Here is a 236199-nt window from a genome sequence, read left to right on the forward strand (position 1 = left end):
TAAAATGGACATTGAAAAGAACCTCATAAGGAAGTACAGATGTTTTTCTTCTTGTGATGTTACAGGTTGGGCCCCAGGCAGACGATTCACAGTAGGTCCTAATTCTCCCACTATTTACCCGGCAGGTAATAGTTCTCTCTCATGTGTGCAAGAGAGAGAAGACAGACAGACAGAGATAGAGAGATATTATGGTGAGGAAATTTACTGGAATAGACAGTGGATAGCCAACATCCTCTATACCAGAAATACTGAAATGCTATCTTAACCCTAGCAATAATGTCCCACTAATTCTAAGTGTTCTGATCCCCTAAAAATATACAATTCTTGGCCGGGCGTGGTGGCTCACACCTGTAATCCTAGCACTTTGGGAGGCCGATGTGGGCGGATCACAAGGTTGGGAGTTCAAAACCAGCCTGGCCAAGATGGTGAAACCCCGTCTCTACTAGAAATACAAAAATTAGCCAGGTGTGGTGGCGAGCGCCTGTAATCCCAGCTATTTGGGAGACTGAGGCAGAGAATTGCTTGAACCCGGGAAGCGGAGGTTGCGTGAGCTGAGATTGCGTCACTGCAGTCAAGCCTGGGTGACAGAGCGAGGCTCCATCTCAAAAAAACAAAAACAAAACAAAACAAAACAACAAAAAAAAACGAACAAACAAAAACCAATTATTTCTTCTAGAGATACCCTCAGTGCTATTCTTCCTTTTAGAGACATCCGCAGTACAGCCTAAATCAGTTCAGTTCATATGTTTTGTTCTAGGTAGTCTGCCAGGCCTTGGCAACACAAGAGAGAATGAAAGCCATTAAGAAGTTCATTCTAGTAGAAAAGATGATTAAAGCTACTAAATAAGGCCGATTTAATTTGATGTATAGAATAAAAGTAATATAAATGAGAAGGCTATTAAGCTGGAGGGAGGAGAACCAAAGGAAACCCACCAAAATAATGCTCGATGAGCCTTTTGAAGGACAAATAGATATTTATCAAGGCGTGAAGGACTGGAAGAGGGTGTTTCGGGGAGTGACAATATCCTGGACAACATGACGAGGGATCAGTACCTGTCAGGAAGGTCCAGACTTTCAAGGATGAGGCTTAGGAGGCAGAGATGAGAAGGCGAGAAGGCAAAAGGCTTGGAAAGCCTCATAGTTGCATTCGGCGGCCCCTAATAGATTTCTCATTCGTCTTTCAGTTCATGAACAAATTCCTTTCCTGCCTGAAGTTTAAGACCCTGCTTCATCTTTTTTTTTTTTTGAAACGGAGTTTTGCTCTTGTTGCCCAGGCTGGAGTGTAATTGCACTATCTCGGCTCACCACAACCTCTGCCTCCCGAGTTCAGGCGATTCTCCTGCCTCAGCCTCCTGAGTAGCTGGGATTACAGGCGCACACCACCACGCTCGGCTAATTTTGTATTTTTAGTAGAGATGGGGTTTCTCCATGTTGGTCAGGCTAGTCTTGAATTCCCGAACTCAGGTGATCCACCCGCCTCGGCCTCCCAAAGTGCTGGGATTACAGGCGTTAGCCACCACGCCTGACCAACCCTGCTTGATCTTATTGTACTTTATCTGGCCAGTCTTGGTCTCCTCTCTGTAATCCCTTTGTTGGTCAGGAGGACATTTCTCCATCCATCAGATACATTGTATCAGGACAAAGCCTAAAATTATGCCAGCTGGTGAAAGAGGATGTCTACAGGGTCTAGGTCCAGAATCACAAGCGGAGTAAAGAGTGGATTTAGTGTCGACAGGCAATAAGTCAATCACTGGCACACCTGTTGTGCTTATTCACTTACTTAGGTCTATTCTCTAGTGTATTTTTCACATCCATATATCTGAACCCTGTCTACCCTTCAGGATCCCCAAAATGCCACCTCCTTATGAGAGCTTCCCACACTATTCAAGAACACATGATTCCTCATTTCTGTGATGCTCTTTTGTTTCTTTTTTGAGACAAGGTCTTACTCTGTCACCCAGGCTGGAGCACAGTGGTGTGATTATGGCTCACTATGGTCTCGCTTTCCTGGGCTCAAGTGATCCTCCCGCCTCAGCATCCCAAGTAGCTGGGGCTACAGGTGCTCACCACCACGTCCCGCTAATTTTTGTATTTTTTGTAAAGATGGGACTTCACCATGTTGTCTAGGCTGGTCTTGAATTCCTGGGCTCAAGAAATCGCCTGCCTTGGCCTCCCAAATTGCCGGAACTACAGGTATGAGCCACGGTGCCTGGCCATGTTGAACTCTTAACTGTGAATTATATGCTGTCTTGTATCACTTGGATCTAACAGTGTTTTTAAATTACAAAATAAATTCATGATTTATAAAAAAGTCATATTCTCATCTCCCATAGGTTTCCACTGTTAACATGTCAGGCATGTCCTTTCAAACTTTTGTTTTCCCATATCTTTTTGTTCCCATATAGAACAAAAGATATTATTTTTATTTGCAATCCTATTTTACGTGATATTGCCTTTAGTTGTTTTGTTTTGTTTGTTTGGTTGATTGGTTTTGTTTTGCTTTTTTTGGAGATACGGTTTCCCTGTGTGGTCCAGGGTAGACTCAAACTCCTAGGTTCAAGTCATTCTCCCCACTGAGCCTCCCAAGCAGCTGGGACTCCAGGTGCCCGCCACCACATCAGGCTATTGCTTTTCATTGTTGATGAGTGTTGGTTCTGGCTCCCCAGTGAGGCTGCTAGTTCTTTCACGGCCAAGTTGGGATCTTCTACTTTCCCTCTCCTCATAGAAAGACTTGCTGAGTTTCCAGCAGCAACATCACAGCCATCCTTGTCCCAAGCACCAACCCTACTCGGACACAGGAGGGCGCTGAGAAGCTCTGCCTTCACACTCTGATAGAGGTGTGACATGATGTCCAGACTAGTAAGGGTATTTTTGCTTTCTTGAGGCCAAGGTCCCAACTTATTACCCAAATTCTCCTAATTGTTTTTGTTTTGTTTTGTTTTTTGACACAGGGTCTTGCTCTGTCCCCCAGACTGGAGTGCAGTGGCACAATCTCAGCTCACTGTAGCCTCCTCTTCCCAGGCTCAACCTATCCTCCCACCTCAGCCTCCCAAGTAGCTGGGACCACAGGCACATGCTACCACACTCAGCTAATTTTAAAAACTTTTTGTAGAGACAGGGTCTCACTGTGTTGCCAGGCTGGGCTCGAACTCCTGGGATCCAGTGATCCACTGCCTCAGCCTCCCAAAGTGCTGAGATTATAGGCGTGAGCCACCTTACCTGGCCAAATTCTCCTAATTGGATCTCTGTCATTGTTATTAATAACAATAATCATAGTAGCTTCCCTTGACTGCACATTTACAATGAATCAGGCGCCATGCTTAATCACCTGTCTGTATTATCACTCTTGATCCATACAGCATCCCTATCAGATAGATACTATTTTTATTATGCCTCCTTTGTGGAGAAGGAGATCAAGGCTCAGACAAATAGCTTTACACAGAAATGTAAGTAGCAGAGCTGGGGTAGAACTCAGAGACATGCCTGTTGACCACGGTACTGCATGAAGAGCCCTATGTGTTCAGCATCTGGAGTCTTTGTCTCCACTCCTATAAAATCTGAGTTCTACATCACTCTTTCCACCCTGTGCCTCCTCCCCTAGAGACAGGAATCCTGCCTTAAGCCAGGTGGCTAGAGGCCCTATTACTTGGTAACTGACCTCAACCACTAATGATTGGATTTCTCAGTATCTCTACTTTTGCATTCCCTGACACTCTGAGGCCTGCCTATTGAGATCATTCTGGTTTTTTTTTCATCAATAGTGGTGCTTTAGGCATTTTAAGCAGGATAATTATTTGGGTCAGACTGTCCCATGCACAGAATTCCCAGACGCAAGATGCCAGCAACATCCCAGTCACAATATCAACCATAACCCACACCTTCATATTTCTACATGTTCGGGAACCAGGGAGGGAGCAGTATTGTGCTGCCTTTGGTTTGGGGTGACCATGCCAGACTCTCAGGGCTGACAAGTTTGCCTAGACTATTGCCTGCGGTTTCCAATTCACAGCCTAAAAGATACCTTGTTCTACCTAATGGATGAACTTCTACACTTACAGTTCTATCCTTCTGGTATCTACCCTATCTAGTTTCAGCCATTTGCCCAGTTCTTCTACTGTGGACTTTTTTTTTTTTTTTCAAGACAGAGTCTTGCTCTGTCACTCAGGCTGGAGTGCAGTGGCGCAATCTCGGCTCACTGCAACCTCCGTCTCCCGGGTTCAAGCGATTCTTGTGCCTCAGCCTCCTGAGTAGCTGGGGCTACAGGCGCATGCCACCACGCCCAGCTAATTTTTGTATATTTAGTAGAGATGGGGATTCGTCATGTTGTCCAGGCTGGTCTCGAACTCCTGACCTCAGGTGATCCACCCACCTCAGCCTCCCAAAGTGCTGGGATTACAAGCGTGAGCCACTGTGCCCAGCCATTCTATTGTGGACTTTTATTTATCATTTATTATGTATCCGGCATTTTTCCAAACATTTAGTTCTCACAACCACTTCATGAAATTAATATAAATTTTTAGTTGTTGTACATATTTGCTGGGTACATATGATATTTTGGCTACATGCATAGAATGTGTAATGATCAAGTCAGAGAATTTGGGGTGTCCCTCACCTTGAGTATTTACTGTTTCACATGTTGGGAGTATTTCAAGTCCTCTCTTCTAGCTATTTTGCAACATACAATACATTGTTATTAACTATAGTCATCGTACTCTGCTACTGAATATATTAAGAAATATATGGAATGCTTCACTGACTTGCATGCCATCCTTGTACAGAAGCCATGCTAACCTTCTCCATATCATTCCAATTTTAGCGTATGTGCTAAAGGGAGTACTGGTATTATTAAGCTATATAAGTATGAAATTAGTATAAGGAAACCGAGGCACAGAGAGGTAAAGTAGCTTGATGTTTACAAGGTGGTGTAACCAAACTTTTGGCATCAGCAAATTGACATAGGTCAAAGGAAAAATATGAACTGGAGAAGAATGATGTTAAAAGTCATTTCCTTCGTGGGAGAGTATGTCTATCTAACATTCTGATCCCTTCTGGTGTCAACATTCCCCTGCCTCCTTACCTCACCATTTTTTAGGAAATTGCCTTTCCCCCAAGGCTGTCCATTAGAACGTTCTGTCCCTTCTGACATAGAGCCTGACCTACTCAGTCTTTCCCTGGAATTTTCCAAATTAGAGGTGGAGGAATTGCTCTTTCATCTCAGATGCCAAATTGTAAGCCTGACCTCAGTCTTGCTGATGGTCATCTCTGCTGCACATGGCAGAATCTGAGAGAATGGAGACAAGAGATGAGCGATGGAAAAAGGAAGGAAGGAGGGAGCACTGAACATAGCCAAGCCCGAGGCCAGCTCCAATCCTCTCTGTTCCAGTTATGTGACCCAACAAATATCTTTTATGCTTTCATTCCTTGGAATTGGGTATCTCCAACTTACCCCTATGAGAGATCTACTAACACACTTCCCACCCTCCTAATCTAGGTAAGCCTACATCTCACGCAGATTTCAAAGTAAAACACTCTCCTTTTCATTGATACTTCAATGAAAGGAAGTGGGCATCAAAAGTGACTTCTCTGACACTGCTTAAAATTGGAAAATTTTCTGTCGTGTCTCACTGGAATCAATGTGCAGGACACAGGGAATAGTCATTGTAGGCCTCAGTTTACACCTACCCAGCACGCGCAGTTGCTAAAGCAGGTAATCAAATCACTTTTCTGTGTTGTGTAAAACTGAACTTTGAATTTTTCCTTTAGGGTTTCTCAATTTGGAAGCCATTCATGGCTCTCATGCGGAGTTTCTACAAGTTCTGTATTTACTTCAGTGCTCAAGACCAAACTGCATCATCTTAAATTGGATGCTGAGCTGTATCTGTTCTGAGAAACAAGAAGTGTTCTCTTTCTAAATCTCTGGGCAGACAAGACAAGCCTGGATGACTGTTAAAATCCCTAGATGATTGTGGGAATGTTCCTGGATGTCATGGTCCTCTTTGGAAAATATTGTGAAACTTTAAAATACGTAATTATAAGACTTGAAAACTGTTTTACCAATAGAAACTATGACTAACATATGTATATGCAACATCAGAATCATGAACCATGAACCCAAGAGTCAACCCCAAAAAAGGAAAACATAAAAAACAAGCTCCCAAATTCACAGTGGTAGATTATTTCCAATTTCCTGTAAATACTTGGCTGTCCTTTTGTTTTGTGCTAAAAGGCAAAAAATGGGGTGTCCTATAAGTTAATAAAAATGCAGCTAAAAGCAGAATTGATTCCATTTCTTAAATAATTTTACAAACTGGGAAATCAACAACAACTTTTTAAAACTTAAAAACCATGACCAAACAAAGCTGGAATGTGATCCTACCATTTCCATGAGGCAGTAAGCTACCCCACCCTGGCTATTTTTCATACAAATATTATTTATGCTAAAATATAATGGGTTGAGCTGGGCGCAGTGGCTCACGCCTATAATCCCAGCACTTTGGGAGGCCAAGGTGGGTGGATCACCTGAGGTTGGCAGTTCGAGACCAGCCTGACCAACATGGAGAAACCCCATCTCTACTAAAAATACAAAATTAGCTGAGCATGGTGGCACGTGCCTGTAATATCAGCTACACGGGAAGCTGAGGCAGGAGAATCGCTTAAGCCCAGGGGGCGGGGTTTGCAGTGAGCCGAGATCGCGCCATTGCACTCCAGCCTGTGCAATAAGAGCGAAACTCCATCTCAAAAAACAAAACAAAACAAAACAAAAACAATATATATACATACATACATATATATATATAATGGGTTGTTACTCTTACTTGAGGTAAATTAATATTTCAAATTATTTTTTTCTAATTTCTAACATGCTAAACATAGAGATAGCCATATAAGTAAAAGCCGTTTGAGGTCCACATGAATTTTTAATAGTAAAAACTGGTCCTGAGACCAAAAAAGGAAAAGTTTGAGAACTGGTGCCATAAAGTACTAAGTACTAAATTTTTTTTTTTTGAGACAGAATCTCACTCTGTTGCCGAGGCTGGAGTGCAGTGGTGCGACCTTGGCTCACTGCAACCTCCACCTCCTGGGTTCAAACAATTCTTCTGCCTCAGTCTCCCAAGTAGCTGGGATTACAGGCAACTGCCACCACGTCCAGCTAATTTTTTTTAATTTTTAGTAGAGATGAGGTTTCACCATGTTGGCCAGGCTGGTTTCAAACTCCTGACCTCAAGTGATCAGGTCACCCTTGTCGGCCACTCAAAGTGCCAGGATTACAGGCGTGAGCCACTGCACCCAGCTCTAAGTACTAAAATATTAAGCCCTGATCATCAAAGCAGAGGGCTGTTTCTGATGATATTCAGTGCTCTGAGTGCAAACTGCCCCATCTCCTGCCTTCCATGGGCTCCTATCTCCGGACTAGAAAGACACAAGAATCAAAGGGAGGAAGACAAGGAAATAGAGATGTTGTCGGTGAAACTGCACACTATCAATACCTATATGACAAAACATCTATCAATGGGAGGGAGGCCCTGCCCACAGCAAGGCTTTGAGACACCCAAGACTGATTCCAATAGACCCCACCATTCCCATAGTCCAAGCTCCTACCTATCATCAGTGGAGGTGCCCAGCACAGCCCATAGGAGATGGCATCACCAAGGGCAACCGAGGTATCTCCTTTGGCAGGCCATTGAGACCTTAGCAACCAACATCACCAAAGAGGGCTACAACAGTAGAAGAAAAGGGTGGATGCTATGTGGTAACTGAGAAGGCTCATTGCCGAGCACATAGGAGATATCCACTGAAGACAAAATTTAAAATACCTGGAACAGAGATGAGGTCCTGAAGGTAGATCCTAGAGCCAGCAAAATACAGTCTAAAACTCCTAATGTCACCCCAATTTAAACTCTGAAGCCTGGTTAAATTACAGGTTAGGTGTTTACAATTAAAGAATACTAAGAAAAATGCTTTAAAAATGGCATATTGGCCGGGCATGGTGGCTCATGCCTACAATCTCAGCACTTTGGGAGGCCAACGTGGGCAGATCACTTGAGGTCAGGAGTTCGAGACCAGCCTGGCCAACACAGCAAAACCCTGTCTCTACTAAAAATACAAAATTAGCTGGGTGTGGTGACATGCACCTGTAATCCCAGCTACTTGGGAGGCCTAGGCAAGAGAATTGCTTGAACCCAGGAGGCAGAGGTTGCAGTGAACCGAGATCATACCACTGCACTCCAGCCTGGGCGACAGAGTAAGACTCCATCTAAAAAAAACAAAAACAAAAGTATCTTGTTATTTGCATGATGGGATTACAGATAAAAATGTTTATTTCCTTTTTTATATTTCTCTGTAATTTTCTAAATTTTCTATAAGAAGCATGCACCCTTTTTAATAATGTGATACTTTTTAAAAAATCAATGGTACAAAGTAAAAATATGTACTATTTATATGGTACCTTATAGAAGTAGTGCTTAATTTTTTTGGTCTCAAGATCAGTTTACACTCTTAAAAGGCTTTGAGAGCCTCAAAGAACTTTGCCTATGTGGTTATATCTGACAATATGTACCATATCAAAAATTAGAATTAAAAAAAGTTTTAGGCCGGGTGCAGTGGCTCACGCCTGTAATCCCAGCACTCTGGGAGGCAGAGATGGGTGGATCACCTAAGGAAAGGAGTTCAAGACCAGCCTGACTGACATGGTGAAACCCTGTCTCTACTAAAAATACAAAAATTAGCCAGGCGTGGGTGGTGTACGCCTGAAATTCCAGCTACTTCGGAGGCTGAGGCAGAGAATTGCTTGAACCCTGGGAGGTAGAGTTTGCAGTGAGCTGAGATCGCGCCACTGCACTCCAGCCTGGGTGACAGAGCAAGACTCTGTCTCAAAAAAAAAAAAAAAAAAAGAAAAGAAAAGAAAAAAGAAAAGAAAAAATTTTAACAGATTTTAGATTATTAATTAATTAAAACAATAGTAACAACACATTACATTTTAACATAGATAACATTTTTCTGGAAAATATTTTATCTCCAAAAGAATTAATGCGAAGAGTAACAATGTTTAACATATTTGCGAAATCTCTTGAATGTCTGACCTATTAGAAGACAGTTGGATATCTTCCATCTCCTTCTGCATTCGATCTGTTACAAATATCACATGTCCCATAGCTTCTGGAAACTCTGTTGCATACTTGTGAAGAAAGGCAAATAGGCCAGGTGTGGTGGCTCACACCTATAATCCCAGCACTTCAGGAGGCTGAGGCAGGAGGATCACTTGAGTCCAGCAGTTGAGACCGGACTGGGCAACATAGCAAGACCCCGTCTCTATAAAAACTACAAAAAGTTAGCTGGGTGTGGTGGCACGTGCCTGTGGTACCAGCTACTTGGGAGGCTGAGGTGGGAGGATCACATGAGCCTAGGAGGTTGGGGCTGCAAGGAGCCATGATCATGCTATTGCACACTGGTTTAGGCAACAGAGTGAGACTCTGTCTCAAAAAATAATAATAATAAAATAAAAAGAAAGGAAAATAACATCTTAATATTATCATAAAAGTAGTTTTGATCTTGGGGCCAGGTGCAGTGGCTTACACCGGTAATCCCAGCACTTGAAGGCCCAGGCAGGATTGCTTGAGCCCAGGAGTTCAAGACCAGCCTAGGCAACATGACAAGACCCTGTCTTTGCAAAATATACAAAAGTTAGCCGAGTCTGGTGGTGCACACCTGTAGTCCTAGCTACTTAGGAGGCTGAGATGGGAGAATCACCTGAGCCTGGGGAAGTCAAGGCTGCAGTGAGTTGTGATCACACCACTGTACTCCAGCTGGGGTGACAGAAAGAGACCAAAAAGAAAAAAAAATAGCCAGGCATGGTGGCTCATGCCTGTAATCCCAGCACTTTAGGAGGCCAAGACGGGTGGATCACTTGACGTCAGGAGTTCAAGACCAGCCTGGCCAACATGGTGAAACCCCGACTCTACTAAAAATACAAAAAATTAGCCAGGCATGGTGGTGCATGCCTGTAACCTCAGCTACTCGGGAGGCTGAGGCAGGAGAATCCCTTGAACCCGGGAGGTGGAGGTTGCCGTGAGCCGAGATTGCGCCACTGCACTCCAGCCTGGGCGACAGAGCGAGATTCCATCTTAAAAAAAAAAAAAAAAAAAAAAAGTTTTGATCTCGGAAACCTCCTGCAAGGGTCTGGGGAGCCCCAAGACTCCCTGGACCACAACACTGCTTTATGCTTTACAAAATACAAATACATTCACAAATTTCATTCAACGCTCCCAAAAATATTTTAGTTGGGCATGTTTTGAAACAGATGAAGAACCTGAGATTTAGAAAGATTAACCAGTTCATCCAGATCACATGCTCAGATTTCTGTGTTTATACTCTGAATCTAGGACTGGATTCCAGATAGCTACGACATCTCCCCTGTAAAAGCTTTTTGATCACTCACCTTTACCTAGATAAGCAACTGCCTGGGACACTCAAAGAATTTTTACACAATGATTAGAATAGCTAATATCTTAACTCTAGAATGTGGTAGAAAAATAGAGATCCAAAGAAGTTACATAAAACAGAGCATGACAACAGAAAAAAAGCACAAGTCTTGGGAGGCAGTAGCCCTGAAGTCTGGATGCCAGTCCCTCACTTGCTGTGTGACTTGAGACAGGTGGCTTTACCTCTCTGGGCACTAGGATTGCCTAATCTGAAAAATGAGCTGATGATCTCTTACCAGCCTGAAGGCATGGGCTGGATCGGATGATTGCCCAAGATCCCTCCTAGTGGAAAGGCTGTCATTTACGAAAAAATCCCAGTCATTTAGAAGGCTAGGAATATAATTCAACTGAGATGGACTCTCCTCTTGAAAGTGTAGTCCCTATGATTTTGCCATTTTCTCTAATGTAATATTTGGAATTTAGGATTTATTGAAAGAAATTTTAGTCACCTTTTCTTTAACTCCTTCAAATTTTGTCCAGAAAACTCAGGCTTGAGAATAATTTCAGCCTTGAAATCACTTGAAAAACTGGTATGTAGGAATCCAGTGCAATTCAACACATCCCACAAGTGTACTGAGTGTTTACTGTTGTGTAGCAGATGTCATGCACACTTCATTTTCTTTCCTTCTCTTTCTTTTCTTCTTTCTTTCTTTTTTTTTTTTTTTTTTTTCTGGAGTCTCGCTCTGTTGCCCAGACAAATACACTGGCGTGATCTTGGCTCACTGCAACCTCCGTCTCCTGGGTTCAAGCAATTCTCCTGCCTCAGCCTCACGAGTAGCTGGGATTACAGGCGCATGACACCACACCCAGATAATTTTTGTATTTTTAGTAGAGACGGGGTTTCGCCATGTTGGCCAGGCTGGTCTCAAACTCCTGACCTCAGATGATGCACCCACCTCGGCCTCCCAAAGTGTTAGGATTACAGTCATGAGCCACTGCGTCCAGCCACTTGATTTTATTTCTAAGCTTTTTCTTCATTTTTTTATTATGGTAAAATATACACAACATAAAATTTACTCTTTTAAACGTTTTTAAGTGGCAGTTCAGTGGCGGTAATTACACTCACATTGATGTACAACCATCATCACCATCCATCTTCAGAACTTTTTTATCAGCCCAAACTGAAACTCTGTACGCATTAATAATAACTCTCAATCTCTCACTGCCCCCTTGTCCCCAGCCCCTGGGAACCACTATTCTACTTTCTGTCTCTATGAATTTGCCTATTCTAGGTATCTCGTATAAGTGGATTATATAATATGTGATCTTTTGCATCTGGCTTATTTCACTGAGCAGAATGTATTTAAAGCTCACCCATGTTGTAGCATGTATCAGTACTTCATTCTTTTTTTTTAAGTGGCAAAATAAAAATCACATAATACTATGTTAAACATTTTTAAGTTCGGTAACAATGAGCACATTCACACTGCTGTGCAACTATCAACACCGTCTATCTCCAGAACTCTTTTCATCTGTAAAACTGAAATTCTGTCCACTAAATATTAACTCCCCTTTCCTCCCAGCCCCTGACAACCATCATTCTACTTTATGTCTGTAGGTACCTCATATAATCGGAATCATATAGTATTTGTGTTTTTGTGACTGGCTTATTTCACTTAACATAATGCCCTTGAGGTCCATCCATGCTTGTAGCATGTATCGGAATTTTCTTCCTTATTAAGGTTGAATAACATCCCGTTGTAGGTATATACCACACTTAGTTTATCCAGTCACCCATGGATGAACACTTGGGTTGTTTGTACTGCATTTAATTTTTTAAGCCTTCATTTGCAGATTAGAGCAACTCCTGAAAACTGTTGGAAGTACAATCTAGTACTAATATAATGTGCTGTACACAGGTAAAGAAAAAAACAAAATAGAGTTAATGGCAGTAGGCATGAATCAGAGAAGTATGCACTGAGTTATTTCAAGTTTGAAAAGGAAATTCCAGCGTTAAAAAAAAAATGAAGCCAGATTTTTGTCTGTTGTTTTTCTCTCTAAAGGGATGTTACTAAATTGTAAGTTTCATAAGGTCAGAGACTGTACAACTTTTAACTGCGCATTCCATATTACACCTTGCAAAGTTCCTGGAAAACACCATTAACTTATCTATAAATACACCAGCATAGCATACAATTAAGAAATATCTTCATCTAAATTACCACATTTGATTTTACGACAACCTGACAAAATGGGCAGGGCAAGTATTTGTGCAATCTTATGGACAAAGAAGCTGAGGATCTCAGCCATTAGCTCATTTCCAGGCAATGTGAGAGCAGGGACACCAACAGAAGTTTGTAATGCCATTCCCAGCTCTGTCCCTCTGTTTTCCCATCTCTCAGCAGTGGTGAATGAGCATGTGAAGTCACTTCCTAAGTATAATTTCATTTTAAGACACAGAAATATAAGCTAGACAACATCTTAAGGTCCTTCTGATCATGAAATTTTTTTGTGTGTGTGACAGAGTCTCACTCTGTCACCCAGGCTGGAGTGTAGTGGTGTGATCTCAGCTCACTGCAACCACTGCCTCCCGGGTTCAAGCGATTCTCCTGCCTCAGCCTCCTGAGTAGCTGGGATTACAGGCATGTGCCACCACGCCCAGCTAATTTTTGTATTTTCAGTAGAGATGGTGTTTCATCATTGTTGGCCAGGCTGGTCTTGAACTCCCGACCTCAAGTGATCCATCCACCTTGGCCTCCCAAAGTGCTGGAATTACAGAGGTGAGCCTCTGCACGCAGTGATCATACAATTTTATGTGACAGTTTCCCTGAGAGCAAATACTTATTTTCGAATATGAAGGTATGTTTATGTGAGATCAGGCCTACTAACATATATTTAGAAAATAATAAAGTGACCTCAACTTCTGTGAAAGACCCTGCAAAATGAGAGAAAACCAACAAAAAGGGACAAGGAAAGGAGGGGGTTATATAGGTTTGATAGGAAGAACATTGATCGCTCTTTGATTCTTGTGCTTAGTTTAGAAAAGGTAAGTATTAAATTGATTATAGGTATGATGATTGGTTCAAGCAGGATTACCTAGAACAAAATTACGAGTGCTCTTTGAGTGCTCCAGCCTTCTTGGGTTTCCTCTCTGCAGATCCTTGGAAGGCACCTTTCTCAGCTTTACTCAGGGGCTCTATACTTTCAAGCTGCCCAGTATGCCCAGCCCTCTGATGCACCATCTGAGCCCTCTTCACAGATAAAGCCCCACCCTCTGTTTCCTCATGAAAACTTGCCTACTTAGAACTTCCGGTTAAAAATGACAGATTGTTCACACACATTCATTTCCCCTCCTTCCCAAAACCCTGCTAGAGTAACTGTAAAACAGTGTAAAATAGTGTTAGGCATCACACTGATCAGGCAAAAGTTAGAGGTACTCCCCCTAAGAACTGGAACAAGATAAGGATGCCCACTGTCACCATTCCTATTCAACATAGTACTTGAAGTCCTAGACAGAGCAGTCAGGCAAGAGAAAAAAATAAAAGGAATCCACATTGGAAAAGAGGAAGTCAAACTATTTCTCTCCACTGGTTATATAATTTGATACCCAGAAAGCCCTAAAGACTCCGCCAAAAGACTCCTAGACATGAAAAACAACTTTAGTAAAGCCTCAGAATACAAAATTAACATACAAAAATCAGCAGCATTTCTATACACCAATAACATTCAAGCTGAGAACCAAATCAAGAAAGCAATCCCATTTACAATAGCCACAATAAAATAAAATAAAATAAAATAAAATAAAATAAAATAAAATAAAATAAAATAAAATAAAATAAACACTTCAGGATACATCTAACCAAGGAGGTGAAAGATCTCTACAAGGAGAACTAGAAAACATTGCTGAAAGAAATCAGAGACAACACAAATGAATGGAAAAACCATTCCATGTTCATGGATTGGAAGAATCAATACTGTTAAAATGTCCATATCCCCAAAGCAATCTACAGATTCAATGTTATTCCAATCACATTACCAACATAAGTTTTTTTGAGACAGAGACTGGCTCTGTTGCCCAGACCAGAGTGCAGTAGCGTGATCATAACTCACTGCAGCCTCGACCTCCCTTGCTCAAGCAATCTCTCCTCAGCCTCCTGAGTAGCTAGGACTAAGGTGCATGCCACCGCACCCAACTAATTTAACAATTTTTTTTTTTTTTTTTGAGATGGAGTCTTGGTTTTTTGCCCAGGCTGGAGTGCAATGGCACGATCTCGGCTCACTGTAACCTCTGCCTCCTGGGTTCAAGCAATTCTCCTGTCTCAGCCTCCCGAGTAGCTGGAATTACAGGCATCTGCCACTACGCCTGGCTAATTTTGGTATTTTTAGTAGAAACGGGGTTTCACCATGTTGGCCAGGCTGGTCTCGAACTCCTGACCTTGTGATCCGCCCACCTCGGCCTCCCAAAGTGCTGGGATTACAGGCGTGAGCCATCGCACCTGGCCAACAGTTTTTTTGTTGTTTTTTTTTTTTTTTTTTGTAGAGACAAAGTCTCTACAAAATGTTGCCCAGCTGGTCTTGTACGCTTAGGGTCAAGAGGTTCTTTCACCCCAGCCACTCAAAGTGCTGGGATTACAGGTGTTTGCCACCAGGCTCAACCACGGTTTTTCACAGAATTAGAAAAAAATAATAAAACTCATATGGAACTAAAAAAAGAACATGAATAGTCAAAGCCATCCAAAGCAAAAAGAGCAAAGCTGGAGGCATCACATTACTTGACTTCAAACTATACTACAAGGCTATAGTAACCAAAACTGCATGGCACAAAAATAGACACACAAACCAATGGAACAGAATAGAGAACACAGAAAAAAAGCCACACACCCACAACCAATTGATCTTTGATGAAGTCAACAAAAATAATCACTAAGGGAAAGGATACCCTATTCAATAAATGGTGCTGGGAAAACTGGCTAACCATATGAAGAAGAATGAAACTGGACTTTTACCTATCACCATGTACACAAATTAACTCAAGATGGATTAAAGACTTAAATGCAAGACCTCAAACTATAAAAATCCTAGAATAAAACCTAGGAAATACTCTTCTGGAGATTGGCCTAGACAAAGAATTTATGACTAAGCTCTCAAAAGCAAATGCAATAAAAACAAAAATTGATAATTAGGACCTAATTAAACTTCTGCACAGAAAAAAAAAATTAACAGAGCAAACAGATAACCTACAGAATGGGAGAAAATATTTGCAAACTCTTCATCTAATGACAAATATCCTGAATCTAGGAACTTCAACAAACCAATAAGAGAAAACCAAAATAACCCCATTAAAGAGTGGGCAAAGAACATAAACAGACGCTTCTCAAAAGAAGACATACAGGCCGGGCATGGTGGCTCATGCCTGTAACCTCAGCACTTTGGGAGGCTGAAGTGGTGGATCACTTGAGGTTAGGAGTTCAAGACCAGTCCAGCCAACATGGTGAAACCCTGTCCGTACTAAAAATACAAAAATTAGCCAGGCGTGGTGGCACATGCCTGTAATCCCAGCTACTTGGGAAGCTGAGGCAGGAGAATTGCTTGAACCTGGGAGGTGGAGGTTGCAGTGAGCCGATATCACTCCAGCCTGGGCGACAGAGCAAGACTCCATCTGAAAAAAAAAAAAAAAAAAAAAAAAAAAAGACATACAAGTGGCCAACAAACATGAAAAAATGCTTGACATCTTTCACTAATCGAGAGTTACAAATCAAAACCACAATGAGGCCTGGCACGGTGGCTCACGCCTGCAGTCCCAGCACTTTCGGAGGCTGAGGCGGGTCGATCACTTGAGGCCAGGAGTTCGAGACCAGCCTGGTCAACATAGTGAAATCCAATCTCTACAAAGCAAAAGTCAGCAAAGAAAACCCACAATGAGATACCATCTCACACCAGTCAGAATGGCTATTATTAAAATATCAGAAAATAACAGATGTTGGCAAGGTTGCAGAGAAAAGGGAATGTTTATATACTGCTGAGAGGAATGTAAATTAGTTTAGCCCTTGTAGAAAGCAGTTTGGAGACTTCTTAAAGAACTAAAAATAGAATTACCATTTGACTCAGCAGCCTCATTACTGGGTACATAACCAAAGGAAAATAAATTGTTCTACCAAAAAGGAACCTGCGCTCATATGTTTATGGCAGCACTATTCACAGTAGCAAAGACATGGCATCAACCCAAGTGCCCATCAATGGTGGGTTGTATTTTTTAAAAAGTGGTACATATACACCATAGAATAATACACAGCCATAAAAAACAATGAAATTATATTCTTTGCAGCCACATGGATGCAGCTGGAGGCCATTATTATAAATGAATTAATGCAGAAACAGAAACCAAATACTGCATATTCTCACTTATAAGTGGAAGCTAAACACTGAGTACACATGGATACCAAGATGACAGCAATAGGCTGGTGCAGTGGCTCACGACGCCTATAATCCCAGCACTTTGGGAGGCCAAGGCAGGTGGATCACCTGAGATTAGGAGTTCAAGACCAGCCTGACCAATATGGTGAAATCCCACCTCTACTAAAAAAACAAAAATTAGCCAGAAATCACTTGAACCTGGGAGGCAGAGGTTGTAGTGAGCCGAGATCGCACCACTGCACTCCAGCCTGGGTGACAGAGTGAGACTCCATCTCAAAAAAAAAAAAAAAAAATGACAGCAATAGATACTGAGGACTCCAAAAGAGGGGAGGGTGGGAGGAGAGAAAGGGCTGAAAAACTACCTATCAGGTACTATGTTCACCACCTGGGTGATGGGATCAACAGAGGCCCAAACTGCAGCATCATGCAATGTAACTGCACATGTAACAAACCTGCACATGTGCGCCTTGAATCTAATTTCTAAAAAAATAGTATTAAGCACCCCCCCGAAAAGAGGCTAGAGGATCACAGTGGAAGAAAGATTTCAATGAATTTTTGAAAGACAAAGTAGACACCAGAGGAACCAACTTAACAAGGGAGAATGTTACAACGTAAACAGAGGTAGAAATGGAAGAGAAGAAAGCCAGTTGGCTCACAGACTTAGTGCCTGGATTTCCCAAGTACCACGAAGGAAAGACTTACATGACACTAAAGCACTGGCTGAATGTTGAAGGGCTGAGCAGTTGGGTCATTCTCCTGTATCCACTCATAAGACAATAGCCCTCCCCGACCCGTAAGAGATCTGAGGATTGTTCTCTTGGGAAGCTGAATAACCAAAGCTTTGGATTTGGAAAAGTTCTGAATTTAGGGACATAAAGAACAGGGAAGGCCAGGCATGGTGGCTCATGCGTGTAATCCCAGCACTTTGGGAGGCCAAGGCAGGCAGATCATGAGTAAGGAGTTCGAGACCAGCCTGGCCAACTTAGTGAAACCCTGTCTTTACTAAAAATTTATAAAAATTAACTGGGCATGGTGGCGGGTGCCTGTAATCCCAGCTACTCGGGAGGCTGAGGCAGGAGAATCGCTTGAACCCGGGAGGCGGAGATTGCAGTGAGCCGAGATCGCGCCACTGCACTCCAGCCCAGGCAACAGAGTGAGACGCCATCCCCACCCCACCCCCATAAAAGAGAAGGTTGGGAAGAGCACCAGACTGAATTCAGCACGATGAAAGTCTCCTAATAAACTGTGGGGACCACAGTTCTTTTCCCCATCCTGTCCTCAGAAGATCAGGGGTAAAGCCTGCCCTGGACACCACTGCTGGCTGTAGGAAATGAATGATCCTTCTTTTCTGCAAAAATGGAATGGCCTTAGAAATAAGAAGTACAAATAGCTTAGGGCTCCCCCATGAAAAGGGTGGCTCACTGATTGATTCCCTAATAGGGAACCCACTAACTCATCAGTAAGTCCCACATAGAACTTCAAATCTGCTTATTAAAAAATGACCTCACTGTCTTAAATAGGAACAAACAGTCCAGGAAGACTACACATTTGGGAAAAGTCTCCAACATAAAAGAGATTTAAAATCAACCAACTAACTAAGCCTTGGAGGAAAGAGAAATATTGCAAGAAGATGCAGCAATGATGCCATTAAGGTCCTTGAGAATGGAGCAACTGAGATACAACAGGGGAAAAAAAAAACACAAAACATCAGAAACCAAGAAAGGGTTCTGGGAAACTGAAACTGTAAATATAACAGTGTAAATAAAAAATTCATAGTAAGTAGGGAAATTAAATCAGGGAATTCCACCAACCGGAAGATTAAATAAAAAGTCAAAGGGGGCTGGGCACGGTGGCTCACGCCTGTAATCCCAGCACTTTGGGAGGCCAAGGCAGGCAGATCATGAGCTCAGGAGCTCGAGACCAGCCTGGCCATCATGGCGAAACCCCATCTCTAATAAAAATACAAAAATTAGCTAGGCATGGTGGCAGGAGCCTGTAATCCCAGCTACTTGGGACGCTGAGGCAGGAGAACTGCTTGAACCCGGGAGGTGGAGATTGCAGTGAGCCGAAATCACACCACTGCACTCCAGCCTAGGAGACAGAGCAAGATTCCATCTCAAAAAAAAAAAAAAAAAAAAAGTCAGAGGGAAGAAACACAGAAAACAAATTTAGAGGATCAGGGCAGAAAGTCCACTCAGCTAAAATTAAAAGCTGCCCACGAAATCATTGAAAGTGGAAAAAAGAAATGAATGAAGTGATACAATACATTTTCTTGATGGACATGAGACTCCAGAATGAAAGTTCTACTGAGTGCTCAACACAGTAAGTGAAAAAAGACCTGCCCTGGACATGCCACTGTGAAAGTTCAGGACACTGGGAATCAAGAGAAAACATTCTTAAACTCCCAGAGAGAAAAAGGAAATTATAAGCAAAAGGTGGGAAATCAGAATTTCACTGGATTGTTCAAAAGCATCAACTTCAGAAAATGAGAAGAAAATGGCGTAATGCTTCCAAAATTCCAAGGGAAAAGTATGTTCAACCCAGAGCTGCTAGAGTGAGCCACGATTCTGGAGTGACCCATGTCAGTTAAGTGTGAGGGAAGAATAAAAACATTTTGAAACATACAATGGCTTTGAAAATTCACTTTCTGTGCACTGGAAGCTACTGGAGGATATGTTCCACCAAAATGGGGGCAAGTGAATGAAAAGAAAGCATTCCAGAGAGCAAGGAAGAAAAGCTCAGGATGTTCCAGCAGGGCAGGAATGCAGAAGGCCATATTCATGAACAAAGAATCTGGGAGAGAGGTCATGATGGTTAATTTTTTTTAAGCTATGATGATTAATTTTATGTGTCAACTTGGCTAGGCCATGATACCTAGATATTTGGTCAAACACCAGTCTAGACATTGCTGTGAAGGTATTTTTAGATGAGAGTAACATTTAAATCAGTAGACTTTAAGTAAAGCAGATTATCCTCCATCACGTGGTCTCATTCAATAAGTTGAAGGCCCTAAGAGCCTTCAGAGACTGACGACCCTCAAAGAAACAGAAATTCTGCCTCTAGACTGCCTTTGGAATGAAGCTGCAGCAGCCGCTCTTCCCTGGGTCTCCAGCCTGCCAGGCTGCCCTGCAGATTTTGGACTTGCCAGCCTGCACAATCATGTGAGCCAATTCTTCAAACTGAATTCCCCTCTCTCTCCACCGCCCCCACACACCCTCACACTGCTCCCCCTTCCCACAACACATACTCCCTTAGTTCTGTTTCCCTGTAGAACTCTGACCAGTACAGAAGTACATATAGGAAAAAAATGGAAAGCAAAGCTTTGTGAATATAGAAAATATTATTGCTGGGCATTGTGGCTCATGCCTGTAATCTTAGCACTGTGGGAGGGTACGGCTGGTGGATTGCTTGACCCCAGGAGTTTGAGACCTGTGCAACATAGTGACACCCCTGTCTCTACAAAAAATACAAAACTTGGCTAGGTGCAGTGGCTCATGCCTGTAATCCCAGCACTTTCGGAGGCCAAGGCGGGTGGATCACCTGAGATGAGGAGTTCGAGACCATCATGGACAACATGGTAAAACTCCATCTCTACTAAAAATACAAAAATTAGCTGGGCATGGTGGTGCATGCCTATAATCCCAGCACTTCGGGAGGCCGAGGCGGGTGGATCACCTGAGGTCAGTTCAAGACCAGTCTGGCCAACATGGCAAAACCCTGTCTCTACTAAAAAATACAAAAGTTAGCCGGGTGTGGTGGTGGATGCCTATAATCCCAGCTACTTGGGAGGCTGAGGCAGGAAGAATTGCTTGAACCCACAAGGCGGAGGTTGCAGTGAGCTGAGATTGCACCACTGCACTCCAGCCTAGGCAACAGAGTGAGACTCCATTAAAAAAAACAAAAACAAAAACAGAAAAAAATACAAAACAGTGTAGGGCATGGTGATGCATGCCTGTAGTCCCAGCTACTTGGGAGACTGGGGTGGGAGGATCACCTGAGCCTAGGATGTTGTGCCTGGGCAACAGAGTAAGACTCTTATCTCACAAAAAAAAAAAAAAAAAAAAAAAAAAAAAAAAGAGAGAGAGAGAGAAAGAAGAAAAGAAAGGAAGGAGGGAAGGAAGATCATTGCTCAATGTGTGTCAGAGAGTCACAAAATTAAATTAATTATGGATACATTGAAAAGCAGGTAAATGAAAAAATGAGGCAATTATTAATTCCAGGAAAAACAAAGAATCATATCTTAGCAATGAACAATATTTGTCAAAGTAGTGTAAATGCCAACCACTAACTAACGAAAATATTTATGTAATTACCTTGGGAGGGGCAAATGAATCAGTAAAGTCTAAAACTAACAAATTGAGAAACACAACATGAGCATATTATTCAGAAACACGGAGATAAATGCTTAGGGAAATTCCTAAAAGAGATAAGGATAATTTTCTGTGGGTGTAGGGCTATGAGATAAGAAAAGGCAGTTAGCTGGCCAGGCGTGGTGGCTTATGCCTGTAATCCCAGCACTTTGGGAGGCCGAGGCAGGAGGATCACCTGAGGTCAGGAGTTCGAGACCAGCCTAGTCAACATGGTGAAACCTCATCTCTACTAAAAATACAAAAAATAGCTGGGTGTGGTGGTGCATGCCTGTAATCCCAGCTACTCGGGAGGCTGAGGCAAGAGAATCACTTGAGCCTGGGAGGCAGAGATTGCAGTGAGCCAAGATCACGCCATTGTACTCCAGCCTGGGCAAGAAGAGTGAAACTCCATCTCAAAAAAAAAAAAAAAAAGAAAAAGAAAAAAAAAGAAAAGGCAGTTAGCTATCTGCAGTTTTTCATGACAAGCCTTTTTCACTACTCGAATTTACATGCAGGTATTGCTTTGATAAAAAAAAAAAAATAACTGAAAAATATTTGCCCACTTGTAGCTCTGTCTCTTTTGGGCTGTAGTGTCAGGTAACTAATTTGATATATTAGCAAAGTAAAGCCTGATATATTGTCTAGCCCTATCAGATAATTTACTTAATTTTTCTTTTCTTTTTCTTTTTTCTTTTTGAAACGGAGTCTCGCTCTGTCGCCCAGGCTGGAGTGCAAAGGTACGATCTCGGCACACTGCAACCTCTGCCTCCCGAGTTCAAGTGATTCTCCTGCCTCAGCCTCCTGAGTAGCTGGGATTACAGGGGCCTCCTACTACGCCTGGCTAAGTTTTGTATTTTTGGTAGAGACAGGGTTTTACCATGTTAGTCAGGCTGGTCTCGAACTCCTGACCTCAGGTGATCCGCCCACCTCCGCTTCCTAAAGTGCTGGGATTACAGGCGTGAGCCACTGCGCCCGGCCAATTTACTTGATTTTTCAAGGGCTCCAATACTTCTATGCTAAAACGACTAATAGTAAAAATTTTAATCAACACAGGAAATTAGTGTGAAGAGTGGGGAATATTTGAGGTTTCCGAAACCAAATCACTGGGCAATGCATACATTATCCAGAGCCTAGAGCATCATGGATTCTCAATTAACATCTAATGGGATGTGTGACAGAAGAGCACAAAACTCATTACCCTGAGTGTGGTACCCTATCTACGGGATAGGATATTGGGGGCAGTGTGGACCCTTGCATCTAAAATATTTCCTGCATTTGTATTCCACAGATGCTTGAAATTCAATGATAATTTCATTTCATTGGTCCTCAAGGGTTTTTTGATATTTAGAGTTGTCTGCTAAGATGGGAAATTTCTCAGGAAAGGAACACCCCTTAGAAGGGGGTAATTTGCTTGTTACTGAGAATAAGAAGTGAACCAGGTATGGCAGCTGTGCCCATAATCCAAGTCACTTGGGAAACTGAAGCGGGAGGATAGCTTGAGCTCAAGAGTTTAAGTCCAGCCTAGGCAACATGGCAAGGCCCCCGTCTCTAAAAAAATAAAATAAAATAAGAGAAAAGAAATTTCTATTAAAAACTTATTTTAAAAATAAGTAAAATAGAATAAGAATGGAAAAGTGAAGGGTAGGCAAGGGCAGAGGTAATGGCCACACAGGACTAGCCTTCGGCTTGGTCATCTTTTCTACCAGTCACCAATCCAGGGCACCGAGAAAGTCCAGCAGCGCCTGAGCCTGCTGCACTTGCAGTAGCAGGGACTGGCCGGGAGATGGCAGCCCTGTCCCAGGTCGGGTGGTGCCTCAGCCGCAGTTCCTGTCACGGCCATCGGGAGGCAGTGCAGGAACACTCACTGATGTGTAGCAACTCAGCCTAAAAAGCAGTTTTTATTATAATACATTGCTGCTGTGATAAGCACTCAGCAAATATTTGTTTGAGTGAGTTGACTCTATGTCAGTCATTAAGATCACTCTCTTGAATGCACCCTCAACACCTTTGCAGGTACCACAATCCTGGGTCATCACTTTAAACCCATGTCCGTGAATGTTACCCTGTATCCCCGCCGTCCGTTCATTCTCACACTGTTTCACACTTGCAACTCACTCAGCTAAGCTCCGACACCTCACTCTGCTCATGGCCTTGCTTTCCAGTTCACTGAGAAAACGAAGCAGATAGACGGAACTTCACAGCGCCCTACCACGACCACAGGTCGGCCTTCCTGCCAGCGAAGGTAGGTGAACTGTCCTGGCTCCTAAGGGCAACCCTTCCCGTGCCCTAGGTAAAATCCCTTCTCACTTCCACGGAAACATGACTCCAGAAAATTTTCACGACCTTTTCCCCCACGTCATCAATTTTCCTTTCTCTACTAGCTTATTCCTATTAGCACAGAAACCTGCTGTTATCTATCCCATCATTATTTATCATTCCTCTTGGGCCCCAATTTTCTATCAGCTATGACCCTATTTCTGTTCTTTTTTCCAGTAATTCCTGGGGTTTTCCATACTTACTGATATTCACCAACTCCAAAGCCTTCCCTGCTATTCTCGGCTACACCCACTGTAATCAGCTTTTGCTCAGACCGTTCCAAAGGAACTTCTCTTGACCTCTGCATCACTTACATCCATTAGTCAACCCTGTCCTCATCTTCACTTTATCTATAAACAGCACTTGATTGCTAGCTCCTCACTTCACCGATCCTCAGGGCACCATCAACTGGCTTCTCCTCCCCTCTTAGTTCTTTGTGGAGTCTGCCTTTTCTCCCCAATCTATCCTTACCAAGTTGTCTAAGGCATGGTCCTTGCACTTATTTATACCTCTGGCTCAGACAGAAGTCTGAGCTCCATACTCAGCTCAGACAGAAGTCTGAGCCCCATACTCAGCTCAGACAGAAGTCTGAGCCCCTGAGCTCCATACTCTGATACCTAACTGTTCAACTTCTCTGCATGACCATTTAATCGGCCCCCATACTGTTATCCTCATATTCCCCTGCTCTGCCCACAGTCTTCCTGTCTCAGTTAATGGCTACCCATCCTTCCAGGCTCTCAGGCCAAAATCACTGCAGGCATCAGTGACCACTTTATTTCTCTCACACTCCATATCAGCTCCCTCAGGAAATCCTGCTGGCTGTACCTTTAAAATATATTGGGATTCAAGCCGGGTGTGGTGGCTCATGCCTGTAATCCCAGCACTTTGGGAGGCTGAAACAGGTGGATCACTTGAGGTCAGGAGTTTGAGACCTGCCTGACCAATATGGTGAATCCCCGTCTCTGCTAAAAATACAAAAATTAGGCTGGGCATGGTGGCTCATGCCTGTAATCCCAGCATTTGGGGAGTGTGAGGTGGGTGGATCACCTGAGGTCAGGAGTTTGAGACCAGCTCGACCAATATGATGAAACCCCGTCTCTACTAAAACTATAAAAATTAGCCAGGTGTGGTGGCATGCACTTGTAGTCTCAGCTACTCAGGAGGCCGAGACAGGAGAATTGCTTGAACCCAGGATGCAGAGGTTGCAGTGAGCTGAGATCACGCTTCTGCACTCCAGCCTGGGTGACAGAGCGAGATTCCATCTCAAAAAAAAAAAAAAAAAAAAAGAAAAGAAAAGAAAAAAAATACATATATATGGATTCTTACCATGTCTCACCACCTCCACCCACTACCACTCTGAGGTAAGCCATCAATATGTCTCCCCTGGATTACTCAATAGCCTCCTAGGTGGTCTTCCTACATCTCCTCCAATTTGTTGTCAATTGAGCACCCAGAGTGACCTCTTTTAAAAAGGCCAGACCATGTCACTCCTTTGCTCAAAACTATCTATGGGCTCCCCACATTAGTCAGAATAAAAGCCAAAATCCTTGAAAGACATGCAAGATTCTAGACCAACAAAGTCCAATCAAAACAGGGCATTTTACATTTCCCAGGAGTCACCATGGAAAAGTAAAAATAAACAGATGAAATGAATTGTAATAATATATTCATTTAACCCAATATCACTAAAACATTATTTTGACATGGAATCAAAATTAAAATTGAGAAAAATTACAACTAATTCTCATTCAAAGTCTTTGAAACATGATGTATTATTTAATCATGCAGCCAGGCTAGGCGCAGTGGCTCACACCTGTAATCTTAGCACTTTGGGAGGCGGAGGCGGGTGGATCACCTGAGGTCAGGAGTTCGATACCAGCCTGGCCAACATGGTGAAACCCCATCTCTATTAAAAATACAAAAATTAGCTGGGTGTGGTGACATGTGCCTGTAGTCCCAGCTACTTGGGAGGCCAAGGCAGGAGAACTGCTTCAACCTGGGAGGTGGAGGTTGCAATGAGCCGAGATCATGCCACTACTGCACTCCAGCCTGGGTGACAGAGAGAGACTCCATCTCAAAAAAAAAAAAAACAAAAAGCCATGCAGCCCATGTCAATTTGGACTAGCCACATTTCAAGTGCTGAGAGCCATCTGTGGCCAGAGATGACCATATCGGGCTATACAGCCAGAGACCACATTTCTCAGATCATCTGTCTGATCATGCCTTCAGCTACCCTCTGCCTGGCTCACTCTGCTCCAGCCAGGGGGCATGCCTGACACTCTGCACTGCCTGTTCCCTCTGTCTCCACTGCTCTTTCCCCCAATATCCATAGAGCTGCCTTCTTCACATCTTGTCATCTTTGCTCACATGGTCAACCTGTTTAAAGGATAGCCACCACACGTCCCCTTCTGACACTCCTAATTCCTCTTACACACCCTATTTCTCCCTCTAGCATTTAGTACCTTCTAAAAGACTGTATATTCATGATGTGATCTCTGTTTTCTCACACTAGAAGATAAGCTCTGCAAGGGAAGGTGTCTATTTTGTTTGGCAGTATGGGCCCGACACTTACAACAGTGCCTGGTACATAGTTGGGCACTCAATAAACACTTCTTGACTGAACAAAGTAATGAGAGACTAAATCAATCTTCCCAGAGGGTTTTCAGGTCAGGGCTCAGAGCCAGTGTCTCACATAGCACAATAGCAGCAGTGACCTTGGTGTGATTGAAATGGGAGCTATTTTGTTTGTTAGTAATCACTGCAAGAAAGGGCAAAGCTAGATTCAATGCAGCAAGCATTTTCTGAGTGTCCACTGTGTGCAAGGCTGTAACTTTCGTACATGTCTGCAGGAGCCATCACTAGGACATAGCCTCACCTTCGGGCTGGTACTAGGTTTCCTCTGTGCAGCTCCGGAGAGCAGCCCCAGTGTCAAAAGCATGAAATTGATAGAAATTGATTTCAATTTTTTTGGAAAGAAGAACTTTTGAGTAACCAGCTCCATTCAAAATGAATTGGACTGTCTTAAGAGGTGCAACTATTGTCCCAAATCTAGAAATAAATATTACTTAGAAGATATGGGCACTGAGAGGGAGGTTAAATTAAACCTCATAAGCCAACTCTAACTTTAATATTCTAAGATATTAGCCTACATTTTGATATAGTAGAAATAGTATGGGTTTTAGTATCAGGCAGTCTGGGTTTGAAATCCTCTTCCATCCATCACTTAGCCTGCTTCTGGTTAGCCTTTTCTTTTTCTTTTTTTCTTTTTTTAGACAGTCTTGCTCTGTCACCAGGCTGGAGTGCAGTGGCATGATCTCGGCTCACTGCAACTTCCACCTCCCGGGTTCAAGCGATTCTTGTGCCTCAGCCTCCCGAGAAGCTGGGACTACAGGCACATGCCACCACGCTCGGCTAATTTTAGTATTTTTAGTAGAGACAGGGTTTCACCATGTTGGCCAGGATGGTCTCGATCTCCTGACCTCATCATCCTCCCGCCTTGGCCTCACAAAGTGCTGGGATTACAGGCATGAGCCACCGCGCCCGGCCCTGGTTAGCCTTTTGCATATGTTACATTTTTTTAGAATGGTGCCTATCCCCAAGGATTTTTTTCTAATATCAGATGAGATAATGTATATAAAACTGGCTTCCATATGAGTTGACATATAATAGAAAATAAATAATAAACTTTACTTGGAAAATTTTCTCCTAGGTTCCAAGATTTCCAAAATTTTTCAAGGTTTTCCTTTAAAAAAATAAAATTCTGATTTCCAATGGCAGGGCCTGGGGAATGGGTGATAGGTGCCATGTCCGGCCTCGAAGGCGGGAAGAAGAAGCCCCTGAAACAACCAAAGAAGCAAGCCAAGGAGATGGACGAGGAACAAGAGGCCTCCAAACGGGAAAAAAAAGGAGAAGCAGAAGAAACCCAGGAGCTAAAAGTGAAGGCCAAGGCTGTAGGGAAGGGCCCTCTCCCTGAACATGGGTGAAATCTGGCAATCTCCATCTCTTTTCCTATCAGTAACAAGAACAATCACTACTCATAAGTGTTAGGTGCTGTGTCATTTAATCTTTGCAAAAGGCCAAGAGATGTTGGCCCAAATTAGTCTCATTCACATGAGGAAACTGAGGTTCAGAGATGCTAATTAACTTGCCCAAGGCCAATATCTGGGTAAATGGCCAAAGCTAGCCTAGGAGATTCCTAAGGTAGTCTTTCACTATTTTGTACTAATTAATTCACTCAAAAAGTGTTTATTAGCCAGGCATGGTGGCTCATGCCTGTAATCCCAGCACTTTGAGAGGCAGAGGTGAGAGGATGGCTGAAGCCCAGGAGTTTGAGACCAGCCTGGACAACATAGGGAGGGCCCTATATCTATAAAGATTTAAAGATTAGCTAGGGCATGGGGGTGTGCTCCTGTAGTCCCAGCTACTTGGGAAGCTGAGTCAGGAGGATCACTTAAGCCCAGAAGGTCAAGGCTGCAGTGAGCTGAGATCATGCCACTGCACTCCTGCTTGGATGACAAAGTGAGACCCTGTCTCAAAAAAAAAAAAAAAAATATATATATATATATATATATACACACACACACACACACACACATATATATATACACACATACATATATATATATAACATATATTACATATAGATAGATAGCCCTCCTAACTGTGCCAGGAGCTCTGTGCAATTGAAGACACAGTTGTGCACAAACGTCCTCTCTGCCCTCTGGGAACTTAGTCCCTAGGGTTAGGCTGGAGAGTTCTTGACAGTCACCTGTTCCCTTTCAAGAAGACTTTGCTTCCCCTCCAGTCTCCATAAGAATGTCTGTAGATACTTTGGTTTTCTGCTCCTCTGGTAAGTCTGTAGCATTTTCCTGAAATTATTTTATCTTATAATTATGCAAATAACTTACGGAAATAAGTTGGAAAGATAATTTTCCATTTGTGATTGGATGCCAATGGATATTACTTTTTCCTTTTTTTCAGATAGAGTCTTGCTTTGTTGCCCAGGCTGGAGTGCAATGGAGCAATCTTGGCTCACTGCAACCTCTGCCTCCCTAGTTCAAGCGATTCTCTTGCCTCAGCCTCTGGAGTAGCTGGGATTACAGGCACGCACCACGCCTGGCTCATTTTTGTATTTTCAGTAGAGTGTTTCATCATTTTGGCCAGGCTGGTCTCGAACTCCTGACCTCAGATGATCCGCCCGCCTCAGCTGCCCAAAGGGCTGGGATTACAGGCATGAGCCACCGTGCCCGGCCTACTTTTTCTTTTTTCGTTTTTTCTTTTTCTTTTCTTTTTTTTTTTGAGACAGAGTCTTGCTCTGTTGCCCAGGCTGGAGTGCAGTGGTGTGATCTTGGCTCACTGCAAGCTCCGCCTCCCGGGTTCACACCATTCTCCTGCCTCAGCCTCCCGAGTAGCTGGCACTACAGGCGCCCGCCACCACGCCTGGCTAATTTTTTTGTATTTTTAGTAAAGACGGGGTTTCACTGTGTTAGCCAGGATGGTCTCAATCTCCTGACCTGGTGATCCGCCTACCTCGGCCTCCCAAAGTGCTGGGATTACAGGTGTGAGCCACCGTGCCCGGCCCTACTTTTTCTTAAGTGGCCGCACATCACAGCCTAACATCTTCCAGAGCAAACTGTAATTTGGAAACCTAACTTCTCTAAAGATCCCTCCATGTCCTCCCTTGACTTCCAGTTTGTTTTAAAATCCCAGTCACATCCTGTATATACGATGTGGAAGGGGAACGTGTGCACACTTAAGCAGTGCAGAGTCCTTAATTAGTAAAAAATGTTGGCTTGCTCCTTCCGTCTCCTGAGGGGCCTGAACCTACACCTCTCCCTGTTCAGGTCACTGACCAAGGGCTTGCTGACCTATCCCTTAGCCCTCCTTAGAACAACCTTACAGTACCAACCACACCTACCCAATGCATATTTTAAGGGCTCAACCTTCCCCTTTTCATTCAGTCTGATTTTACTCATTTGTTTTAGAAACAAAAAAGCAAAAAAGGCTGGGTGTGGTGGCTCATGCCTGTAATCCCAACACTTTGGAAGGCCAAGGTGGGAGGATAACAGGAGTTGAAGACCAGCCTGGGCAACACAGTGAGACGCAGTCTCTACAAATAATTTTTTTTTAATTAGCTGGGTGTGGTGGCGTGTACCTGTGGTCACAGCTATGCTAGGGAGGCTAGGGATCGCTTGAGTATCAGGAGGTCAAGGCTGCAGTGAGCTGTGATGTGTCACTCACTGCACTCCAGTCTGAGTGACAGAGTGGGACCCTGTCTCGATAAATAAATAAATAGGAGGAAAAGCAGAAAACATGTCCTATTTTCTTAAAAAAAATTAAAAAGCAACCAGAAGACTAAGAAGGCCTGGAAAAAAACTCACCACAATTTTTCTAATCCCAATTCATATGATTCTATAACACACATAAAACAGAGATATAGTTAATGCTCCAAACCCCTGTAGCTACATTACACAGGGCAATAAAACCATGAACCATGCACTTGGAATGTCTTACTTTTAACTTTGGAATAAAAAGGCTCAGGGACTAAGAGAAATGTGTTTTAAGTATTTAAAACACTCATATTCAGATATGCCAAATGAGATGGAGATGTACTGATTTAATTGATTTTGCTATTTTCTTTACAGGAAGAGGGGGGCGCTATTAAACTAGTGGTACTAAATTTCTTAGCATAGTGTTCAAAGGCCTCCCTAATCTAGAGGACTTTGCCAGCCTCTGTGGGTCCATAGATCACCCTAGATTGGAATACTCTTGATAATAAACTTTATTTTGTGTTCCTACACAGTCCTGGTCATATGATAAGCATGCAGTTATTTCAGTCATTTTATGGTATTATCAATACACTATCCATGTAGACGAACCTCTGAACCCTCAGTTCCTTGAATTCCTTACCTCCAATGATCTTGTCCACCACCCAATGCCTCACACTCACCCCCATGGTTGGAACCTAAACCTTATCAAGACCAGTAACTGCAACTGGTCATAATCTCAAAGTCAAGCGTTCAATCCATGCCTCCCACCTTCTATCATTTCAGATCAGCCTTTCCAGTAGCCTGGTAGCCCTCTTCAAAAATCTTTCCCCAACTAGAACCTCAAATCTATTGATCCTCTAACTCATAACACTCCCTCACCTGCTTCATGTTCTCTCCCTTCTAACCATGGGACACTAATTTTTATACCAAAAAATTATTGTTTGTCTGAAATTCACATTTAAGTAAGCATTATGTTGTGTTTTGTTTTGAGAGACAGGGTCTATGATGCCCAGGCTGAACTTGAACTCATGGGCTCAAGCAATCCTCCTGCCTCAGCCTCCTGAATAGTTAGGGCTACAGGTGCATGCCACCGTGAGCAACTATTCTTTATTTTTATCTGCTACATCTGGCAACCCTGCAATCATTATAATCACTCCCTTACATTAACTCCCAACCTCCTTGGCTCCCTCTGACTTGAAACTCCCTCAGCAAAAGCACAGCTGAGGTTAAAGCCCAGCTTCCTGACCACTCTGTGTCCCCCTCATTGCAGCAGACTGTGGCTGGGGGAAAGCACAACCCTGCTGGGCAGGTCTCACTTTAAATTCACAGCAGCAGCCCTTGAATAGGGCCTTCCTGCTGCCTGGTGAATCGTCCTACTTAGATTCCCCTACTCCATTTACACTGTATTTCATGCCTGTGCCAATTTCCTCAAATCTTCTGTATATTCTCCCTCATCCCCATCCTCGGGGTCCTACTTCACTGAAAAAACCGAAGCACTCAGGAGAATTTCCTGATTCCCCTCACCACATCCGTCCAACTTGTTTGTACCCATCTATGTTAACTTCTTGTCCATGACGTAGATCAGGGTAGGCAAACTATTGGCCCTGAGCCAAATCCAGCCCATTGCCTGTGTTTGTACAGCTGGCTAGCTAAGGATGGTTTTTACATTTTTAAATAGAGGAGAATTTTTTTTTCTTTTTGAGACAGGTTCTCACCCTGTCTCCCAGACTGGAGTGCGGTGGTGCAATCTTGGCTCACTGCAACCTCCGCCTCCCAGGCTCAAGCCATTCTCCTGCCTCAGCCTCCCGGGTAGCTGGGATTACAGGCATGCGCCACTACCACCCAGCTAATTTTTTAATTTTTGGTAGAGACGGGGGTCTCACCATATTGGCCAAGCTGGTCTCGAACTCCTGACCTCAAATTCAAATGATCCACCTGCCTCGGCCTCTCAAAGTGCTGGGATTACAGGTGTGAGCTACCACACCCAGCCTGAGGCAAATATATTTTATGACATGTGAAAATTATATGAAATTAAAATTTCAGCAATCCTAAATAAAGTTTTATTGGAACACAGCCATGTCCATTCATTTTGTATTGCCTATGTATTGCTTTAGAGCTGGGACCATAAAGTGGTTTCAATAGAAACTGTATGACTCACAAATACTAAATCATTTACTATTTGGTTCTTTATAGAAAAAGTTGGTGGGCATGGAGGCGCACGCCTATAATCCCAGCACTTTGGGAGGCCTAGGCAGGAGGCTGTCTTGAGCCCAGGAGTTTGAGACTAGCCTGGGAACATAGGGAGACCCCATCTCTACAAAAAATTTAAAAATTATCTGGGCGTGGTGGTGCATACCTGTAGTCCCAGCTACTCAGGAAGCTGAGATGAGGATCACTTGAGCCCCAGAGGTTGAGGCTCTAGTGAGCCTTGATTGTCATGCCACTGCACTCCAACCTGGGCAACAGAGCAAGATCCTGTCTAAAAAAGAAAAAAGGAAAAGTTTGCTGATCCCTGCCATAGACTATATGCTCCAATCCAAGGCCAATAATTCGCATCCCTCTCCACTATTCAAGGATATTGCCCTACTAATTCTACCTTATCCTGTGTCATCATTTTTCATTAGCATACCAAAAGGCTGTTATTTCTCCAATCTTTTTTTTTTTTTTTTTTTGAGACAGAGTCTTGTTTTGTTGCCCAGGCTGGAGGGCAGTGGTGCAATCTCAGCTCACTGCAACCTCCACCTCCTGGGTTCAAGCGATTCTCCCACCTCAGCTTCCCAAGTAGCTGGGACAACAGGTGTGCACCACCATGTCTGGCTAATTTTTGGATTTTTAGTAGAGACGGTGTTTCACCATGTTGGCCAATCTGGTCTCGAACTCCTGACCTCAAGTGATCCGGCTGCCTCGGCCTCCCAAAGTGCTGGGATTACAGGCGTGAGCCACTACACCCAGCCTATTTCTCCAATCTTTAAACAAAACAAACTCTTCCTTGGCTTGCCCCTGCCACCATCAGTGAGTGCTCTTTTTGGCAGCAAAAAAATCCCTAAAGAATAAACTGTACTTGAGGTCCACAATTCTCCAAATTTCTCTGAAAACATTCTCCATCACTACCGAAACTGCTCGCTAAGTTACCAATGACCCCCACATGCTAAATCCCACAGCCATTCTTGGTCTCCTCTCATCTTACCTGATCGTTGGGCAGGCAGCGTGTGACACGGTGGCTCACTCTTTGTGCTTCCAAGCACTTTCTTCGTGCTGCTTCCGAGACACCACACCCTCTTGATTTTTCTCCTCGATCCTGGATGCTTCCTTGTCGTCTCCTTTCCTTGTTCCTCTTTTTCCGCTCTTATCACGGGAGGGCTCCAGGACCTCTTGCCAGACTCTTCTTGCTTTCCCCTTCATAGACTCTTTCTGTCTCACCCTTTAAATTATCTCTGTCATGCTGATGACTCCCAAATATATGCCTGCAGCCCAGACCTCACTCCTGAGCTCCCTGCTTCACTGTTGAGCCCCCTACCTGTCGTCAACACATGAGCATCTGTGTTGCTCATGTGTTGAGCTCGTGTGTTGACAACTCAAAATCACCATTCCAGGAACAACCGGGGCGTCTGCACTTGATTACCACTCTCTACTTTCACCCCCGACACTGTAGCCCCTGTCCCCTCAAAGGATCACTGCCCCTAAGGAAAGTATTTCAACACTGTGATGTGATTTTTTTTTTTTTTGAGATGGAGTCTCACTCTGTCGCCCAGGCTGGAGTGCAGCGGCGTGATCTTGGCTCACTGCAACCTCTGCCTCCTGGGTTCAACCGATTCTCCTGCCTCAGCCTCCTGAATAGCTGGTATTACAGGCACCCTCCACCAAGTCCAGCTAATTTTTGTATTTTTAGTAGAGACGGGGTTTCACCATGTTGGCCAAGCTGGTCTCAAACTCCTGACCTCAGGTGATCCATCTGCCTCGGCCTCTCAAAGTGCTAGGATTATAGGCCTGAGCCACTGTGCCCGGCCTGTGATGTGATTTTTAAGATTTCCTTTCATAGGCAATTTCCAAGCAAAGCTTAATTGGACCAATCCACCACAGATCACACTGCAGATTTTCCATGTTAACATTGTGGATGATTTTTAATCAATAAACGCTGGAGATTTCTTCTCACCTGTCTCACCACTTGCCCAAGCTGCCAAAAACCTGTGGTTCTGTGTGCCAGGCCTTCACTTTGCAGTAAAGGATGGAGTAAGGGAACTCTGTGGGCCTCAGAAGGTGGGTGCCAGAGAGGGGGCTGCAGGGCTTACCAGTAGGCAGCCCCACCTGGTCCAGGGGAGCTGGAGGCAGAAGCAGGGTCTCTGTCCTCATGACTCTCCGGCTGACTTTAGGCCCTGAGGGGCGTGTGCAGAGCTCAGGGCTCCTGTGTGAGGGAGGACGTTCTTGACTCTGAGCCAGGTGAAGCCAGTGTGGGGGTGCTTACAAATTCGAGCAGTAAGAGAGGAGGTTCTGGGAGCTTCCAGCCCAGGATAGAAGCCTCCATGGCTTCTGGCAACTGGGTGTCCAGACCCAGGTAGTAGGGTAATTTTGGTGACAACAATGTGCCCGTCCCATTGAGTGTTACACCCCTGAATGGGTGAAAGACTCAGGGCTAGGCCTATGTGACCTGATGTGAAATTTCTGTCAAATAACAAAATTTTTAAGTGGTTTGCTAGGATTATTTCTATATTGAAAGTTTCTGGCTGGGCGAGGGGGCTCTCGCCTATAATCCCAGCACTTTGGGAGTCCAAGGCCAGTGGATCGTTTGAGCCCAGGAATTCAAGACCAGCCTGGACAACATAGTAAGACCCTGTCTCTACAAGAAATAAAAAAATTAGCCGGGTGTGGTGGTGCATGCCTGTAGTTCCAGCTACTCAGGAGGCTGAGGTGGGGGGATCACCTAAGGTTGAGGCTGCAGTGAGCTGAGATCACGCCACTGCACTACAACTTGGGTGACAGAGTGAGACCCTGTCTCAAAAAAAAAAAAACAAAAAAAACCTTCTAATTATACTTTAAAAACTACTAAAGGTTCAAATTGCCCCCTAAAAGACAAAACAATATTCTAGTCGAACACTGAAGTCCAGCTTCCTCTCATCCCCAACCTGTCTTCCTTCCCTCAAATACTGGCAACCTGTCCTTCCTTCCTCACAGTCCTACATCCTTGTAATCATCTTTGGTCACTCTTTCTCTCAAGCTCCACCTAGCATCTGTGAGGACATTGTGTTGACTTTGCATTCACAGTGAATCCAGCACCTGACATTTCTCACCCAATCTCACCTCACCTCATCAGTCTGAGCTAGATGACTACAATCCTTCCTAATAGTTCTCCCTGCCTCCTCCCTTGTCTGATAGTCTCCTCCCCACCAGAATAATCCTTTCAAAAGGACATCAGATCCACACCCTGCAGTGGCTCCCCACTTCCCTCAGAGCCAACGCCCAAGTCCCTTAGACCGCTTCCAAAGCCCTTCTTGATCTGGCAGGCAGCCCCACCAGCCCTCACCTCTTCTGCCCTGTCTCCTGTCATTCTCCCTAACTCACTCAGCACAACACATTGGCCTCCCTGCTGCTCAGGAGACAGGCCTGTCTCCACCTGGAGACCTTTGTGCTGGCTGTTCTATCTACCTGGAATGCTTTTCCCTAGATAGCTGCTAGGCTCACCTCTTCATCACCTTACAGTCTACTCAGATGTCACATTTCAGTGTGACCTACCCTAGCCTTCTGACCCGTCAGCCATACCCACCATCTGACATCACTCTATCAACTTGCAATATATTATACAGCATATTTACTTATTATGCAGTTTAATAGAGCATTATCTTTACAAGGCAACATGTTTTTATCTATTTTGTTCATTTTGATTATTTTGGTCCAAGTGCTTGGAACTAAAAAGCATTCAATAAATATTTGTGGAATGAATGAATTGAATATCTACTTGTTAAACGACTTCACCTTCATGTTTTTACTTAATTTTTCAGCCACCTTGAGAGTTATGTGTTACTCCATTTTACCTATAAAGACAGCAACCTTTAAAAAGTTTAAGTAACTTATACAAATCACAAGTTACTAAGTTGAAAAGTGAAATTGGGGACCAAGGTGTTCTTTTTCACCTCATAACTAGTGTCGTTTCCAGGCTCTCCATGTGGCTGCGTCCCACTTTGGTATTTGTGAGAATCAAAGGAAAGTCAAGTTCATTCACACCAAATTTCTTTCTTTTTTTTTTTTTGAGATGGAGTCTCCGTCTGTTGCCCAGGCTGGAGTGCAGTGACACAATCTCTGCTAACTGCAAGCTCCACCTCCCAGGTTCACACCATTCTCCTGCCTCAACCTCCCAAGTAGCTGGGACTACAGGTGCCCACCACCATGCCCAGCTAATTTTTTGTATTTTTTAGTAGAGACAGGGTTTCACCATGTTAGCCAGGATGGTCTCGATCTCCTGACCTCGTGATCCGCCCGCCTCGGCCTCCCAAAGTGCTGGGATTATAGGCGTGAGCCACCGCGCCCGGACGTTTCACACCAAATTTCTGTAAATCAAGGCAGAACTTCCCAAAATAACCGCTAAGGAAAAGTTAGAAGTGGGCACTTACTCATAATTATAAATGCATTTGTTCTTAAAATAATTCACACATTTAAATAACAGAAGTTTAAAAGTATTAAAATAGGTAGAAATCATTAAAAAATATATAAAGAAGTAAACATATAACAAATCACTTGCTTTTATCAGGTTTAAATATATCCTTGATGGAGTTGTGGTTAAAAAGAATCAAGATGAACTTCATGGGCCTGGCGCGGTGGCTCACTGCTGTAATCCCAGCACTTTGGAAGGCTGAGGCAGGTGGGATCACCTTAGGTCAGGAGTTCGAGACTAGCCTGACCAATATGATGAAACCCCGTCTCTACTAAAAATACAAAAATTAGCCAGGCATGGTGGCAGGTGTCTATAGTCCCAGCTACTTGGGAGGCTGAGACAGGAGAATTGCTTGAACCCGGGAGGCAGAGGTTACAATAAGCTGAGATCGCACCACTGCACTCTATAGAGCCTGGGTGACAGAGCGAGACTCTAACAACAACAACAACAAAAAACAAGAACTTAATGAAGTCTGATTGGAGGTTCAGGAAAAGTGATGGTTTTTTTTTTTTTTTTTTTTTTTAAGAGTGAAGGAAGGCGAAAAGAATAAACCAAAAAAAGTCATCTAAATAATTTGGACAGATGACATTCCCTAGTCTGCTAGAGGCTGCTGATCTCAGAGAATCGTCCTTTGTTTTAAAAAATCTAAAGACTATTGCCGGGCGTGGTGGCTCACGCCTGTAATCCCAGCACTTTGGGAGGCCAAAGTGGGCAGATCACCTGAGGTCAGGAGTTCGAGACCAGTCTGGCCAACATGGTGAAACCCCATCTCTACTAAAAATACAAAAAATTAACTGGGCGTGGTGGCGGGCACCTGTAATCCCAGCTACTTGAGAGGCTGAGGCAGGGGAATTGCTTGAACCAGGGAGGCAGAGGTTGCAGTGAGCCAAGATCATGCCACTGCCCTCCAGCCTGGGCAACAGAGTGAGACTGTCTCAAAAAAAAAAAAAAAAATCTAATGACTATTTAGCCTTTGTCTTTGGGACAACTAAAGGCTATATAGTCCAAATAGAGATTATCTTTACCTAGAATAGAAAACCGGAACAAAACCAGTAGAAAAGCTATTACCTTCTCATCCCAGGGCCTGTCAACCTAAAACCCAAGCTCCTCCCATTCCTGTGCCTGGAAAGCCCTCAGATTTGCATCAGAAACTTTGGAGAAGGTTTCCTTTGGTTCACATGGCAAACTGAAAAGTGGCTGTGCTAAAGGGTACACTCATCCCACCAATCTGTAGATATGGCTTTAATTAATTTGCCCCAAGATTTATGGGAAGAGAGGAAGGAGACAGTTTTTTTGTTTTTCTGTTTTTTGCTTTTTTTTTTTTTTTGAGACAGAGCCTCACTCTGTGGCCCAGGCTGGAATGCAGTGGCGCGATCTCAGCTCACTGCAACCGCCACCTCCCAGGTTCAAGCAATTCTCCTGCCTCAGCCTCCCAAGTATCTAGGATTACAGAAGCCTAGCGCCATGCCTGGCTAATTTTCATATTTTTAGTAGAGTCAGGGTTTCACCATGTTGGCCAGGCTGGTCTTGAACTCCTGACCTCAGGAGATCCACCCGCTTGGCCTCCTGGAGTGCTGGGATTACAGGTGTGAGTCACCACACCTGGCCTGAAAAGGACAGTTTTATGTGTCACCATGACTTCCCATTTAAAATCAATATAAAAACTGTAGCATCTCTGCTGGTTAATCATTAAATAAAAGAAGCATTACTGGTATAGCAATATTGGTATGATGCATTTTTAAATCACACGCTGCAGATAACTGATTAAGTGCTGTCATTGCTCTAACAATGCAATGTACAAAAGGATAGCCAGGACACTTCGCAGGGCCTCAAGAGCCTCCACCTGTATTTCTTCCTCATTCCTCCCAAGTTTACTTGTCGCAGGTAGAAAAAACAAGAGGCGGCTGAGGGCGGTGGCTCACGCCTGTAATCCCAGCACTTTGGGAGGCCGAGGCAGACAGATCACCTGAGGTCAAGAGTTCAAGACCAGCCTGGCCAACATGGCGAAATCCCGTCTCTGCTAAAAATACAAATATTAGCCAGTTGTGGTGGCTCACGCCCGTAATCCCAGTTACTTGGGAGGCAGAGGCAGGAGAATCACTTGAACCCGGGAGGTGGAGGTGGCAGTGAGCCGAGATCACGCCATTGCACTCCAGCCTGGGCAACAAGAGTGAAACCCCATCTCAAAAAGAAAAAAAGAAAAAGAAAAAACAAGAGACAACCACCTAAATAACCCAATGGAATAGGAGGGTGTGGGGTCAGGGCCATTAAGCCTGAACTGCCCCACCTGCCTAAGATAATTGCATTTGAAGGGATCCTTGAAATGGTTAAACACACAAATTTTGGAGAAGAATTTAAGTGATTTCCAACCTGGAACTCTGTAATCCCAGCTACAGGCAGGAGAATCGCTTGAACCCGAGAGGCGGAGGATGCAGTGAGCCAAGATCGCGCCACTGCACTCCAGCCTAGGCGACAAAGCGAGACTCCGTCTAAAAAAAATAAAAAAATAAGCCGGCCGGGCGCCATGACTCACGCCTGTAATCCCAGCATTTTGGGAGGCTGAGGCGGGCTGATCACGAGGTCAGGAGTTGGAGACCAGCCTGGATAACATGGTGAAACCCCTTCTCTACTCAAAATACAAAAATCAGCCGGGCGTGGTGGCAGGCGCCTGTAATCCCAGCTACTCGGGAGGCTGAGGCTGGAGAATCACTTGAACCCGGGAGGCAGAGGTTGCAGTGAGCTGAGATTGCGCCACTGCACTCCAGCCTGGGTGACAGAACAAGACTCTGTCTCAAAAAAAAAAAAAAAAAAAAAAAAAAAGCTAAAGAGAAGCCGGAAGTGCTTCCTCTGAATGAAAAGGTGAAAGTTCTCAGCTTAAAAGAAGAGGAAACCATCGTATTTTGAGGTTGCTAAGATCTGCAGTAAGAAGGAATCTTGTATCCCTGAGATCGTGAAGAAAGAAAAAGAAATTCATGCTAGTTTCGTTGTTGCATCTCAAACTGCAAAGCTCACAACAGTGTGTGATAAGTGCTTAGTTAAGGAAAAAAAAAACATTGAAATGTGTGGGTGGAGGTCATAAACAGAACTGTGTTCCGCTTGATGGCGATCAGGTTCAGTGCTATGGGCAGTTTCAGGCTCTGAACTTATCCCCTGTGGATAAGGGAGCGGGAGGGCTACTGTCATCCCTTTTCAGGAATCAGTTGCAGAAGAGATGTCTCTAGAACTCCTCCCACCAAGGTGAAGCTCCACCAAAAGCACCAAGAACCATAATACTGGTATGTCTGATCTGGTTTTGTTTTTGTTTTTGTTTTAGAGACAGAATCTCACCTGTGACCCAGGCTGGAGTGCAGTAGCTCACTGCAGCCTAAAACTCCTGGGCTCAAGAGACCCTTCCAGATCTCTTGGGACCGTAGGGTCCCAAGTAGGACCACAGGCATGCACCACCACACCCGGCTAATTTTTTATATTTTTTGTAGAGACAGGGTCTTGCTTTTGTTACCCAGGCTGTGATCTGTTTATTAAAATATGTCACTAGAGGTTAGAGCTACATCTCCTACTATTCTGCCTAGTAAGCATAATTAAGTAAAATATTCACTAAGTATAATTAAGTAAGTATTCATTTAGTGAAATAACTGAGTAGGAATCTAAGAACTAGGTTCCAGCCTAATCTATACCCAATGTGTAAGATATTACATGGGATCTGATCCTTAGCAAATGTCTTTATATTGATCCACAGTAGATCAACAGAATATATTTTTTAAAGACCTGTTCAAAGTTTTAGACAACTAGGGCCAGGCGTGGTGGCTCATGCCTGTAATCCCAGCACTTTGGGGGGCCGAGTTGGGTGGATCACAAGGTCAGGAGTTTGAGACCAGCCTGACCAATATGGTGAAACCTCGTCTCTACTAAAAATACAAAAAAAATTAGCCGGGCGTGGTGGCACATGCCGGTAATCCCAGCTACTCAAGAGGCTGAGGCAGGAGAATTGCTTGAACCCAGGAGGCGGAAGTTGCGGTGAGCCGAGATCATGCCACTGCACTCCAGCCTGGGCGACAGAGGGAGACTCCGTCTCAAAAAAAAAAACAACAAAAAAACACAAAACTAGATCATACAAAGTTAAAATATAACTTTCTTGAGAGTCATGATTATATTTAGCAACTTAAATCATTGCCACTGAAAAGCTTGGCTTCAGTTTTAAGCAACTAATCTAAAAGCTATGGCACAGAGCTTGCAAGGTGTGGGCTCTAAAGGGTTACATTACATAGCTAAATCATATAGTTGCTTGGCTGCCTTTATGCTAGACATCAAGTCAGGCAACTGGAATTCAACTCCTGGCAACCCCATTTACTACTTAGCTCTTGGACAAGTCACTTAATCTCCTTGCATTTCATCTGTAAAATAAAAATGATAATACATTCCTGCCTCATTCCACCACTAATGTAGGTGGAATAACATAAGTATGCAATAACTCTAAGACTCTAAGGCTCTGTGAAAATGTTAGTTATTTTTAACGTAAACTACAATAATGGTCAAAATGGCCAATATTGGCCAAAGCCACACAGGATCCTTCCCAATCCCTTGAAATCACCTTCTGATAACATTGTATATTATTATATTTTATATATTTCTAGTAGATGGACACCCACCTTCCACCCTCAAGTACACCCCAGCGCCTGTTGTTCACCACCTAGTGTCCATGTGTTCTTGATGTGTAGCTCTGACTTATAACTGAGAACATGCAGTATTTAATTTTCTGTTCCTGTATTAGTTTGCTTAAAATAACGATCTTGTTCTTTTTTTTTTTTTGAGATGGAGTCTGGCTCCATTGCCCAGGCTGGAGTGCAGTGGCACGATCTCGGCTCACTGCAAGCTCTGCCTCCCAGGTTCACGCCATTCTCCTGCCTTAGCCTCCAGAGTAGCTGGGACTGCAGGCGCCCATCACCACGCCCGGCTAATTTTTTTTTTTGTATTTTTAGTAGAGACGGGGTTTCACTGTGTTAGCCAGGATGGTCTCTATCTCCTGACCTCGTGATCCACCTGCCTCAGCCTCCCAAAGTGCTGGGATTACAGGCGTGAGTCACCGTGCCCAGCCAATCTTGTTCTTTTTTATTGGCTGCATAGTATTCCATGGTATATATGTAACCACATTTTCTATCTTTTTTTTTTTTTTTTGGAGACAGAGTCTCGCTCTGTTGCCCAGGCCTGGGCGACAAGAGTGAAATATGTCTCAAAAAAAAAAAATTAGCCAGGCATGGTGGAACATGCCTGTAGTTGCAGCTACTAGGGAGGCTGAGGCACAAGAATCATCTGAACCCAGAAGGCAGAAGTTGCAGTGAGCCGAGATGGTGCCACTATACTCCAGCCTGGGCAATAGAGCGAGACTCTGTCTCAAAAAAAAAAAAAAAAAAAATAGAAAATGTGATTACATATATACCATGGAATACTATGCAGCCATAAAAAAGAACAAGATCATGTCTTTCACAGCAACATGGATAGAGCCAGGGCCATTATCCTAAGCAAACTAATGCAGGAACAGAATATTAAATACTGCATGTTCTCAGTTATAAGTGGGAGCTACGCACAAGAATACATGGACACTGGGAGGTGAACAACAGGTGCGCTAGGGCATACTTGAGGGTGGAAGGTGGGAGCAGAGAGGGGATCAGAAAAAATACCTATTGGGTACTATGTTCATTGCCTGGGGACAAAATTTTCTGTACACCAAACCCCTGTGACACACAATTTACCTATTTAACAAACCTGCACATGTACCATAAACCTAAAATAAAAGTTAAAAAAATGGGAGAAAGAGAGAGAAAAGAATCTGGTAAAGCTTTCTTTTTCTTTTTTTTTTTTGAGAAGGAGTTTCGCTCGTCGGCCAGGCTGGAGTGCAATGGCACCATCTCAGCTCACTGCAACCTCTGCCTCCTGGGTTCAAGCAATTCTCCCACCTCAGCCTCCTGAGTAGCTGGGATTACAGGCGCCTGCCACCACCATGCCCAGCTAATTTTTTTTTGTATTTTTAGTAGAGACGGGGTTTTGCCATGTTGGCCAGGCTGGTCTCAAACTCCTGCCCTCAGCCTCCCAAAGTGCTGGGATTACAGGCGTGAGCCACTGCACCTGGCCTCTAGGTGTATATACTTCGGTAAATAAATATTGATATTCATATGCATTAAAATCCTTGGAAGAATAAAAAAGAAACTTGTTTTAGGAAGGGAATGCTGGGTAGATGGGGGACAAGTGTAGAAAGAAACTTCACTCTGTAATTTTCTCTTAGTTTTTTTAGACATAGGAATGAATTACACATTCAAACATTTTTAAAAATAAACAATTTGGCTGGGCGCGGTGGCTCACGCCTGTAATCCCAGGATTCTGGGAGGTCGAGGTGGGTGGATCACCTGATGTTAGGAGTTTGAGACCAGCCTGACTAACATGGTGAAACCCTGTCTCTACTAAAAATACAAAAAAAATTAGCCAGGCATGGTGGCGCATGCCTATAACCCCTGCTACTTGGGAGGCTGAGGTAGGAGAATCAGTTGAACCTGGGAGGTGGAGGTTGCAATGAGCCGAGATCGCGCCACTGCACTCCAGCCTGGGCAACAAGAGTGAAACTCCGTCTCAAAAAAAAAAAAAAAAAAAAAAAAAAAAAAAAAAATAATAATAATAATAATTTAAATATGAAATGAAAGTAACTCTCTTCTAAAATTCTTATAGTGTGGTTTCTTGGTGGCCACCAAAACCCTTGTCACAACTAGCTCTGGGAGTTGAAGATGTATAGGAAGATAAGTGGTTTATTTTGCTATTTAATCAACTTTAAGTCTCTAACAAGTATACTTTGATTTAATGAAAATGGCAACTCAGCAAAGGATTTAGGGCTGTAATTCAGGATGAAACAAACAGGTTGTGATGAGGAAACTCCCCTGCCTGAGGGGTGTCCTGAGAGGGTCAGAGGCTCCAGTCTAGTGAGATAGGAAAGGAAATGCATTTGCCAAAACGGAATTTAAATTTTTTTTTAACTCTTATTTTAGATACAGGGGATACATGTAGATTTGTTACATGGGTATATTGTGTGATGCTGAGGATTGGGATACGGATGATCCCATCACCCAAGTAGTGAGCATAATTTTTCAAACCTTGTCCCCTTTCCTGCCTGCATCCAAAATAGAAATTTGAAAATAATTCTCCACACACTGCAGTGGATGTTGGCAAGGGAACACCATTGTTTCCTACTTAACCCTTGCTGGATGTGTTTAAGAGTTCTTACCAGATTGCTGGCAGCAAAAACACTAATGTATTCATTCATTTACTTAGATCAATACAGTCCGATTCTTTGCCAAAACCCCTGTGTTACTGCTTGTCCTGTCTCTCGAACAGGGTGTTCTGGTCAAATCAAGAGGAGATCAAATGTCTAGGCCTTCACTTTCAGCAGCTGGAACTGAGTTGAAAAAGAGAGACTGCCCTCTGAAGCGAAATCACAAAACAAAGGTGAAAGGAGAAGGCCATCAACAAAAGAAAAAGAGAAGCTGAATTTATTATCTTTTTGTTTTTCTCCCTGAGGCAATGGAAACAGATAGCAGAGGCGTGGCTCTCCAGGCGACTTCTGTGCTTGCCTGGTCAGCACATACAGGGCATTCTTCCTAGCTTCCAGCCTGCTCTGCAGAGTCCTCCCCTCCTTCCTTCCTCCCAACCTCCCTCCCTTGCTCTCTTCCTTAACTCTTGGCTTCATTCTGGGTTTTTTTGTTTGTTTGTTCTAAATTCTGTTTGCTCTTCGTTCTGTTTTTTCGTTTGTCCTAAAAGTCAGGTTTATTAAAATATAACTTACATAGAGTGAAATTCACCCTCTTTAGGTGTACAGTTCTATAGTTTTATAACCACCCAGATATAGAGCATTTGCATCAAGACATAGACCATTTCCAACTGGGTATGGTGGCACACACCTGTAGTCCCAGCTACTCGGGAGCCTGAGGTGGGAGGATGGCTTGAGCCCAGGAGTTTGAGGCCGCAGTAAGCTACGATCATGCCACTGCACTCCAGCCTGGGCAACACAGTGAGGCCTCATCTCTCAAAAAAAAAAAAATTTATAATAAAAATAAAATATAACAAATTAAACTTAGCTACAAATAGTTTCGAAACTGCTCTCTGGGAAACAGTTCTCCACCTTTGACATTTAATTTTATAATAAAAAAACATTTCCATCACCCCTCAAAATTCCCTGTGCCTCTTTGCAGTCAGTTTCAACAGATGGTCTCTGTTCAAAGTCATCTCTGCTGCTTATTGATTTTGTGCTGTGGACAAATGACTTGGCTTCCCTGTGCCTCCGTTTCTATATTTTTTAAGTGGGGATAATGATACAAACTAGTTCATGGGGCTGTTGTGAGGAGTAAACACTCAAAAATGACTTGTCATCATCATTATTGTGTGCATAGTTGGTGCTCTATAAACAACAGTTTGTCATGTGGGCAGGCACATGCTGAAACATTGGTCTGTTGCATACTTGCTTCATGTTCAAGAGTCTGGCACCAGCATACAGTTGGTTTTCTCTAATTCATAGGATTTTATGATCCCAGAACTGATGGGTACAAGAAATTAACTAGTCCAGTCCCCTGCCTTCCATGACAGGATAAAATATTGTTGTTCTCATCTTAAAGAGTAGCTCACTGGGCCGTCAAAGGCAAATCTGTTCACCTAAGGGGTAGAAAATGGAAGATTTAATGGAAAATGAGAAAGATCAGGCAAGGGATACATTGCTCAAGGTAATCATAACAGCTAAGAAATGCTAAAGGAGGAACAGATTTCAGATTTCCTGCTTCCAAATCTAGAGCTCTTTTGACTACATTGTAGCATTAATAGATGTATCCTTTCTAGATCTTTGGTTGTAGTTAGTGACAGTAACTGTAACATTGAGCAAAGACTAACATTAATAGATGTATCTTCTCTAGATCTTTGGTTGTAGTTAGGGACAGGAACTGTAGCATTGAGCAAAGACTAAATTAACATTAATAGATGTATCTTCTCTAGATCTTTGGTTGTAGTTAGTGACAGTAACTGTAACATTGAGCAAAGACTAATATTAATAGATGTATCTTCTCTAGATCTTTGGTTGTAGTTAGTGACAGTAACTGTAGCATGGAGCAAAGACTAAATTAACATTAATAGATGTATCTTCTATAGATCTTTGGTTATAGTTAGTGACAGTAACTGTAGCAAGGAACAAAGACTAAATTAGAAGGGGAAAACTTGCAAGGCCAGTTTGGACAGTTCACTTCTGCAGCAGTTCATTTGCTGTCAGTTTTGTTGTAGTCTTTTTTCCTGCCTTTCCCTAGTAAATATTTCCAGTAGAAAGAGAGAAAATACAGCTTGAGCAACATGGCAAACCCTGTCTCTACTAAATATATAAGAAATTAGCTAGGCACAGTGGCGCACGCCTGTAGTCCCAGCTACTTGGGATACAGAGGTGGGAGAATCACTGAGCCCAGGAGGTCAAGGCTGAAGTGAGCCGAGATCATGCTGTGGCACTCCAGCCTGGGAAACAGATGTGAGATCCAGAAAGAAAAGAAAGAAAGGAAAAAAAAAAGAAAGAAAAGAAGGAGGAAGCAAGGAAGGAATATAAGAAAGAAAGGAAAATAAAAGAAAAGAAAGAAGAGAAAAGGAAAACAAATGCAGGAGGTAGGAAGGAAAGGAGAGGAGCGGAGAGGACAGGAGGGGAGGGGAGGGGAGAGGAGGGGAGGGGAGGGGAGGGGAGGGGAGGGGAGGGGAGGGGAGAGGTGGCCAGTCGTGGTAGCTCACGCCTGTAATCCTATCACTTTGGAAGGCTGAAGCAGGAGGATCCCTCGAGTCCAGGAGTTCAAGACCAGCCTGGGCAACATAGGGAGACCCTGTCTCTATTAAGAAAAAAAGAAAGAGAAAGCATACTTTTTCCTGCTTGAATATCTGTATGAGTAGCTATGGGGCTGTGTTCAGGCCTGGGAATGAGTAGTCTGTCACCCACATACCTGAATCTCTACCTGTGGGGCCAGACACTTTAGGATACCGTAGGATGTATTATCTTCAGGAAAACACCACCTGATCACCCAGACCTAACCCTAAGGCATGCGCGCCTTACCTTTCCTGCCCCCACCAGCCCTAGCACCTGAAAAACAACTTTGAGAGAGTTTTTTCTCTTCAGCCAAGCACCCAATTGCTTCATTAAAGTGCAAACAGACCCTAAAAGAGGTATGACAATAATTGTACTAAGTAACAATGACTCAGTGTTCCTCCAGTCATTCTGATTAAATTTAGGAGAAGATCCCTAACACTTGTTAATTATCCTTTTAACAAAAGATCCCACCCTTCAGCAGGCAAAGGTATTAAACTAGATTTAAGAATACTGTTTTATTTCTGTGGTATTTATTTTAAAGTTACTTTCTATTTGTGGCAAATACTTTTCATTTTACGATGTCATATAAATTTTCCTTTTTTTCTTAATTTTTGAGACAGAGTCTCACTGTGTCGCCCAGGCTGGAGTGCAGTGGTGCGATCTTGGCCCACTGGAGCCTCCACCTCCCGGGTTCCAGCGATTCCCCTGCCTCAGCCTCCCCAGTAGCTGGGATTACAGTTGCACGCCACCACACCCAGCTAATTTTCGTATTTTTAGTAGAGATGGGGTTTCACCATGTTGGCCATGCTGGTCTCGAACTCGTGACCTGAAGTGATCCGCCTGCCTCGGCCTCCCAAAGTGTTGGGATTACAGGCGTGAGCCATCGCGCCGGGCCTGAATTACTCTTTGTCTATTGCAATTCCTCTGTCTTGATGAATCAGCTGTGTCTAGGCAGCAGGCAAGGTGAACCACTTGGGCAGTTACAAGTACAGTATTTAATATTTATCACATTACATTTTCTTTTTCTTTTTTTCTTTTTTTGATATGGAGTCTCATTCTGTCACCCAGGCTGGAGTGCAGTGGCTCGATCTCGGCTCACTGCAACCTCTGCCTCCTGGGTTCAAGCGATTCTCCTGCCTCAGCCTCCTGAGTAGCTAGGATTACAGGCTCACGCCACCACGCCTGGCTAATTTTTGTATTTTTAGTAGAGATGGCTTTTCACCATTTCGGTCAGGCTGGTCTTGAACTCCTGACCTCGTTATCTGCGCACCTTGGCCTCCCAAAGTGCTGGGATTACAGGCGTGAGCCACTGCACCCAGCCTCACGTTACATTTTCATAGCTAGCAGGGTAATGGTGGAGTTATTGGCACTCAGGTCACATTCTAGGGAATGTTTATTGGGCAATCTCAATGGCACCGCAAGCTAAATGACTTCCAGTGTTTCTCGTCTTTGTGCTTTCTTCATTGCAACCTTTGCCCAAGACATCTGTTTCTTCTGGATCACCCTTGTACAGCCACTGATGGAATGATCTTCTGAAAGTGAATCTTCAGTAGACACATTGGCCACACCATCTTTGCCAGCCATCACATTGCCCAGGTCTCCGACATGCCTCTCTTGATCCTTTGGGCCACCGTGTTTTTTGGTTAGAGGATTAAAGTGCAGATCAGCCTTGTTTATTAGCTCCAAACTGATGGACGTGGAATCTATGCTGAACTTTAGTCAATCCTATAATGCGTCCCGATACCACAGCTCGCCCATTTTCCTTCTGTTTAAAGTGGATGGTGCCAGCACGAGGCCTTAGGCCTCCAACATGCACACGGCCCTTGTTGTCATGGCTTTTGTGGGGTATGCTCTGGTCCAGGCTCTGAAGGCTGTGACGGAATTTTGGCTTAACTTAAAAAAAATACTTTATTTATTTATTTATTTATTTAGAGATGGACTTTCACTCTGTTGCCCAGGCTGGAGTGCAGTGGTGTGATCTCAGCTCACTGCAACCTCTGCCTCCTGGGTTCAAGCCATTCTCCTGCCTCAGCTTCCCAAGTAGCTGGGATTACAGGCACCCCCCCTACCACGTCTGGCTAATTTTTTTGTATTTTTAGTAGAGACAATGTTTCACCATGTTGGTCAGGCTGGTTTCAAACTCCTGACCTCAAGTGATTTGCCCACCTTGGCCTCCCAAAGTGCTAGGATTACAGGTGTGAGCCACCGTACCTGGCTAAAAATCAACTTTAAATTATAAAATAATGTAAGCAATTTACAGAAAGTTTGGGAAAGAGAGAAAGAGAAGGAAGGAAGGAAGGAAGGAAAAGAAGGGAAGGAGGGAAGGAATGAGGGAGGGAGAGAGGGAGCGAGGGAAGGATGGAAGAAAGGAAGGGAGGAAGGTTTGTTACATGGGTATATCACGTGATGCTGAAGTCTGGGATACTAAAGGAAGGAAGGAGGGAGGGAAGGAAGGAAGGGAAGGAAGGAAGAAAGGAAGGAAGGAAAGAAAGAAGGAGGGAAAGAAGCAGAGATGGAGGGAAGGAAGAAAGGAGGGAAGGAAGGAAGGAAGGCAGGCAGGAAGGAAGGAAGCCATACACCTTCCATACATTCATATCATCTATGATCCTATTCACATTCGAGGAGAGTTCACTGGGAAGGGTCTTTAAAAGTAAGGCCCCTGGGATATAAGAGGCATGGCAGGTATATCTTATAGGGTAAGAGGGAATAAAACTAGGAGAGAGACATCCTGGAACAGGTCTGCATTGGAAGACGGGAGGAGGAGAGAGAAGTGTAGGAAGGTTGTGATAAGAGGAAAAGAGAGACTGGGGAGGCAGATGAGAGATTGTTAAGGGCACCATTCCCTAAATTAGCCAAACACAGTCATGTCTGGGTGATCCTGGAAGGAATTATTTGAAGAAACATCTGTCATCTAAGTGCCTAATGGCCAGATATGATCTTTCATTTTCAAGGACCAGGGACACTTTCTGGGGAAGATGAGGACTAACCACAATTCATAAGTGGGCAACAGAAATGCTGATTTATGAACTTCCAGTGGAAAACGTAACTCTCAGGTTAAGGCATCATTAGATATCATGCTGCGGTCAATGCCTTCGAAGTCACATCTTAAGCAGAATAATTATTTGTTGGCCTCCTGCAAGAATCCACCCTATACAGGGACCAAAAGTTTTCATAAGTTGCAAATCTCTCCCAATAGATGAAATTAAAATAGAGTTTGAAAGCTCCTCAGTAAATGTAGTATCAGAACACAGAGTTAGAATGTATTGAACATCTATGATGTGGCTAGGCATGGTGGCTCACGTCTGTAATCTCAGCACTTTGGAAGGCTGAGGTGGGTGGATCACCTGAGGTACGGAGTTCAAGACCAGCCTGGCCAACTTAGTGAAACCCCATCTTTACTAAAAATACAAAAATTAACTGGGTGTGGTGGAGCACCCCTATAATCCTAGCTACTCGGGAGTCTGAGGCACGAGAATTGCTTGAACCAGGGAGGCAGAGGTTGCAGTGAGTGGAGATCACACCATTGCACTCCAGCCTGGGCGACAAAGTGAGACTCTGACTCAAAAAAATAAAATAAAATAAAATAAAAAATAATAAAATAATAATATATTGAACATCTACAATGTGTCAGGCATTGTAGAAACTAATTATAATGTGGTAAAAGATGGACAAAGTCAAGTACTTGCAATCTAACCGAAGACAATAAAATAGATGAATAAATAAGACTATTTCAAATTTTCAAATAGACATGACTTCTATAAAAACAGAATGTTGAATAGGACGAGGAGAGAGTCAGAGAAATTGTGTGTATGCTTGTGTGTGTTTTGCGCGCACCTGTGTTATTTCTTTCAATTGGGTGATCAATGAAGGCTTCTTTAAGGAGGTGAAATTTGAGTTAAGACCTGAAGAATCAAAAAGATCCAGAAAAAGGTCTGATGGGTGTGGCAGGAAGCATTCAAAGTACTGGGCAGTGCGGAAGCAGAGGCAGATGGAAGTGAGAGTTTGAGAGGAACTGAGAGAAGGCCTGTGGGTTGGAGGGTAAGAATGCAGGGGAGAGGGAGACTACAGTTAAATGTTTAACGGAAGGCATTCAGCACGACATTAGACTCTTTCAGTTCAAATCCCCACCCAACCACAAACTAGTTGTGTGACCTTGGACAAGCTAGTTAACTTCTTTATGGATCGATTGCTTCATCTGTAAAGGGGTGAAATCAGAGGTAACTACTTCATGGAGCTCCTCTGAAGATGACGTGAGATAGTCTAAGTTAAAGTGCGGAGCTTAGGCATATGGTTGGTCCTGAATAAGCATTAGATGTTGGCATTAATGTGTCCATCTCCACAACAGACTCTTGTCCACTGAGTAGGATTCCCTCCCCGCAGAAACGTACTTGGATGGGTGCTGCCAGTTTAGCGTCTTCGACTACTTAGTCAAACTTGAGACGTGTCAGAGGTCTGCAAACTATAGCTCCCTGGGCAATTCTGTAAACCTTCAAGTTAAGAAAAATGATTACATATGTAAAGGGTTGGAAAAAATCAAAATAAGAATACATGTATTTTCTGCTTTTATTTAAGGTGCAGGGTGTACATGTGCAGGTTTGTTATGTGGGTATATCACGTGATGCTGAAGTTTGGGATACAAATGGTCCCATCACCCAGGTAGTGAGCATAGCACCCAATAGGTAGTTATTCACCCCATGCCCCCCTCCCTCCCCCTTTCTTCTAATAGTCCCCATTGTCTATTGTTCCCATCTTTGAATATGTGTACCTATAAGTGAGAACATGTGGTATTTGGTTTTCTGTTCCTGCATTAATTTGCTTAGGATAATGGTCTCCAGCTACATTCACGTTGCTGCAAAGGACACAGTTTCATTCTTTTTATGGCTGTGTAATATTCCGTGGTGTATATGTATCACACAAAATCAGAATATTTTGTGTGTGTGACACAAGAAAAATTTATGGAACTCAAACTTCAGTGTCTATAAAGTTTTATCAGAACACAGCCACAGCCTTCACTTATGTCTGTGTATGGCTTCTTTCTTGCTCCAACAGCAGAGGTGGGAAGTTTCAGCAAAGATCTCATGACCGACAAAACCTAACGTATTTACCATCCGACGCTTTACAGAGAAAGTTTGCCATCGTAGTTAGGAGGACAGGTTTTTGGAGACAATGGAGTTACCTGGAGCCTGAATTTTCTTCTAAGAAAATGAGTGTAATAACAACGCCCTCAACAGGTTGCTATGCGAATTAAGAACATTTGTCCCGGCCGGGCGCGGTGGCTCACGCCTGTAATCCTAGCACTTTGGAAGGCTGAGGCGGGCGGATCATGAGGTCAGGAGATTGAGACCATCCTGGCTAACACGATGAAACCCTGTCTCTACTAAAAATACAAAAAATTAGCTGGGTGTGGTGGCGGGCACCTGTAGTCCCAGCTACTTGGGAGGCTGAGGCAGGAGAATGGCATGAACCTGGGAGGCGGAGCTTGCAGTGAGCAGAGATCGTACCACTGCACTCCAGCCTGGGCGACAGAGAGACTCCATCTCAAAAAAAACAAAACAAAACAAAACAAAAAAAGAACATTTGTCCCACAATCTGAATTCAACAAATAGTACCCATTGTTTTGTTGTTGTTGTTGTTGCTGTTTGTGTGTTTTTTGAGACAGTCTCTGTTGCCCAGGCTGGCCTGCAGTGCTGTGATCTCAGCTCACTGCAACCTCCACCTCCCCGGTTCAAGCTCAAGTGATTCTCCTGCCTCAGCCTCCTAAGTAGCTGGTATTACAGGCGTGTGCTAACACCCAGCTAACTTTTGTATTTTTAGTAGAGACAGGGTTTTGCCACGTTGGCCAGGCTGGTCTCAAACTCTTGGCCTCAAGTGATTTGCCTGCCTTGGCCTCTCAATGTGCTTGGATTACAGGTGTGAGCCCTCGCACCTGGCGTAGTACCTGTTGTTTTGAAAATGAAGAAGACAGTGATGATGATAATCCTATTTCCCTACCTGACAGTCCACTGTCTGGTTGATAGCTTTCATTTTTATGTAGATTTTTCCTATGGAAATGTTGAGGCTTAGAAAGTGATACCTCAAAATAAGACCTCAAAAGCAGCCTGAAGCAAAAGTTTCTCTCTGACCTTCTCCTGCCCTGCTGTCTCTGGCCCTTCATTCTCCCCTGAGGCCAGCCATAGAAACTAGAATCCCTCTTCCCCAAGGCCATAGAAACCAGAACTTCTTTTCCCCCAAACCAGCCACAAAACCTAAAAATACTACTCTAACTTTCCTCCTGCCCCTTCTGTATAAGAACTGACTATAAAGAAATTATCTGACCCACCTTACATGTTTGTAGGTCATAAGACCCCCATTCCAGAGAGGGTCCTGCCCCACACCCAGAAGGAAGGAATGCTGCTCAGAGAGGCCAAGAGGAATCTAAACAGAAGGGCTTTGCTGGGTTTCCCCGCTCAGCCTGTTAGCTTTAGAGCACGCCCTTTTTCTCCAGTTATATTTCCACAAGGCTGTTGATACTTTGTTGAACCTAACCATAAGAATGAACAGTTTCCCTTGTATCTTTGTGCCTTCATTCTGAAGGGTCTTGTGTCATATAAAAGTATGAAAAAGTAAATTTGTATGCCTTCTCGCCTATTAATCTGCCTTTAAAAAAACAGAGATGGGGGTCTCCCTATGTCGCCCCGGTTGGAGTGTGCTGGCTATTCACAGGCATGATCACAGTGCATTACAGCCTCATACTCCTGGCCCCAAGGGATCCTCCCTCCTCAACCTCCTGAGTAGTTGGGACTACAGGTGCATACCACTGTACCTGGCTGTAATCTGCCTTTTGCCAGTTGATTTTCAGTGAACCTTCAGAGGGTGAAGGGGGAGCTTTCCCTTGCCCTACGGGAACATAATCTTTCCAATCTGGAAGCCAGTCTTTTTTTTCAGCTCACTTTGCATATATGTATGCATACTACTAGCTTAACTCCACAAGGGCAATATTTTCCCTTCACTTATAAGTTCCTTTTTTCATTGTATTCATTTTTCAAGAGTCACTGCCACCCAAGAAGAATCCTCCTGGTGCTAAAAAACCTTTCCAGTTCCATTGTTCATTGTAAATTTCTACAAGGATGGACATATTCTATATTTGCATGTTCTATATATTTCATTTTTCTTTTCTTTTTTTTTTTTTTTGAGATGGAGTTTCACTCTTGTTGCCCAGGCTGGAGTGCAATGGCAAGATCTCGGCTCACCACAACCTCCACTTCCTGGGTTCAAGTGATTCTTCTGTCTCAGCCTCCTGAGTAGCTGGGATTACAGGTACGTGCCACCACACCCAGCTAACTTTTGTATTTTTAGTAGAGATGGGGTTTCACCACATTGGCCAGTCTGGTCTTGAACTCCTTACTACAGGTGATCCACCTGTGTTGGCCTCCCAAAGTGTTGGGATTACAGGCATGAACCACCGTGCCCAGCCTTGTTTTTTATATATATATAATTTTTTTGAGTCAGAGTCTTGTTCTGTTGCCCAGGCTGGAGTGCAATGGCGCAATCTCAGCTCACTGCAACCTCTGCCTCTCGGGTTCAAGTGATTCTCCTGCCTCAGCCTCCTAAGTAGCTGGGATTACAGGCGCCTGCCACCATGCCTGGCTAATTTTTGTATTTTGAGTAGAGATGGGGTTTCACCATCTTGGCCAGGCTGGTCTTGAACTCCTGACCTTGTGATCAACCCACCTCGGCCTCCCAAACTGCTGGGATTACAGGTGTGAGCCACTGCGCCTGGCCTTGTTCTATATATTTCTATATTTGCACGGTCCAATACCATGGGCCCTGGTCATATGTGACCACTGAGTACTTGAAATGTGGCTCGTTCAACCAAGGAAGTTTAATTATTAAATAAGTTTGGTTAATTTAAATGTAAATAGCCATGTGCAGCTAGTGACCACTATATTGGACAGGTCAGTCCTATATGATTAGGTTACTTGAGTGCTTATGAAAATTAATATACATAATATACACTAATATACATAAGCTGTCTTCAGAGTTATTGTGCAATTAATCATGTTTATACAAGGATGACAGCTGTTGAAAAGGCAGCTCAGTAAGCCTTTCTAGAGATGTGCTACTTAAAAATCTTGTTTTGGGATTAAGATAGTAAAAGATCCATTTCATTTCTCTTCAATGATGCAACATCATTTTATTTTAAATCCAATGATTCCTGAAACATAAATACCCAAACATAACTCAATCAACTCTTCTCTCCTTCTTGGATTTGTACAGATTTGAAGAGCCCTTTGAACTAGCCACACAGGCACTTTGGGCCTTGACATCACTTACATCATCACCGGACTCCAGGTTCTCAGGCATGGCTTTACTCTGCCCTTCCCCACAGTGCCTGGCAGACAGCAGGTGTTCCCTTAAGAAAGCAGGAAGTGTGAAGAAAACAAACGGCTTGTTTTACAGAGCTCTGAATTTATTCAAAGTATTAAAAGATTTTGCTCTACCCTCCAAAATATTTTACAATTAATAATAATCAAAACTAGGCCAGGCACGGTGGCTCACACCTGTAATCCCAGCACTTTTGGAGGCTGAGGTGGGTGGCTCACCTGAGGTCAGGAGTTGGAGACCAGCCTGACCAACATGGTGAAACCCTGTCTCTACTAAAAAATACAAAAATTAGCCGGGCGTGGTGGCGGGTGCCTGTAATCCCAGCTACTTGGGAGGCTGAGACAGGAGAATTGCTGGAACCCAGGAGGCAGAGGTTGCAATGAGCCGAGATCACGCCATTGCACTCCAGCCTGGGTGATAGAGCAAGACTTTGTCTCAAAATAAAATACAATAGTAAAATAAAATAATCAAAACTGTTGTGTATTTTGTCAGCCACTGTATGAGTTGCCACTTCCTTTTCTCACTCAGCACCAGCCCCTGCCTCTCCAACTCTTTCCCCCGTCTCTCTGCTCTCAGTATTGCTATAAGATTGTTTATAAAACCCTCCTCTTCTCTCTCCGCAAGCCCTGCCCAGAGTGGCTTCTCCTCTAGTTCTAGGCCCAGGGCTGCAGGTGAGGCTGACTGGTGAGATGGATGCCTGAGGGGCAGAGAATGCTTTGACTTCTGGGGGATCGGCTCACTAGCTTTTTTATTGGTTGAGTGGAGAATTATTGTCCTTTTTGTCCTATGGACACCTGCCCAGAGTCAAATATTTGGTTTGGGGTTTTTGGTACTCAGAAAATGATACCCCAAAATATGGAACTAAAGAGGAAGCCTCAGGCTGGGCTTCGTGTCTCCTGCATGTAATCCCAGCACTTTGGGAGGCTGAAACAGGAGGATCACTTTAGGCCAGGAGTTAGAGACCAGCCTGGGCAACATAGTGAGACCCTATATCTACTATTAAAAGAATAAAAAGGCCGGGCGTGGTGGCTCCACGCCTGTGATCCCAGCACTTTGGGAGGCCGAGGCGGGTGGATCACGAGGTCAGGAGACCGAGACCATCCTGGCTAACACGGTGAAACCCGGTCTCTACTAAAAATACAAAAAATTAGCTGGGCGCAGTGGCGGGCGCCTGTAGTCCTAGTTACTCGGGAGGCTGAGGCAGAAGAATGGCGTGAGCACGGGAGGCGGAGCTTGCAGTGAGCCGAGATCGCACCACTGCAACCCGGCCTGGGTGGAAGAGCGAGACTCCGTCTCAAAAAAAAAAAAAGAATAAAAAAAGAAGCAGCCTCAACGTCTCTCTGACCTGCCCCCTTCCTATCTCTCTGATCTTCTGTCTCTCCTCCTAAAGTGCAGGATGAGACCATTCTCTGAAGTTCCCTTATCGTAGAAATTGGGCCCCTGAAGAGGAACATAATTATCTTCAATCCCTTCCCTGAAATTTCTTTTTCCTTTGTTCTTTTTGTTCTTTTTTTTTTTTTTTTTTTTTTTTCGAGACAGGGTCTTTCTCTGACACCCAGGCTAGAGTGCAGTGCTGTGATCACTGCCCACTGCAGCCCCAGCCTCCCAGGCTCAAGTAATCCTCTCACCTTAGCCTCCTGAGTAGCTGGTACTATGGGCACATGCCACCACATCTGGCTAATTTTTAAATTTTTTGTAGAGGCAGGGTTTCACCATGTTCCCCAGGCTGGTCTCAAACTCCTGAGCTCAAGCGATCTGCCCACCTCAGCCTCCCAAAGTGCTGGGATTTCAGGTTTGAGCCACTGTACCCGGTTTGAAATTTCATTAATCAGAGAAGATTAAAACTCATATCACAGAGGAAGAGACTGTGCCAAACCTAGAGCCCAGAAAAATTGTCCTAAACCATTGTTTGTTCTCCAGTCCTGTTCAATCCCCAAAGAAAACTATTTACTCACCATTCTCGGAGCACTGGGTCCATTCTTTCCCCCTGAAAATCATTTTCTCCTGCACCTCCCATCTCCCCTTCCCCTATGAAGAAGGGCCTATAAGCACCTGCACCCTGTTGGGTCACTGGGCAATCATTCTCTTGTGATTCCCCCATGCTATGCATGCTAAAATAAATTTTGCATGCATTTTTCTCTTACTAATCTGCCTTTTCAGCAAACCTTCAGAGGATGAAGTAGGGGCTTTTTCTCTTTTTCACTACAGGGTTGCTCTGCCTCTTCTCTGGTTTCCCTAGGCATGGGTTCATGACAGCTGAGTCTGATGACTGTACCAAGTATCTGCTTGTGGATGTTAGGGACAGCACAAATGGCACATGACTAGAGTGCAGCTTGATCGAGCCCCAGCTCCTCAGAGCATGGACAACAAACCCCCAGGGGTGAAGTAAACTTTTTTTTTTGAGTTGGAGTTGACTCACTCTGCTGCCCAGGCTGGAGTGCAGTGGAGTTATCTTGGCTCTGGTCTCGAACTACTGACCTCAAGTGATCTGCTCGCCTCGATCTCCCAATGTGCTGGGATTACAGGCGTGAGACACTGTGCCCAGCCATATTTTGATTTTTTGATAGGCAAAGCCAGAATCAGTCAGGGCCATGAAAGACAGGGACATGGGAGGAAAGGTCTAACCACTTAGCTCTGGGGTGAGCAATGCCCCTTCTGACATCCCCTCTTTCATCCCCTACTTCATCCTACAGGTCCCAGGATGATTCCAGAAAGGAGGAAGACAAAGAAGAAAAGGATTCTGTCATGCTGATGGGAAAAAGACAAATGGCAGAGTGCTCAGGGCTAGGAGAGGCCTGCTAGAATTTGTAGCTGTCACTGCTTCCCTGTTCTGTGTGGAAGGGTCCTGGGGCCATGAACCGGTCGCTCAGAGGCTTCATCAGCTCCACTCCTTGCCCTTGACTAATAGAGGACCACATGGTTCTCCAGCTCTTTGCCTGTCATCTCCACCAAGCTCCAGGCATCCTCATCCCGCTCTAAGCCCGGCTGGTAGTTGCTGTCCATGTCCCAGGCAAAAACACGTCCATCACTGATCACAGTTTACCCTACAGAGGCCCAAAGCCACTGAGGAGACTGAGAAGATGGCACCAGCCTGGAGATGAGGGTGGGCATGTTCTTCTCCTTAGCACCCATGAAGGCCCACCGTCTATATTCAGCCTGGCCCAGGCTGCATGCTTTTCCTTCTGAATCCCCGAAGACTGTATGGTGCTGGCCACCAGAGAAGCCTACCTGGACTTGGTAGAGTTCTTTTTTTTTTCTTTTTTTTTTTTTTTTAGACGCAATCTTGCTCTGTCACCCAAGCTGGAGTGCAGTGGCATGGTCTCGGGTCACTGCAAGCTCCGTCTCCCTGGTTAACGCCATTCTCCTGCCTCAGCCTCCCAAGTAGCTGGGACTACAGGTGCCCACCACCACGCCCAGGTAATTTTTTTTGTATTTTTAGTAGAGACGGGGTTTCACCTTGTTAGCCAGGATGGTCTCAATCTCCTGACCTTGTGATCCGCCCGCCTCAGCCTCCCAAAGTGCTGAGATTACAGGCGTGAGCCACTGCGCCTGGCCTGGACTTGGTAGAGTTCTTGAAGGATCCCAGGTTCTGGGGTATGAAGCAAGATTCTGTGCCTGGGGTTCCAAGCTGATGGTTGTTGAAGAGGCCAAAGCCATATTCTGTGTATGTGCCCTTTATAGGGGATGGAATGGTGAGGCAGGTGCTACAGAAGGGCATCAGGTCCCAGCTTCCCCTGAATTTCAGCATCATATCTGGGGGACCAGGAATCATGCCCTGTCGGCCATCACGGTTGGCACATAATTCAAGCACAAGGCCCAGATGGCCTTGCTCCCACAGCACAAGGTATCTAGGTCACTGTCAGCTGTCAGCATCACCAAGTGGCCATTTCCTGAGGCCAACTTCACCGTGGGCATGTCCAGCTGCACTTGCACAATCATCATGCTCTTCTTCATGGGATCTAACAGCCTGATCACACTGTAATTGTTCTGGAAGCAGCCTCAGAGGAAGACATGGCCATCTTCTGTGAGGACCACTATATGACTGTCTCCTGCTGACACCTGTATCAACTTCTCTTGCAGTTCCACTTTTCCGGGGACCATCTCTGAGACCTCCACTGATGCGTCCCTTCCCACGGCACCCTCCTCATTGCAGCCGAAGCACTAGACCTGGCCATTTTGCTTAGACATAATATGGTGTGCCTGTCCCCAGCCTCAGCCTACACAGCATCCTCTTGAACCAGCACCAGCGCTGGCTACTTTTTCTTTTGAATGTTTATTATGCAAATTGGGTCATTCTTGTGATACCCAACTAAATCAAAGTAGAAAGGACAGGTTGGAAAAGCATCAGGGCACATAGCACTGATCCAATAACTGAATTCTCCACAAGCCCAGCTGCTGCAATGGCCTGCTATAGGTAAGATCAGTTTTACCCAGTAGCTGCTGAAATGCCCTGCTGTGACTCTACGACTAGCTTTACCGACTACTGTCACTCACCAATCGGAGCTTGCCAGCTCCCAAAATCTTCTCCAGTGCCAACGAGCTTTCTTTCAAAACCATATGTAATATTTCCCTTTCTAATAAAACTCCTAACCTTCTCTTTGTCCTTCGGACACACTGAAGACCACCCCATCTGTGTGTGTGCACCAAATTGCAATTCTGTGATTCCTAAGGAGAAATATTACATTTAGAGATTTGTCTTTATATTTTTATTTTGACTTTGACGCTCCCTGTCACACTCTCACCCAGCTCCAGTGAGCCTACATTGCCCTGGCCCACTGTCAGCACCAAGCCTGGTTCAGTTTTATGGGACCTCTGTGAGACTGAGGGATGAAGAAGGTGGCCCCGTCAGGTTTTCTGGTCAGGAGGGCTCAGCTGTGGGGGGAGCTAAAAGCATGGCAAGGAGGCAGTGGATCTCACTGTCTGGGTACAAGTGTCCTTCACCTTCTTGCTTTTGGGGATGAAATCTTCTGGGAGTGATCTTCTCTTAGTTATGTACTTGGGTGAAATATTCCTGTCCTCAGCACAGGTTGACCTCAAGGAACACCAGTGCTCACCAGCAGGGCCACCAAATACCCAGAACACATCCTCTGCAGGCCTCGTCCCAACGCTGGATGAGATGAGAAAGGGCATTTATAAGTTCTTAAATGTTTTCTTTTCTTTCTTTCTTTCTTTCTTTCTTTTTTTTTTTTTTTTTGAGAGGGAGTCTCATTCTATTGCCCAGGCTGGACTGAAGTGCCGCGATCTTGTCTCACTGCAACCTCTGCCTCCCAGGTTCAAGCAATTCTCCTGTCTCAGCCTCCCTAGTAGCTGGGACTACAGGTACCTGCCACCATACCTGGCTAATTTTTGTATTTTTAGTAGAGATGGGATTTCACCTTGCTGGTCAGGCTGGTCTAAAACTCCTGACCTCAGGTGATCCACCTCCCTCAGCCTCCCAAAGTGCTGGGATAATAGGAGTGAGCCACCGCGCCTGGCCTCTTTTCTTTTTTTTTTTTTTTTTTGAGACAGAGTCTCGCTCTGTCACCCAGGCTGGAGTGCAGTGGTGCGATCTTGGCTCACTGCAAGCTCTGCCTCCTGGGTTCACGCCATTCTCCTGCCACAGCCTCCCAAGTAGCTGGGACTACAGGTGCCTGCCCCAACTCCTGGCTAATTTTTTTTTGTATTTTTAGTAGAGTCGGGGTTTCACCATGTTAGTCAGGATGGTCTCGATCTCCTGACCTTGTGATCCACCCACCTCGGCCTCCCAACGTGCTGGGATTATAGGTGTGAGCCACCATGCCTGGCCCTTTTCTTTTTCTTTTTTTTTAAATTGAGACAGGGTCTTGCTCTGTCACCCAGGAGAGAGTGCAGTGGCACGAACATGGCTCACTGCAGCCTCAATCTCCCTGGCTCAAGCAATCCTCCCACCTCAGCCTCCTGAGTAGCTGGAACTACAGACATACACCACCACACTTGGCTAATTTTTGTATTTTTTGTAAAGATGGGGTTTTACCATGTTGCACAGGCTGGTCTTGGACTCCTGGGCTCAAAGGATCCTCCTGCCTCAGCCTCCTAAAGTGCTGGGATCACAAGTGGGAGCCACTGTGCCCAGTTCTTAAAGGTTTTCCTACTTAAGCTTTCCAAGTCTTAAAAATGCCTGTGACTACTGAGTACTCTCCCTCTCCTATCCATGCCCAGCTTGGCAAAAGTTAGTTCTACTTAAATAAACACATTTACACTGTTACAGTTTCTTTTTATTTGCTTTTTGAACAAGTTTGGATTGTTGTATGCTATCTGGAGACAACCTGGCAATATATATCATCAGGGGTCAAATGTTCTCCTAAATTCACTGCCTTCTTTTTCCTTTTATTCTTTTCTTAAAGTTAAATTTCTTTTTATTTTTTAAAATTAATTTTTCTAGAGACAGGGTCTCACTGTGTTGCCCTCTTCCCTGACAAGAGGTATCAATAAACAAAGTAGATACAAATCCCTGTCCTCAAGGAGCTTACATTCTAATGCCTCTAAGGGTAACATATATAAGGTCAAGCCTCTCATATGACACCTCATGCTAGTAAGGTTTTGAATTTATAAACGTTTGACTGCAGAATGCACTGAAACGTAGGGAGAGCTTGAAAGCTTCTTAGGGGTGTTTAGTGCAAACTAGATACCAATGTGAACCACAAGAAATATTGAAGTGGAAGCTGTTACTTTGTGTATAACACGCTATTTTCACCATAAGTGTTTTCTAGAGTTTAAGTTTTTGTTTTTTTTTAAAGCATCTTTACGATGATATTATAGGAAGTATATGAGAACAATAGGAATGGCCACCTCTATCCACTGCCCACACACCTCAATCCAATGTGGTTTTTTTGTTTTTGTTTTTTTTTGAGACAGAGTCTCGCTCTGTGCCCAGGCTGCAGTGCAGTGGTGCAATCTCAGCTCACTGCAACCTCTGCCTCCTGGGCTGAAGCTATTCTCCTGCCTTAGCCTCCTAAGTAGCTGTAACTACAGGTACACGCCACCATGCCTGGCTACTTTTTGTATTTTTAGTGGAGATGGGGTTTCACCATGTTGGCCAAGCTGGTCTTGAATTCCTGACCTCAGGTGATCTGCCCACCTCTGCCTCCCAAAGTGCTGGGATTATAAGCATGAGCCACGGCGCTCGGCCTCAATCCAATTTGGAATCAGGGAAATAGGACTTACTGCCCTGAAGAGTCAAACTCTGTACTGAATAAGGGAGATATGAAAAGTCAGTAGATGCTGCTAAGTAGGCTTTTTAATTGCATGGACACAACTAAAGAATGAATGTGTGAATCAGAAGGAAAGGGACTTTGATCAGCAATGGCAGTGAGGGAAAGAAAAGTGAAAGAAGTAAATGTTTGCTGTTCAGTGGAAGGAGAGGTGCCAGGCACAGTTTCAATCCTCAAGGCAGGTGTTGCCAAGGAAGTTTTAGAACATCCTTTGTGGATTGGCTTTTGGAAATGGTTCAGTACCGAAAAATATTTGCTGCTATTGAAAGATAAACTTAGGTACATTAAAATTTTAGAGAGTTTAGAGTATAAAGTTATAGTTAGTAGGAGGAAGAACAAGTTCTGGGTTCTATTGCACAGTAGGGTGACTACAGTCAATGACAATATACTTCAAAATAGTTGGAAGATGGTCAGGTGCAGTGGCTCACACTTGAAATCCCAGCACTTTGGGAGGTCGAGGTGAGCAGATCACTTGAGGTCAGGAGTTCGAGACCAGCCTGGCCAACATGGTGAAACCTGTCTCTACTAAAAATACAAACATTAGCTGGGTGTGGTGGCACATGTCTGTAGTCCCAGCTACTCAGGAGGCTGAGACAGGAGAATCACTTGAGTAGCTGGGACTACAGACAGGGTTTCACCATGTTGGCCAGGCTGGTCTCAAACTCCTGGCCTCAAATGATCCACCCTCCTTGGCCTCCCAAAGTGCTGGGATTACAGGTGTGAGTTATAGTGCCTAGCCAGCTATTTTAAAATATACAAAAAAGTATTATTGACTATAGTTACCCTGCTGTGCTATCAAATACTAGATCTTATTAATTCTATCTATTATTTTGTACCCATTAATCATCCCCACTTTATCCACTCTTCTCCCCACTACTCTTCCCCGCCTCCAGTAACCATTATTCTACTGTCTCACTCAATGAGTTTGTTTTAATTTTTAACTCCCACATATGTAAAATTTGTCTTTGTGTGCCTGGTTTACTTCACTTAACATGTTGTTGCAAATTACAGGATCTCTTTTTTATGGCTGAATAATATTTCATTGTGTATATGTACCACATTTTTTTTATCCATTCATCCGCTCATGGACACTGAGGCTGATTCATGGGAGTGCAGGTATCTCTTTGATATACTGTTTTTTTTCCTTTGGGATATATACCTAGCAGTGGGATTGCTGGGTCATATGGTAGCTCCATCTTCAGTTTTTTGAGGAAGCTTCTTACTGTCCTCCACAGTGGCTGTCCTAATTTCCATTCCCACCAACAGTGTACAAGGGTTCCCTTTTCTCCACATCCTCACCAGCATTTATTATTGCCTGCCTTTTGGATAAAAGCTGTTTTAACTGAAGTGAGATGATACCTCATTGTAGTTTTGACTTGCATTTCTCTGATGATAAATGATGAGCATTTTTTATATACCCACTGACTATTTGTAATGTCTTTTGAGAAAGGTCTATTCAGATCTTTTGCTCATTTTAAAATAAGATTATTAGATTTTTTCTATTGAGTTGTCTGAGCTCCTTATATATTTTGGTTATTAATCCTTTGTCAGACGTGTAGTTTGCAAATATTTTCTCTCATTTGGTGGGTTGTTTAGAAGAGAAGGTTTTGAATATTCTCACTGCAAATGAATGACAAGTGTTTGAAGTAATGAATATGTTATTTATCCTGATTTGATCATTACACAATGTATATATGTATCAAAACATTGCACTGTATCCTATAAATATGTACAATAAAGTGCCAATTAAAAACAAAATAAAACTTCTTTTTTTTTTTTGAGACAGAGTTTCGCTCTTGTCGCCCAGGCTGGAGTGCAATGGTGCAATCTTGGCTCACTGCAGCCTCCGCCTCCTGGGTTCAAGCAATTCTCCTGCCTCAGCCTCGCAAATAGCTGGGATTATAGGTGCCCAACACCATGTCTAGTTAATTTTTGTATTTTTAGTGGAGATGGGTTTCACCATGTTGGCCAGGTTGGTCTCGAACTCCTGACCTCAAGTGATCTGCCCACCTTAGCCTCCCAAAGTGCTGGGATTACAGGTGTGAGCCACTGTGCCCAGCCAAAATAAAACTTGTTAAAATTGTTTTTTTTTTTATTTTTGAGACAGAATCTCGCTCTGTTGCCCAGGCTGGAGTGCAATGGCATGATCTTGGCTCACTGCAACCTCCACTCCCAGGTTCACGCCATTCTCCTGCCTCAGCCTCCCAAGTAGCTGGGACTACAGGCACCCACCACCATGCCCGGCTAATTTTTTTTGTATTTTTAGTAGAGACGGGGTTTCACTGTGTTAGCCAGGATGGTCTCAATCTCTTGACCTCGTGATCCACCCACCTCAGCCTCCCAAAGTGCTGGGATTACAGGCGTGAGCCACCGCGCCCAGCCCTAAAATTGTTTGAAGATTTTATTTGAGCAGATAGCAATGCATGAATTGGGTAGCACCAGATTGCATGTGGTTCAAAGGTGCCACCAAAGTGGGATCAGGGAGGAAGACTTTTATGAGGTGAAGGCAGAAGCAAGGCAGATAAAACATTTCATTGGCTGAAGTGAACAAGCCTTATTTGGATCATTCTGATGGAAAGTTCCTAAGCTAAAGGCTAGTTGGTAGTTTCTGATTGTTTAAGCTTAAGTTTCATTTTACTATTTATACTGAGCAGGATTTCAGTTTGTTTCTGTAGGAACCCAGGGTGCTGGAGCCACCTCAGTCTAATGGCCTCCAATTAATAGTTTTAACACCTCCTGTGTGAATATTCACCAAAATGTCCACCCACAGGGAAGGCTCTTAGTAATGAGGTTGAAAAGATGCCAGACACTGGATTCTAATCCAGATTCTACATTTACCAGCTGTGTGGTCTTGGGCAAATGGATTTAGTAACTCTGTGCTTATGCATCTAAAATGCAGACAATATTAATACCTTCTCATAAGGTGTTAGTGAGGATTATATGAGGAAATAAATACAAAGCCCTTAGAACAGCATCCAATACATGGTTAGTGCTATAAGTATTTGCTATTATTAATAGTAATGTATGTCAGGTACTGTTTAGTGGAGCTTACACTCTCACTGTGAGGGGATGTTGGGAGACAGCCAACAAACAATCGTAGTGATTAAATTGTATAGTATGTAAGACTATACATACTTGCATATGTAAAGTATGTAAGGGGACTGGTAAAGGTAAAGGAGACTGGAGTGAGAACTGCTCAGTTTCCCATCTACATTAACATTCTCTTATCACTGGGCTGTCTTCACTAACATAGCTTTTCTATTCTGTCTTCATCAATATAATTTTACTACTCCAGGAAACTCTTGCCCAAGAGATACAATTGCATGTAACCTTATCATTTCTTCCAGGAACTTCCCAAAATACCCACTTAAATGAATGGTTTGATCAAAGACTGTTGACTCATCTCAAATGCTGGTTCATCTCAAACCTTCACCTTGCTCTGTCTACCAACTCTAAATTATATCATAATTTTATGCAATCCTAAGCAAGCCCCCACAATGAAAGATCTGCCTTAAACCTGACTCAGATACCTCATAAACATCCCAACTTCACCCCCTGTGGGCTCCGAGACTATCAAGGTAGTGCACACTCTTTCTGTCTTATTGTAGTATGAATGTAGTCAGCTTTGTCTTATCAATAGGTTGTTTCTGTGATAGTTTTTGAAAGCCAGCATTTGACAGGGATACTTTGCAGTTTTAAATATAATCATCAAAGAAGGCCTTGACAGGGTTCAGGACATGCTACCCCAAAGTTTGACACTTTGGCATTTGAGAAAATAACAGAAGCAGAAAGGTCCCTCTGCCCTCCTCCCACTGTTCTCCCCTGAAACAGGCCATAGAAGAACTGTTTGATCTTCCTCTAAAGCAGGTCATAAGGCCCTCCATTCTAGAAAGGTCCTCCCTATACCCAGAGGAAATGAATGAAGACACAGAGAAAAATCTGATCAAATAGGCCTTGCTAAGTTCCTCCCAGTTAATTACCATATCCCTTTGCTCTCCAATCATATTTCTGCATGACCCTCTACAAAAATACAGTTTTCCCTGTTTCCCTAAGTCTTTATTTCTGAAGTCTCCCATGCCATGTTAAACTTACATTAAGTATATTTGTATGCTTCCCCTGTTGGTCTGCTTTTGTTATAGGGGTCTTTGTGATGGGAGAACTTTGTGATGGGTGAGAAAATGTTACTTTTTCTCCCTTACAGCCTCCTTAAGAATGTGGTATTTGGACAAAGACTCAAAGATAGTGAATTCACCCTAGGTATTTGTAGGGGAGGGTGTTCCAGGAAGAGAGAATAGCCAGAGCAAAGGCTCAAATGGGGCCAAGGCCTGTCTTGATTGTAGCAGAGTGAACAACGCAAGAGTCATGAGACATGAGGTCTGAGCTTCTGTGTGAGCCTGGATGTGTGTGTATGTGGAGAAGCTATTCATGTAGGGTCTTGCAGCCAAGAATATGTTTATATATGTTTCCCTAAAATTATGCCTGATAACAATTTTCTCTTTCAGGAGATTACTTAGATCCAAACCAACCTAGTTTTCATTTCTCTTGGCATTTTGTCCAGCTTCCTGCAAGCTGCAGCTCCTCAGAATTTCCCCACCACTACTACCTTATTTTCTTTGCACATTTAGCTCAGTCCTGTCTCCAAGAGCATCACAGCTCTGTCATTTGAAAAGCACTTAGTGAGTTTGGTGGAAAACTAGGAATTAATACTATCACAGAAGCTGAAAAGTAGTTTCAATACAAAGAAAATGGTTACAGTCAAGTCCCTTGTAGGGCTGTGTCAGGCAAGCATAGTGTCCTTTGGTTATAGAAGAACTAACAAGTTACTTTTCTATTTGACAGGAGCATTTCATTAACTTTAAAGAAACGAGGGCCTGTGGAGCAAAAGATAGAAACCAGCAAGCCATATTGTCTAGAATTAAATGGTTAAAACAGAGAAAATAACCACGAAATGAAAGAAGACTGGGCATCAATTGAAAAGACAGAAAGTCTAAAGGTTTTTTTAAATAGGTAACTTAAATGTATTTAAATATGGTTAAATATTACATATTAAATATGGAACAGAACAACACTGATGACTGACAGTTTGGCTGGTTCTAATAAAAAGATCTTAGTCTAGTTTAATAATTAAAATCTTATTTTGACTGATATGTTCATTACTGGTTCAGTGAAATTTTAAAAGGGTCACTTTCATCTCCAAATACGCTGACCTGGAACATATCTGATCTGGGTAATATAAGACTCATCCCAGAAAGTTCAATGGTAAGAAGGTTAAAAAAACATTCTAGCAATTAACTGTCAGAAAGTTTCACAAAGGCCTCTGGGCAGAAAATCTAATTATATCAGATAAAAATGCAATGCTATCAAGAAGAAAAAAACAATGTTGATGATATAGACTGAATATTTGTGTCCCACCAACGTTCATATGTTGAATTCTAATCCTCAATGTGATGGTACTAGGAGGTGGGGTCTTTGGGAGGTTATGAAGTCATGAGCAGAGTCCTCATGAATGAGATCCTTGTTCTTATTAAAGATACCCAAGAGAGATCCCTGCCCCTTCTGCCATGTGAGGACACAGCAAGAAGATGTTTATCTAGAAACCAGGAAGTGGGCCTCACCAGACACCGAATCTGCCAACGCCTTGATCTTAGACTTTCCATACTCCAGAAATAAATTTCTGTTGTTTAGAAGTCACTCAATCTATGGCACTCTGTTACAGCAGTCCACGCGGACTAAGACACTTGATATATCATATATATCATATCATATGTATCATATAATCTTTGGAAATATAACTAAAGAAATTCCTCTTGTTTCAAAAGAACAGAAAGCAGACAGGTGGTTTATAAATACTCTATAAAACACAAGAACACCATGAGGAAATGTGATACATCTTAGTAGGGGCCAAACATGGAGGTGGTCTCCTTGAGAAAATATCCCCTGCATGTTCCAGACAGACCGAATGGCCAACCCTGTGTCTCATGGGTGGCCCTCTGGAAGCACAGTCCACATTACACTGACATTACCTATTTATGTGCTTGTGTCCCTAGTCAGAGTGTAAAGTCAAGGTCAGAGCCTGTGTCTTACTCATTTCCCAGCATCTAGCCCAGTGCCTGACCCATGATAGGTATCCTGCAATGGGAGGGGAGCTGAAGTGAGTGATACTGACAGAGGTTAGTTAGGGGAGGTCTTGTACTTCTCTTGAATCTTTAACCTACCTTCTTATTGACCACAAATTAGAAGCATTTATGTAAAAAAGAAACTTCCAACAATTATATTCACGTTTTTCTTTCAGCTTGCTTATGGGCAAGTATTTCTAATGTAGAAACCTAAAAAATTTGAGGCATTCTAATACCTGTTAAACATACAACTACAGACCAAATGATTTGCTATATTTTTTTTTGCAGTCTAGTTGAGGTGTCTATATAATGAGCAGAATGGGCTCCCGAACACTGGACAGTAAAATAATTAAGAGCTGGTCTATGGTATGTATATATGTATGTATGTATTTATTCTGAGACAGAGTCTCGCTCTGTCACCCAGGGTGGACAGCAGTGGTGTGGTCTTGGCTCACTGCAACCTCCAACTCCCAGGTTCAAGTGATTTTCACACCTCAGCCTCCCGAGTAGCTGGGCCTACAGGTGTGCACCACCACATCCGGTTATTTTTGTAATTTTTGGTAGAGATAGGAGTTTCGCTATGTTGGGCAGGCTGGTCCCGAACTCCTGGCTGCAAGTGATCTGCCCACCTCAGCCTCCCAAGTGCTGGGATTAAGGCATGAGCCACTGCACCTGGCCTATGAGTCTTTATTGAGGGCCTGCTCTGTGCGGTTTTCAGTACTAGGTATAATATGACAAGATAAAGTCCCTGACCTTCATGAACTCACACTCCAGAAAATAAATGAATAAAATTTCAGATAATACGAGCTGTGAAGAGAAAAAGGAGTGACTTGAAGGAAGAGGTATGACAGGGAAAAACTCTTGAGGAGTTGATGTTTGGCTGCGACCCAAGTGAAGAGGAGGCAGCCACGTGATGACTCGCAGGAAGACCATTCTAAGAAGAAGGCCCAACAATTTTTTTTTTTTTTTGAGACGGAGTCTCGCTCTGTCCCCCAGGCCGGAGTGCAGTGGCACGATCTCTGCTCACTGCAAGTTCCGCCTCCCGGGTTCACGGCATTCTCCTGCCTCAGCCTCCCGAATAGCTGGGACCACAGGCACCCGCCACCATGCCCGGCTAATTTTTTGTATTTTTAGTAGAGACAGGGTTTCACCGTGTTAGCCAGGATGGTCTTGATCTCCTGACCTTGTGATCCACCCGCCTTGGCCTCCCAAAGTGCTGGGATTACAGGCGTGAGCCACTGCACCCAGCCAAGGCCCAACAATTTGAAAGCTCCTGGAGAATTTGACAGATATAAGGAGGCCAGTGTGGCTGGAGCCTGGTGGATGAGCAGAAGAGTGTGGGTGAGGACTGAGCAAAGAAGGCAGGGTCAAACCATAAATCATGCTAGGGGCTGGGTTATTACCCAACACATAATTGGAAGCTTTTGGAGGAATAGCAATGTGATTAAGTAAAATTTTTGTTTGTTTCTTTTGAGACAGGGTCTTGCTCCGTCACCCAGGCTGGAGTGCAGTGGCGCGATCATGGCTCACTGCAGTCTCGACCTCCTGGGCTCAAGCAATCCTCCCACCTTGCCCTCCCAAAGTGCTGGGATTATAGGTGTGAGCCACTGTGCCTGGCCTAGCAAATGTTTTTAAAATATCACTCAGACTGCCATCTGAAAAGGGGCTGCTGGGATGGCAAGAATGAAAGCAGGAAGAGAGGACTCCAGGAGGGTGGGTTCCCTGAAGCCTAGAGAAGAAAGGGCTTCCAGAAGGATGGAGTGGTCAACTTGCCAAATCCCACAGAGAGGTAAGGTAAGGACAGAGAATGGACCATTGGCTTTGGCAAGATATAGGTAGGTCACTGATGACCTCAGTAGGAGCTGTTTAGTAGAGGGATGCCATGGAAAGCCTCGTAAGAGTGGACTGAGGATGTGAATAAATCAACTACAGTCAACTCTTTTGAGATGGAGTCCAGTTTCATGCCTAGACTGAAATTCAAGATTCATAATGAAGAATTCACTTTTATCAAGCATTGACAGGAGTTAGACACATCTCAAACCATATTTTAAAATACAGCCAGATTACAATGTTACCTGATTCTGAGACTGCCTGTAACTTGATTCATAATAGTGACAGACAGCACTTGGACTAGGACACTAGAGCTGCTGAGAAGGAAAATTGCACCCAGCTTCTTTGCTTCCTGCAAAGATGCACCAGGATCAGAGAAGAAAAGACCAAGTTCTATAATTACCTGGCAGGGGAGATACCATGAACACAAAGATGGTTTTCCCAGGGTGAGTCTCATCCATTGCCCTCCGGATGTGCTGACCCCTGCGATTTCCCCAAATGTGGGAAAGTCGACTGCATAATTTGTGTTAATGGGGGACTGTGTCCACGCTTTCCGCCGGAAAAAAAAAAGAAGAAAAGAAAAAAAAAAAGAAAAGACAAGACAAGACCAAGTTCTGAGAGTGCTTGAAGAAGCGGTACTAGGAGAAGACTGCACTGCCCTAAAACCTTTGACCAGAGATTCTGGGAAGGCTTGGACAGTGACAGGCATGCTGGACCCTGCAGCTGTTGACAAGGGAGAAATCTTAATTATATTGGGTGAAATTCTCCTATAGAGAAAAGAAGATAAAACTATATGTTTTTGACCAGAAATGCCCAAGAGAGCTCTGCTACCCTCAAGAATCTATTCTTCCTGAAAATGTGAAGATAATGGCTTAGATCTGGAAACCAAAGATAGTCTCAGATGTGGCTGTGAATTTTAGTGGGTGGGCAATGTGGGGTGGAGTGGGGATAGAGGGCTGTTGTGGAAAAGGCAGCCCAGCCTGCTCAGAGGTGTGTATATAGACCCACATTGCTGGCAAGCAACTCATCTCACTACCACACAATGTTTTTTTGTTTTTTGTTTTTGTTTTTTTTAAGACAGAGTCCACTCTGTTGCCCAGGTTGGAGTGCAGTGGCATGATCTCAGCTCAATGCAACCTCTGCCTCCTGGCTTCAAGCAATTCTCATGCCTGAGCCACCTGAGTAGCTGGGATTATAGGTGTGGAGCACCACACCTGGCTAATTTATTTTTTTTGTATTTTTAGTAGAGATGGGGTTTCACCATGTTGGCCAGGCTGGTCTTGAACTCCTGACCTCAAGTAATCCGCCCACCTCAGCCTCCCAAAGTGCTGGGATTACAGGCGTGAGCCACTGTGGCCAGACACAAACAATGTTTTTTTTGTTTTTGTTTTTGTTTTTCTTTGAAACAGGGTCTCACTGTTGCTCAGACTGGAGTACAGTGGTGCAAACATGGCTCCCTATAGCCTGAACCTCCTGCACTCAAGTGCTTCACCTGCCTCAGCCTCCTGTGTAGCTGGGAACACAGATATACGCCACCATGCCTGGCTAGCTTTTGATTTTTTTGTAGAGATGAGTTTTCACTTCATTGCCCAGTCTAGTCTTGAACTTTTGGGCTCAAGCAATCCTCCCACTTTGGTCTCCCAAAGTGCTGAGATTACAGGTGGGAGCCATTGTGCCCAGCCTTTCTGCAGCTGGAAAAAGAAGACCAATGAGCTGTAGAGGGAGAAATTCCACAAGGCATAAAAATATACCAGGCTTATATCATCCAGGGCTGCAGATGAGCCACAGTTGAGGAACCAGGCCATGGAACACAGTGAGGGAATTCATTCTGCTAAATTAAAGCATCCTTCCTCCAGGATTGTCACCATGAGGGCATGGCCTGGCCAGAGTTGAGACTGTCAAATGGCTCTCAAGATAGTTCTGAGGTCTAATATAGAAGAGGCTAATGAAAAAGGAAGTTGCTCATGAATGCTCACCCACTTACTTTAAAGAGGTAAGTCAACAAGAACACTAGGTGGGATGGAGTGGGGGATGGGATAATTGTTGCTGATTAAAAAAAATTTGCAAAATTGTTAAAATAAAGGCTGGAAAATAATCACCTACAATGGATGTATGACTGCTTATTTAGGTATTCCTCTATTGTCAGACACATAGAATGCTTCCAAACCTTGTTGATGCAGCCATTAGCATGGTTATCATGCTGCTACGGCACAGAGAAGCGGATGCCAGGCAGGACCACCTGGACATGCACTCCGATTGCAGAATGTGAAAATCTCCCGCAAATCGAGAAAGATCAGAAAGGGACATTGAAAAATGAAAATATTTTCGTTAGGATTGTGGGCTTATGTGTATTTTGAAAAGTTTAAGTTAAAGTTATTATCTATTTAAATGTTCAGTAAATTTTTTAGGCAACTGTTTTGTTTGTTTGTTTGAGACGAAATGTTGCCCTGTTGCCCAGGCTGGAGTGCAGTGGTGTGATCTCAGCTCACCGCAACCTCTGCCTCCAGGGTTCAAGTGATTCTCCTGCCTCTGCCTCCCTGGTAGCTGGGATTACAGGTACCCAACCCCATGCCCAGCTAATTTTTGTGTTTTTAGTAGAGACGGTATTTGGCCATGTTGACCAGCCTCGTCTTGAACTCCTGACCTCAGGTGATCCGCCTGCCTTGGCCTCCCAAAGTGCTGGGATTACAGGTGTGAGCCACGGCACCCGGCCCCAGGCAACTGTTTTAATAATAGTTTTGGTAATGGCAATAGATGAAGTTGTGAGCCGCTAGGCACATGGCAGCGTTAACTCATACTGGTTGCCTTTGTCCACATCTCCAATCCAAACACTGCGCTTTTCCTGAGCCCAGAGAATGGTGGGTCCTGGGACCCTCCTCCACAGGAGAAAGCAGGCACAGTTACTTTTCTTACTTGAGTCTGCTGAGGACTGAAGATCAGCCACGGAGAAGCCCTGGGGTGAGAATCAGACCAAACTCTAGATGCTTGAGGTGGGAAGGCCTGTTGATCCCTGGGGGAGGAGCTGTGCTTGTCCACTCAATAATTCCTTAGAGGTTGCTCTCCCATGCCAAGGAGTGAGGGAGCTAAGCTCTTTCTACCTGCAAGGCCTACAGCCAGTCAGCTGAGGAGACTGGGGAGAGAGAGGCTTCCTCCTTGTGTTCAGGTGGGCTCTGTCAGCTGGGCAGTGGTTGCACAGCTGAACCATGTGGGGAGATAGTAGTGTTCCTTCCACCACTCATGGTACTGCTGCCTGCTATGGTCTGAACGTTTGTATCCCTCCCTGACAAATTCATATGTTGAAACCTAATCCCCAGTGCAATTGTTTTAAGAAGTGGGACCTTGGGAGGTGATGGAGCCCTCATGAATGGAATTAGTGCCCTTATAAAAGACACCAAAGGGAGCTCATTCACCCCTTCTGCCATGTGAAGACACAGATAGAAAATGCCGTCTATTAAGCAGAGAGTGAGCCCTCACCAAACACTGAATCTGTTGACATCTTGATCTTGGAATTCCCAGCCTCTAGAACTGTAAGAAATAAACTGTTATAAGCCATCTAATTTAGGAGATTTTTTTTTTTTTTTTTTTGAGACAGAGTCTTGCTCTGTCGCCTAGGCTGGAGTGCAATGGTACAATCGCTACAATCACCTCTCACTGCAGCCCCGACCTCCTAGGCTCAAGTGATCCTCCCACCTCAGCTTCCTGACTAGCTGGGTCTATAGGCATGCTTCACCATGTTTGGCTAATTTTTGTATTTTTTGTAGAGATGGAGTTTTTGCCATGTTGTCCAGGCTGGTCTCCAGCTCCTGGGCTCAAGCCATCATCTCGCCTTGGCCTCCCAAAGTGCTGGGATTACAGGTGTGAGTCACCATGTCCTGCCAGGATTTTTGTTACAGTAGCCCAAATGGACTAAGATGCTACCACTGTAAGTTCTCCCCAGGCCTGAGTGAGCCACTGAGGGAAAATAGCAAAGAATACCTAAGGGACCCAATAGCCAGAGAAACGGCAAACAAGCAGAAAGTCGGCAGTCCCCACGAAAGTGGAACTGTTGGAGAAAACAAATGACAACCTGAACCAAAAAATGATAAGAGCATTTACAAGAACTCTAGCAGCCCCCATGTGGGGACAAGACTGACTTTATTTTAACTGCTAATCTGCCTGACTAAGCCTGAGTCCAGGAATGCCTCCAAAATATGTAGTTGATGTATTACTCCTTATGTAGGAACACCTATTCATTGTACATTTCTTCCAAAACAACCTTCATTGCAGAAATCATATGCTGTGACCCCCAAAGTCACCTACATGTTCTTTCCAGGGTACTTATGCTTTTTTCCCATGATATAAGCCCTGGGTCTGAGGCCCTGTGGGGCAGAGCTCTACCTGTTTCTTGGCTGCCCAAGACCACACTTCTCTCTGTAAGTTCCCTTCATAAATCACCCAATGCTGAGAAACTGAATTTGTCTGCCTCATCCTTTGGTTTCTTGGCTCCTTCAACATTGGGGTTCACTTCACATATATGGACCCTTTCATGGAATACCCCCGATCCCCACACAAAAATTTCTGGGAACAAAAATCTTGATTTGTGAGCTAGAAGCATTAGTAAATAAACTAAAAGGGAGGATGATCATTGTTGAGATCTGAAATGGTGGCCTGGAAGTCTAAAAGTGGTAGAAATATATCACAACCCAGAACAAAAATATAAAAAAATAAAAATCATGAAGAAAATGATAAAGGACTCAGATCTAAGAAACTTCCCATGCAAATAATAGGAGTTGCAGAAAAATCAAAAAGAAATATCAAGAAGGGGAAAGAAGACACACTGAGCTCCAGGCAGATTGATCAAAAATAATTTCTGAACTGGAAAAATAAAGAGGAAATCTTATATATTTCTAGGCAGAAAGAAAAAGAAGCAAATGGTTGGATGCGGTGGCTCATGCCTATAATCTTAGCACTTTGGGAGGTCAAGGCGAGTGGATTGCCCGAGCTCAGGAGTTCAAGACCAGCCTGGGCAACACAGTGAAACCCCGTCTCTACTAAAATACAAAAAATTAGGCCGGGCGTGGTGGCTCATGCCTGTAATCCCAGCACTTTGGGAGGCCGAGGCGGGCGGATCACAAAGTCAGGAGATCAAGATCATCCTGGCAAACACGGTGAAACCCTGTCTCTACTAAAAATACAAAAACAAAATTAGCCAGTGTGATGGCAGGTGCCTGTAGTCCCAGCTACTCAGGAGGCTGAGGCAGGAGAATGGCGTGAACCCGTGAGGCAGAGCTTGCAGTGAGCCGAGATCGCGCCACTGCACTCCAGCCTGGGCAACAGAGCAAGATTCTGTCTCAAAAAATAAAATAAAATAAAATTAGCCAGGTGTGGTGGTGTGCGCCTGTAATCCCAGCTACTTGGGAGGCTGACACAGGAGAATCCCTTGAACCCAGGAGGCAGAGGTTGCAGTGAGCAGAGATTGCACCATTGCACTCCAGCCTGGGCAACAGAGCGAGACTCCATCTCAAACAAACAAACCAACAAAAAACAAAAGAAACAAACTAGTATGTGACTGCAATACTGGAAGGAAAAATACATTCATGTAACATCCTCAGACTACTGAGAGAAAGTGACTGCAACTCAAGGATTTAACATTCAACCAAAATATTATTCACCTGCCAGGGTAAAAGAAAGATATTTGCCGACAAACAAGAATTCATAGACTCTCTCACTTGCATATGCCACTAAGAGCTCTTGCCAAACAACAAGGTTACTGGAACAGAGATTTAATATGTGGCAGAAGACTTATTTCACATTGACATGTGGTTAAAAGGATAATGATAGAGTACCTAGGAAAGTATAATTTAAACATTAAATAAAATGTCTTGAAAAACAAAAGATGCAATTCATTAGAGGGAAAACCTGCTAATGGCCAGGAACACAAAGGACTAAACTATCTCTTCAAAACGTAGGAGCTGGCCTGGCATGGTGGCACACTCCTGTAATCCCAGCACTTTGGGAGGCTGAGGCAGGTGGATCACCTGAGGTCAGGAGTCCAAGACCAGCTTGGCCAACACGGCAAAACTCCATCTCTACTAAAAGTACAAACATTAGCCAGGGGTGGTGGTGCATGCCTGTAATCCCAGCTACTCGGGAGGCTGAGATAGGAGAATCGCTTGAACCCAGGAGGTGGAAGTTGCAGTGAGCCAAGATTTCGCCACTGCACTCCAGCCTGGGCGACAGAGCGAGACTCTGTCACACACACACACACAAAACAACAACAACCTAGGAGTTGAGGTATGTTGGATAGATGGGGGAAAGTAAAAGTGATCTAATATTTGCACTAAGTGGGGAACTAAGAGGATTCTGAGGGTCTTTAGGGGAAGAGAATAAACAGTGGGAGAATTAAGCATTTTCCATAAGAGAAAAAGGGTGCTCTCTTGCTCTCTTGTTTCCATATAACATTATACTAAAGAAATATATAACTATAGGGAAAATAAAAGGTAATCAATGGTGGAATAAAAAATTACAATAAAATCTTCAAGTTAGTGAAGGGAGAAAAGAGAATGAAGAGCAACTTGTCAAAACCATAAAAGCAAAGACAAAGAAAAGAGAAAAATTAAATAAATAGTAAATATGATGACAAAAAGAATAAAACTAAAAGGTCAATTTTACTAAAAATGAGGTAAATTAATTTTTCTATTAACAAATTCTAAAATATTATAACAGAAAACAACCCCCATCTCTATATTATTTATGAGAAAGACATTTAAAATGGGGTAAAAAAGTTTTAAAACCAAAGTGATACACTGAAGTAATACAAATAAAACAACAGAAAGATGGACATTATGTTAGTGTATGACTTACAACATATAAAGGTATTACTACATCATAAACCTGTATGTACCAAACAACATGGAGCTAAATTTAAGGAAAGGAAAGGTGATAAAATATAATGATTTTTAAAATTGTTATTGGGAGATTTTATTTTATGGAAGACTTTCATATACATCTTTCAGAATCAGAGAAACTTAATAGTCTAAAAGTAATTAAAGGCTGGGCATGGTGGCGCATGCCTATAATCCCAACACTTTGGTACGCAAAGGCAGTTGAATCACTTGAGGTCAGGAGTTCCAGACCAGTCTGGTCAACATGGTAAAACCTTGTCTCTACTAAAAATACAAAAATTAGCTGGCATAGTGGCACAGGCCTGTAATCCCAGCTACTCGGGAGGTTGAGGCAGGAGAATCGATTGAACCCAGGAGACAGAGGTTGCACTCAGCCGAGATCAAGCCACTGCACTCCAGCCTGGACTACAAAGCAAGACTCCATCTTAAAAGAAAAAAAAAGTAAGTAAAGACACTGGGAAATTGAATGATATAGTCAAAAATTTCAAGTTAGTAGATATGGTCTTTGTATCTTTTAAGTAAGGATATGTGTGTGTGTGTGTGTGTATTATATATATTTTATATATATGATATATATCATATATCATATATATTTTATATATATGATATATATCATATATCATATATATCATATATCATATATATTATATATATTATATATACCATATATCTTTTATATAATATATGTATCATATATTATATATTATATATGTATATTTCTTCCCATATGTCCATGGATTATTTATAAAAATTGGTAATTGGTCTTAAAGAAAAACTTCTAACAAAATTTTAAAATTTTCACAAAGTTTGCAGGCCTTAAAGAAAATCTCACGCCAAATGTTTAAAAAGCTTAGAGTATAACACAATAAAATTAGAAATAAGTGTAAAAAAGATACACAAAAAGACTCAATTACCTATAAATTAACACATTTCTAGGCCAGATGTGATGGCTCATGCCTGTAATTCCAGCATTTTGCCAGGCTGTAGCAGGTGAATTGCTTGAGGCTGGGAGTTTTTAATCAGCCTGAGCAACATAGTGAGACCCTGTCTCTATAAAAATTTTTTTTTTTTTAAATTAGCCAGGCATGGTGGTGCCTCCCTGTAGTCCTAGCTACTTGGGAGGCTGAGATGGGAGGATCACTTGAGAACAGGAGTTCAAGGTTACAGTGAGCTATAATCATGCCAGCTTGGGTGACAGAGCAAGACTTTTTCTCAAAAAAAAAAAAAAAATAAAACAAAGAAGAAAAGAAAAAAAGGAAACATTTCTAAAAATCTTGGATTAGTGAGAAAATCAAAACAGATTAGAAAGGAAAATATGCAAAATGGAGGGAATGGAATACAGTAAAAGCTGCATTCTGAAGGAATTCTATTAGTCTTTTTTTTTTTTTTTTGAGACGGAGTTTTGCTCTTATTGCCCAGGCTAGAGTGCAGTGGCGCAATCTTGGCTCACTGCAACCTCTGCCTTCCAGTTTCAAGTGATTCTCCCGCCTCAGCCTCCCAAGTCACTGGGGTTACAGGTGCCTGCCAACCACGCCCAGCTAATTTTTTTGTATTTTTAGTAGAGACGAGGTTTCACCACGTTGGTCAGGCTGGTCTCGAACTGCTGACCTCGTGATCCACCTGCCTCAGCCTCCCAATGTGCTGGGATTATAGGCATGAGCCACTGCGCCTGGCTGGAATTCTATTAATATTATTAATATTATTAATTCTCATTAATTTCCAACGAAGAAAGACTATAATAAAAACAAACCTGATAGTAATCTTAATAAATTAGAAAAATTCATAAGATATTCTTTTAAAAAGTATGAAGGGGGAATAATAAAAATAAAAGCTGAAAATAATGACATGTAAGTAGAAAAAATAATAAAAAGAAAATTTTAAAGTTGATTCTTTGAAAAAATAGTAAGAGAGATAAACTTTTCCCAAGCCAGATTAATTTTTTTAAAAAGGAGAGAAGGAAACAAAAATACAGAATTAAGATGAAAAAGGAGATAATCACAGACTCTTCACTGATGAATGAAATTATAAGCAACTGTAACATTTAATATCATAGAAACTAATGAGAAAACCTAAAGGAAATCACCAGTTAGAAAAATATGTTTCAAATTTGTCCCAAGGAAACATAAAATAACTCGAATAAACTATCAGAGAAGAGACTCACAAGGTATTCAGAGATCTATCATGTAATAAACTTTTAGGCCAAGCACAGTGGCTCATACCTGTAATCCCAGCACTTTGGGAAGCTGAGGCCAGAAGACTGCGTGAGCCCAGGAATTTGAGACCAGCCTGGGCAACATAGCCAGACCCCATCTCTACCAAAAAATTAGCTGGTTGTGGTAATGTGCGCCTGTAGCCCCAGCTAGTCAGGAGGCTGAGGTGGGAGGATTGCTTGAGCCCAGGAGGTCAAGGCTACAGTAAGCCATGGTCATGCCACTGCACTCCAACTTTGGGTGAGAGAGAGATACCCTGTCTCAAAAAATAAAAGGCACTTGGGAAATGCAGCTGGCAGATATAATAAAAAAAAAAAAATCAAAGTAAACCAGAACATGCTTGGGGAATTCTCCTTGGCACTCTTGGAGCTAGGGTACAGGTACCAACCCTGTGATATTCATCCCACTTGGGTAAGATATAATTCACAAAAGCAGGGGCCCAAGGGGGATTTCCTAATAGGACAATATAAGGGCAGTACTTTGATAAATTTCAAGGATAGCAGTAGGAAAAAAAAAGTCAAGGTTTTAGACATAGGCAGAAATTTCAAGGCAGCATTTTTCTGGAGAAGCACTTTTAAGACAGGCAGTGCCAGCTTCTAAAACATACAATCTGTGCACTCACACAGGGACCTGCATTTTCATTTTGTACTCAGCTCTGCATGAGATTGATCCTGAGTATAGGTTAGCACTCATCTTCAAGGCGGGTGTTTTGCTGCCACATACAGATCAATTTTGACACACTTTAAATGTCCTCAGGTGAATTAAAGAAGCTAATACAAATATGTTGGTGGTCATATTCAAGAATGAGGCTACCTAGTGTGGATGGGTAGACAGGTTTAATGTTTCTAGGCATTGTCATTCTTAGGTATCCTTAGAATAGATGCCCTTAATTTCACAATTAAAAATTTAAAAATAGTTTAAAAATATAGTTACTTCTGAATATTATTTAACCTTAAAAAGAAAGGAAATCTTGTGACATGCTATAACATGCATGAACCTTGAAGACATTATGCTAAGTCAAATAAGCCAGTCACACACAAAGTACTGTATTATTCCACTTACATGGCATATTGAAAGTGAGCAAATTTATAAACAGAAAATAGAATGGTGGTTGCCAGGTACTGGGGAGAGGGGATAATAGGAAGTTATTGTTCAATGTTACAGACCTTCAGTTTTGTGAGATGAAATAGTTCTGAAGATTGGTTGCACGGCATTGTAAACATACTTAACACTACCGAACTGCACATTTAAAAACAGTTAAGAGGCCAGGTGTGGTGGCTTATGCCTGTAATCCCAACACCCTGGGAGGCTGAGGCGGGTGGATTGCTTGAGGCTAGGAGTTTGAGACCAGCTTGGGCAACATGGCAAAACGTCTCTACAAAAAACAAAAAAATTAGCTGGCTTGTGGTGGTGCGTGCCTGTAGTTCCAGCTACTCATGAGGCTGAGGTAGGAGGATCACTTGAGCCCAGGAGGCCAAGGTGGCAGTGAGCTGAGATGGTGCCACTGACTGCACTTCAGCCTGGGAGACAGAATGAGACACTGTCTCAAAAACAAACAAACAAACAAACAAAACACACACCCACAAAATGGTTAAGATGGTAAATTCATGTTATGTGTATTATACCACAATTAAAAAATGGAGAGATAGAAACTTCTGAACAGTATAGTGGGGTGCTTAGGCAGAACATATGAGGTGCTTTCCTCCATAGTAGACGAGACAGAAAGTATGAGATTTCCAGATGCTTAATGAGAGATTTGGTATCAAGAAAGATTATTTATTTATTTATTTTGAGATGAGTCTCACTCTGTGGCCCAGGCTGGAGTGCAGTAGCGCAATCTTGGCTCACTGCAACCTCTGCCTCCTGGGTTCAAGCAATTCTCCTGCCTCAGCCTCCCAAGTAGCTGGGATTACAGGCGCCTGCTACCATGCCCGGCTAATTTTTAAATTTTCAGTAGAGACAGGTTTCACCATGTTGGCCAGGCTAGTCTGGAACTCCTGACCTCAAGTCGTCTGTCCGCCTCAGCCTCCCAAAGTGCTGGGATTTTATAGGTGTGAGCCACCAGGCCTGGCCTCAAGAACGATTTCAAAGGTTTGGTTTACTATCCCATCTTTTCACCTCCAAAGAACTATACAATGTGAACTATGTTATTCTGACTCCCCCTAAGTGAGAATGGGACTGGACTTCCCCCAGTCCTCTGATTATCCTAGTCCCAAACATTTTTTTCCAGAGCCTACAATGCCCGAGGCACTGGCCTAGGCACTGGGGACACAGTGTCAAATCTCAATAGATTCACCTCATTCCCTGACCTCATTGGAGATAAGGTTCTTGTGAGGAAGACAGCTTATCACACAACTAACTCGTGATAAATGTTGTGAAGCAGACATTAAAGAGGCAACGAGAGAAGTGATCTTCAGCTGAAGTAGAGGTGATATTGAGCTTTAGTGATCTTCAGCTGAAGTGGAGGTGATATTGAGCTTTAGTGATCTTCAGCTGAAGTGGAGGTGATATTGAGCTTTAGCATGTGAACAAGGTTCCCAACATTGTGTCATGGCAGTGGTTTTCAAGTTGTACTTTCTAGAAGCATTTTTGGACCTCTAAGGAAGAGTGGGGAAAGGGGAAAAGGACTGACAGCTCAAAGTAGGGTAGGGTTGAGAGGCAATAGATTTATTTACCCAAGCATTGGAGACTTACTTTCTCTGAGTATCATAGCTGCAGCAGGAGGTGGGATGAATTTGCAACATCTGAAAGCAAAAAGATTTGAGAGTTGCTCATAAGGGAATAAATAAATACAATCTGATATTCCCTGGTTTCGTGTCACCAGCTTATCTATAAACTTACAAACGTCTTATGATTCCTGGAACCTCTCCTGGTCTCTGGCACCCACAGCTTCAACTCCAATTTCCCGGGGTTGCTGGGTGCTTACCCCCAAAAGCCCAGCTGCATCAGGACACTCTGTCGTATCGAAATGGAAGAATGTCCTGGTAGAGCTGAAGCTCTGCTTCTACTGTCTCATGCCGCAACAGCTACAAGTCCTGCTCCCTCCAGAAAGCCATGCTTGCTAGTTAGGTCTTCTTTCTCCACCTCTCTCAGGAAGGGGGTTTAAAACAAGAGGAGATGCTAGACAGTCTCTTTGTTAATAACAACCACTGCTATTTATTGCATGCTTACTGTGTCCCAGTATTTTATTTTTAATATCACAACAATCCCATGAGGAAAGAAATATTAGCTCTGGATCCTAGATGTGAAACCCGAGGTTCAGAAAAGTTATGAATCTTGCCCAAATTTATACTGCTCATAAGTGACAGTGCCAGGTGTGAGCCCTTTGTGTGTGCTCCAAACCATTCAGTGAAAAAAGCAAGAAGTCAGCTGGGCGTGGTGGCTTACACCTCTAATCCCAGCACTTTGAGAGGCTGTGGCGGGCAGATCATGAGGTCAGGAGTTCGAGACCAGCCTGGTCAACATAGCGAAACCCTGCCTCTATTAAAAATACAAAAATTAGCCAGGCATGGTGGCACACACCTGCAGTCCCAGCTACTCAGGAGGCTGAGGCAGGAGAATCACTTGAACCTGGGAGGCAGAGGTTGCAGTGAGCTGAGATCATGCCACTGCACTCCAGCCTGGGTGACAGAGCAAGACTCCATCTCAAAAAAAAAAAAAAAGGCAAGAAGTCTTAGACCACTTCTCTAGTGGTAGGCACAGAGTCATTCAGATAAGGCCATTAAAAAAGAAGGTGGAAGGGGAAGATGAGTTAGTACTTGAAATTCTGCTGTCTTGACACAAATAGCCTATCCCGAAATGATAAATGTATTTGTTAATGGAATTTACCCATTTTATACATCGCACATGTTTTGTATGTGGTGTTGAGCATAAAGGTCTTCATTATGAGTCAGGAAATGTAAGTTCCACTTCCAATATGAGCTGTGTCGCTGTCACAAATGGCTTTATTATTCAAAATTTTCAGACCACAGTTTCCGTCTTCATTTGACTGAGAATAATTCAACGACAGAGAATGTTCTAGTCTCCTTTGTGTCTCTAGTATCTAGTACAGGCCCCAAAATGTTTCAGGGTGGAATGGCTAGGGAAGGAGGAGAATAAAGGAGGAAGAGATTTATCTTGTAACATCTGTCCTGATGTTAGCAATATTAATTAAAACAGTTTGCAGGTTTTGTTGAAAAGGTCTGTTGTCCATCTTGGTGGCAAACTAGGAGGAAATGGTATCTAGCAAAGGCCTCTTTGGCATAAAGGGCACAGAATGTGAAACTGACATGTACACACAATGGGATGCCTTCCTTTGGCCACCCTTCGTTTCCCCTTGTTCTTTCCGAAGCAACTGACACCACAAAATGAGAAGAGGTGGAACGGGAGAACGGCTCGCAACAATGACTTACCTGGCTGCTTCCTTTTCAGTTACCTTTGTGGACAGACACAAGAATGCAGAGGCCAGAGCTGCCCTAACACAATGTGGAATTGTGAGCTAGTTTTGTGCCACTAAATATTCTTTGTGCCACTATATATTCTTCAGTGTCCTCAATTCTTTTTACCTTTGCAGAGCTAACTCTTATTTTAGGGTTGTGCCAGGATTTAAACTGGGAGCATCAGCTGCAGAGGGCAAAGGAGTCAAGCTAATAAGCTCTCCAATTCTGCTTCTTGCAGACTGCTTCAGTTTTGAAGGAGAAGTCGTCATTTTTAGAATTCTTACTTGCGTTCACCCTGTACCCTGAATGATTAACTCCTAGTGTGTCCCTTAAGTTTAACCCATATTCCCCCTCTGCTCCTAGGAATGTGAGCACGCTTTCCACTCAGTGACCAGGATTTTAAAAAACTATTTTCAATCTGCCTCCTCTTCCTCTACCCATTTCCCCAATTGCAGCCCTTACCCTCCACCCCTCTCCTATTAAACTCATGTCCATTCAATCTCCAGACTTGTTGGGGGAAGTGGCAGCATTGTAAGATAAACCTTAAGCAATTATTAGTATTTATTTATTTATTTTGAGACGGAGTCTCTCTCTTTCGCCCAGGCTGGAGTGCAGTGGCGTGATCTTGGCTGCAAGCTCCGCCTCCGGGGTTCAAACGATTTTTCTGCCTCAGCCTCCCAAGTAGCTAGGACTACAGGCGCACGCCACCATGCCTAGCTAATTTTTGTATTTTTAGTAGAGATGGGATTTCGTCATATTGGCCAGGCTGATATCGAACTCCTGACCTCGTGATCTGCCCACCTCGGCCTCCCAAGGTGCTGGGATTACAAGCGTGAGCCACTTGCACCCGGCCTATTTTTTTCTTTATCTTAAGTTCCAGGGTACATGTGCAGGATGTGCAGGTTTGTTACATAGGTACACATATGCTATGGTGGTTTGCTGCACCTATCAACCCATCGCCTAGGTATTAAGCCCCACATGCACTAGCTGTTTTTCCTGGTGCTCTCCCACCTCCGGCACCCCAGCCTGAAGTTATTATTAAAGTTCAGTTTAACTCTTGTGGTGTCTACAAAGCGTGACTTTGTTGAGTCTTCAACAGATTGTAGCATTACTCACCTTATGTCATTAAACTGGAGAGGCTGGGGTGATAGGATAAGGGAAGCACACAGCTCAGCATGTGGGGAGTTTATTTAAAACTCTTGTGTCTTTCATTGACTAGGCAGATGAAGTCATTGCTGACATATAAATCAACAAAATACTTTTAAAATGTAACTTTCTTTCGTGGTTTGTTATAATAAATTACCCCTGACTACTCTTTAAAAAAATCACAAAGAGAAAATTATAATTTTCCTTCATCAAGTTCAATACTTGTGAGCGTCTTTCAGGTAAATTAAGAGGAAAAATACATACAAATAGTTACATTTTGGAAATATTTGCACCTAAAACAACAGAATATGTTCTATGGGAGTAATAAGTAGTTCCTAATGTTGATTTATCTAAATGTATTATTTCTTTTTTTTAATAATGTGACTATGATGACCAGGAAAGGAGCCAAAAAAAAAAAAAAGGTTTGAAAATAAATGAAAATAAATGCAAAACCTTAAGTGGTGCACACCTGTAATCCCAGCAATTGCGGGCGGGGGAGGTGGGGCAGTGGCTGAGGCTGGAGAATGGCTTGAGCCCAGGAGTTTGAGACCAACCTGAGCAACATAGTAAGATCCTGTCTCTTTAAAAAAGAAATAAATCGGCCAGACATGGTGGTTCATACCTGTAATTCCAGCACTTTGGGAGGCCAAGGTGGGCAGACCACCTGAGGTCAGGAGTTTAAGACCAGCCTGGCCAACATGGTGAAACCCTGTGTCTACTAAAAATACCAAAATTAGCTGGGCGTGGTGGCGGGCGCCTGTAATCCCAGCTACTGGGGAGGCTAAGGCAGGAGAATCGCTTGAACCCAGGAGACAGAGGTTGCAGTGAGCTGAAATCACACCACTGCACTCCAGCCTGGGTGACAGAGCAAGACTCCATCTCAAACAAACAAACAAAAATAAAAGAGAAATAAATAAATAAGGAAAAAAGGAAAAAGAAGAACTTGTGAACTTGCAAAGAAAAATGGTCTCATTTGGTAACACTGCCCAAATTGGGTGATTTTTTTTTTTATTTTATTTTTTAACTTTTTACTGACAAGAGAGATTCTCTGGCACGAACTGAAGGTGCCCTCTCTTCTGGGTGATGTGTATTAACATTGTACTGAGTCTGGTTAGGGTGGCTCTTGACAGGATAATACTTTCTTTTTTATTAAAAATAATTGTATTTAGGCCAAGTGTGGTGGCTCACGCCTGTAATCCCAGCACTTTGGGAGGCTGAGACAGATGGATCACCTGAGTTCAGGAGTTCAAGACCAGCCTGACCAATATGGAGAAACCCCGTCTCTACTAAAAATACAAAATTAGCTGGGCGTGGTGGTGCATGCCTGTAATCCCAGCTACTGAGGAGGCTGAGGCAGGAGAATCACTTGAAACTGGGAGGCAGAGGTTGTGGTGAGCTGAGATCGCACCATTGCACTCCAGCCTGGGCAACAAGAGCAAACCTCAGTCTCAAAAAAAAAAAAAAAGGAAAAAAATTTGTATTTACTTAGAAGCATTCAGAATGTCAACAAAATGTCAACAAAACAGCTGCAACTTTTTTTTTCAATTATAGAGTGGTATTCAGTTAATGGAACAACAATTATTTGGTATAAGCTGCATCAGAGACAACTGAAGATGAAAAAAACTACCATCACCATGTATAACTAATTTGCGCTGTGCACCAAAAAGAACCTGTTTGAAATTTTCATGCCAATTTACAACCCCCATACTTTACCAGGCAAGGTTAGTGGTTATTGAAAATACTAGCAGGGCATGGTGGCGTGTGCCTGTAATCCCAGCTACTCAGGAGGCCGAAGCAGGGAAATCGCTTGAACCCAGGAGGCAGAGGATGGAGTGAGCCAAGATGGTGCCATTGCACTCCAGCCTGGGTGACAGAGGAGACTCAGTCTCAAAATATAAAAAGAAAAAAATACCACCAAGACATCGCTATCTAAAGAAACATTTCGGTAATGTGTTAATTATACAAAAAAATAGAATGTATGGTTTAAAAACAAATTTTACACAGCCTTACATTTCATTTTTTTTCTTTAAAAGGAGTGAGTTGTGTACAGGCGGGCTAAATGCTTTACAGACAAGAAAAAAAAAAACTAGAACCAACTTATTCATTATCATTGTCTTCTTCATCTTCATCTCTTTATCTTCCCCCTCCTCACCCTCTTCATTTTCCTCAGCTTCCTCCTCTTTTTCTTGCTTTTTTTCAGCCTTGACAACTCCCTTTTTTGCTGCATCAGGCTTTCCTTTAGCTCGATATGCAGCAAGACCCTTTTCGCATTTTTCCTTCGGCTTTGCAGCCTTCTTCTCCTAAGGCTGCTTGTCACCTGCAGCAGTGTCATTCCACATCTCTCCCAGTCTCTTCGCAGCATCACCAATGGACAGGCCAGGATGTTTTGGGCAATACTCAGAACAGAATAGAAAAAAAGGCTGAAGGAGGCCTCTTGGGTGCCTTGGGATCCTTGAACTTCTTTCTTGTCTCCCCTTTAGAAGGGATATAGATTTTCATTTCTCTTTCATTATGGGCCTTGTCCGCCTTTGCCGTATCTTCAAATTTTCCTTTCTCTTTAGCAGACATGGTCTTCCACCTCTCTAAGCACTTCTTAGAAAACTCTGAGAAGTTGACCTAAGCATCTGGATGCTTCTTCTTATGCTCCTCCTGACAAGTTTGCACAAAAATGCGTACGATGACATTTCGCCTCTTGGCTTCTTAGGATCTCCTTTGCTCATGTTGAGTAATTTTTCCTCAGTGAGGCACAGAGTCGCCCAGTGCCTGTCTGGCTTTCACTTTCCCTGGTGCTGTCTCTATCGAGAGGATAATAATTTAAAAGTTGTAAATAAGCATGTCTTATCCTTCAGTTCTCTAAAGCAGGTTTTACATGAAATCTGAATCTGACTGAGAATGTTACTGTTCATTCTTTTCAAAGTTCCAAGTAGACAAGCCACAAAAGCAATTTCTCAGTTTCTTTGGTATGGCTCATGCAAATAAAAACTGGTGGCTAAGACCTAAAGAACAGTTTTAATCTCTGAAATACCGATGACTTCAGGCAGAAGCACAGATGGGTAGGAAGAGGGAGGCAAGGGGAGAGATTTCTCTCCCATGATCATGTTGTCCCAAAAAGGGTCCTTGTGTACAGTTTATAAGGTCACATGTTGACACAATGGTTGTTAAGACCTTGATGAAAAGAGTCAGAGGAAGCCAGTGTGAAATACTCAATGACATATCAGTGGTGAGGCCTTGAGGCATATAAAGAAGGTCATCAAAGTTTGCCATCTCTTTTATCTGCTCTTGCCCACCTCTGCCTAGATGTTACAAATGAAGGAAATATTTGTTGAGAATATATTTATCTGAATGCACTACGTGAATAACGAGAATGTTGGAAGAATGTATGACGGTATATATTGGCTCTTTCAATATTAAGGACCTCGTATAGTCCTTTACTAATCTTAAGGCTTGTCCAAAAAAGATTAAACAAATACACAAAAACAGCCTCCTCCCTCCTACAGTAAACCCAAATAAATCTGATCAGCTTGAAATTATTTCTACAATAGCTCTCACGGCTATCAGGATTTAGTCTGATCTCCTGGCAAAGCCAACCCAGCCCCGCATGAGCCCCCGACCCTCTGCCTCCATCCTTCTCATTCCCCCCGCTGACCCCACCCCCGCCCCCCGCCATGTTAACTGTGAGGTCCTTGACATGCACGCTCCCGCCTCACACCTCCAAGCCTTTCTTTCTCCTGTTCCCTTTACCTCCATGTCTGTCTACTCTCACCTGTCCTTCCACATTTAGTTCCGACATCACCTCCTCCTGAAGGCTTTCCTGCACTGTCTCCTTGCTCACACCAAGACTGGTGCCTCGCCAGTGTGTGGCCATGCATGCTGTCCAGGACTCCAGCACAGGGTTCTACTGAATGGAAACCTTTTTTCTTTTCCTGTTTACTGTTTCTTGTTGTTGTTGTTGTTGAGAGAGTCTCGCTCTGTCACCCGGGCTGGAGTGCAGTGGTGCGATCTCAGCTCACTGCAGCCTCCATCTCCCTGGTTCAAGCGATTCTCCTGCCTCAGCCTCCCAAGTAGCTGGGATTACAGGCATGTGCCACCACACCCGGCTAATTTTTGTATTTTTAGTAGAGATAGGGTTTCACCATGTTGGTCAGGCTGGTCTCGAACTCCTGACCTCAGGTGATCCACCCACCTTGGCCTCCCAAAGTACTGGGATTACAGGTGCGAGTGACTGCACCCAGCCTCCTGTTTACTGTTTCTTTTCTCGTAATACAAAACCTGTCGGATAGTAAGTGTTTAATGTACATTTGATGAATGAATGGTTTAATCAGAGTTTGTTTCTAATCTTGTTTCCAGCCCACATTAGCTTATTCACCTGTGTGCAAAAGTGGATGAGGACAAATAATTGTTAAATCGTTTGCTTGACTAAGAATGTTTTACTGATAGCAAGTTGGCAATCTGAAAATTAGTGGGAGAAGTAGTGATGGGTACTGAACAGACTGCCAACTTAGATTCTGATTATCTGCTGTGAATCATTTCTTTAACCTTTGAAAGCTTTTAAAATTATTTTTCTGGGTATAATAATAATGTGGCTAACTAAAAATAATGAAGATCATGTTTATTGTAGATGTGTGCTAAACATCCATGTTTTCATCCAAGTGCTACAATTGCAACCCCCACATTACCTCCTTTCCCCACTCTGCCTACTCCTAGCATACATGCGGGCATGCGTGCATGCACACACACACATACACACACACACACACACACCCCTAGACTAAACCTTACCAGATTTAGTCTGGTAAGACACATTTCACCACATTTCCAAAGTTATAATGGATCTTGGAAGGGAAAGCTATGGAAAACAGTGATAGAAACATACTTATCACACAGCGATAGAGCTCCCTTTTGATCTCTTCAAACAAGACAAGAAACAAAGAGCGAAAATCATCTGAGAATTCAAAACTGCTGGACTATTCCCATTGCACCGAGTCATGTGGATCTGTGTCAAGTACACAATCAGTTGCAAGTCAGCTGATAGACAGAAAAGAGTTACTTCAGAAAGATAATCTCAGGGAGCTTATTATACTCCCTTTGAAGTAATGAGTCCAGTGAACTTGAACTGGAGACTTGAAGTCTCTGATTTCTGCTGTCACTGGAAAGGAATTACTTTTTCTTTTTTTTGAGACAGAGTCTCACTTTGTTGTGCAGGCTGGAGTGCAGTGGCGCAATCTTGGCTCACTGCAACCTCTGCCTCCTGGGTTCAAGTGATTCTCCTGCCTCAGCCTCCTGAGTAGCTGGGATTACAGGTGCGCACCACCACGCCCGGCTAATTTTTTGTTTGTTTGTTTGTATTTTTAGTAGAGATGGGGTATCACCATGTTGGTCAGGCTGGTCCCAAACTCCTGACCTCGTGATCTGCCTGCCTAGGCCTCCCAAAGTGCTGAGATTACAGGTGTGAGCCACCATGACCGGCCAGGAATTACTCTTGACAATTTTCTATGTAATTTATTGGAGAATGACAAAAGTGGTTGAAAATATTATTAGCTGGAATCTTGGCCTGTGTTGGTAAACAACAGATAAAAAGTTTTAAGGGTGGAACTTGCAAGTCTAATTACACAACATTAAAAATAAGTCTCCATATCAAACATAATTAGTAGATTTCAGATGAACTTGAGGAACTATTAGAACAACTTACCTAAAGCAGTTTTGTTTCTCAGAAAAATGACGTTATAGATCTGGCCTAGAATTTGGCATAGAAACTTTTCCTACAAGGTATAATGAGAAACAGAATCAAAGCAAGAGTCTTAAGACTCAGTCTTAGTTCTAGTTTGGTCTTTGTGATCCTGGCCAAGTCACTTCAACATGAACTTGGTTTTCTATGTCTACAAAGTAAAAGGGTTGGGCTACTATCGCTGCTGTACTACTACTACTGATCTATTTGTGCTGGATTATTCTATATCCAGATAAATGAGGCCAAGTGTTTCTGGCATCACCAACCACCATTTAAACAAATAGCATCCCCTCCATAGGGGAGGAGGCTGCACACATCTGCTGCTCTCCACCCTGAGAATGTGGATGAATTCCAATCAGCAGCCACCACCTGACTGATTTGCCCACAGCCTGCTCTGGGTCCATTGGCTGGGAGGCTTCTGGAGGCAGCTGGGTCATGTCATCCCAACCCAAACTGGTGATGTGAAAGAACAGTCACATGTGTGAGCAGGTGCATAACCCATTCTCAGGAGGGAGAATGGAGTGAAGGAACAGTGGTTTAGGTAATGACTCATTCAGGTTATTCATTCTGTGTGTAAAGCCCAAGGCCCTCCAACTGGCCCTGACCTACCTGCCCCGACTCTTCTGCTTTCCCGACACCTTCTCTGGGCCTCTATTGCCCTTCTCGCTAGTGCAGCTGGCCCCTTGATGGCTTATATAGAAGATAATGTACCTAAGTCATTCGTCACCCCAACCCTTGTGCATAGGTTTTCCTTGTTGCCAGAACCTGGATTTTGTTCAAGGGTGTCCCCAGCCCTATGTGATCAAGTGAAGAACTCTTAAGCTTCATCCCCAAAGGAAAACTGATCACTATGCTCCCATTGGTTATTGGCCTAAGCCAATCACTGCACTCCCATTGATAATCGGTCTAAACCAATAACTGTGCTCCCATTGGTCTAAACCAATAACAGCGCTCAACTGCGCTGTCTGTATGAGATGCTTGCAATGCTGCTGCCATCTTTTGAAAAAGAGAATGATCAGCTGACAGGCTGAGTGAGCAGAGAAATGAAGAGAATCATCTGGGGCCTGAGTGAGATCACTGGGCTGCTTTGTTAATCTACCCTAGATGCTCTCTACATCTTGAATTCTTGTTATGTGAAATTACAATTTTTTTCTTACTGTTTGAGTCAGAAGCCCAAGGTATCTTGCTATTTTTCACACTGGCACACTGGAGAGGCAACAAGAAACCCCAAGTGGGGTTAGTGGAGGAATCAGTTCCTCCACTTAGAAGCCATTACTGAGGAACAAATTACTTCAAAATTTAGTGGCTTGAAATAACAATAAGCATGTATTGTCTCTGTTTCTGTAGGTTGCAAATTTTGGATCTTTTTGAATGGGAAGTCTGGCTTAGATTCTCTCCTCTCATGAGACTGCAGATGGGTGTGGGCTGGGGCTGCCCTAATCTGAAGGTTCAACTGGGGCTGGTGGGTCTGCTTCCAAGGAGGCCCACTCACTTGGCTGGCCAATGGGGGCTGGCTGTGGTGGGAGGCCTCAGTTCCTCTCCATATGGGCTTCACCACATGGTACTTGAGTGTTCTCTGTTTAAAATATAGGTTTTATTAATATTTAGGTATGGCAAAGCCATCAGATCAGGAATGACTGCTAATAAAAAGATAGTTTGTTATGCTCACAGATCTCAAGAGGAAGGGGTGTGTCACACCAGCCACATGGGGAAGTACCAAGATCAGTCAGGAGGCAGAGGGAGCAGAGTGAAAACAGGGGCACAAACTTTTTTTTTTTGAGATGGAGTCTCGCTCTATTGCCATGCTAGAGTGCAGTGGTGAGATCTTGGCTCACTGCAACCTCTGTCTCCTGAGTTCAAGTGATTCTCCTGCCTCAACTTCCCGAGTAGCTGGGACTACAGGTGTGTGCCACCATACCCAGCTAATTTTTTGTATTTTTAGTAGAAACGGGGTTTCACTGTGTTAGCCAGGGTAGTCTCATTCTCCTGAACTTGTGATCTGCCCGCCCTGGCCTCCCAAAGTGCTGGGATTACAGGCGTGACCCACCGCGCCTGGCCAGGGGCACAAACTTTTATTGTGGTTTCTGTGGGAAGGAATGAGTGAGGGAGGGTAATTGGGCTTTGGATTGAATAGTTTGAATCATTTCAGCAGGCTCTGGGCCATACGGGCTATCCCTAGTTGCCTAGTTCCTACTCCTGGGGTGATTAGGGCAGGTGGATAGTGGCCTGGAGGGTGAGAGCCCATAATGGAGGTGGCAGTGTGTGGGCTCTGGATTGATTGGTTTACATTTGTGACGCACCCTCATGGTTGTTTGCTATTTCTAAAAACTGGCTAGTCCTGGGACAGGCATAAAAATACAAAAATAAAAGACATGGTAAATACATTCTCACAGCATGGTGCTGGCTTTGCCCAGAGTAAGCAATCCAAGAGAGCAAGACAGATGCTGCAAAGTCCTTTATGCTCTCAATTCAGAAGTCACATATTATCCCTGCTGAACTCTACACAGACCAGTCCTAATTCAACATGGGAGTAGACTATGCAAATAAATACCTAAGAGGTGAAGATCACTGGGGGCCATCTTGGAGGCTGGGTATTACACATCTGGCAAGTTCCTTGACCTCCAAATGTCAGTGTCTTCACTTAAAAAAGATGGCAATAATATTATGTTACTTTGACTTCTAAGTTGAAAGCGAACAGAAAGTGACTCTGGCTTGCTTAGGCAAAAGAGGAATTTATTGAATCAGTTTTGGACAATTCACACAATAGAAGGGAAGGCTATAGAACCAGGCTTAGCAGAACCTAAGGGAGCTCAGGGAGCAGGGAAAGTCATGCAGGGCAAAGCCTCAGGGTTGGTCTGGTTGGGAAACTGATGTTGACATCAACTGCACTGGCCACCGGATATTGTGGCCAGAGCTAAATGCTCAGCACCACTGCTGCTGAGCAACTCTCAATCGCCTCTGTGCCCTGAAGCTTCCACAGTGTGGGGAGAGTGGAGAAAGGAGGACCAGGTCCCTTCTGCTTCTGGGATTACAGCATATGTCCGCTACAAATATGGGCTTCATGGGATTCACCAAAAATATATGAGCACCTTCCTTGGAAAATCGAGAATGCTCAGTAATGGTTGGTTGCTTAATAGAAAGGAGAAAGCAGATACCGTGGGATGGAATAGAGTGAGTTTGGAGATCTCAAGTTGAGAGTGAGAATAAAGCATGCTCATTACATTTCCAGCCACACTGAGCATTTCTAATCGCACTCTTACCTTGTCTTCACTCCTATGCACATTTGCAAATTCTTAAATTGCTGAGATTTGTACAAATCTTATCTATATACTCTATCCAGTGAACCAAGTTGGAGGCAAGGGAACAGTATGTTATTAAGAAAAGGTAAAGTGAAAGCCTCCTGTGAAAATTGCAATACTGGCTGGGAGCAGTGGCTCATGCTTGTAATCCCAGCACTTTGGGAGAATGAGGTGGGCAGATTAATTGAGGTCAGGAGTTCAAGACTCCTGCTTGGGCAACATAGTGAAACCATGTCTCTACTAAAAATACAAAAATTAGCCAGGTGTGGTGGCGCACGCCTGTAATCCCAGCTACTCGGGAGACCGAGGCAGGAGAATCGCTTGAGTCCAGGTGGCAAAGGTTGCAGTGAGCTGAGATCACACCACCGCACTCCAGCCTGGGCAGCCGAGTGAGACTCCATCTCAAAGCAAAGCAAAGTGTAGAGAAAAGAAAATTGCAACACTAGCCTCTTGGTACCTTGACATGAACCACAATTAACCACACTCTTTAAGTGGTGGTAGCTTCCATTTCTGTCACTGTTACCTTCATAGTACTTTTTTTTTTTTTTTGAGACAGAGTTGCTCCTTCTGCTCACTGCAACCTCCACCTCCTGGGTTCAAGCGATTCTCCTGCCTCAGCCTCCCGAGTAGCTGGGACTACAGGCACATGCCACCATGCCTGGCTAATTTTTTGTATTTTTAGTAGAGACGGGGTTTCACCGTGTTAACCAGGAAGGTCTCGATCTCCTGACCTCGTGATCCGCCCACCTCGGCCTCCCAAAGTGCTGGGATTACAGGCGTGAGCCACCACACCTGGCCCCTTTATAGTACTTCTATCTCAGTTTGAATTTCCAAGGCAAAGCCAGACACCTTTTCTCACAAAGCCTGTGCTCTGTTGTTAGGTGTGGGCATGAGTCTTGCTGTTCAAACTCAACTATTTCATTCAAAGTGACCTTTCGTGGGTTTACAAATTCATTGAGGTTGAATGTGTAACTAAATTCTAAAATGTTAGTTCTAAACTAAGTTCTAAAATGGTTCTAAAAAGTTCGTATGTAAGGAGCACCAGGAGGGCTTGCTGAAACACCAGTTGCTGGGCCCCACCCCTGGAGTCTCAGGTTCAGCAGGTCTAGGGCGAGGTCGGAGGATGTGCACTTCTAATACGTTCCCAGGTGGTGCTGAGGCTGCTGGTCTGGGGGCCACATTGAGAAACACTGACTTGAATGACTTGATGCTGTTGCTGGCCTGCTTTGTAAACTTCTTAGACCCTATCCAGTAATTGCCTTTCTTTTCTTTTCTTTTCTCTTTTCTTTTTCTTTTTTTTTTTTTTTGAGACAGAGTTTCACTCTTGTTGCCCAGGGTGGAGTGCAATGGTGATATCTTGGCTCAGTGCAACTTCCGCCTCCTGGGTTCAAGTGATTCTCCTACCTCAGCCTCCAAAGTAGCTGCGATTACAGGCATGTGGCACCACACCTGGCTAATTTTTTTGTATTTTTAGTAGAGACAGGGTTTTACCATGTTGGCCAGGCTGGTCTCGAACTCCTGACCTCAAGTGATCCACCCATCTCAGCCACCGCACCCAGCCAGTAATTGCCATTCATAAAGAAAGCCAAGATGACACCTACAGAGCAAAATTATGTGATATTCAGGAATAAACACTGAAACATTATTTTGATTAGAATAATAGCTGCACGGAACAGAAACTTAGCTATAAGAGCTTAAGCAAATAACAGTTTGTTTTTCTTACATTCCCAAGAAGACTAGAAGCTGTGATAGGCTGGTGAAATGACTTCACCTCATCAGGGGTCAAGGCTCTTGCTAACTTTCTCTTCTGTCATCCTTGGTAAATGATCTTTGTCCTCATGGTCACAAGATGGCTGCTGCATCTCCATGTATTGCCTCTGCACTCTAGGCAGGAAAATGAATGATGAAGAAAAATGCATGTATGAGCTTTTCTGAAAGTCCCTCTAGAGACTTCTGTTCCCATCTCATGGGTTAGAACTATGTCACATGGCCACACCAAGCTTCAAGGGAGCCTCAGCACTCATTGACCCACATAAAATGGGGTTCCCGTCGATGAGAAAGGAAGGAAGAATGGGTGGTAATCAGCAGGCTCTGGGATGCACTCACCTGCTTGACTCCCAAAGGGTCACATTGCGTACTCAGGCCAGAGCCACCTACAGTGCTAAACCAGCCACGCAACAAGTGAAAGGGACAGAGAAAAGACATGAAGCCACTTCTGTACTAGCATTTCTTGCCTCCTGCTAATGGGTGTTATATGAAAAGGGAAAACTGAACTAGAACTTCTTTACTATAGACTTCTGAGAAGTTTTATTAAGCTTATGTATGTGATGACATTCCAAGGCAGGAACAAACATACTGCATTTTCCAAGCTTATTTGACCACAGAGGCTTTTTAAAAATTTTTCTGGAGCATCTCTCTGAACTACATTCCATGGAAATTTTTGCCAGAAAACCTTGATATATACAGTGTCAACTATCAGTGTGTTTTTTAAGACTCCTTACGAGAAAAAAAGCCAAGTATGTTCTTCTTACATCAGTGAGATAGTTCTACTTTTTTTAAGGGGAAGGAAATGAAAATAGGAACAGTTTGTGAGTCAGGGCGGGGGGTGTGATACCAGCCTGCCACCTGAGAACCATGCAACCTTGACAGGCCTGGTGGCCTCCCTAGAGTCTCCTGTGGTTTTTTTTTTTTTTTTTTTCTGTGAGACAGAGTCACCCAGGCTGGAGTGCAGTGGTGCGATCTCGGCTTACTGCAACCTCTGCCTCCCGGGTTCAAGTGATTCTCCTGTCTCAGCCTCCAGACTAGCTGGGATTACAGGTGCGTGCTACCACACCTGGCTGATTTTTGTATTTTTAGTAGAGATGGGGTTTCGCCATGTTGGCCAGGCTTGTCTTGAATTCCTGACCTCAGGTGATCCGCCCCCCCTTGGCCTCCCAAAGTGCTGGGATTACAGACATAATCTACCACGCCCGGCCAGAGTCTTCTGTTCTTACTTGCAAAACAAGATCTGTAGGCAAGCACCAGGATGCATCCCAATAAACCAAAATTCTGCAACTTCACAGCTCCTAGAAAGATCAAGAAGGGATGCCTGAATCAATCTTTGGTAATGGGAGATAGAGGATATATGCCCTCCTGTTGGGCGACAGAGTGAAACCCCGTCTCAAACACTGGAGATGGACTCTCGGGGTTTTGACATGTTGGCCAGGCTGGTCTTGAACTCCTGACCTCAGGTGATCCGCCTGCCTTGGCCTCCCAAAGTGCTGGGAGCACAGGTGTGAGCCACCACACCAGGCCTGGTTCTCCCCTTTTAAGGGCTCATGCATTCTATTAAGCTCACCTAGATAATTTAGGATAATCCCCCCATCTCATCACATCTGCAAAGTCCCCTTTGCCATATAAGGTAACATATCTACAAGTTCTAGGAATTAGGACATGGACATCTTGGGACTCATGGGCATTCTGTCTACCATGCAGATGAAATCTATTGTTTAAAGAAGTATAAACAGTGTTGGGAAACTGAAGACTATAACAAAAAATTCAAATTAGGCTTAATAGTATGTGAGACAAGCAGTACAAAAGGTAGAGAAGGTTTATGTGAGAAAAGAAAAGAAAAAAAAACCCAAGAAAGGAGATCAATTACAATACAAGCAAAAGTAGGACAACACTAGTTACGAGCTGGAAGCACGTGAATCCTTTAAGAGCCCGAGCAAAGGGCAAAGGTTTAGTATGGGATTGTTGGAGTTTCTTTCTATTATATATTGTACCTTCACCAATAGAACTAAAAGTCTAAAATCACACTATTTAAAAACCGAGAATGTATCAGCATTAACCAGATTGATCCTACAGGCGCTGCTTGACTTTCAGGTGTGGAGGTGGTAGGAAGAGCCACAGAATGGCCTGAAATAATTGCAGAGCTCCAGTGTTTGAAGAATGTATAGGAACCTGGTGAGGTGAAGGCACCCGTGCCTTTGCTTAGTGGCTTCAGGATGTGGAATAAAAAGGAACATGACATCTACATCCAGGTGAGAATTAGGCTTGGGACAAAGGGTGGTGAAGTATTAGTCCAAAGGTCAATAAAAGAGTAAGAATCACATGCAAGTAAAAGGATCCAGGCAGAGGGTGTGCAATAAGAATTTCTCAGTCCTGGTCCTGTTGTCATTGTGAACCACATAATTATTTGTTGTGTGGGTGTCCCGTGCATTGTAGGCAGGTTAGCAGCATCCCCGGACTCCACCCATCTGATGCAGTGGCACCCTGCCCCAGGATGTGACAACAAAAAATGTCTCCAGGCCTTGTCAAATGTCCCCAGGGGGAGGAGACAAAAATCACCCCAGTTGGGAACCACTGGTATACACTGAAAGAATAGGTAAGGGGACACAACACACCAAAAAGGGGGAGCCTGCAAGCCTGGAAAGAGTCTTTGAGGCTGCAAGGACACAAAAACCGAGGGAACCTTGTAAGGGGCCTGTTGCTGGAGCTGGTGGGCTGGCTGGGAGCCACCAAGAGCATCCAGCTGGTTTGCATACTGGCCTGTAACTTGGCCAGGGCAGGATCCAGGTCAGAAGAGCTCAAGTCTAATTCGTTCAGGGGTTGCACTCTGGTTGTTTTCCATTTGTTATGCAAGCACAGGTTTCAAAAGGCAATTCACCTGGGCAGGGGATATGCTTGCTTGCAATATAAACAGCTTGGAACCTATTATCTTACATGGTTGTTTCACTTCATCTAGGTTCACTGTCTGTCCTCCTGACCCCTGATTTGTAGAGGAGGGAGGAAACAAGGATGGTGGAGAGACTTGGATGCAAGTAGTGCCACCTCCAGCCTTTACAAGTGCCGTTAGGAGAATTAGAAAAGGTGCATCTCTGGCTGGATGAATTAGGAAAGAATGTCCCCTCAGGGAGGATCAGGAGTGGGGCTAGGCTAGGAGAGTGGATGGCACCTTATCTCCAACCCTAGCTGGGAGCGCAGAGCTGCGTGTCAGCGCCCCCATAGTGAGTACCTGCAGAGTTCCTATGGGAGCAAGCCTCCACCATGCACACTACATCTTACATAGCCTGTGAGGCAGAGGCTTACTCATGTAAACCTTGAGGGGCAGACATGACATATGGGGCCTCCGAGCTCTGAGGGGTACTAAACTTTCTTACCAGCAGGATTAGAATTTTAGTATGACACATGGTGAGAAACAAAGGCAATTGATTCTGTAGGAATGAGTGTAAGGTGGCTTAAGAATATTCTAAAGGAGAAAAAAGCAAAATGGACAGCTAGGAGAGACTGTGCAAAGTCGCTTCTGTGCATCTGGCCTGATGAGCATATTCATTGATAAATTTAGGACCTAGGTGATCAACAAGAGCACTGCACTTTTGCAAGTGAGGGCAGACCTCTAAAATTCCTTCTAAGGTTCAAACACTAATGGCCCAAGGCTATTAACTGCATCTAGTTCAGGGGATGTGTTCTATAAAGTAAATCATGATCTGCTGCATAAATTCCTATGCACTGGATGTTGTAGAAAAATCTTCCTTTGATGACCTTGGAAGACTAGACATGTTAGCCCTCTTTCTACAAGGGCAAGGAAGGTATCATGCAGCCAAAGGACAGAGAAAGATTCTAAGTCAAGAAAACGCCCATTAAGTGCAGATGTGTCCACGTTATAGTTGGAGACCTTGAACCATAGGGTCAGACTAACCCTAACATTGCAGAGTTGCAGAGGGTGAGAGTGTGAATGGAGACCTACACAACAACTGTCTAATTTTGTTTCTTTTGAGACAGGGTCTTGCTCTGTCACCCAGGCTGGAGTGCAGTGGCGCAATCACAGCTCACTGCAGCCTCAACCTCTTGGGTTCCAACAATCCTCTCATCTTGGCCTCCCAAAATGCTGGGATTACAAGGATTAGCCACCACGCCCAGCAAATGTCTAATATTTAAATAAACTTTCTTCCATCTTTGTACTTTGTCAAATATACTTTCATAGCAAGAAAATGGGGGAAAAGTGAAATTTACGGTTTTTATATGACTGAAAGTTTGCAAAAACAAGAAGAAATAACTGGACTTCATTATTACATGCCTGTAGGTGTTCTGTTAATGGGCTGACATGTGTGAATGCATACTGAAGACATATACAATTCATGCATTATATATTTATCCATAAAATTAATGTTTCTTGCTTTCATTTCAGGAAAATTACAATTATGTTGTTATAATCAATATTTTCACATAATTTGTGTTCTATTAACAGTAATACCTAATTAGATTACCTTTCTTGAATCTTAGTTTTTCTTTTCATTTTTTCAAGTTTCCATTAGAAGCTGCTCGGCAGAGGCAGTAGCAATTGCAATTGTCATTAAAATTCTTAAAGCAACCCTTCCATTTGGAAATGAATCATGAATTTTATGTCAGTCATTATAATTGGGTTGCATATGGTATATTGCCATTATCACAGGGACTATCACAAAATAGTTTAATTTCATCCCATAAATTACTATCACTTACATAATGATTTTCAAGATTTCTTATAATAATGTCTTAAAAATCTATACCTATATAGTTTTGTGAAGGGTTGCTATCACGTTTCATGCTTACATGTGCAGACCTACATATACACACCTTTAAGACTAACATGAAGGCTGGGCACGGTGGCTCACGCCTGTAATCCCAGCACTTTGGGAGGCGGATCATGAGGTCAGGAGTTTGAGACCAGCCTGGCCAACGTAGTGAAACCCCGTCTCTACTAAAAATACAAAAATTAGCCAGGCATGGTGGCATGCACCTGTGGTCCCAGCTACTCAGGAGGCTGAGGCTGGAGAATCACTTGAACTCAAGAGGTGGAGGTTGCAGTGAGCCAAGATCGTGCCATTGTTCTCCAGCCTGGGTGACAGAGTGAGACTCCGTCTCAAAAAAAAAAAAAAAAAAAAAAAGACTAAAGACTAACATGAACTGTTGTGAATATTGTGCTAATTGATGAGTAACTCCAGAATCTTAAATTGGAACATGAAGGGAAACAAGACTCTTGCATTCAGGCTGAGAGGAAGATTTTGGAGAGCTGTCTTTCCTCTTACCAAGGAGCTCCTGTTACCCCAGTTCTCCTCACTCCCCAAGGCAGTGTCTGTGTCTGATGCCAGCAGAAGTACAACCTACAAACCATCACAGCTCTGGATGTCATTACCTTTTGTTTGGAGAACACGGGGCAGAAGATTTAGAGGTCCCCTGGCACCTAAATGATGTTAGTCATGACTGGTGTTCAGGGTTACAAGTTGCACTGAGCCAATGGTGAATGTGAAGTGACCGAGGACCTTCTAAAGTGAGGGTCCAGGACCCCCTACCCTAGTCCTTGAAGGCCAATGCTGCACCCCTTGCTAAATAACCATACAAATATTACTATAGTGGATTGAATGGTGTCTCCCATTAGAATGTCCACATTCGAATCCCTGGAACTTATAAATACAACCTTTTTTTGGAAAAAGAGTCTTTACAGATGTGTTAAATTAGGAATCTTGAGATAAGCTCATGTTGGATTATCTGTGTGGGCCCTAAATTCAATGACAAGTGATTTTATAAGAGACAGAGGGGAGTCGGAGAAGAGGAGAAGGCCATATGATTACAGGGGCAGAGACTGGAGTGATGCAGCCACAGGCCAAGAATGAGAGTCAAGTTATAGCCTTCGGAGGGAATAGGCCCTGCCCATAGCTTGATATTGGATTTCTGGCCTCTGGGACTGTGAAATAATAGGTATCTGTTGTTTTAAGCACCAAGTTTGTGGCAATTTGTTACTGCAGCCACAGGCACTAGGGCTGATGATAACAGTGACTAATAACCATGAGCATTTACCATGTCATTTAACAGTGACTAATAACTATGTGCCAGGCCCTCTGTGAAGCCCCTTTTACAAGCATTATCTCATTTGAATCTCACAACAGCCTCATAAGATTGGCGTGATTATTTACCCCAATTTACAGATGAGGAAATTGAGGTTCAAATGGAGCAAGCAGCTTGCCTGAGGCCACATGGCTAGCAAGTGGCTGAGCTGGGATCTGAACCTAGATCTGTGTGACGGTAAGACCTACTTGAAGCACAGGCTGAAGCCTCGCTGCCTGGTCACATATGGAGCTGTTACAGACAAGCCCTATTCTTGGTGGTTCCGGGTTGATAGTTCTGTGTTCTTTGGCCCCCTACTTAAACGGTGGTTCAAATATTTTAGCACTTGCCCCCTCAACCTTCAGCTCTGTACCACCCCTCAGAAGTGATACATAAATTATAATCAACCATTTATCTAACTCAGAAGACCAAGGGAAAACTTTCCTTGCTATAAAGAAACATTTTAGCCATGCTTAGTCACATACAGTTCTTTGCAGCTATTTTGCCTCTGGGTCATTTGGGTTTATTTGCAGATGTTGCCAAACGAATCAGAAATCTTGGGAAACGGTCTTTGGAGAAGGACAGCAATCAGAATGATTTTTTGTTAGTTTCTTCTCCCAGGAGAAACCTTTATAAAGTCAGAAATAAGTTTGTTTTCTTAAGACTTAAAATATGTTCTCTGAGCTCATTAAACTATCAGAACGTGAAGTCTAGACTCTGGTAATAGTATGACTTAGACAGGATTTCTTTCCTTGTCTATCTTTGTCCAGTCTACTGGGGACTAGAAGAGATTGTTCTTTATCTGCTGGCCAGCCCAAAGACTGTGTGTGTGTTTTTGTGTAAGTGTGTGTGTATGGGGGTTCTGGATGAGGTGGTTACTTTTATTTTGTTATCCTTTATTTCTTTTCTTTCAAACTAAATCTACACCCCATTTTACAGGTGGAAACATTGAGTGTTTTGGTGACTGTAAACAATTTTCTCCATGGCGACTCAACTATGCAGGCTTATTACAAATGCTGTGCTTGTCTTCTCAAGAAATCATTCCATTTAGTGAAAACGAGAGCTGTTATACAATGAGTTTTGAGGCTAATTTTAAAGCAAGTCATGTGTCCCTCCCATTGCTCTGACCCAAATATGAGACAGGGATTCAAAGTTGCACACAAAGAAAACCAAAATCAATCAGGAGGCTCTATATGAACAATTTAGTGGGTTACAGGAATGCAAGCTTCATTTTTCAGCCACTGCAATGCTTTATCACTTGACATTTATTTAGTGTTCTAGTTAGTGCCTGGGAGACTGTTGGGAAGGAACCTTGAGTCCCAAGCTGGAACCTGAGACTGACCTTGGGTCACTTGTTCTCTCTGCACCTGGGTTTCCAGAGCAGTAAAGAGATGCTATTCTAACCTCTCTTGCAAAGATGCCTCTGTAGTGTGCTAACCAACCACTGCGAATAGAGGTTTGAAGCCATGATCAGGAGCATTCTCTTGAAGGCCGATGGTGAAGGGAAAGGATAGAGACAGGGTTGCAGATAATCCTTAATGCGGCCAGGGCTGAAGAGAGTTGGTGCAGACTGAAAGTGCCAGCGTAGACAAAATGGAAGTTCACCTCTAATTTCATTTGTCTGAACCCTTTCTTTCTGTCCAAAGTTAACTTTATGCAATCACTGGGCCCTGGGGAGCTTTCCTCCTCTCTTATTTCTCCAAACCAAAACCTGCTCCCAGGAAATAATCTGATAAATTCAGTTGCATCATGGAGAATGGACAAACTGTTATCTTCTGCAAGCCCTCACATTGAAAGTCTTAAAGCAAAAGTAGTGTGTCAGTGTGCAATTCCAGGCAACAGAGAAGATGGGGAAGAGAGGTGAAACCTGTGGTAGGGCAGGGAGTGTTGAGGAAAGTGTTAGGAAAGTTAGGGTCCCAGGAGGACAAGCATTGCCAGAAAGGCAGGCAGAAGTCATTAGCAAGGTATCCAGCGCCTGATGAAGCAGACCATGAAGCTAAGGAGATGAAGAGCAGAAAACCTTGAACAAAAGCTCATATGGAAAGCTATTTGCTTTTTCCCTCAAGCAAAAGATTCAAGAAAAGCAAATGTGTATATAAAACTCATTCACTCATTCATTCGTTCACTCATTCATTCGTTCATTCATTCATTCATATAAAATTGTATTTACTATGTTCCAGGTATCAAAGAGCCAGGAAAAAGATAAAATCTCTGTCTGCATGGACCTTTCTCTCAGGCTAGTAGGTGAGGCTAACAACAAACAAATAATCTCAGGAGGTTGTAAGTGTTTTGAAAAAAAGTAAAACAGGGAAAGGAGATGAGAGGGTAATGGAGCTGGATGAGGGGGTTAGGAAAGGTTCTTATGTATGGCTGCCTGAGTTAGCAAATAAAAATACAGGACACCAGGTAACTTTGAGTTTTAGATAGATGACAAATGCTTTTTCTTTCTTTTTCTTTTCTTTATTTCAATAGGTTTTGGGGAACAGGTGGTGGTTGGTTACATGGGTAAGTTCTTTAGTGGTGATTTCTGAGATTTTGGTGCACCCATCACCCAAGCAGTGTACACTGTACCCAATGTGTAGTCTTTTATCCCTCACCCCCTCCCACCCTTCCCCCAGGGTCCCCAAAGTCCATTGTATCATTCTTATGCCTTTACCTCCTCATAGATTAGTTCCCACTTATAAGTGAGAATGTACGATGTTTGGTTTTCCATTCCTGAGGTACTTCACTTAGACTAATGGTGTCCAATTCCATCCAGGTTGCTGTGAATGACATTATTCCATTCCTTTTTATTGCTGAATAGTATTCCATGGTGTATGTATATATATCTATATATCTATATATATCTATATCTATATCTGTATATATCTATATCTATATCTATATCTATATCTATATCTATATCTATATCTATATCTATATCTATATCTATATCAACGTTTTCTTTTTTTTCCTTTGTTTTTGAGATGGAGTCTTGCTCTGTTGCCCAGGCTGGAGTAAGTACAGTGGCGCCATCTCGGCTCACTGCAACCTCTGCCTGCTGGATTCAAGCCATTCTTCTGCCTCAGCCTCCTGAGTAGCTGGGACTATAGGCGACTGCCACCAGGCCGGCTAATTTTTGTATTTTTAGTAGAGATGGGGTTTCACCATGTTGGCCAGGCTGGTCTTAAACTCCTGACCTCAAGTGATCCACCTGCCTTGGCCTCCCAAAGTGCTGGGATTACAGGGTTGAGCCACTGCACCCGGCCCCCTATATACCACATTTTCTTTATCCACTCATTGATTGATGGGCATTTGGGCTGGTTCCATATTTTTGCAATTGCGAATTTTGCTACTATAAACATGCGTGTACAAGTGTCTTTTTTGTATAATGATTTCTTTTCCTCTGGGATACCTAGTAGTGGGACTGCTGGATCAAATGGTAGTTCTACTTTTGGTTCTTTAAGGAATCTTCACGCTGTTTTCCATAGTGGTTGTACTAGTTTACATTCTCACCAACAGTGTAAAAGTGTTCCCTTCATACCACATCCATGCCAACGTCTATTATTTTTTGATTTTTTGTTTATGGCCATTCTTGTAGGAGTAAGGTAGTAGTATTCCATTGTGGTTTTGACTTGTATTTCCCTGATAATTAGTGATGTTGAGCATTTTTTCATGTTTGTTGGCCATGACAATTTTTTTTTTTAGTATCAATATGTCCCATGCAATATTTGGGACATACATGTGCAAAAATATTACTCATTTATCTGAAATTCAAATTTAACTAGACGTCTTGAATTTTATCACATAACTCTCTCTACTCCCATGAGGCCCCCATGAATGAGGTGAGGTTGTATCCCAGGAGATAACAGTAAGTGCAAAGTTTTCCAGGCAGAAATTGATCCTAGTTTGCTCAGGAAGAAACCCTGTGTGGCTGAAATAGAGGGAATGGGGACGGGGAAAGGTGGGGGTTTGGGGGTGGTAAAGATGACCCAGTGGAGGTGGGCAGGGGCCAGATCTTGTGGGGCTCCAGGCAAGTGTGAAGAGTTTGCATTTTATTCTGATCTTTGGAGTTTTAAAGAAAGCTCTCTCAGTACTACAAAGTATTCATTTCCATGAATATTCCAATATAGTACTGTATTTCCCAAAGCAGTCTCCACTGACATTAAGAACAGACTTTATGATAGGAGAGAGTAGGTGCCCCTGCCCTGGGAGAAAAAGAGTGATATCCCCTCTAACTCCACCTGACCTCCCTTCTCTCCCTCCACCCCATTCACACTTTCTTCAGTTTTCCTAACACCATTTCACAAAACCTTAATAAATGAGCTTAAAATGTTACTGGGAGAAAAGACTTAGGTACTCAAATTCTTACTAGAAGGTAAGTGACTGCTAGACTGCATATAGTATAGATTAGGTGAAGATGAGAAAATAATGAAAAAGGGAAATTTGACAGTGCTGGCCAAGTGCTGGCAGCTTGGCTAGTTTGCCTACCTGTGACCCTGAGAGTGAGAGTGTTTGCTGAGTAGAAATGAAATCCAATTCTCCCATTCTCTGTGGTGAGATGGCTAAGAAGCTCTCATGGAAGGGAATTCATTGGGAACCAGGCTGCCTGGGAACTGATACTGCCAGATGGCAGAGTAGTCAAAACAGTTAGCTATAAAGCCCACACTGTTTTGGAAAAGGCTGAACTTGCATCCCTGCTGCAGACCTCAGTGGGCTCCCATCTAATGTTTCCTGCCTCCTCTGCCTTTTGCCTCAGTTGATCATGGGTGACTCAGTGCTCATCTCTGGCAATTCACTCTTTGCAGGGATTTATCTTTCTGAACCAGCCTCCTCTCTGGCCTTCTATTAAAATATATTCTATGTCAACAGAAGAGTCTTGACTGTATTTCTATGGGAGAGTTTCTCTACCTTACTTTTCATGCAATGTGGGATTTTTCATACCTAATAAAAATCTTTTTTTTTTTTTTTTTTTTGAGACAGGTTCTCACTCTGTAGTCCAGGCTGGAAGTGCAGTGGTGGATCTTGGCTCACTGCAACCTCCGCCTCTCAGGCTCAGGTGATCCTCCCACCTCAGCCTCCCAAGTACCTGGGACCACAGGCAAGTGCTATCACACCTGGCTAATTTTTGTGTTTTTTTGTAGAGACAGGGTTTCGCCACGTTGCCCAGGCTGGTCTAAAATTCCTGACCTCAAGTAATCCACCTACTTCGGCCTCCCAAAGTGCTGGGATTACAGGCATGAGCCACTGTGCCCAGACCTAATAATAATCTTTTAGCTAAACAGAAGAGTGACCATGCTCTCCATCTTACAGATAGGGGAAGTGACTGAGAGAACTGACTTGCCTCAGGTTTCCAGAGTAGTAAGTGGCAGAGCATAAATTTGGACCTCTTATTTGTCTTTTCTAACACACTAGGGGTTGTTAATTTGTTTGAAAAATATTTAATGATTTGAGCAAGATTGCACGGCTTCATGCCTCCCTCTAAAATCAAAATGTTCTTTTTCTATAGAAACCAAGAGCAGTATCTACAGTAGAAAGAGCTTTGCTCTCATTTTTTTATTTAAAAAAGTGTTTATTTCAAATAGATTGAATCACTAGGTGATGGGCTGATTCTTTCAAAAAAATTTAATGACCTCCCCATTATACAAACAATAAATGTTTATTGCAGTAACTTTAAAAAAGTTAGAAAGCCACAAAGGGAAAAATAAAAATCACCTATAATTCACCCACCCAGATATAATTGCTATTGACATGTTGATACGTATTCCTCCAATCTTTTTCATACACATGTAAATGTAGTTTAACAGATTGGAAGAAATGTGCTATAAAATGGTTGATAACTTACTTTTTTATTTAATGATACTTCCATGACCATTTTCTAACATTGTTAAATTTTTTCCAAAATATGTTTGATCAGAGCATACTGTCTAACCTATGAATGATACACCTACTGCACATAACCTATTGGTACTTTGAGATTATTACCCATTTTTTTATTATTATAAATAACACTACAGGCTGGGTACGGTGGCTCACACCTGTAATCCCAGCACTTTGGGAGGCTTGAGATGGGCAGATCACTTGAGGTTGGGAGCTTGAGACTGGCCTGGCCAACATGGTGAAACCCCATCTCTACTAAAAATACAAAAATTAGCCAGGCATGGTGGCACACGCCTGTAATTCCAGCTACTCGGGAGGCTGAGGCAGGAGAATCACTTGAACCTGGGAGACAGAGGTTGCAGTGAGCTGAGATTGTACTACTGCACTCCAGCCTGGGCCACAGAGCAAGACTCCATCTCAAAACAAAAAACCAACAAACAAAACAAAGAAAAAAAAAACAACCAAAGAACCACCCTGCAATGACCATCCTTGGTCTTATAAAAACTTAGTGTTGTTTCCACTCAGTGATTTGTCTAGATCTTGCTTGGAGAAAAATAAAAACTGGGTAAAAAACAGAGATAGTTAATAGACATTAGTTTGATTTTTGTCTGTTGGAGAAGGGAAAAGAACAAGGCCACTGATTTCAAATGTCTCTTCTGTAAAGGTCATTTGCTCCCCCGTACTCTTAGTTCTATTTCCGCTAACTTGGCTCTTGCACTATCATCCCTGTAGCCCCAGCTTTCCATCCTGCCACTGCCTTCAGCTGCAATTCTTTGTTTTTGCCCTACTCATCACCTTGGAACCTACCTCCCAGGTCTCACCAGCTGCTGATGGATGTTTTCTGTCTCTGCTCAGTGCCTGAAAACTTATTTCTCAGGGCAGTCGATGAGGGATCCTTATCACAGTATCTGGAGTCATGCCCATAAAGCTCTTTGGCAAATCATTGCACTGTGTTACCTGTGGGTACATCCCCACAACCCGGCTAGTGTTGACCTCGTGGGGAGGGTAATAAGCTTAGGGATTATTCCCAGTATTGTGACTTATGGATTTCTTTCATTTCTTCACTGGACTGAGCTACTATCTCTCCATTCTCTTCTTATTAGGAGCTGTTTGTTAGTTCTAATAACAACTAGAAAAACTGTGGTGATTGTTAGTCCCAAGCTATAATCTGAGGAACAGTTAAGAGAGGTCATAAAATCAAATAAGGTTAGACTGAGTGCCTTTAAAAAAAATCTCAGTTGTTGCAGGGTTCTAAAAATAGTTTCCAATGCCATCCTTCACCTTCACAATTATTTTTGTCTTCAGTTCTAAATGTGAAAGGTACAGAGCAGCAAATTTATACATTAACTTCATAGGAGAACAGAAAGCTCATTAATTCTTAACATTGGTGGGATTTGATGGTTCACCATCATATGCTCTGTTCCGAAATATGTCTGGGTCCACTTTTCTGAGATGATTAAGATGTCCTACTGACAACCTCAGGGCTATTAAAAACACAGTGCCCTTCATATGTGAGATAAGGTTACAGCTCCCACAAGGGAGGGTTTGGGCAACATCAACGTTAATCATCTCATGTTCATTCATTCACAAATTCATTTATTCTAATATTTGAGACTCTCCTATGTGGCAGGCAAAAGAAAAAGCCCTTGATTTCAATATAGATACAACACAATGGAAATATTACAGAGAAAAATAAAGCCAAGTCAAAGAGAGGTGTGTGTGGGGAGGGATGTGAGGAATGATATTTTAGATCTGGTAGTTGGGGAGGCCTCTCTGGGAAGGTGGCATTTAAGTGCAGGGACAAGCCATGCAAATAAACATCTGGAGGTGAGAACAAAGGCCTTGAGATGGAAGTGGCTCCTCTAGAGAACCAGGCAAGAGGTGAGGGCAGCTGAATGTGGTGAGCAAGGAAGAGGATGGGACATGTGAGAGGGGTCAGGGCCAGCTCCAGGAGCCTGTAGGCCATGGAAAGGCATAGGATTTTATTCTCCGTGAAGCAAGTGCCTAGAGGTGGCTCCCAGACACAGGCAAGCTAGTGACCTCAAGGGGGCCTTGGTCCTGCTCCATCTGAAGAGCTGATTCATTAGACTTTTGCAGTCCCTGATCCCAGGAGCTACAACCTTAGATTGCCAGGGAACTGGAAGCATTTAATTAGGGATTCTGGGGAGAAGCTGTGGGTCCTGTGATAAGGTCCCTGTGGCTGCAAGACCCACCCTCCTGGAGGTTTCATGATTCAGATGAGCTGTTCTGGCACTCTGGGTCCACTAGAAGCTGATGGGATTTTTAACAGAATGTTATTCCCACTGTGCCACCAGCAGGTTTTTATGGCCTCATGTGACCATTAACTGTTGCGTGGGGATCATAATTCTAAGAGACCCCCCTGGAGACCATATGGTCTGTATCTATTTTCTTGAATCCTAGAACCATGCTGAGGTTTAGGAGGTTAGGTAACTTAACAAGGGCACATGGTTATTGAGTGATGGCAGGATTTCATCTCTGATCTAATTGGCTGGTGATATGGTTTGGCTCTGTGTTCCCACCAGAATCTCATCTTGAATTGTAATCCCCATAATCCCCCATGTGTTGAGGGTGGGACCTGGTGGGAGGCGATTGGATCATGGGGTTGGTTTCCTCCATGCTGTTCTCATGATAGTAACTTCTCACGAGATCTGATAAGGTTTCATAAGAGGCCCTTCCCCCTTCACTTCCTTCACACGCTCTCGTCTGCTGCCATGTTAAGACATGCCTACTTCCCCTTCTGCCATGATTGTAAGCTTCCTGAGGCCTCCACAGCCATGCAGAACTGTGAGTCAATTAAACCTCTTTTGTTTATAAATTACCCAGTCTTGCGTAGTATCTTTACAGCAGTGTGCAAATGGACTGATACAGCTGGAAAGCTTGTTTTCCCCGTTATGCACCACACTAATATTTCCCAAATACTTCCATTCATTCATCAAAACATTTATTGAACATCTGCTATGTATTCAGTGCTGGGCACACTACAGGGATGCAGAGACAAATGAGACAATTCCTGCCCTCAAGTGTCTTGGAATCAAGTGGGTTGTTTAGAATATACACTCTATCTTCCAGGATGAAGTGAGATTATAACACACAGCCCCACTTTTAGACTTTCTGAATGGAGATTTGTCTTATCCTTATAAAGGAACTTCGCCAGCTGCCAGGCAGGACAATGAGGTACTTGTCCATACCTGTCATTGTGCATCTGCCATTGTCACGCATGAAAATCATCCATTGATCCATCTGTCCTCAGTTACCGTTGGCATGTACTACCATTCTGTGCATTTCACTCACATTTGGATCCTTGTAACTCTCAAAGAGATCACACTGCGATTCAGGACTAAACTGAAAAGTCATCAGTTGCCCATCACACAGGAACAATGCAGCTGAAGGCAGTGGGAATTGCTAAGTCTCTGAGTGCTCACAGAATTGTTAGGGCCAAGCGTAGGCCTGACTCATGAATGGCGGACTATCATTTAGGTGGAGAACAGAAGCTTCAGATAATCAGAAGCTTCCAGATAATTTTTTAGAGATGTGAAACTTCCAGGAATATCTTATTTGGTTGAGACAATAGGAACTACCCATTTAACCACATAGGTAAAACTCCAGTATCTTTTGACGTGCCTCCAAATTATCTTTACAAGTACCTAAGAGATTATTCTCACATCAGAATTCTGATTGTTGCCGTCAGCATACTTCCTATAATTTGTAATTGTCTTTGTCCTTCACCCAAAATGAGGTTATCTTTTCATTTGTTGTTTCCCCAGCACTGGCAAGATGCCTGGAGCTGCGAAGGCCCTCGGTGAATGCTGCAGGATTGCAAGCAAGGGTTGGGGAGAGCAGCATGCTTCTGAGATTCTGTAGACCTAACCATGGCCAAAATGATTTTGAACTGTCTTTAATGTCTGGCAGGAGCTTAATCTCAGAAGCTTCACTCTTATTATTTAAAAAGTGCTACATAGTTGTATAAACATGATACTACTCAGTTTTTAAATACAGAATTACAAACATGTAATGTGTTATCTCAAAAAAAGTTTATTTTTTTTTTTAGATGACGTCTCACTTTGTCACCCAGGCCGGAGGGCGGTGGCGCCATCTCGGCTCATTGCAACCTCTGCCTCCCAGGTTCAAGCAATTCTCTTGCATCAGCCTCCCAAGTAGCTGGGATTACAGGCTCCTGTCACCACGCCCAGCTAATTTTTGTATTTTTAGTAGAGGTGGGGTTTCACCACGTTGGTCAGGCTGGTCTTGAACTCCTGACCTCAGGTGATTCACCTGCCCTGGCCTCCCAAAGTGCTGGGATTACAGGTGTGAGCCACTGTGCCTGGCCAAGTTTATTAGATTTATAGGTATTACTCGGTAATTACTTTTATGACTTGGCAGTTTCTTTTGCTCAATGGCATCACAGAATGAATGAAATAGTATTTGAAGGATTTTCCCTATGTCTCTTCGCTAATCCGTGAGCGGAACATCCTCACTAGATAATGTGGACTTTATAAATAATTTACAATCACATTGATGTCACCATAGACAGACTATTGTCCTGGTTAGAAATGTCACATTGTCCTGGTTAGCCAGGACAATGTGAGTCCCTGTAGCTGTAATTGTGTCTAGAGGGGTGGGTCTGAGGGAGCGCTTTCTGTACTGTCTCCCTGCCTAGTGAGCTCCAATGCCTGGCATCAGCTTTGGACCAGGAAAGCCCATTTGAACTCTGGTGTCAAACTTACCTTGGGCAGGTCATTTATCCTCTCTGGATTTCAACTTTCTCATCTGCAAAACGGGGAAGAGAGCTGCCAATACCTAGACACTGGGAGGAAGGTACCTTGGCGTCTCATGCTTGAGAGGTGCTCTGCATCTGACTTCTTTCTAAAACACCTTCTGGAAACTGCTTTCTAGAACACCTTCTGAGCCAGCAGTGAATCCCTGGTGAGCCTGCTAGTGAGTCTCAGTAATTTGGAAGGTCACTGAGAACACCATGCTATTTAATTCAGATCATGAGAAAAACTGCTATCTCTAGAAAAGTACTCCTTCTCTGGTACAGTTATTTCATCAACCTTTCATTTTTTTCCTTCTATCCAAATTTTATACTTTCATCTACTCTATTCCTACCTCAACTTCTTCAGAAACTTCAAGTCCCACCACAGGTCCTGGGACACAGTCTATTCTCACTTGGATCCTGGGCCAGTGTGGACACTTGGGAGGCTGTTTAATCCCTTGATCTCATTCCATAAAGAAACACATTTAAATCACCTCCCATCAATTTTTTCCCCAATTGAGGTAAATGTAAAATGAGTTGTAAAAAAATATGTAACATTCTTTCTCAAATGTATTCTCCAAACATTAGGAAATAATGCAAAAGAGGCCAAATGAAAGTGTGATATAGTGAATACGGTTGCAGAGAGTCTCGCTTAATTTCACATTCACTTATTCACCTGCAGGCAGCTTTCCTGAGCAGTGCTGTGGTCCACACAGGAAGGTCTTACCGGCCGCAGTCCTAGACAGAAGTTCCCTGTGTGCAGGCCTCCTTGCATTGACTGTACGCTGTGTGTAACATTTAACCTTTAAGACGTATTGGAAGCAAGTTCTACTTTATGTCAATGTCCTGAAAAGGAAAGGAACTAGAAGTAAATCAGGGCTATGCTGGAGTGCTACTTTGGAATCACGAATGTTCAAGATGGAAGGAACCAGGGCACTCCCACAACCCCCTCCTTGTAGAGGAGACCCAGAGTCATGATGTGCCTCACCAGAATCACATGCCAGTTAGTGCCAGAACAGATAATTTTTGTTCTTGAGTGACAACTTATGACTAGACAATTCTCATATTAAAACCATTTTGTAAGTCAAGTGAATTGAAGACATCCAATTTGTCCATTTTTTTGGAGAAATTTGAGTTATCTTATTAAATGCTAGTATTAACTGAGTTTTAACCAAGGATACTTTAGTGAAAATAATGTGTTGGGTAATAAAATTTTAAATCTCATGCCAAATTGATTAACACACATCTTCCTTGCTTAGTTACCTACCTGGTAATAAACCACTCTTAACAGTAAGTGCCTGTTAGGGTAAAGCCCTGTGCTAAAAGCTTTCTTTCATTTCTGCATTCAATTCCAGCAATATTAGCTAAGCATCCGTATCTCTTTTTTATAGTTGAGGAAACTGAGGTTCAGAAAAGAGATAACTTGCTTGTGGTCCCACAGTAGTAAATAGCAAAGCCTTTCTAACAGGTATGCTATGCCACCTCCAAACACACATAGAATTCTTCTAGCATCGACAGAGGTGTCCCATCTGTGCCCTAGGATATGTATCCTTCTATACTCAGTTCTAAAGTAAAGGTGTAATTTAGGTTCTAGCTTGGGGCCATCACAATTTCCCTCTCCCATTGCCCTTAAGAAAGTAGCTTTGTGTGCTTAGGATTTGGATTCTGACTGTTCCCTTGTTAAGATCATGGGGTGACATTTGGCCTTGTTGTTGTTTTTTTGAGACAGAGTCTTGCTCTGTCGCTCAGGCAGGCTGGAGTGCAGTGGCGTGATTTCAGTTCACTGCAACCTCCTCTTCCTGGGTTCAAGTGATTCTCCTGCTTCAGCCTCCCGAGTAGCTGGGATTACAGGTGTGCACCACCATACCCAGCTAATTTTTTGTATTTTTAGTAGAGACGGGGTTTCACCATGTTGGCCAGTCTGGTTTCGAACTCGTGACCTCAAGTGATCCACCTGCCTCGGCCTCCCAAACTGTTGGGATTACAGGCATGAGCCACCACACCCAGCCCTGGCCTTGGTTTTAAAATACACTTAACCCAGTACTCCTAGAGGGCTGGAGCTCTGCAGGAATGGCACAGGCAGCAGGCAGTTGGGACTTGGTCAACCCCTAACCATGTAGCCTTCCTGGAGGACTGAGAGCCACAGCAATTAATAAGGGAGCAGGGTGCTGGGAGCAGTGGCTCACACCTGTAATCCCAGCACTTTGGGAGGCCGAAGCGGGCGGATCACGAGGTCAGGAGATTGAGACCATCCTGGCAAACATGGTGAAACCCTGTGTCTACTAAAAATACAAAAAAAAAAAAAAAAAATTAGCTGGGCGTGGTGGCAGGTGCCTGTAGTCCCAGCTACTCGGGAGGCTGAGGCAGAATAGCGTGAACCCGGGAGGTGGAGCTTGCAGTGAGCCGAGATTGGGCCACTGTACTCCAACCTGGGTGACAGAGTGAGACTCCATCTTAAAAAAAAAAAAAAAAGGGGAGCAGGGAAGGGCACAAGGTTGTTGGAACCTGGTGCTGATGCTTTCCTACAAACAGGCACCTGTTTCACTGGGAACATTGTCAAGGGGAAAGCACACAATTTGCTGAAAAGTGGTAGCTTGGTTAAAACATTGTCAAATTCATCCAAGGGAAACCTGCATCTATGCCCATTATTTGAACAAAGAACACCAGTAGGAATGTGTGGACACAATCATTTAAGAAATATTTGTTTATGAGCCAATGTGGGATTTCAATCCCGACTCATCCCATCAGGGGTCCCGTTTTCAGATTTCAAATGCCATCTCTTTGGTGAGGAGCAATTTTCTGGCAAAGGTCTGAGGTACCCTTTGAACCTGCCCTATCTGACAGAAGACTCCATCAGCTTATAACTGAGACTAATGTGAGTCCTGGTTCTCGTTATCATCATGTTCTGGCTCCTCCCTGGCACTGCTGGTGATGGGAGCAGGACGGCTAGGGCACAGGCCAGTGACAGGAGGCTCTGCTCAGAATGGTTCCTTTACACATAATCACTACTTCCTCTGGGAGCTCTGAACAACATTCTACACATTTCATCAAGGAGAACACCCAGACAAATTCCACTCTCTTCCCACTTGACCTCATTTTTAAAACAAGCAGTTTCACCCACAGATCCACTCGAGTGCAGTGTGTCATCTCCCTCTGGGCCTTCTATGCATTTGCTCATACTGGTTCCTGTATGTGGAATGCTGTCTTCCCAGCACCTTCAGGCTCCAACTACTGAAACCCAGATGGTCTCTGAATGCTCAGATTAAAAGCCAACTCCTTTACAGTGCTTTTCTTACCCACCCTTGCTAGAAGGGTTCTCCCTCCCTGGACTCTCATGGTAGCTGGTTTATACCAGTTTACGGCAGTCACCACAACCATTTTACACAGAAGGCACATGTGTGTATGTTTGATCCCAATTCAGTAGAGGCTCCTGCGAGGGCCGGTTGTTTTCTCACAGATCCCTGTTTGCTCAATACACCTAGCTCAGTCCTCTGTACCAAGCACTCTCCCAGTGAACAAGGTCACATTCTGCAAAGGCCTGGCCAACAGAGTAACATAAATGGGGCAACAGACAGGGTGGTAGGTACTGTTCAGGAGAGTCCTGATTATGTGAGAAAGGGAAGCATTACAACTGGGTCTCTGTCACCACTACATTAGCCATTCACTGGATCCTGCACTGCTTGTTCCTACAATTTCCACCCCAGAAGTCTTCCTTGATCTGATCAAGAGTCGAATCCAGACATCCTCTGCAAGCTATAGCAAAAACTGGCCCAGGAACTTTCTTTTCATGAGCCATAAACATACCGAAGAAAGAGAGAAGATAAGGACTACAAAAATGTCAAGGATAACAAAAGCAGGTTTTAAATCTATGCCTGGAGTAAGAACTAATGGCCAATGAAGCAATGCTGAAGAGCAGAGCAAAAAACTGACAGCAACCACTATTTGGCTCCATCTGCTCCACTGAGGACAATCATTTCCAAATTAAAGAGTGTAAAGAAAAACCTGGTTAGGATTTGAAGTCCAAGAGTGATAAGGGGATAGCAGGAAACACCTGTTTTAAACGAGTTCTCATGAAAGACATGTCAGTCGCTGAAACAACCTGTGGATATGACTGCAGAATTGTTGTCAGAACTCCAGGGAAACAATGAACGAAGTCCAGATACTGATAATCACTGCCCTATTTTCCAAAGTAGATTCTAAAAACTCCAGAATGGTGAACTTAATGTAAAACTCTGGCAAAATCAGGAATAATATAGACGGTGAACATTTGACTCCTAACAATTGCTGATTTCTTTTCAACACTGATTTAACAAAGAAAATGTCACACGAAATAACTTCCTTCCCTTTTTTTGGATAGGATTACTAGAGCAGCCAACCAGGGAAATAACAGTGAAACAATAGCTTACAGCTGAAAGAGACCAGTGGGGTGAGTTGAGATTACAATCCTGAAGTTATCACTTACACTTTACTCTGAGCTAGATGGGGTTCCAAAGGCTTTATATATACAGTATCATTAGTCATCTATTTAATCCTTACAAGGACCCTGTAACATAGAAACTAACATTACTCCTATTTGGCAGAAGAGAAAACTAAGGCAAAGTTTTCTTGCCAAAAGGTCATACAGGTAGGATTTCAACCCAGCCAATGTGGTCTCCAAGTTGTACTTCTCATATTAGTCTACAATGCCCTTCACATGATTAGCAAGGCTGCCAAAAATAGAGGGAGAAATGGGAATCCTCCCTTTTCCATACAAGAAAAAGGACAGCAGAACACATCTGCCCTCTCTCTCGCCTCTTATCCACTCACTTCTCTGACGGGAGGAGGGAAGACTTTGATTGCTGCTTGGGAGGTGCAGCTAAGCACACTTTCTTGGCATGGTAAGGTCATCAGTGTAGAATCTGCCACAAGGGGAGTTTACAATTTAAGGTAGGTAAATTCCAGGACTGATATTTAATATATTTTAATAATCACTTTATCACCAGACCAACCCTCAGAGCAACCACTGGTGTGCTACTGAGCCCTGGTAAGTTAGGTTAATAGAGTTATTAGCAAGGGTTAATTAGAGAGCCACACTGTGGTCTTAGTTTCACCAATCCAGCCTTCTTAGTAAGACACATGCTATTTTGATTCCTACTGGTCTAATTTCCAGTATTTTTTCAATTTGTTCTGAACTTAGAGGGGAAAGACAGGGATATAATTTATTCCCATCAACTCCCCAACAATCCTCTTACACCTTCTGGATAATATCCCAAGTACTAAATGCAGTTTTAGGTGACATTTCTCTGGAGTTCTGACAATTCTGCAGTCACATCCGCAGGTAATTTCAGCAACTAACATGACTTTCATGAGCACTCATTTAAAACGGTATAGGCTTAGTCTTGGCTCTTAGGTGCTTTCTAGTTTAGTACCTAAGAGCCTATACTGGGGACCATATGGTATGAAGTAGATGGAAGGAAGATGGACCATCCATGTCATCTCTCCTGTTGTAGACGTGAATGTACCTGTAAATTCAAAATAAGTAGGGTACGCTGGGAAGGGCCACAATCTGGGACATAAAATGATCTTTGGCAAATAAAATGATTGAGCTTTAGGTCCAAGGGGAGGGGACCTCATTACTCTAGAGTAGAGGTCAGCAAACTATAGGCACAGGCCTTCTGTTTTGTAATTTTTTTTTTTAAAGAGATGGGGTCTCACTCTGTTGCCCAGGCTGGAGTGCAGTCACATGACCCTAGCTCACCGTAACTTCGAACTCATGGGTTCAGGCGATCTTTGGCCTCATCCTCCTGAGTAGCTGGGACTGCTGGTATGTACCACCATGCCCAGTTAATTTTTAAAAATTTTATGTAGAGATGAGGTCTTGCTATGTTTTCCAAGCCTGTAAATAAAGTTTTATTAGAACACAGCCATGCCCATTCATTTACATATTGTCTATGGCTGTTTTTGTGCTCCACGATGGCACAGTCAAGTGGCTGCAACAGGGACTGTATGTCCTGCAAAGCCTGAAATATTTTCCAACTGGTTCTTTCCAGAAAAAAATTTTGCAGAAGACCTATGGTCTAGACCTAGGAAAGTAATTCTAACATTCTCAGGGTAAGGGGAGAGATTGGGGCCAATGGGGAGGAAGGACAAAGGAGCATATTTAGAGCTGGAACCTTTAGTGGGATTACCTGGAGGAGGCAGAGGGGACAGCATTAGGGTGGAACCACCACTATGCCTTATTATGCAGGGTCCTTCCTCATTGAGAACTAAGCAATAATATGGCCTTCCTAACTGAATTATTTATATCCATTTGTGTAAGTTCCTAGACAGTGAATTAAGTGGATTTTTCTCCAGTTCTTCAGAATTGCCAGCACAAAAAATGTAAAATGCAGGCACAGGTAATCAAAAATGTTTTAATGATTACTGTTTAGACATTTAACAATGTAGGTATATCCAGGTGAGCTAAGCACACTTTGACAGCACACTATTGAATGTTATAGTTTCTGTATTGAAATATGTAAAGACATCTGCAAATTAGTACCTAGCAATGAAGACATACATTTATAAATATACACATTCTAGGTTTGATAAGGTAAATGTAAACAGATGCCATGACTCCTTTTCAAACAGAAAACCCACAAGACTAATAGAGAACCAATAGGCTCCCTATAGTACGAATGTGCAAAATTAAAGCATGGTAAACTGATATTTACATAAATATCAAACCAACAATTAGTTTATACATTGTCAATGACCTTCTAAGATATGTCATGAGTGGTTCCAAGAATATCTTTCCCCCAATGGAGAAGGTATTCAGAGGCTAAATTCCGACACTTTAAAATGACACACATCATAGGCTTTACCTGTTTGACCACTGCCTCAAATGTGTGAGATGTGATTTTATGATAAGCAGTCTATTATTTTTAAACAAGAGGTTCTAAACACATCTTTAGATTCTAAGCAGAAAGAAATTACAAGTACTATTAGATTTACATTAAACAAGTTACCTCTATCAAATTTCTCGATTCTCTTATGCTGTAGCTATATTTGATTTTACCTTAAAAAGTTCTAAGGTCCTTTCCCCCCCTTTGTTAATTTTGGTAAACTAGGCACATTTTACAAGGAAATCTGTGTCAAAACAGATAACAGTGCATAAATCAATCCAAATTTAGACCCTGGCAACCAGTTCCCCATTGCTCATCTACGGGACTCTGTCAAACGGTAAATAGGCAATCATCTCTCTTGAAAAGTATACATCCTCTCTCGCACTGGTGGAAAGCAAAATTGACTTTTTGTTTGCTGTATAAAAACACTTAGCACTTCAGAAATTAAAAATGGCCTACTCACCCTACACCCTTCCTAAAATCTCGAGGACAAAGAATATATATTTAAGTTTCATCACGACTGCTGTAGAGCCCCCCCCTTTTTACATTAATAGTGGCACTCAAAATAAAAAAATAAGATCTGTTAAAAAGTTAAACTGACTGTTCCACTAGATTTGAGCCTGCTTGATTCAAAGCCAATAGTACAAAACTGAAGGTGCCGTGTCTGATTTCACATCAACAAGTCACTGGAAATTATGTCACATTAGTTTCATAAATCATGGTCTTTGATTTTTTCTAAACAGAGCTATTACAAATTAATACAAACTTGAAACATACCCTAATTTAAACTAATAAGCTTTGGGCCCTGCTTTTTAAATTTTAAGGCATGTGTGTTTCTCTACCATAACAACATTGTACAAATTTACATTTACAATCACATGCATGATCTACAGTTAAAAAAAAAAGTTTGGATTACAGTGTTTTTAAATTGTGAATCACAATTCAGCACCTATCATGTTATAACTAATAAGGCAACAGCAGTGTTGTATACTATAATAATACTCCCTTTCCACAGTCTAGCGCAGGGGTCAGAGAGCCCAGAAATGTTAGAAATCTTATCCCTACTTATATAATCTGTATACGTTTTCTAGGGGTTTTGAATTGATGAAAGAAGTCCTACATGAATCACACTATTGTAGGCCAGACTAGTTACAGCAGCTGTTAACGAGCATTGGGGCACAACTCATATTGTGCTTACAATCAGATGACGTGGTTTGGAGGGTTTCAATTCTTTGACTTCAATCCTTCCGCAGCTTCCTTGGCTTCACATTGTTTTCCAGGGGTGAAAAGCTGTTGGTGTGTCCATTCACAGCAGCCATGGACCCATTCTGGTGGTCCTTCAGGTGGTCTTTCCTTCGGGAGGCCCCTTTCTTGTTGTAGGTCTAAAATGTGTAAGGGCAGATGAGAACCAAATGACCACAGTTTTCTTTATAGGGAACTTTACTGAGAATTGCATCCCTAACACTAGGCCTAGTTTCAAGATCAAATCTTATCAAGGAGAAACTCCTGAGGTCAAGTCCTCATTGACTAAATCTTTTGTCACTGGTTTCAATCATTCTTCCTTTTTTTTTTTGAGGCTTAGCCTGAGGTAAGTTAACTGAATCACAGGCTGCAACAGAAATACTATTTAAAATGTCACATAGAAAATTCAATTTACACTTTGCTTTGCCTTTTAGTATCTGGATGGCAGATGACAGGGGTTATGTGGCCAAATTGGTCTTTCCCACCTGGCAGCAGCTCTCTTGACACCCACATCCCTTGTTCGTCTTCAAAAGTTCCTCACTGCCTCGGCGACTATCTCAGCCTTCATGAACAAAGTGCTATGCTGCTATAAGTAGTTAGAATAAATGTGATTTCAGCTTCATCGGGTCCTATCCTTTCACCTTCCTTGTAGCTGGTGTATGTCCCACAGTGCAGCCATAAACTATGAAGCCCAGAAGTATATGACTTCCACTGAAACTCAACATGCCACACACAGGTGCTTGTGGGCACAGAAGAAGAAAGGACAAATGTCTGAGCCTCGGGACTTGCAGCCTCTGCCCTTGCTCCTGACCTCCGTGTTTTGCCCAGATCAGCAGGCCTTATGGCTACCAGGCACTGGCAACAAAGGCAGGACACATGTCATCTGGGGGGTGACGCATGGCAGGAGAATCAGCAGTGGCTGCAACGTGGTCAGGCTCCACTGGAAATTATCTGCCCTAAATGGATCTTTCTGTGAGCAAAGACCTACATCACCACATCATATGCTTAGGAATGAACCGAATCCTCACACCTGAAGACTGAATGTATAAGAAAGCTGGGACAAAAAAGCAGATCTCCATATCTGAGGACTGTGATAAAAATCTCTTCTGAAATTTCATTTGGCCATGACGTTCAGGGTAGTGAACTGAGAGATTTCTGATTGAAATCACCTCTCACGTCTCTGCTGCAGGTCAGAGGGAAGCAACATAGGGTCCTGCTGCACAGTTTTCCATTTCCCAGGGGAATCCCAAGACTTCCTCACCCAGGCTCTAGAACAGGATTCTAGTGTCTTCCAGTGAGCTGTGAGCCCCCCAGAGGCAGGGGCTGCTCTTGTCATAGTGACTCCATTAGAGGCCAGAGCCTGTCACCCAGCAAGGGCTCCACATGCCCATTAAGTAAATAGATGAGGGCCTTTGTTGGTAAAGGCCCCAGATTCCAAGTCCCAGAGAAGGGTGAGATTTACCTGAATGTAGAAGTTTGTGAAGAGAGCAATCAGGGAAATCATGTATCCAATCTGGAAATACAACCAACCAAGAGGGAATGTGCACGGCCAGATGACCCCGCAGCTGGTCTGGATGATTGTCAGCACAAACTGAAGCTAGGGGAACAGAGGGGATGCAGCTGAACAGGGACAGTGCATGGACGAGGCCCCACACCAGGCAGACTTTTTAACCAGCATCACCTAAATTTCTGAATTAACACTTACTACCCTTGCTGCAGGTACAGCAGTCACTTCATGAACACAACACATACACTATACTTATCCTAAACTCTAGGTGTGTTTGTCTTATATATATTCTTCCTCTGCCCTCCAAGCTATTTAAACTACCTTCTCCAAATTTCAAGGATACACTATAGAGACATCCAAGACTTTTTGTTTTTATTTTTTGAGAAGGAAGAGCAAGTGTGTATGTTGAAAGGGCACTGATAACATCACTGCAGGATGTGCCACCTGGCTGGACATCCTTCCAACTCCTTATCCATGGACGCTTCTGGTTTGGTGAAGGCTGATGAGTAGATTTAAACCTTTACTGGCAAACAACACTAAGTGCATTGATTAATTTTGATGAATAAACCTTGAAACGCATGTGAACTGGTTAGAGAAATGGTGGAAAGATGTTTTAAAAAGGGCTAGGCTCAGGCCGGGCGTGGTGGCTCACGCCTGTAATTCCAGCACTTTGGGAGGCCGAGGCTGGCGGATCACAAGGTCAAGAGATCAACACCATCCTGGCCAAAATGGTGAAACCCTGTCTCTACTAAAAATACAAAAATTAGCTGGGTATGGTGGCACACGCCGGTAGTCCCAGCTACTTGGGAGGCTGAGATAGGAGAATTGCTTGAACCCAGGAGGCAGAGGTTGCAGCGAACCGAGATCGCGCCACTGCACTCCAGCCTGGTGACAGAGCGAGACTCCAGCTCAACCCCTGCCCCTCCCCCCAAAAAAAGGGCTAGGCTCTGCACACTGTATTTCTAGCAGCTCCAATGTTTCTATGTAGAGTTTTTTGTTTTTAATTTTTGAGACAGGGTCTATGTTGCCCAGGGTGGCCTCAAACTCTCAGGTTCAAGAGATCCTTCTACCTCAGCCTCCCGAGTGACCGGGACTCCAAGCCATGACCCACTGTGCCTGGCTGTTTGCCTTCTCTTTTTTAAGGTTAGTACTGCAGACTGAGGAATAACTAGGAGTGGTGCTTAAAATAAATCCTGACAACCTGGGTAGGTTTAATCTTCCACCTCAAAGTACAGAGCCTAACGGGAGACCAACTTTGCCAGTCTGTTCTTTTAAATTCTGCTTCCGCCAGACCCAAAACTGTGGTATAAATCAATTTCTGCATCATTTCTCCTCAAGTATAACAAGGAGGTTAATCAACAATTTTCCTTTTTCACAGGTGGGTGAGAAAAAATTAACAAGGACCATATAGCAGCTGGCAGAGAGGTGAAAATGAAACATCAAACACTTCAGTCTCTAAGATTTTCTCAGACTTTTTTTTCAGATTGTTATTTTTAAATATTGAAAAATCATAATTGACTTGAAGGGATCTGAATCAGCTTGGTGTGTTTAGAAAAATGTGTTAATAATGCAAGGACAGGGCAAAGGGTTTAATGTCCACACCCCTCAGTCAGCTAGCTTTGGCCTATTGACTCAGTGTCATCTATAAAATAGGGACAATAATATGTGTTTTTCTTTTTGGTAGAGACAGGGCCTCACTATGTTCCCCAGGCTGGTCTTAAACTCCTGGCCTCAAGTGATCCTCCTGCCTCGACCTCCCAAAATGCTGTGATTACAGGCGTGAGCCACTGTGCCTGGCTTGGGGACAATAATATGAAATCAGGCTACTGGAACAATCTATGTAAAATCATGTACTTAGTATGAGTACCCAACATGTGCTAAACACTTAGGAAATGTCAGTGTTTAATATGAGCAGTAGTAGTATTAATTAGTTCATAGACGAATTCATGAGAGGAGAGAAAGAGGTTACCTATAATATACTGATGAATGCAGAAGGCTTAATCAAGGATGGTGAGAAGTATCAGGTGAAGTGGCCTGGCCCTGGCAGTAAACCAGGGGAGGAGCTGTTAACTGAAGCAAACAGCTGCCATCCTCACCAACAGGTGCTCCACTGCATGGGGGCTGAGGGGTCATCCATACCTGCCAAACAAATATCCTTGCTGCCTAGTAATGGGCTACACATACCCTGGACTCCATACTACTCTCCAGCTCCTTCTAAAACCCCTGGAAACATACAATTTTCATTTTGGATTTTGGACTATAATTAGAAAACACACACACATATACACACATACATGCATATGTGCTTATGTGCAAAAACTCAGAAGAGCTGAACTTGAAGTTGGCAAATTAGATTCTAGACCTCTTTGTACAATTCAACTAGCTGTATGCCCATGGTCACAGTTCACTATCAGTTCAAAACAAGAAAATTCCCTAATCTACCCACTTCAAGGAATTTAATTACATCAAATGAAAAAGGGTGGAGAAGGGGCATCTTAGATGCTATTACATAACACTAAAGCCAGGAAGAGGTCTGTATCCACCAGGAAGTAAGTCCTGGGGAAAGAGGCCAAGTCACTCACCAGCTGCCCCTGAGTGATGTACTTCTTCCACCAGAGGTATGGACGCATGGAAGGGACTGACGACAAACCATAGTAAGAGTACATGAGGACGTGGATGAAGCTATTAAGTGTGGCACCAAAATAAGCTGCAGGAACAGAGGGATTTGGGAAGGAGAATGTATTAGTGTTTTAAACAGAACAGGTGGTAAAAAAAAAAAAAATACAAGATTCTTTTTGAATCAGAAAGAGAGATGACTTCCAACGGAGCTGACAAACACTGCAACAGCAAGCAATGCATGGATGTGTAATGAGAATTCAATTTCCACTTGGGCAGGCAGCCACCAGGAGGCTCCGAGCCCAGGGGTCAGCTGTAGCTGCTAGAGGGGCATCTGACACTGAAGCCACGACGCCATCCCAGCACCTACAGGCTTTGCTGCAGATGCCCACCCACTCTCAGAGACAGCTGTTTTTCTTTACATGCACAACTGCCCAAATATGCTCTCTGAAGGCTGTGGAAGACAGCTGATGGGCAATATGCTCAAAAATGGTTGTTTCTATACATTTGCTGGGGTGTGGAGAGGTCTCTGAAGCCATCTTCTAATTATTTCCCAGGACTGCAGTGCTGAGGTCATACATTTTTATTAATAATAGAGTCAAGAGTCTAGCTCCTTAGAGATAAAAGAGCCATCTTATCACATCATTTTCAATGTTCAGTAGGACCACTAGTTCTTTTTCCAGACTCTGTCCTCCTCCCCAACAGTCAGCAACCAAACCAAGCCATCTGGCTTTTCCCTGTGCAGTTGCAGGTGCACAGCCTGGTGTTAGGGAAGTTTCTACTCCTGGCTATGATAGGAACTGGCTTTTGACTTTGGACACATCACATCCATTCCCTGGTTCAGTTTCTCATGGCCCAAGTGGAGCTGATTAAATCTGTCCTCCTGAAAGTTCTCTGAAAATTTAAAGCACTCTTCAAATGTAGGGAGGGGCTGTTTCTATTAGAAAGTTAGGTCAGTTAATCCACCATCATGAGCTCTGACAGTGGGAGGAAGAGCAGAAAGCCCCAACTCTACCCACCTTTCTGTGGTCTTAGTTTCCTCCCAAACCCAAAGGATCTGTATTTGGAAAGCTTTTTTTTTTTCCTAGCTCTGGAATTCCATGACACTGTGAATCTTAGCAGGCTCAGGTAATCAAGGGCAGTGCTATCCCAGAGAAAAAAATATCCATAAATAGACCCATAGGTTCTCAGTTAAATTCTTCAGTGTTTGGATGACGGGACTTTTGACTGAGACATTTGCTAAAACTCCCAGGCTGAATCTGAAGGTGGCAATCTCTGAAAATTATAAGAAACTTTGGACTACAAGCTTTCCAAAAACCAAGTACAACCTTAGAAAATTTATATCAAGTTTTGGTGCTCGTTATAGAAGACACCTTGATCACCATGCTTCAGGGAATATGAGGGTTGTTAGAACATGTGGAGACTTCCTAATGCATGACAGCTAAAGCTGTATTTCAAAATGAGCCTTGCTCCCTGGTACTCATGCAACAGTGTGATCCTATTTTCCTCACCTGCCCGTCTCAAACCTTCCACACCATACAGAAGGACCAGAAAGAACCTGGAAAGTTGCCCTCTAAGTCAGAGAATATTGTACCTATTCCTTAATATGTCCCCAGTGGTATCTCCCTCATCTCACCCAATCAGCACAGAAAGTTCACTTAACTAAAAAAGGGTTTTGTGTGCATAGGTACATAAACTATCATTAAAAGCAACTTGAACACAAAGCTGAAAGCCTGACCTAGACATTTACAGAAACAGCACCTTTTCTGAAAGCCTTAGTTTCAACTCTCCTCCCTGCTCACACCTGTTCCCCAAGTCCCCGTCTCTAATACTTACAGTGGCCGCAGGGGACCCAGTTCATCACAAACCACCAGATGTTCAGCATCGAGGCATGGTGGTAGACGTGCAGGACCGTGATCTGGTGGTTGTTCTTGCGCAGGATGAAGAAGAAAGTGTCCATAAATTCTATGAGTTTGGAGAAGTAGTACCACCAGAGGACACGGATAATCTAAGAGGAAAGGGTCAAAGATTTAAGGCTTATCCTCACGGCTTCTCTGGAATATCACCTCTGACATGTTTCACTAATATCCAAAAATCTGATGTCAACTCGGAGAAGCCCGAGTGCCCCAAGAGCTCTTAATGTCCATCAGTGGCTGGGAGCTATGGTCACTCTCCAAGTACCTTTAACCAAAGAACATGATTGGGTTGGGACAGCTGGAGGGGTTTGAAATGACTACAGGGAATATTTTTGAAAGGGTCCCTGACACTCTTTGAGACTAACAAAAACATGAGGCTCAAGGTTCAAAACCTTGAAGTCTGCCTATTCCCTCTGGAAGCAGCCTGCACAGCCATTAGCAAAGGAAAACCATCTGAAAAACGCTATTGATTTCAGGGACTAACATGGAGCAGCCGACCTGATAAGTGACACAGAAGAAAAGGAATCAGAACCTGCAGTGTCAGGTCTCTGCCCAATTAAACATGTCAAACAAGTGCTCTAAGGAGATGACTGCCCATGCTGAGCTGCGACTGTTGGCCTGTGATTTAAAACAAACCTCATGAGTGGAAGTCAGATTTTATTTTTAACACCACTACTCGGAAAAAAGTACTTGGATGAATGATTTTAAAAATTTAAGACATTGCTCTTATGATCCTGATTGTGTAAATATAACATACTGACTGCATGTGATTTTTCCTGCCAATTGTTAACCGGAGTTATTTTTACAGAGGGGGATGCTTTAGGTTTTATTTTATACCTTTCACATTCAAATTTTAATTTGATGTGTATATATTGCCTTTTTTATTCTTTTAAAAATATCAACAGGGATTGCCTGGGCAGTGAGGTTATGGGCCATTTTGTATTTTATACAATTTATTTTTAAAAACTCAACACTTATAATAATAAAGTTTCTGAAAAAGAGACAGTACCTTCATATCTGATTCTCCTGCGGTGCGTGTGCCCTGACAGAAGAAGTTGTATTTGCCTTCCCATACTCCTGTTACTAACTAAAAAAGAAGAAAGAGCCAGTCACCAACAGCATCTGAGCCATGTAAAGTCCTCATTGAACTTTATTAGTTGCAGAATCTGTGATAATTTACCTTGGGCTGTGCTGAGCCAAGTTTGCTCTGAGAAAAAACAATTGTAGGCAAGTGTAAACAAAAGGAAAGCTTTAATGACTTGAGTCTCAATTTCCTAAGGGGTGGGCTTAAAAGTCACTCCCAGGCTGCTGCCCTCAGAGACCTTCCTTTACCACGCTGCTTCTCTGCAGAACCCTCAGCCCGTCACCCCCTTGGTCCTAGCACAAGTGCCCAGACCAAGCCAATCACAGGCTCCCTGCTCTGCCCCACAGAAGCCTCTGGCTGCTTTCCCTAAGCCAGTGCTCCTCAAACTTGAGTGTGCAGCACCAGAATTACCTGAGGGGTGAGTTAGTAAAACATGGGTCCCTGGGGGTGTTTCTGTTCCAGTAGGTCTGGGGGCCTAGAATTTGTATGTCTAACAAGGTCCAGGTGATACTGATGCTGCTGATGTGGAAACCATACTTTGAGAACCACTGCTGTAGGCTCAGGGATAATTTAGTCCAACTTTATCTTCATTATTTCCTGTTGTTGTATGTACAATCCTCCGGATCCATGAATTAGGCTTCACAAACTGAAGGCTTCACAAGTGCCCATGCCTCAGAATCACTTGCAGCACAGTAGGCACTATGCTGTCACAGAGAGGACCCCAGAACTGGGGTACAGGCTCTACATCACAGCCCAGCAGTTATCACGGGCCCCTCCCCTCAATGGGCCCGTGATAACTGCAGGGCTGTGATGTAGAGTCTGCACCCCAATTCTTGTGTTCCCTGTCCTTGAACACAAGAGTTTAGCTTGGCGAGCAACACAGATTCCCCCCCAGGGAACAAGAGGTGATTACAAGGATCTGAAGACACCTTGTGATATTTCCACCTGGTCTGACATCAGAAATAAATGGCAAAAAATGGGTGTAGCCGCTGCACTCACGCTGGGTATCCTGCCTTCTATCTGATTTTTCTTTGGTTATCTTTCTTCTTGCCATTTTCCTTCTGCTTTGTCACCTTCTACACATAAAAAAGCACTGAGAGTTAACAGGCTTTTCATGGCCAAAGAAGAGCACAAGGATTTAGCATGGGAGAAGCATCAGTTCATGATGAAGAGCCATGGAATTAGGAGGAAGGCTTGAGTGCCAGGCCCAGCACCTGGGGCAAGCCAGCTAATTCCTGTGGGCTTTTGTTGTTTTTACTATAAAATGATGAGGTTGGACTAAATTATCTCTAAAGGGTCTGTTCCAAATTTCTGTAGCTTCATGTTAACAGACTTTAAAAACAGACCACACAACAAACTATTCTATACTATCTTTGAAAGATCAGTACCCACATGGTAATTCATTAGAAGGTGTATTAACTTTTCTGTCTTCTACTACTCTCTAAAGTCATGGCCAGTCAAGCAGGATCCATGCAGGCTGATCAGAAGTCCTAAGAAGCAAGACACAAAGTCTGAATCCAAAGTGCGTTGGAGGTCGGGGGAGGAAGCTGGCATGCACTCTTGAGACCTGGGGTGGAGAGGGAAGGGCCAGCTTAGCACAGTGCTCTTTTTGCTGCCCTTCTTTCTACCCCAGGAGGGAACCAAGGAACTACCTCCTGTGGCTTGAGGGTACAGAAAGGAAACTGGTGCTTCTTGATGAAATGTTTGTGGGACAACCGCGAATAAGAAAAATAAGGACAACGCAGTAAGGTTTTCATGAAGATAAATTCGTGCAATGTAAAAGATCCTCTTTTTTAAAACAGCAGCCTCTCTTGGCAAAATTAAAAACGTACTAACATATGACTGTCTTCATCAGAGATATTTTTGGAAATGTTACCATTTTATGAATCTTAAATCTGGAACCTACCATCACTGTTTTTTCCAGCGACTATTTTGGTTTATGGTGTCCAGAGACATCCTGGGTTGGTTTTGCTTTTGTCTGTTTTAAAATAGGATGGCTGGTGTGTGTGCACTTGTGGAGGTGTGGATGACTGCATTCATGAATGTCTATCTTGGCAGGGGTGGGGAAAATCAAGGTAGCTCTCTGGAGAAGAGGAGGACAAATCCTCTCTTGTAATTCTGCAGGCGCCTCAATCCCAAAGATGAGAACGGGTTGAAGGGGTCTTGTTAACTCAGCAGAAGGGACTCTTGGACACAGGCTTCCTTTTTAAGAAGGGATCCAGGTGGGATTGCCTTGACTCTTTAAACTAGTTAACCTAACGTTCCATTTGCCCTCTCCCCACCCATAAATGGGGCAGGGGAATCCATGTATAAAACACCTGTTGTCTTTGGAGTTTAGTTAAAGAACTCAAACCTCAGTATTGGGTGGTGAACTTTTTTCACTCCTGAAGCATAAACCAGGTATACACACAAGAAGCTGCTCACTCGGTGCCACTCCACTTGACCTAGGCCCACCATTCCTCTTCCACCTGTTGAGGTTCCCTGTAGGAGCTCTGTCATGCTTCAATGCAACACTCCCTCCACTGCTACTCACACCTACCACACTTCCACTGGGGCCGCTGTGCCCCTCAAACCACTGAATTCCATATTTCCATATTTAAAACCCTCCAGTGAGTCATCATTGCCTTCAGAATGAAACCCTGAATCCTAGGTGCAGTGTCCAGGTATTTAGTCTTCCACAACGTGGTCCCAAGCTTATCTTTCACTTCTCCCCTACGTGCACACAAATTGGACCTCTTCCCATTCTCCAAACATGCCCTTCCTTAACCGCTACACAGTAGCCAAGGGGAAAGAGCATGGGTTTGGGCATTAGCCCATTAAACCCTAGCTTTTTCACGTTTTGCTAGGTGACCTTAGCTAAGGTATTCCAACATTTTAAACTTCAGTTTTCTCAGTCCTCAAATGGGATAAACATAAGGCTCCCACCATGAAGTACATAATGCCTGTCTCACCCAATGTGGTTCATAGGATTAAACATAAGTGTTGGCAGTGACCACTGTTTTATTCTTTTCAACTAGAATGCCCTCTGCACCTATGTACCCCCATCTCCAGCTCTCAAAATCCTATCTATCCTTCAAAGTTCAGTTAAAATTCTATTTTCTTCATGATTACTCCCTTGAGCACTAGAGCCTGAGGTCTATTCTCCTTCCTCTACCCTCACCTTGCAGTGACCTGTAGCTGTTTGCTCACATGCTCCCTTTGTTAATGGGCCTGTTGTGTGCTCTTCTGTAAGATTTCGAAGGGTGGTGACTGTGGCTCCTGCATCTGCATCAACATATTCCAGCACAGGGATTAGCGTACCAGAGATGTCAAACAAATATTTGCTAAACAAATGACAAAGAGTTCAAGACTGCCAATTCTTTCCCCTAAATCTAGGCCTAATGTTTCATGTGCAGCAATAAAGAGAGCTTCATAGTATTTTAAACGAGGCTTGACTTTGTGATCATATTCATCTGAACTCTGTTCACAAGATGAAAACTCTTCATCATCAATTTCATAATGGGGTCATGGAAATTCTCAAATCTCCCTGGCTTCAGAAAGGATAGAATAATTTAACAAACCAAGACCAAGGACCTGAGTTGAAGCTTATTCACCTAAGACCCTCATCAAACCTCCATAAAATGGGCTAGCAGTAGAGGGCTCTACTCCCTCCATCCCCCTCAGAGGATAGCAATGTGTCCATGGGTAGTGGACTACAGAGGTGCTCAAAGCAAAGGACTGACCCCTGTAGCCCCACTAGGAGCACATCACAGGAGACAATCCTCAAGTCAAAGTCACATCAGCCACCTTTCCCTTTGGGACTGAGGCCTAGCTTCTTTCCAAAGAGCTGTTTTGGTCAATTTCCCAGAAATTCTTCAAGTTGCGTGTTAAGTAGACACCACAGGGTGAGAGGACCCAGTAGGCTGGAGAAGGTGAAGTACTGAAAATAGGGGCAGGTGTCTGTCTACCTTGGGCTTCTGAGAATCAGATCGAAAGAGGACAGGACTATACTATAATGAAAAAGCAGGCCATCACAAACAGCTAACCACTACCTAACGAAATTTTCCATACCACTGCCAACTCCAAGAACCACCCAGGGGCATTATTTGCAGGCTTTTTTCTGAGGAACTGAGATACAAACAGTACCACTGCAAAGCTTTATACACTTCCTCCTTCCTTGGAGTAAAGCAAACTTTAATTAGGCCAAGAGGATGTGCAGAGCTATAATTAAAACCTAGCTACAAGCTCTTTTCTCCATATGAGATAAAGTCAATAACCCTGATGGTTTCATGCACCTTTTCAATGAAAGAAAAAAATGTAGGTGAGTTTCACACCTGGTTCTGGATGACATAATTCATGGAGTGAATCTTTTTTCTTTGAGACAGGGCCTGGCTGTGTTGCTCAGGCTGGTGTGCAGTGGCACAATCTCAGCTCACTGCAACCTCCACTTCCTGGGCTCAAGCCATCCTCCTACCTCAGCCTCCCAAGTAGCTGAGACTACAGGTGCACGCTGTCATGCCCGGCTAATTTTTATATTTTTGTTGTAAAGATGGGGTTTCACCATGTTGCGCAGGCTGGTCTTAAACTCCTGAGCTCCAGTGATCTGCTTGCCTTGGCCACCCAAAGTGCTGGGATTCCAGGTGTGAGCCCCTGCACCCAGCCAGGAGTGAATCATTTTTAACGGTGAGTTGACTTTTCCCATCTAATAACACATTTAACCACAAACAACTTGTAACCTTTAGCATAATAACCATTTCCATGGCACTTTCTGGAATGCTACTGAAACATCTCAGGAAACAAGGTCACTGGAAACACTTAAAGAAAAAGGAGGAAAACATCATCTTGGGTGGCCCTTATCAGCCATTAACATCAGCATCCCAAGATGTCAGAGCAACAAGATAACCCCTTTCCAAAGAAGACTGGCTGCTTCTGGTGATAAGAGCTTGATGAAGCTGCATGTTTACTACCTCCTATGCAGAAATGGGGTAAAAAGTAATGAAAAATAGACTATCCATACTCAAGTTCAACTACATCACAGGACCTAAGGTGCTTTTCTAAGCAAAATCTCCAAGAATACGTAGGGTTGACCCTCTTCATAGCTTTGTTTCTGTGTGAGTCCTCAACTGTGTATTTTTTAGATCTGGTACAAGCTCGTATTTTTAATGAGAAAACAGGGAATGAGAAGTGATAAGGATGGCCCAGGTCTTGGTACCACTGGGATTAGCACAAAGGAATCCTGACTCTCAGTCCAAATGCACCTCAAACAGCAGTTCCAAGCATCTTTGCCCTTCTTCATCTGTTTTTGAATTCTTAGTAAGAACATGGTAGGGATACTCTGTCCATGAAGAATTCTGTGGAAAAGCAGACCTTTAACTGCATCTTTTTCTTCCGCAGATGTTTGGTTTAAAATTAACCATGAACTACTCAAAATTGAAAGTACCTATTTCCTCTAGGGTTTAGTTGGCCAATTTTCGCAGTGCTATTAGGGAGTGCCAGGTCAAAGCATGTGGTTTTTACATTTCAAATCTTTCATGTCCAGAGCATAAGGATGCCCATTAAGATAATTTCACACCCATGACCTCCACAGGTGTTTTTTTTTTTTCCTTCTCCTTGTGAACAGGAATACCCCTGGGTTATAGCTGAACGTAACACTCTTGGCTAAGTTAAAAAAGACAGGTTCTGTACACTTGAGAAGTCTTTAAAACAAAACACAAAGAAACAGCCTGTCCTCAATCCAAACTGAAACAGGTATGTCTGGCATTTTCCCTGAATCCTCAAGCCCTGCCCTCTTATGCTAGCAGTTCTCCCTGTTCAGGCCTCCCAGAACTTTCCCTCTGTAGAAAGCAGATGGTAAGAGTGCAATAAGCATTAGATTAGTTAGCCCAATACCTGACATAAGGTAGGCACTATCTGTCTTTGCTATGATCTTAGGCAAATGTTAAGTACTTTTGCTTCCAACTAGGGCTAAGGTGGTGCTGGATGTCCCAGCCAAAGTATAATTTGTGTCATTTAAAGGAAGGTCTCCAGCCTACCCACTGACGCCTGCTTTGCAGAGTTAAGTCCACTTTAGTTGAGGATCTGTAGAGTGATGTGCTCCTAGCTACACCAGCTGCAGAGCCAAGCTCTCCAGGTGTTGCAGGGGCAAGTTTAGAGGAGTGAGGCCTGGCTCTGGACAAGCCAGAAGGCTTCCTCTCTGTAGAAAGTATTCCCTTCCCCTCCCCTGGGTGTGGGTGAGGAATGAAGGATGTTTGAGCTGCATCCTTCTCTCCATTCTCCCTACCGTGAGGCATTCTCTCAGGGCAGTGTCAGATACACTAGGGACAACTAACTGTTTCCTTTCAGGCCCTGAGAGAAGTTTCTTTCTCAGCAAGGAATTTTAGTTGTAAGGAAACTAAGAGTGAAAAGTATTCTAGGCAATGATCAGGCATTTCTTGTAAGTACTAATTTCACCAGATGTTTCAACTGCTCTATACCTCTGCTAAATGGGAAAAAGAACAGCAAATAGCCTTTTCAAAGTATTTTGGTAAACAAAGTTATTTTTCAAATAAAATTCAATAATCAATTGCCAGGTTGCTTAAGTGTTTTTCCAAATCCTATTTTCCCACAATAACGTATCTATTTTAGGAAAGCCTGAAGGGAAAGAAAAACAACCAGTTTAGAATATTATGTTTCCAAAGCAACTGCTCTGTGGTTCCATCAGATGGCCTTCAAACCCAGAGCCTGGGGAGATGCTTTCACAGCCCACAATTACAGAGGTTAGAAAGCACAAACAAAGCATTCAGTCACCAAATGCTCAACTTCTTTCATCTTTCCAATAAAAAAGCATCACAAATTTTCAAAACAAATTCAAAGGAAAAAAAACTGACTTCTGGTTCTAGCAACGTGGCAAACTGAACAAAAGCAGAACCAACTCTCTCACTATAAACACAGGTAGGAAAGTGGTATAAAACACAGCAAAAACTCCAACACAATCAATTCTTACCTATAATGCGAGGGAGGTCCCCACAACAAATTATTCTTTAGAAAAAGAGAAATCAGCTTAAATTCAACTCCTTCCAAAATCTTTATGTGGAAAAGGCATGTTTACCTGAGATGACCCCCAACAATACTAGTTTGGGATGCTTACACAGAACACTAGGCAAACCTTTACTTCTGTTTTAGGAGGTAAAGAAATTTAACACAGACAATAATTATCCCAGAGGCATTACCTCACAGATATATCTGTAAGCAAGCTTTTAATAGAATACTTAAAAAGGCAACACAGCAAATGGTTAAATTTGGAGATCACTGTCATCTAATCTATATCACTGGGGGGGACAATACTTCCATGTTATGGAATAAAAAAAGAGCAAGCAGTGAACTTTCAGAAGTAAAAGATACATAGCCATTTAAACTAAAAACACAATAGATGGATGAAACAGATTAAAAACAAATGAAGGAAGTAGGAGTGAATGGAAGAATGCAAAATTTTCAAAGTGCCTAGAAAGAAAAAAAGATTACCCTACAAATGAGCAAAAGTGGGACCACAGCAGACTTCTCTGGAATAAATCTTCAAAGTGCTGAGGAAAAATAACTGTTAATCTAGAATTCTATGCCTTGATAAAATATTATTCAAGTGTAAAGGCAAATAACATGACACTCAGACTAAGATATTGCCCTTCATAGAAAGAACTACTTACGAAAAAAATTGAATCAAAAAGGAAAGAATAAATTTCACAGAGCAAAGAAAATCAGTAAACACTGATGGCAATAATGGTGATTATTTAGGACCTTAAAAAAAAAAAAAAGTGAGGCCAGATGTGGTGGCTCACGCCTGTAATCCTAGTGCTTTGGGAGGCCAGGGTGGGAGGACTGCCAGAGCCCAGGAATTTGAGACCAGCTTGGGCAACAAAGTGAGACTCCATCTCTACAAAAAATAAAAATATTAGCTGGGCACAGTGGCATGCTCCTGCAGTCCCAGCTGCCTGGGAGGCTGAGGCAGGAAGATCACTTGTGCCCAGGAGTTTGAGGTTACAATGAGCTATGACCATGTCACTGCACTTCAGCCTGGGCAACAGAGCAAGACCATCTTTTTTTTTTTTTAAAAAAAAAGGTAGAAATAACTCCTGACAACAGTAACATGAAAGATGAGGGGTCACAGCTAGAATCCTCTAAGGTCCCTGGTATTGTTTAGGAGAATAGAAATACTGACTCAACTGAAACTGTCGTAAGTTAAAAATGCATGGTAAACATCTATGGGTAACCACTCAACAGAATGAATAACTTTTGAATAAGTACAATAAAAAATAATGGTTACAAAAATTCTACAAAGCAGTAAAGGAGAAAAGAAGGCCAAAGAAAACATATATACACAAAAAAGGTGACAGAAAGTACAGGCATACCTCATCTTTGCTTTATTGCACTTTGTATATATTACAGGTTTTCTTAACTGAGGTCTGTGGCAACTCTGCATTAAGCAACTCTATTGGTACCATTTTTACAACAGCACGTGTTCACTATGTGTTACTGTGTCACATTTTTGTAATTCTCACAATTATAAAATATTTCTCAAAATATTTCAAATTTTTTCACTATTATTATATCTGTTGTGGCGATCTGTGTGTGGTTACTGAACTTTGATGTTACCATTGTAATTGTTTTGAGGTGCCATGAACCACACCTATATAAGACAGCAAACTCAACAAATATTGTCTGTATTTTAGCTGCTCCACAGACTTGCTGTTCCCCCTAACCATCTCTTTCTTCTCTGGCCTCCTTATTTCCTGAGATACAACAATATTGAAATTGGGTTAATAATCCTACAATGGCCTCTAAGTGCTGAAGTGAAAGGAAGAGTAGCATGTCTCTCACTTTACATCAAAAGCTAGAAATGATTAAGCTTAGTGAGGAAGGCAGGTGGAAAGCTGAGACAGGACGAAAGCTGGGCCTCTCGTACCAGGTTAGCCACGTTGTGAATGCAAAGGAAAAGTTACTGAAGGAAATTAAAAGTGCTACTCGTATGAACATAAAAATGATGAGAAAGCATTAGTAGCCTTATTGCTGAAAGTTTGAGTGGTCTAGGTAGAAGATCAAACCAGCCATAACATTCCCTTAAGCCAAAATCTAATCCAGAGCAAGCCACTAACTCACTTCAATTCTGTGAAGCCTGGGAGAGGTGATGAAGCTGCAGAAGAAAAGCTTGAAAATAGCAGAGGATAGCTCATAAGGTTTAAGGGAAGAAGTCATCTCCATAACACAAAAGGGCAAGGTGTAGCAGCAAGTGCTGCTATAGAAGCTGCAGCCAGTTATCTGGAAGATTTAACTAAGATCACTGACGAACATGGCTACACTAAACTGTAGCACATACCACTGCACCTGGGAGCATTTTTATTTTTAATTTATCTTTTTTTTCTTATAAATAGGGTTTTACTCTGTCACCCAGGCTGGAGTGCAGTGGTGTGGTCATAGCTCACCGGAACCTTGAGCTCCTGGGCACAAGCCATCCTCCCACCTCGGCCTCCCAAGTAGCTAGGACAACAAGCTCGAGCCATGCCAGGCTAGTTATAAAATTTTTTGTAGAGAGAGGATCTTGCTATGTTGCCCAGGCTGGTCTCAAACTCCTGGCCTCAAGCAATTCTCCCACCTCGGCCTCTCAAAGTGCTAGGATTACAGATGTACACCATTGTGCCTGGCCAGCATTTTTAAATTTAGGTATGTCTACTGTTTTTTTTTAAGATTTAATGCGATTGCACACTTAATAGACCATAATGTAAACATAACTTTTATATGCACTGCGAAACCAAAAATGGTATGACTTACTTTATTGCAATACTCATTTTATTGCAGTGATCTGCAACTAATGCTGCAATATCTGAGGTATAAAATAACTATTAACATGCTAAATGAAAATGAATTAAATTTCCCCATTAAAGACAAGAGACTGTCGGATTCAGTCATTAAACCCCTATGCATTTATCTGGTCAAAAAACTTACCATATTTGCATAAGGAGATATGTCTAAGAAGATTCTTGGCACACTGTTAATTGAACAACTTGCATAAACCCACATAGCTGGGCACAGTGGCTCACACCTGTAATCCTAGCACTTTGGGAGGCTGATGTGGGAGGATCACTTTGAGTCCAGGAGTTTGAGATCAGTCCAGGCAACACCGTGAGACAATGTTTCTACCAAAAATAAAAAAATTAGCCAGGCATGGTGGCACATGCCTGTAGTCCCAGCTACTCAGGAGGCTGAGGTGGGAGGATCGCTTAAGGCCAGGAGTTCTAGGCTGCAGTGGGTGAGGTATGATTGTGCCACTGAACTCCAGCCGGGGTAACAGAGCCGGACTCTGTCTCAAAAAACAACAACAAAAAACAATCTAACAACATACATATCCATCCAAAGAAACACTTATAAAATGGTGTAATAAATTCCAACACTGAAATAATACAAAGCAGATAAAATGAATTTCTAATTAACTATAATTAACATAATTATAATTAATGAATTACATCTATACGACTCAAGATGAATTGGTCAAAAATATACTGACTGAAAAAAATCTATTTGAAAAAGAGTTTAATTAGTATACCATTCACGTATGGTTTTTAAAAACTATCTTAGAACGTACTATGTGTTGTCATGTATACATATATATGTAGTAAAAATACATCCAGAGAAAAACTGTACAAATTTCCGAAGAAGTCTGGAAAGGGACTGTACTTTAGATGCATTTTTGTAATGTTTTCTTATTTAAACAAACAAACAAAAATCAAGCATTTGTTAGGTGCACAGATATCATCTATATAATTTTATTTTAAATATTTTCAAATAGTTCCAAAATTACAATTTAAAATAAAAATTGAAAAGGGGAAGAAAGATAAGTTTGGATTTATGCCAAGCCAGATGCATCCATCCAGCTTTTTCAAAATTACAAATTTTTTTCTTTCAAAATTACATTTTAAATGTTCTGAATATTTTAAAGCGCATTCTCTCACACTATTCACAACATATAGTTCTAACTGCAAGGGAGGAAACATACACAGATACTCAAAAAATAATCTTGTCTGTAACCCATGATTTATCTTTGACTACTAAATAACTTGAAAATGTGGTTCCGACATTTGCTTATTTTTGTATTCTAATACTCAGGATCCATTTGGTGGAGTAATCAGGTATAGTAACAGTGGGATGAAGAAGGTGGGGAAAACATTGTTTCATTCTAGCCTAAGCCAGTGAGTGTCAGTGGGGCAAGGATGGGATGCTAAGGGGCACATCATGAGAGTACTTTGAAAGGAATGCATCATAGTCCGTGGGAACAATGGGATAGCCAAAGAGGCTGGGAGAAAAAAAAATTCACTCTCTAGAGTTGAGTCCTCTTCCTTAGTACGCTCATGGCTTCACAGAGGAATTGGATCCTTCCACACAGTCCTCAAAAGTGAGAGGGAGACTGCCAGGCAGAAGTGGGAGTTTTAAGGGGTAGAGCCCAGAAGAATGAAAGAGCCTGGTGTTGCTGGGGTTTGAGTAGAGCTCAGCATAACAGATCGGCTAAGAAAGGCCGGAGTGCCTCCTTCTGAGGAAAGGAGCCAGCCATCCTTTCAACACAGTGTTCCTGGGGAATTCAAAGCCATGTGCACTGCACAACACTGACCCTGTTTTCTGGCAGCTGCTGCTGAGTCGAAGGATCAGTTCGTGAGGCACAGGCAGATCGACGGGGTTGCTCCCTTTTGGACTGTAACAAACACAATTAGATCCTCTCTGCTTAGGGTCTAAGAGGTCTGAGGCACAGCAGGAGAAGAGTAGACACATTGAATGGCTTCACATGAGGACAGAGCATCTGCCTAAGAGGGAAACCACCTGTAACACTCTAACAAAGGAGTTAAAAGTGGCTTTGATAGCTCACTGGATGGGTCAGGGGAAACCTGATCCAACCAGGTAGATAAGGCAGAGTGAGGGAAAGCCACCGTTTGGCACCATGTATGTAGAGGTTCTCAATTTTGGGACTGGAGACAAGAGAAAAGACACATGGATAGTGCAAAAAATCAGGCTTCTCTTCAGAGGACAAATGCCCTGAATCTCGGGTGGCTAAAAGGCGCACAAGATTTTTAAGTTTGCTGTAAGGGCATCGTTTTACAAAGCTAAGTAACTAATGCAAACTAAGTTGTTTCTCTTCTATAACCTGGAATTTCATTTCCGAGCTTTCACCATGGACTGTGATATTAGACAACCCCTAATAAGCAAAAGCAAAAAGGATTGCTATAAAGTCCAATACTTTCAAATTAAAACATACCACTAATTCAAATATGCTCCAAATCAGGGATCTATGACCTTTTTCCTGGAAATAAACACTAAAGTTAATGAGATATAGAAGTAATACCTCTTCTCTCCTTTTAATTTTGTTTCTACCAAGTACACAAACTATGAGCAAGTCTATATTCCTTCTACATTTTAAACTCGGTTTCACAGTTTTAAAACTGGGATTTAGTTATTTTCCTTCTAGTAAATTTAAAGTTTCAGTGACTTCCTTTCATTTCCTTCTGATCATCTCCCTTCTTTCAAGACTTCTTCCTATTGGCCAGATGTAGTGGCTCATGTCTGTAATCTCAGCACTTTGGGAGGCAGAGGTGGGTGGATTGCTTGAGCCTAAGAGTTCAAGACTAGCCTGGACAACATGATGAAACCTTGTCTTTACGAAAAATACAAAACTTAGCTAGACGTGGTGGCATGCTCCTGTAGTCCCAGCCACTTGGGAGGTTGAGGCGGGAGATCAGTTGAGCCCAGGAGGCGAGAAGCAGTGAGCACCACTGCACTCCAGCCTGGGCAACAGAGTGAGACTCTGTCTCAAACAAACAAAAAAACCCCGCTTCTTCCTGTCTCCTTTAAGTGACAGTTAATTTTATTTTTATTAATCTAGAACTTGCTAAAGCAGCTGTGAATTTATGCCACAGAATTAAATAAACAAAAATACCAAAGACTACTTATTTAAAAAATTCTTTACAGCCCCAAATATGCAGATAAGCAGGAAGGTAAATAAAAACTAAAATAATGACCATTACAGGTGTGTGACCACAGAAGAATGGCTCTAACTCCTGGGACATTTCTCTAAAATGAGGGGCCCCATGGGGCTTCATGATCTCCTCAGTTCGTTCCATTGTAAAACTCCATGACTGCTCTTCTGTGTCTTAGCATTCAATGGAGTAGAAATGCTAAGTATAAAAAGAAAAATGGCCGGGTGCGGTGGCTCACGCCTGTAATCCCTGCACTTTGGGAGGCCGAGGCGGGTGGATCACCTGAGGTCAGGAGTTCAAGACCAGCCTGGCCAACATGGTGAAACCCTGTCTCTACTAAAAATACAAAAAATTAGACAGGAGTGGTGGCACATGCCTGTAGTTCCAGCTACTAGGGAGGCTGAGGCAAGAGAATCGCTTGAACCTGGGAAGCGGAGGTTGCAGTGAGCCGAGATGGCGCCACTGCACTCCAGCCTGGGCGACAAGAGTGAAACTGTCTCAAAACAAACAAACAGAAAAACGTGTAGCTAAAATGATATTTGAAGTTTGAAAAAGGACACATGACAATGGAATTATTGATGGGTTTTACAATATGTACAGGAGAAAACTCGGACAAAAACCAAATGTGAATACCATCAACTTGGAGCACTAGGGCTTATTTTCAACTTGGGTATATCTGACCTGGATAGCTTTTTGTAAACTTGATTTAATTTAAGGAAACATTGCCTCTTTGTCTATTACCTCTCTATGTACTCTAAACTGTGAGTTAAAAATGTAGTTTCCCTATTCTGTATATTTCTTAAATTTCTGTATTCAGTGCTTAGTCACTGCTCAAAGTCTTCTCTTCTCACCAAGCTATCAGAGGAAAATCTGTACCTTCTATTACAATGTGTTCAGAACCCCCCACATCCACTCAGATGCACACAGCTGTACTTTATACAGTGTTTTTCTTCTCTTTACCAGGGAATCATCTGTTTAAGAGAGGATAAATAATGAAATTATAGCTATATTTCTAGGGCTTAAGAAACATTTAAGGCAAATGCTTAAGTTCTCTAAAAATCACATGAAATATTTTTCTCTATTAATATTGCCATGTATAATAATAAACTCTGTAAGAGTTCTCTTAAAGACATGGCTGTATTATCTATCAATTATGGAAAAGTAAGCAGTTCACTCAGAAACCTGACAGCTTGCTGTGGTTTTGTCCCTTGAACACAGAAATGTGCATAGTGCTGGGGCCAGGAGTCACTCCTGTGCACTTCCCCTGGCTCCAGTCCTGAACTCTCCATCTTGGAGTCTAATTAAACTGACTTCATTCTAGAATAGGACAGAAAAAAAAGCAAAAAAAGGAGTTGTAAGCATTTCTTGGCATGTCAAGCATAAAAGTAATGCTAGGAACATCTACCATTCTATTCAGAATATCTGTACCTTGGCTTATGAAACATACATGGGAGAACAAGACACAGATATCCCACAGCTGCAACACCTCTGATAATCAAATATGCCTGCACACGCCCACACTCCTGCACACCACCACACGTAGACAGGGAGACACCATCATGGCCTGAGGCTGATGGAGAATTCATTTTGACCCCTGAACACTAATTTTAAGATTCATGTTTCTATCTCTCCTCTTCCTCCCACCTCTACCTTCTTCTTTACTACTCCTTGAAGAACTAAAACCAAAATGAAACCCTGAAAACCTATACAGGAGTGCCTGTATAGGTTTTATCCAGGGCTTAATTCTCCAGAAGAGTTAGAAATAGGTTGGTGCTGTAAGAATGAAAAGTGGGTAGGCTTTCCTGGAAAAATGTACACAAACTGCTTACCACCAGAGGGAAGCTTTCCTCCCCCTTTTAGCTTTAAAGGCTATAGTGTTACCCCTTCAAAATAGGGAGAAGAGAAGGGTTGATTCTGATTTTTCTTTCATTTTTAAGCTATAACATTTGCCTTTGAGATCATCAAATGTGATTTTCAACATTGCAGTGATATAAAATAACTGGGCCTGAACTCAGACAGACAATTCAAAACCTAAATGCAGATCTCACCAGTCACACTCCTCTTAGCTTTTAAAAAACAACTGAGATTTGACAAGTTATCCAATCAGAGAGGGTGATGTGCCACAAAACATACCAAACACAAGTGCCACCCACTTCCTTCCTCCCCTACCTTCAAACAAGAAGCAGGCACTTATTAGATGCTTAATAATAAAATGCTTTCACATGTGTTTTTCACATTTTGTTCATTTTCCACTCTGTATTTTGCTTGCATGAGAGTATTTCTGAAAATACTTTAATTTTGAATATCATACGAAACATAATAGAAGAATCAATAACAAAGGCTTCTATTTTAGATATTCTAGAAGGCATACTTGTACAAACAACTCTGACATTTTGAAAAATCGATTTTAAAACACACTCATAACGCATTAAGATACTTGCTTGCCCAGTTGTCTCTACACCCCAAGCGGCCACCTTTCCTCATTTAGGAATACAATTTAGGACAGCAATATGAGTGCATTTATGTGAAAGGAAGACTGTGTTAACCTTTGACTTACCTCACAGAACATATACAGAGACAGCAGTGTGAGTCCAAGGTTATACACCACTAAAATCCCCCGGCAAGAGAATGGCTGTTTATTCCTCATGTATTTTGGTCCCAGCCATACAATTAGTAAATATATGACAGAGCAGATAAATGTGGGTATATAATTGTCCAGAAGAAACCATCCTTTTACTCTAGTATCTGAAAAATTAAAAAAAATTAATGATATATAAAAACATTCACAACTTTTCAAACGTTGAAAAAATTTCTCTAACCATGATGATATAAAAGTCACCTGGTATTCATGTTCTTAATTCCAATAAAGCAATCAGGAGAGGAGGCATGGATTTTCAATACATATCAAACAAGGTGAAGCTCCTTGTTACATGCTCTGAATAACAATGTATTATTCATGATTTTTGCTCAGTAAAATAATAATACAAATATTCTTTCCAAAGAACTTAAGAAGAAAACAAGGAGAAGGCTACACTTCCCATTAATTGGATTTATTAACCAGGTATACCAGATTACACATAGGGTGATAAAACCCAAGAAATGGCAGTCATTGAACTCTGAAGTCCTCCATCTCAGCTGTGTGTCAGTCGGCAAGTGTGGCCAGCACATGCAGACTCAGAAAACGTGCTGCTTAGCCACGTTAGTGAAACTGGCACTAATTAGAAAGGCAGCCTTTGCTATGAGTGTAATGGTCAACAGCAGAGAGGACAATGATTTAAAAACAAAACAAGGGCTGGGTGTGGTGGCTCATGCCTGTAATCCCAGCACTTTGGGATGCCAAGGCGGGTGGATCACCTGAAGTCAGGAGTTCAAGACCAGCCTGGCCAACATGGCAAAACACTATCTCTACTAAAAATATAAAAATTGGCCAGGCATGGTGCTGCACACCTGTAATCCCAGCTACTTGGGAGGCTGAGGTGGGAGAATCGCTTGAAATTGGGAGGAAGAGGCTGCAGTGAGCTGAGATCGTACCACTGCACCCCAGCGTGGGCAACAGAGTGAGACTCCGTCTCAAAAATGAAAATAAAAACAAAACAAAACATGAAGGTGAAGCAGCAATGATCAGATAAATGCCTATTTAAAGGGCAGTATTTAACAAACTGAGGAGTAGTAGCATGAGAGCGAAGACCTAGGCGGATCCAGAGGAGATACTGGTATAGGAAGGGCCTCTCCTGCCCCTATTCCTTTTCTTAGGCAGGGAGGAGGGAGAGGGAAACAGGTCAGCCGCCAGCAGCAAACTGACAACCTCTTCTTGGATGGCGGGAAACTCCTTGGCAGCCAGAGCCCCTAAGTGTTATGTGTCCCCTGAAAGATTCAGCTTCATACTCTGGCTGACCCCAGGAAGCTACCTCTGAAAAGCATGCTCCCCTTTGAACCCTGCTATGATGTTCCCCGAAAACCTGTGGCTCCTCAATCTTAACTACCCGCCAAGGCTCACAACTCCAGAACATGAGGCACATGCAGCATTCACCTACTGCGTCTTCAGAGAAGCAGCAGTTGGGAGGACAGCCTTTGCCATTTCTTTAATTTTTTTATTATTCATTTATTTATTTATTCTGAGACGGAGTCTCACTCTGTCGCCCAGGCTGAAGTGCAGTGGCGTGATCTCAGCTCACTGCAACCTCTGCCTCTAGGGTCCAAGCGATTCTCCTGCCTTAGCCTCCAGAGTAGCTGGGACTATAGACACACACCACCACACCCCGCTAATTTTTGTAATTTTAGTAGAGACCAGGTTTCACCATATTGGTCAGGCTGGTCTGGAACTCCTGACCTCAGGGGACCCACCTGCCTTGGCCTCCCAAAGTACTGGGATTACAGGAGTGAACCACCACACCCGGCTCTGCCCTTTCTTTGACCCCTCCCAGACTGGACCATCTTGCTACTCTCTCCAGTCGTTTTCACCTTGATTTCACAGAACAAGAACAGGCTCAATAAAGCATATGTCCACGTGGGGAACTGTCAGTCAGTCTTCCTTTCTTGCACTGTACACACTAAACTTTCCCAGCATTTCTCTCATGGCTGGCTTGCTTTGGCTTCAGAGGGACATGCCCTCCACACCCTCCCCACTAGTTATGCTATGGTCACGGAGGGTGTTACTGTCAGTCCGGCAGAACTGGTTGTGCTTAGAAGTCATTCAGGGAAATGGCTGGCCCCAGGGACTTTAAGGGGATGCTTAACACCTTTTGTTCTCAGCTTTGGGCCTTGGCTGTCAATTTTAAGAAAACCAGTTCCCACTTAGCAACTAACATCAGACTGTTATTTTGTATGAACATATATATCACAAACAATAAATACACACAAATCTCCCTATTTTAACTTAAACCTCTGATTTACACTTTGCTTTATTCATTTTCCCACAAATACTCATCTTTCCAAATTGGCACATATTCATCCTCCCACACCGCACAGTGCTTCCCGGGCACCTGACCCGAACTCCAGCCCCAGGTAGAGAATCCTTAGGATCTAGTCAATCTGTGGTGGTCCTAACCCCCTCTGGTGGCTGGTTCAGGCAGGGGCATGTGAAGCAATTGTGGCCAGTGAGTTTTGAGGGATGACAGCTGGCAAAGAGCTCTGGGAAACAACTTCTTTATGCTTAAAACCACACAAATGAAACATTTTTTCTTCTTCCTCTGAATGTGCTGCTTGGAGCTGCTGTAGCCATCCTACAACTGTGTGAAGTGGGGGACCCATTCTGAGGACAGAGCTGCTGATACCTGGAAGTGGCAAAGTAGAAAATGACAAGAACAAGGATCCTTGGTTACATCATACAGTCCCTGAAATAACTACGGAATTGCTCCACCTGGTAATGCAAGCTAATAATTATTATTATTATTTTAGCCATTTAGAGTTGGATTTTTTGTCCCTTACAGCTAAAGTAAGGCACTATCCCAACCCAAGCACATACAGATGGATCTAACTTATTCTTTTTTGTTCTTTTCAATGGGCCATACACTAATTTACAGAACCTCTCCCCTACTGACAGGCATCCAGATGATTCCTTGAAAAACAATGCTGTAATGAGCATCCTGATATGTATCATTGCATAACTAATCAAGGCTAGCCACAGGATAAAGTATTAGGAGTAGAATGGCTAGGCAAAAGGGCATGTGCATTTTAATTCCAACAGAAGGCAAAACAGCCTTTCAGAGAGGTTGTACTCTTTCTCCACGCCTTCACTATTATCACTATTATCATAGGTGACATGAAACCTATTATTTCATCTCTGCCATGTTAATAGACTAAGTCCTTTTGTTATTTCTTTTGTGTTTTAAAAATCATGAGAAACTGAGATTCTTTTTGTCTGTTTAAAAGCCATTTCTAGTTTTTCTGTGAGCCTAAGAAGTTCTTTATACAAAAGACTTTAAAAGACTTTTACAGATGACATCAAAAGAAGGCAATATGAAGCTGATTTACTTTCTAAAAGATACAGCAAGTAAGGTTCAGGTGCATATTTACCAGTGAGTTAACATGATACAAAATGAGAAGACCTTAAAAAGCCCTTAAAATTGTAAAAGGGGAAAGGTTTTAAACTCCTATTGCAACACTGCATTTTGGAAACTAGTTTTTCTTAAAGACTGCCAAGAATTGAGAAAAAAATGCCACTGATAATGGTGAAATCTATAGTATTCTCAGGCTACAAGCTTTACAGCATATTTTTAAACTCCAGTTAAAGTCAACGGAGGACCACCCACAGCAGGTGTCTCTGTCAGAGACTTCTCCAAATTCCTTGTTATCCAGGATAAAGTTTTAGACTTATCATAGAAAATGCTAACATTTTCTACTATCTCCTCATGCAATATTTACAAGGGACTATAGGCAGGGAGTGATGCTGCAGAAGGTAAGCAAAACCAAAAACCACCTTACCTCGAGGGCCTAGCAATGCCTTGAAATAGGTACTAAGTGATGCATCAAAATGTTCCATTTGAAAACCTATTAAGAAAAAAAAAGATACTGATTAATCTCTACTCAAAATGTTTTTTATACAGTATTTTTTCATAAAAGAATAAATTCTTTTCAAAGAATATGCTACAGACAAGGTTAAGTTCAGTTCCTTAGGTTAAAAGAATTTAATTCACAGAAGTGACTTCTGTGCTAGATCTAACTTGAAGATCAAAAGGAAAGACACAATTCTGTGAGTTCACTTTATAAATGAAGTGCCAGTTTTCTGAACTTCTTTTCTTAGTTCCATAAAAACTCTTTCCGTGAAGCTGAAATCTCAGTGGGGAAAAAAGTGGAACTAACTGGAATGAGAGGTGGCAGACAGGAAGAGATCCTGTCTGGGCAACAACTGAGGACTTGAGGTAAGACAAGGAAGAGCCATATCAGGGAACAGAATGCCACAGTGACAAGACAGTTTTTTCCGCTTGTTACTTTTATCAATTATTATTTTACAGTACTTCATATCTACAGTAAAAAAAAATTCAAGTATTAAAAATTAAAAAAAAGGGGCAAAAATCTCATTACTTCCCTCAACCTCAATCCCCAAGCCACGCATCACAAGGAACCTAATGGTAACATTTCTTCAATATACTTCCAGAGATTTCTCCTCTTTTGAGCACAAAGAGGTCATGCTAAATGGATGTTTTCACAATTGTGGGTGAAATCTACCATTAGTAGATGATCATGTCAACTTAGCATTAAAAATAATAATTGATCATAGTAGAGAATCAGAATGCTTTGCTCTCAGTGAGAATGAATATAGTTTTATAAAACTTTAGTTTTATTATATCATATTTATAAGTATAATGTACTTAGCTGTGATGTAAAATATATTCTTACTGTGGGGATCACAGTTAAAAAAAACTAAAAAAACACTATTATATATAGAAGTGTGTATATATTACTTGCTTATTTTCACTTAATAAAACATCTTGAGATACCAGTTAAAGATTTACCTCCATCTTCTAAGATTCTATAGCTCCCTACCTTCCCCAATTTAAGATTTACATTTAGAGGGTAGCTAATCAACTTTTCATATGCATACTGACTAGATTTTCCAACTTTCCTGGCCATTCTTCTTACAGGAATAATCATCAATATTATAACGTCCAAGGGCAAAGGCAGAACTGATTTTATTAACTAAGCTGTTAATCATTTAGCAATACTTCTCTTCCTTGGCTTGCCACACTGAAGCGTTATGTATTCACTGGCTAATTTTAAGATAAACTACTTTATCCACGAAATCATCTAATGGTTGTAGTAGTTACAATTAAGTCAATCCAGATGAGATGGGACGTAGAGATAGGAGGAGCCATCAATGACACTTTCAAAGTAGTTAACAGGGTTCTGTCCTGACAGCTTTCCTGCCCAAGGGTGATTGGGGAGGCTGCTGACACCAATTCATGGCTGGAAACGAAGGCACCAGCTCCCTGAAGGCACCAGCTCCCCGAAGGCACCAGCTCCCCATACCCATCTGCCAATAACCAGGTCAGCCACCTTTGCCCCTCAATAGTTACAAAACCTTAGCACAAGGTCACTTCTGCAATCCAACAATTAAGATTTTAACATACAGTAGTCCCCTCTTAATCCACAGTTTTGCTTTCTGAGATTTCAATTACCTGAAATCAACCATGGTCTGAAAATACGAGGTGGGAAATTCCAGAAATAAACAATTCATAAGTTGTAGATTGCACACAGTTCTGAGTAGCATGATAAAATCTCCCGCAGTCCCACTCCATCCTGCCTGGGATGGGAATCATCTCTTTGTCCAGCGTATCCTCACCGTAGACACTTCTTCACCCTTGAGTCACTTTGTAACCTTCTGGGTTATCAGATCAACTGCCTCAGGATCGAAGTGCTCATGTTCAGATAACTTTTACTTTACTTAATTGTTCGATTTAATTATTAGTTATTGTTGTTAATCTTACTTTGCCTAATTTATAAAGTACACTTTATTATAGGTATGTATGCATAGGAAAAAAAACCACTATATATAATATAGTGTTTGGTACTATCTGCAGATTTAGGCTTCCATTCTAGGGGCCTTAGAATGTACTCCCTGACGATGAGGGGGTACTAATATACTATATTCCTAAGAAAGGCAATTTTGGTCCTAAGCCACTTTCCTGCCCTAGATTGAACCACTTCAGGAGAGACAAGAAATTCTAGAAAATCCTGGTGCTGAAGAGAATAGGTTTAGCCTTATGTTTCGTAAAGAGAATTCCTCTTTAAAACACAGTTAAATAAGAAATGTTTTATCTATTAAAGGCTATTAAAAGTTCTGCCCAAGGTGGGTTCAGGAAGAGCACTGGCTAAAAGACAATTTGGCTGTGTCTATTTTTTCAACATCTACTGAAAATCATCTAGAAAATCCAAGTTTTGAAAGACAACCATCATGATTTTGTGACACTGAAATCACACTAACACAATTTAATTTCATCTATGATGTATGGTGGGCCATGTATATGGAGGTCACAGGGTTCCCTGCTCCCCACTAGGCTGCATCCCAAACAGCCAAATGAAAGGAAATAAGGAGGAACAAGGTCATAAAGGCTATGACTAATGGATTGAATAAGTGATGGACAAGCTGCTCACTGGGGACAGACACCTTCCTCCAAGGCATTTTAAAACCTAGATTCTATTACCTAATGGGTAATATTAACTTACTTACTTATGGGTCACATTAAATGTACAATAATCAGGTATTAAGCATGAACGGACTTTTGCTAGATTATAAGAAACTAGGGTTTGAAACCCCCCATTTTTTTTCACTTATTAGCAATGTGACCTTGGACAAGTTATTTAATCTTTCTGAAAAACGGGGAAAAGACCAAAGTAACTGCCTTTAAGAAGATTAAATAAGGTAATATAAATAAGGCCCTTAGAGCAGTGTCTGGCATGTAGGAAGCCCCCAATAGATGTTTCTGAATGTATGTCTGCCACAGGATTGGCTCCATGATGAATACTGTCAACCACCCACGGCTGTCTCTGCTTCTCGGCAGGGGCACTGCTGGCATTACAGTGGAAACAATCAATGTCCTGTGCATTGTGGATCATTAATTGTCCTTGGTCCCTGTCCACTAAATGCCATCAGTGAGCTCCAATCATTCTGACAACCCACAATGTCCACTTGTAAGCCCTAACACACCCCTAGAGAGACAGCAAGAGAAGGTGGGGGCAAGGCGGGGGGGGGGAGTTGATAATATATCAGGAGAGGAACTTGTCAGAAACAGATATTACCCAAACATGAAAGACAAAACTAAAAGGAATGTACTAATTAAATACACAAATATCTAGCACCTACTGTATATTAATACAAAGGATTGCCAAAATAGGGATAAACATAAAGGAGCATACCTGGTGACCTAGAAAAAATGAGACATTCATAATGGGGAAAAGGATCCAGATATAGTAAAGCAAAAACAAAATCCAGTTTGCAAATGAGCAGACAGTAGAATGATGATATGAATATAAGCTGAATATATGTTCAAAACCATGCTGTAACAAAATTCAAACAAAAGTATTCTGAGATCAAACAGGAGGAATATGTCTAACAAAAATAAGGGAATCAATCATTTCACTTTTTAATTAGATCTTTCAGAGGGCTGTAGTCAGGGTCAGTTTCTATGTAATGAGGAAATAAAGAAGCTGGAAACAAGAGTGAAGAAATGTTTCAAAGTGAAAATACAGATTGGTGGGGCAGGAATGGAGAGGGTAACAGTAGTGGCCCCGGAAAAATATGAAGCCCAGTAATTGCGATAAATGACCTATTACTATAAGGACAAATGCCTAGGACATAGTCCAATTTGAGAATCTAGGCTAACATCACGGCAACAGAAAAGCAGCTTGATTAAACATAAGGTAAAATTTCAGTCCAAGAGTACTGAACCAGCAGCAGGCTACCAAAAGAGACTGTGGAATTTAGTATTTGGAGATATTGAAGAATCCTGTTACAAGCCATCTGTCCCAAATAATCTGAGTCTAAACCATCTTGAAGAGGCCCTGTGGAAGCTGGCAGGCACAGGAGCACTCTTTCATCTTTATAAAATGAAATGTGTTCTCTACAAAAGCACACGCAAGAAACGATTTTTGTCAGAAACGGTACATCTGTTCTTAGACTGCATTTCTTCTCGGCTTGAGAATTTTTCTCCTAGGTTTGCAGAACTTTTCACAATCAAACTTAGGAATATATTGAAAGAGCCAACAAAACATTCTCTAAAAGAACAGATACATGTGGGGAAATGATAATAATTTTCAAATTATTGTTCCTGCTTATTGTTTCTGAAATGACTACAGTGAAAAGGGAGAAGGGGCAGGTAGAGGTAGGCCCTGGACAACAGGCCCTAATCAGGAGAGTCCTGAGCTGTGGATCCCAAGCTTGATTTTGGGCTGGACTCTGGCATGTTCAGTATTTCCCCCAAACTCTCCCCTACCACACCCACAATTGGATATATACTGTAATCTTCTCAGGCAAGGCTGTTTGTTTCTGCACAGGTTACTAAGAGACACCTTCACCAAAAGCTTCATCATTTACTCAATACAACCTCATGTTTGTCAAGGCAGCCCCATAACTAGTGTCCCTCAATACCATGTACTCATTTTTCATTCATACCACACACCGAGTGCCTACCACATGCTAGGCACGGAGACCTGAAGGCCCTGGGATTGCAGGCTGGTGAGAAAGACCATAAACATATATTAATTACAGACAGAAACACACGTACAATACGATATGCAAAATAACTGTTAGCAAAAAAAATAAAGCAGAATAAAGGGGCTGGAATCATGGAGTGGGAATTTATTTTGGAAAACATAGAGAAGGCAGCCTGAGAAGGTGGCAACAGAGCAGAGCCTGAATGGTGACAGCAAGCCACACATCTACCAAGGGAAAGGGTGGGTGTTCCATTTAGAGGCACAAATGAGCACAATGGCCCTGGGGTCAGGGCTAGGCTGGCATGCACAAGGACCAGAAGCCATGACAGGAGTGGGCAGCACAATGGGAGGCCTTCTGTCCTCCACTCCGTCTGGTGCCCAGGCCTTGCTCAGCAGTAGACAGAGGTCAGTCATGAGAGCTTTCTTGAGACCTTTCAGAGAGCTTGTGGCCAACGGGCTAGGAACAGAAGAGGGTGCCAATCCTTATCTGCTCACACTGCTACCATCTCCTAACCCTCCTTCCTGCAGCCCTCCTGCCAGCAACGTGCCCTTTTCATTCCCATCTTCCTTGCTGAGCCTCATCTGCTATGCCACATGAACAGTACAAAGGTCTCAGCAAATGAATTCTTCATCACCAGGCTAGGCTGGCCTGCCCTGTTAAGTAAATTGGGCACTTGCTGAGTGGTCTGTGGGCTGAGCTATACTCTTTTGTACTAAAGGAATGGGAGGCACAGGGCTATGCAAAAGTCTTGACACTTTGCCTAGTAATCTGGATTTATGGGAACGGCATGACCTACTTTGCACAAGATGCCCAATCACACTGCCAGGTCTGTGGTTGGCCTCACTGGTGCGGTTTCCTATCTTCTGAGCTACGGTGGGCCAATGACATAACTTCTCAATAACCCGAATCACACTACAGGCAGCCTGGGTGAGCTGGGTCAAGTGGGAACACAGCTGCTCTGTACAATTGTACTAGCAGGGACCAAGCCCAGGCACTAGGCTCCATGGAAAAGGAGCTTTAGTCCTACATGCAGCAAAAGAATAAGCTATTCTTTGATCTGGCTGGTTCCCCACACACTGACAGGAAAATGGACAGGGCTGGGAGTGGCCAGCACTTCCCAGGAAAAAGACCACGCTGACACCAAGCCAAAGCATCGATTCCCATCCTCTTTAACCAGGAGTCTCTGACCTGCACTCAACCTAGGGGGCTTCCCAGAATTACAGGTTACAACAGGGAGTAGTAACAGGGCCCAGTGAAAAAAAGTCCCAATGAAAACAGTCTTCCAAAGCTATTCACTAGTTCAAGAGCCACACACAGAAAATAATGACAGTAAAAATGGATTACGGGCAGGTAAATTAGAACCAATTTTAAAGAATTCCTTTTTAACGCACATTTTCCAAAAGACACTCCTAATTTAAAAAGCCGCTTCCCATTATAAGATTCTGGAGTGTTTTTGGTAACCATGCAACTATATTATAATTGTGTCTCATTTTAAGTATCTCACTACAAAAAACTGACTGGAGCTGACCATTCTCTTTATAAACTACCCTATATTTAAAGATACAGCTGAAAGGAGCAAGAGAGTGTGAGGGAGTTCAGCACACCTTCGTCTGACTCACCCCCACCACCATGGATCAGTTCTGCGCTCCTGGCTAGTTCCCTCCCCATGTACTATACTAAGTGTTGTAGAATTTTAGGATCCTTGGGCCTGAATTCGAGAGAAAGACTGGAACTACCATAGCCTGGAATACAAAAACCTGGAAATACTAACACGAGCAGAACAAAGAACAAAACCCAAAGCCCTAAAGAGAGTCCTGCTCATGTGGAAAATCCATCTGTCCACTGTTCAACTCCCTCCAGGGGCAAGTATATGCCCAGGTGAATCACGTGTGGGAGGTTAAGTCAACATCAGTGCTCACTTTGAACTAATAATCAAACTAGTTGCTAGAAGCATGTTTGAAAAAAGACACTACAATAAGCTTTACAGCAAATCAGTCCCCCTCCACCTCCTTTCCACTTGGCTCCCAAGGACAACAGAACATGAGGGGATGGGGGTAGGTGGCAACAACGGAAGGAGGTGGTTGGGGTTAATGAGGAGAAGGCACAGTCACAATTCTCAAGATGAAGTACGTCTCAAGGAGAGTGCAAATATTAAGCATCTTGGCCATTTCTACCTGGGGTAGGAGAGAGTGACAAAGCTGCCCAGCAAAGGAAAAGTACTGGGATCTTAAGGCAAATCTGTTTTAAAAGGTATCAAGATTTTTAAAAATATACATTATAGTAAAGAGTTGGTATAAGAATTATATTAAAGAAAAGTTTATTTCCTAAACCCACAACCAGGCTGTTTGCTGACTCTAAAACAGTAAAGATATTTTTAGGGCCAAGTCTTGGTTTGTCTGGCTTCTAAGGCAGCAGTCAGCTTGCTTTGAAAGCTCCCTTTCCTGTGGTATCAGTCAAGTCACATTCCTTTTGATTTAAAAACGTTTAGCTATTGTCTAGCTTAACTTCATCATATCCTGCTTTACTTTTTTTTTAACGGTTATTGTTCACCTAAAAATGAGTCAGCTGAGTTTACAAACCCATGTGCTGCAAGGAATCAGACTGAGATTTCCTTGCATTTTCTCTTCTCTCATTCCCATCCATCACTTTTATCAGTCAACTCGTTAACGTTAGGCAGGCATGGGAACATTCTTCAAGTTGGCTGCCAGTTACACAGAATGAAAAATTAAATGGTGCTTTAATTTGGTAGTCACAACCCTGATTCTAGAATTTAAAAAGATTTTTCTAGGTTGGGAAAATCAGTTCCCAAATAAAACCACACCTTGCTGAGGAATGTTAAAATTCAAAATGTCGTGAAGACCATAAAGGAAAGAAGATCCAAGTACTAACAAGCTTTAGAAATGAAAGTAACTTGACGACAGAATTCATGTTAAAGTGTTGGCATTTAAATAAATGATAACTCTGGATTAAATCTTGGCTCAAAAATATCTACCGCACCAACAGTGGTACATCTGATTGTGTACTGTCATCCTAACACTCTGAATCTATGCTTATTCTCTTTCTTCCCCCTGCAGAATTCCTATACTTTCTAACCTCCATTCTAAGGAAGTAACAAACTCTTGTAATTCTCTGATAAAGTCATTTTTCCTGCCATATATCATACACGAAGGCAAAAAACACAGCTCTATTTGGGGTTTTAGATGAGTAACTGCAAAACTGGGGCACTGATAGATTCTACAAAGCACTGCCACAGGTTAGCTCCACGGCTGAAGAAGGCAGAACAACCTCATTCCGGTATAATGGATAATTGGAGGGGAAATTTTTAAATGTTGCAACAATCAAATTGTTGTACAAAAATACGTTTAGGGTCAACACAGAAGCCTCCACTTCCTGCTCCTTGGCTGCTACTAGTTAATTAAAAAGCACTTTTTAACCATCGCTGGAGAAGGACATCCTTCTAACACCTTCTAACATCCTTCTAACAAGTGGAGAGTCACACCAGTGGCTGTTATCTGTGGTCCTTCCTCCCTGTCCTCTTGCCTTCATTTCCAACCCTTTCTCCAAGGCCCAGATTAGGTGTTACAAAGCCTACTTCCACTCCACTGCCCCTCTTGTTGCTGTCTAGACAACTCATTTAGTATACAGCAACTTCAACTTTTACATGAGCTAGATACTTCTGTGTTCAGGTATTATGGGAACAAACTCTGCAACTCCTTAGAGTCCAAACTCTTTAACGGCAAGTACTCCAATCTGTCCTATGAGTATAATAATTATCTATTGGTGATACTATAAATGAGGAGATACACCTGTTATTACAAAATAAAAAGAAAAGAAAATGGCACACCTGACTCCACAATGGCAGCATCCTAAAACACGGACTAAATCCTAGTTACAGATGGCATTTCCTCGGGGAAAACTTTCTCAGTGCTAGTTATCTGGAACTCTAACAGAGGTGCTCTCTTCTCTTCTACTACATGATCAGTAAAGACACTTTGTAAAGTGTGAGCCCATAAAAAACAAAAACAGAAACAAAAAATGCATGTACACACACAAACACACACACCTCTTTTATTTTATTTTATTTTATTTTATTTTATTGATCATTCTTGGGTGTTTCTCGCAGAGGGGGATTTGGCAGGGTCATAGGACAACAGCGGAGGGAAGGTCAGCAGGCAAACAAGTGAACAAAGGTCTCTGGTTTTCCTAGGCAGAGTGTTTGTGTCCCTGGGTACTTGAGACTGGGGAGTGGTGATGACTCTCAACGAGCATGCTGCCTTCAAGCATCTGTTTAACAAAGCACATCTTGCACCGCCCTTAATCCATTTAACCCTGAGTGGACACAGCACATGTTTCAGAGAGCACAGGGTTGGGGGTAAGGTCACAGATCAACAGGATCCCAACGCAGAAGAATTTTTCTTAGTACAGAACAAAATGAAAAATCTCCCATGTCTACTTCTTTCTACACAGCACAGCAACCAACCGATTTCTCAATCTTTTCCCCACCTTTCCCCCTTTTCTATTCCACAAAACCACCATTGTCATCATGGCCCGTTCTCAATGAGCTGTTGGGTACACCTCCCAGACGGGGTGGTGGCCGGGCAGAGGGGCTCCTCACTTCCCAGTAGGGGCGGCCAGGCAGAGGCGCCCCTCACCTCCCGGACGGGGCGGCTGGCCGGGCGGGGGGCTGACCCCCCCCACCTCCCTCCCGGACGGGGCGGCTCGCTGGGCAGGGGGCTGACCCCCCCACCTCCCTCCCAGACGGGGCGGCTCGCCGGGCAGGGGGCTGACCCCCCCACCTCCCTCCCGGACGGGGCGGCTGGCTGGGCGCGGGGCTGACCCCCCACCTCCCTCCCGGACGGGGCGGCTGGCTGGGCAGAGGGGCTCCTCACTTCCCAGTAGGGGCGGCCGGGCAGAGGCGCCCCTCACCTCCCGGACAGGGCGGCTGGCCGGGCAGGGGGCTGACCCCCCCACCTCCCTCCCGGACGGGGCGGCTGGCCTGGCGGGGGCTGACCCCCCCCCACCTCCCTCCCGGGCGGGGTGGCTGCCGGGCGGAGACGCTCCTCACTTCCCAGACGGGGTGGCAGCCGGGCGGAGGGGCTCCTCACTTCTCAGACGGGGCAGTTGCCAGGCGGAGGGTCTCCTCACTTCTCAGACGGGGCGGCCGGGCAGAGACGCTCCTCACCTCCCAGACGGGGTCGCGGCTGGGCCGAGGCGCTCCCCACATCTCAGACGATGGGCGGCCGGGCAGAGACGCTCCTCACTTCCTAGATGGGATGGCGGCCGGGAAGAGGCGCTCCTCACTTCCCAGGTAGGATGGCGGCCGGGCAGAGACGCTCCTCACTTTCCAGACTGGGCAGCCAGGCAGAGGGTCTCCTCACATCCCAGATGATGGGCGGCCAGGCAGAGACGCTCCTCACTTCCCAGACGGGGTGGCGGCCGGGCAGAGGCTGCAATCTCCGCACTTTGTGGGGCCAAGGCAGGCGGCTGGGAGGTGGAGGTTGTAGCGAGCCGAGATCACGCCACTGCACTCCAGCCTGGGCACCATTGAGCACTGAGTTAACGAGACTCCGTCTGCAATCCCGGCACCTCGGGATGCCGAGGCTGGCGGATCACTCGCGGTTAGGAGCTGGAGACCAGCCCGGCCAACACAGCGAAACCCCGTCTCCACCAAAAAAATAAGAAAACCAGTCAGGCGTGGCGGCGCGCGCCTGCAATTGCAGGCACTCGGCAGGCGGAGGCAGGAGAATCAGGCAGGGAGGTTGCAGTGAGCCGAGATGGCAGCAGCACAGTCCAGCTTTGGCTCGGCATGAGAGGGAGACCGTGGAAAGGGGAGGAGAAAGGGGAGAGGGGAGAGGGGAGAGGGGAGAGGGAGAGGGGAGAGGGGAGAGGGAGAGGGGAGAGGGGAGAGGGGAGAGGGGAGAGGGGAGAGGGGAGAGGGGAGAGGGAGAGGGGAGAGGGGAGAGGGGAGAGGGGAGAGGGAGAGGGGAGAGAGAGAGGGGAGAGGGAGAGGGGAGAGAGAGAGGGGAGAGGGGCAAACACACACACCTCTTAAACATTCAAGGAAATTTCTTCCCCACTGGGAGACAAAGATGTATTCTAGTCTTGAAAGGCAACACACAAATACACTTGATCTTAAAAACTCAGATATAGAACATTTTTTCAGCAGTTGGTAGCGGGAGGGTAACATGATTTTAGAACTTTATTCTAGGGGAATTCTTATTCACAGCTAAAGAAGAAATGTACAGTCAAGTTCAAAGTTCTTCCCCCAGTTCTCAGCAGAGTCAAGACAAGGACCATTTACAACAATCCACACAACAAACGAGCATTCAGAAAAGGGTTCACCACTGTAGAAAATTACTCTTGTAGAGTTTTATCATCTTAAAGCTGCCAACTTAATTTTCTTTTGAAACTAGAAGAAGAAGTGGTGATAACTTTTAATTGAGTGAAGCACACTGTTATTTGGAAAAAGACAACGATAATTCACACACAGAATGCTCCTTGCTGGTGGGTGAAGGCCAGATTGCTGCAGTTGGACTTAGAACTCCACTTTCACATAGAACTTTGCTGACAGTAACTAATTAATGCCCACAAGGCTGCAGTGAAGCAAGGTAAAAAAAAATCCATCAGGTGCAGGAGTTAGTCATCCTCCTGACTGGTTTTATTTCTGTGTGTCCAATGATTCTCAGAATGACTGCTTTTCAGGCTACCAGCCATTTGAAAGGCAGTTGACTCACTGAGTTAAAAACTATTTAATGAGTGTCTACTTTGTGTCAAGCAGTATTGCTTGTGAGGAACAGGAAAGTGACAGAGACAGACATGACCTCTGCCACAGTACAAATTAGTAAGCAGTGTGCAAAGACATCTGTGGCTCAACCACTTTTGGGTGGTAGTGGTTAGGAACATACACTTTGGAGCCAGAGAGCCTGGGTTCAAATCCCTGCTTCACCACTTACTAGCTGTGTAACCTTGGGCAAGTTACTTAACATTCTGTGCCTTAGTTTATTAGACTGTAAAATGAGGGTAATTACATTAACTTCCTCATGTGATTAAATGAGTTAAGATATGTGAAATGCTTAGAATAGTGTGTGGCACAGCAAGTACCGTAAAAATGTTTCTATTATTATCATCATTACAGAGACCTTTGACAATGATCAGTTTCATATTCAATGTTTATGGAAGAGTTTTGCTAAGGCATAAACTGGAGTTCCCTGCAAGGTCCATGGCAGTGAAACATGCTCACATCCATACCTCACAGCTCTGTTATTTTCTATTTGGCATGGACTCACAAATGATACTTGTGAATCTGGGGATTTATAAAAGACTCTAGATAAATTCCTCTGAAATGTCAAGGAGATGCTGGTCACTGACTTCTCTGTGAGTAGAAGAGCAGGCCAGTGTCTATCCCAACCTTAGTACAGAGCAGAAATAAATCTGCATCTGATAAGCCTTTTTTTTTGTACTCCTGGCAACTAGCATATGATAGATGGCCAATAAACTTATTCATTTACCATAACTGAAAAGGGGGCTGAGTTGCCAAAGTCACAGAGGTTGGGTGGAGCCAGAATTTGAACCACATCTCCAACTCTATTGCCTATCATTCTTAAAATACCCCATGCAGTCTCTCAAGAGGACATCTTCATGTATTTACATAAAAGATGGTGACATGTGTTAGTATTGCCTGAATTCATATAGTTTTACGAGAAAAAGATACAGAACTATGTAGTTTTAAAATAACATTATCAAGTTAAAAAAAAAAGTTGTTTGGAAGAAGATGTTTGGTAACAGAGTTCTTTAAGATCTCTGTAATTAAGACCTAGATGGGAAGTAAAGGGGCAGCAATCCTCCCTGACCTCATTTTCATACTCTTCATCATCACTTCTACTGTATCTCAATCAGTGATAAAATTACAGGCTTATTTTTTAAGTGCTGTGATTATCAGTTATACTGTAATTATCTGTTTATCTGTCCACATCCTATTAGGCTCTAAGCTCTTCAACGGCAGAACCTCTGGTGTTCCCATTTTATCGCTAGAGTGTCTGGATCTGTGCCTGACCAATTATTGATTGCTCATTGAAACTAAGAGTGAATGAATGAATAATGAGTGGATCAATGAATGAATGACTTTCTAGAGTTTCATATCAATGGGCTCTCAAATCTGGTTGCATCTTAAAATCACCTAACAGCTTTAAAATCAGGTTTTTGGGATCCAATCCTAGAAATTCTAATTCAATAGATGCTAGGAAATATCTTTTTGAAAAGATCGTTAGGTAATTCTGGGAAACAGCCTGCTTTGGGAACCACTGCTATATATATCAATTAAGTTTTGGACTCTTACTAAAATCCCCTGCCACCCTTTAATTTTTATCACCCAGACGGTATCCATACACTGTATTACAGAGACAGAGCCTAGACTAGGATGATGGTCTCAAGGACAAGTTATTTTTTATTCCAACAAATTCTGCAGCAATTCCCTGTTTCCTCTAATTCCACCAGCTGGGGGGAGGGGATGCGCAGGTGGGGCGGGGGGCGGGGAGGCAATCATATTTTTTCAAACATCTCTCAAGCTGAAATAAAACCTCGTATCAAGATAGAGATCAGTTCTCATATTTTTCAAACACTGTGTGACATGGTACACATCACACATAACAAGCATACATTAATCCATCCTGCACCTGATGGATTTTTTACCGGTAAGCTCTTTTTTGGGGGATGCTGTTGCAGAAATATTACTATCAGTAGAGGAGATCCATAACACCATTACTACCAGGAGTCAACAGTGGCCAAGTCTATAAAGCTCTGTGAGAACAAGGAACGTATCTGTCTTGCTCCTTGTAATCCCTAGTAGCTGTTCTTGGGACACAGAAAGGAATTTAGTAACTCCCTGTTTCATCATATTGAACTGGGGCAGTATGGAACACTGCTGACAGGCTGCTGCTGCTGCTGCTGCCAAATCAAATGTTTGGCCAAGGACAATTCCATACATTCCTTGGAAGGAGGCAAGATGGGTGATAGGAAGAACCTGAACACTGGTTGAGAAACGTGGGCTCTGGCTCTATTATCATCAATCCTAAACTGAGCTGCTTCCTATTATATTCGTTTCATTACCTAGACTACAGGACCTCAAGCTTTCTTCAAGTAAATACGGTATCTATGGGAGGCAGAGTCTAAGATGCCCCCAAAGATCCTGGTACACCTGATACTCACACCCTTATGTAGTGCCCTTTCCCGATGAACCAGGGTTGTGTGTGTGACCAACAGAATAAAGCAAAAGGGATGGTATGTCGCTTCTGGGATTAGGTGATAACAGATGTTGTGGCTTCTATCTTGGTCAGCTGGCATGTTTCTGTCTGTGTTTCTAGGACCACTAGCTCTGGGGGAAGCCAGCTGCTATGCTGCAAACAGTCCTAGGGAGAGGACAATGTGGCAGGAAATAGGCCACCTGCCAACAGCCACCTGAATGAGCTCAGAAGCAGATCTTCTGGCCTGCTCAGCTTCAGATGAATGCAGCCTCATGAAAGACCCTGAGACAAAACCACCCAGGTAGGCCTTGCTGGGACTTCTGACCCTCAGAAAACGTGTGTGACAGTAAATGTTTCTGCATTTTAAGGTGGCAAATTTGGGGGTAATTTGTTAACAATAGATAAAAGCCTTAGAAATTAACAAGGTCAGTGGGGCTGGAAGAAGAGGTTCTTACAAGACAACTCTACTTCCCCTTGCTAGCCTTCCTTTTGGTTACCACACATAATTAAGGCACCAATTACAAGCACGGCCTAATAAAATATAAACCCTCCCCCTCGATTTAACTGGAACTGGGAAGAGAAGTGAAAAGGCTTATTATCTAAAGTATAGAATTTGGTTAGGAAAACAATACAACACTTTTGTTACTAGCCTGAGACAAGGGATCTAACATTTACTAAGAGCCTACTACGTAGCTGGCTTTTCAAAGACTCACTAAGGAAATATCCCTATTTTCTAGACGAGGAAACTAAAGTTCAGAGATCTTAAGTAGTTAACTCTAGGTTTATATGGCTTAGGGTAGGCAACTGTTCTGTTTTTCTTGGGGGATTTTCCGGGATGTAAGGCTTTCAGTGCTAAAATCAAAAAATTTTCGGGCACACTGGGAAGACTTAATCACATTACTTACTGTTAAGTAGCTCACAAAGTTAAGTTACTTAAATTTGTAGTTGGTCCAAAACTTGTGCTCTTTACAATTATCACAAGTTGATTTTTTTGTTGATGTTGTTAATTTGGAGACAGGGTCTCGCTCTGTTCCCAGGCTGGTCTGGTTTTCAACTCCAGGGCTCAAGCAATCTGCCTGCCTTGGCCTCCCAAAGTGCTAGGATTACGGGAGTGAGCCACTGCACCCAGCCAATCACACAGTTGATTTTTAAAAGTACATCTTAAAGCTATTATTTGGCAGCTTATGATCTGCAACAAATTTCGAACTGTTACCTACTAAAAAGAAAACCACAAACCCCTCCAGACTTTATCTCACAATACACACAGAAAAGACCGTTGGTTTTTTCTGTGAAAGGGTAAATAATTGCTATTCATATGATACATACTAGCATGGAAATTTTTCAGCTTAAAGGATTCTGCAAATTTCTGTTCCAAAATAGCAACTGAGTCCACAAACGACACTGGTAACTCCCCTCTGTACCTCAACAGACTCTCCAGTGTGGCTAAATGAGCTGACAGGTGACTGGGTGGGCTCTTCACAGAACTTCACATCAAGTCTGGTGCTCTGGCAGGAGAGGTAGGCAGTTACACAATTTTCTCTTCCACAAAAGCCTAGAGACAGCCAACTGACACCACTGGAAACTTCAACATAAACAGCGCTCCTGTGGCTGTCCTACCTGGTAGGTAAGCAAGGCAGTGTTGCCAAAACAGCTCTTTTTAAAAAAAGACCCATGTAATAACCACTGGGGTAGCTATAATCATAAAAACAGAAAATAACAAATACTGGCCAAGTAGATGGAGAAAGTGAAATACTCAGGCGCTTGCTGTTGGCGGGACTGTCAAATGGTACATCTGCTGTGGAAAATAGTTTGGCAAGTCTTCAAAAAGTGAAACACAGAATTACCATATGACCCAGCAATTCCACTCCTAGGTATATACCCAAAGAAATGAAAACACACATTCACTCTAAAACCTGTACACAAATATTCATAGTAACATTATTTATAACAGTCAAAAAGTAAAAACAACCCAAAAGTCGATCAACTGATTAATTAATAAACAAAATGTTGTACATTCATACAATGGAATGTTATTTGGCCATTAAAAGGAAGACAGTACTGACATTTGCTATATCATGAATGAATCTGGAAAACATTATGCAAAGTGGAAGATGCCAGACACAAAAGGCCACAGATGATTCAATTCATATGAAATGTCCAGAATAGGCAGATCCATCAGTGGTTGCCAGGGGCTGGGGAAACGAAGGAATGGGAAGTGACCGATACTGTTTATGATGTTTCTTTCTAAGGTAATGACAATGCTCTGCAATTAGATATACTTAAAAATTAAAAATAACTTTAAGAAAAGGAGAGGTACTTTAAAAAAAGGTTTAATATTTTATACACTCAAGCCTACTGCTAGCAATCTACACTAAGGAAATACAAGCAGATGTGCACTAAGATTGACTTATGATTGTCATCAGTGATATTTGTAACAAAAACTGAAAGGTGGTTAGCCTTCAAGTATCCATCTAGAAGTAACCTTCTAGATGAAACCTTCCGTAACCTAGAAGTAACCTTCTGCTACAGAAATTATAGTATAGGAATATAATTAAATATCATGCCATAATTCAAATGAAGCTATTGGGCATTTATTTTAGAGAAATGAAAACTTTATGTTCATATAAAAACCTGTACACGAATGTTCACAGCAGCTTTATTCTAGCTAGAAACTAGAAACAAACAAGATACTCTCCAACAGGTGAATTGTTAAAACAAACCATGGTATATCCACACCACGGAACGTTACTCAGCAATAAAGAACAAACCTGATACATTCAACAACCTGAATGAATCTCTAAAGAATTAAGCTAAGTGAAAAGGGCCATCCATTTATAAAACACTTTTGAAATGACAGAACTATAAAGATAGAAAAGAGATTAACAAATTGCCTGGGGTTACAAAGGGTGTGAAGGCAGGATGGAAGAGGATGTGGTTATGAAGGCCACATGTGCTGATAGCAATGTTGTGTATCTGGACCGTACTAATGTCAGTATGCTGGTTGTGATATTGTGCTGCAGTCCTGTACAATGTTACCACTGGGGGAAACAGGGTAGAGAGTACTTGGGATCTCTGTATTATTTCTTACAACTGCATATGAATCTACAATTCTCTCAAAAAGTTCAATTTTTTAAAAAAATCTACGACCATGAGAAAAACAAACTAGGCTGAGCATTTGATTTTTTAAAAATTCAATCAACTTCCCCAACCCAATCACATGTGGTGGTGACTTTTTTGGCACCTGTAACTGTAAAGGAAGGTTTATGTTGGCAAGGAATAGTCTGAACTATGACTCCATTCACAAAAGTTTAAGACTTTACCTAAATGCAGGTGTTTCAAATACTCATTTTCACAGTGGTCTGATGAAGCTTCCCAGTAAACATTTTCTTATTCAGACTACTCAGGTGATGGGGATACTGTTTTGATCAACCCAATGATCTAATTAACTTCGAGGAATCATACATCTCACAAAGAGGCCCGCTGTCAAACAGTAAGAAAATCATGAAAGATACCAAATAAAATCCTCCTGATTAAAATGTAATCTTTGATGATTCAGAGGCATTTTGTGATCCTGAGGTATCTCAGAGTCAGAATTATAAATGCCAAATCTCACTTTACAATACTGTAGATGAGCAGGCACAGATAATTGGGATAAAAGTTTATAAATTTATTATGACTCTACTGCTTTATATAAGTTCCTGCAATTAGTTTCCTTGCCATTTTCCTTTTAATACATGGTACATAGAAAACTTAGTTTTATTTCATTTCTAAGATATGACATCACTCTGTCTCCCAGGCTAGAGTGCAGTGGCACAATGATGGCTCACTGCAGCCTCAACCTCCCGGGCTCTTGCAATCCTCCCACCTCAGCCTCCTGAGTAGCTTGGGACTACAGGCATGTGCCACCACTCCCAGCTAATTAAAAAAAAAAATGTAGAGAAGGAGTCTCGCTGTGTTGCCCAGGCTGGTCTTGAACTCCTGGGCTCAAGCAATCCTCTCGCCTCAGCCTCCCAAAGTGCTGGGATTACAGGCATGAGCCACCATGCCTGGCTAAAAACTTAGTTTTAGACTGTCAGATTCCAGATGTTTTTGAAAATGAAAAATAATAAAAGTTTACCATATTATAAAAACAAAAAAACTGTGCTTTCTTCCATCTTTTGGATCATTTTCTTATCAATGCACTGAGAAGCAAAAAAGGGTTAAGCAGCACTTTTACAATGTGCAGTCACTATGTGACTATAGCTTACTGAAGAGTGATGCCACCACGCTTGTGCTCTGCTCTGGGCTTTTTGCTGCCTGCCATTAGCAAAGAGCTGTTCAACCCCCACAGCTCTTCAGAGCACAGTGGATGTTTCCCAGAAAAGGCTGAGGTGACGTCTTCTGTAACCCTCCTTGGAAATTATCCAGCAAGATTAGATCTCTTCTTGGCAATGCTTTTCTTCTTTTCACCAAGTGCTACATTCAACAAATGAGCCACTGTGTTTAAAACCTCCTTGATAATCACTAAAGGTGAAATATTGAGAATTGGGTCCTAAGGTGATTACATTTTAGTGGAACTGCAAGGATTTTAGCAAGTCATGTTAATGTAACTGAATATTCCGACTGGCTAATATGATTTTTCCTTCATTTCAATTCTCTGCAAGTACCAAAATTCAACTCTAGGCTGTCATAGAGCCATTTAGCTGTAACAAAACGAAGGAAAGCCAGTGATCAAATTAACATGAAGTCAGTTAGGTGCCCACCTACAGCCAGAACACCAAGGGAGAGACACCAACAGGTTCCAAAATGAAAATTAAGGACAGAGTGAAGGAGAAACAAATACCTATTCCTGTATAGAAATTATAGAAATGCATTCCTGGAGAAGTCAATCATATGAAAATTTTAGGAAAAGAACTGAGATTGTAAAATGGCATATATAATCGTTTAACAATATGCCTTTACTGAGCACCAAATGTGTAAGGCACTATGGCAAGTGGTAGGGACAGAGAACCTGGTCCTTTCCCTTCAGCTCAGAAATCTAGCTATTCCTCCAGTCATGACCCATATTTTCAGTTCACTTCAAAACACAGAAATTGATGTCTTATGTCATAATTTGAGTGAAAAAAATAAAATTAAAAAGAAAAAAAAATCAGCACAAACTAACAACAGCTTAACACACACCCACCCTTGAAAGGCAAGAACATTTTACTGGTCAGGAGCTAGGGGATGGATATAAAATAGTACATAATATCCTACTTTGATTTGGAAAAGCTATCACATATTTCCTATGCAAAATCCAATGAAAACAATTATTTGAAGAAAATTAATGTAACTACAGAAGCAGTGACATGTTTAAAATGTATTATGTTTTTCTCCAATGATTTTTTTCACATACATGAACAATTTAATAAATTGCAACTGGGTTGGAGAAGAAAAGGAGAGGGTCTTGGCCAGCTTGTGCTGCTATAAAGAAAATAGCACATGCTGCTAGATTAAACAACATTTACTTCTCAGGGTTCTGGAGGCTAGGAAGTCCATGATCAAGGTGCCAGCAAATTAGGCTCCTGGTAAGGGTCCTCTTCCTGGCTTCAGATGGCTGTATCCTCCTGGGGACTTGGGGACATGGGGATGGGTAGAGAGAGTACTGGTCCCTCTTCCTCCTATAAAAATACTGATCCCATCATAGGGACTCCACCCTCATGACCTCATCTAAACTTAATTACCTCCCAAAGGCCCCACCCTTCTAATAGCATCACTTTGGGGGTTAGGGTTTCAAAATATGAATTGAGAGTGGGGGGACACAAACCTTCGGTCCATAACAGAGAAGCAGTTTTCCATTTAAGAGATAAACGAATGACTGTTTACAGAGTCTAAAGAAAATTGACACTTTTAAAAAACCTAGTATCTAAGATGAATCATTTTCATTCATATAGTCAAGTTATCAAAACACATAATCTCCACTTTATGAAAGGGTTGTACTATTGTAAATTAGTCATCTGGCCTTTGGAAAATAATTTTTTGGAGAAATGTTATATTAGTTGTTCTTAAATTTCCGGGGGTTCCATATCAATTGTGAAAATCTGATTAAAGCAAAAGGGAAATTCTCTCCATCTCAAAATGACAGAGAGTTTGGATTAAACTGACTGACATTTACAGGGTCGCCCAAATCCCAGTAGTCCCCAAGTTAAAAACCCTAGCTGTCAGTGGAGGACAGATCTCCAGACCAGCCCTAAAATACTTTACTTAACTCATAATGAAGTGGCAGCAATAGGACTAGATTCTCACCATTTCTATGAGAAAGATGTAATCTGTAATATGCATAATTTCAGTTAGAGTTCTCTAGGCTCTGAAACTATACTGTAATAGCATACACTGTAATATTACCTTGGGCAAGCTGCTAAAACTATATAGACCTCAGTTTCCCAACTCATAAACATGGGGACAATAATGCTTATACCTCATGGAGTTGCTGTGAGGATTAAATGAGATAATAAAATTGTATGAAGTGCTTGGCATAATGCACAAACACCTCAATTCGTGGCAGCTATTTTTATCATCATCAGAAGCACACATTCATCAAACATACATTTAACACACTGTCACAGGCACTGGAGACACAGAAATCCACAAGACCACAAATCTGCCTTCAGAAAGGTCAAAAGTCTCTAGCAAGGGAAGGAGAAACAGTAAATAACTGTAATAAAGTGATCTATGTGCCATGACAAGGTATGTACAGGAGAAAAGGATGGGTAGGGGTGGGGGGATTAATACAGAGCAGTCAATTCTGTATGGGGACCAGTGGGTCAGGTGAAGCTCTGCAAAGAGAGTAATATTTAAGGCTTGCTAGTGGGGATCAGACAGAAGGCAGAGATGAAAAAGTGAAAAACAATGTTGGAGAAGGAGGTAAGAGCTCCAGAGTTTGTTTTTAAACTGGGGGGTTGGTAAAGAAGGGGTGACAGTTGGGGCGAGAGGCTGAAAAGAGGGTGAGATCAGCATCAGGTTGGTTAAAAAAACGACTGCAAGAGTCCAGATGAGAGATGGGGGCCCTCCAAAGGCACAGCAGGAGAGGGAATGCAGGGGTCACATGGGAGAGATGTCCAGGGTGGGCAAGGTGAGGGAGAGGGGGGAGTCCAAGCTCTTGGCTTCTCACACTGGAGGGGGGTGCCATGTAGTGAGTGAGGAAGCATGGGGGCTGCGGGTGTGTGAGGGGTGGCAAGCAGACTGCAAGAAGAGAATATGGAAAGTTCTGTTCACCTAGACCTTCACTTTACTAATTTTATTAATAAATTGATTATAGTCTCGTGTATGTTTCATAACCTGTTCGATTAGGAGGCATGTCATATAGTTTGAATTAGTGGAGTGCAAGTTAGTGGAAATTCACTGTACTGACATGTTCTCTTACAGGGAAAAATAAGAAAGATAAATTGTACATTAAGTTCATAGTATTAAATGTAAGAAGTTCATCCTTAAGCTACGACCTAACCCACACATTTGCTTAGGGACTCATGTATTCCTGCTGTCCTAAGAAAACATTAAGCCAGCTATGCTCAAACATGAATTACACACTTCAGGAGGTTGAATTATTTAGCAAATTGCTATTTCCTTCACTAAATGGTCTGCTAATGACTGAATGCTTATAAGGAAGCTTTCCAAAGTGATTTCTCTCATCCCATTAACGTCTCTCCAAGAGAACCAGATAACCATTTAAAAACCTAATCCAGTTATAAATCATGCTGCTGTAAAGACACATGCACACGTATGTTTATTGTGGCACTATTCACGATAGCAAAGACCTGGAACCAACCCAAATGTCCAACAACGATAGACTGGATTAAGAAAATGTGGCACATATACACCATGGAATACTATGCGGCCATAAAAATGATGAGTCCATGTCCTTTGTAGGGACATAGATGAAACTGGAAACCATCATTCTCAGCAAACTATCGCAAGGACAAAAAAACCAAACACTGCATGTTCTCACTCATGGGTGGGAACTGAACAATGAGAACACATGGACATAGGAAGGGGAGCGTCACACCACGGGGACTGTTGTGGGGTCGGGGGAGGAGGGAGGGATAGCATTAGGAGATATGCCTGATGCTAGATGATGGGTTAATGGGTGCAGCATACCAGCATGGCACGTGTATACATATGTAACAAGCCTGCACATTGTGCACATGTACCCTAAAACTTAAAGTATAATAATAATAAAATTTTAAAAAAAGATGAGAACAAAAAAAAATTAAAAAAAATAAAATAAAATAAAATAAAAACCTAATCCCGCCCACTATTTCAAATGATGGATTTTTCCCCCTTATTTTCAAGTCCTTTTCTTTGCAGAACATAATAATGATAATAGCAACTAATACTCACTCTATCCTTACTATGTGCCAGTCTTTCTGCTGTATATTTACAAGGATAATCTCAGTCCTCATGCCAGCCCTCTCACAGATGAGTCCACCCAGGCAGACAGCCACTGTCACTTGTCCAAGGTTACACTGAGAGGAGGCCAACTGACTCCAGAGCCTACTCTTTGAACCACTACATTCTACTGCCTCCCCACGTTACAATAAATTTTTTTCTATAGTAAAATGATGTTTCCTATAGAAAATATGGAAAGTAGAGAAAAAATATCTGTCTCATTTTGAAGTAAAAACAAAAAGCTACCAAGAGTATAGCTGAATCCACGTTAACCCTTCTACCATCTATGATTAAGTGGAGTGATCCTGGGCGAGTACATGTCTGAAAACCTCAATCTCCTCACCTGGAATATTCTCTTCAAATGGGAATAACATGAATACCTAATCAGATGAGATGGTTCATGTACAGCATTTAGCATGGAGCTTTGCTATTAGCATATATAAATTTACATAAATATATTTACATAAGTAAACATAATTTTATTTCTTCTACCTTTTTCTATGCTTTAAAAAAGCACATACTTCCAGCCTGGGCAAAACGGTGAGACCCCGCCCCATCTCTACAAAAACTACAAAAAATTAGCTGGGAGTGGTGGTGCACACCTGTGGCTGCAGCTACTCAGAAGGCTGAGGTGAGAGGATGGCTTGAGCCCAGGCGGTGCTGGCTGCAGTGAGCTGTGACTGCGCTACTGCACTCCAGCCTGGGCAAAAAATTGAGACCCTGTCTCAAAAAGATAAAAATAAAATAAAACAAAAAAGCACATACTCGTAAGCTTAAATTTCAACACTAAAGCAGTCATTTTCCTTTTTTTCAACTTTAATAGTATATTTGATTTAACCCAATATATCTAAAATATTATCATTTCAACATGTAGGCAACATAAAAATAACTTTATATTCCTTTTGTACTATGTCTTTAAAATCTAATATTTTACATTTATAGTCCACTCATGTGGACACTCAATTTTCATTGGAAATATCTGATCTGCAGGCCGGGTGCAGTGGCTCATGCCTGTAATCCCAGCACTTTGGGAGGCAGAGGCGGGCAGATCACAAGGTCAGGAGATCGAGACCATGGTGAAACCCCGTCTCTACTAAAAATACAAAAAATTAGCTGGGCGCAGTAGCGGGCGCCTGTAGTCCCAGCTACTCGGGAGGCTGAGGCAGGAGAATGGCGTGAACCCGGTAGGCGGAGCTTGCAGTGAGCTGAGATCCCGCCACTGCACTCCAGCCTGGGCGACAGAGCGAGACTCCATCTCAAAAAAAAAAAAAAAAAAAAAAAAAAAAAAAAAAAAAAAAAAAAAAGAAAGAAAGAAAAAGGAAATATCCGATCTGCATTTAGAGCTCATAAGATTTGCAACTGTGAAAGTGGATTCACATACTCAAGTTGTTTCAAACACTTAAAAGTTTTCTAATAGTTGAAAATCAATAAAAAATTAGAAACTCTCAGTCATTCCAGCCACATTTCAAGTGCTCAGGAGCAACATGTGGCTACTAGGTACCATAACTGAGAGTGCAGCTCTAAAATGCTCTCCTCCCTAGGGTTACTTTAGACATTCAGTTTTAAAAAATGTATATGGATGTTGGCTTTATTTCTCATTTAGAATATAATTAATATTCCCTATTTCCTTCTTGATTGGTCCCAAATTCCTTTCTTCCATCCAACTTCCTTTTCTTTCCACAACATGCCTGTTCATTTGGTTCATCTGGAGTTCTCATTTAGTTCACTGCACTGTGCTGGTTCGGTATAATGAGATCAGTTCAGGGCTAGGGCCCTCTCTTGAACTTATATTTCAATATATTACTCAAACCCTGCTCTCCTCTATTTTAATTGTGTGCAGCCCTTTGTCATCTTTGTAAACACTTTATATTTTCAGAGTACTCTCATATTATCTGGTTTGATCCTTGGAAATGTGTAAGTAAGACGAAGGTTTGGTTTTAATCCTATGTATCTACCAGGTTTATATATTTGCCCAAGTCACATAGAGATGAAGCTAGATTGATTATAACTCATATTTCTGGCCAGGTGCAGTGGCTCATGCCTGTAATCCCACCACTTTGGGAGGCTGAGGCAGTCTGAATCCCTTGAGCCCAGAAGTTTGAGACCAGCCTGGCCAACGTGGCAAAACCCTGTCTCTACTAAAAATAAAAAAAAATTAGCTGGGTGTGGTGGTGCACACCTGTAATTCCTGCTACTCGGGAGCCTGAGGCACAAGAATCACCTGAACCCAGGAGGCAGAGGTTGCAGTGACCCAAGACTGCACCACTGCACTCCAGCCTGGGTGACAGAATGAGTCTGTCTCAAAAACAAAACAACCCCACATTTCTTTTTTTTCTTTTTTTGAGACATAGTTGCGCTCTGTCGCCCAGGCTGGAGTGCAGTGGCGCGATCTCGGCTCACTGCAAGCTCCTCCCCCTGGGTTCATGCCATTCTCCTGCCTCAGCCTCCGAGTAGCTGGGACTACAAGCACCCACCACCGCGCCTGGCTAATTTTTTGTATTTTTAGTAGAAATGGGGTTTCACCATGGTCTCGATCTCCTGACCTCGTGATCCACCCACCTCGGCCTCCCAAAGTGCTGGGATTACAGGCGTGAGCCACCACACCCGGCCAAAACCCCACATTTCTTAACTTTTGTTCTAGTGTCTTTTCTACTATGCTAGGACATAGCATAGTAGAAAAGGCTTCCTTCCACAGAATATCAGGCCCCACCTCTTACTAGTCCCACCCAATCATATATTGAATTGCAGGCAGCCTTAAAAAGTTCTTAGGACTGAAAAAACAAACCATCTCTAGTATTCGCTGTAATTACCAGAAATTAACTCCTTAGAAACCGGCTTATTATCCCAATGTTTATTTTTTTTAAATGACTGAAAATATGCACTTTAAAAACAGGATTCTTGAATTCATTTAAACTACTGTCTTGCAGTAAGGTGGCCAGAAGGATCACCTCTCCTTATTTATGTATATGGAGACCCATGAGAAAAATAGGGAAAGAGCAATTACAATGGCAACAGCCAACTGAATCCTTCCACCCACTGGATTCTTTGATGAACTGCTGCAGAAGCTCATCCATGCTTGTGATAATCACCAGACAAGAGATCCCTGCCTTCTTCCTTACGTAAGATGTTCTGTTGGGTATGAAGCAAGAGGTCATACTCGCAATTGACAGCCCATGCCATACCAAAGAGTATGTGTACTGCAGAGACATTTCCAAATAACGTTACCTGTGACAAAAGGGTTAAATCCCACAAGCAGGGTCAGTCCTGCAGACATCATGCGCATCACCATCCACGGTTCTGCATTTGGATCATTTACCTGCATGAAGGCTGCCAGCAATCATTTTCATGAACCTAATTTGACTTCTGAAGCAACATTTATATAAACACTTTTACGTATTCCTCTAATATTAGACATTTAATGTTTCCAAGTTTTCACTATTTTCAAATAATATTGCAATAAACATCTTTACACATAAAACTTTAGCTGTATATTAAAGTATTTCCATGGGTGAGACTCCCAGAAATTGGCCAATTAGGTCGAAGAGTCTTAGAATGCATTGAAAAATTCCTTTTCAAAACATTTTTATGTATTAATGTTCCCACTTGCAAGGTCTATGTAAACAGCCTTTATAACTGCAACCATTGCCATAACTGGACAATCTCATGAAGAAAAAAATTCTTCATTAATTTAGTCTAATGTAAAACACTATACTAGTATGTCAGAAATATAAATCATACCGAAATTCCAACAGCTGAATAAATAAACACTAAATATATACACTGAAAATTTGTGTAAAGAGCCATTTCGGCTAACACTGGTAAGAGAAAAGTGAAATGGCAAATGCTGTGTGTGCTCTGCTTGCCTAAGGATTAATTTGTGAACATAAGCTGGTATTTGTTAACAGGTCACCCATGTTAGGAGCCTTTCTTTCTCTCAGGTTATTAGTACACAGTAAATAGAACTGTCTGCATTCCACAAAAACTCCCCCTCAAACCAAGGAGCTAAGTCTAGTTACCAATTTTTAAAACCTCTAAGAAGTATTATGCTTCACATAAACAACAGCAATCCTTGAGAACAAGTATGGATTTTAAAAAGCACAGTTCAAGCATTTGTTAAATATCTATTCTGTCTGGGGACATGGACTGTCATTTAAAAAACTGAATCTACAAACCCATCCACAGCTTTACAGGAACCCCGTAAACAAGGGAAAATTCACTTCTGGTGAGAGAGGCACAAAACTACCTTTAAAAAAGCCAAATTTTTAAAGTATTTAAGAACTTGAAGTAAGAAGACTCTTCCAGTTGTTTTTTTAATTATATATACAACGTTTCGCAGAAGACAGGCTATTTTTGCTAATCAGTAGCTGAGTCAGCCAAATTTGGTTTATGTTATTAGTATTACTGTCAATAAAGCAGTATAAAACAGCTTGACTTTTCCAATCCCATGCGGAGGCACTAAGTGAGCAGTTGGAAAAATATTTTTACTTGCTCACAGAGAGATTTCATACTCATGTCACAGGACACAAATGAGAAACCCCAAAGACTCCTCTTGCCTGCACTTTTCGGCTCAATCACCACACCTAGAATAAACAAACAGCATAAAACACAACAGCTTCCATTTAGAATCAACCAACTCCTACCTGGGCATTAAAATCCTCACGAGGACAACCAGCCCACTATCTGGGAATTATGTCACACTGAAAAAGAAGACTCCACCAGCAAAACATTGGTCAAGTACTAAGATAAGCTATCCAAGGTTTAACAGGAAATGGCATTAACTCTGGCCTAATTTGTTACAGCATCAAACAAAGCTTGCATCATTACAGATTGCAATGCTTCACTAATGAGTTAAGAGGATTTCATTATGAAACCATAATATTCTTCCTTTATTGAGTCCCTTGCTTCAGGATCATAACACCATTAAAAACAGAAAACACACCAAGGATAATAATCATAGTAGCTAACATTGAACACTTAATGTGTGCTAAGCATCGTACCACGCACTTCACATGCACTATTTAATTTAATCTTCTCAGTAAGTTCAGTTACCGAGCCTGCACTTGTTGGAAAATGGGATTCAAACCCTGAATGTTGGCTCCACAACCTGCACTTTTAACTGTCAATCATATTAAGATTAAATTTAACTGTCAGGAAAATAGAAAAATGCATCAAACTAGCAACCTACAGATACCTGTAACACACTACTGGGTCCCAAGTAGTAGTCTAAGATTTAGGTGAGGAACAGTTTATGTCCAAGACAATCTAACACCAAGACAATGGTGTAAAATATAGAATGTCAGTGAGTCAATGGTTACATTAATTACAACGTTTATGTGACACTTAATTTGGTTTTTCTTCCCCATTCAAATGAATCATCAGATTTTGGCATCCTAGGAACAGGATAAACGTGGTCATATTAATTCTCAGGTAAGGAGGCCTGCCTAGACATGACATAAAAGCAAATACAGTGATAACATGATCTCAGTGAAGCTATGACTAAAAAAGTCTCAAATAGAAACTTCATGGAATGAGAAATGGCTCTACCACGTCCAATACTAGCCAGCTTTTTTTTTTTTTTTTTTTTTTTGAGACGGAGTTTTGCTCTTGTTGCCCAGGCTGAAATGCAGTGGCGTGATCTCGGCTCACCGCAACCTCCGCCTCCCGAGTTCAAGCGATTCTCCTGCCTCAGCCTCCCGAGTAGCTGGGATTACAGGTGCCCATCACCACACCTGGTTAATTTTTGTATTTTTAGTAGAGACAGGGTTTCTCCATGTTGGTCAGGCTGGTCTCGAACTCCCGACCATCTGACCGACCATCGGGCCATGCCCGACCATTACGGGCATGGGCCACCGCACCCGGCCCAATATTAGTCAGTTTCTAAAGCCAGGATAAGTAACAAGCTTTTCCCATATCCCTTTTAAAATACGGATATGCAGAATTTAAGGAAATCAGTTATGGGTCGGGTGCAGTGGCTCATGCCTGTTAATCCTAGCACTTTGGGAGACTGAGGCAGGCTGATCAATTGAGGTCAGGAGTTCAAGACCAGCCTGGTCAACATAGTGAAACCATGTCTCTATTAAAAATACAAAAACTAGCCCGGCATGGTGGCACACGCTTGTAATCCCAGCTACTCAGGAGGCTGAAGCAGGAGAAGTGCTTTAACTTGGAAGGCGGAGGTTGCAGTGAGCTGAGATTGTGCTACTGCACTCCAGCCTGGGAGACAGAACGAGACTCTACCTCAAAAAAAAAAAAAAAAAAAAAAAGAAAAAAAAGAAAAGAAAAACAGTTACAGATCTCTATCTATGGATATTGATTACATAAGTTTATATAACTAAAAGTAACATTTAAAAACATGGATTAAGTAGAGTTAAAAGAATTGGGGACCAGGCACAGTGGCTCACAGCTGTAATCCCAACACTTTGGGAGGCCAAGACAGGCAGATCGTTTGAGCCCAGGAGTTTGAGACCAGCCTGGGCAACATGGAGAAACCCCACCTCTACAAAAAATAGGAAAATTAGCTGGGTGTGGTGGTGTGTGCCTGTGGTCCCAGCTACTCTGGAGGCTGAGGCAGGAGGATGGCTTGAACCCATGAGGTGAGGTTGCAGTGAGCCAAGATGGCACCACTGCATTCCAGCCTGGTGACAAGAGGGAGATCCTGTCAAAAAAAAAAAAAAAAAAAGGAAAAGAAATAGAATCAGGAAGGAGGGCAGAATACTGGTCTATAGCAACGACTCTGGGATAACTACTTAGTCTTAGTTTGGAGAGAAAGCAGAGGAATGGGCTATCATACCAAAAAAAAATCAGAATTTCTTCATCTCCAAAGTGTATCAAAAAGGAAAAGAATTAGCTTGAGGTTTGACAGAAGAAACTTGCAGAGAGATGATATACAAACACTAGAAAAGGCCTAGGGTGATATTGCATAAATAAGTACCCCACTCTCTTCAATGGCTGGGGCGGACAGATTAACCGGAAGCCAAAGACTTTTTTTCTGGACACTGATAACCCTGTTCCATCTAGACCGAAACAAGGTAGAAAAGCACTGTGCTAAAAGTCACCTGGTCTCCCTGACTCTGCCCAACACCCTAGGTCCACTCGCTAACATGAATGTCCTATCCTACTAATAAGTTTTCAGGGAGGTTGCTTCACAATTTATTCTCCAAAATGCCATGTTTCACACTCAATTTACTAATGACCACTTCACAAGTGTCTAGATGTCCTATCCAAGGACAGGACAATTTATGGATAAATACAGCCAAAGAGAATCATGTATGATTCTTCAATCTAAAACACAACTTCTAGGCTTAAGATACCCATTACTGTGTCATAAGCCAAATATCTGATACTTATGTCCAAATGTCATTTTTTAAAAAAGTGCCCGTATCTTACCTATCATTTATGGAACACCATGAAGGTGATGTGATACCGCACCCTGTAGATATTTATGCCTGTCAAGTATTCATAAGCACTCTTCTGGATGCAGTGAGCCTGAGAGAGTTTCTGAATGACCGAAGCAACTAGACTCACATGAAAAGTTGATTTCCCACTAGCACCCAGTCAGAGACAGAGAGTCACAGGGCTGAGGGCTTTGCTCAGGAGGAAGATCCAGGCTTGGGACAAAGGGAGAGGCTTCACCAGAGGAGGGGGACTTCCACTGTCACTTAAAAGACTGGTAGGTTTGGGCAGGCCAAGGAGCAGGGGAAAGAAATAAGGAAATTGCTACTCAAGAAGTGGAGGCAGGAGTGGGCTGCCACAATCTGGGAAGAATTGTGACACTTGGTAGGCCGGAAAAGTGTCTCAAATTTTACCTCGACTTTATTAAGCAGCCATGTTAATTGGCTGGCATGTGTTAAACATTCCACTCGACCAGAAAACCAAGTCAGCAATGATTTAAGGCACATTAAAACGTGAATGCTCCATAAATATTTGTTAAATGAACTAACTCTGGACAGAGCATCAGGGAAGACTTCATGCAAGTGGCATTTGGCCAGGTTATTAAGGACTTTGCAGGGTGGAAGGCCTAGGAGGCACAATGGTTGGTGGATAATTCAAGCGAAGGCACAGCATGAAGAGATATAGAGGTGTGAAAGGACACAGTAGACAGAAAGGGTAGGGTATCAGAATAACTCAGTCATCTCTTAGCCTGTTGAAGCCATCGTCTTGAGCATCTTATAAATATCCACCTCTTCCTAGCTGCACCACCAAGGCCCATTTTCTTTCCTGTGGACTCCCAGCTGGCTTTCAGGCACTCATTCTTGCCTCCTTCTATCCACCTCCACATTGCACCTGAGTTCTTTTTAACCACCAAAATCAGTGGGGCCACTCTTGCCTGAAGCTTTTTGTCACCTTGCTCTCTGGATACAGCCTACAATCCCTCACTTGGCTTAGAGGCCCTTTCACACCCAGGCCCATACCTGCTTTCCCTAGCCCAACTTCTGCCGTCCCCTCTTGCTCACTGCCCCCAACCCCACCCGTTTCCTTTTCACATTCTGCAGTGTGTCCTTGACTCCGGCAGCTCCCAAGCAGGGAAAGCTCCCTTACCCGCCTGTCCCACTTCCCCTCTATCTGTGCACACCAGAGAAATCTTCCCTGATTCCTCCCGCAGAGCCCCAGACTAGGTTAGGTCCCTCTCTGTACATTCTAATCATACTCCAAATACAAATTATTTAACCTGTGGTTAACATCTAAGTCCTTGAGGCGTTATGTATCTGTGGGATGACTGTGAGGCTGGAAAGCAGCCTGGAAAGCAGTTTTGCCCTAGGCACCAGCAAGTACGGTGACTCAGCCATACCGGCCTTCACGAGAAAGCAGAAAAAAACCCAAGGTCTGCTTTCCCTCACCATGCTTCCAGCAGAGCAGGAGGCACTCACAACAGGCGCTTGGCACCATTACCCAGCAGGGCAAGATTACAGAACTTTTCACCTTGCTTGCAACTTTAGAAACTGTGTGTCCACCACTAGTGCAGCAGACAGTTATGGGTGACGCTGACCTACAAACAGATGAGATGACCCTACTTTAGATGAGCTCATGTTTCCACATGCATTCTCTAACTTAGGACCCCAAATGGACCCAAATCCTTTGAAACAGGATATTCTGCTCCCTCTTCTGACAAGTTTCTATCCACTCACTCCTCCTGTCTGCCTTCCCTAGTAGGCAATCTGCCATCACCAAAGCAGATCTTTGTCCCCACCCTCCTTACTCAGGCTGGAAGCTATAGTCACAAATACTCCTGATGCCCAACCTACCCCTGTGGTGCCTCACTGCTAGGTAAATCCAACAAGCAGAATTGATGGTTTTGCTGAGATCTGGACAGTCCCTATGAATCCCTTAAAAGTCCTCCTCCTTCAATGGTCACTCTTCACATGCTACAGCAGGGGTGGATGAAACTTGAAAACATTATGCTAAGTGAGAGAAGCCAGATACAAGAGGTCACATATTGTATGATTCCATTTATAGGAAATATTCAGAATAGGCAAATCTACAGAGACAGAAAGCAGATGGGTGGTTGTCAGGGGCTCAGGAGAGGGGAGAATGGCAAGTGGCTGCTAACTGGCAGTGGTCTCCTTTGGGGATGTGAAAATGTTTTGGAATTAGAGGTGACTGTGGCAAACAACACTGTGGATGTACTAAATGCCACTGAGTTGAACATTTAAAAATGGCTTATATAATGTAAATTACACTTCAATTGAAAAATTTCAAATAACTTTTTTTAAAAGTCCCTCTTCACCCTTCCAATTCATACAGTATCTTTCCATCGTTCTGCTTATACTCTGGATCTTTTCCCGTTTCTTTCAAGAATTTATTCATCTCCCATCTGCCTTTTACCTTCCATTTCCTCTCTCGACTGGATGCTTTTTTTCTGCTGACAAATCAGCTCCAGTGTTCAACCTAAAAGTCCTTCCCTGAACTTTATTTTCCCCTCAAATCTCATCTACAATGATCCCAAGACCCCATAAAAGTCAGCCAATTATCAATAGCCTCCACTTTTCCACCTCCTGTATCCCTCTAGTTCCGTTTCCAGCAATAAGACAACCACAGATAGTAAAAAACCTACCGGCTACCACACATATAAAAAAACACTCTTGTTAAAATGAATGAATGAACCTACAAATTTAAAAAGAAACTGCCAGATACCTTTGGCATTGCACTGCCCAATGAGACAGACAAGGGCACAAATAGCTATTTAAGTAAACTGAAATGAAAAACTAAAAATTCTGTTTCTTAGTTGTATTAACCACATTTCAAATGCTCAAAAACTAGTAGTAGTTAGTGACTACTATATTAGATAGTGCAAAATATATCCCATTAAAAAAAATCTGAGCATCTGGAAATACAGTAGCTCAACTGTACTGGTACCTGATTCAGGTATCAAAGAATCTGAGGTTATAAAAATCTTAAAAGAATTCCTTAGAGTAAAATCAAGAGGAGGCTAATGCTCTATTTACAGTCCCCAAAGTAGAGCTCTAGTTGATCTGACATTATACACAAAAGGCCAGAGGAAATCTTTTTGTAACACATAGAATTAAAGGTTAAATGGTTACATAAAACAAGATGGAGATGTGGGACATGATGCAGCAATTTTTTATTAAAACAAAGGCATTATCCAAAATCAACAGTTAAAAAAAGGTCAAGCAGTATCTATCCAAGAGACAGGAACAAAAAAGAAATCAGCTATTTTAAAACTATTCCAAAAGGTTGCTAGTCTGGAAGCCTAAATACTGTAATGTATAGATAGCAAAGAGAAAGGGATGAATTAAAAAAAATAAAATGAACATCTAAAAAGCTATTAATGCTACACTGAGACCTTAATCTCTTCGTTTACTCCTTGTTGTTTTGGGTTTTTACTTTAAAAACTGACCACTACAGCCTTACCACAGAGCACTAAAGCAAGCAACCAGTGTTGTTAAGTGGACATAAGCTTGCTTTTAAATACTGTCCTGTCTACAAAAAGTACCTTACAGATATGTTCATTTGATAAAAAGACCAAAACCAGCCCACCTGGTGAAGTTCACATGTGAAGGTGACACACATAGAGCCTGTGGCATAAAACACAGAATTTATTTAGGCAGAAGGAAACAGGAGGCAATGGCTGCTGAAGCAAGAAGGAAAAATGTTTTTATAACTAAGTAGTATATAAAGTACTTTTAGTACTATATATATAAAGTATAACTAACTACTACTACTACTACTGCTACTGCTACTGCTACTGCTACTACGAGATTACTTTTTCACTGTCACCAAAAGTTTTGAAAAATACGTTTTTATATTTTGAAATATATTTTGAAAAATATATACTTTATTATCATACAGTAGGTTAGTTATTTTTAAATGTTTTCATAATTGTTTTAAACCTATATTTTAAAACAATTTAAAATTGGTTTCTAATAAGGTAAATACTAATAGATATAATCCACATAAACAAAAGCTCTTTGAGTTTCTCAGTAACATTTAATAGCGCAAATCTTATCTTTTTTTCCTTTTGCTTTTTTAAATGTTTTTCTCTCAAGCCACTTTGTCTAAGAATACTATGTCGGTCAGGTGCAGTGGTTCATGCCTGTAATCCCAAGACTTTGGAAGGCTGAGGCGGGTGGATCACCTGAGGTCAGGAGTTCGAGACCAGCCTGGCCAACACGGTGAAACCCCGTCTCTACTAAAAATAGAAAAATTAGCCGGGCATGGTAGTAGGCACCTGTAATCCCAGCTACTTGGGAGGCTGAGGCAGGAGAATTGCTGGAACTCAGAAGGCAGAGGTTGCAGTGAGTCAAAATCATGCCATCGCACTCAGCCTGGGGGACAAGAGCAAGACTTCGTCTCAGAAAAAAATAAGAAATAAAAAAGAGAGAATAGTGTGTCTTCAGACCAAAAAGTTTGAGAGCTGTTGTATTAAAAACTGCACGTAGAATTTTCCTCTTCTGTACGATTTTATTTCTAAAAAGACATTATATATTTAGCTTCTTATCTTAATGGCAAATAACCCAAATACACTTTAAAAATAAAGAACTTCTACAGACGCGTCACTTAACAATGGCAATACATTCTTAGAAATATGTCACTGGGCGATTTCATCATGAGAACATCATAGAGTGTATTTACACAAACCTAGATGTATGGCCTACTACACATGCAGGCTATATGGTACAACCTATTGCTCCTAGGCTACAATTAACCTGTTTGGCATGTTACTATACTGAATACTGTAGGTAACCATAACACAGTGGCAAGTATTTGTATAGCTCAACAAAGAAAAGGTATAATAAAAATAGAATATAAAAAATAAAAACCAATACACCTGTACAGGGCACTTACCATGAATAGACGTTGCTCTGGATGAGTCAATGAGTGGTGAATGACTATGAAGGCCTAGGACATTACTGCACACTGTAGACATTATAAATACTACATTGAGGCTAAACACTATGCTGAGGCTACACTAAATTTATTTTAAAATTTTTTCTTCCTCAATAATAAATTAACCTTAGTTTATGGTAACATTTTTTTCTTTATAAACTTTTTTTTTTTTTTTTTTTTTTTTAGGGACAGAGTCTATGTTGCCCAGTGGGGCTATCCACAGGTGTAATCATAGCTCACTGCAGCCTCGAACTCCTGACCTCAAGTGATCCTGCCTCTTCAGCCTCCCGAGTAGCTGGGACTACAGGTGCATGCCACTGTTCATGAGTTTTACAGACTTTTACATTTTAACTTTTGACTCTTTTGTAATTAACACAACACAAATACATTGTACAGCTGCATAAAAATTATTTTCTTTATACTCATTCTGTAAGCTTTTTTCTATTAATTTTTCTTTTAAAACTTTTTTTTTCCTTAAACACTAAGACAGAAACACACACATTAGCCTAGGCCTACTCAGGATCTTCAATATCACTGTCTTCCCTTCTACATCTTGTCCCACTGGAAGGCCTTCAGGGGCAATAACATGTGATAACAATGTTTTCTTCAGGAATACCTCCTGAAAGACCTGCCGGAAGCTGTTTCACAATTAACTTTATTTTTTGGTTAAGTAGGAGTACTCTTTAAAATAATGACAGGCAGTGGCTCATGCCTGTAATACCAACATTTTGGGAGACCGAGGTGGAAGGACTGCTGGAGCCCAGGAGTTGAAGATCTGCCTGGGCAACACAGTGGGACCCCATCTCAACAAAAAATTTAAAAAGCCAGGCATGGTGGTACATACCTGTGGTCCCAGCTACTTGGAAGCTGAGGTGGGAGGACTGCATGAGCCCAGGAAATCAAGCCTGCAGTGAGCTGTGATTACACCACTGCACTCCAGCATGAATGACAGAGCGAGACCCCATTTCCAAAATAAATAAATAAAAATTTTTTAAATGATAAAAAGTACAGTAAATACAAAAACCAGTAACATAGTTGTTTATTATCCCTATCAAGCACTGTATATGGTACGTAATTGTATGTGTGATACTTTTATAGAATTAGCAGTGCAGTAGGTTTACACCAACATCTCCACAAACACATAAGTAATACACTGCCCTAGGACATTAAGATGACCCCTACTTCACCAGGCAAGAGGAATTTTTCAGTTCCATTATAATCTTATGGGACCACCATTATATAGGCAGTTCATCACTGACCAAAATATGGTTATGCAGTGTATGACTAAACTTGTCCTTTAGCAGTTAAATGAAACTTGGAGTACACCGAGTTTAAAAATCTAACACTCAAAATATTTGAAGTTTGTTAAAATGGTCATTTTGGAAATAAGCTAATTATAATGAATAAATCTTACACTAAATATATTGTAACTGTATTAGTCCGTTTGGTGTTGCTATAAAGGAATATCTGAGACAGGGTAATTTATAAAGAGGTTTATTTTAGCTCACAGTTCTGCAGACTGCACAAGCAGCACAGTGCCAGCATCTGCTTCTGGTGGGGCCTCAGGAAGCTTTTACTCACTGTGAAAGGTGAAGGGGGACCAAGAGTGTCACATGGTGAGAGAGGAAGCAAGACAAAGAAGAGCAAGAGAGAGATGCCAGGCTCTTTTACACAACCAGATCTCACATTGAACTCTTTACCATGAGATGGCACCAAGTCACTCATGAGGGATTCGTCTCCATGACCCAAACACCTCCGAGTAGGCCCCACCTCAAACACTGGGGATGAAATTTTCACATGAGATTTGGAGGGGACAAACACCCAAACTACATCAATAACTAGAAATACTCTGTGAAATAAGTTGTTACCAGTTCCCTACTAACTCGTCAAGTTACATTCAGTATGGTATTAAGAGAAATTCAACCCAATCAGCCAAACAGGAGTGAGGTGATTTTCACATTATTGGTAGGCATAAAAACTGAGTTTCTTTAGCCACAGCATGATGCTAACTCTCCTTCCAAATGAGGACGCTCCTCATGGAGACTTAATTACCAAAAACTAAAATTTAAAATCATAAATAATGAGAGAAGCAAGTTTCCTGTGGTTAAATCACATTAGGTAGTACTGCAAATAGAATGTATTCAATTATCAACCACTACATAAATGCTGAAGTGTTATACATACAAACATATACACAGAACGGAGCAGGAGGAGGGAAAAGAGGCGGAGAGAGAATGGAGAGGGAGTGAAATGGAGAGGACAAGGAGAGAAAGAGAAAGGGGAGTGCGTAGAGGAGTGATCACTCAGAATCAAAGTCAAAAATTCATTTTTCTGACTTCAACTTGCCACAACACACACTTTTTGGAAACCAAACTTTCCATTTGCCTACCATGTCAGTCAGTTTTCATCAGGTACTAGTTTCTTTGGCTCTGTTTGCTAATCAGTTCAAACTGTATCATGTAAGAGGTTCTTCAAAAACTTTACAAAAACACGAAAGCCACCCTCCCCAAAAGGGTACAGCTACAGGGTGGCTTGGGCCACTATGTGCCCCCAGCATCAGTGGCTGAAGCTCAGCTGACTCCTTAAAGCGAAGACCTGGCTGAAGGAAGAAAAGCAGGTCAGCAAGGGGGAGAGGGGAGAGAATGAATAAATAAGGTAGGGAGAAAATTACATGACACTCCCTTCTCTAAAATAAGAATCTGGGAGTGACACTCCACCTCTCCAAGCATGCCTTTCAGGGTTGGGAAGAGTATCCCTTTGCAAGAGAACGGTGTAGAGAACAGTGTTAAAGAGAGTGTTAATCCTGTGTGAACCTCAACACTTACCTGCTATAAAGGTGGATTACATATCCTCATGGGTCATGAAGAAACTCAGTGCTTTTAAACTAGACCTCTGAAAGATCATTAGTTCACAGCCACAGAACAGACACTTGCAGATTTCTCCCAACAAAATGCTTGCTGTTTGCTTTCTTCGTTTGGAAAACATTACAGAGAAATGCCTATAAAACCAGGTAGACTGTCTCATTAGAGGAAACTGACTTGATCTGAAGAATGGGGGAAAAAATCATGACTGTTTATAGTGGACAGTACAACTGAGACGTTAGTAATGAGCAGGGCACCAAGAACAGGACCAAGACTGTCTCCTCCCTCTCTGTTTTAAATCGTGCTGCACTCAGTTTATGTTTTCAGGGGCTTTGTCTTATAGGGATACTGATTAATGTAAATGAATACTCACAATTTAGCACACAAAAATCTTATTTTTATCAAATCAAAGGACAAAGGGAAGGGAGAACAAGAAATTTAACTGGTCAACTTAGAATGAATGGGCTCTCTTGTTTTAACCTTATTTCCCTTTCTGGAGAATAAAAGTAATGATAATTATAATTAAAGCAGTTTTCATGTGTGGTTTATGGAAGTCATTACTCTATTAGTCATGCCCCATATCTATATAGGATTTAAAATTTTTAAATTATACTTGGTGCAGTATTCACTGAAAGTCTTTTTCACCTGTAAGCTCAAATTCCACGGTGAAACAACATTAGGTAGAAGGACAGTGACCAGGGAGAGATAAAACAACTATGATACCACGTTGCCTGTCTATTGACCTCCCTGTCTATGGTATCCTACAATCTCTAATGTCAATATGGTCTATAGTGGCTCTGAAATTGTCTCCTATTTCCCAGGAAATAGGCTATACTTTAATCACTGCAACCAAGTTAATTGTGAAGGACAAAAAACTTCTGAAACCAAAAACTTTTAGGATGTAAACATGTCTAAAAAAGTGTTTGATGCCAAACTGACATTTTAAAAACAGAATTTAACACGTTGTAGCAAGCAGAACCCATTTCCCCTTTTCCAGCACAAGCCATCAAGTTCTGTTTGGGGCTTCAGCCTCCCAAACTCAGTTGGAGAAATCTTACAGTATGAAAACCCAAGAGACAGAGGCCACAGCCTGGACCAAGAGACCAACCAGAGCCAGAGAGGCTCCTGAGAAGACCTGCAGCACAGGGTAAAATATGCAAGGGAGGGCCATATAACTTTTATCTTTACTTAATTTATTTTAATTTACTAATTTTTAAGTATTAACCTATTTTATTTTTATTAAATCTCTGTGGTTGCACAGAATTCAAATTGCAGCAAAAATCATTCAGGGCTAAACACTGGAAAAATCTCTTAATTCTAAGGTACATGACACAATGGACTCAAAAACAGTTGCTGAGTCCCTTTCACTGGAGAAATTTAAAGAAAGGGTATAGAAAAGTTTTGACCAATTCCACCCAATCCTGCATCCCCAATTCCAATCTCAAGGACCAGTTTCCATCTGATCTCTCTCCACCTACAGATGGTGGTCCTGAATCTCCAAATCAACAAACCAAAAACTGAATCCATCATCTTCTCACACCTGGTTTTTCCTTCCAACTCCCTCATTTCTGTGACCTGCCCCATAACCTTACCAGGAATCCAGCCCCCAAAGCAGGGTGGACTCCTCCCTCTGCAATGGACACCAGGATTCAGGTCCTGTTGCTGGCTCCAAAATGCCCACAATGCCCTGTTCTCCCAAATCAGCACATTCAACAGTGACATAAAGGAAAGAGTTAGATAGAGAAATGATATCTGGTGCTGCTCCACAGCTAGCTGTGTGATTCTGGGCAAGCCATTTAAATTCTCATTCTTGGTTTCATCACCTATTACGTGAAAAGGCCAAATTATTTCTAAATTCCAAGCTCTATGGGATTTACAGGATTTGCATCCACTTCTCTTGATCCCCAAAGCCACTATGTAGCTGAAGCCACCATCATTTCCCAACCAGATTAGTACACTCTCTCCCAGTGGATATTTCCTGCCTCTAGTCTTGTGCTGCTCCTCACCCCCTGAAAGCACCTGTCTAGGTTACTCACCTCCAGAAACCAGTCAAAGGCTCCGGGGAAAATGACCAAACCTGTCCCTGTGGCCCCAGGGCCCATGTGATCAGAACCCTGTCTCCCTCTGGCTTCCCTGGTCTACTTTCTGTTCCTCATATGCTCCTCCATCACCCAACTACCTGCCCCCTTTGCCTCCGAGCCTTTGCTTCAATACCCTGCCCATTTCCTCAGTCCAGAGAGATTCTTGCTTAGTCTCTAGGCAACGTTTCCTCATCCCCTCCCCCACCCCACCAGTCTGATTTAGGTGTCCTTCCTGTTTACTCGCAGGGCACACCTTTGCAGACCTCTCAGAGGCCTTGTCACTGTAAGTATCTGTTTATTTTGTCACTATCCTTCCCCCAGACTCTCAGTTCCAAGTGAGTGGGGACTGCTGGTCTCGTCTACCACCCATGGCACAGACAGCCGGTTCTTGCCCAAACTCTATAAACAGTAGCAGTACTTTTAGCTGCACATGGCCACCCAGAATAAAGATGAGATTTTCCAGCCACCTGCAGCCACGGGGTGATGTTCTAGCCAATGAGATGTAAGCAAAGTTATCTGGAGGCTGTTTCTGGGAACTTCCCATAAAAGAAAGCACCATCCGCGCTTCTACTTTCTGTTTCTTCTTACATCCTGCTGCTCGGAAGACTGAGGCCACACTAAGCCTGACAGACGTATGATGAGCAAGGAATTTACGCAGGGTCATACTAGCCCTGAACCATCCACCCTGCCTTTCATAAGAGATACACACTTCTACTTTGTTTTGGGATACCATTATTCAAACCACTATTATTTTGGCATGTCCATCGCTGCAGCTGAACCTAACTGCAACATACACAGCCATACCCGTAGTATAATAATAAACTACCTGTTGATTCGAGTATATACCTCATAATTCCTACTGAGTCTTTTTACTGGTAACTGTATTGTCACGTGTAGGGTCCACATTCCTTAGCAGAGGCTAACACAGACAAATGACCAACACTGAGTGGGTTTAAGTGATCAACAAATACTGACCAAGTGGCTACTGAGGCAGATAAGCTCTGTCCGACATGTATGGTGTACTTTAGCCTGGGCTCAATGTTGCTGCCAACCAAAACAAGGTTAAATAAGAGGGCCAGGCCAGGCACAATGGCTCACACCTGTAATCTCAGGATTTTGGGAGGCTGAAGCAGGCAGACTGCTTGAGCCTAGGAATTCAAGACCAGCCTGGGCAACACGGTGAAACCTTGTCTCTACCAAAAATATAAAAAATTAGCTGGGCATGGTGGTGCTTGCCTGTAGTCCCAGCTATGCAGGAGGCTGAAGTAGGAGGGACACCTGGGCCTGGGAAATTTGAGGCTGCAATGAGCTGAGATGGTGCCACTGCACTCCATCCTGGGCAATTGGAGTAAGACTGCCAGTTTCCATGATCATTTTATTATGGAGTATTTGAGTGCCTAGACATCAAAGTTCACCCTATTCCGTCCTTGGGAACAGTGCCACCAGACTGGTCTATCATTGGTATATTCTACCTGAAAGCCCTAACAGGTAATATGCAGGTAAGCAAGGCCCTTTAAAATAACAGCACATGTCATCTCTGCTTCTAGGGCAGCTGGGATGTCTAGCAATTTTTTTTAACCTTAAAGACCTTCAACCATTGTTTACTATAAAGGTAAACCTTGATCTTTTTGATGGGCTTACTGCTATGATTTCTGGTAGTGAGCACAGGCACCAGGGCCTGCAAATTTCTTGGATTCATAGCAACAGGGGTGAACCACCAGCAAGGTCTGGTGAGGGTGTCTTTGATCTCCTCGGAAGCCTCATCTACATATTTTGGGTAACAGGGTACCAGGGCTTTGGAGATGTACTGAAGGACAGCATAAATCTGAACCACATGACCACTACCCTTCACACGAACATGGATGTCCATTCCAGCAAGCTGTTCCTTGTCCAGAAGCAGACCTAATTCCAGTAGCTTGTATTGCAGTGTGAGCAGCTTGATCATCTCCAGGGGCCCCTCGTTCATCCTGATGAAGCCACTGCCACATCTGCAGAGCACCACAGCTATGGCCATCTCCTTGTATGTGAAGATCTGCACAGACTGCAGCCAACGAGTCCTTAGATGGCATGTCTCCAGGCATAGGTAAGAGCTCCTCATTGCACCATGCCACAACAGGAAAAGGTGTCTAGCAATTTGTATGGTCTGAGAGCTGCTGGTGTTCTACTCCTTCAGCTGGAAGCAAGGCAACTGGCCTTCTAAAGTCTCCTGCCCAGGTAAGCTCTTCATTTGTGAAACATTATGTATTCTCAGGCTATCAAGGCATACTCAGCTTCACACAGCCATTAGCACATATTATAGGACTGGTTATATTTGAAAGGTACATATGTATTTAGAGAAACATTCAGGCACGTAATTGCTAGATACCTACACTATGTGCCAGATAAACATGGCAGACACTATGCAAAGCACTATACAGGTACAACCTCATCTAATTTTTAGGAATCAAGAAAACAGAGGCAAGGAGCCAAGGAGAAATTGTAGTTGTCCAGGAAGGATCTGACATGCTATGGAAGGCTGGGGCAATGTGGGGAAGGGGAATAAGCTTAGAAGGACAGAGAGTATGAATGAGTAATACTTGGTGACTGACAGTTGAGCAAAGTTTGGTAAAAGCATGGTTGATGAGAGAGGAGAACACAAGCATTGCTTCCAGCTTAATGGCTTGGGCAAACTGGCGGAGGATGGTGCTCCTGACTACGTTGGCCAACAGGGGAGGTATGTGGGGCACCCAACGATGAAAAGTTATGAGTCTGGAGCTCAAAAGAAATAGATGGGCTAGAAATAAATATCTAAGGGTGGATGGTGGGTGGGTGGATGGATATTTGAATCCATGGGGCAAGTAGATCATGCAATGAGATTTGGTCTTCTGACAGTACTTTGCAACTGTTTGCCTACATTTTAAATTTAATACGCCAGTCCCATTTCTTAAAAAGATGGTAAGTTCAAGCCTGAACTCTGTACCAGGGGGTCAATGAAAAGTACTTACCTTACTGTCACTTGTCACATCCAACTTCCCTTGGGTCACACTGAGCCTATTCTAAGCCCTTGCAAAGGAAACAAAAAGAAGCTGCTTTTGTTCCTACTCCTTGCAAAAGGAAGAAAAGGCAGCTGCTCTGAAAATGAAACCATCACAATATTTATCACATTCTCCTAGAAACATGAGGTCCTGGGATAATGTCTTTATGGGTCTCTCTGGAGAAGCTCAAAGGGCACCTGTTTCAAAGGGCAACTTCCTTCTTGGATGAAGCATCTTGTAGAGAAGACAATCAATGGCCAAGGTAGGTAACAGACACCAAGATACTACACACGCCTCTAATGGTTCCCTTAAAGCCTGAGCTTAAGCAGTCTGGGCTCTACTTCAATCATATTCTAAACATCTAAACCAAAAGACTGCAATTGCAAATAACAGGGAGACAAATATTCAAAAGGCTTTTAAGCAACATTTTCTGCTACAGGCAACTGCTGATGGTTCTTATCTGAGTGCAGTCTCTTAACTGATGTGATTACTTGAATATTCAAAATAAATTATCATTTGAGGAAATTATCAATTGAGTTCTCCAACCTAATTTGTGCAAAGTATACAAAGGCAGTGATACCTTAAGCTGAAATTAAAAGACGGTGGAGAAACATAATAAAGATTAGTTATGCAACCCCCCAAACGAAAATGTCTTAAAAGATTTTAATTCAAGCCTGTGTAACATAAATAAGGCATATAACACAAAAACACATTTCTTTTTTAAAACTCAATCTACACGCCCACATTTTATAACTGTTGTTTGGGTGTGAGGGTGAGTGAGGAGAGGGAGAAGCAAAGTTAAATGTGTAAAAAATGGGGGAAAATCCTGCTACAATACAGCATTTTTCAAAGGGACACACAGTCTAGCAACTGTGTATTCATCTCCTCTATAGCATGTCTCTGAAACCAACAGTTGTTTTATCACCTGTTCAGATTCCATGTGAATATATAAGCCACCCCATGAATTTTGTGATTCTCTTATTTTAGGAATGCTGATACTTATAGCCATTACAATGTTGCCAAACCTAGTGTCCCACACCCAGAAAGAAAACTCAGTTCTGAAAGAGTCTAAGGATCCTAAGAGAACTGAAGGTGGTGGCAGACTTGTCTATAGCCTGAACACCATGGCCCAGCACAGTGGCCCTTAATGGGGCCTTGTATCAAAATGACTTAATGTCATTCTCTATCAGAATGTTTTCAAAATATAGTCACGCATCGCATAATGACCTTTAAATCAACAATGGACCACATATACAATGATACTCCTGTAACATTATAATGGAGCTGAAAAACTCCTATTGCCTAGTGACATCATAGCACAATAAAACATTTGTGGTGATGTTGGTGTAAATAAACCTACTGCATAGCTAGACCTGTAACAGTATCACACATAAAATTATGGACAGTACATAATGCTTGATGCTGATGATAAAGAACTATGTCATTGGTTTATGTATTTGGTATACTATACTTTTTTATCATTAATTGAGTGTACACCTTCTAATTACATATTTTAAAAAGTTAACTATGAAACAGCTTCAGATAGGTCCTTCAGGAGGTATTCCAGAAGAAGGCATTGTTGTCATAGGAAATGACAGCTCATGTGTGTTACTGCTCCTACAGACCTTTCAGTGGGACAAGATGTGGAGATGGAAGACGGTGACATTGATGATCCTGCCCCTGTACAGACCTAGGCTAATGTGTATGTTTGTTTTAGTTTTTAACAAAAAAGTTTAAAAAACTTTAAAAGGAGAAAAAAAGCTTGAAGAATAAGGATACGAAGAAATAAAATATTTTTTTTGCAGCCATACAGCCTGTGTTTTAAGCTAAGTATTATTACAAAAGAGTAAAAAAGTTTAAAAAATTTATAAAATAGAAATGTTACAATAAGCTACAGTTTATGTATTAAGGAAGAAAAATATATATTAAAATAATACATATTTTTAAAAAAACTTTTATTATAAATAAGTAGAGATGGAGTCTTGTGATATTGCCCAGGCTGGTCTTAAATGCCTGGTCCCACCTCAACCTCACAAAGTGCTGAGATTACAGACATGAGCCACCACACCTAATCAAAAAATATTTTTTATAAACCTAATGTAGCCTAAGTATACAGTGTTTATAAAGTCTAGAGTGTACAGTAAAGTCCTAGGCCTTCACATTCACTCCCCACTCACTGACTTACCCAGAGCAACTTCCAGTCCTGCAAGCTCCATTCATGGCAAGTGCCCTACATAGTTGTATCATTTTTTATCTTTTATATTTTTACTATATCTTTTCTTCATTTAGATATACAGATACTTGCCACTGTGTTACAGCTAGCTACAGTATTCAGTACAGTAACTTGCTGTACAGGTTTGTAGCCTAGGAGCAATGTGGTATATCATATGCCCTATGTATGTGGTAACCATCTAGGTTTGTCTAAGTACACTCTATGATGAACACACAACAACAAAATTGCCTAAGAGTACATTTCTCAAAAAGTATTCCCATTGTCAAGCTATACATGACTTGTACGACTTGTACACCTGACTTACATTTTCACCCAAGGGAGATCAGGCAATCTGGAGATAGAGGCTCCCTAAAGAATGTGAGTGTCTTTCCCTCCCGTCTGCATTTCTCTGAGCGTATATACCTTGTAAATCAAACCAGATGGGGCTAGGACCGGGTAAGGAAACCAATGCTGGATGCCCTTGGCCAGTCATACTAATCCAGCCACACTAGACCAGTCAGGCTAGTGAACACTGACTCAACTGGGCTTTTGAACACTGATTTCTTACACTAACAATTGTAAGCTATTCAGTGTGTACGCTTCTGATTTTCCCCAAAAAAGAGGTTTAAGTTCAAAATATCTAAAATAAGGAGTAATGGAAGAAACAAACGGTCACCCTTTCAAGTATTGATCATAAATGTTATTCCCTATTAGCTTTCTTTATCTAAACCTTTATTTAGTTACTGTCAACAGAAGCTATATGTTGATTATACCGTCAGCCTCCCAGAATGTAACGATGAATAAGAAACTCAACCTTGTTTCCTCTCATGTATCTAAAGCTGCAAATACAAAGATCACTACTTAGGTCTGACAGGTGTACAGCACAGCAGGGTGGCCAAGATTAGAGTCTTTAAGCCAATCTGCCTGGGTTTGAATCCTGCCTCTGCCACCTACTAGCTGTGGATATTTGGACAAGTGACTTAACCTTTATCTTAGTTTCCTCATCTGTAAAATTGGGGTCCCTACCTCGTGGGCTTTTGTGAAGCCACAATGAATTAATACATGTTGAACACTTCAGAAAAGTGCCTATTATGTGGTACCAAGCAGCTATATTCAGTACCCATAGAACAGCTTTGTTCTCTTTAAAATTTGCAGAATATTCCGTTGCCCAGCTGTAGCATGATTTATTCTTTTCAAGGACATTTAGTCTACTAACTCTTCCAATCTTTTGCTATTAGAAACAATGCTTCAATAAACATCCTATATAACAGAGAGACGTTTTTACTATGCTAATTAAATTAAGTCAGTGCCCCACCTAACTTTCATGTACAATACTGATAGTTTTAATACCCTCCAAAGTAGGCACAGGATTATCACCTTCCAAGTTCTACATAGATTCTAGGGTCTCAAGGAGGTAGAGTGACTTACCTGCTGAAGCCCACGCAGCTGTTAAGTGGCAGAGGTGGAACCCCGCATAGGTGCAGGCTGCCAACCCAATCTGCTTCCCACAGCTGTCCTTACTTAAAAGAAGTACAGGAGGTATTCTTTTAAATGCACCTCAGATCCATCACAGAGATTAATATGCAGAAGTTCGGACAGAAGCAAACTCAAATTTTCACACAGATGCTTCTAACAAATACAGCTGATGGAGGCGTCAACGACTTCTGTAAATATTGAAGTATTATTTCTTCTGCCAAAGACTGAAGCAGAAGTACCCTGAATACTACCCCTAGGGAGATACATCACATTTCAAACTCCCCTGGAAGCAAATGAATAATTACTGAATTTGGTATCATGAGAACTATTCTTCAGGGAAGGAGAAATTCATAACACTCACTTTGTTGTAGCATTTGCTGTGCCAAGACCAAAGAGGAACAAGTACTACTCTGGGGTTCAGAAACTCATAAAACACAGACCTGAGTGGCCAATTCGCCAGCATGGCTTCAATTAGGTCTGTTCAGCATGGGCTTATAAGAGATTAATTCTGACAGGATGAAATTGTTGACATGAGGAAAAGGATGGGGTAAATGTGGAACTTAACAGAGATGGAACCTGTGCTCGCAAGAGGGTGCCTACCTAATATAACCATAAAGATTACAGTTTAAAATCACAGGTATATTTCAATAAAATTGTTATTCTCCCAATTAGAGAAAGCATGCCAGTATCAGCACTAAAAATCTTAAAATAAATCAGAAATTTTTCCCTAAATCCCAGTCAGCCAGCAGACATCAAATAAAAGGTAAAAAAGTCCAATCTAATAATAAGGAATACTAAGACATACTCATGCCTGAATGCAATTACAACTGTACTTCACACAGAACTGGCAGAAGAGGATGGAGGAGCAAGAGTGGGAATTTAGTCTTTCTAAAAGGTCACCAAGTATGAATATTTTAAATCCAGAGACTACACAATTCTAAAAGTGAATGCCTACAAGTCCACTAAAAATGTTACCATGGAGCAAACACGCCAGTGGGAACCAAAAAGGCTGGTAATAACATTTACGGGTTGAAACTGGGGTTGGTGGTGAGGGTTCCTATTGCAGAAACTGAAAATCAGGTCAGGATAGGCCAGAACATCTCCAGCAGTGATGTTTTAATCTCATAAAGAGAAAACCAGCAGCTTGCTGCTGCTGCTGCAATCTCCATCAACTGTTCTGACATTTTCCCTCCCTCCCTCCCTCCTTTCCTTCTTTCTTTATTTATTTTGGGACAGAGTCTGGCTCTGTCACCCAGGCCGGAGTGCAGTGGTGTAATCACGGCTCACTGTAACCTCCGCCTCCTGGACTGAAGTCATCCTCCCACCTCAGCCTCCCAAGGAGCTGGGACTACAGGCATGTACCACCACATCCAGCTAATTTTTGTATTTTTTGTACAGATGGGGTCTTGCCATATTGCCCAGGCTGGTTGCAAACTCCTGAGCTCAAATGATCTGCCCACCATGGCTTCCCAAAGTGCTGGGATTACAGGTGTGAGCCACCGTGCCCAGCCAACATCTACCTTTCTAAGATCTAAATGATCTCACTTTCATTCTCTATCCCTGGCCAAACAGAAACAAAACAAAAATAAAAAATAAAATTTGCTCTAGGCAAAAATGAAAATAAAATTTAATCTTTCATTTTAAAGGAAAAGAGACCAATGCTCAGAGTTGATTTTCTTCAAGTTAGGACAAGAAACCAAGGCAGCCAGATTCTATACAAGAATGAGGCACCCTACTTAAACAATCATGCCTTCCAATCTTCTCAAATTACTTCAGTTTTAATAAACACACAAACATGTATGTACTTTACTATAAACCTGTAACGTGAAGCTACATGTGTTTTAATAACTATCATGGGAGCAGAGGTAACCCAGCTGGTGGAAGAAGCCCAGAAGCCTGGCTCTGCCAGCATCTGGCTGCACCACCTTTGGTAACATTGGGGCTTTCCTTTTCTCACCAGGGAAAAGTGTAGGAGGCATCCCAATTCTGTAATATTAAAATGTGGAAAGTTACCTGCAGTGATTTTAAGATGCCACTGATTATAAGCTCCATCTCTACCCAGATGTGAAATGTGAAAAGCTGACAATAGATGAAATGTGGTAGAAACATGTTCTTGCAGAAAGGCAACCAAAAAAATAGCTAAGACAAAGGTTGGCCGTGAAGAGGAGGAATTGGAAGAAACAGCTAGTCTGGATATCTATCTAGGCTGTGGGGCTATTTCCATCTGATCACAAAGCTCCCTCTTCTCTTTGGAAGAGTATCCCTCCTCTTGCTGGCCCTCAAATCCAACTGGTCTTCAAGTCTTATCCTGGACACAGTCTCTCACAATTACCTCTCTCAAGTCTGTGCTCATGGCTGTGGCTTCAGGTCAGGCCTTTTCACTGCCCTGGCCATCTCTAACAAACCCACAACAATCCACCCTACACTCTAACAAGACTGTCTTTCTGGAGCACAGCACTCATAATGTCCTCATTCTTATTCAAAAGCTTATTGGTGGTATTCTACCAAACACCTTAGGAGACGGAGCAGGCCAGGGTGTCAAGGTGATCTGAGCTGGAATGCTTTGTGACCCCAAATCAAGTGTCTAAACTCTGGGCCTTTTTCCACCTGTAAAATGGGAATGCTGTAGCATCCATTAATAATAGAAATAAGTCCTTGTGAGGGGCTCAGTGCAAGGTCTGACATACAATAGCTCAGTAAGAGTTAGCCATTATTATTACATCAATAACTTGCCTTTCTCACCTTTTCTTCCACTCCTGCCTTCTAAACCAGCTTCTGCCAATTGTGCTATTTGCTTTTTGCCCAATGATTCCACACTCGCTTACTCTCCAAACTCCCTCTTGCCTAGAACGCATGTCCTCCTATTCCTGCCTATCAACTAAGAGTCCTTTACAAAATGTAAGGCTAAATTCTAATTTTAATTCAAGTCAATTTAGTTTAATCCAATCATCCATTCGGTCCTTAAAACAGACGCTGTAGCTGACTTCCTGTGTTCTGCAGGCCCTTCTTAAAGGTGAAGCAGCTAGCTGAGGAGATTTAACTTCACTTCCCTGGTTCTGGGATGGGCCCCCAGCTTATCAAATGTCCACTGTTCCAGTTATTGCTTCAAGTAACCAAGGCCTAAGTCAATCACCTTAAGGTAAAGGACTCTTTGGAGGGTGGCAGGAAGTCAGGGAATCCCCATGTGAGATTATGGTGGCAGCTGCTGTCAGTCATCTTGGAAAATCAGTCTAGGACATAACAGACATCTGAGGGGACTTCAGAGAAATGGAGCAAAAGTCCTGCCCTCAGGACTTTTCAGGTCAGATGCACAGGTAGGTCTCAGTTGGGTTTTCTGTTTCTTGCACCAAAAGCATCCTGACCAATTCAGGAATGCTAGGCCCTTAACATGGATAGCTCTGCCATAAAGCTTTCTCAGATATAAAGATATAAGTGTCCCAGAAATCTGCTTCTGACTCTCTTTTGGTCCAAGGTGTAGATTAAGTATGTGTATACAGGCTTAAAGTATATACTAAATCAGGAAACCCTCTGGAATCAGGAACTGTTGTAATTCATTTTTGTATCCAGCCCCTCACACCCAAAATCAGTAACTGAGAAGTCAATGAATTAATTTAAAAAATGAATCAAGTGTGGGCTACAAGGAAGGGAACAGATTTTAGACAGATTTAAGAGACAATAAATTGTTAGTCTTGGATGGATTAACAAGAACCTTTAAACACAAGGTTAGATTTTTAAGTTGTGGAGTAACAGTGTTACATAATGGCACAGAGCCCACTGGGCAAATAATCCTGGCAGCACAGGGATATATGAAGGAGCAGAGATGTTGCAGGAGACAGAGCTATAGGAATTTGGACAAGTCACTTGTCATCTCTAGGCCTTAATCCTAGAGATTCTTTTTTATTTTTCTTCCACTTTAAGTTATGCGATACATGTGCTGAACGTGCATGTTTGTTACATAGGTATACATGTGCCATGCTGGTTTCCTGCACCTATCAACCCATCATCTAGGTTTTAAGCCCTGCGTGCATTAGGAATTTGTCCTAATGCTCTCCCTCCCCTTGCCCCCCACCACCCGATAGGCCCGGGTGTGTGATGTTTCCCTCCCTGTGTCCATGTGTTCTCACTGTTCGACTCCCACTTATGAGTGAGAATATGCAGTGTTTGGTTTTCTGTTCCTGTGTTAGTCTGCTGAGGATGATGGTTTCCAGCTTCATCCATGTCCCTGCAAAAGACACGAACTCATCTTTTTTATGGCTGCATAGTATTCCATGGTGTATATGTGCCACATTTTCTTTATCCAGTCTATCATTGATGGGCATTTGAGTTGGTTCCAAGTCTTTGCTATTGTAAATGGTGCTGCAATAAACATACGTGTGCATGTGTCTTCATAGTGCTCCTCAATTCTTAAAAAACAACTGGGGGATAAAACCTCACAGAGGTGTTATAAGAATTACGTGTGGAAAGCAACCGTTTATGTACATGTGCGTATTAATAAGTACCTGACACAGAAAGCATTCAAGGAAAGACTTATTTACAGGTAACTAATGAGAGGATTAGCCTTTTGATAACAGAAGAGCTGGTAGGCAAAGAGGAGGAATTAAAAAAAAAAATTACAAAATCTTTTAGGAGAGAAGAATGTAGCCAGGAAAGCAAGAGGTAAAACTCTCTCTTCACACTAACTACCCACCTAGGCACCAAAGTTACCCTCAAGAAAAGTAAACAGTTTTGCTTTGATTTGTGTAATTCAAGCTGGAAATAAGACACCCAAGGATGGATGCTCACCTCTAGAAGCAGGAAGACAAGCAACCATTATGCAGGGAGCAAAAGAAGAGGTAGTGGAAAAAAAGATTCTTGCAAACAGAACATCCAAAAATTAAGGTCTGTAACCAAGAAGAAGCTGTTGATTTCAGGGAATGGGAAGGAAACATTTTCAAACCACCATTTGGCAGACTCAATGCTGGGCTCTCATTTGCATTATCTCTTGAAATCCACAATGATCCTGCCACATAAAATCCCCATGTATAGACAAGGAAATTGAGTCAAGGAGGTGAGGTCAATATCTGAAGTTACAAGATATTTTTCTTGAAAAACATCAAATTTTAGTAAGCCTTCTACTGTCGCTTTTCAGCAAAGTTCTGTACTACATTCTGTAACATTACCTATCTGTAACTATCAATAAAAATTTCCCCTTTGTCTTCAATTAGAAATAGAAACGAAAATGCAAAAAGAGAAACAGTACAGAAAAAGTTCCTGGCAATAAGAAGTTAGAATCTAGGGTAAAAATCTAAAAGGAAAATGAGTAACATTTCCCTTTCAAGTGCAGAGCTTTCCTGGAGAATCCCAGGCAGTGTCTGAGCTACCAGAAAAGTAACCCACTTGTCCCCAATCACAGATGGAAGGCTAAAATGTTTGTCCACGGCCATCTAATGCAAAACCGCCTGTTTCTATCTGTAGATTCTGCACGAAATGCTTTTGGCTGAGACGTGCAAGCAAAACAAGTGCAGACCAACAGGTTATCTGCCAAGCGGTTAGGAGAATGAGTTACAAAACCTGACAAGCAACATCAGCTCTTCCGTACAATTCTATGAAGCACTTCCTGCCACGGGTCCCGCTATTTAAAACAAATTAGGCTGCTCGCTCCCCACAAATCCCATCTAGCACCTCTCGGTTCCTCAGTCTAGCTAATAAACCATGCACTGGATTCTTCCGAAAGAGACCCCCCGCCCCCGACCCCGCCACCTCCGCCACTTTGCATAACTGGCCAAATGCATTCTCCAAATTTGCAATCAAGGAGCTTAATTCACAATTGTGGATGGGGCGGGGGGAACCGCCAAGTGCAAGAACACGGAACGGTTGCAAGACGCAGTTCAGCAAGAACAACTCTTGCTCTAGGCATTGCTCCGTCGACCCGAGGTGGTGGGGTGGGAGAGTCTTACCGGCGTGGAAACAGTAAAAAGGCACTTTTCCTTACAACTCGCAAGACAACACACACTCTAGCTCCCCCGGCGCAGAGCACAACCGCCCCCCCGCCGCGCGCCTCCCTCGCAGCCAACCGCTCCCGCCTCTCCAGGGATCAGGCTCCCAGAAAGGGCCGCCCCGGTCGCCCCCGAGTCCCCGCCCTCTCGCTTTCCCACCAGCCTCATCCCTCCCTGAGTACCAAGGGCTGCCGTTGTCTGGTTTCAATAAAAACTGAAGCGGTCCCGAGCTAGCAGGCTTCCCTCCGAGGGGCGGACGGAAGGTCCGCAGGGTTAACGGAAGCGGAGAGAACAGGACAAAAAGGAAAGGCCGGAGAGTCCCCCCAGCGGCGCCCGGTGCCCGCAGACCCTCGCACAGGCTCTTCGAACTCACCCGGGTTTCGCCGACTCCAAAGAAAGCGCGCTCCCTCCGAGAGCGCTCCCCCGGCTCTCCCGCCGCGCGCTCCGGCCCGCAGGGCGGGAGGACCCAGGCGGACAGATCCATCCCTCCGCGTCTGGTGTGGGCACGGTGTCGTGCCCCGCGGCGCCTGTCAGCGCGCACAGGTGGGACCGCAGCACAGAGAACGCTCCCGAGCGCCCTGCCTCAGCCTCGGCGTGGGGCGAGCCGCCCGCGCCCGCACCCGCACCCCTTTCCCCGCGCCCGAGGAGCCGGGCTGTACCCCGGAGCCGGCGGAGCTGGAGGCCGCGGGCGGAGCGCGGGTTGCCCCGGCAGCTCTTTCTCGGCACCAGGTCCGAGACCTAACGGCAGTTCTCTCTGACCGCTTCCCGGCCGCGCGCTCGCGCGGGTGTCATGGCCGAGCGGCGGCCCCCGACGAAGTTTCCCGGAGCTGACGGCTTTACCTTTTAGCCCAAGGGGCGGCAGCAGCTTTGAGCAGCAGCAAGGCGGCGGCGGCGGAGGGAGCGCGGGTGGCAGCCGGCGCAGAGGCGGATGTAGAAGGAGACACCGGTGGCTAGGACCCGCGCGATGGGAAGAGGAAGGCGCCGGCTATCTACAATCAGAACGTGGGCTGACCGTGACGTCACAATGGCGCGGCCAGCCAATCGGGACCCGAAGGATGAATCAAGCGCTATGATGTCATGCGGCCCGGGAGCCAATCGCGGGACAATAGAACTTTCGTGATCGTAAATTCCAGAATCCGATGCGGTGGAGAGCCTAGGCCGGGGTTGGCCCCTCGGTTCCACGTGTCTCTGGGAAATTTTTTTCCCCTTTCTTCCTAATAAGCCTGCGTGGAACGCAGAGCCTGCGCAATAGCCCCGGTGAAGTTGTCGATGCCCTGAACTCTGGTTTTTTTACTGCCAGGCGTGGCAGGAGTCTGTGGCCGCATTTGGGTGGCAGAAGCCCACCCTCGTTACGGTCTCCTCTATGAGTTATGTCATGCTGAAGGGGATCCACTTCATCGTTAAAGCTGAAAGGGTTAAATGCCCACGGAGACCGCCGGAGTGAAGGTCTGCAGTTGAACAAGATAAAGGAACAAGAACAAAACGACTCAAAACTGTTGTAACCATAACTCCCTTGCAAAGGATTTACCGTGTATTTTTCTTAGGGATTCTGATTTTTCTTTGGAAGCCACTATCAACTCCATTTCTACTCTAGAAATTATTCTAAAGGATTGTTAAATGAGGAAAGATGGAATCAGTGTCTTTTCAGCTAAGCATATTTAAGCACTTAAGACAAAGGGGGTTCAGGGCATAAACGGAAGATCCTTGCTGTTTTTCACTGATATTTGGATAATTAAAGACCTTCATTAGCTTTGTATCCTACTGTTTCCCCATTCAAACCCCAGAGATTTAGCCTTTCTTCGTGTGCCCCTCTTGCTGTATTCTTACTCCTCTATGTGCATCCACCTAACAGTCGGCTATTTAATGTAGGCAAATTTATTCTTTTTTTTCTTTTTTTTTCTTTTTTGAGACAGAGTCTCGCTCTGTTGCCCAGGCTGGAGTGCAGTGGCGCGATCTCAGCTCACTGCAACCTCCACCTTCCGGGTTCAAGCGATTCTCCTGCCTCAGCCTCCCAAGTAGCTGGAATTACAGGCACGCGCCACCACACCCGACTAATTTTTGTATTTTTAGTAGAGATGAGGTTTCGCCATGTTGGCCAGGCTGGTCTCGAACTCCTGACCTCAGGTAATCCGCTCGCCTCAGCTTGCCAAAGTGCTGGGATTACAGACGTGAGTCACCGAGCCTGGCCGGCAAATTTATTCTTTTACATATTTACAATGTAATGCTTATCACGTGCCAGCTGTGTTCCAGGCAGTGGGCCATTGCAATAGGAATGCAAGTATACAAACCATGTACAAATTAAGTAAATTAAACATATACAAAGAATCGAGATTGTCAGTTGCCATTGAGCTCCACAAACACTGAATGACTTCAATTTGCTAGATACTATGTTAGGTATTCAAAATTTGAAACCTTCAAGGACTTCTTGGGCCTGGAAAATGATACAGTCAGGAAGCAACTACAATGCAGAGTGGTAAATGCTGCTATGGACATCAAGGGACATGAGAAAAGCATATGCTGGTGGCATAGACTATTTTTTTGAGATATCTCCTTCATTCTTCACGCTTCTGCCAGTAGTCCAAGGCCAGGGTTCATCTCTGTCATCCCATCTAAGTTTTGCCTTTCCAGGTTTTAAAAGTTTCTAATTTAACTTGAGATTCCAAAAGTCTTAAGTTTTACGCCGCACTTGTTTGAATTGTGCTTACCTATCAATAAAATGTTTTAAGCCCATTTGACCAAAATATCTTTAAGTTCAGGCTTATATAACTGTCAAGCTATGCATTAAATATCAAGTGATTTTTCTTATTGTATGATTAAGTATGACGTTTTGCTGTTTTTTCCCATCCCCCAAAGGCTGCGTTTTTACACAGTTCTTTGTTGATGTGTGTATCTTGGTTTCCATTATAGCATCACCACCCTGTATTGTAGTTGCTTTCTGATGGCATCATCTCACTCAATCCTTGGGGTATATGTACCCCACTTTAAAGACCACCGCTTTAGGTAGTAAACTCCGTTGAAGGGGAAAACATGTTGAATTTTGCTCCTTATTGATCTGTAGATCTTAGTACAATCCCTGGCATATAAGGGCTCAATAAATACGTGTTAGATGAGTGAATCTGTGAACAGTTACTCCCCCTCACCATCACCATCACTTTTCAGCTCCAGAGTTCCAATCCTCTGTCAGATAGTCACATCCCAGGATTATTAGATTATTAACTCCTCTCAAACATGTTGGTACGGTCATGTTCTCATTAGTTCTCCAGCCAGAGACTTAGAGTTCTCAGAACATATATATATATGCAAATGTATTATTTTACATATTACAATGTAATGTTTATCATGTGTCATATATCTCTGGGGGAAACTTCCTCCCACCCTAACAATTACTTCGTATTTCTGCATCATTGCACTCATGAGTAAAGCTGTAAGAAAAACAGTGGAGCCGAAACGACTCCCCAACTTAACTGTGGGATTTTTTCCAAATAAATCAAAAGAATACCTAGGATCCAATGCCAGGCTTACTAAATAACAGGGCTCAAGGAACCTGTTTTAGGTAGCATCAGAATCAGATTCCTGGCCAGCTGGGTTCTGGAAACTGTGCTGAAGCCATCCTTGCCCTTCTAACCCACCTATCCAACAATGTGAGCCCATGTAAGGTACAGTTAACAAAACCTTGTAACTATTACCTGTTTGTTCATAGCATCCACATGGTAGTCCCCCAAGAAATGATTGTTGAATTATCTTCATTCAATAGCTAACTATTAATATTTTCTTCTTTCTCCTTCATGTATTTATTTATTTATTTATTTATTTATTTTTGAGATGGAGTTTCGCTCTTGTTGCTCAGGCTGGGGTGCAATGGCACGATCTTGGCTCATTGCAACCTCCACCTCCCAGGTTCAAGCAATTCTCCTGCCTCAGCCTCCCAAGTAGCTGGGAGCGCCCGCCACCACACCTGGCTAATTTTTTTGTATTTTTAGTAGAGATGGAGTTTCGCCATGTTGGCCAGGCTGGTCTTGAACTCCCGAACTCAGGTGATCCACCCACCTCGGCCCCCTAAAGTGCTGGGATTACAGGCGTGAGCCACTGTGCCTGGCCTTCTATTTGTTTTTAAATTCTGGTAATATTTTTCCTTTTGCTCTTAGTTTTCATCATTGAGCTCAAATCTCCTCAAACCACACACTTCTAAGTGTATTAGAAGGTTGCTTCAGTATTGCTTTTGAAAAGGAAAGTACTTAACATCCTAGGCAATTTGTTTTATTGTTATAGCAGCTGCAGTTGAATTAAAAAATACAATTGGAACTTTCATTAGAATACAATTCTGATTAGTGAAACTTGTTTCATTAGGACGTATTTGCATGACATAATGAAACACATCCTTCCAGAAAAGATATAAGCCAATGTTTGCCTCTGGACATATCAAAGTTGACTAAAATATAGGTCAAGTAGCAGCTATTTTATGCTAAAGATGACACTGCAGTCTCTGTTGGTTCCTACGTTCTCCGCCTCCCCCCACAATCCTTTTTTCTTCTGTTCTAATTTGTGTTTTCTATTATCTTGCTGCCCAGAATTCCCACAGGCCACCTGGCTTGTCTTTGTCGGAGGCAGAGGTAGATTAAAGGCAGTTTCTTGTCCTCCTCAGACCTTGGAGTCAGTTCCATACTTCAATTGTTACTTTGCTATTCCTTTTCTTCATTGCTGTTCAACAATATGTCCTGCAGTTTATCTCTGTCCTTGTCCTTGAGTGTTCATCTTGATGAACATGAACTACTTGAAGACACTGCCCATGCCTGGTCTGCTATATTGTTTTCTTAATGACTAGCAGAATTTCTGGCAAATCACAAATGTTCATAAATATTCGATTAATGAATGAACAATTTGTACAATTTCTGGATTCTCTAGATTTTCTTCTCCACTTCCTTTTACACTCTTTAGTACTGTCTCCAGAAGTGACTGGGCAATGAAAGAGATCTGCATCCCAGTCTTCTGTATCCACATTTCCTTTGCAGGTGATATCATCCCCTTTCATGTGTTTGGATTTCATCTATGGTCGGCTGACTTCCAAGTGTATTTCTCCAGCCCACACATTTTCCCTGATTTCCAGACTTACGTACTTAACTACTTATTAATGACTTCTCTAAATGAGATATATTCATAAATGAGATATCCAAAAGACATCTCAAATTAAGCATAACAAAAAATGAACTCTTAACTGGCCTTCAAACCTGATCTTCCACAGTAGTCCCCAGATTTGTAAATGACAATTCTATGGACCCCGTTTCTCAGATCAGACACCTTGGAGTTACCTTTAGCTCCTCTTTTTTTCTCACCTACTACATCCAGTGCATCAGCAACACTCTACTACTTGACCTTTGAAACATATCCAGAATGTGTTTGCTTTTTACCATCTCCAACATGACCACCTGGTTTAAGTCACTATCAACCATTGCCTAGAATGTTGTAATGGTCTTCTAACCAGACCTCTACTTCTGTCTTTGCTGCCTACAGTCTATTCCCAAACCAGGTGCCAGAGTGATCCTTTTAAAACCAAAGCCAAATCACGTCACATGTCTGCTCAATGTCATCTAGCAATTTCTCATCTCCCTGATAGTAAAAGTCAAAATCTTTACAATGGCCTATAAGATCCTTCATGATTTTGCAACTTGCCATTTCTCTGACTTTAAACAGCTACTCTGTCTTCCACCCACAATGGCCCCAAGAAATATCTTGAGCACACCAAGTACTAGACTGCGTCAGGGCCTTTGCATTTACTCTTTACCTCATGCCTAGAATAATCTAACCCAGAAATCTCCAAGACTTACATCCTTGCTTCATGCTGGTTGCTACATCACTGTCATTTCCTTAGGGAGTTCCCCTGGATCACTCCCTTTAAATTTGCAACACCTCCCTCCCTGCCTTTCACACTCTGGAACACTTTATGTTTCTCCTTAGCACTTAACATTCTGGCATAGTATAGATTTACTTTTTAATATTTGTGTATTATCCCCACAGCCCCATAAGCTCATTGAGGACACAGACTTTGTTCTCTTCACCACTGTTTCCCCAGCACTTCGAACACTACCTGGCACTTGGTAGGAGCTCAACAAATATTTACTGAATTGGTAAAGGAACAAATGAATTAATGTAAAATTGAAATGCAAGTCAATAATATATGTTTTTACTAGGTATCATTTGACTAAAAATTAAGTCAAAGAGAAAGAAAACACTAACTACAATAGTTTTAAAAATATTATCTGAGTATAATTTTTCTGTTCCCTGTTACAGTAGATACAACAAATTTCTCCTTTTGCCTTTCTGAAATTTTAAAATGTGAAAAATTAACATGCTCCAAAGGAATATTTAACATTTTTAAAGTGCTATTAAAAAGACTGTAACTATACTTTTAATGAAAACAAAACATTATTTAGTCTGAAATTGCTATGAATTTGGGATATCTTACCCTTTCTATGCATGCATCAGTTATCTTGAATATCAAGCACTTTCTCTTGACATAAAAACTGTTATATTTATTTCAGTGATGAATCCAGGTTCGTAACAATTCTTTCCCTTATGCTTCCAACATTATAATGAGACAAACAAATTGAGCCACAGAAGAGTTAAATGACATGACCAAGGCTGCACAGCCAGTTAGTGCAGAATTAGAATTTAAATTCAAGTATCAGTTCTCCCTTTCCAACTTGGACGCGGCAGAACGGCTCCTGCAAAGAAGGGTGGCGAGAAGCAAAGGGTCATTCTGCCATCAATGAGGTGGTGATCCAAGAATACACCATCAACATTCACAAGCGCATCCATGGAGTGCGCTTCAAGAAGCGTGCCCCTCGGGCACTCAGAGAGATTCCGAAATTTGCCATCAAAGAGGTGGAAACTCTAAGTGTGCGCATTGATAGCAGGTTCAACAAAGCTCTCTGCGCCAAAGGAATAAGGAATGTCCCGTACCGAATCCGTGTGCAGTTGTCCAGAAAACGTAATGAGGATGAAGATTCACCAAATAAGCGCTATACTTTGGTTACCTATGTACCTGTTAGCACTTTCAAAAATGTGCAGACAGTCCATGTGCATGAGAACTAATTGCTGATCCTCAAATACATCAAATAAAGGTATAAAACTGCAAAAAAAAAAGTCTCGGTTCTCAACTTCTTCATATGCTAAGATATGCTGAAGATAAGATTTTAATCTAAGATAGATGGTCAATGTGTCTTTACTTTGCTGGTTATTAAAAGATACATTTCATAATTGATTTATTTTATTCTGTAACATATTAAATAGCTAAAGATTTCCAGGATGTGAACAAAAGCATAAGATAAATAAACTTTTAGCCAAAAAAGTACCTGTGAACAACTGACCAAGAACAGCGATGTGGTTTCTATTGTTAAGGAGTATGTTCTTGTTAAGTAGTATGTTCTGAAAGTGCTCTATGAGATTTTTTGGAGCCGGTGATACAGTACGGAATATGCTTTGTGCTAATTCTATCTTTTGTAAAACAAAAGTTTTTTAAAACTTAGCCATAAGTGAATTAGTCATTCCAAGTTGTGTGATGTTTTAGTTCTCAGTATAATGTGTCATAAAAGGCCATGCTTTTGTCCACCTGCAATATTAGACATGATTTTGCATGTCAAAAACTGGTAGTATAATTTATTTTCACAGTCTCAAATTCACTTTTTGCCAAGAGTGAATGTGGGATGTTAAGACTCAAATGAAATTCTACAAGTTTGTGTTGCAATTTAATTATTTTTGAAAACTATTTCTTGGCCTTTGATTGTAAAGCACTTTTTTCTTCCCAAATTCATATACCCCTTTGTGTCAAGTTCACTCAGTCAATTCTCTTTTGAGTTAAATAGCATTGCAGTGTTGCCTTCTAATCTGAATGGTTAAATGACATGCTTTGACTGTTACAGTCTTCTCTATAAGATGTATTTCAATAGAATGAATTAGGGTATAAAATGTAAAAGTTTTCAAATACCCTATGAGCATAAAATTGGGACAATTTTAGATGGTTTAAAGTCTAGAAAATACAGAATACAATATGTTAATACTTTTGCATCTTATTGATGCATAAGATTAACTACCTTTTTTTTTTTTTTTTTCTGAGACAGGTTGTCATTCTATCATCCAGGCTGTGGTGCAGTGGCACCATTTTGGCTCACTATAGCCTCCACCCTCCAGGCTCAAGTGATTCTCCCACCTCAGCCTCTTGTAGAGCTGGCACCACAGGTGTATTCCACTGTGCCCAACTTTTTTTTTTTTTTTTGTATTTTTAGTAGAAAACGTTGGCAAGGCTGGCCTCAAACTCCTGAGGTCAAGGGATCCACCTGCCTTATCCTCCCAAAGTGCTGGAATTACAGGCCTAGCTATGACGCCTGGCCAACTTCTACTGAATTTTGTTGTTGTTGTTGTTTGTTTGTTTGTTTGGAGACCGAGTCTCACTCTGTTGCCCAGGCTGGAGTGCAATGGTGTGATCTCAGCTCACTGCAACCCACACCTGCTGGGTTCAAGTGGTTCTTGTGCCTCAGCCTCCCGAGTAGCTGGGACTACAGGTGTGAGCTACCACGCCTGGCTAATTTTTGTATTTCTGGTAGAGATGGGGTTTCACCACGTTGGCCAGGCTGGTCTTGAACTCCTGACCTCAGGTAATCTGCCCACCTCGGCCTCCAAAAGTGCTGGGATTACAGACATAAGCCACCATACCTGGCCTTTACTGAGTCTTAATCTAAACATGATCTTTTTATTTTTCTCTTCACCTACCCTGACCTCTTTTACTTCCTTGAATGTGACTTAGAACAATATGTTCCTTCCTTCTTTCCCCATGACCAAAGCATTCTGTGCAGGCTTTTTATCATTTATAATATTAATATTGTAATTGTTTGCTTATTGCCTCTCCTCCCCAAGTCAAGTGAAGAATATGTGTCATTCATCTTTGCACCTCAAGCATGCTGTGACAGGTACATAGTAGGCATTCAATAAATGTTTATTGAGCTAGACTCCCAGAAAACCATTTACTTTCCTTATGATAAAGATAGCAAATAAGACACAGGCTGTTTCAGGATGTGCAAGAAAAAAATGTTGGAGCCCCCAATTCATATCACAGTTTATTGTACTTTAATGACAAGATAGGCAGATTCTGACGTGGCTCCAATAATCTTTGCCGCCTGATATTCATGCTGGTGGGTTGGACCTAGTAACTTGTTCATAACAGAACATGGCAAAAATGATGGAATGTCGCCTCCTAGATTGTTAGAAAAGAAGGTGTGACCTCTATCTTATTGGCACTCCCTCTGTAACTTCTTGGCTTTGTGTACTTTGATGAAGGAAGGTGCTATGGAACTGTCTACATGTCAAGGAACTAAGGTTGGTCTCCTGTCCACAGGGAGCTGGGAACTGAGGTTCTGAATCTAACAGCCCTTGAGGAACTAATCCTGCCAATCACCACATGAGTGAACTTGGAAGTGGATCCTTCCCCAGAAAAGTCTTGCGATTACTCCAGGCCCAGTGGATACCTTGACTGCGGTCTGTGAGAAATCCTGAGGTAGAGAACCCTGCTAAGGCAAACAATGCCCCAATTCCTCATCTGCAGAAACTTTGAGGCAAAAAATGTTGTTCCAAACCACTAGATTTTGGAATAATCTGTAATGTAGGGATAGTTAATACTTTTTACAACAGAATCAGACACAGACTAATTGAAATAAAGTTTATTTACTTTGCTTATCAAAACAATCAAGGTATGCCTAGTGTTTGATAACTATGTCAATATACCGGTCACAAGAATTTACCTTTCCCAAAATGGTTTTCTCATATCATGAAAAACATATACACATATGGGTATAGGTTGCCCAATTTCAAAAAGAAGAGGTCAAGGCAAGCGACTTTGAAAACAAATTAAGCTGCTGCTTCACTGATTAGGGAACTTACTGGTAAGGAACCCTCATTCCTCAACCCACTTCCCCCAGATATCAGTAAACATTTTCTCAACTCGGGGGTAGTCAAGTGCCTCAATTTCTCACTTCATTTATTATTTTGAATTAAGGTATTGCAGCTTACTATAACACAAACCAAAACACAGACATTATATGGGGAGGATAACGCATTGAACTTTCGTTCACTAATGAGTAGACCCAATTAGTTTATTAGATCAGCCAAGCAAGGAGAAACTAGACTGTGAAAGTCTGAAAGCCCAGAAAATTGTGTTGTGGTTAAGAAAAATTCACACGGAGTAGGGATAAAGGGGGGGCACAGTGGATGCATAGAACAGGCATAAAAAGACAGAATTACTTTTCAGAAAACATTCATTCATGAATGAATTCACTTGTTAAATTATCCTCCGCACATAGCAAGAAATCTAGAAGTCAGTGGATGCTGAGTACATATTTACTGACTATTCTTTGGGAACTTGGTATGTGCTAGGAATTGGGGTGATAAAACTTTTTACCAATATATGGCAAAAAGCGATGTGCCTTAGGAAGTGCAAAAAAAGTGCTGTGGGAATCCACATGTCAAAGAGGATGAGGAAAGGGCATTGTAGCAGTAGGGCCTTTGCAAAGGCTGTATACCCTCTTCTTAAAACTGCTCACCTCTCCTCTTCCCAGGTCTCAATTGAGAAGTCATCGTTTTAAAACGACAGGTCTTTCCCATACCTGGCTAAAATCAGTTTCTCCTCTACTTCCTCTTCCTCAGCCACTACTTTACTTTGTCCACAGCACTTAGCACAATCTGTAGTTGTTCTGTTTACTCATTTTTACCTCCTACCTTCCCTATTACACTTCAGGATGGCAGAAACAAGTCTACCTTGTTACTGGGGTGTGCCGGGCATAAAGTGTGCGCACACTTTTTTTTCTTCCTGTTTTTCGAGATAGGGTCTCGCTCTGTCGCCCAGGCTGGAGCGCAGTGGCGCGATCGCCGCTCACTGCAGCCTCGAAGTCCTGGGCTCAAGCGATTCTCCTCCTTGGCCTCCCAAAGCGCTGGAATCAGGGGTGTGAGCCACCTGGCCTGAGTGACTGAATCTAAAATATGGAGTCAAAAAGGGGTATTGGTGTAGGGACAGAAAAAAACTGGGTGTCCAGACATGAATTCCAATCAAAGGAGCCGGGCCTTCTTGGCACATCGCGCTCCGAGAACCCGGGAGGGATCCAGAGAGGCGGGGACGCCCTTTGTCACCGGCCTGAGGGGCGGGCGTGGCTTCCCTTTGCAACCCCTTCCCCCAGTCTTGACCGCAGGCCCTTGAGGGCCACCATCACTTCTGGGTTCCCGGAACGCGGTGGGCACACTCGCGCCAGGCGCGGGTACCAGGGCCTGCCTGGGGCCCCCTCCTCCACTCGCGCGGCGTGGACACCGTTAACTGCCTGTGGCTCAGGGCGGTGCCGCCGCCACCCCCGCGGCACTCGGCTCCTCTCGCCAGCCCTGCGCCACTCGGCTCCTTTCGCCCGCCCCGCGCCCTCGGCGGGCCCGCCCCGCTCCCCCGCGGCGGTCACCCCATTCATTCCGCGGCTGCACCCACCAATCACCGCTCACCAACAGCGCCGCATCTGGCGATGGGGCGGGGCCTCGCGAGGAGCACGCTCGCGCCCTCCCCGCCTTGAGCTCGCTCCCGGGCCGGGTAATTCCCGGGCAATGACCAGACCTCGTCCCCGCGCTGACCCTTCCTGGGGACATCGGGTGGGGGTGGAGGAGGCGCTGAGCTAGGGAGAGGAGGGTTGTGCGGCCCGGACCACGCAACCTTGGGATCGGAGGGTGGTTGAGGCCTTGAGGGAAGAATGGAAGGCGGCCTTGACTTCTGGTGCTTCCACGCCCTTCAGATCCAGAGCCCAGAGCGTCCAGGCTGGAGTTTAGGACGTTCATCAGAGTCCCGAGACGCGCGAGTGGGTGGAACCGCGTGGGGCGGGAGAAGAGGGGGAGATTAGGCAGCAAGAAAATGGTCCCCGTGGGCAGTTCAGCCTAAACCTGGAGCTGGGGAAGGGCCTCTGGAGAGAAGCCTTAAATCGTTACTCATCTTTCACAGTCTTTTATAATCGTGAATGAGCCCTCCGTTGTAGACTGTTAATGCGTGTCCAGGATGCCCGAGAGTGGGGGTAAAACAATAAAAGACTCCTCCTGTTGTGATTAAAATTATATTTGCTTTTTGTATCCTCCTAAGTTCCATGATATTGAAAATGTGTCTTGTTATATTTCATAAATGAGCTTTTAAAAAACTTCTGAGATATCTTCCAAAAAGTATCACTCACCAGGGAAGAAAAGAAGAGGAAACCTAGTGGCTTTTCTGTTGACGCCAAAGGTTACTCCCTCTGCCTCACCATAAAAAAAAAAAAAAAAAAAAAAAAAAACAAACCCCAAAAAAACAAAAAACAAGAAAAAGCACAGAAAGCAGTTTGGCTTGCTTGTAAAGTCTTGGTAGATATTTCTGCTTATCATTTAATCCTTTTAACAAGTCTGTAGGAATAGATGGGTATTACCACCAGTTGTAGATGTTGAAACAGGCTGAGATTCATCTGGCCAAGGTCATACATAGTTTGTAAGTGACAAAGTGTGGGCCTCTCACCGGTAGACGGTCGTGACTGCAATTGTCCAGGTTCTTGACATTTTGAACAAAGAATTGAACAAAAGGCCCAGCAAAGCAAAGAAAGAATGAAGCAACGAAAGAACGAAAGCAGGGATTTATTGAAAACGAAAGTACACTCCACAGTGTAGGAGCTACCAGGGCAGAGGCTCAAGGACCTGGATACAGAATCTGCCTGGGTTCAAATACCCTCTAGAGGTTTGTTTCCCTTTGGCCACTTCATGCTCACCTCATGTAAATGAAGTGGTAGCCCGCAATCAGTCTGATTGGTTGTAGACAACCATTCAGAGGCTGGAGTGAAATTACAAAGTTGCAAAGGAAGACTGGACCCGCAATCGGTCTGATTTGTTGCTAACTCCCAATTTTCCAACTGCCTGGCAGAAAATGTCAAGGGGAGTAGCCTCTGATCCTCTTGTTACTTCGGGGTGGAAAGTTAGGGTTTTCTTTTCTTTTCTTTCTTTTTTTTTTTTTTTTTTTTTTGGACGAAAGTCTTGGTCTGTCACCCAAGCTGGAGTGCAGTGGTACAATCCCAGCTCACTGCAACCTCCGCCTCCCAGGTTCCAGTGATTCTCCTGCCTCAGCCTCCCGAGCAGCTGGGACTACAGGCGCGCGCCACCACTCCATGCTAATTTTTGTATTTTCAGTAGAGACGGGGTTTCACTATGTTGGCCAGGATGGTCTCAAACTCCTGCCCTCGTGATGCACCCGCCTTGGCCTCCCAAAGTGCTGGGATTACAGGCGTGATCCACTGCGCCCCGCCTCCTAATTTAGTTCTAGGAAGTTGGTGTGAAACAGCTTTAGGTTCCCTGCCTCCAGATCCTATTCTCCTGCCTCAGGCCCTTTCCATACTTCTCTCCCTTACATCATGAAATTTCAATCCACAATAAATGGAAGGTGAAAAGGAATCTGATGATTTTGGAGTCCTTAGCTAAAAACTGCATCTAGCCGAGTACTAGCACCTCTTGGAGATGAGTTGTGTTTTTTGAGAACTCTGTTAAGTACATAGTTTTCATGCCAGTATTATGAAAGGTAGAAGGAGAGTTCCTTGAGATTCTGAAGTGCCAGGTCACGTGAGTTGATGACTTTTGTAACCCTGGGCTGACCTGAAACAAAACAAGACCTCTTTCGGTTGCTAGGTATTGCCTGCAAGGATGCTGGAGGGCTGCCCAGGTCTTGTTCAGGGACTTCAGTCTTTGTGGCAAGCAGAGTACAGAGCCGTTGGATTAAAGACTGAGTTAATTAGGTCACAGGATGCTCTTTGATGGGGGGAAAGCAGCAAACTATGATGGGACTTTTAGCGCAATCTGGTTTAACAGATTAGCCAAGTGTATCTGCTCCATGCTGTAGGCACACAACAATGACTGAGAAATCTTTTCTGCCCACAGGAAAAGGTTACAGTTGGGGTAGGGTGCATCAGTGAGTCAAGTCTATGAATAACTAGTAAAGGAAGGCAGCACATAAAGTAACAATGCAAGTAAATACAAAGCAAGAATTATGGTGTATGCAATGAGTTTTGGCAGAGCAATTGAGGTCAAAATTAAAAGCAAAGAAAGGAGATCCCTTTAGGTTGCAAGTTGAGAATTTAGAACTTTTCTGCATCAAGCTGCCAGAGTGGCCTTTAAAAAGAAATGCCAATCCCAAATCCTTAAACAACCTTTAATAGCTTTCCCATTGCACTTGGTACAAAATCCCAAATCATCGCTATGGCCGAAAGACCTGCCTGAGGTGGGTCCTTGCTTACCTGCCCAGCCTCACTGGCACCACTCTCTACACTTGCACCATACTGTTCCTCTCTGTGAGTTTCTCTCATCTAGGCCTTTTACGCGTGCTGTTCCCTCTGCCCACTTTACCACCCTGCCCCACTTTTGTACCCCTTTATCCAGTTCATCTGTCCCTCCCATCTTGCCTTCAAATTACTTCCTCTTGTGTCCGCAATTGGTGGGTTCTTGGTCTCCCTGACTTCAAGAATGAAGCCGCGGACCCTCAAGGTGAGTGTTAGAGTTCTTAAAGATGCCGTGTCTGGAGTTTGTGCCTTCAGATGTTCAGATGCATCTGGAGTTTCTTCCTTCTGGTGGGTTCGTGGTCTCGCTGACTTCAGGAGTGAAGCTGCAGACCTTCCCAGTGAGTGTTACAGCTCTTAAAGGCCTCACGTCCGGAGTTGTTCGTCCCATCTGGTGGGTTCGTGTTCTCGCTGGCTTCAGGAGTGAAGCTGCAGACCTTCGCGGTAAGTGTTACCGCTCATAAAGGCTGCTCAGACCCAAAGACTGAGCAGCTCCAAGATGTATCCCGAAGAGCGAAAGAACAAAGCTTCCACAGCCTGGAAGGGGACCTATCTGACCCCACACACATCTTGCTGATTGGTCCATTTTACAGAGAGCTGATTGGCCCATTTTGACAGGGTGCTGATTGGTGCATTTAGGAACCTTGAGCTAGACACAGAAGTTCTCCAAGTCCCCATTAGATTAGCTAGACACAGAGCACTGATTAGTGCATTTACAAACCTAATTTAGCAAGACATAGAGTGCTGATTGGTGCGCTTACAATCCCTGAGCTAGACACAGAGTGCTGATTGGTGCATTTGCAATTCTCTAGCTAGACATAAAAGTTCTCCAAGTCCCCACCAGATTAGCTAGATACAGAGTGCTGATTGGTGCATTTACAATCCTCTAGCTAGACATAAAAGTTCTCCAAGTCCCCACCAGATTAGCTAGACACAGAGTGCTGATTGGTGCATCCACAAACCCCGGAACTAGACACAGAGTGCTGACTGGCACATACAGAATCCTCCAGCTAGACATAAAAGTTCTCCAAGTCTCTACCCGACTCAGGAACCCAGCTGGCTTCCCCAGTGGATCCTGTGCCAGGGCCACGGGCAGAGCTGCCTGCCGGTCCTTTGCGGGGCGCCTGCACTCCTCAGCCCTTGGGCGGTCGATGGGACCGGGTACCACGGAGCAAGGGGCAGCGCTCATCAGGGAGGCTAAGGCCCAGTGGGAGCCCACCAGGCGGGCGGGGGGGCGTGGCTCCGCCATGGCGGGCTGCAGGTCCCCAACCCTGCCCCATGGGGAGGTGGCTGAGGCCTGGTGAGAATTCGAGCGTGGTGCCGGCGGGCCGGCAGTGCTGGGGGACCTGGTGCCCCCACCGCAGCTGCTGGCCAGGGTGCTAAGCCCCTCACTGCCAGGGCCTGCCGTGGCCGGCAGCTCCCAGTGTGGGGCGCACCCAGCCTGCGCCCACTGGGAACTCGCACTGGCCTGCGAGCGCTGTGCGCAGCCCTGGTTCCCGCCTGTGCCTCTCCCTCCACACCTCCCGGCAAGCAGAGGGAGTCAGCTCCGGCCTTGGCCGGCCTAGAGAGGGGCTCCCACAGTGCAGTGGCAGGCTGAAGGGCTCCTCAAGCATGGCCAGTGCTGACGCCAAGGCCGAGGAGGTGCTGAGAGCAAGCAAGGGCTGCTAGCACGTTGTCACCTTTCACTCTGAGAAGCTTCCCTTGGAAATAAGGTCCACTATCATCAGATTCTTTACTTTGTTCCCCATGTACTTATCGAAATTTTTAAGATACTGTTATTTGCGTGATTGTTGATTACCTCTTTAAATCCACCTGTTCCATAATGACACTCTTTCGCCATAGGGCATATAACAATTTGTAATATATATTTATTTATACAGTTGTCTGTGTTTATGTCTGCTGGCCCCACCTGTTTTTAGGCTCTATGCAGACATCATTTCATTTCCCATTATATCCAATGTTTAGCACAATGCTTGGCATATGGTCAATGCTTGATAAATACTTGTCAAATTAATGTTCCAGATCAGTCGGTCTAAGACACATGCTGAGGAATAGTGGGAAACAGGCTGGGTAAAGTAGGATGGAGTCAGATTGTGAGGGGCCAGAAGCTTTTCTCTTTTCCATTCTTTTGGGTTTTTTTTTGTTTGTTTGTTTGTTTTTGTAGGTATGGGGTCTCACCATGTTGCGTAGGCTAATCTCAAACTTCTTTCGGGCTCAAAATGTCCTCCTGCCTCAGCCTCTCAAAGGGCTGGGATTACAGGCGTAAGCCACTGCACCTGGCTCAGAGGATTTTCTACCCAATTGGTTAGACCTGTGCTGTACATACAGAAGCCACTGGCCCCACATGCAGCTATTGAGCACTTGAAATGTAGCTAAGGACTGAGGAATGGAATTTTACATTTTATTTAATTTTAATTAATTTACATGTTCTAACTTGGGTATGTGAATCTACTTTTTCAACTATAATTTTATGAAATCTAACTACAGATCAAGTGTTTCTGGTGAAAATTTAGTGTCTGAATTGAGAAGTACTACAAATACACTGAAATTTGAGACCTTAGAAAAAAATGTAAAACATCTTGTAATTGTTTCCTTTAATTATATGTTGACATGGTAATAGTTTTGATATATTTGGTTAAGTACAATATATTTTTAGATTAATTTTACTTATTCTAGGTGTATACCCAAAAGAATAGAAAGCAGGGACTCAAACAAATACTGGTACAGTAATGTTCATAGTAGCATTTTTGATAATATCCCAAAGGTGGTAATACTCAAATGTCCATTAATAGCTGAACAGATGTATTAGTCCATTTTCACACTGCTATAAAGAACTGCCTGAGACAGGGTAATCTGTAAAGGAAACAGGTTTAATTAACTCACAGTTCTGCATGGCTGGGGAGGCCTCAGGATACTTACAATCATGGCAGAAGGCAAAGAAGAAGCAAGCCACGTCTCACATGGCAGCAAGAGAGAGAGAGAGAGAGAGCAAAGGAGGGGAAGTGCCACACTTTAAAATCATCATATCTCATAAGAACTCACTATTGTGAGAACAGCATGGGAGAAACTGCCCCCATGGTACAATCACCTTCCATCAGGTCCCTCCCTTGACATATGGGGACTACAATTTGAGATGAGATTTGAGTGGAGACACAGAGCCAAACCATGTTATTCCATCCCTGGAATAACATCCCCTCCCAAATGTTATGTACTTTTCACATTTCAAAACCAATTATACCTTCCCAACAGCCCCTCAAAGTCTTAACTCATTCCAGCATTAACTCAAAAGTCCAAGTCCAAAGTCTCATCTGAGACAAGACAAGTGCCTTCTGCTTATGAGCCTGTGAAATTAAAAGCAAGTTAGTTACTTCCAAGATACAATAGGGGGTACACGCATTGGGTAAATGTTCCCATTCCAAATGGGAAAAAATTGGCAAAAACGAAGGGGCCACAGGCCCCATACAAGTCTGAAACCCAGCAGGACATTCATTAAATCTTAAAGTTCCAAAATAATCTCTTTTGACTCCATGACTTAGATCCAGGGCATGCTGATGCAAGGGGTGGGCACCCAAGGCCTTGGGCAACTCCACTCCTGTGGCTTTGCAGGGTACAGCCCTCCTTCTGACTGCTCTTACAGGCTGGCATTGAGTGCCTGTGGCTTTTCCAAGCACACGGTGCAGGCTACTGGTGGATCTACCATTCTGGATTCTGGAAGGTGGTGGCCCTTTTCTTACAGCTCCACTAGGCAGTTCCCCAGTGGAAATGGCGTGTGAGGTCTCCAACCCCACATTTCCTTTCTGCATTACCCTAGTAGAGGTTCTCCATGAGGGCTCTGCCCCTGCAACAGACTTCCACCTAGACATCCAGGCATTTCCATACATCCCCTGAAATCTAGGCGGAGGCCTCTAAAGCTCAATTCTTATCTTCTGCATGCCAGCAGACCCACCCAACTTCATGTGGAAGCTGCCAAGTCTTGGGACTTGCACCCTCTGAAGCAATGGCCCAAGCTGTACCTTGGCCCCTTGTAGCGATGGCTAGAGCTGGAGTAGCTGGGATGCAGAGCACCAAGTCCTGAGGCTGTACAGGGTGCGGAGTCCTGGGCTTGGCCCATGAAACCATTTTTCCGTCCTAGGCCTCTGGGCCTGTGATGGGAGGGGCTGCTGCAAAGATCTCTGACATGCCCTGGACACATTTTCCACATTGTCTTAGCTATTCATATTCAGCTCCTTGTTACTTATGCAAATTCTGTAGCTTGTTTGAATTTCTCCCCAGAAAATGGGTTTTTGTTTTCTACTGCATGGTAAGGCTGCAAATTTCCAAACTTTTATGCTCTGCTTCCCTCTTTTTTTTTTGAGATGGAGTTTCGCTCTTGTTGCCCAAGCTGGAGTGCAGTGGCGCAATCTCGGCTCACTGCAACCTCCACCTACCTACCAGGTTCAAGCGATTTTCCTGCCTCAGCCTCCCAAGTAGGTGGGATTACAGGTGTGCACCACCACGTCTGGCTAATTTTTTGTATTTTTAGTAGAAACGGGGTTTCACCATGTTAGCCAGGCAGGTCTCAAACTCCTGACCTCAGGTGATCTGCCTACCTCAGCCTCCCAAAGTGCTGGGATTACAGGCATGAGCCACTGTGCCTGGCCCCTGCTTCCCTTTTAAACAGAAGTTTCAGTTTCAGACAATCTCTTTGTGAATGTGTATGACTGAATGCTTTCAGAATCAGCCAGGTCACCTCTTGAATGCTTTGCTTAAAAATTTCTCCTGCCAGATACCCTAAATCATCTCTCTCAAGTTTAAAGTTCCACAGATCTCTAGGGCAGGAGCAAAATGCTACCAGTCTCTTCACTAAAGCATAGCAAGAGTGATCTTTACTCTAATTCCCAATCAGTTCCTAATCTCTATCTGAGACCACCTCAGCCTGGACTTCATTGTCCATATGAGTATCAGCATTTTGGTCAAAACCATTCAGAAAGTCTCCAAAAAGTTTCAAGCTTTTCTTCATATTCCTGTCTTCTTTTGAGCCCTCCAAACTGTCCCAACCTCTGACCATTACCCAGTTCCAAACTCACTTCCACATTTTGAGATATCTTTATAGCAGTACTCCACTCCTGATACAAATTTTCTGTATTAGTCTATTTTCTTTTCTTTTTTTTCTTTTTTCTTTCTTTTTGAGACAGAGTCTTGCTCTGTCACCCAGGCTGGAGTGCAGTGGCGTGATCTTGGCTCACTGCAAGCTCCACCTCCCAGGTTCATGCCATTCTCCTGCCTCAGCCTCCCGAGTAGCTGGGACTACAGGCACCCGCCACCACACCTGGCTAATTTTTTGTATTTTTGGTAGAGACAGGGTTTCACCACGTTAGTCAGGATGGTCTTGATCTCCTGACCTCATGATCTGCCCGCCTTGACCTCCCAAAGTGCTGGGATTACAGGCATGAGCCACTGCGCCTGGCCTGTATTAGTCTATTTTCATACTGCTATAAAGAACTGCCTGAGACTGGGTAATTTATAAAGGAAAGAGGCTTAATTGACTCATAGTTCTGTATGGCTGGGGAGCCCTCAGGAAACTTAAAATCATGGCAAAAGGTGAATAGGAAGCAAGGCACATCTTACATGGCAGCAGGAGTGAGAGAGAGAGAGAGTAAAGGGGGGACGTGCCACACTTTTAAACCATCAGATCTCATGAGAACTTACTCACTATCACAAGAAAGGCATGGGGGGAACCACCCCCATGATCCAGTCACCTCCTACTAGGTCCCTCCCTTGACACGTGGGGATTCGAGATGAGATTTGGGTAGCGACACAGAGCCAAACCATATCAGTGGATAAACAAAATGGGTGAATATACAATGGAATATTATTCAGCCTTAAAAAGGAATGCAATTCTGACACATGCTGCAACATGATGAACCTTGAAAACATTGTTAAGTGAAATAAGCCAGATGCTAAAGATCACATATTGTGATTCCACTTACATGAAAAACCTAGATAAGCAAATTTATAGAACCAGAAAGTATAGTGGTTACCAGGGGCTGGAGGGAGGAGGGAATGGGTAGTTATTTTTTAATGAGTATAGAATTTCTGTTAGGATGATGATAAAGTTCTGGAAATGAATAGTGGTGACAGTTGCATAACATTGTGAATGTAGTTAGTCCACTGAATTATACACTTTAAAATGGTTAAAATGGTAAATTTTATGTTATATACATTTTACCACAATGAACAAATTTTTTAATTAGTTTATTTCTTTTTATTTTTAGAAACTATAGCCACTGCCAAGGTACAGCTTGGGCCATTGCTTCAGAGGGTGCAAAATTTAAATTACATATGTGGCTTTCTACCTTGGGCCTGACAGGTAGCGAGAAGAAGAAGGTCCATTCTACCATCAATGAGGTGGTGACCCGAGAACACATCATCAACATTCACAAAGGTGCCTGTGGAGTGAACTTCAAAAAGCATGTGCCTCTAGAACTCAGAGAAATCTGGAAATTTGCCATGAAGCAGGTGAGAACTCCAGATGTGCATATTAGTATCAGGCTCCACAAAGCTGTCTGGCCCAAAAGATTAAGGAATGTCCCATACCATATCCATGTGCAGTTGTCCACAAAAAAGTAATGAGGATGAAGAATCACCAAATAAGCTCTGTATTTTGGTAGCTATGTACCTGTCACAACCTTTAAAAAATCTGCAGTCAATATGGATGAGAACTAACTGCTGATTGTCAAATAAAGTAGCACTGCAAAAATGAATAAATGAGTAATATGGCTCTCGCATTGTATTCTTTCTCTCTCTTTCTCTCTTTCTTCTTTTCTCTTTCTTTCCTTCTTTCTTTTCCTTCTTTCCTTCCTCTCTCTTCTTTCTTCTTTCTTTCCTTTCTTTCTTTCTTTCTCTTTCTTTCTTTCCTTTCTTTCTCCCTCTTTCTTTCTTTCTTTTCTTTCTTTCCTTCTTTTTTTCTCTCTCTCTCCCTCCCTCCCTCTCTCCTTCTCTCTCTTTCTCTCTTTCTTTCTTTTTTTTCTTTCTTTCTTGACACAGTCTCGCTGTGTCACCCAGGCTGGAGTGCAATGGCACCATCTCAGCTCACTGCAACCTCTGCCTCCCAGGTTCAAGGGATTTTCCTGTCTCAGCCTCCCAAGTAGTTGGGACTATGTGGGTGTGCCACCACGTTCCGCTAATTTTTGTATTTTTTTTGTAGAGAAGGGATTTTGCCATGTTGTCCAGGCTGGTCTTGAACTCCTGAGCTTAAGTGATTGGCCTGCCTCAGTCTCCCAAAGTGCTGGGATTATAGGTGTGAGCCACTGCGCCCCGCCTTCTCATTGTATTTCTATTGGCAGCACTGGGTTAGACAATGGGGAACTCTGGGAGAGGATGAGTGAATTTCTCTGATGAAGTTTTTCACTAATGTCTGTGGCACCAGGAGGGCAAGAAGGCAGAAGATAATTCTTGTAAGGAGGGCAAGAAGGCAGAAGATAATTCTTGTAAGGAGGGCAAGAAGGCAGAAGATAATGATAAACCCAAGAATTTAGGATTTGGTAAAATATGTCATGTATAAAAACGAACATGTGGAAAAACCTGGTGGGAAGGGGAAACACAGTAGGATTTCATCTGGGAAGGACTTTCCTTGTAGCTGTAATTAAAACCTTCTAGAGATAATGTTTTCTCTGCTGTAATGGGGTAACTTGGCAATAAGCCCAGTGCGATGTCCCTTATTTGTTGTGGGATCAAATGCGTTAATATGTATGAAAGGGCTCTTTAATCTGAGCTGAGAGGAAGAGATAAGGTGTCAGATAAGGTTAATCACAAGTACGAGATTTCTTCAGTTGTTTTCATAGTGATTCGTCCTGTCTGCTCTGGATTTTGCAGAGACACCTTAGCTTTTGGGGGATTTTCTGCCAGTGACATATTTTCTACTTTATATAAAACTGTTTGAAGGATTATCCATTATGACTGCATGTTACCTCAACTCCTCCAAAACTGCACCATCAACTATGTTAAGAATGTTGCCCTTGGAGAATGATTATCTTTGCATGTTCAACATTGACCTGCTATTTGTGAGATTTTCAACCACCCAGAAGCCAGGCAAGTACTGACCCAAACTCACAAATGTGCTCTGGGTCCAGGGACCGGCTGTGGGAGAAGGTGGACGGACAATGATTAGACACAAATTTGATTGTTCAACTTAGTCTGATGCTCAGGGAAGCCAGTGTGATACATGACCCAGGACTGTTATAGGGCTGATCTTGTGGGTTCTCAGAGGTTTGAACCACATTGGACCCTTGGCCCTGGCCCCTAAACATCCTTACAATCCTCCACACAGTTGAGGAAACAGTCCAGCTCTTCAGGCCTGCCCAGATTAAGGATGGCTTATGGTCAGAATGACTTATGCCTCTTCAGAATTAAAATTTCACTTGAGTGGGCTGAAACTGGCTCTTACTCTGGGAGTATCAGGGAAAAAAGTTTGCTGGAGAAAAATGATAATATAAGTTTAATACTCTACAAAATAATGCTGGGGTGTTCTCCACCTAAATGAAATTAAGAGCATAGGAAGTGCTGAAAAGTTTGCACCAAATAAGTTTTTATTTATCTTGATTGGTCTATCATTTATCTATTTAGATATTTACATTTATTACTGGTTTTGATTAATTTAGTGTAGCTTAGTTCTTTTCAAAGATCCCAGGCCAGGCGCAGTGGCTCACGCCTGTAATTCCAGCACTTTGGGAGGCCAAGGTGAGTGGATCACTTGATGTCAGGAGTTCAAGACCAGCCTGACCAACATGGTGAAACCCCATCTCTACTAAAAATACAAAATTAGCCGAACATGGTGGTGCACACCTGTAATCCCACCTACTCTGGAGGCTGAGGCAGGAGAATAGCTTGAACCCAGGAGGCAGAGGTTGCAGTGAGCCAAGATCATGCCATTGCACTCCAGCCTGGGGGACAAGAGCAAAACTCCATCTCAAAAAAAAAAAAAAAAAAAAAAAATCCTTGTAAGGCCCAAGATTGTGTCCTGGCCTTAGCACTCTAGTAATTATCAAAAGTTTGTTCTTGCACCCATGTCTTTATAGCATTGCTGCTGGTCTGGGATGAGGGATGTATATTTTTAAAACCATCTAAATTCCTACATCCTATCCCTGGATAGTTCAGTAGTGTCTCTGATGAGACTTTCTCTGTAGCTTCCACCGTGATGGCCTGATCATGGCGAGGACTTTGCATTATGTTCCTAGATATCACAGGTAATGGAGTTACTAGAGTAAATTATTCCTTTTTATTAGACTGAGAAGAAAGCGATTTCTGTGCTCCACTATATCTAAGGCATTCTGTGGCTATGTTTTTTCTTGACAAAGTAGGAATTAGAGATGGTTATCTACAAAAAAGGAGAAGGTCCATTTTGGCCTGAGTCTCTTAAGTAACCATTGGTTTAACTTAACCTGGTAATGATTCTAGCATCTGCCATCCTCTTCAATGAGAAATATGAGCATTACACAGTTTCCCAGGGAAATGAATGAGGCGTGGGGAAGAGGTGCTCACCCCTTAAACGCTTTAATTGTCTGAAAATAACTACTACAATTTGGCTTCTGCCAGCCACGGTGGCGTTCACCTGTAATCCCAGCTACTTGAGAGGCTGAGGCTGGAGGATCCCTTGAACCCAGGAGTTTGAGGCCAGCCTGGGCAATGTAGTGAGATCCTGTCTCAAAAAAAAAAAAAAAAAAAGATTTGGCTGGTCACAGTGGCTCACACCTGTAATCCCAGCACTTTGGGAGGCCGAGGCGGGTGGATCACGAGGTCAGCAGTTTGAGACCAGCCTGGCCAACATGGTGAAACCCAGTCTCTACTGAAAATACAAAAATTAGCCTGGTGTGGTGGCAGGCACCTGTAAACCCAGCTACTCGGGAGGCTGAGGCAGGAGAATCGCTTGAACCCGGGAGGTGGAGGTTGTGGTGAGCTGAGACTGCGCCATTGCACTCCAGCCTGGGTGACAGAGCAATACTCTGTCTCAAAAAAAAAAAAAAAAAAAAAAAAAAAATTTGCCTGCCAGCAGACTATTACTAGTCACTATTTGATAGGTTAGCAAGCTTGTTGATTCATTTTTTTCCTATGTGATGCCAGAGAATACATTTCAGCTAAAGGTGTTAAGGGATTAAAAGGTACCTAAATCTTTAATCTAGGAATATCTATTTTTCAATAGGTGTCAAAGCTCTTTATTCTTTTGGATTGTTCTAGGGGAGCCACAGCGGTATTTTATGTATGTGGCTGTAATGTCTGCACCCTAAATTGTCACGGTGTAAATATTTCTGGGTTCTAAATTTGTGGTAGCAGTTGCTATAGTTGTTGGTTTGTTTTTTTCTGACAGAGTTAAATTATGATTGTGAATTGTGTCCCACCTCCTTGTCTATGGGACAATACAAGGTATTTTCGTAAAGCCAAGTATTAATATTTACTCACTAACATTAAATGAATTATAGGAGGGGCAGAAACCACACTATTGGCTGTTTCTTTTTTCTAAAGTGTGCATAAAATCCCAAATCCACCTACTGCTTGGTCTGAATGAATGCAGATTTCAAAATCATCTAAGCAACGTTATAGCATTTAGCTCTCAAAATGAAAGGAAGGCAATTGACTCTAAGTATTCTAGATTAATAATTCAAACTGTTTTAAAAAATATATCCCATACATTTCTTGCCTACTTGAATATACATCTTTTCTGTGGTTGTGTAATTTTGTTTCTGCTTTTTTAACTTAATAGTTAATTATAATATTTTTCCATGTTGCTATATTATCTATCTTTTAAAAATGTCCACTAAATAATTATACTACAGCCATTGCTTTAGCCATTGGTGTTCAATTCAAATTTCTAGGCCTTGAATCAAACCTATTGAATCAAAAATACTGAGAGTAGACTCAAGAACCTCCATTAAATAAATTCTTCTGTTTTATCAGAGGTAAAGCCTGAGGTTCAGGGATAGGAGTGGCCTCAGGAGTGCCTGTACTGCTGAATAGGAAAGTCATCATTTCCACCATTGTAAATAATATTGCAATGAATATTGTTGTGAACATATCTTCTTCCTTCTTTGAATAATGTCCTTTTTTGGGCTATGCCATATTTCTTCCTAAATAGGAAGAACCATAAGTATGCAGAATTTTAATCTACTTTTCCTGACTTTCTTATATTCTTTTCCCTGATTAATTTATCCACAAATATCTCCAACAATGGTAAATCTGATTTTAGCTACATTTTAAACTGTGAATATGAGACAGTCAATAGTTTAAATTTGACAAAGTTAACAGAAAAGATCAAATTCTTCCATACTTTACCTAGCAGACTAACCAGAACAGGAAAGAAGGCAGCGAAGGTGCAGTGGATCTGCAGCCACTGCTGAGGAACTGATAAGTGGTCGTACTGTAGCATTAACTAACGTTCGTGAATGTTCTTTATACTTAGAGAGCCATTTCACATTCATTACCTGATAAGGTTCTCCCCACTCTGTGAGTAGGTATGATTATTCCCTTTGTGTTTATGAGGAAACCAAGGCTCAAGATTGCTCAACAATTTGCCCTGAACAACTAGTAATTGTTTGAATGTGGAAGATTTTCTGCCTCACATCATACTCAAGTAGCTGTTTATTGGGGATGCCCTTTTCTTAATATAATATCCAGAGAGCTTTTCTTCTTTATATCTAATTTTACTGTTGTTTTAAAAATTAGGCAATTACAGTTCCATCAGCTCAATTCAAAACCTAGATAATAAGCAACATTTAGTTGCAAGGTACTCTAGGGAATACAAAAATGAGAGGGCACAACCCTGGGCTTTTGGGAACTTTGATCTGGGAATTGTAAACAGCATGTTTAAAACAAGACAGAACCAAGGACTGTAGAGGATTTTCTAATTTCTTCCTTTACAGTTGAGGAAACAGGTCTGGCATCAAGGATTCCCCACTTGAGTTACTGCAAATAATCCTTCGGTGCTGGTCTCCTGCTCCGGGCTGCAAGTTCCTCTAGGACAGGGCATGGCTTCCTTACGCCCATTGCTACACCCCGGTGTTTGTGCATGGGCAGGTACAGAGTGGGCACACATTTGATGCATCTTCACCTCAATTTCTTCCAAATGGAATATGCCTCCTGATATTTTTCTTTATGCAACAGGTATTTTCTTAGTTTCCATTATGTGGCATGCACTTTTTAGGCACTTGGGAGACCAGGGAACAAAACAGAAAATACTCCCTGCTCTTCTGGGGTCAAAAGATATAATCAAACTTTTGCCTTGCAGGAGTTTGCTACCTATGGGATATACTATATCATAGGAGTAATGGTCAGAGTGTCTCTGCTTCTAGCTTTAGCTCTATACACTTAGTGCTAAAGAGGCACATGACTTCTAACAGCTGAAGAAGTTTCAGGAATATATCCTTTACCTCCTTCTCTTAATCTCAACTCTACATAAATCTGAGCTTCATGTAAAATTTTTGAAATTTTAGGGAGCTATCAAGGCAAAGACATAGAGTGGTGAAAGTGTGTAAAATGTTCGGAGCTGGTAAATGAACCACGTGGCCAGAGTGTAGGGCTCATAGAGCCTTTAGTTGGAGATGAGGTTGGAGAGTTAGCTTGACACCACAGTAGAGGGTCTTGGAAGAAGCCATTTAGATTTTGGGTAACTGAGAGTGTTTTGTGGTTTTTGATAAAGAAAACAAATACGAACTTACCTGTGTTTAGGAAGGTTACTGTGGCAGGGGTGAGAAGGATGCACCAGGTAGGGCAAAACAAATTAGGAGGGTTTTACACAAGCGTGTTATGAGATAATGGAGTTATAGCAAGACAATAGGAAGGACAGGAGAGATGAGAGACTGCAGAAGTAGAAACGACATGAGTTCATGATGGCTGATGGGCTAGAGGAGAAAATTCTTGAAGGTGATAGAGAAGTTGTTGATGATAGAGAGGTTGTCGATGACATCAACCATTAAAAATGTAAGGCAATGAGGAGGTTTTTGATTGATGGATGTGAGTGATACTATAAATGCAATTTGGATATCTTGTACCAACTATCCAGGACAGGATAATTTACATCATTTATATCAAGTAATTCAATTCAACTCAACACATATTTCTGGTGTCCTTACCACCTGCTAAGTGGTAGAAATGATTTAAGTATGAGAAGAGAAATCCTGCTGTAAATGGCCTTCGGTATAATGAAGGAAGTAAATATAAGCATGAACAATAACAAAAGGTGAAATACCGTATGATATGTTATGAGAGGTATAAGAGCCATTGAGACCTGAAGAAGGAAAAGAATATAGTTATTTAGGGGCAAGCTGTAATGCTTAGAACAGGATAGGATAGAAAATACATTTTTTAAAATTGAAAAGCAATATTATCAATAAACATATAATAAATATTTTTTAAAAAAATCTATTAAAATATCAAATTCAGAGAAATCAAATAAAAGTGGACTCAGTGTGCAACCAAATGTAATGGATATACTGTGATAATCTTAGTGAATTCCTTCTAAGGGGCTGGTACAAGATGTGCAAGTGAAAATCTATGCCTATAAACAGCTAAGAAAAAGAGATAGGCAAAGATGATTTGGGATATTTTAACTTACTGTAGATTATCATTATAGACTTGAGCTCTACACACTTTGACAATCTGTTGATTCTATGCCTGAACACTTTGAAATACCACAGCCTAGGATTTTGATGGGCTGGTCAGTTCCCAGGCAACTTGGCTAATGAGAGCAACTTCTGTGGCACTGCAGTAGACCTTGTAAGCATAAGCAGCTGGACAAACCTCTTTGTGAGATTGTGAAACTCATGATTTTTTCAGCACTACTTTCCTGAGTTGATTTGATAATAACTGTTCTTCCAAACCATCAGTAGTAAGTTCTTTTAGTTAAGTGATAAATCATAGCCAGATTGTACTGCAAACTGGTTGATGTTTAACTTCTTCAGCATTCATAGATGTCTCTGAAAATTCATGTTTGGTTAGGTCCAGTATAGCATAATTTATTTTTCCTTAAAATTTCCAACCATTGCCTCAAAAGAGACAAACACTTTGGCCTGAGCATCAAGTATCATATTCGCCCGTTTTTTCTGACCAGGAAAATGTTTCAATCTATGTGTCTTCACTTCTCATTCATTTTTTTAAGTTTCCCATTTTCTCTGCATAAGTAGTTGCTTCCTGTCTTCCAGCTGGGCAAAAATTTCTAGTATCAGAAGTTAGGAGTATTGTGCATGATTATATTGGCTCTTTTGCTTTGTTGTAAACAATACACTTAGTTTTATCATACTATTTGTGAAGTTTTATTGAATAATTGTGAGGCAGGTTTCCAAAGGCACATTGATTATTGACTGCAGATTGAGATAGATCAGGAGGTTCAGTTCTGTGTCCTCTTAATAGAGTTGATAAATCATCATTTTCAATTGGAATGACATCTGACCACCAAACAGGAACACCTTGTACTCTCTTGCCTTTTGTCTCAGGATTAGGAGGGCAATTGGAACCACCAGCCAAAGCAGACGTCTCAGCATCTCTTAGCCTTTGCCCCATTCCAGACAGGATGCTAGAGGTAGACTCAGCTAAGAATTATTATCTGGTCTCCTTAGCAGAGGGTGTTGATTTTAAGTACCTTGGTTTTTTTTTGGAAACAGAGTTTTGCTCTGACGCCCAGGCAGGAGTGAAGTGGCGTGATCTTGGCTCACTGCAACCTCTGCCTCCTGGGTTCAAGAGGTTCTTATTCCACAGCCTCCTGAGTAGCTGGGACTACAGGCACGGGTCACCACACCTAGCAATTTTAAGTATACCTTAAAGTATGCTCTGATTCCAGATGTTTGCACTGAGAGTCTGTTAGTTTTTTTAAAAACCTATTTTTTTGTGTTTCTGTTTTATGAAAGTAATACGGCTTGTAGAAAATTTGAAAATACCAAGTTTGAAGAAAATAGCCCATCATATCACAACTCACTCACTGTTAATGTCTTATTGCCATCTTGTCTTTGTAAAACACAATTTATAGATACATCTTAGTTATTATACATATATAAACATTATATATGTATATTCCTAGTTTTTTACTTTAATTTTGCTAGCAAATTTTGTGTGTTTTATGTTTGAACAACAAATCACTTTGCGCTCTAGTAACCTCTGGACTTGTCTTGTTTCTCTCTGTTACACATTTACTTGACAAAAAGTACCTTTGTGTCAGGTCAGCATGGGACCTTTGGTTATATTTCATTTATACTGCAGATGTCCAGGAAGGGGGATTATACCATGTTTCCAGTATGTACTAGGTTAGAATATCCTAGGGGATATGTTTTCATTTTAAGAGCCTAATGTATAGTCTGATTACTGTTACCCAAGATAAGATAGAAAGTAGCAATTCTAATTTGTGCCAGAGGCTGTGAGTTTCTTAAAAGACCTGAACCTGATCTGGGGTCATTCCATTAAAGATACTCATAGAATGGTCTATATGCAGTCCTTAAACATGATTTTCAGAGAATTTACGATCATTTGGTCAAATGCTCAGAATCCCCCATTGATGTGGCCATATTTATATAAATCGATGGCCTGGTGGTCTTTAGGGCTTTAGGGTTGGCTGCAGTTATGGGTGGAGACTAGTTCATTCAGGGAGCTGGCAGTTAGGAGAATTAGCCACCATCTCCTCCACATTCTTTCCTTTTTTGGAACTTTGCTCATGTCTGCGTCAGTGGAGCCTAGACCTGGAATCTCAATTGTGTGATTTTGTTTCCAGAAATAAGTAAGTGGGCACTAGAGTAAGTTGTTATCAGGCTAAGCTGGAAAGAAATAAATAACATTTCTGAGCCTCACTGATTTAAATGGAATTCACTAGAATTCCAAGGTCTGTCAGTAATTAAAGACAACTCTGAAAATTCAGAGAAGATTCTATTTTTGTCTCAGTCACTTAAAGAACAGTCAGGTTAGCAGAAACTGACTGTGATGTCAGCTACCACTATTGCCAAATTCATACCTCATGTCAATTAAATTGCCAGTTACAGGCATTATGTACTTTCACAGTTTGTAAGACATTTCATTTTTCAATGATTTTTGTCTGACTGTATAGTCTTGGATTAAAGACTTCTGACAGAGGAAGGCACTGTAATAGAGCACAGCAGATACAGACACCCACGTGACGCATACTTTCAGTCATCAAGTCAGTTTCTCCACAGCAGCAGTCTTGGACTGTAGTCATGGTAGACGTAATGGAGTTGCCCAGGTCGTGCATCAACGCCGGCATGCTACTTGGTTCATCGACCAGCCCATCTGCTTCACAGGGAGGCTGGAAAAGACTCATCCCACTGGAAAAATGTTTATTCTTTCAGATGAAGAAGGAAAAAATGGAATCATTGAGTTAATGGAGCCCCTTCATGAAGAAATCTCTGGAATCTTGGAAGTGTTGGAAGAGTAAGCACCAAGGCAACCATCATGTGTGCATCTTATGTCCAGTTTAAAGAAGATAACCATCCTTTTGATCTTGGACTTTACAATGAAGCTGTGAAAATTATCCATGAGTTCCCTCAGTTTTATCCTTTAGGGATTGTGCAACATGATTTGATCTTGATGAATTTTCATATGATTGCAAATGAGCTACATTAAATACTATTAGAGGAGACCCTTCTTGTTTGAGGGAGATATTTCTGTGCTTTCTCATATTTAATTTTTTTGGTTTTTTTTTTTTTTGAGACAGTGTCTCACCCTATTGCCCAGGCTGGAGTGCAGTGGCTCAATCTTGGCTCACTGCAACCTCCATCTCCTGGGTTCAAGCGATTCTCATGCCTCAGCCTCCCAAGTAGCTGGAATTACAGGCACCTGCCTGCATGTCTGGCTAATTTTTGTATTTTCAGTAGAGACAGGGTTTCGCCATGTTGGCCAGGCTGGTTTCAAACTCCTGGCCTCAAGCGATCCACCCACCTTGGCCTCCCAAAGGGCTGGGATTACAGGCGTGAGCCACTGCACCTGATCAATTTGCTCTTTTTAAAATTTTATTTGTCTGGCTTTAGATATTCCAATCTAGAGTTTTTGGCCAAACTGATGTATTGACAGCTCTCACCTAAGTCCCATTATAAAGAATTGCTTCTACAATATATGGTCAGATTAGATGCAAGAATAAAGCAGTTGTCTGAGTTTAGGTTTCTATTTTATTAGTAAAAACTAAAATAGTACACAGTAAAAAATACAGCATAGTAAATATCAACATTCTCTAAATTTATAAACTTTAAAATCAGAACCTTTTACCGAAGTTGTGATGCACTGCTCAAGATATTGTTAACCAAGGAGGGTCAGAGGATGAGGGCATTTTCAGTTTAGGAGCAGCTACAGCATAGGGACTTCAGAGCCCTTTACCTTAACTTTAGAAGGTCTAAGAGAAGAATGGCAATAATAAACAGTAATCATAGCTAAATTGATTAAACATGGTCAACATACTGGGTACCGTGTTGACCACTTTAACGTGTTGTCGTCTTTCATCTTCATCACAACCTTACAAGGTAGTTAGAGTGATAATTCTCATTTTGTAGAACACAGAGAGGTTAGAGGCTTTTCCGAGGTTATGGAGCTACTAATGCCAGAGCCAAAACTTGAACTCAGGTCCGCTCAAATACAAACGCATGCTCTTCAAACACATGCTCTTAAACTGTAAGCTTTGTGCATTTCTTGTTGGTGATTAGCCCTTACATCTTGGCAAATCAAAGGCAAGGCCATTTTACCATGCTCAGATTCATTGACGTTCTCATAAAGCAACAGAAGTCAAAATTTAAAGTAGAGGGTGTGAGCCTTCTCCTGCTATTATTCTTGTTTTCTTTTCAATTCAGGATTCTGTAGGCACAAAAACACAAAATGATATACCTTTTAGTCACAGGGTGTGCATGTTTTTCTGATCATTTAAATAATTTTAAAACACTGCAGACAAGTCTCACTTATGCTTAAATCCTGAATAAAATATTAGCAAATAAAATAAAGGAATACATTAAAATGGGATTTGAAATATTGGTAAATGGAATCCAGCAGCACATTTCAACGAAACAAGTTTTTTTTGTGAAAAAGCAAAAATATCTTTAAAATGGGATTAGTAATATGTAGTCAGCCAAACAAATAGATTTAAAAACCCATTTTCATCCTAATAAATGGTAAAAAGGTATTTGACAAAATTCAACATCAATTTTTAAAAAAGTTCTCATAGTAAAAGAGGCCTAGATTAATATTCTTCACTTGATAAAAAATATGTATGTTTCAAAGCAAATACTAGTATCCCTTTTTTTAAAATTTATTTTTATTTTTTGAGACAGAGTCTCACTCTTTTGCCCAGGCTGGAGTGCAGTGCTGCAATCTTAGCTAAACATAACCTCTGCCTCTCGGGTTCGAGCAATTCTCTTGCTTCAGCCTCTTGAGTAGCTGGGATTACAGGCGTGCACCACCAGGCTTTCCTAATTTTTGTATTTTTAGTAGAGACAGGGTTTCACCATGTTGGCCAGGCTGGTCTCAAACTCCTGACCTCAAGTGATCCTCCCGCCTCGGCCTCCTAAAGTGTTGGGATTACAGGTGTGAGCCATTGTGCCAGGCCTTAGTATTGCATTTAATAATGAAACACTGCCGGGTGAACGCCTGTAATCCCATCACTTCGGGAGGCCATGGCGGGCAGATCACCTGAGGGTGGGAGTTTGAGACCAGCCTGACCAACATGGAGAAACCCTGTCTCTACTAAAAATACAAAATTAGCCGGGCATGGTGGTGCATGCCTGTAATCCCAGCTCCTCAGGAGGCTGAGGCAGGAGAATTGCTTGAACCTGGGAAGTGGAGGTTGCAGTGAGCTGAGATCGAATCATTGCACTCCAGCATGGGCAACAAGAGCAAAACTCCATCTCAAAAAAAAAATAATAATAATGAAACACAATAACACTAGTTTTTCTATAAAAATTAAGCAAGAAAGACAAAGATGTGTATTATTGCACTGTACAGAGAACACAGTTCTCAATATAGTATTCAAATTTCTTAGATTTAGGGCTTAGCAAAGTGCCTGGCACACAATAGAAACTCAATTATTTGTTAAATGAATTAGTGACATTGAAACAAGAGGAATAAATTCTGGAATAGCGGAGGCATAATCATTATTTGCAGATAATATAGTTTTGTTTCAATAGAATTAACTAAAAAATGACTAGAAATAATAGGAACATTCAGAATAGTGGCTAGGTTCAAAATTAATATACCACCACCTGCTCCACCTCTGTGGCCTCCTGGACCACCTATGGGTCTTCCTCCTGGACCACCCCCAGGAGTTCCTCCAGGCATTCCTGAGACCACCTGGAATGCCAGGCCTCTGAGGGCTTTTACCCCAACATTTACCTCCAGGACCACCAGTAGGCTGACTCCCGGCCCCTCTCCCAGGCCCTCTCCCACCTCCAGGTCTTTCTCCTGGGAACAACCACCAAAGCGACCTCCCCCTGCACCTTCAGGTATCCCTCTTTCTCATCCTGGCAGGATGATCCACCTTTGGTGCCTCCACATAGACTTGCCCCTATCCACCCTTGGTTTTTTCCACCAGCTCCCTTGCTAAACCCTGCGATTTTCAGTGCACCACCCACCTTGATTCGGCAACCCAAGGTGGATGATATGAGTGTGGCCACCATTGAGAAGAAAGCCACAACAACCACCAGTGCCAAGCCACAGATCACTGCTAATTCCAAGGCAGAGCTTACTTGATTTGTGCCCATGGCATTGAGAGTAGATCGGGAAAATGAAAGGGCTACTGCCACTCCTCCAAGAAAAGTCAGTGGATGATTCTGCTGTGCCTCTTGCCAAAGCAGCTCTCAAATCTGGTTCTTCCATTCCTGTCTCAGTACAGACCAAGGATGATGTTTTGGGACTTTCATGAAAGCTGGAAGGGTTACTGTGACACCTTATTTCAGTTCAAGGGCTATCCTAAAGTTTAGCCTTGTTCAGAATTTACTACATATAAGAGAGGGTATCTCATTCAGAATCGATTGGCTATTGAAACAGTGCTGCCACATCCATTCCTTTTTGTACCACCATTTTCATCCTGTTTCTTCCCCTTTTCCAGTTCTTTGGAGATTTGTGATCGAGGATCTCAGTTACTTATTTGTTTTGACTCTCTTTTTGTGTGCTGTGGGCACTGGAGCGAGAGATTTCTGAAAAACGAGTTTATTTTACCTTGCCTTTTGTTTTTGAGTTATTTTTTGATATTTTCCTATAAATATTTTGTAATATTCTACTTGTAGTGAAATGAATCACAATGTCATTTCCTGATACAAAGCAGGATCTGTGGGAAGAAAACATACAGTTCTCTGATTAAAATTATTTCCCAAGCAGAGCCTGAGGCAAGAACAAAGTGCTGATACTATCTTCGGGCTAAACTTTGAGTGTTTTATGGGAAAAATAAGTAAATGTTCTAAATCAAGACAAAAAAGAAGATGGCCAAATAGGAGCAGCTCCGGTCTGCAGCTCCCAGTGTGATTGACGCAGAAGACAGGTGATTTCTGCATTTCCAACTGAGGTACCTGGTTCATCTCACTGGGACTGGTTGGACAGTGGGTGCAGCCCATGGAGGGCGAGCCAAAGCAGGGTTGGGCATTGCCTCACCTGAGAAGCACAAGGTGTCAGGGGATTTCCCTTTCCTAGCCAAGGGAAGCCGTGACAGACTGTACCAGGAAAATAGGGACACTGCCACCTACATACTGGGCTTTTCCAATGGTATTAGCAAACGGCACACCAGGATATTATATCCTATGCCTGGCTCAGCAGTTCCCACACCCACGGGGCCTTGCTCACTGCTAGTGCAGCAGTCTGAGATGGAACTGCAAGGGGGCAAGCCTGGCTGGGGGAGGGGCATCTGCCATTGCTGAGGGTTGAGTAGGTAAACAAAGTGGCCGGGGAAGCTCGAAACGGGTGGAGCCCACCATAGCTCAACAAGGCCTGCCTGCCTCTGTAGACTCCACCTCTGGGGGCAGGGCATAGCTGAACAAAAGGCAGCACAAATTTCTTCAGACTTCAACGTCCCTGTCTGACAGCTCTGAAGAGAGCAGTGGTTCTCCCAGCACGGTGTTTGGGCTCTGAGAACAGACAGACTGCCTCCTCAAGTGGGTCCCTGACCCCCATGTAGCCTAACTTGGAGACATCTCTCAGTAGGGGCCGACTGACACTTCACACAGCTGGGTGTCCCTCTGAGATGAAGCTTCCAGAGGAAGGATAAGGCAGCAATATTTGCTGTTCTGCAACATTTGGTGTTCTGCAGCCTCCGCTGGTGATACCCAGGCAAACAGGGTCTGTAGTGGATCTCCAGCAAACTCCAACAGACCTGCAGCTGAGGGATCTGACTGTTAGAAGGAAAACTAACAAACAGAAAGGAATAGCATCAACATCAACAAAAAGGACATTCACACCAAAACCCCATCTGTAGGTCACCATCATCAAAGACCGAAGGTAGATAAAACCACAAAGACGGGGAGAAACAAGAGCAGAAAAGCTGAAAATTCTAAAAACCAGAGTGCCCCTTCTCCTCCAAAGGATCACAGCTCCTCTCCAGCAATGGAACAAAGCTGGACAGAGAATGACTTTGACGAGTTCACAGAAGTAGGCTTCAGAACGTCAGTAATAAACTTCTCCGTGCTAAAGGAGCATGTTCGAACCCATTGCAAGGAAGCTAAAAACCTTGAAAAGAGATTAGACAAATGGCTAACTAGAATAAACAGTGTAGAGAAGACCTTAAATGACCTGATGGAGCCGAAAACCATGGTGAGAACTACGTGACACATGCACAAGCTTCAGTAGCCGATTCGATCAAGTGGAAGAAAGGGTATCAGTGATTGAAGATCAAATTAATGAAATGAAGCGAGAAGAGAAGTTTAGAGAAAAAAGAGTGAAAAGAAATGAACAAAGCCTCCAAGAAATATGGGAGTATGTGAAAAGACCAAATCTACGTTTGATTGGTGTACCTGAAAGTGACGGGGAGAATGGAACCAAGTCGGAAAACACTTCAGGATATCATCCAGGAGAACTTCCCCAGTCTAGCAAGGCAGGCCAACATTCAGATTCAGGAAATACAGAGAACGCCACAAAGATACTCCTCGAGAAGAGCAACCCCAAGACATATAATTATCAGATTCACCAAGGTTGAAATGAAGGAAAGAATGTCAAGGGCAGCCAGAGAGAAAGGTCAGGTTACCCACAAAGGGAAGCCCATCAGACTAACAGCGGATCCCTTGGCAGAAACTCTACAAACCAGAGAGAGTGGGGGCCAATATTCAACATTGTTAAAGAAAAGAATTTTCAACCCAGAATTTCTAGCCAGCCAAACTAAGCTTCATAAGTCAAGGGAAATAAAATCCTTTATAGACAAGCAAATGCTGAGAGATTTTGTCACCACCAGGCCTGCCTTACAAGAGCTCCTGAAGGAAGTACGAAACATGGAAAGGAATAACTGGCACCAGCCACTGCAAAAACATGCCAAATTGTAAAGACCATCGATGCTAGGAAAAAACTGCATCAACTAACGGGCAAAATAACCAGCTAACATCATAATGACAGGATCAAATTCACACATAACAATATTAACCTTAAATGTAAATGGACTAAATGCCCCCAATTAAAAGACACAGACTGGCAAATTGGATAGAGTCAAGACCCGTCAGTGTGCTGTGTTTAGGAGACCCATCTCACGTGCAGAGACACATATAGGCTCAAAATAAAGGGATGGAGGAAGATCTACCAAGCAAATGGAAAACAAAAAAAAGCAAAGGTTGCAATCCTAGTCTCTGATAAAACAGACTTAAAACCAACAAAGATCAAAGGAGACAAAGAAGGCCATTACATAATGGTAAAGGGATCAATTCAACAAGAAGAGCTAACTATTCTAAATACATATGCACCCAATACAGGAGCACCCAGATTCATAAGGCAAGTCCTTAGAGACCTACAAAGAGACTTAGACACCCAC

At 42.7% G+C, this 236199-nt stretch overlaps 1 protein-coding gene, 1 long non-coding RNA gene, 1 other non-coding gene and 8 pseudogenes across 8 annotated transcripts, besides 13 other annotated features; 5 read left to right on the plus strand and 6 right to left on the minus strand.

Moving 5' to 3' along the window:
• Positions 4734-4837, minus strand: RNU6-464P (RNA, U6 small nuclear 464, pseudogene; annotated as a pseudogene).
• SOD1P1 (superoxide dismutase 1 pseudogene 1) lies at positions 47659-48098 on the minus strand (annotated as a pseudogene).
• Positions 58604-58773: an enhancer, noted in NCBI's record as "experimental_92170 CRE fragment used in MPRA reporter constructs". NCBI's record gives its function as "activates a minimal promoter by MPRAs in K562 erythroleukemia cells, with activity observed for both the introgressed and non-introgressed 6:53072548 variant alleles {active_cell/tissue: K562}" and the evidence as "EXISTENCE:reporter gene assay evidence [ECO:0000049][PMID:34662402]".
• Positions 70200-70359, plus strand: RNU1-136P (RNA, U1 small nuclear 136, pseudogene; annotated as a pseudogene).
• On the minus strand, positions 85930-87265 carry HMGB1P20 (high mobility group box 1 pseudogene 20; annotated as a pseudogene).
• On the minus strand, positions 94984-113742 carry LOC124901332 (uncharacterized). Its single transcript, XR_007059612.1, has 4 exons — positions 112641-113742; positions 96480-96551; positions 95210-95370; positions 94984-95083 (listed from the first exon to the last, which is right to left on the minus strand). It is a non-coding gene; the product is annotated as an uncharacterized LOC124901332 (long non-coding RNA).
• On the minus strand, positions 118343-199889 carry ELOVL5 (ELOVL fatty acid elongase 5). 5 transcript variants are annotated; one of them, NM_001242828.2, is made up of 9 exons: positions 199756-199889; positions 146581-146646; positions 142715-142902; positions 138801-138881; positions 127118-127195; positions 126029-126200; positions 124159-124283; positions 121532-121666; positions 118343-120209 (listed from the first exon to the last, which is right to left on the minus strand). In NM_001242828.2, exons 2-9 carry the CDS (start codon positions 146636-146638, stop codon positions 120066-120068), a joined length of 981 nt encoding a protein of 326 aa, NP_001229757.1. In that variant the 5' UTR covers positions 146639-146646; positions 199756-199889; the 3' UTR covers positions 118343-120065. The 5 variants fall into 5 exon arrangements, with proteins under 5 accessions (NP_001229757.1, NP_068586.1, NP_001288785.1 ...); NM_021814.5 differs by lacking the exon at positions 138801-138881; NM_001301856.2 differs by lacking the exon at positions 138801-138881 and having other exon boundaries at positions 199289-199889.
• On the plus strand, positions 127932-128010 carry MIR5685 (microRNA 5685). Its single transcript, NR_049866.1, has one exon. It is a non-coding gene; the product is annotated as a microRNA 5685 (primary transcript).
• Positions 134028-134197: an enhancer, noted in NCBI's record as "experimental_92203 CRE fragment used in MPRA reporter constructs". NCBI's record gives its function as "activates a minimal promoter by MPRAs in K562 erythroleukemia cells, with activity observed for the non-introgressed 6:53147972 variant allele {active_cell/tissue: K562}" and the evidence as "EXISTENCE:reporter gene assay evidence [ECO:0000049][PMID:34662402]".
• Positions 152272-152321: an enhancer, noted in NCBI's record as "active region_24694". NCBI's record gives its function as "activates an Ori minimal core promoter by ATAC-STARR-seq in GM12878 lymphoblastoid cells {active_cell/tissue: GM12878}" and the evidence as "EXISTENCE:reporter gene assay evidence [ECO:0000049][PMID:35858748]".
• Positions 155310-155833: an enhancer, noted in NCBI's record as "NANOG-H3K27ac hESC enhancer chr6:53169169-53169692 (GRCh37/hg19 assembly coordinates)". NCBI's record gives its function as "activates a minimal SCP1, AML or CMV promoter by ChIP-STARR-seq in naive H9 embryonic stem cells {active_cell/tissue: H9 hESC(naive)}" and the evidence as "EXISTENCE:reporter gene assay evidence [ECO:0000049][PMID:30033119]".
• Positions 160810-160919: an enhancer, noted in NCBI's record as "active region_24695". NCBI's record gives its function as "activates an Ori minimal core promoter by ATAC-STARR-seq in GM12878 lymphoblastoid cells {active_cell/tissue: GM12878}" and the evidence as "EXISTENCE:reporter gene assay evidence [ECO:0000049][PMID:35858748]".
• Positions 161010-161059: an enhancer, noted in NCBI's record as "active region_24696". NCBI's record gives its function as "activates an Ori minimal core promoter by ATAC-STARR-seq in GM12878 lymphoblastoid cells {active_cell/tissue: GM12878}" and the evidence as "EXISTENCE:reporter gene assay evidence [ECO:0000049][PMID:35858748]".
• Positions 163390-163684: a silencer, noted in NCBI's record as "tiled region #4240; K562 Repressive DNase matched - State 5:Enh". NCBI's record gives its function as "represses a minimal TATA promoter and a strong SV40 promoter by Sharpr-MPRA in K562 cells {active_cell/tissue: K562}" and the evidence as "EXISTENCE:reporter gene assay evidence [ECO:0000049][PMID:27701403]".
• RPS16P5 (ribosomal protein S16 pseudogene 5) lies at positions 185399-188556 on the minus strand (annotated as a pseudogene). The gene has a single exon (NR_046241.1). The product of NR_046241.1 is annotated as a ribosomal protein S16 pseudogene 5 (transcript).
• Positions 186732-186861: an enhancer, noted in NCBI's record as "active region_24697". NCBI's record gives its function as "activates an Ori minimal core promoter by ATAC-STARR-seq in GM12878 lymphoblastoid cells {active_cell/tissue: GM12878}" and the evidence as "EXISTENCE:reporter gene assay evidence [ECO:0000049][PMID:35858748]".
• Positions 199290-199729: a silencer, noted in NCBI's record as "silent region_17289". NCBI's record gives its function as "represses an Ori minimal core promoter by ATAC-STARR-seq in GM12878 lymphoblastoid cells {active_cell/tissue: GM12878}" and the evidence as "EXISTENCE:reporter gene assay evidence [ECO:0000049][PMID:35858748]".
• RPL31P28 (ribosomal protein L31 pseudogene 28) lies at positions 205600-205978 on the plus strand (annotated as a pseudogene).
• Positions 210191-210550: a silencer, noted in NCBI's record as "silent region_17290". NCBI's record gives its function as "represses an Ori minimal core promoter by ATAC-STARR-seq in GM12878 lymphoblastoid cells {active_cell/tissue: GM12878}" and the evidence as "EXISTENCE:reporter gene assay evidence [ECO:0000049][PMID:35858748]".
• Positions 210191-210810: a biological region, named in NCBI's record as "H3K27ac hESC enhancer GRCh37_chr6:53224161-53224669".
• Positions 210302-210810: an enhancer, noted in NCBI's record as "H3K27ac hESC enhancer chr6:53224161-53224669 (GRCh37/hg19 assembly coordinates)". NCBI's record gives its function as "activates a minimal SCP1, AML or CMV promoter by ChIP-STARR-seq in naive H9 embryonic stem cells {active_cell/tissue: H9 hESC(naive)}" and the evidence as "EXISTENCE:reporter gene assay evidence [ECO:0000049][PMID:30033119]".
• Positions 210811-211318: an enhancer, noted in NCBI's record as "H3K27ac hESC enhancer chr6:53224670-53225177 (GRCh37/hg19 assembly coordinates)". NCBI's record gives its function as "activates a minimal SCP1, AML or CMV promoter by ChIP-STARR-seq in naive H9 embryonic stem cells {active_cell/tissue: H9 hESC(naive)}" and the evidence as "EXISTENCE:reporter gene assay evidence [ECO:0000049][PMID:30033119]".
• Positions 219609-219965, plus strand: RPL31P33 (ribosomal protein L31 pseudogene 33; annotated as a pseudogene).
• On the plus strand, positions 229371-229922 carry RPA3P2 (RPA3 pseudogene 2; annotated as a pseudogene).

This window comes from Homo sapiens, chromosome 6 (genome assembly GCF_000001405.40).
Source record: "Homo sapiens chromosome 6, GRCh38.p14 Primary Assembly".
Taxonomy (NCBI): domain Eukaryota; kingdom Metazoa; phylum Chordata; class Mammalia; order Primates; family Hominidae; genus Homo; species Homo sapiens.

Bases quoted from the DNA above. Each gene is read 5' to 3' on its own strand.
- ELOVL5 (NM_001242828.2), bottom strand. From the start codon at position 146,638: ATGGAACATTTTGATGCATCACTTAGTACCTATTTCAAGGCATTGCTA. The intron at 127,196-138,800 runs GTCAGTGTTGTG...CTTCTTTTTTAG, and splicing joins AGCAGCTGCCAGAAAACAGG to TTAGTAACAGGAGTATGGGA. The intron at 124,284-126,028 runs GTAAGTATTAGA...CTGTTCCTGCAG, and splicing joins CTGGGTCCCCTGCGGCCACT to CTTATTTTGGTGCCACACTT.